Source organism: Delphinus delphis, chromosome 9 (assembly GCF_949987515.2).
Source record: "Delphinus delphis chromosome 9, mDelDel1.2, whole genome shotgun sequence".
Taxonomy (NCBI): domain Eukaryota; kingdom Metazoa; phylum Chordata; class Mammalia; order Artiodactyla; family Delphinidae; genus Delphinus; species Delphinus delphis.
Genome location: NC_082691.1, coordinates 34,483,564 through 34,771,921, shown reverse-complemented (window position 1 = coordinate 34,771,921; position 288,358 = coordinate 34,483,564). Strand labels below are relative to the sequence as shown.

The window sequence follows — 288,358 nt, the reverse complement described above, 5'->3', positions numbered from 1 at the left end:
TTTTGACATTCTGAGCCTTCTGTGGGCAATAATGACATTTATTTGCAAAAAAAATCATGATAGAAATTCAAAACTTAAAAAAACAATGTATAAGGTACTATGTTCCAAGCAGTAGGAATTCACCTGAGCTTTGTCATAGAGACTTACTGCTTTTCTGGTTCCTTGTGAATGTGGCTGGCAGATAGCTTCAGTCATCATGGCCTGACCAGCTGTCACTCTGTCTTCAAATAGATGTAAGTTACCTTCTATTACCGGACACACTTCATGAGACATAAGTGCCTTGGAAGAGGCTAAAAGAGTATATTCTCTACACTGCATAACAGCTGTGCTATGGAAGAGGACAGCAAAGAAATGTAAAAGGTTGGGTAGTTTATACTTTAATCTTCATGTATATACACCCTTGATATAGGTTCAGGTTCAGGTTGGTGAAATACAAAAGAATATTCTCTCATTTATTAACTTCTCACAGTGTCTGGACTTTTCATCTTAAAGAAGCTCTTAATTTAAAATGATTTTCTAATGGAAAGCAAATGATAGTAAACTTTAAGAAAGAATAGAATGATATAGTCATTAAAACGTTATTGAAGGAATATGAAATACTTGTTTGAAATGACTACTGGCATAGCCAGAAAGGTTTTTTAACCTTTCAGTTAACTTTATAGCTGTAATTCTTGTTTCCAAATTTAGATTTCACCAGCATCAACAGAAAAATATAAGAAAATTAGCCTCAGTGTAGGTTTGATATATATTTAGGATTCGTTTTGCCATCTTTCACTTATAGTTCTCCTATAGAAAAAAAATAAATATTTGGAAACAAAAATGAGATCAAATTATCTTTACTAGTACTTTATTTTGTAGCTTATTTCTTTCAGACAATAACCTACTCGCTTATTTCATCCAGAACTAAGTCTGAACCCTGGTTCTGCTGCTTCTAGTTGTGTGCCGTTGGCAATGCTACTCAGTTTCTCTGACCCTCCATTTTCTTATGTGTAATACAGAAATAACATTAATTTGCTCAGTTATTGTGAGGATTAAATTAAGCAAGCATCTATGACCAATGCTGGAACATAGTGGGCACTCAACAAATAAGAACTGTTAACATACTACGGATAGTTAAAAATAAACTAAATAACAATAAAGACCAATTACAACTACAAAAGAAGACAGGCAGAGCATTTTCACACAATGTCTAGTTGTTTGACGACTAGAATCATAAAAACTTAGTTGCCACAGGAAACTTAGGAAGTCAAAATGTATGCATTTCTTTAGAACCAAAAGTTTGAGCTTCTGCTGTTTTAAGGTTGAGGTCATCACATTAATCTTTGGTTTTAATGAATTTATTAGTGTTTGTTACTACAATCACTGTGTCTGAAACTCTCCCCTATGAGTTTACCTACAGAAGAATACAGCATACCTACCACTTCATTAACGTGGAGGTCTTGAGATATGGAATATAGCCTACTGTACCATGATACCTAGGATTTAAAACCATATTTCTGTAAGAAGTATTATAACTATAATAAATTAAAGATACAATTTTCAAAATTTTAATTGTGTACAGGCAAAATTACTGAAGCTGCAAAATATGCAACAGCTTGAAGTTTAATTGCAACTGGAAAACTGTGCTTTGGAAACTGTATGTGGATGGAAATATTTATGAGTTAGCACCAAGAGCTGGCACAGTACATTTGCTATGGAATAATTTTAACTGTAACCTTGTTTTACACCGCATACCTTTATGGGAGAGTTGAAGAAGTCTATACATTTACTCTGCATGCTGAGGTTTCTGTTTTTGTTTCAATTCCAGATATGCTTGAGAAGCTTTTAGTAAACTTTTTACAGGAAAATGATCAAATGAAACAAACTAGGGACATTTTCCATATAAAAATGACATGATATTTCACATGCTGTATTGTTTCATATATCATCAATTTTGCACCAGATTTTGGCAAAGGAAAAGATCCTGCCTCAAGAATTTTTATTTTTTGGACCACAGGCAAAAATCCAAAAGTAAACAAAGACCAAAGCAAAGAAGAAGGCATAAAGCAATAAAAATCAGAACCATGACTTGCATGTAAATAGGAAAAAGAAACCATATAATAAGTTTTCTGCTCATTCTGATTATAATCAAAGTTTGTCAAAACAGAGTGGTCTTTCTCACAAAAAATTCAAAATCCCTAAGTTTACTCTTAAATATGAAAATAGCTACACTTTGGAAATATTATTAATCCTACGTGTTCACCTCTGAATGCATATCTCAAAAATACTTAATTTTAGTAATATATCTTATAGAAATATCATGGGTCTACCAAAGATGTTCACTCAATATTATTAAAATAGAAAAAAATATTTAAAATCTATATTTGTCCAAAGTAAGGAACTGATGAATGACATACATTCACAGTACATTATTCTGCAGCCATTGAAGACTTATATTGTAGGAAAATATAATGACGTGGGGAAACTGGCATATGACATTAAGTGAAAAAAAAAATAATAAGCTGATCCTATTCTTGTTTAAAAAATGGTACTTATGGGACTTCCCTGGTGGTCCAGTGGCTAGACTCCACGCTCCCAATGCAGGGGGCTCTGGGTTCGATCTCTGGTCAGGGAAGTAGATCCCACATGCTGCAACTAAGAGTTCGCATGCCGCAACTAAGACCCGGCACAGCCAAATAAATACATAAATAAAAATATTTTTTTAAAAAATAAAATAAAAATAAAATTTAAAAAATGGTACTTATGCACCAGAAAAATGGTTTTTAGTTCTCTTCACCAGTGTTTTTCTCAATGTGATATAAACTTACAGTAGTTTATTTGCATTGAAATTAAATGTATTTTCTAAGATTTCTAGCAATGTATACATTATCTATATGATAATAAAGTATATAATAATTAAAAATAAAACCTATATAAATAGTGGCAAGTATCTTTTTAAAGATAAGTAGACTACTTCTCTATTGACATTTCTGCTTCCAAACTCTGTCAGAATGTTCAGGTGTGTCTAACTGAGACAAATCACTAGAAGAGCCAAGTTATGAATCAAGGAGGAAACCTGAACAAAGGCCAAAAGCAAGTTAAGAACTAGAGAACCAGAGCAAGGTTGGAATCCAGGGAACCTGAGAATGTTACACAGGTCATCCCAGTGATCAAAGGGCCAGAAGCTGAAACCCAAGAGATAGAACAATTGTTTCCTGCCCAGTTCCATCTTCCACATTAAAGGGTTTCCTTCTCCCTCAGATTTTAACAGAATTCTAGGCAAGCCCTAATCTTCCTGAAATTATATTAGGAAAGGCAACTTTAAAATAAATACATGAATTATGGTCTTCTACGGATATATGCTCAAAAGTGGGATTGCAGGATCATATGGTAGCTCTATTCTTAGTTTTTTAAGGAACCTCCATACTGTTCTCCATAGTGGCTGTACCAGTTTACACTCCCACCAACAGTGCAGGAGGGTTCCCTTTTCTCCACACCCTCTCCAGCATTTACTTTGTAGATTTTTTGATGATGGCCATTCTGACTGGTGTGAGGTGATACCCCATTGTAGTTTTGATATGCATTTCTCTAATAATTAGTGATGTTAATCATTTTTTCATGTGCCTCTTGGCCATCTGTTATGTCTTCTTTGGAGAAGTGTCTATTTAGATCTCCTGCCCATTTTTTGATTGGTTTGTTTTTTTGATATTGAGATGCATGAGCTGTTTGTATATTTTGGAGATTAATCCTTTGCCAGTTGCTTCATTTGCAAATATTTTCTCTCATTCTGAGGGTTGTCTTTTCGACTTCTTTATAGTTTCCTTTGCTGTGCAAAAGCTTTTAAGTTTCATTAGGTCCCATTTGTTTATTTTTGTTTTTACTTTCATTACTCTAGGAGTTTTAGAGTATCCAGCCTTACATTTAGATCTTTAATCCATTTTGAGTTTATTTTTGTGTATGGTGTTAGGAAATGTTCTAATTTCATTCTTTTACATGTAGCTGTCCAGTTTTCCTAGCACCACTTATTGAAGAGACTGGCTTTTCTCCATCATATATTCTTGCCTACTCTGTCATGGATTAAGTGACCAGAGGTGCATGGGTTTTTCTCTGGACTTTCTAACCTGTTTCATTGATCTATGTTTCTGTTTTTGTGCCAGTACCATACTGTCTTGATTACTGTAGCTTGGAAGTATAGTCTGAAGTCAGGGAGCCTGATTCCTCCAGCTCCATTTTTCTTTCTCAAGATTGCTTTGGCTATTCAGGGTCTTTTGTGTTTCCATACAAATTGTAATTTTTTTTGTTCCAATTCTGTTAAACATGCTATTGGCAATTTGGTAGAGACTGCACTGAATCTGTAGATTGCTTTAGGTAATACAGTCATTTTGACAATACTGATTCTTCCAATCCAAGATAATGCTTTCCACCTTTTTGTGTCACCTTTGATTTCTTTCCTCAATATCTTATAAGATACATGCACCCCAATGTTCATTGCAGCACTATTTACAATAGCCAGGACATGGAAGCAACCTAAATGTCCATCGACAGAGGAATGGATAAAGATGATGTGGTACACATATACAATGGAATATTACTCAGCCATAAAAAAGAACAAAATAATGCCATTTGCAGCAACATGGATGGAGACCTAGAGATTATCATACTAAGTGAAGTAAGTCAGAGAAAGACAAATATCACATGATATCACTTGTATGTGGAATCTAAAAAAATGGTACAAATGAACTTATTTACAAAAGAGAAATAGAGTCACAGATGTGGAAAACAAACTTACGGTTACTGGGGGGGAAGGGGGAGGGATAAATTGGGAGATTTGGTTTGACATATACATACTACTATATATAAAATAGATAACTAGGGCTTCCCTGGTGGCGCAGTGGTTGAGAGTCTGCCTGCCAATGCAGGGGGCACGGGTTCGTGCCCTGGTCCAGGAAGATCCCACATACTGCGGAGCAGCTAGGCCCATGAGCCATGGCCGCTGAGCCTGCACGTCCGGAGCCTGTGCTCCGCAACAGGAGAGGCCACAACAGTGAGAGGCCCGCATACATATCACAAAAAAAAAAAAAAAAAAAAAAAAGATAACTAATAAGGACCTACGATTATAGCACAGGGAACTCTATCAATACTCTGTAATGGGCTATATGGGAAAAGAATCTAAAAAAGAGTGGATATAAGTATATGTATAACTGATTCACCTTGCTGTACAACAGAAACTAAAACAACACTGTAAATCAACTATACTCCAATAAAAAAAATTTTTAATAAATAAAATAAAATAAATACATGAAATTCTGGAGGAAACCAATGGCCTAAATTTAAATTCTAAACTCCAAAGCAAAACTTCAGTCTCCAATTCCAGAGTGGTTTTGGTGTGCATATTATGAAGAGGATATGAAGTTGTACACTGCTTGGGAATACACCTGCTAATGTGCCCCCAAATTATAAGGACTCTTCCAATATTACTAATAGCTATAGTGGGAGATGATTACTTAATTAATTTAAAATTTTTATCTCCAGATTAAAATAATCTCAATTCAATTAAATTTTCTTCATAGGCTGACAAGTGGTTTTGTTTCTTTAATTCATCCCTGAATTTCTCTAATTTTTCTGAAAATAAGATGTCCAAAATTGAAGCTAGCACTAGTGCACTGAATATCACAAGGATTCCATTCCCAGCACTTTTTTTTTTTTTTTTTTTTTGCAGTACGCGGGCCTCTCACTGTTGTGGCCTGTCCCGTTGTGGAGCACAGGCTCCGGACACGCAGGCTCAGCAGCCATGGCTCACGGGCCCAGCCGCTCCGCAGCATGTGGGATCTTCCCGGACCGGGTCATGAACCCATGTCACCTGCATCGGCAGGTGGACTCTCAACCGCTGCGCCACCAGGGAAGCCCCCATTCCCAGCACTTTTATGATAATTAATCTCAGATTATGAATAGGCAACAACTTTTAGAACAACCTGTGTGTAGCTACAAAGATAAAACAGAACGTGTAAATCAGATGATAATTTCAACTAGTGATTGTTATTTATTAAGTTGGTAATAGTAATGTTATAGTTTTATTTCATTACATCTGTGATAAAAGTATGACCCAAAGGCTGGCTCTTCAAGCAGAAGTTTTACAGCTGGCTTCCCAGATATTCCCAGCTTTCCATAGAGTCCCATTATCCCCCACTGGCAATGCCCAAGGGTCAGAGCTTCTTCTTCAAGCATTTGACTCCTCGTCCTAAGGGTCTTTCCTTATACTTCTTATGAGACCTCCTTCACAGCTCATTTCAGTAAAGCTACCCAAAACAGCTACTTAAAGTGCAGAGGCCACTTTTCTTTCTGTGTGGAGATCTCAGGGTACAATATATTTCACCTAGTACAGGCTGGCTACTCAATTTATCTTAGTATAGGTTAACATATAAATCCAGGATTTACAGCCATCTCCAATTATACTTGACATTTGAGCATCTGTGCTTAATCACACACCTGCTGAGCCAACCTGACTAATTTCATACAGTCCACTAGGTGGCAGAGGTGTTTACAAGGAAGTAAAGATGAACAATGCCCAAGTCTCCTTAAATAGTTCAGCAAGCAGGAAATGAAAGAGAACCTAATTCGAGAAATATATGGTATTTATAAGTTACATAATACATATGTATTAAACTGTAAAACCACACACACACACACAAATTTGAATTTTAAACAAGATACAAAAGTCCACCACAAATAGCTACCTGGCTCAGCTAACACTGCTTGTGTTTAAGAATTATTTAAATAAAATGGGCCTCTTTTTTTTAATTCTTAAAAAAAGCTGACATTAAGAGGTAAATGGCCACTGTGTAAGGTCCCAGTTTGGCATTGATTCTGACTACAGCATTGCTCAAAATATTAAATATGGGAATGCTATAAAGATTATTAGCCAGGAAGAGGCTGAAGAGGCAGATAAAAGAAAAAATATTCATGGCTTCATTGATATTGGCCTAAGGCACCATGGAAACTTTTCTTAATTTTTCTTTTTCATTATATAATTTGTTTATGTAATTCCTAATTCTGCATGACCTGCCATTATGGAGCAATAATAGAAAATATATCCAGAGTAGGTTGTGGCTTCGCTTACAGAGGTAAAGATGAAAACCCCATTTAAAAAGAACAATGAAATAAGAAGAGTGAGGAGAAACAGAGTTACATACAATGGCTACTCAGAGGACACAGGAGGGCACAGAATAGGAACTTTAGGTTTCAACATTCAGAAGAAGATTCGGGGTGGCCAAGGATAAGGAAACAATCACAGAGATATGGGCAAGACTGAACCCTGAAGACCTGCATCCAGACAGATATGAGGAATCAACACTTTTCTTAGCACACAAAGTAGGACTTAACAAGGTTTCTTGCAACACGAGTTGAGAGTACCAGTAATATGTGTGTATCATACTTTGATTTTACGAATGAATCAATATTCAAAGTGATTATTTTTTTAATGTATTCTATAAATGGGGAAACACTCAGAACCATATTGCTAAAAACATAACATGTAAGATGTCATAACAACCAAAATATCACATTATTAAATTACAATATGTAAATTGTATAAAATCACAATATTATTAAAGCTCAAAATATTGTCATTGCAAATTAGAAAGCAGCTTGGATTCTGGCGCTCTCAATCAGAAAAAACATTGGGTCCTTTAAATTGCAGTTTAGAATAAACAAATGCAGGGAATAACCAAGGATGACTATATAACATCTAATTATAAACTCACTATAATTAAGAGACCTTGTAAGCCTTATAAAGAATTCTACGGCTTGAAGCCATAGATTACAGGGTAAACTCAAGTAGAGATTTGTTTACTTTGTAGAAGTTATTTCAGTCCTCTGCATGTCATTTTAGCCAATTTGTCTAACACTGATTACTAACCCTGACTTTACCTGGCTTAATTTATACAAGCTTACAACACAACAGTCCTATTTTCCGACCTACAGTCTGGTGGGAATGTTTTTCCTAATTTTTGAAAGTCTTGCAAAGGCATAACAATTAAATATATTCATTCAAGCATGTAAGAAATTAATTGTATTGAAAAGCATAAAATCACATGCAATAAAGGCTAGGAAAAACTGAGATAATCACAGTTAATCTTATCTTTGAATTCAAATAATTGATGTATAACCAACTAAAAGTGTTTGATAGCATTACATGCAAAATTCTAATTTAATGCAATACTTTTATATTTTATTAGAAAAAAATCAAGATTTTTGATTACTCAGAAGAGTATAGCATGTTTAAGGTGTTCCACTTATTTATTCCTTTAAATTATTATTGTGTATGAATGAATTTGATTAGCACATTCACATAACTGATTTCTTACTAGAAGGAAGAAACTAGAAAAAGTAAAACCCCTACCTTCCCCCCAGTGCAGAGTTGAAGAGGCAGCTCTCCAGGGGTACTTGTTTTCAGTCTGACAGGAAGGAAGCATTCAGAGAATCCAATTCCGGTAGCTACTACTATCAGTCTCCACAGCCATAATGGAAGTCTCTCGCCCTTCCTTGCTTCCAGATGTCCTAAAAAGTCATAGATATGCTTTCTCATTGTTTTAAAAATGCAAAAATAAAATACATGGATTAATAAAATACACATGGTGGCCAGAAATATATATTTGCTTTTGCTTAAGTCTTAATTTGAAGGCATGTTCTCTCTCTTGTTCTGAAATAATTTCAAACTTACAGAAATGTTGCAAGAATTATACAAAGGACTCTTGTACCCTTCACTCAGATTCACCAATTGTTAATTTTTGGCCATATTTGCATAATCTCTCTCTCTCACTCTCTATTTATTTGTATGTGCATGTACACGTAAAAAAATTTCCAGAACCAACTGAGAGAAAATCTTATACATTGTACTTCATTACCCCTTTAATACTTCAGTGTGTATCTCTTGAGAAAAGGACATTTCTTACAAAGCTCTAGTACAATGAACAATTTTAGGAAATTAACATTGATGCTGTTATCTAATTCACAATCCATATTCAAATTTCACCAATTATTTGGCAACATCAACTCAACAAGCAGACTTTACAAATAAATTGGACATTCTATCTTCTTTAAAATACAATGGACCGGGCCGGGGGAAGATGGCAGAAGAGTAAGACACAGAGATCACCTTCCACCCCACAGATACATCAGAAATACATCTACACGTGGAACAACTCCTACAGAACACCTACTGAACGCTGGCAGAAGACCTCAGACCTCCCAAAAGGCAACTAACTCCCCAAGTACCTGGGTAGGGCAAAAGAAAAAAAAATAAACAGAGACAAAAGAATAGGGACGGTACCTGCACCAGTGAGAGGGAGCTGTGAAGCAGGAAAGGTTTCCACACACCAGGAAGCCCCTTCGCGGCGGAGACTGCGGGTGGCGGAGGGGGGAAGCTTCAAGGCCGCAGAGGAGAGCACAGCAACAGGGGCGCAAAGGGCAAAGCGGAGAGATTCCCACACAGAGGATCGGTGCCGACCGGCACTCACTAGCCCGAGAGGCTTGCCTGCTCACCGGCCGGGACAGGCGGGGCTGGAAGCTGAGGCTCGGGCTTTAGTCAGAGATTAGGTTGAGATGAGATGGTTGCCCACTCTCATCACTCTTATTCAACATAGTTTTGGAAGTTTTAGCCAAGCAATCAGAGAAGAAAAGGAAATAAAAGGAATCCAAATCGGAAAAGAAGAAGTAAAGCTGTCACTGTTTGCAGATGACATGATACTATACATAGAGAACCCTATAAGATGCTACCAGAAAACTACTAGAGCTAATCAATGAATTTGGTAAAGTGGCAGGATACAAAATTAATGCACAGAAATCTCTGGCATTCCTAAACACTAATGATGAAAAATCAGAAGGTGAAATCAAGAAAACACTCCCATTTATCATTGCAACAAAAAGAATAAAATATCTAGAATAAACCTACCTAAGGAGACAAAAGACCTGTATGCAGAAAATTATAAGACACTGATGAAAGAAATTAAAGATGATACAAATAGATGGAGAGATATATCATGTTCTTGGATTGGAAGAATCCAATATTCTGAAAATGACTCTACTACCCAAAGCAATCTACAGATTCAATGCAATCCCTATCAAACTACCACTGGCATTTTTCACAGAAGTAGAACAAAAAAATTTCACAATTTGTATGGAAACACAAAAGACCCTGAATAGCCAAAGCAATCTTGAGAAAGAAAAATGGAGCTGGAGGTATCAGGCTCCCTGACTTCAGACTATACTTCCAAGCTACAGTAATCAAGACAGTATGGTACTGACACAAAAACAGAAATATAGGTCAATGGAACAGGATAGAAAGCCCAGAGATAAACCCACGCACGTATGGTCACCTTACCTTTGATAAAGGAGGCATGAATGTACAGTGGAGAAAGGACAGCCTCTTCAATAAGTGGTGCTGGGGAAACTGGATAGGTACATGTAAAAGTATGAGATTAGATCACTCCCTAACACCATACACAAAAGTAAGCTCAAAATGGATTAAAGACCTAAATGTAAGGCTAGAAACTATCAAACTCTTAGAGGAAAACATAGGCAGAACACTCTATGACATAAATCACAGCAAGATCCTTTTTGACCCACCTCCTAGAGAAATGGAAATAAAAGCAAAAATAAACAAATAGGACCTAATGAAACTTAAAATCTTTTGCACAGCAAACGAAACCATAAACAAGACCAAAAGACAACACTCAGAATGGGAGAAAATATTTGCAAATGAAGTAACTGACAAAGGATTAATCTCCAAAATTTACAAGCAGCTCATGCAGCTCAATATCAGAAAAACGAACAACCCAATCCAAAAATGGGCAGAAGACCTAAATAGACATTTCTCCAAAGAAGATATACAGATTGCCAACAAACACATGAAAGGATGCTCAACATCATTAATCATTAGAGAAATGCAAATCAAAACTACAATGAGATATCATCTCACACCAGTCAGAATGGCCATCATCAAAAAATCTAGGAACAATAAATGCTGGAGAGCGTGTGGAGAAAAGGGAACACTCTTGCACTGCTGGTGGGAATGTGAATTAGTACAGCTTCTATGGAGAACAGTATGGAGGTTCATTTAAAAACTACAAATAGAACTACCATATGACCCAGCAATCCCACTACTGGGCATATACCCTGAGAAAACCATGATTCAAAAAGAGTCATGCACCACAATGTTCACTGCAGCTCTATTTACAACAGCCAGGACATGGAAACAACCTAAGTGTCCATCAACAGATGAATGGATAAAGAAGATGTGGCACAAATATACAATGGAATATTACTCAGCCATAAAAAGAAACAAAATTGAGTTATTTTTAGTGAGGTGGATGGACCTAGAGTCTGTCATACAGAGTGAAGTCATAAAGAGAAATACAAATACCATATGCTAACACATATATATGGAATCTAAGAAAAAAAAAATGTCATGAAGAACGTAGGGGCAAGACGGGAATAAAGACACAGACCTACTAGAGAATGGACTTGAGGACACGGGGAGGGGAAAGGGTAAGCTGTGACAAAGTGAGAGAGTGGCATGGACATATATACACTACCAACCATAAAATAGATAGCTAGTGGGAAGCAGCCGCATAGCACAGGGAGATCAACTCGGTGCTTTGTGACCACCTAGAGGGGTGGGATAGGGAGGGTGAGAGGGAGGGAGATGCAAGAGGGAAGAGATATGGGATCATATGTATATGTATAACTGATTCAATTTGTTATAAAGAAGAAACTAACACACCATTGTAAAGCAATTATACTCCAATAAAGATGTAAAAAAAAAAAAAATACAATGGACCCCCAGAAGTTATAAAGAGCCATTTTATTTCCCCGAAGGCACTAGGTACCAACAGAGATTTATAACTATGAACAAACATAATAGAATGTCTTATGTCTATACAGAAAAAAAAAATTCTTTAACTATGGTAACACAGCCTAGCTACCTACTAGAAATGGGTAACTAGGAGAATATACAAATAACAGAATTAACATGTAATGAGCTCTTTTATTATATGATAATCATGGAAGAAAAGTAGAAAGGTCCTTGTTTTTCTCTTGGAGGCTTAATGAATGAATTCAAACACATTTACAGTCTGTAGAATTCTGATCTCACAGATTCATAAAGTTAATTTGCCTACTGCCATTTTTCAAAGTTTAACAGTGTGAAGATCTTCCAGTAGCATAGCAAAGGCTAAAGAACAAGTATTTTCTCAAAGTTTGAGTACAGTACCTGTGGGAAAAGAAGACTCCCTTCTGCTGAAGCATTCTTCGGGCTTAAAGTAAAACCTACCCTTCATACCATGACAATTTACAATGAAATCACCAATATGGGAGAAATGGGATTAACAATTGAATCAATAAGGGGACTGCTAGGAGCAATCTATTTAAAAAAAGAAACAAAACACAATATTCTTTGCATGGCTGTACAGACTGCTCAGGAAACCTTGCAAGATGTCACAAAAGATAAAAGTACTCATGTTAAGGCTGATTCCAGGACAACTATACAAGATGCAGACATCATGGCCACTTCTCTGAACAGAGACTGGTGAAACAGGAAATTCCAGCAGCTTTCAGTAAAAGACAGTCAATATTTAACTTTGTAAATGCATAAATACCACATTTGATAAACACTCTTATTAAAGTTAGAGCATTCTAGTCAAACAAATACAATACTAGAAGGAAGTTTAACCTAATGTACAATAGTACTGAGAGGGGGCATAGGGCTGTAAGGAGCAAATATGAGTGGAAATCTCAGTTCTCTTACTTCTTCACCTAAATAAAATCTTTCTTTTCTATTTAAACTTTCAGAATTTTAGCCACCACAATACCTGATTTCTCCGTATCTGCAATGGACTCTCTTAAATGTTAATAAAGAAAAACAACTGAGTCTGTATCTACTGACTGCATCACAACTTTATTGTACAATATGTATGATGTATAGCTTAATAAGCTCTATTTATAAGGAGTTCTCAAATATTTCCAAGAAAAAAATAAAGAACCTATGCTCAGTGGGTATTTAGCCAAGGAATTTTCACCATAACTGCTACTGTACTTTAGAATTACATATATATAAATACATATATAAACTTTTCTACCAATTCAAAATTTGAAAGATTAATTTTTAAAGGTATGTCATGCTTTCCCTTTAAAAAGAGATTATGTATTTCAATTTTTCTTAGTTTAATAAGAAAAGTCATTCTTATCTATTTCTGACTCAATTTTAACAATTACTTGGGGTTTTTTGTTTAGTTTTTTTTTTTCAATTAGAGAATGCTTTTAAAAACTACTAGTTGGGAATTATGTAAACAATATTTATAATCATTTCATTTCAATCCCCTCTGTGTGGTTATGTAAGGAAGTCTTTTATTTATTTTGTGCAATTACATTATATATATTTTATTTAAAATATTTTGTTTTTAACAAAATTACATTTAGCTAAATTACAGATAAAGATAAAAATTTAAAAGGGCTTGGCAGATAATTCACTGATAATGTTCATCTTATGGAAATAAGGAATTTTAAATAAAGCAAGACAGAAAAAAAAATGTCCAAACCAAATCAAATGTGATACCTCATTTGTGCATCATGTTCACTTGAATAATGTGGAAGAAGAAATTTAAACACTGTATATAAATTTTAATGCTTAGTTCATTCTTAGCTTCAGTTTTAAGGATAATTAGGTTTTAATTTGAAAAATTCTTCTTTTAAAATGTATTGTCTGCTGATGCTATTACCAACAACTCTGGACTAAAATATTCCTGGAGCCATCCCACCTCCTGACAGCCCATCCTACACCCTCCCTGCCTAAATCATCCAACTAATTCACATCTTTAAATTGTAATATTTAATCCCGAAGTCAAAGTTTTAAAAAGAATGGCCAACTAAGAAAAAAATTCAAAACTCCTTGGAATAGGGAATGTGAAAACATGGTAAGAGCTGCTAGGCACAGATGAAGGGTTTTTTTGTTTTTTATTCAGAGTAGAAAATCATTAAACACTCCAGGAAGAGTCAGAGACAGCCTTGACTTTCTGTCTGTTTTTTAAAGCTTTACTACATCTCCAAGGAAGGGAGCAGCTGCCTTTAACATTTATTTGGTGGTGATTTACTTGGAGCAAAAACTGAGGGCACCTACTGAGCAGAATAAACTAAAAGTGCCACATTCTCTTAGATTCATCTCCCCAGATTTCAAATTCCCACTTCTTCCTTCTGCTTTTCAAACTTGTATCAGTAAGAAGCACCTGGGGTAGGAGTTGACTTCACTACAAACTAGTGGGGCTTATGAGCAAAACAACCTAAATAAAACAAGATGAGTTCTCTGCTTACCAGGCTTCTTAAGCTGCTCTGACCAATTCTCTTCTCCAAAATGTACCTGCAATTTTAAGTAAACTCAAACCAATTATTTCTGTGTGCTTTCTGACTCATAAAATAAATCAAATTCCTAATCTAGATCATCATTCTCTTTGCTGTGCTTTTTTCTGAAGATGAGAATCTTTACATTCTGTTTTCAAAGGTAAAAATTTCATAAATGTGGGTAACTTTGTCATGGAACCATTTAGGGAGGAAAAATCTAATGAAGGATGTTCTACTGCACCTGGACTCCAAAACAGACATAGTTTGTATGAATTCCATCAGAGTATTTATCAGCATTATGTGCTAGAATCTGACAACTTGATTTTGAATTCCAACTCTAATGCAGTAAAGATCCCAGAAGAGCAAATCTCTTTACCTCTGTACCTCATTCATACATCTCTTTACCTCATTCACACATAATACTTGGCTCATCATGTGGTAAGGGTGAAATTTAATATAATGAGTTTAACTTTCATAGCATATAATAGTATTCAACCACGCTTTTGGCTGCAAGTACCAGAATTCCTGAGTAACTGCACGTTGAACTCATACACCAAGTTGCTGAAGGTGGGCAGTTGCACACATGGGCTCAATGACTCAACACTATGAGAGTCACATCTTAGACTCATAGCCTTTTTCTTATGTTTGTAAACTCATGGTTACAAGATGACTTCCTTAGTTCTGATCATCACGTTAATGTTCTTTAGCCAGCCCCATCCCCAGGTTTCATTAACTGGAAATATGCAATCCCTACCAAATTACCAATGGCACTTTTCACAGAATTAGAACAAAAAATTTTACAATTTGTATGGAAACACCAAAGACCCCAAATAGCCAAAGCAATCTTGAGAATGAAAAACGCACCTGGAGGAATCAGGCTCCCTGACTTCGGACTATACTACAAAGCTACACTCATCAAAGCAGTATGGTACTGGCACAAAAACAGAGATATAGATCAATGGAACAGGATAGAAAGCCCAGAGATAAACCCACACACCTATGGTCACCTAATCTATGACAAAGGAGGCAAGAATATACAATGGAGAAAAGACAGTCTCTTCAATAAGTGTTGTTGGGAAAACTGGACAGCTACACATAAAAGAATGAAATTAGAACACTCCCTAACACCATACACAAAAATAAACTCAAGGGCTTCTCTGGTGGCGCAGTGGTTGAGAGTCTGCCTGCTGATGCAAGGTACACGGGTTCATGCCCCGGTCCAGGAAGATCCCACATGCCGCAGAGCGGCTGGGCCCGTGAGCCATGGCCGCTGAGCCTGCACGTCCAGAGCCTGTGCTCCGCAACTGGAGAGGCCACAACAGTGAGAGACCCGCGTACCACAAAAAAAAAAAAAAAAAAAAAACTCAAAATACATTAAAGACCTAAATGTAAGGCCGGACACTATAAAACTCTTAGAGGAAAACATAGGCAGAATACTCTTTGACGTAAATCACAGCAAGGTCTTTTTTGATCCACCTCCTAGAGTAATGAAAATAAAAACAAAAATAAACAAATGGCATCTAATTAAACTTAAAGCTTTTGCACAGCGAAGGAAACCATAAACAAAACAAAAAGACAACCCTCAGGATGGGATAAAATATTTGCAAACAAAGCAACCAACAGGAATTAATCTCTGAAATATACAAACAGCTCATGCAGCTCAATATAAAAAATAACTGGAAATAGATCACATGCTTAACTTCAAGAGAAGTGCCCAAGGGAGAAGGGGTGGAAGTGGGTGTTAGAAAAAATAATTGACAGTATCTACCATATTATTTCCTTTAAAGAATTGTAAAAAGTATGTTAGTAATGCTAATACATCCCCCTAAAACAAAATATTTTTTTTTTACTCTACATAGTGTACATTTATTTTTGTCCTGAGCTTATTTACTTTATCAACTCCCATAACCCTCCCTCACCCTGATCTCAGCAGCACATGATAGCTTGTGTTTTTTCACAAAAGCTGATTAATTTGCCTTCTGTAAAACTTGGCACAGTCATCAGAACAACAGAGGGGACCTGTTCCAGGATCACCCTAAGGAAGAAAAAAATCAAATATAACCAATTATTTTATTTAAGCAATTTCCTAAAATTCTATTTTTTAATAACTTAATTATCAAATGAAGCAATTTAAATACAGTGTTTCTCAATGCTTTGTGACAACCTAGAAGGTTGGTATAGGGAGGGTGGGAGTGAGGCTCAAGAGGGAGGGGATATGGTGATTCATATACATAGCTGATTCACTTCGTTGTACAACAGAAACTAACACAATATTGTAAAGCAATTATAATCCGATAAAGATGTGAAAAACAGTAATAAATAAATACAGTGTTTCCTTTAAATAACTACTCCGTAATTAGATGAGTGAGGTAAGATGTCCTGCCTGAGGCTGCAAAACCTGACTCTATGCCTTGCACATTGTTTCTGCTAGCTCACACATGCTTAATCTTTATTGCTATCTTCTGGAGGATTTGTTTTTATATGCAAATAGGTAATACTAGGCCAATACAGTTCCTCTGGAACTGGGATCTGGAAACACAGGCCCGTTTTGGTGTCTCAAATTAAAATATAGGTCAAATGCCATAACCACAGAGCACCTTAGCCTGGGCCATGGAGGCAGTCACCTCAGAGTGCATTTCAGAAATAACAAAGAGAGCCACTTGCCCAGAAAAACAAGTGCCCATTTATAAGCAAAAGCTTGTATTTCCACTATTAAGAGTTCCATCTTAATAGTATAAAACTGAACCATGGCAAAAAATAGGTACTACTGGAAATGGTGATCTTTTTACTGATATCAATCAACTCCACTTTAGTGTAAATGAGTTTGGAGTGCTTTCCTATTATATGATAGATCATGAATGGGGGCAGGGGTGAAGAATACAATACATGAATAACATGAATATCATATCTCTGAACATCACCTAGCACAGCCCTGCTGCCCAAGAGGTAGACAAAGAAGACACAGTTTGAATCTGGAACTGCTTAGAGGAGGGAAAGACCAAGCTGTGAAAACAAACAGAATGATAATTTGGTAGCCAAGGCATGGCATCCAAGGGACTATGGCACCACAGTTTGTAAGCAGTTCGCATCTGGGAATCTGACCTCAATTCATTGATCATCCATAATACAAGCTGAGCAGTCATGGGAAATCCAGTGATGGCAGTGGTCAAACTTCTGGTAGAGAGGCTGACAGGTAAAACCAGAGAAGTCCATCAGCATAGAGTAGCACCTCAGCCACCTAGTCAGGGCTCAAGGGTAAATACCAGTCTCTGAGCCCATGGCTATGAAAAGTAGAACAAATGCTCAGCCCTAGAGTTATTAGGGTTTTGAAAGTATATTATGACAGGAAACAGACTTAGGACAGTGCAGTTCAACCTTCTTGCTTCTCGGTTTACAAAAATGGACACAGCTGCTCACAGAATTGGCTCTGGGCATTCAGCACTTCTGTAACCCTCCATCTCCAAATACCAGATGGGATGATCCAATGGAGAGAAGAAACCAGCGACTGGTTCTCTGAATGGCACACAAGGGCAGAGACAGAGGGAAGGAAGTAAGAGAAACTTGAAGCTCAAACTCAGGTCAGCAAGGGACCTAGGGTTGAGTACAAGGCAGATGGCTCTCATTATGCAAGGAGGAGGCCCAATACCTATGGTGTCCTTTATTTAAAAGGACAATACTCGTATTGTTCAAGCATTCACTCATGAAAAAATATTTACTGAATCTGCACTACATGAGGAGCATAGTGTTCAGCACTACAGATACACCATGAACAAAATAGGTCTCTTCTGTAAACTATTACTGACATTAAGTAACAAATTCAAATCTTTTCTTACATACTGCAGTAAGTACTACACGGGAAAAGAACAGAAGGCTTGTCCTAAGAAAGCACAATAGGGCCAGGTGGCCAACTACTTTGGGTTAAGAGACCAAAAAATGATCTTTCTAAGGAAGGTGTATTCCAAGAACATGCAACAGAAAAACATAAGAAATTCTTTTTGAATATTTTAAATAAATTTAAACTTTAATATTATATATCATATATGTGATTGTATAGATGTACAATAGTAATATATAAGAAGATATACGGATACATTACTATAGAGGGATTATTGTCCAATGACAAACGGCAAACAACTAAAATCAACTTTCAAAAGACTGGTTTTGCCATGAAATAAAACACACTACTGCTGGATTCTTAAAGACCTTTCCTCTCATGTAAGAGAAGACTTAACCCTTCATAAGAGACCCGGAAGATAAGGAGGGAAGAGAAAATCCCATATACGACTTATACATAGGTGTATCTACTTCTAAAACATCAATATTTAATCTTGGTTACTATTTATGCAATCTGAATATAACAGCTAAAATCTGGGCAAACAGGCAGACTCAAATAGGCACCTATGTTCAAGATCAGAGGCTACCAAGTTGATAGAAGAATTCTGAGTGCTAGTGGATGCACCTAGCTCTGGTAAAAATATCAGAGTAATTTCAAACAGCACTTACAGAATAAGCAGACAAACTTATTTGGGTATAATGTACAATCAAATTCACAATGCTGTCAATTCCCAAAGGAGGGTAAGAATTCTAAACTCTGAATGACCTAACTAGAGGATAATGGGCCTACAAATTTTGCTTTTATATACAAAAGTTTGTAAGCATATAGAAGGAAATATGAAGGGGTCCTCCTGGGGTGCAGATTATATGGTGTGTTAAATGTGTGAAAATTTCACCAAGTATACACTTACGATTTGTACTAACTTTTCTGTTTGTATATAATATGTCAATGTCAATTAAAAGTGGTTTGTTTGGGGTTTTTTAGTCTGAGAGGGAAAAAAGTCAAGTCCAGGAAAATAGACATCTTTTATGGGACACACTAGAACAAAATCTTAAAAGGAAAATTTAGAGCAGCTTTTACAAAATTGTGAATCAGTGAGTAAGCCGTCGCCAAGCATGTTACTTATTTTAAATAATGGGAGAATATTCAAGAGGTACACAAAAGCTAATGAAATGAGACGTCATTGTATTTACCTAAAATAAAGTTTCATCTTAACTGCAGATTTTAAAAATCAATGTCATCCTTTAATCTGTGTTCTTATCATAGCTTTATCTTCACATATGGTCTTCATTTACACACACCTGTAAAGTTTTAAATTTGCTCTTTTGCAATTTGAATCATTGATGTCTAAGGCAAGTGCTCATAAAACTATAAACACTACACTTGCATCTTTCATCTATCAAGTAAAAAATAAAAGGAACAGGATGCTTAGTCTATAAGAACAATGGAGGAAAATCTGAAGTTGTATTTACTCAATAGTTATGAAACAATCTAGGTTAAATTAAAAAGTATTTCTCTTTCTCGAGACTCATTTTGCTATTCTTTTCTCTACTTTTGTATTTTGCAGATATTTTGAAACATGAAACAACTTCTTCCAAATGTTCATCCTAATTCTTTTGGGTATTTCCCATTTACTAATATATTTTTGATACCTTAATCCACTTGAAATTTTGGATTTCTAAATCACAGGTAATTATATAAGGATAAGGTTCTCTTCATTCTATCCTCATGGATTTTTCTTAGATACATACAATTGATGATGATTATTCCCTCTAAATGTATAATAGCGATGAAACTCTTGAAAAGAATTAGGGTCAAATTTAGCCCCTAAGTAGTGTATCATTACTCTTAAAGAACTTTTCAAACAATAACCTAGGACATACGTTATACAGATTCACAACAGTCATTTACTTGTGAACAAAAGATAAAGGGAAAGAAAGGAGCAGAGTTTGCGTACAATGGAAAATCACAGTTTTCAATATCTGTGATTTTCTTAATGAATAGAGCCTTAAATTCACTAGAGAAAAAAAAAAAATCCCTGAGCATTTGCTCATGCAGCGATTTGTCCCAACAGTTACTTCACATCAGATTATACAATCCTTCATTCACTTTGTGAAACCAATTACTCATGGTCACTCAGTTTCAATTTCTTTCTTATTGGACCCTAACAGAGGCATTCACCAGGCCTATTGTTCTCAAAGGTTAAAACACCCTGTGAGCCATGACATCACTTTGAAAGTATGTCCTGGTCATAGGAACAAACTCAGCAACATGACTCCAGGAAAGGGAGGGGGGAGACCAGAATTTTAATCTGATCTCTGCTACTATCTAGATGAGAAAAACTCAGCTAATTGCTCCGTCTCAAGCCTCTGCCTCACATATAATTTTTTTAATAAAAGAGCAGTTGTCTAGCATAGCAGTTCATAAAATGTACTGCAAAGCACTAAGTTGCTTCACAGTAAGTTTGGGCAATACTGAGACCTATATAGCCCTCTTGGAAATTCACAAGGAACATTAACACAGTAAAAGTTCTGAGAATTCCTGCAGTTCTGTTTAATTTTGTTCAACCTATACAGAATATTTTACATTTTTTACAACCTAACATCCCTAAACATCTGTGAAGCCTGCACTGAGAAACTCTGCACTGGTGATTTTCAAATTATGTTCTGTAAAATCCTCTCAGGGTTTGCCAGCAACCAGAGTGAGGGGAAGCAAGGTGGTAAAGAGGAAGCAGTCAGCAAGTAGGATATTGGGTCTTCCACCCCACTTCAATCTTTCTACTTTGGGGCCTCAAAATACAATATCACTTTGAATAAAAGAATCATTGCTTTAGAAATTCTTTTGTTTCTAAAATTGTCTGACTTAGAAATAATTTTCTAGTCTGAACTGACAAGTTGAGCTTATTATGGGATTACCCAGAAAGGGTCCACAGTATTTCCAAGACAGGTTCTTGTGGTAGATTGAATAATTATTCATGTCATTCCCTCCTCACCCTTGCCATGCTTTCCTAGAGGCCAAGTTCACTTCTCTGTCCCACTGATTTGGGGCTAGGTCATGTGGCCTGCTTTGGTTAATGGGATGTGAGGGTCCAATGTACTTGTGTGGTCTACCCCCTTGACCTCTCTTCACCATAAGAAGAGAAAGCCCCAGAAATTAGAAGAGACATGAAGCCCAGCTGATACCTACAAAGCAACAGCCAACCCACAGCCCTCACGCAACAGGAACAAGAAATTAATGTTTATTACAGTAAGCCTCTGAAATTTGGGGATTATTTGTTGACACAGCAGAAGTTGAAACTGTAAATCAAATCTAAGCTGATCTGACTCTAAGTCATATGCCTGCAATGTTAGCCTTGAATAGCTTTGGGCTAGAAAATAAAGTTTAAGGTAGGAATTGTTAAATTCACTATTAGTTTTGCAATATATTTGTATAACTTTAAGAAAGTACAATAATGCTATATTTCCTCACTCTATACCCAGTTCCCTTTCCTCACCCTCCAAAGACAAATGTTTTACCCACCATGATTTGTAGGACAATCAATGATTAACCAACATTGCCAATAAAATTCACTGTATATAGTTTTCAATCATGGGAATCAAATGATTTTCCCTTTGTTTATAAAGCCAAATACTGCTTTTGGGTTGGGATTTAATAAGAAAAATTCTAATATGCATTATCCATGGCTATAATTGTTTTCAGACAGCTTAATTACATCAAAATTAAAACTCAGCTATGTGTACTCAAGCTGTAAATCAAACAAGAGCATTCCCAACCAACACACATGAAAAGCAATCCAGAAAGAATTTTAAAAAAAGCTTATATTCACTTGCATCCTAAAAATTGAAACCACATCTACTAAAAACAGGTATACAGGGAATGAATAAGCTTTCACTTTTCTCAAGTTCTTTAAATTTACAGGAGAGTTATATATGATCATAATGTCCCATAGTATATGGAATGACCATGAAATTACTATACTTAATAGAAAATACAGTTGGAAAAACACTTAAAGAAAAAATTCTACTGGTGAGGTATCAACCCATGGTCATGTATAAAGAAACGAAAAATGAAAGGCTTCTGAAAGTAATCTATCCTCATGGAGTTAAACGTGTGCACAGAAGGGCCATACAATTAAAAGGAGAATTATATAAGAATGATAAGACAAAACAGCACCAAGATTTAAAATTCCTAAGCAGTGAATACTAATAATACATGTGAACTTAGAGTTCATGATTCTTTTGAAAAAGAATGAGAAAAGGATCTGTGATCTACAGGAGGATTAACAAAGAAAAAAAGAATACTCAACTAAAATCAGAAACAAAAGAGAAGACATTATTATAACTAATACCACAGAAATAAAAAAGATCACAAGGGACTATTATGAAAAATTATACCAATAAACTGGACAATCTAGAAGAAAAGGATAATTTCTAGAAACATACAAGGTACCAAGACTGAATTATGAAGAAACAGAAAATATGAACAGACCTATAACTAGTCAGGAGGATGAATCAGTAATCAAAAACCTCTCAACAAGGGAAAAACCCAGGACCAGATGGATTCACTGGTGAATTCTACCAAACATTTGAAGAATTAATACCAATCCTTCTTAAACTCTTCCAAAAAACAGAAGAGGGAACCCTTCTAAACTCATTTTATGATGTCAGCATTACCCTGATACCAAAGCCAGAAAACACACTACAAAAAAAGAAAACTTAAAAACCATTATCTCTGATTAATGCTGATGCAAAAATCCTCAACAAAATACTAGCAAACCAAATTCAACAGTGCATTAAAAACGTGATATTTGGGCTTCCCTGGTGGCACAGTGGTTGGGAGTCTGCCTGCTGAGGCAGGGGACACAGGTTCGTGTCCCGTTCCGGGAGGATCCCACATGCCACGGAGTAGCTGGGCCCGTGGGCCATGGCTGCTGGGCCTGCGTGTCCAGAGCCTGTGCTCCACAACGGGAGAAGCCGCAGCGGTGAGAGGCCCGTGTACTGCAAAAAAACAAACAAACAAACAAAAAATGTGGTATTTATTCTTGCAATGCAAAGATGGTTCAGCATACAAAAATCAATCAAATGTGATCACCACATGAACAAAATGAAGGACAAAAAATGATCTCAGTTGATGCAGAAAAAGCCTTTGACAAAATTCAAAGGCTTTTCCTGCATCAACTGAGATCATTTTTTTAATTAATCATTTTTAATCATTTTTTAATCATTTTAGTCATTTTTAATCATTTTTTAATTAATGATAATAAAACAATTATTTATGATTTTAAAACAAACTAGAAATAGAAGGAAATAATATCAACATAATAAAGGTCATATATGAAAAGCCATATATGAAAATTTCTGCAGATCCATTGCACAACAATATGAACACACTTAACACTACTGAACTGTACACTTAAAAGTGGTAAAGATGATGAATTTTATGTCATGTGTTTTTTACAAGTTTTTAAAAGTGGAGAGAGAACTCATGACCAGTTTTTTTTTTTTTTTTTTATGACCAGTTTTTTTTCACAGACGTTTTCCTGCAACATGCACTTGGAGGTGGCTGAAAGGAATAAACAGTAAGCAGTCCAGGTGGAACGAAGGAAGTGGTCAGATAAACAAGTATCAACAGTTATATGTGTTAAATGAGAATAACATGAGAGAAAACTAGAATTGTTACATGAGTACCAATATATACAGGAGCCTGTAGTTCAGATGTCAGGATGTGTACCTTTATAATAGATTTAAATGACTCAATGCTTTTTCTCTTCAAAGATTTAGTACTTACTTCATTATTATCACTGTATTAGTTTGCTACGATTGCCATAACAAAATACCACATTCTGGTGTTTTTACTCACAATTCTGGAGGCTGAAAGCCCAAGATCAAGATGTCAACAGGTTTGGTTTCTCCCAAGGTCTCTCTCCTTGGCCTGCTGATGACCTCTTCTCAGTGCACATGCATCCCTGATGTTGCTCTCTGTATGTTCTAATCTCTTTTTATAAGGACACCAGTCAGATTGGATTAGGGCTCACCATAATAGCCTCACTTAACCATAATTACCTCTTTAAAAACCCTACCTCCAAATACAGTAATATCCTGAGGTAATGGGGGGTTACGACTTCAGCATAGGAATTTAGGCAGAATACAATTCAATCCATATCAAGCACACAGTTTAATCTCCTAGTTAATTGTACATGTGGTTTTTCCTAAAGAAAAACAGAAGAGCTATGGACAAATAGTTCAGGTCATATGCTGTCAACCAGGGAAAACAGGAGAATGTAATTATTTTCTGCTCTCAGCATCACCAGCCACTTACGCTTCAAACCATATTTTTGAGGCATTCACTATAGGCAATTTCACAAATTATACATTTCTACAGATGCAGCTTTTGTTTGTTTGTTTGGTTAGTTGATTGGTTAGCTATTCTACGTTTTACTCAGTAGCAGGAAAAAAACATCAAAAAGCAGGCTGTCAGGGCCAAGTGAAAGCTTGGAAGAACAACATCTCTATAATTCTGCAAGACTGTTCCCAAGAGATTTCACCACATCCTTGGGGAAGTCTGAAAGCAAAACTTTTCCTCAAAAGGTTTTAATATTCTGCCCTCCAGACTTACTCTGGACTGGGAAAGTCCCTAAGTATTTTTAAATGAAATTTAAAAGAATTGTAGAAATATTTCAAAAGATTTTTTTTAATATTCTAAATGAAAAGGCAATTTAATTCTGACCCCTGGAAACCAGATATATTTTCTCTTTTCCAGGTTCATTTTACAGTCATTTCTATAATACACTCAACAGCCATTTATTTTCTCTTCTGAATTTTTACCTGATTTAAATTCTTAAGAAAATTATATTCTTGCACACACTGACTAATTTTCTCAGTTGTCACTGATATCAGTAAATATTTATAAAGACCAGCTGGGTAAGCTGCATTAACTAAATAAATATATTCTTGACAAAATACAGCTCAAGAGCTATTTTTAATTTAAGAGGCTAAATGGTATATTTAAGTGAATATTAATGTGCGTGTTTATTTGTTGGTTTAGTTTCTATTAATGTAAATTCACAGAAATGAGGAAAACAACCCAATTCACAGCTTTGTGTAATTTATGAAGAGCTATGTACTAAATATATTCCCTTTTCAATAATATAAGATCTGGCACATTTTTCAATCTATAAAATAGAAAATTATAGGATAATAATATAGAACAATTTCTAAAGGGATGAGAAAATGAGATTGTTCAAATTTAAATATAATCTGAGAGACCAGTTCACCATATCCATTAGAACATCTTTGTTTATACAGATTTGATGTTTCCAACCATTGTATTTTTAAATGTACAATCAAATTCATGAACTTTACACCCCAAATACTGTTTACAAAGGCCCAAATTTTTTTCCACAATTTTATCTTACAGATATTGATCTACATTAAACATTATTTTAAAAGTTACATATTTCTATTTGTAGGTTAAAGTGCTTACTAAATATTTCATTTAATCTCTCTACTACACTAATAACATTCTTAAATACTTACTACATTAAAGAAAAAAGCCATTCTAGTTCAATGGGAATATCAGCTACAGAACTGAATATCTATAATAGAACATTCAAGTGAGGTGATCAGAATGTTAAATTTCAAATAGATCGATATAATATCAATTTTTCCTCTATCAACCTAGAGATACTGGCACACAATATTTTTCTACCTCCCTGAAAAGTTCAGGAAACAAAGCAATGTCATATTAGTATTTAAAATGATAACACCAAGGAAATAGTGATGATGACCTATATGTTGCTCCCCTTTTTTTTTAACTTTCCTTGAAGACAAAGAAGAACCAATTTTTTATAACTCCCAGATTACATTGGACACTGGTGTCCATTAATACAGCATAAAATAGGGGATAGGATGAGTTGAGAATAGATTGTATTTAAATGTCAACTTCCACCTAACTTTCAGAACACTGATGTCTTCTTGGCTTCTGAGATCATCCTAACAAAGTAAATATGAGAGCACTAATACGAGGAAATATCCCTGCCAGTCTAAAAACATGAGAAGACAAGCCCATGACAGCCATTAAAATAAGCCTTCATTCTCTACATAAGACTTACATAAGGCAAACATTTTCATCTCCTAATTGTTTATCTGCCACCCAGTGTACTTCTGGACTATCTTTTATCATCAATTTTTTGGCCTGATGAAACATAAATTAACTTTAGTACCAGATTTCTTTAATTTTTATTGAAATTATATACATATATATTATATATTCTTTTTTTACATTCTCTTCCATTATACGTTATTACAAGATATTGAGTATAGTTCCCTGCGATGTACAGTAGGTCTTTGTTGGTTATCTATTTTATATATATTAGTGTGTATATTTTAATCCCAAACTCGTAATTTATCCCTCCTTTTCTCCCCTTTGATAGTCATGTTTGTTTTCTATGTCTGTGAGTCTGTTTTGTAAGAAAGTTCACTTGTATCATTTTCTTAAGATTCTGCATATAAGTGATATCATATGATATTCGGCTTTCTCTGGCTGACTTACTTCACTTAGTATGATAATCTCTAGGTCCATCCATGTTGCTGCAAATGGCATTATTTCATTCTTGTTTATGGCTGAGTGATATTCCATTGTATATATATATATATATATATATATATATATATATATATACCACATCCTCTTTATCTAGTCATCTGTCGATGGACACTTAGGTTGCTTTCATGTCTTGGCTATTGTAAACAGGGCTGCTATGAATATTGGGGTGCATGTATCTTTTCAAATTTTCTCTGGATATATGTCCAGGAGTGGGATTGCAGGATCATATGGTAGCTCTATTTTTAGTTTTTTAAGGAACCTCCATACTGTTCTCCATAGTAGCTGTACCAATTTACATTTCCATCAACAGTGTAGGAGGATTCCTTTTTCTCCACACCCTCTCTAGCATTTATTTGTAGATTTTTAATGATGGCCATTCTGACTGGTGTGAGGTGATACCTCATTGTAGTTTTGATATGTATTTCTCTAATAATTAGCAATACTGAGCATCTTTAGGTGTGTCTATGAGCCATGTGTATGTCTTCATTGGAGAAATGTCTTTTCAGATCTTCTGCCCATTTTTTCATTGGGTTGTTTTTTTTGTATTTTGTTTTTGTTTTTTGTTTTTTGATATTGAACTGTATGAGCTGTTTGTAGATTTTGGAGATTAATCCCTTGTCAGTCACATCGCTTGCAAATATTTTCTCCCATTCTATAGGTTGTCTTTTTGTTTTGTTTATGGTTTCCTTTGCTGTTCAAAAGCTTTCTAGTTTAATTAGTTCCCATTTGTTTATTTTTGTTTCTATTTCCATTACTCTAGGAGATGGATCCAAAAAGATATTGCTGTAATTTATGTCGAAGAGTGTTCTATATTTTCCTCTAGGAGTTTCAGAGTATCTGGTCTTAACATTTAGGTCTTTAATCCATTTTTACTTTATTTTTGTGTATGGTGTTAGCAAATGTTCTGATTTCATTCTTTCACACGTACGTATCCAGTTTTCCCAGCACCACTTATTGAAGAGGCTGTCTTTTCTCCATTGTATATTCTTGTCTCCTTTGCCATAGATTAATTGACCATATCTGCGTGGGTTTATTTCTGGACTTCCTATCCTGTTCCATTGATCAACATTTCTGTTTTTGTACCCGTACCATACTGTTTTGATGACTGCAGCTTTGTAGAAGAGTCTGAAATCAGGGAGCCTGATTCCTCCAGCTCTGTTTTTCTTTCTCAAGATTGCTTTCACCATTTGGGGACTTTAGTGTTTCCATACAAATTTAAAACTTTTTTTATTCTAGTCTGTGAAAAATGCCATTGGTAACTTGATAGGAATTGCATAGTCTGTGAACTGGTTTGGGTAGTATAGTCATTTTCACAATATTGATTCTTCCAGTCCAAGAATACAGTATATCTTTCTATTTGTTTGTATCATCTTTGATTTCTTTCATCAGAGTCTTATAGTTCTCAGAGTACAGGTCTTTTGCCTCCTTAGGTAGGTTTGTTCCTAGGTATTTTATTCTTTTTGATACGATGGTAAATGGGACTGTTTCCTTAATTTCTCTTTCTGACCTTTCATTGTTAGTGTATAGAAATACAACATGTTTCTGTGTATTAATTTTATCCTGCAACTTTACCAAATTCATTGATGAGCTCTAGTAGTTTTCTGGTAGCATCTCTAGGATTTTCTATGTATAGTAAGTATCATGTCATCTGCAAACAGTGACAGTTTTACTTCTTCTTTTCCAATTTGGATTCCTTTTATTTCTTTTTCTTCTCTGACTACTCTGGCTAGGACTTCCAAAACTATGTTGAATAAAAGTGGCAAGAGTGGACATCCTTTTATTATTCCTGATCTTAGAGGAAATGCTTTCAGCTTTTCACCAGTGAGTATGATGTTAGCTGTGGGTTTGTCATATATCATGTTGAAAAACACCGAGATAAAAATATGGAGCCACATAGAGTACATAAGAAGGTCAAAGAAAAATACTTTTGTATGTTTTTTGCCATTTCTTACTTTCTTGAGTGACAAGTTGAGTGGATTTTATAACTGATTTCTATGCCTCTATTTCTCCATTAAAATATTACCAAGTCATCAGTGATTCTACCTTTGGTCAGAAAACCTCTCCTGCCAACACTCCTATCTAATCTTGTAATGAAAAAAATTACATGTTTACATATAAGAGCTGACATGCTGACTGTGTTTGATGGTTGGCAGGAATTGGAAAGGAAACACATTATCCAACAACCACAGTACTAAGAAAACAGGCTCCTTTTGCAAGATTTATCCCTAATTCTTTTGGGGTTAGAGAGCAAAATGTGATAAGAAGGATTATTGCTTCTGACACCAGTTGTATTCCACTTGTCTCTCTGTAAAGGCTCTCCTGTTATCTCAGCGATCATTTTGATGTGGCTGACTCTAGCCCAACTCCCGCCCTGCCCTCCAGACCAACATTTCAGCTTTTCAACCTAACAGTTGACACTTCCAACTGGATGTTCAGCTAACACCTCTGGCTCCAAAATGTTCAAAATGGAGCCTCTCGGGCTTCCCTGGTGGCACAGTGGTTGGGAGTCCGCCTGCCAATGCAGGGGGGACACGGGTTTGTGCCCCAGTCTGGGAAAATCCCACATGCCACAGAGCGGCTGGGCCCGTGAGCCATGGCCGCTGAGCCTGCGCGTCTGGAGCCTGTGCTCCGCAACGGGAGAGGCCACAACAGTGAGAGGCCTGCATACCGCAAAAAAAAAAAAAAAATGGAGCCTCTCATCTCTGCCCTCCATCTACTTCCCTTTCCCCTATCTTAAGAAACCTCCTTTCTCACTTTTCTGTTTCCTATTTGCCACCACTATCTGTCATCTGTCTTTGAAGTCATGTATGCGTCCTTCTTCCATCTAGATGCTACATCAGCCTGTCTTTACCAAGCTAAGTTCCTATTTTTGTGTCTACTATTGTCAAAGCCCTCAGTCTCTCCTTGAAGCAATTGGTCCTATATTCTGCGATAAGATATGTCTCCCTACAGCACAGCTGTCCCAGGCTACCACTAGCCCATCTGGTGCTTTTGTACAAATCAGAAAAGACACCCCATCTTCAACAGACTTGACTTATCTGTCAGGAAACCTGTCATAACATATTTACAATGACTGGTCATAATAAATACAGAAATATACAGAGTTATCTTGTAAATGGCACCCTCTAAGATTTTCAGTGGACAATCTGCACACAATACTGGGCAGCCCTATGACCGTACCATCCCTCAACTCTACACATTTTAACAACCTCATCACCCGTGAAAATAAATGTACACCTGTCAGCCTAGTACAGGAAATTCACCATGTTTGGCGTCAGCCTGAATCTCCTGTATTATTTCCTATTTCTCACCTCCTTACATACCTGTACTCCACTCTAGCTGGCACACTTTCTCAGAACTGACTCACCTGCCTATCATCTTGCTTTTAATCCTTTGTCTCCCTGGTATGCCCTCTCTCCCTCTTTTCACCTATAAATATTCCATCTATTTTTCAAATGTCATTTCTTCCATGAAGCCGTATGTTTTTCCAACCCCAAACAGAAGTGAGCATTCTCTCCTTTGAATCTCGCTGAACTTTGTTTATACCTCAGTTACAATATGTGTAATATACTGCCTTTTATTAGAGTTATTGGCTCATTTGATTGATTCTGTACTAGATGGTAAACGTCTTGAAGTTCTGGATATTATGTTCGATTTTATGTCTTCTTCAGGGTCAAATCGAGGATTTCATGCAGAATAATTTTTTTTTAATTTGTTTAATTGAACTAAATTAGTAAGCCTCACTCCCAATAAATATGCATTAGATTTTTGTGGGTAAAAGTCTTCTTATTCCTTAGGAACATTATCAATAAGGAATTTTTTAAATTTAATTGCCAAAAAATTAGAATAAATAATGTTTTTACTCTCCTTATCTACATCATATTCAACTTACTTCACTTCTCCATTAGCTGGATAACAGTCCATTGCTATAAGATATATAACCCGTAAGTCATATGCTCACTATTTTATTTTGTTCAACCAAGCAGTGTTAAATATGATTCCTTTTTTGTCTTTGTCTTATAAAGTTAGCCTATCACTGATTATATAGGTCTCATTCCTCCAAAATCTTCTGTGTAAATACATAAGAAAAGTCTTTCAAAGAGAGTGGGTGACGAGGTCTTTTCTTATTCAAAAAGGAGCAGATCCAGCTCACAAATAATTATGGGACAGGAAGCACCCTTAATCCTCCACCTGCTGTGACTACTGTGCCACTGTGGATTTTAAAGAGCTCAAGATCTCAACTGAATTGAGAACTATTCATTCATTTTAACATTTTGTTGTTAAAGCTATACAGAGACAGTGCTAATGAGGCATCATTATTATTTGATTCAATTCAGAAAACATAAATATGTGATAAATACATGATTTTTAAAGACTATGTCTCTCAGGCCCAAGGAACCCTAAGCATGTGTCAGAAACTGGGCCCTGGATGTCCATTAAAAATTGTGATGATCAATGACACACAGATACAAATGCAAGCAAGACTGACAATATTTATAATTTAAAATCATTTTAAAGTCCCTGCTATGCCATACTTCTTTCGTTGATTGACACCAGCAACCAAATACAGACACTTGCATTCAATTGCCCTCTGAGATGAGAGCAAAGAAAAGGTTCACTTGCACTGATAAACTCATTTTCTACCTGTTTATCAACTTGAGGATACATTTTCCTTTTTTGTTTTGTCTCTTAGGAAGATCAGAATTACTTGAGATTAAACTCTTACTTTCTAGGCCCAAAAATACATATGAATGCTGGCGTTAAGGAACTCCAAGGGTGGTAATTTTCAGTCACAGGGATTTGAAGTTCACCTGTTTATCATTCCCACTCATATCTGAAATTCCTCTACAGCTTCTCTAACATTTAGTCATCTAATCTCCACTTTAATGTGTCTAGTATTAGGAAGCTCACTGTTACACAAAGACACCTTTTCCCTGAATTAATTCAAACTTCAGAAAGCCCTTCCTAATGATGTACTGAAATCTACCTTTTTGTCTAACTTCCCTTTCATTCCTACTTCTACTATTTCTACTCTCCAGAGCTACAAAATTTTTTTTAACTCCCATTTAAATCATGTTCCTCCTCTGAATATTTAATTAAAACTGCCTTGCCCGTCCTTAGATTTTAATCCTAGCTCTGCAACTTACCAGCTTTATTTGTCTTTATATGTCTTTAAAGACACTAAAGACCCTGGAAAAGTTACTCAATATCTTTAATCCTCAGTGTTTTCCTCTATAACAGGGAGATGAAAATAGGATCCGTCTCATATGGTTTATCTTAAGGATTTCATGAGAAAAACACTTACAGAAGTGCTTAGCACATTTTCCGTACCCCCTTTGATTACTGCAAACACCTCCTGTTTTTATATGGGAAGCCCTCTTTCTCTCAGTCCATCACCATCCCTCCATTTTTGTTTTTGTTCAAATTGCTTTTTCACAATGCTTTTTCCACCTGCCTGACAGACAAAGAGAAAATGGCAGGGATGTTGCTATGACCTCACACAATTCTAGTGACTCCTAGTAATACACTCAAGTCTCATTTGTTCCTTTGAGGTGTACCTTCTCTGTAGGCTGGAGCTCAGCACAATGTTAAAGAATGTCACAATGCTGATTAGCATTGACCACTCCCCTCCTGGAATTTCCACTCAAGGCTCCTCATCCCAGCCATTAATCCCCTCTCAGAGCTACAGAATCTAGACTGTCACAGATGCTCTTTTTCCTTCAGCTTCTCTGAGGCCCCAACAGAGAAAAAGTTAAGTAAACTCATATGCTCCATGTTCTTTTTTGTCAGGGCCCTTGCAATGGTCAGCTAATCTAACAAATTTTGTTATCGAGCTAATGAGAACTAATGGTTTAATATTTTGCCTTTCCAAGTAACAAAAAAATGCTATATTTTAGACCAACAACAGAAATTGACATGACTTTAAGTCTTGGAGAACACTTGATTTTATCCTGTAAGTATCTTAACAACTATGCTTATAAGTTTATTTTTCTTAGTACTTTAAATTTACCTTAATTTAATGTTCTGTGTGTGTGTGTGTGTATGCTGGGCATCACAGATCCCCATATCTGTTAATAAGAAGTGGTAACTTCCTTAGAACACCAATGACGGCAATCTAAGGCAATGGTCAGAAATGGTTTTCTCAGTAAGAAATCTTGAGAATTCTTGTTCCCACAGAAGTTCACACCATATATTGCTTAGTCTAATCTTAAAACAAATTAATTCTGATCCCATGCTATGAACATACTTATACATAAAGAGATATTTCACAACTGCTGCTGTTGCTTTTTGGAGGTGAATGTTCACTGTCAACATATGATTACCTAAAGATTAAGAAATTAACCTAAAAAGAGAAAGGAAGAGATGAAGGTCAAATGCCCTAAAGCTAGAAGTAGTGAGCCTCTCTTTCCTCAATATTTTCCAATGCTTTCTTAATTCCAGACTTCAAAATGAATCATCCAAGAAACTGAAAAGATACTTATCATCAAACAGACTTTTAACCAAAGTCAACAAAAGCACAACTTACTGGCATATTTTATGTATCTCCAAAACAGGAAGGGACTGAAATTCCTCTAAAAGTTAGACTATTCTCTGAACAGCATCCCCTCAACCTTTTGCATTTAGAGGTTGTCCATGCTAAATATGAGATCACTCTTCAAAGTAAATTTACAGTAATATGTTCAAATCGAGTTTGCTCACATTAGTGGCTGGCTTTTCTGAGAAACATCTTCTATTGGCTTGTTTTCTATTTTGAGGGAAGTGGCAAATTTCAAGAAGCCTATCTTAGGGGACTTCCCTGGTGGCGCAGTGGTCAACAATCTGCCTGCCAATGCAAAGAACATGGGCTCGAGCTCTGCTCTGGGAAGATCCTACATGCCGCGGAGCGGCTAAGCCTGTGCGCCACAACTACTGAGCCTGCGCTCTAGCGCCCGCGAGCCACAACTACTGAGTCCACAGGCCTAGAGCCTGTGCTCCGCAGCGGGAGAAGCCACCGCAATGAGAAGACTGCGCACCACAAGGAAGAGTAGCCCCCGCTCGCCACAACTAGGGAAAGCCCCTGTGCAGCAACAAAGACCCAAAGCAGCCAAAAAAAAAAAGAAGCCTATCTTAGAGAACTTTAAATGGAAATAAAACAAGAAAACCAATCAGTGACTTGAAGAGTTGTTTCAGCTATTAAACAAGACACTTTGGGTCTTCTGTGCCACTCACCATAAAAAAACCATTTGTGTTGATCAAGTTGATAAAGACTAAGGCATCAGTAAAGTTCATCTTTTGTTTTCACATTCAAAATTCTCATTCGTAAAACAAGGAGGAACATGATTATTACTCCACAAAAAATTGTAGAAACGACACAGACATGTCATGAACAAAAGACATTAAAGAGACCTTTTCTATGGAAATTGGATGGGGGTGTGGGTGGAAGACGTGAGCCAACAGGAATATTTAACTGGGGTCAACCAGTTAACCAGTTAACTGGGCTTGCAATCTGATATCAGAGATGTTTCTTAAAATAATCAAAGAATAAAATACTTAAGTATCTCACATTCTTAAATACTTTAACTTCTAAGGAGATTAAACCACATTTTGAGTCAATATTCTACAAATCCTAGATGTGCCATTGTTTTCAAGAATATGACAATTTCCTAATGTAACCGAAAGTGGGGTCTGGCTGCTAGCCGCTCAAAAGCCAATAAAGAGGCCAGGTTGGTGGAAAGGAAAGTTTGCTTTATTTTGGATGACGGCAACCAGTTGCGGGGGGAGGGTGGACATCTGTCCAAAGGCCGACTCCCCCTGCCCCGACAATTAGGGGGCAAGAGCTTTTATAGACAGACGGAGGGGGCTACATGCAGAAACAATACAATCAGCTCTGCAGTCATCTTGAAATTGGTCCTCAGTGGTCTGACCAGCATCATCTTGATTGTTTTAGGTACAGTTAATCTTCAGTTCCAGGTTCGTTTGTTTCCATTCCTTTGAGGCCACTTCTCGGAACTGTGGCAGCTTATGTCATGGCTACAGCCTGGTCATCAAGTAGTTAACTTCTTCTACCTGGTGGGGGTTTCATTATCTATAAGACAGCTCACAGGATATGGCTCAGAATACTATTCATACCCCTTAAGGAAGAACTAAAGGTCCTTGACTATGCTTAATGACTAAACTACTATTATTTGGTCTCCTTTGACTGTTTTCCTTTGTTTCTGCATTTTCTCACTTCTCTGATTAAACTTATTTTGGGCTAAAGTTTTTCCACAGAGAAAAGGCAGGCTGAGGACATGGGGCAGCAAGGACCATAGGGTCCTGCTCCATTTCACTAACACATGTGTTATCTTACTCTCTAGAAGCCCCTCTTGACCTCAAGGTTCCCTTCCCTTTCCCCTTTAGAACATGTATCAGGGGACTTTGCACAGTTATATGCCACCTTAGGTCAGCCCCAAGCTGCTGAGACCTTAAATCTGATAAGGGATTACACAATGGCAGTAACTTATTCTGCAGCTCATCTTCTTACCCCTGACAAGTAAAGTATTGGAAAAATCCTTAGGGAGTCAGCAGTCTTTGAGTGTCACATCAACTATGCCACCTATTAGCAGTTTGACTTTGGGGAAATTACTATACTTCATACAACTTCAGCTTTTTTTTTTTTTTTTTTGGCTGCTCTGGGTCTTTGTTGCTGCACGCAAGCTTTCTCTAGTTTCACTGAGTGGGGGCTTCTCTTTGTTGCGGTGCATGGGCTTCTCATTGTGGTGGTTTCTCTTGTTGTGGAGCATGGGCTCTAGGCATGTGGGCTTCAGTAGTTGTGGCTTACAGGCTCTAGAGCTCAGGCTCAGTACTTGTGGTGCATGGGCTTAGTTGCTCCGCAGCATGTGGGATTTTCCCAGACCAGGGCTCGAACCCGTGTCCCCTGCATTGGCAGGCAGATTCTTAACCACTGTGCCACAAGGGAAGTTTCAACTTCAGCCTTTTGAGTGTTTAATGAGAAAAATACTTCGCTCATTTGCTCATTCAGGAAGTATTGGGGTCTACTAAGGCCAGACATGATCTTCAAAGCTGGAGACACCTCTTGAAACCAGACCCCGCCTCTCACCTTGAGAAGTTTATGATTTAAAAGAGGATGCAGAGGACTTCCCTGGTGGTGCAGTGGTTAAGAATCCGCCTGCCAATACAGAGGACACAGGTTCAATCCCTGGTCTGGGAAGATCCCACATGCCGCGGAGCAACTAAGCCTGTTCACCACAACTACTGAGCCTGCACTCTAGAGCCCACAAGCCACAACTACTGAGCCTGCATGCCACAACTACTGAGCCCACGTGCCACAACTACTGAAGCCTGCACGCCCTAGAGCCTGCGCACCGCAACTACTGAGCCCACATACCACAGCTACTGAAGCCCACGTGCTCTAGGGCCCACGTGCTGCAACTACTGAGCCCGTGCTCTAGAGCCCATGTGCCACAGCTACTGAGCCCGCATGCCACAACTACTGAAGCCCACACGCCTAGAGCCCATGCTCCGCAACGAGAAGCCACTGCAATGAGAAGCCCGTGCACCACGACAAAGAGTAGCCCCCACTCGACATAACCAGAGAAAGCCCGTGCACAGCAACAAAAACCCAATGCAGCCAAAAGTAAGATAAAATAAAATAAAAATAAAAAATAAATATAACATTTTATATAATTTATAATAAATATTACTAGTAGAAATAATCAATATAAATATTCTATTCACGGTAAAATGTTTTATAGATTAAAAACTGACTAAAACGTATCTTATTGATAGAATATATAGCTACAAAAGCACAGCAAGTAACAACTGTACTTTATACAAATAAACAATAAAAAATTAAAGTTAACAGTAGTTAAGCCTCAGTATCTTTTCACTTAAAAATACTTATACGGCTTCTATAGTTCCAGGTACTACTCTGAGAGCTTTAAAAAAGCATAGTTTACAGGCACACCTCAGAGATATCGCGAGTTCAGTTCCAGACCACTGCAATAAAGTGAATATTGCAGTAAAGTGAGTCACACAAATTTTTTGGTTTCCCAGTACATATTATAAAAATTATGTTTACACTATACTGTAATCTATTAAGTATGCAACAGCATTATGTCTAAAAAATGTACATACCTTAATTTAAAAATACTTTAATGCTAAAAAATGCCAAGACAATTATAATAGTAAGATCGAAGATTACTGATGACAGATCACCATAACAAATATAATAATGAAAACATATGAAATATTGCAAGAATTAGAAAATGTGACACAGAGACAGGAAGTGAGCAAATGCTGTTGGAAAAATGGTGCTGATAAACTTGATCAACACAGAGTTGCCACAAATCTTCTACTTGTAAAAAATGTATTATCTGCGAAGCGCAATAAAGCAAATGCAATAAAATGAGGTATGCATGTGTTAACTCTCATCATAGGATTAATCACAGACTTATCACGGGACATTGTAAAAACATCCTATGCGTTAGATGCTAAAATTATCCCCGTTTTTTAATAGATGAGAGGAGTAAAACAGAGAAAGTTAAGAAACTTATCCCAAGTAACACAGCTGGCAGTGGCAGAGGCAGTTTTGGAATCCATCAATCTAGTCCCTGAGTTTGCTCTATGTACTGCTCCCTTTCTAATAAAACTTTATTATTGATTAGAACATTAAAGAAGACTCACATCTTCATATCAGAATTTATATCTGCAAATTTTGACACAAGCAAATTGAGCTTGTTAGAAATAATAGCCACAAAACTCACAATGCAAAAGCTAAAATCAGTGTGACATGATATGAACAAAACAACTATGAATTAATAATTTCTAGGAATTTACACAAAAAACAGTTGATTGTAAAAATAATTTTTGAAGAAAATAAAATGAACTTTTAAAATGACATAAGTATGCTATACAAAATAGTTATCTACGAGTGAAATAGGTTTTATGCAGTTAGCTTGTCTATATGAGTTGGGATGGACCAAGTAAAGCTATGGTAACAGATGACAAACACATTCCAATTACTTCAGTGGTTTGAAGCTGAAAAGTTTATTTTTCATTCATGCTATATGTCTATCACATTTTGGCAGGGGTTTCTGTACCCATTGTTCTCTCTTGGGACTTTCTGGAGTGTCAATGATTGAGGTGACAAGTATCATCTCTCTTATTTCTTTGGCCACAGCAAGTCATCTGGCCATGGCTACCTTCAAGCAGGTGGGGAAATACCATCAGAAACAGAGGGGAACTACTTATTAGTGAGAAGTTTTCAGTCAAGATTTATCAGCACACAGCTCCCAGATAAATACACAAAATCAGTGCTCAGATTAAAAGGAAGATAGAGAAGCAGGATGTGTCTACAGGTAGGCAGCCAACATTTTCTGCCACCATCAATGCTAGAAATAATAATAAACATGATAACAATAGCCAACATTCATTGAGAACTCACAAAATGCCAGTCACTGTGTTCTGTATGCATTTAGTCCCAAAATCCCACCAAGAAAGTGTTTGTCTATTTTCTAGAAAACAAAACTGAAGAACGGAGAAGTAAAATACCTTTCTAGACCTTAGAGCTGGTAACTTGTTGGAGCTAGGACAATAAACGAGACAATCTGATAAATACCCCCTCTTAGAACTGCTCCCCTAGACTACTTCCCCTATAGTGTTTCTCTTCTGAATTGCACAAGATTCAGAGTTTAGAGCATTTTATTTCTGGATACTGCAGGCTTTGCAACTATATTCATCAGTGGATCTTGACTGCAAAGTAGAAACTGACCCTGGTGGTTTAGCTATAACTGGAAAAGACAACTTCCACAAAATTTTCTCATAAAGCCTGTTGCCAAGATCGTTGAGAACAGCATGTGCTTTTCCAGATTACAGTGCTAAGAAGGTCGACGTTGCTGAGGGCTGCAAGTCCTAACGAAGCAGCACGTCTCCAGGAGAGGGATATTTCCGCTGGCCTCCACAAAAGCCTGTGCAATGGTTTCTTGGGGAGCAGCTGGCTAAGACTGTTGGGAAACCACACTTAAGAGATTCATGCTGTTGGAAGGGCCATCAACAGGAAATGGTCACTAGATTGCCTTAAATCCACTGAGCTCGCAGAGGGCTGCTGCTGCAACGGGCTGGACATTACCATGCTGTCCATTCACTTGAAGACTAAAGGACCCCTTCTGTTCTAAAGGCGGAGTAATTGAAGAAAAAATGAGCTTCTGCCTAAATAAATTGTATTCAAATTACTCACTTACCCACACCTGGGAATTTACACCAATCATACCAAGAAAAAAGTAACTATTACAGTGTCTGGTATCTGCTGAGCTGTAAATCTCTTCAATAGGTGCTTCTCATGGGTTGGCAGGTGCTGATGTTAAATGGCCTCTAGCAAACACATGCAAACACACACACACACACACACACACACACACACACACACACACATACACACACTCTCTCTGTCTCTCTCTCTCCCCATGTCTTCCTTTTATGCCCCAAGTTCTTTCAATTACATTGGATCTCTTTCTGCACCTCCACTGGGTCCTTTCTCTCACCCTTGGGGTACACAAAACTCTGAGGAGATCCTCAGAGCTATTAGATCAGGCACTTCATCAGGCCATGGCTGGTCTGCTACTCCAGCCCCAAGATTACCAAGGGGCTTCTAACAGTATTCCAGTCTCCCCTGGCTACACCTTGGAACCCTGGGACATGATGAACCAATTCCCTTCTGCTTGGGAGGTGGGAGTGAGGGAATACAGGGCAGGATTTGGGTCTCTCTCATTAACTCTTACATCATCATACATTCTTTGATTTTGGCATAATCTCCATACCTTATTACCTCAGGACTTTGGATTCTGATATCCAAAGCCAAGCACTTGAACTTTAAAGCACCTTATCTGTCTCAAGCACTTGGCTTCCAAAAATTTCATCTCGGCTCTACGTTTCAAAATCCATTCATCAATTCAATTGATGTTCCCTTTCAAAGCTACACATGTCCTCCCTCTGTGGGTGGTGTACAAAGAAAATTATACTACGGAAAAAAGGTAATGGGTTCCACGCTGCCCTACAGAGGAACAGGAAAGCGGGGTCAAGAACTCTGACAAATGTATCTCAAAATATCATTTGCTGGATATGTGTTCTGGAATGCTGTTGTTTCTCCTATTTTGAGGTTACTCTAATAACTGTAATAGCTACATTTATGTAGCATTTACTATGCGTCAGCACCTTAGATGACTTTACCCTCTAATCCTCACAAAACATTATGAGTTGGAACTTTTATCTCCTTTCACAGATAAGGAAAGGGAGTCTTGGATATGCTTATTAATTTGGCTAAGTTCACACAGGTAGTAGATGGTGGAGCCAGGCACTATGTGAGTCCCTGGGTGTACAAAGATTAATGATACAAAGATGAATAATACAAAGATGAATGCACCAATAAGATGTAGACATCAGACACTTAAATGGACCCTGATAGCCCATGTGGCTAGGACTGTTACTGAGGTTTACACACATAGGCAGGGCATTTGACTAGGATTATGGCTGACTTCCTAAAGACATTAAGACCTGAGGTGATTCAAGAAGGCTAAGCAGGAAGTTTAGGCAAGTGAAAGAAATGAGAGAGGAAGAAAATAAAGGGTCTTTCAGGCCCAAGAAATTGAATCAACGAAAGCACATAGGCAAGCTTAAACAGAATGATTTGCTCCCTATTTAGGCCTATTTCTCCAGTTACCTTCTGCTGTGTAACAAGCCACCTGAAAACTTAGTGTCTTATAACAGCAGTTATTTTGCTTACGAACCTGCAATTTGGACAGGGCTTTGTGGGAACCGCTTATCTCTGCACTGCCTGGCTTCATCTGGGAGAGCTTAAAGGCTAGAGCTAGAATCAATGAAGGCTGTCTCATATGTGAGTTGATAATGGCAACAGCTGAGTCTGTGGCCTGATCAGCCTAGCCCTGGCCTGTCCCTCTGGCTTCAGCTTCTTCACAACATGGTGGCTGGGTTACAAGGGTGAGCATCCTGAGAGAGAGTAAACCAGGTAGAAGCCATATCACGTTTTTTGACTTAGCCTTGTAGTCATGCAGTGTCACTTCTACCACCTTCTCTTTGTCAAGACAGCCACAAAACACCATCCAGTTTCAAACAGAGCAAAGACCTCAACCCTTGAGGGTGTATGGCAAGGTTTTGGAGGAGCATGTGGCACTGGAAATATGGTTGTGATCATTTTTTCAATATACAATTGGACATAACTATAAACATGAAAGAACAATATACAATGCATATAGCCCTCTCCCATAACAATTTTGTCATTCCTGATCTAATCACACTATTAGCTGGATGAGATCACTGATTGACTCGTATCTTTCTTGGAGGAGGTTAACAGCATTAAACCAAGAAAAGAATTTAAGTCATTCACTATCCACACAATAAGCTGGGCACAGGGAGATCCTGTCATCTCTGCACAAAATCCAAATAACACATTCATGAACTGTCTGCAACAAGGACTCAGCTAAAAATTGTGTCCAAAGGCTTGAATTTGACTCTTCAATTAAAAGACCATTTGAACCTGTTTGTCCCAGACTGCCATGGGTGCCTCTCTTTCTCTAGGCAGTAATCTCTACGTCTTGACCAAGAATCCCTAATGATTCTGCAGTCATTTCAGGAAGGGTTTTATCGTTTGTGGAAATGTCTTCAGAACGGTTTGAACACTTTTAGCTTCATCTCACTTACGGAGTACAACAACAATCACAGCCCCACGCCATTTAGTCCTAAAGTTGTAAGACGCTGAGGTTTCTATGCCCTACAGGGCTCAGAGTACAAGTGGCTCGGTATTTCATGCCCTGTTAATAAAATGTAAAGTGGCTTTTCTCAGGCAACTTGGAATGAAGCTAAAAAGATAAGAGCCCTCTTATCTAGAAGAATTTCGCTCTGAATTTTCAGTTTCTTAACCATGTCCCCTCCCACTCCCATGGAATCATGAGAGACCCAGACTAGAGCACCAATGTTTTCACCACGGTCTCCCACGGTGATGAGATTAGAAATAATGGTGAGCAAACGAAGACAGGAACCCTGTTACCAAGGAATTTACATTCTAATAGGAGGGGCAGAGGTTTACCAAAGTCACACAAATATGGGGCGTAATTTAGAAGATAAATGCTACGAAGGAAAAGCACCATTAATGCTACGAAGAAAGGCTACGGTGGGGAAGGCTTCCCTGAGGGAAGTGACAGTTGGGCTGAAGCTGCAGAATGAGTATGCGTTAACCTGGAGTCCGCGGTAAGAAGGGGAAGAAAGGGACGGAAGGGCGTTCCAGACAGAACAAAATGAGCTGGGGCCTCGCAGGCCGGAGCCTGGTGAACCCCAGGACAGAAGGCACAGCACCCAGGACGCCTGGAACTGTGGGACTAGGGGAGCCTGGAGGGCCTCTGTCCTGAGGACAGTGAGAAGCCACTCACATGCTTTAAGCCGCTAGGCTTGTACATTCACTGCGTTCGGCACCACGTAATTCTCAACTAGAGAAAGCCAAGCGGGAACGGCGCGGGAGCTGGCGTTGAGCGTACACGTCTTCTGCCACAGCCCGCCACTTGGACACCACCGCTGCCGTCCGCTTTGTTTAACAGCACATGGCCTTCTTACCGTGAACTCCTCTGCCAGGGTCTTCAGTGGTCCACACCGCTGAGTAGGAACCCAGCCACCTCAGGACTGAGACGGCCGCGTCCGTCAGTTCGCTGTGGCGGGAAAGCGGACGCCGGCGGCGGAACCGGATGTTGAGGACACGCCCTCTGTGAGAGGAGCTCGGGCTCCCAGGGTGAACGCGGCGAGCGTTTGTGGCCTTCTGGAACGTGCTGCTCGTCTTCCCCTGTGGCTTCTCCATCATCTTGGTCCTTGGCGACACGTTTCGTGGCTTCTCTGCCTGAGGACAGGATGCCGGAGTGGTCGCCTGCGAAACTGAGAGGCTTGTGAAAGTCCGAAAGGCCAACGGCTCCACGTCTGCTTCGACCCCAGCAAGGTCCGCCTGCCTGCCGGACGGAGGGGAGGACCGACCGGTTGCTGCATGGGGCTCAAGAAAGGCCGCCTTCTCTACTCGCTGGCCGCCCTCTGCACTCTCCTCAGAGCACCTAGGTAAAGGAGCTGAAAGTCTGAAAGTTGTTTGGTTTGTTTTGTTTTGTTCTTTTTTTCCCTCGTGTTCTCAGATCTTTATTAGGTGACGTTTGGGCAAAAAAGAAAATCCCTGAAACTGTCGCGCACTTGGTTCAGGACAAGTGGAATAGAGGCGCCTTTGCTTGCAGACGTTTCTCTCACTGAGGTGAAAGCCTAGCTTTGATTTTTTTTTTTTTTTTTTTTCCTAAAGGGGAGCTGACTGGCTGAATACATCAGAGCACAAATTCAGATTATGTCAGAAATGGTCAAGCAGAGGAAGGCAAGTCTCTGGGGACGAGACAAGCAGAAGCCCCTGCTCTATAGGAAGACTGACAGGTGCCAGTTTTATGTTGGGCGCGGGGAAGCGGGGGAGGGGTTATCTCTGCTCTTTCCAGATCGAGATTTGGCGGGAAGGGAACATGAAAAATGGCGAAAGGACCGGGATAAAGTAATTACATGGGGAAGAAAACCCAAATCACGCAGCTCGACAAGTCGTGATCCTTCGTTGGTACCTGACCCCAGTACCCAAACAGTTCATCTTCCTACAGTGAAATGTTCATCACATCATTCTTCTGCTCAGAAACTTTTAGAGGCACATTCAGGAAGGAGAATAAATTCCTCCTCTTTGTTATTTCTGTTTCTATACAATCTGTCTCCTCCACAACCAACTCCCACTCTTCCCCAAAGGAATCTTCCCCTTCACCGGAAGTCAGTATTTGTTTCCACTTCCTTGCTTGTGCTCATGTCACTACTCCTCGTAGGAATCAGCTTGCTCTCTTCCTACCTTGGTCAGCTCTTACTCATCATTAGAACATCATCTTAGTCACACATCTGTGGAAACTTCCACAGCGACTCCAGTTTACATTTATTTCTCTCACATCTTACAGCTCCTGTTACCTCTACCCTTACTATTTGCAACCAGTCACGAATGAATGCACACTCCTTTGCTCCTCTGTAACTATTCACATAGGTGTGTCTTGTCTCTTCCAAGAAAAACACAAGATCCTTGTCAGGAGCCACATGTGTTTAATCTCTTGATGAACATTATAGAGTTCACCTGAGTGGGCAATTCCATTTCGTAAGCAACAGTGACATCTAGTGGTTGAAAGTTTGCATGGATTCTTCTGACTTTTTAATAGTTGCATTTATAAGGAGAACGATATAGATTAAGTAATGAACCCAAATGATTCCTATCAATTACGCTTGCTCATGAAGGGACTTCAAATGCAAATTTATGATCTCTGCCTTCCCAGTGCTTTCCCTGCTCTCCTGTGGTCCAGTGGCCCACAAACTGCTGGTAAGGGGTCCCTGCATGTGCTCCTTGCAAACCACAACTTCCCTTTCCCGTAGGAAGATCACTTGAAGCTTTCATGGTGATTATGCGATTTTTAATTCTGTGCTTCCTGTTGAGATAGACGTTTATGTGCATAAATATTTATTTTGGAAATAAAATATGTAATTGAGGAAGAAACTTGAGATGACAAATATGATAGCCAGAGTAGAAACTCATTTCAAAGCCAAATGGGAGAGGCACTGTGGTGTAGAGGAAAGCTTGTGGCCTTTGGCTTCTGAGGGACTTGGGATCAAATGCCAGGTCTTTCCGTTAAAGTCATGTGGTAGTTATGACAACTAACATCTCTGGGACTCATCCCAAACAATGAAGATGACATATACCTTGCCAAGCTTCTTTGGAGAGGATTAAATAGAATCATGCACCAATAAATTCTGGTCCGGAGTAGGTAGTCAATAAATGATAGCTACTATTATTATTATTTACATTTTGCTAAGAATTATTATCATCATGTTTCCAATTTGACATCTTTTAAAAACAAAATCCTGGTTTTTAAATTTAGGAACATCAGTAACTGATTTTGATTCTGATTAAAATTACCTCATCTCTCTTGGTTTCAGAGGCTTCAGCTCTAGAAAAATGAGTCTGGGAAAACTACTTTAAATCTCTGAAAATAAAATAGAAATTTTAATCTACCATAGACATCAAAATTTGAATAGTAATGAAGGGTTTAGAAGAACTGAAGCAGACTGAAATTATCTTTATATAGAGAACTTGAAAAACAACCTCTTCAGCTCAAGTTATAAATTGTGAGACAACCTGGATTTCTGGAGGGAGAAAAAAGCACTAGGAATAAATATGTAAACAAGTTTATCACAAGAAAATATTAAGTACTTATATGGAATCTTAAAAAAAAAAATGGTTCTGATGAACCTAGGCTCAGGATAGCAATAAAGACTCAGACGTAGAGAATGGACTTGAGGATACAGGGAGGGGGAAGGGTAAACTGGGATGAAGTGAGAGAGTGGCATGGAAATATATACACTACCAAATGTAAAATAGATGGCTAGTGGGAAGCAGCCGCATAGCACAGGGAGATCAGCTGGGTGCTTTGTGACCACCTAGAGGGGTGGGATGGAGGGGTGGGAGGGAGGGAGATGCAAGAGGGAAGAAATATGGGAACATATGTATATGTATAGCTGATTCACTTTGTTATACAGCAGAAACTAACACAACATTGTAAAACAATTATACGCCAATAAATTGGTAAAAAATAATAATATTAGAAACATTGGGGGAAAAAAATATTAAGTACTGACTTGTGTGGCCCCCCTGTGGGCGAAATGTGAATAACACCCTTTTTAAATGTATGTGTTTTTTTTTAGAAAATATCATTTGAGCTTTACCTGAACCCTAAGGTAAAGCAAGAACTTGTTTCAAAAGTTTACCCTTTTTACCTATTATATGGAACTTGGAAAACTTTTTTCCATATAAGGGATGTTATATATGGTGATTTATTTCGCTGTCAATCCCAGATTAATGCCACAGTTAAGCCTCAACTATACAGCCCCACAAATTGTATTAGCCCAAGTAGCAACAATGGACAGTGATGTTTCTTCAGGACGGTCAAAGAACAATAGAATTTCTGGGTTTGAAGAAATTTGAGATCTCTATTCTAAATTCCAACTGAGCATACCAAAAACACACCTTCCCCCAGTTGCTGCCCTAGCAAAGGGAGCAAATAATCCCCTCTCCACCTAGATCAGACATAACTCTCTTCTCCTGCTGAGAATTATAACAGAAACGGCAAGTCATGGACAGAAGACCTGGGCTCAAATTCTCACTCTTTTTTCTGTTATAGGAGAAGGGAGTGGGGATTATCATCCCCAAATCCCATAAGGTTAAACAAAGGTCTCTTTTGTGCTCACATTAATGACCACTGCAGGGTGACTGCAACTGCATTCCAAGTCTTTTTCATTCTGTGAACTTGACTGAAATAGCAGCCACTGACAGGGACATGGTAGTCTGGTGACAGAAGGAAAAAATAAATTGACCAATGAAATGCCTGAAAATTTCTGCTTGGAAGTGGCATGGGCCTCTTGCACTCACACTCCTCAATCAAAGCAAGTTATAGGGCCAAGCCTGATGTCAATAGAACAGTAAGTATACTCCTCTCATGGGGTAGAGCTCCAGAGAAGGGCAAAGTAGGGAAGGTCAGCAAATATTTTGAACAAATACTGAAATATATTATGTGACTGTAAACAGATCACCTGTGGTCTCTTAGTCCTAAGACTTAACCCCAAAGTTGCCGGTAACAATCCTCTCCAGCCTAAGCTCAGGATTGTGGTAAAGATCAAGTAAGACTATGGATATATTTTTATGTGTGTGTCTGTTATTTTATCCTTTTCCAGAGATTCTGTAAGTAAGTCTCATGTGGAACTCTACTGTCTCTATTTTTTAAATGTTCCCGTGCATCTCAGAACCCAGAGAGCTTTTAGAAAATGCATAGTTCTGGGCCTCATATAAGCCAAAGATTCTGATTCACCAGGACTGGGATGGAGTTCCAGATATTGTTTCTTTTTTGTTTGTTTGTTTTTTGTGGTACGCGAGCCTCTCACTGTTGTGGCCTCTCCCGTTGCGGAGCACAGGCTCCGGACGTGCAGGTTCAGTGGCCATGGATCACGGGCCCAGCCACTCTGCGGCATGTGGGATCTTCCCGGACCAGGGCACAAACCTGTGTCCCTTGCATCGGCAGGCGGACTCTCAACCACTGCGCCACCAGGGAAGCCCCAGATATTGTATTTTTAAAAGCTCCTGTGAGATTCTGAGTTAAGACCAGATCCTTTTCAACAACAAAATTCTGCAACCTGTAGTCAATAACTTCCCCTTTTTTTTCAGGGAGCAGGGAATTTTTATTGATTGCTTATATAACTTTCTGTTAGAAACTTCATTTTTTGTATCTCAATCTAATACAGATTGAGTTGACTAATGTTAACCAGGGAAGAACAGGTATTGATTTGTTCATAAGAAAGTCGTAATGAAAGTTTGCTCAGCTGGGGAAAGAGATGGGTGACAAAAAGTAAAGAGGAAAAGTAAAGGGGAGAGATACTTAAAGTGACTATATAGCACTGAGTGCAGAAGTAACAGTAATGACAGCACCTATTTATTCTGTGATCACAGGCTCTGGCTTAACATGAAGCCTCAAGATAGCCTTATGAAGTAGGAAATATTATACCTATATTAATCTGGGTGCCAGAAAAGTTGAGTCACATAGAAGTGGTAAAGCATGATTCACATTCAAGTCTGTCTAACTTCAAAGCACAGGATCTCAGCCACAGCAGTACCCAGGTGTCAGTGTCACATACGCCTTCCAGGAAATTCCATCAAAGAGGCCACAAAAGGTGGGGGAGCAAAGAGTAACAAAATCGTCAAGTAGTATTTGCCAGGTGGCAACATCTCAGTGATCTTCCCTCATTGCTGTGTCCCAGAAGCTTCCGCTCCACTTCCAGACTTCCCTTTCTGCCACTGTCACTGTGAAGGCAACACTCAGACTGATGACCACAAGTGTTGCCACACTTTGTCATTTACTGTGTGCTTTCACAACTGTCTCATTTACTGTCCTCAAAAACAGTATTCATCAAAATGCAGAAGCCAAGATTGAGGTGATTTATCTACATCAGTATTTCCAAACGTAAGTATTATTGGTCTGGATAATTTCTGTTGCAGGGCTGTGTCCTATGCATTGCCTAATGTTTAGCAGCAACCATGGATTCTACTAGATGAACTACCACCCCCAATTATAACAAAATGTTTTCAGATATTGCCAGATGTTCTCTGGAGGAGGAAGAGGGGGGAGCGGCACAAAATCACCCCCGGTTCAGAACCACTGGCCTAAAGTGATGTAACAAACAGGTAGAAATTACTGTCAAACCCACATCTTATGGCTATAAACTAATGTATATTCCATTGCATCCCTGAAGCCTCCCTAGAAACATAAAATTTTGGAGCCCAGAGTTTTTAGTAACATCCAGGAAACTCCTTTGTTTAGCTACTGAGCAAGCTAAAGCATAGAGATATGAGGTGACTCTCACAATTTTATGGCTCAAAGTCATTTAAAAATAATTTTAAGCATTCCTAAGGTAGTTGTGAAAAGTCGTGTTACTGATGCCCATCATTTGATAAGGGCACATCTTGTCCTATGGCTACATCAGTTAGCCATCACATCCCTCACAGAAGAGTACATCTGACATGCCAGTCTCTGGATCATGACTCTCCTTCACCTTCCACCCCAAACTCCCCACAGGATCCAGCAGTGCTGATTGAGTTACCAAATTAGAATAGTGACTTAATGGCATTGATTCTTATGGGTGAGCTTCCTTAAACTAAGATTTTTTTTTTTAATCAGCCAATCAACAACATCTGATAGCTAACAAAAAACTAGCTGGGGTATCTTTCTTTACAAAATCCAGGGACCTCTATGAGACTTATAGACACAGGGTGTTTTAACAGTGGAGAAATTGAGGTCATTCCCAGAGAGAGAAAGTTTCATTGGAACAGCAGACTTGTCCAAGAGATGTTATCCTGTTCCCCACTCAGAACATGCCTCCAGTGGGAGGTTATTTCCTCATTATCATTTTTGACCCTTTGCTGAGATCAAGAAGAATATTTATTCTTATCATTTTAACATCTAATATAGTCTTTACTAGCCTTGGAGCAACTTGAAGACAAAGGCTCTCCTTCGTTTATTACATACTACACCCTCAATAAGCAACACAAACTAGGTGGCCAATAAATATTTATTAGGCAGCTTAAAAAGAAAAATTAGGGCTTCCTGATTGACTTTCATGATCCCAGTATCCATCAGGAAGCATTTTTCTTCTCCAGATGAGATGGACCCAGAGATAGAAGAAGCTTATGAAAAGTTTTGTTTGGAATCAGAGCATAGGTGAAAACAGTAAAATTAAATTTCAGCACATCAATTTTATAAAGCAGTTTAAGTTATGGTGATTTAGCAGAACACAGGAAAGCAAGAAAATGTGTCACACATACCAAATTAAGGATGTTGAGTTATATTACTAATGTATGCAACTGTAATTTTAACACTCTCTGCCAAAATAAACTTTATTCCCTATAACTTAAAAAAAAAAAAAAAACCTTTCAGACTTCTGACTCTTTGTTACCACCCAGGAAAACCTACAGGTAAGATCATCCTAATCCAGTGAGCACCTTGGGGTTTCTAACACGAGTGCTTTGGCCCACCAGACTTTCATATCCACTCGTAGGGTGAGACTTGGGGAAAATAAACTAGACCCTAGTCCCAGCAAACCCAAAGACTTTGTTTTTTGCTTAAACTATTTGGCCCTGGATTTCTGTCACTTGTAACCTAGAGCCCTAACTAATATGTCAGGAATATTCAACTTTTAACACATAAAATTTGCAAAGTAAACCAGGTAGGTAACCTTGTTCAGACTACCAGTGCTAAAACAATTCATGCCATACCATTGTTGCCTTTGATGTTGAGGCCTTTCGGTCACCTACAGAAGTTCCTATGGTGCTAGAAGCCAGACTTCCAAGAAACATAAAATCTGTTGTAGGTGTTCCAGGAAGGTAAAAGGAAAACCACCTTTCTGACCAGATGAGGACGTTTGGAAAATGGAGGAATGCCGTGCTCAAAGAGCCTTTCTTCTAAGCTTCTCTGACTCTCCCCTCCTGTCCCTTTTGTCTACATTCTGATATACTCCACGCCTGAGCCCTTTACCAAGTCCCACTTTTCTCAAGAGATTCTTTAGATAGCATTAGCTCTGTGTGAGAAGGTATCCCGTTCATCAAGAAACTAACCCAATCTTAGCTCCTCCCCTCGCCTTCATGCCTGTAGTGGCAGCTGTTGAGACGTAGCCATTCCTTAGATTTACAAGTTTCTCAAGCAGGTCTTCTCCATCCTTAACTCATGATATTCAATTCTTTGCTGCTCCAATTATTACTTCTTTGGTCACACACAGAATTTCAGAACAGATGGACCTGGATGCCAAATGTTGCTGTAAAGTTTGACGTTTTTCTTGCTCTAAATTTAAAATGTCACTATAATACTCAGTCTATGAAGAATTTAAAGCTATTGTTTTTAAAAAGTGCCCTATAACTCCTGGAGAAGTAGTAGTACATTAACACATTACCTAAGAATAGAGTTAGTATATAGAAAACCACCCACCCACATATGCTACAAGTACATCTAATATATGAATACAAGAATTTGTCTTGTTTTATAGCAGTAGCACAAGAACTTCTATGTTAGTCATGTATTTTTATTTTCTTTATTTTCTGATGCTTTGACACCTTGGGGCCTTATTGACCCTAGAGGGACTACCCGTCCTATGGTTAGCTAATTCCTAGAGATAGCAGACAATTCATCCTGGAGTACTCCTTTTATATGCAAGCCATATAAAATCCAGAGCCCATACCTTTAGCCATCTCCTTTATTAGGCTATCACATGCTGAGCAAGCCACTATCCTGCCCTAATCACCACAAGGAAGGTAAGGTGCCAAGACAACTAGAGACAGCCCCTACACCCCAGAGTCCACTGAAATTATTCACACTGGCCAATTCTAAGCCTGCTTATCCTGCTTTGCCTTGCCTTTTTCACAGAAACTACAGTAAAGGCTCTTGCACACAGTTTCCTCTGCTTCCTCTGCCTGCTTTCCAACTCTGGTGCTTTCTTGGGTGGCACTGATGGAGAAGTATGCTTCATGTTTCTAGGGATCTGTGGGTATGAACTTCTTCCTTCATGAAAGTCATTTCTGTGTCTATATGTCTTACCATATCTGATTAAAATAAATCCTGGGTACATTTAAAAATACATCCTAATCCTATTAACTATTCAGCAAAATAGCTTCTAGTAGTAAATGTATTATTAATCTAATATTTTCTACAATATTCAGAGGTTTCCTTGTGAAACATTTTAAGTAAGACTTCAAGAGAGGAAAATTCAACCCCACTGAGACTATTTTGGAATGAATCACTTCCATATTCTTTAGGAAAAACTCAGTAATAAAGTTTATTGAGTTGGATTAGTGGTCTAATAATCTCTATAATCTCTTTTTGATATGAATAAAATACTGTGAGTCACCTAAGGAAAAATAATTTTCCCTTTTGTAGATTAGAAGTGATTTCAGAAATTTTTACAAAACTCAAGGGGAAAGGCATTGCTTCTAACAACTTCCCTAATTGTTCATTCAGAACTGGTGGTTTATCTTGTAATTTATTTAGGAAGGAGCTATTAAGAAGCAAGTGACCCTCACATGTGACTAGCTAGTGTTTCCTCCCCTGGAGGAAATTAATCTTGCGACAAATTATGCATTTTCTTTTAGTTGATGTTTAAATGAGAATGGAGTTCATGGCCTGGATGTGGACAAAATATATTTATAAAAGCCTGGCTGAGCTACACACAAGAGCTACACACAAGAGCTACATTAATGTAACCTTTCATAATTCATATTATGAAATAAAAACATCATTGTCCCAGAGAAGTTATTTTTCCTCCATTTAGAAGAGGAACTTGAAAAAAGTTCTGTATATAAAAACAACCAGGGGTAGAGCCAGGTGGGCCCATTCCTTTATGCAATGGACCTCAAACTCTAATTTAAATAAAATCACTTGTAGAGCTTATTAAAAGTGTGTATTCATGGGCCATACTCTCCAGAGATTCTAATTCAAAAGTCTGAAGAAAGGGTCAAGAATCTGCATTTTTATCAAGAAGTCTGTATCCTGACACAGGTGTTCCAAGAATCACAATATAATAGTCACAGGGAAACCACTAGCCCGCTTTGCCTGCTTTGGAAGACTCGTTGTTGAGCCATGTATGCAGTCAGCTGCCAGCTTTTGGGTTCTAAAGTATCTCCTAGTAGCAGCTTCTCTCTAAACATCGGGTTGATAATATTAAGTTCATGTATATAGTATATATACATTTATAGGTAGGTAGATCTAGATACCTAGATATAGTTATGTTACTGATACCACCTCATCTGATCCAGACATAAATGGGTAAAATTTCCAGCTCAGTCACTTACTGACTATCCAAGTCAGACCAAGTTAAACACTTTGAATCTGCTTCCTCATTTTTTAAATGGAATTATAATGCCACTTCACAAAATTGTGATGAGGATTAAAGGAGCATTTGTATATAATGCATTTAACCCAGTACCCAGCAAAGAACAAGGATAGGAGTGGAGACAATACAACTGATTGATGTTTTATACATTTGTAAAGAAATTGTTGTATGGTTTCCAGAGCTCTTTCAAACACATCATTCAATTATATCCTCACAATGTGCATGTGAGGTAGAGGGTACAGATTATTGTTCCAGTTTTAAAATGAAGTTTAATCTTAGTCTACTGCCATGATCATTTGATCATAGGCTTAGTGGGAAAAAATGAGCCTCAAAGTGGTTGAGAGAGTAGGAGTTTCTTTTGCCTTTTGAAGCCAAGGAATTAGTGTGCCCCCGAATGCTTCTTAAAACTTCAGAGCTCAAGGTGAATTTCCAATCTGTAGAATGGCAGAGTAGTAGTGGTTAAGAGCATAGGTTTGGAGTAGACAAATTTGGCTCTGCCACTTTAATAGTTGTGTTAACTTGACAATGGTATTTAAGTCTTCTAAGCCTCGATAGCTTCTTATAAAAATGAGACTAATAAAGCAATGATTAAATAAGATAATTTTCACAATAGCAATAATAATATCTAATATTTATTGACGCCTCCATAAAATATTTTGTACAGTGTATAGCAGAGTAATGCTCAGAATAGAGCTAGTATATAAGAAACCAGCCGCCCACACATGCTACAGGTACTGCTAATGTATAGGAACGGTTATTACTGTTACTAACAAAGAGTAAAGCAATAAATTTTTTATTAATGTGAACAGATAGCTAATGGAAGAATTATTAGTCGGTATTATAACCACTTACTTTATTAGGAAACAGAGTAAACATGAGGAAACTATGTAGCTAGGCCCAGATCACAAAATGACTCCATGGCAGGGTCAGATTTCTGCCCTGTCCGAGACCTTGTCTCTTCTCCAGGGATCACTGCGATCCTTTCATTTTACTCAAAAGAAAGACTTTCACTTGGAGAATTCCCTCGTAGAGTTCCATGGCTTTATACCAAATGTTTGGGATCTGGAAAATTACCTTATACTCTGATGTTTAATATTCTGAGTTTCTGTTAAACATGGAGTTTTTGCTGAGTTAAAGGCCCACACAGTTCTTACAGGTTCCAGTTTGGAACCAACCCTAAATCTTTTGTGGCTTTGAGTTAGTCTTGGCAAAACACTTCCAGAGTGGGAGGATTTTTTAATGGGTTTCTTTAAAGAGTCACTTTAAAGCATTCATTTAGGCTCAAACCAAAGTAAACTGACCAATCTATTCCCATGGATTTTAGAGGAACAAGGGTTAGAATTCAGAGGAAATGTGGTAAGCAAAGCCTACTGAGAATTTGGTTGATACTGCAGGCCATTAAGTGACCATGGTGTCACTAAAAGGAACTTTCTCACAAAGGAATTTTCTCACAAAAGTTCCTACTGTGTTATGCTCCCATAATATTAGAAGTGTTTTGAATATATATCTGTATATATACACACATAATATTTATACTTTGTACCAATGCCAAAGGTTGTCATAAAGTTGATATTTTGCTGAATATCAAATATCAAACTTCCAGTATAAAAGAATAACTCTAAAAAATTTTTATTGACTATAGCAGTGAAAATTTAAAAGTCTAACATGACAGTGAAGAACCATAATTTTCCAAACACTGTAGCTGCTAACAGCTCCTACAGTTATTACAGAGCACATCTGCCTTACTGAGTAGATATTTTTCTAAGTAAAAGACAAAGATATTTTCCCACAATACTTTTTTTCCCTCTTCTCCATAGTTTTTATATTCTTTGTTAGATCTGAAAATTGTATATGACTTTGGAGCTTTTTCACCCTCAGGAATATTTGAGATGGGAAGCTGATATTCTGCTCTTAATTCTTTCTCATAAGTTATGGAGAATGGGGCTTTTTTTTCCTGAAAGAACTCATGGCTCAAATATATTTTAAAAGTTAAAAAATATGTCTTATATTGGTGACATCGTTTAGTATTAGGATGAATGTTAGTATCCAATAATTCTATAAAGATTAAAAGAATAATACCATTTTATTTCTATTGTACTCTATCTTTAAAATAATGTAATAATTGTTTTTAATAGTTTTCCTAAATCTATCTAGCTAAAGTACCTTCTCTTCTTTTAACATTCAGTCAAATTTCTTACTTTGTTAACTCTTATCTTTTTTTAATTGAGATATCATTGACATACAGCATTGTGTAAGTTTAAGGTGTACAACATGTTGATTTGATACCTTTATATATTGCAATATGATTACCACTGTAGCATTAGCTAACACCTCTAGCACATGACATAATTATAATTTCATTTTGTGTGAGAACATTTAAGATCTAATCTCTTAGCAACTTTAAAGCATATAATACATGATTGTTGACTATTGTCACACTACTGTGCATTAGATCTTCAGAACTTATTTATCTTCTAACCACAAATTTGTACCCTTTGGCTATCACCTCCATCTCCCCATTTCTCCCACTTCCCAGCCCTTGTAATAGCCATACTACTCTGTTTCTATGAATTAGCTTTTTTAGATTTCACATACAGCATACCTCAGAGATATTGCAGGTTTGGTTCCAGACCACTGCAATAAAGCAAGTCACACAGATTTTTGGTTTCCCAAAAGATATGAAAGTTATGTCTACACGGTACTACAGTCTATTAAACGTGCTATGGTATTATGTCTTTAAAAACATGTACATACCTTAATTAAATAATCCTTTATTACTAAAAATGCTAACCATCATCTGGGCCTTCAGCAAGTTGTAATGTTTTTACAATACTATGATCAGATATAATTGATCATAGGTCACCATAACAAAATACAATAATAATGAAAAGGTTTGAAATATCACAAGAATTACCAAATGTGAAACAGAGACATGAAGTGAGCAAATGCTCTTGGAAAAAAATGGCACTGATAGACTTGCTCAACACAGGATTGCAACAAAACTTCAATTTGTAAAAAACTCAGTATCTGCAAAGTGCAATAAAGCTAAATGCAGTAAAACGAGGCATGCCTATATAAGTAAGATCATGCAGTATTTGTCTTTGTCTGACTTATCTCACTTGGCATAATGGGTCCATCCATGTTGTTAAAAATAGCAAGATTTCCTCCTTTTCCATAATTTTCCAAACACTGTAGCTGCTAACAGCTCCTACAGTTATTACAGAGCACATCTGCCTTACTGAGTAGATATTTTTCTAAGTAAAAGACAAAGATATTTTCCCACAATACTTTTTTTCCCTCTTCTCCATAGTTTTTATATTCTTTGTTAGATCTGAAAATTGTATATGACTTTGGAGCTGTATTCCATTGTATTCCAATGTATTCCATTGTATACATATACCACATCTTGTTTATCCATTTATCCATTGATGGACACTTAAGTTGTTTCCATATTTTGGCTATTGTGAGTAATGCTCTAATAAACATGAGGTGCAGATATCTCTTCAATATGCTGTTTTTATTTCCTTTGTATATCTACCCAAAAGTGGGATTGCTGAATCATTATGGCAGTTCTACATTTAATATTTTGAGCAACCTCCATACTGGCTTTAGTATCAGGGTAATGCTGGTTTTGTAAAATGAGTTTGGGTGGGTTCCCTACTCTTCAAATTTTGGAAGAGTATGAGAAGGATTGGCATTAATTCTTCTCTAAGTGCTTGGTAAAATTTACAGGGAAACCATGTGTTTCTGGCCTTTTCTTTCTTGGGAGGTTTTTGATTACTGATTGAATATTCTTACTTATTATTGGTCTGTTCAGATCTTCTACTTCTTCATGATTCTTGATTGGTTGTCATGAATCTTGATAGATTGTATCTTTTTCCAGGAATTTATCCATTTGTTCTAGGTTATCTAGTTTGTTGGTATGTAATTTTTCATAGTAGACTCTTATGATCTTTTGTATTTTGTGTTATTGATTTTAATAACTCCTTTCATTTCTGATTTTATTTATCTGAGTCTTTCCTCTCTTTTTCTCAGTTAGTCTACCTAATGGTTTGTCAGTTTTGTTTATCTTTATTGTTTATTTATTTATTTCTTTGGCCACGCTGCGCGGCATGCGGGATCTTAGTTTCCCTGACCGGGGATCGAACCCACGCCCCCTGCAGTGGAAGTGCAGAGTCTTAACCACTGGACCACCAGGGAAGTCCCAATTTTGTTTATCTTTTTAAAAAATCAGCCCTTAGTTTCTTTTTTTCTGTTGTTTTTCTAGTCTCAATGTCATTTATTTACATTCTGATCTTTCTTATTTCCTTCATTCTGCTAGCTTTAGGCATAGTTCTTTTTCTAATTCCTTGAAGTGTACAGTTAGGTTGTTTATTTGAGATTTTTCATTTTCTTAGTGTAGGCATTTATCATTATAATCTTCTCTCTTAGAACTACTTTTGCTGCATCCTATAAATTTTGGTATGTTGTGTTTCCATTTTCATTTCTTTCAAGACTTTTTAAATTTCCCTTTTGATTTCTTCTTTGATTCAATGTTTGTTTAGGGGTATGTTGTCTTAATTTCCACATATTTGTGAATTTTCAAGTTTTCTTCTGTTATTGATTTCTAGTTTCATACTATTATGGTCCAAAAAGATACTTGGTATTTCAATCTTCTTAAATTTGCTAAGACTTGTTTTGTGAGCTAACATATGATATATCCTGGAGAATGTTCCGTGCATGCTTGAGAAGAATGTGTATTCTGCTGCTGTCAGATGGAATGTTCTGTATATGTCTGATAGGTTCATTTGGTCTAAAGTAAAATTCTAGTCCAGTATCTCCGTATTAATTTTCTGTCTGGATTATCTATCCACTGTTGAAAGTGAAATACTGAAGTTCCCTACTATTATTATATTGTTCTCTGTTTCTCCCTTTAGATCTGTTAGTATTTGCTTAATATGTTTAGGTGCTCCAGTGTTAGGTGTATACATATTTACAATTGTTATATCCTCTTGATGAATTGACCTCTTTATCATTATATAATGATTACCTTCTTTGTCTCTTGTTACAATTTTTACTTAAAGTCCATTTTGTCTGATATAAATGTGGCTAACCCTGTTCTCTTTTGATTTCCATTTGCATGGAATATCTTTTCCATTCCTTCACTTTGCACCTATGTGTGTCCTTAAAGGTGAAGTGAATCTCTTGTAGGCATATACTTGGGTCTTGCGTGTTTTTTTTTTATTCTGTCAGCTACTTTATGCCTTTTGATTGGAGAATTTAATCTGTTTACATTTTAGTAATTATTGATAGGTGAGGACTTACTAATGCCATCTTATTGTTTTCTGGCTATTTTGTACTTCCATTGCTTCTTTCTTCCTCTCTTGCTAGCTTCCATTGTGAATTCATGATTATCATAGTGGTATGCTTTAATTCCCTTCTCTTTATCTATTGTGTATCTACTGTAGGTTTTTACTCTCTCATTACCATGAGGGTTATTTAAAACATCTTTTGCCAGTTATTTTAAGCTGATAACAACCTAACTTTGATCACATCTAGAAACTCTACCCTTTTATTCCTTCCCCCCATTTTATGTTTTAATGTAATAATTTAACTCTTTTTATTGCATATCCATTAACTAATTATTGTAGCTATGGTTATTTTAGTACTTTTGTCCTTTAACCTCTATACTTAGAGTTAAGTAGTGCCACCATATTACAGTGTTGGACTATTCTGAATTTGACTATATACTTAACTTTACCTGTGGTTTTTATATTTTTATATATTTACATGTTACTAATTAATGTCCTTTTATTTCAACTTTAAGAACTCCTGTCAGCATAGGCAGGTCTTGTGGTGATGAATTCCCTCAACTTTTGTTTGTCTGGGAAAGTCTTTATCTCTCCTTCATTTATGAATGACAGGTTTGCCAAGGTATTCTTGGTTGGCAGTTTTCTTCTTTCAGTGCTTTGAATATATCATCCCACTTTCTCCTGGCCTGCAAGGTTTCTGCTGAAAAATCTGCTGTTAGCCTTATGAGAGGGTTCCCTTATACATGAGGAATTTCTTTTGTCTTGCTGCTTTTAAAATTCTCTGTCTTTGATTTTAGACAATTTTATCATAATATGTCTTGGAGAAGATCATTTTGAGTTGAAATTGCTTGTAAACTTAAATGCCTCATGAACTAGAATGTCCAGTCTCTCCCCAGATTTGGGAGGTTCACAGTCATTATTTCTTAAAATAAGCTTTCTACCCCTTTCTCCCTCTCTTCTCCTTCTATGACTCTAATAACACATAGATTATTTCTCTTGATAGTATCCTATAGTTCATGTAAGCCTTCTTCACCTTCTTCACTCTTTTTCATTTATCATTTTATTTTCAATTTTTCTTTGTTATCCTCTGGCTGGTAATTTCAAATGACCTGTATTCTACTTCATAGATTCTTCCTTCTGCTTCATTGATAGGCTGTTGACAGTTTCTATTTCATTTTTTCCATTCATTGCATTCTTCATCTCCAGAATTAGTTTAGTTCTCTTTTTATGATTTTTGTTTCTTTTATACTTCTCATTTGTTGATGTATTGTATCCCTGATTTTGTTGAATTGTCTTTCTGTTTTCTAGTAGCTCACTGAGCTTCCTTAAAACAGTTACTTTGAATTCTTTATCAGGCAAATCTCAGACCTCCATTTCTTTGGGATCACTTACTGGAAAATTAGCCTTGGTAATTAGCCTTTGGTAGTGTCCAGTTTCCTTGATTTTTTATATTTCTTGAAGTCTTACATTGCTGTCTTTGCATTTGAAGAAGCAGCCACCTCTTCTAGTCTTTACTGACTGACTTCAGGAGAGAAATGTACTCCATCAGCCCTGTTAGGGATTCTGAGGTTTTCTTAGAGCTTTTCTGTGGGTATGTCTACTCCATACTTCTTACTCCCTCTGGGAGGGAAATTCTTAAGACTGTATGCCTTCTCTTGATCCTGCAAAGCCAGACCAGGTTCTGACAGCTTCTCATTTTCTTTATTTTCCTAGGGCACTTCTCAGTTTTGTGTGCTTTTTCCCAGTCCTGTAAACTTGGGTCAGCTTTCTACACATGTGCATACATGCTCCCGAGCTATTTGCAAAGCCTTGCTTCCACCATCCTCAGGCGTGTACACGGGGAGCCAGCCACAGGGTTGGGAGGTAGTAGAGTGTGGGTGAAGCATGCAGAATGTTGGGGGTACCCACGGGCCAACTGGGGAGATCTGTAGGCAAGGTATCTGAAGCAGCCTAAGAGCTGTCTTCTTGATGGAGTCTGCCATATGGCTAGTAGGATCTGCATCCCTTCGATATGTTCCATTCTGAGCTCTGACTGCTATTATCCCAGCTACTCCCTGTCCCTTAGTCATGCAGCACACCTCACTGTTCTAGATGGGGCAAGAAAGGAATTGATATCTTTAACGGCCTCCTGCATAGCTGAGAAAGTAAAACTATTCCTCTTACCCCCTTCAATCCATTCAACCTCAGATTTTTGCTCCAACAGTGAAAGGAACTTTTCCGCTGGACTACCCACAGACATCTCCAAAGGCACTCTTGTCTGTGAGTGATTGTCTAAATCAGTGTTTTTTGGATGGAAGATGGTAGAAAGCTCCTACTTCACCATTTTGATATCTAACTCTGCCTTCACCTCTTTTTTTTAAATCATGATGTTACACTGACATCTTGTGGTAATTGATATGGCTTGTTTGTCCTAAACTGACAAAATTAAGCAAGTAGTGACATAATTCAAAAAGGAAGAGAGATATTATTGAGTTGTAGACATTGTGCTTAGTGCTGTAGTAAGAATTAAATAGCTTGCCCAAAGTTATATGTGTGGGGAATCCAGAATTTGACTTTAGGTAGTTTGACTCTAGCAATGTGCTTTCCAACATGAGAGTGACTAGCCATGTGTGGCTTTTTAATTTAAATTAATTAAATTATATAAAACTAGAAATTCAGTTCCCTTAACAGCCACATTACAAGTGCTCAATAGCTACACATGCCTAGTGAGTACCATCCTGGACAAGGTAGAGAATATCTCCATTTTTGCAGAAACCTTTATTGGACAGCACTGCCCTAGAAGCAAAACTCGACATCTCTACTACACCACTTCACCTGTGCTTTTATATAATATTGTCAGAGTATTAAAGCAAGTTTATTCTCAAAATTTTAATTATTCCTTCTCTGCAGATGACTATTACAAGTATATATCTAGCTTGGCGATTTTCCTAATTATCAGTGCCACATTTCCATCTGTATGGCAGATTTGTTCACTTGGACACTCTAATATAAACCCAAACTTTAATTTTTAAACAGAATGTCACTTTTTCCCCCAAACCAGCTTCCTCTCCTCACTTCCCCATTTCCATCTTTCCTACTCTTTTATTCCCAGTCTCTGAAGTTTAGTCATTGAACTTTTATTTTTGATTCCTTCTTTCTTGTCCTCTGAATCTGTATCTTGTCAACCTTTCCTTAAAAATATCTCTCAAATATGACTTTCTTACTGCTATCAAACTAGACCATAATGGGTCTGCCTAAATCTTGTCTTTTCCCAAGTCCTTACAGTCAACCCTTGACATCAGATTAAATATATCAAATATCAATGGCCCTGTCACTCTCATTCTCAGAAAATTATAATAATTGCCTGAAAAATTGGGCAGTGCCTTCTACAATCTTATCTACCTTATCTCTTTCTTGATTTTGGCATGAACTGTTCATTCTAACCAGACCGATCTCATGCCTCTTGTGAAATAATTCACCTTTGCATTCCTGAAATTATGTTCTTGTTCCTCCTCCACAAATCTCCATTTATTGACATCTTAACCACCCTCCAAAGACTAACCTCAGGGCCCTTCTCATCTGTGGTAAAGCCATTTAGGTCATAATGTTCTTTGTAGATGCTGGAATAGTCACTCTATGTACTATTCATCACATAACTTCTGTCTTGCTGGGTGTGATAGTCAGGATTCTCCAGAAAAACGTATTTTTGTCTATATCTATATCTATCTGTATCTGTCTATCTAGAGAGACAGAGATTGGAAATGGGGAGCACTGATTTTTAAAAATTGGCTCACATGAATGTGGTGGCTGGCAAGCCCAAAATCCTCAGGGCAAGCTAGGAGGCTAGAAATTCTAGCAAGAAGTTGAAGTTTTGAGTCTGAAGACAGTCCTTGAAGTAGAATTATTTCCTTTTTAGAGGACCTCAGTCTTCTCTCTTAGGGCTTTAACAGATTAGATGATGCCCACCCACGTTATGAAGGGTAATCTGCTATACTCAAAATCTACCAACTTAAATGTCAATCACAACTAAAAAAATACCTTCACAACACCCTTTAGATTGGTGTTTAATCAAAAAACTGGGTGTCGTTGCCTAGCCAAACTGACACATAAAATAAACCATCACATCAGATATATATAACTTTGGAGCTCATATATAATTCTCAACTCTGCAATCTAGGTAGACATGTGGAGGGAAGAAGATAACAGCATTTGAGGAAATGCAGTAAGACAAAATATAAATATTAGAGGATATGTAAACAATTGGAGCTTGTTTTTTTTTTAATTTTATTGGAGTATAGTTGCTTTACAATGTTGTGTTAGTTTCTACTGCAGCAAAGTGAATCAGCTATACGTATACATGTATCCCCTCTTTTTTGGACTTCCTTCCCATTTAGGTCACTACAGAGCATCGAGTACAGTTCCCTGTGTTATACAGTAGGTTCTCATTAGTTACCTATTTTATACATAGTATCAATAGTGTATATATGTCAATCCCAATCTCCCAATTCCTTGCACCCCCCCCTTTCCCCCTTGATATCCATATATTTGTTCTCTCCGCCTGTATCTCTACTTCTGCTTTGCAAATAAGATCATCTATACCATTTTTCAAGATTCCACATATATGCATTAATATATGATATTTGCTTTTCTCTTTCTGACTTACTTCACTCTGTAATGACAGTCTCTAGATCCATCCACGTCTCTACAAATGACCCAATTTCGGCTTTTTATGGCTGAGTAATATTCGATTGTATATATCTACCACATCTTCTTTATCCATTGCTCTGTCGATGGACGTTTAGGTTGCTTCCATGTCCTGGCTATTGTAAATAGTGCTTCAATGAACATTGGAGTGCATGTATTTTTTTGAATTATGGTTTTCTCTGGATACATGCCCAGGCAAGGGATTGCTGGACCATATGGTAGCTCTATTTTTAGTTTTTTAAGAAACCACCATACTGTCCTCCATAGTGGCTGTACCAATTTATATTTCCACCAACAGTGAAGGAGGGTTTCTTTTTCTCCATAACCTCTCCAGCATTTATTATTTGTAGACTTTTTAATGGTGGCTATTCTGACTGGTGTGAGGTGATGCCTCATTGTAGTGTTCATTTGCATTTCTCTAATAATTAGCAATATTGAGCATCTTTTTATGTGCATATTGGCCATCTGTATGTCTTCTTTGGAGAAATGTCTTTTTATGTCTCCTGCCCATTTTTTGATTGCGTTGTTTGTTTTTTTATGTTAAGCTGTATGAACTGTATGTTTGTATATTTTGGAAATTAATCCGTTGCCAGTAGCATTGTTTGCAAATATTTTTCTCCCAGACCACAGGTTGTCTGTTTTGTTTATCGTTTCCTTTGCTGTGCGAAAGCTTTTCCATTTAATTTGGTCTCATTTGTTTATTTTTGTTTTTATTTCCATTATTTTAGGAGAGGGATCCAAAAAAAATATTGCTGAAATTTATGTCAAAGAGTGTTCTGCCTATGTTTTCCTCTAGGAGTGTTAGAGTATCTAGTCATAACATTTAGGTCTTCAATCCATTTTGAGTTTATTTTTGTATGTGGTGTTAGAGAATGTTCTAATTTCATTCCTTTACATGTAGCTGCCAGTTTTCCCAGCACCACTTATTGAACATACTGTCTTTTCTCCATTGTATATTCTTGCCTCCTTTGTCATAGATTAATTGACCATAAGTGTGTGGGTTTATTTCTGGGCTTTCTATAAGCATGCCCATTCTGGCCACTTTTATTCAACATACATTTGGAAGTCCTAGCCACAGCAATCAGAGAAGAAAAAGAGATAAAAGGAATCAAAAATTGGAAAAGAAGTAAAACTGTCCCTGTTCACAGATGATATGACACCATACATAGAAAATCCTAAAATACTACCAGAAAACTATTGATACTACAGTCATCAACGAATTTGGTAAAGTTTCAGGATACAAAATTAATACACAGAAATCTGTTGCATTTTTATACACAAACAACAAAGATCAGAAAGAAAAATTAACTATATCACATCTTATACACTGGAATATTACTCAGCCATAAAAAAGAGAATGAAATAATGCAATTTGCAGCAACATGGATGGACCCAGGGGTTATCATAGTAAGTGAAGTAAGTCAGACAGAGAAATATATAATTAATATGTGGAATCTTAAAATAAATGATACAATTGAACTTATATACAAAACAGAAATAGACCCACAGACAGAAAACAAACTTATGGTTACCAAAGGGAAAGGGTGGGGGAGGGATAAATTAGGAGTTGGGGATAACATATACACACTACTATATATAAAATAGTTAACCAACAAGGACCTACTGTATAACGCAGGGAACTCTACTCAATATTCTGTAATAACCTACAAGGGAAAAGAGTCTAATATATACATATGTGTAACTGAGTCACTTTGCTGTACATCTGAAACTAACACAGCATTGTAAATCAACTATACTTCAATTTAAAAAAAGAAAGAAATTAAGAAAACAATCCAATTTGCCACCACATAAAAAAAAAAAAACCTAGGAATAAACCTACCTAAGGAAGCAAAAGACCTGAAAACTATAGATGCTGATGAAAGAAATCAAAGATGACACAAACAGATGGAAGGATATTCCGTATTCTTGGATTAGAAGAATCAACATTGTTAAAATGACCGTACTGCTGAAAGCAATCTACAGATGCAATGCAACCCCTATCAAATTACCAATGGCATTTTTCACAGTATCAGAAAAAAAGTTCTTTTAATTTCTATGGAAACACAAAAGACCTTGAAGAGCCAAAATAATCTTGAGAAAGAAGAGTGGAGCCAGAGGAATCATGCTCCCTGACTTCAGACTATACTACAAAGCTACAGCAATCAAAACATTATGGTACTGGCATAAAAACAGATATTTAAATCAATGGAACAGGATTTACCACAATTTTCTTTTTAATTTAAATTATACAAGGGGGCTTCCCTGGTGGCGCAGTGGTTGGGGGTCCACCTGCTGATGCAGGGGACGCAGGTTCGTGCCCCGGTCCGGGAGAATCCCACATGCTGCAGAGCGGCTGGGCCCGTGAGCCATGGCCGCTGGACCTGCACGTCTGGAGCCTGTGCTCCGCAACGGGAGAAGCCACAGCAGTGAGAGGCCTGCATACCGCAAAATAAATAAATAAATAAATGAATGAATAAATTATACAAGGTCCCAGGTGTTGCTGATTCTGCTGGTCTTGGGACCACACTGAGTAGTGAGGCTGCAGTACAGAGAAAAACTGTGTGTGAGTTCCTTAGGAGATGGGAAAATATCTTTTTATTTTTATAAACTAGCAGCCACATCATATAAGCTCAAAATTTGTTTCAATGAATTCATGAAGGAATAGGTAAATAAATATAATCTAATAGGGTAACTATGAATTGTAATACAAGTCAGAATGCTTCAATGAACATAATACAGCTTTGAGCAAAGTTCAGAAGGAAATCAGAGAAGGAGGTGATTATTTACAGGTAACGACAGTGAGATAATTAAATGAATGCTTTTCATATAGGATTAGTCAATGAATATTTGTTGTGCAAATGTGCCATTGACATTGAAAAGATTTATTTTACTTATTATAATTACTAACTCAGCTAACTAAAAAATATTATGGGGCTAAACAATAGAAAACTGGGTATATAGACACTACCCATCTTTAAAAAGAGTGTTTTTTTAGATTTCATATATGTGCATTAGCACATGGTATTTGTTTTTCTCTTTCTGACTTACTTCACTCTGTATGACAGATTCTAAGTCCATCCACCTCATTACAAATAACTCAATTTCACTCCTTTTTATGGCTGAGTAATATTCCATTGTATATATGTGCCACATCTTCTTTATCCATTCATCTGTTGATGGACACTTAGGTCACTTCCATGTCCTGGCAATTGTAAATAGTGCTGCAATGAACATAGTGGTACATGAATCTTTTTGAACTATGGTTTTCTCAGGCTATATGCCCAGTAGTGGGATTGCTGGGTCATATGGTAGCTGTATTTTTAGTTTTTTAAGGAACCTCCATATTGTTCTCCAAGGTGGCTATATCAATTTACATTCCCACCAACAGTGCAGGAGGGTTCCCTTTTCTCCACACCTTCTCCAACATTTATTGTTTATAGATTTTTTAATGATGGCCATTCTGACCAGTGTGAGGTGATATCTCATTGTGGTTTTGATTTGCATTTCTCTAATGATTATTGATGTTGAGCATCTTTTCATGTGTTTGTTGGCAATCTGTATGTCTTCTTTGGAGAAATGTCTATTTAGGTCTTCCGCCCATTTTTGGATTGGGTTGTTTGTTTTTTTGATATTGAGCTGTGTGAGCTGCTTGTATATTTTGCAGATTAATCCTTTGTCAGTTGCTTCATTTGCAAATATTTTCTCCCATTCTGAGGGTTGTCTTTTGGTCTTGTTTATGGTTTCCTCTGCTGTGCAAAAGCTTTTAAGTTTCATTAGGTCCCATTTGTTTATTTTTTATTTTATTTCCATTACTCTAGGAGGTAGGTCAAAAGATCTAAAAAAAACAGTACTGATGAACCTAGTGGCAGGGCAGGAAAAAAGACACAGACGTAGAGAACGGGCTTGAGGACAAGGGGAAGGAGAAGCTGGGACAACGTGAGAGAGTAGCATTGACATATATACACTACCAAATGTAAAATGGTTGGCTAGTGGGAAGCTGCTGCATAGCACAGAGAGATCAGCTAGATGCTTTGTGACGACCTAAAAGGGTGGGATAGGGAGGATGGGAGGGAGGCTCAAGAGGGAGGGGATATAGGGATATATGTATACTTATAGCTTATTCACTTTGTTGTACAACAGAAACTAACAACATTGTAAAGCAATTATACTCCAATAAAGATATAAAAAATAACGATAAAAAAATTTTTAAAAAGAAAAGCCATCTGAGAACTAAAAATAAATAAATAAATCTAAATTGTAGCGAACTAAAAAAAAATTTTTAATTCTAAAAAAAAAGTGTTATTTGGCTCAATGAATTTTCTTTGCTCACTTTGTTACCCAAGTACAGTATGACAAGAACACAGTGTGCTTTACCTGGAAATTCACCATTGTTGTAATCAGATATTAAGGCGTGATCAGAAAATAAGCTTAGCAAAACACGGTTCTGAAAGAGCAGTTAGTTATTTGTTGAGGGGGGAAATTACACATAATTTTGGTGTAAATGAAGAGATCATGCACTTACCAAGGTAGGCCTAAATTGTTTTGGTTCCTTTTTATGAATTTATGAGTTTTATTATATAACTGTTAATTTCTATAAAGTGTAATGATTGATAGAGTTTAATTACTTACATATACGTTAAATAACTGGAGATGGTATAACATCAGTACAGCAATTATGAAGATTTCTTGTATGAAGTTATGACCATTGGTTTCCAAAACAGGAAGCATATGCCAATGTATATGTATCATGTCTTCCTTCTCAAGTGCTAAAACCATTTCTGACTCATTGTGATCATTTCTTCATGGACAAACATACTATTTGAAAGTGTATTTTACAGGTTTTTACAGAGGCTTAGGAAGTATTTAATTAATTACTAATTTCACTCTAGAGTTTAAATTTGTATTTGTTATAATCATCCTAATATAGGTAATATGTTACATGGTCTAACAAATCAGATTGAGGCAAAAACATCCCTGCATATTTGCAATGAAATGATAGTTTATATTGATAATTGCAACTTAAGACAAGCTAAGATCCTAAAGTATCATCTAAAGGAATAATACATTATGTTTAATATAATTTTAATAATGAGGTTTTTTACTATTCTAATTTTTAAGAGCGGTTAATTCATATATGATAGAAGCTCTAACTGCCTTATATTTGGTGAACTAAAAACCTTAGTCCTTCAAGCTGCTGGCTAACAGAAACTACTGCATCAGTTTTTTTACAGAGAAAACTAAGCAATAGTTAATTTAAAGATTTTCATCAGTAACAATAAAATCAGGGTCAGAGTAGGAATAAAATCTAACATTCTGGGAAAACATGCATTGTTCATGGAGTCTGGATTTCCTCCTTTTATTCCATTTCTAGAATTTTATTAGCTCCAAATCTAAGCCCAGAGTTAAGCAAAGAAGTTATAAATTCATAAAAAACTCTGAGTTGGTGAGTTAGGTAACCAGAAACTTTATTTGGAGTTGGGGGTGGTGGGGGCAGGGTGAAATTCAGAAGCATGCTTTTTTAGAAGCTGTTAGGGATGTAAAGAATGCTTTATATCGACTAAGTGATAAAAATTCACATCATCATGATATACTTGTTAATATTTTATTTCAGAAGAGTTACATTGTAAATAAGATGGCAAATTCTGAAAGAGTTGAAGAAATGCAAGAAAATTATCAGAGAAATAGGTAAGCTTTGCCTAAATTCTACAAAAACTGTTCTGCAACTTCAAATACACCTTACCCTTTTCTCAACTGTAGCAAAAATGTTTATAGTTTTTTTCCAAAAATAGCAGGGCTGTTTGCATTTTGCTGGACTTCAACATAATCAGTGTTATAAGTGGTTTAATAGTAAATTTAGGAAGTGTAATAGCTACAGGATTTACTGATTTAGTATTTACTTCAGATATTTATTCTTCTGAATTTCTTATAGTTTACCAGCATATAGAGAGAAAATACTTGAATATTTATATTTTAATTCTCCATGAATCCTTCATTCCATGTGGTACATAACAAAATATTGGATTCTGATTATTTTTTCCGTAAATAGGTGTCTATGTGTGTGTTCGTATGTGTGTTATAAAATTTCCTACACCTATAATTCATTAATTTAGAGATTTAAAATGGAAATGATTTAAAATCTTTAATTTCCACTTTTACCATAATAATTGTGTTACATTTTGATGTATAAACTGTAAAACGGTAGTGAACCCCTCTAGATCACTAGTTATTTAATATTCCTGAAACAAAATTTATCAAAACAAGATAACTTACTAGGTCTTAAGCTTTAAAATCCACATCTGGGTAGGGAGAAAGGGTTGTAGCCTTTATAATCTTGCAGGAATATTTTTTTGTCATCTATGAATCATCTCAGAGAAAGCTGGCCCAATACATAAGTAAATTATTAACTTCAGATGGAATAAAATTAAGTGACTTGTCATTTATCAAAGCCACCAGAACAATATGTTATAAAGCTGAAGAAAAGACTTGGAAGTTCATCCTTCTGTGACGTCTCTCTTGGAAAATTTAATCTGATCCCCTCCACCCTTCTTTTAAAGTTTCATAATCTTATGTGTGTGTGTGTGTGTGTGTGTGTGTGTGTGTGTAATTGACAGATTACAGATTTCTCTGAAGTCAATGGACAAAAATTTACATTCTTCATCTGGAACTCCTTGAAATGTGAGCTAAGAAATGAAATTTTCAATGGGGGACAAAATTCTCAGTACATTTGTTTAATGTGTGTTTAATAGAACTTCTTTCATTTAAACCTCTCAGTTGCTCTTGAGTAATTTGTTACAAAGGGTTTGAAAATTCTAATCTACCACCTCATACCCATTAGGAAGGCTACTATTAAAAAAATAGTAATAAAATAAAACAGAAAATACGAAGTGTTGTTGAGGATATAGAGAAATTGGAACACTTGTGCAGGGTTGGTGGGAATGTAAAATGATGCAGCTACTATGGAAAACAGTACGGTGATTCCTCAAGAAATTAAAAATAGAATTACCACATGATCCAGCTTTTCTACTCTTGGATACAAAAGAATTGAAAACAAGGACTTAGAGAGATATTTGTATACCCATATTCATAGCAGTGTTATTCACAATAGCCAAAAAGTAGAAGAAACCTAAGTGTTCATTGCTGGTGAATGAATGAACAAAGTGTGGGATATATATATACACACACACAATGGAATAGTATTCAGCCTTAAAAAGGAGGAAAATTCTGACATGTGCTACAACATGGATAAAACTTGAAGACATTATGCTAAGCAAGATAAGCCCTTCAGGAAAAAAACAAAATACTGTATGATTCCACTAAAATGAAGTACCTATAGAAGTCAGATTCCTAGAGACAGAAAGTACAATGGTGATTGCCAATGGCTATGGGGGAGGAGTTATTTAATGGGTATAGAGTTTCAGTTTGGCAAGATGAGAGTTCTATGGGTGGGTGATGGTGAAGGTAGCACAACGGTGCGATTGTACTTAATACCACTGAACTACACACTTAAAAATAGTTAAGATGGTAAGTTCTATGTTATGTGTCTTTTATCACAATAAAAAAAAAATTCTACTCCAGATGTGTGTCTTGTTACCTAAATAATGTAGAGACAACCAGTGATGACTTAAACTTTCCCAGTGATTATACTAAAAATCTTTGTAGTCTGTCATTAAGTTTGCTTTTAAAATGTCAGTGTTGATATAAACTGGTTACCAATGAGTGAAATTTGACACTTCAACACAATTTTAATTAAAAATTTTTGCAAATTATATTCACATGGTAATCCTTCCATTGTAAACATTTGTTTTCCAGAAAACTGCAAGAACTGCCCAAAGTAAGACAGCAAGTTGTTGGACCTATTGAGAAAGTAAGTGAAATTAGTTAGAAAATATGTCTATGTATCAGAAAATTTTAGAGAATTGTCAGAAGTGCATAGAATGATTGTTTTTGTTTGATAATTTCCATCTATTTGGGGAAAAGGGGAATTTTAAGAAAAGAATTCATTAAACTATTATTTCCAATAGGAAAAATATCAATATATATAAATAACCCATAAGTTGCACAATAAGAGATAATAAAAATAACATAATATCCATACAATGATCCAATTTTGCCCAAAAAAGCATGTATATGTGTGTATGTGTGTGCAGGCAAGTGTGTATGTGTGTGTGTGTGCTGCATAAATGCTATCAGAGGTTATTTCTCAGTAGTGGGGAATTATGAGTGACTCTTGCTATTGTATGTTTACATTTCAGTACTTTCCAATGATAATACATTGAAATGAGTTGCTTTTATTATTTTTAAAATGTTATAAATCCTTTTAAAATAAAAAAAATTACATAAATATTTTATAAATCCTATGCATCAAAAAGTGTGGCAGCACAATTCTTTGGGACTATGTTCAAGGAACATTCTCAGACGTGTTCCTAAAACATCACCTCCACTGACCCTAATCTCTATGTCAGCCTGGTTGTCATTGTCATTAGAAATACATAGGCAGCAGTGCCTGTTTTTTCAAAAGTCAAAAATTTAAAAACTTGGAAAGTAGCAGAGCATGACAAGCTTTATTAAGGAGATAACACACTATTCTAGGGGAAGGTGGAGGAGCAGATACCTTTTTATGGTCTGTAGTACTGAGTACAATGCTATGGCAGTTACTCCATAAATATTTATTAGCTATTGCATGAGTGAATGGAAAAACATGAAATTTTCTCAATATCCATTCATAAAATATGTACTAAGTTCCTTTTGCTGCTATTCAAATCTAATTTTATTTCAATACCTTATATGTTTTATCTTGACCTCTCTCAGTAAGATAAGTAATCCACTTTTTCAAGTTTTGTTCATGTTTTGGTTTTGGAATAGTGCTGTAGGGACCCATTATAGCATAGAATACAAAGCGTTTACTATTTGACTTTCAGGCATTCCTTTCTCATTCCAAACAACCTTAAAATTATCATAGACCCTTACTTACAGGATAGATGTTGTCCTGGATACAAAAAATTTGAGGAATTTAAAATAAGGATGAAAAATATGATTCATTACATTTGGTGAACTAATTTTTACTAGATAGTTACTGTTCTCTGCACTTAGTTGTGTCATTGATGTTACGTTGATACACCTAGGGCACTGAAAATTTGAAGATCAACTTTCATAAGGCAAGATATTTCATTAAGCCAAGATATTGTCATTACAGACTTTTCAAATATCATAATTTATTTCAGAATCAACCAAATGGAAGGAAGTTTCTGATTTATATGCACAACTGACCTGACTTGTGTCACAGATCTACAATTTGTACTGATTTTTCTACCTTATTTGTCAATAGTTTCTCCAGAGTACATTGTAAATCCTAAAGATCAGGGGCTTTTTTTTACTTAATATATAAATACTTATCCATGATCTTATACATTTATTTAGCCTCTTAATTTGTAAAATAACATTTACTTGATGGCAAAAACTGTAGGTTGGTTTTTGGTGTTTGTTTTTAACAGCTGTCATGCTACGATGTTTTATTTGTTTTCCTCAGTTTCGCTTTGCTGATGGACTGGACATCACACTCATGATCCTAGGATTACTAGCATCACTAGTAAATGGGGCCTGTCTTCCTGTAATGTCACTGATTTTAGGAGAAATGAGTGACAGCCTTATCAGTGGATGTCTAGTCAAAACCAACACAAGTGAGTACAATATTTACTTTTCTATATTGCTAGGGACTCAAAAGCATTAAATAAAACAAACATTAAACTCATAATACAGATTATTTTCTTGTCAAACAATATGTTACGTTATTGAATAAATGAGAATGTTAATAAATGACTTAAATGTTAATGACTTAACATTTAAGTCATTTATTCTTCTGTATTGCCAGGGACCAAAGAACCAAAATCTGTATTTGTCAAAATTCTTCAAAGAAACAGAACCAATACAATGTGTGTGTGTGTGTCTGTGTGTGTGTTTATGTAGAGAGAGAGGGAGAGAGAGACAGATTTTAAGAAATTGGTTCACACAATTATGGAAGCTGGCAAGTCCAAAATCTGTAAGGTGAGTTGGCAGGCTGGAGACCATCTGTGCCCTATTTGACTTTTTTTTTTTTTTTGCGGTACGCGGGCCTCTCACTGTTATGACCTCTCCCACTGCAGAGCACAGGCTCGGCACGCGCAGGCTCAGCGGCCATGGCTTACGGGCCCAGCAGCTCCGCGGCATGTGGGATCTTCCCGGACCCGGGCATGAACCCGTGTCCCCTGCATCTCAACCACTGGTGGACTCTCAACCACTGCGCCACCAGGGAAGCCCCCTATTTGACTTTAAATACTAATTCATACCCTCTTATTTCCCACCCAAAGCCTAATTTTTCAAATGCCCTAGTCTTGTTTACGTGAATAAATCCATAGCTTCCATCTTCCATGTGTCTTCCTGTCTACACAGTTATTAATTTTTTGATATTTTAATGACAGAAGGTAACGATGCCACTTTGTTAAACAAATGGAACTGCCAATTCATTGAGCAGATATTTATTGATTGCCAAATATGTCTCTCTCTCTCTCTCTCTCTCTCTCTCTCTCTCTCTGTGAATGAGTGAGTGAAGAAAGGGAAGGAGGGAGGGAGGGAAGGAGGGCAGGAGGGAGAAAGAATAAACCTAGCAACCTAGGGCAGTCTGTTTAGGAGTACTCCTTTGGTTAGGTTTGCTCTATAATTAATTGCTTTGTCAGTTTTAGATAGAATAGTCAATACATACCTGACTGATATTACTGAATTTTAATTTTGTTTTTGTTTAAGCCTTCTCCATGTTTCTCGAGTTTCATTGTGTGTTTTTTCAAATGTAATGAACACATAAAGAGGTTGATAAAGATTTAGATAAATGTATGGATATTACTGGTATAACATATTATTAAAGAGAAGTGGAGATATTAAGGCATATGTCGTCAACCTTCTAGCATTTGTTTTCTAAAGAATAATAGTGGAAGATTTTTTTGCTCCTACCATTGAAAATATGAATAGTAACTATCATATTGATCACAGGCCCATTTTTATGCCAGCACCGAACTTTCGCACATTCTACGTCTATTAATATAATCTCCAAAATGACATTATGTCATTTTAGTGTGACTGTAGGAACTACTTTTAGAAACAATATGTATTCTCTTTATTAACTCAGTTAAATTTCATTAAAACTTTCTACTGAGTTTTATATGTCAATTCTATGTCAATACTTCTATGTCAATTCTGATATTTGTAATAAGCTGCTTTAAAAGTGCTTCCTGCCACAATTCCAAAAATGGAATAAAGGTAAAATGATTGTTTGCACATAAATAAAGATCATAGACATCATCATATGTGATGATACTGTGGTTATGTAAGATACGAAGAACATGTTGTCTGCAATTTATTACAAATGTTTATTATGGCTATTTAAGAAAGAAAATTATGATAGTTGATATCAACCACTGTTTTGTGCTTCTGGTAAAATTACAACCTTGGTATACTAATTAATGTATGAAGTAGATTTTGCTAGAATATATATAGAAAAGTTTACATGGCAAACTGGTAAACCAAGGATTATTTAAATACCATTTTATGATGTTGCTATCCTTGTTATACCCAACAAATTTCGATGAGCTTCTTTTAAATTTTTCTTGTGACTCCTACCTCTACAACTTTCATTTGTGTTCTTGCTTTTCTTGGACTTTCTAAATTACTCCCTGGAGTATCTCAAACTGAATTCTAAATGCATAATTTTGACAGGAAAGGAAAATTCTATTACTATTACTTACGTGCCTGTTACCTGAAATCAGAGATGTCCTAAAGAATTCTTTCCACCTATGAGCTACATGGTTAATATTTCCTTATAATTTTTCATGTTGCATGTGTGCTTCTTGAGACCAGAGAGAACAATTTCAAATTTTAGGTTAAAGAATAGAAAATAAGATGATCATTAACCAGTGTGTAGTCATTAAGTCCATTTTCTTGAGAAGGGACCATATTTGGTTTGGAGGGCTATGTATAAAAGACATCATGGCCAATTATAAGTTTATTAATTTCCTTTATAATTAAAAAAACTTTTTTACAGCAAATTATCGGAACTGTACTCAGTCTCAAGAGAAGGTGAATGAAGATATGATTGTGTAAGTCCAAATGAAATGTTAATATCATATTCATTGCATGCTGCTTTATTCAATATTTATAAGGAAGAAAACTGAAATGTTTGTCTGATCATTAATATTGCATATAAATGAGTAAAGCAAACATGTCCTCTTCTTTTGTTTGGTATAGAAAATATAATTACACAATTTTAATTGTGTAACTATAATTTTTTCTCCTACTTGAAAGGTATATAAGTTCATATGCTTTCAGTTTTGACAAAATTGACATCAATAGAAATGTTGTTTTGGGATTTGCATCTTTATATAAATTTTGTTTCCTAGGACTGAAGGTACATAACCTAGAGGTTAAATTACTACTTTTTCCTTTTTAAAATTTTTTTCTTACAAAACTTACAGAAAAAATGCCAGTTCTGTAAACTTTAAAAGCCAGGAAGATGTGTGCAACAAATAGTAAAATAAAAAAATAAATAAAAAGAGTAAAGTTTTACTCAGGCTAATTTTGGAGACTAATTATTCAGACTATTATAGTAAAGTTGTATTCAGACTACTAATTGTAAAGTCTGAAATAGATAATTTATAGGGACATTTTGTTTTTGTAGGCTTGTATGTTAAGCAGTATGCTTTCCTCTGTCACATGTGTTGAGTTTGTGCAAACTTACTGAGTATATTCGCTGGATTTCAGTAGTGTCTCACTGAAACTAACAGAGTCTTATCAGACCTAAGTGATCTCTTAATCTTTTCCCCAAAAAATGAAGCCTCCATCCTACGCAACCCCAAGAGACATCCATCACATTGTAGTGACACCCTCTGGGCCATAATTCTTGACCTTCCACACTGTTAGCCACAGCCTCATGTGACTACTTAATCTTCAATTAATTAAAATTAGATAAAATTTAAAATTCAGTTTCTCATTCTCAGTCACTTGCCAAGTGCTCAAGTCACATATGGCTGGCTGCCATATTGTACAGCACAAATATGGAACATTTTCTTCATCACAGAACATTCTATTGGACAGTGCTGCTCTGGACTACAGTGTGAATAATGCTGCCTCAAGTTGTGCTTTGCTGTAGTCTCAACTTTCTTTGAGGGAAATTTTCTATTTTTTAGCACTTTTTACATAAAGTGTATTTATGTTGCATCTTTTAAAAATTCCTGATTAGGATCCAGGAACTTTCTTCTACTGAATTCTAGTCTTACAATATTAAAGCAGGGTTCTGATGTTACAATCATTAAGTATGAGTTTCTTACAAAAATGTTTGGAACTTTTAAAAATAGGGGCATCTATCTTAAAAACAGATAATAAAAGGGAGAATAAGGTATGTCTATGTAATCTATGTATGGTTATTAAGAGATTACTAAACTTATAAGGAAACATTCTTAACATTTATAATGTTGTATTTGTTATGCTGTTGTTTCTCAAACCAGTGTACTGTTTTGGAAATATTTGAGGTATATGGTGAAGGAGGGTTCCATAGTCAAAATGGTTCAGAAAACACTGTATATGACAGCCTCTTTGGATACACTTAGGACAGATAAGCATACTTAAGGCTAAATTTAATCAAAGCTTTCCAAACCTGTTTGACTATGGAAACTAAACATCCTGCTGAGCTAATGTTTTGATGAACACATTTCTGGGAAACCTTGTTTTATATAACTTTTTTGGTGGGGATAAGATAATACCTCTTACATCTATAATAATCAAGAACTGAAAAATTTTATTTTACCTATTTTCCAAATACAATGACTTATGGTTTTCTGTAATTTTAATGTTTTAATGTTGTCTGTGCCTTTGTCTTACTTATCAAACAATTATTCTGAAAATAAGATTCCTCCTTTGCAATCAATCCCCATTTCCACCCCAGACCCAAGCAACTTCTTATCTGCTATCTTTAAAGCTTTGCATTTTTTAGACATTACGTGTGCTTGGAAACATACATGTAGGGTTTTGCACCTGGCTTCTTTTATTAAATGTAATGATTTCGAGGTTCATCCATGTTATGATGTAAATCAGTAGTTTATTCCTTTTTATTGCTTAATAGTAATCCATTGCAAGGATATATCATATTTTGTTTATCTGTTCACCAGATGATGGATTTCTGGAGTGTTTCCATTTCTTTGCTATTTAAAAATAATGAATCTATGAACATTGATATATAAATCTTTGTGTGGACATATGTTTTTATTTCTCTTGGTTAGATACCTAGGAGTAGAATTGCTGGGTCACATGGTAAGTTTATGTTTACCTTTTAAGAAACTGCCAAACTGTTTTCCAAAGTGGATATATCATTTTACTTTCCCACCACAATGTGTAAGTGTTCCAGTTTCTCCACATCTTCACCAACACTTGTTATTGTCTTTTTTATTATAGCTATTGTGTAGGTATGACGTGGTATCGTATTGTGACTTTAATTTGCATTTCCCTAATGAGCATTTTTTTATTTACTTTTTAAGCATTCATATATTTCTTTGGTGAAGCGCATATTCAGATATTTTGCCTATTTTATTGTGTTGTTTGTCTTAATGTTGAATTCTGAAAGTTCTTTGTAAATTCTAGATACAAGTTCTTTGTAAGATATATGATTGGCATATATTTTCTCCTAATGTGTGGCTAGTCTTTTCAGTTTCTTAAAGATTTCTTTTGAAACAGAAAAGTTTTAAATTTTGATTAGGTACAGTTTACCAGGTGTTTATTTTATGGATATTCCTTTTGGATTTAAGAATTCTTTGCATAGGATCGTGAAGATTCTCGTCTACATTTTCTTCTAGAATTTCAACATTTTAGCTCAGACACTTAGGTCTATGATCCATTTTGAGTTCATTTTTGTGACTGTTGTGAGGTAAGGGCCTCACTTCTTCTTTGCACTTCTTTTTTTCATTTGTCCCAAGACTGTTTCTTGAAAAAACTATTTTTTCTACATTGAATTGCCTTGGCACCTTTGCTAAAAATCACATGCCCATAAATGTAAGGGCTAGCTTCTGTTCTCTCATTTTTGTTGCATTTATTGACAGTCTATCCTTATGCTGGTATCACACTGCCTTGATTACTATAGTTTTAGAGTTTAAATAAATAAATAAATAAATTTTTAAAAATCAGGAAATGAAAGTCCCCCAACTTCAATCTTCTTTTTAGACATTTCATTTCCACATATATTTCTACACATATTTTGGGATTACTCTTCAAATTCTGCAAAATAGCCTGCTGGGATTTTGACAGGGATTAATTGAATCTATAGATTAGTTTGGGCAGATTGTCATCTTAACAACATTGAGTCTTCCAATTCATTTATTCAGATCTTCCTTAATTTCTGCCAACAATATTTTGTAGTTTTCGGTGTACAAGTCTTTATTTTCTCCTTTGCATTTGATCTTTAACCCAGTTTTCTCTTACAATATTGCAAACATTTTCCCCACAACATTAAAAAAAGTTCAGTAAGATTTCTATTAAACCTATAGTGTTCTATGCTGTCCTTGAACAGTCCCTCTTATTAGAAAACAGTCAATTATTGTTATTGTAATAATTATGTTCTATTAAAGTCATCATGAACACTGAATAAGCAGATACTGAACCATTGCTTCCTGGTTTCTGTGAACCTCCAGTCACAACATTTTCATCAATCGATTATCATTGAACTCACGGTCAACAGCACTATAACTCATGTCTGAACGACGCTTAACTAACACATGTATTTTCATGTGCCATAGGGCACATCACTGCTTCCGTGGACTTAGGATCACTAGACAGCATTTCAGCATGCTTCTTGAGAGTCGTTTTAAACAGTGAAAACATCAACAAAAGGCACAAAAATTAGAAAAACTTGCCACTACCTAGATGACAAAAATGACACTTGTTTACAGTATGAGGGCACAAACAAAAAAGCAGAGTGTTGCCTTGTTCAGCCTGAGCTGGGAGTACCTGTGTTGGGTAACTCAAAATTTTTGCCACTCTACACATGTCTATAAATAACAATGAAAACAAAAAAAAATTGATTTTTGATTACAAATAAATTTCATTGAGCAGGCACATTTGCCAACACAGAATCTGGGAATAATGAGACTCAAGTGTATGGTCCTCTGTGCTTTTCTTGGTACGTTACTCTCCTGGATTTCCAACTACCTCATTGGCCACTTCTCAGCTTTCTTTACTGGCTCTTTGCCTTCATCTTAAACTCTACCATGTTTGGAGAGTCCCTGAGCTCAGTCCTTTGTCCTCTTTTTTATCTATACTTTATTCTGTGTCTCTGTGGATGATCTCAGCCAATACTTTGTTTTAATTGCCACCTGTAAGCTGGTGACTTTCAAATTTCCATCTCCAGCCTATACCCCTCTCCAGCACTTCAGTCTCTCATTTTCAACTTCTTACTTGATAACCGCTTTGATGTTTAATATGCATGTCAGACTTATGTCTAAATCAAAACACTTGATATCTCCTGCAAATCTGTCCCTGTCTCAGTCTCCCACATCTGTAAATGGCACCCCATTCACTTAGTTGCTGAAAACAAAATCTAAGGAGTTATCCTTACTTTCTTCCCTTCCTGCATTCCTCACATCCATTACATTAGCAATTCTTGTTTGTTGTTGTATTTCCAAAATATATCTAGAATCTGTCTGCTTCTTGGCAATCAGCTTCTACCATCTACATCCAAGCCTCCATCCTTCTCACCTTGACCACTGCAATAACCTCCTAAGTAAACTGTCTGTTTTGCTTTGTTGTAACCTCCATCCATTCTCCACAGAGGACCCAGACTAATATTTTTAAAAGTTGAATAGATAAGAACATTCTACGCTTAAATGGTCTTCTGTTTCTCTTGGAAGAAAACCTGTACAACGCACCATAGCTAAGAGCCCTATGATATGCCAAATTCTCCAGCCTCATAATTTCATAACTCTTTGGACTTTTTTTCTTCTGGGAACAAGCTAAGCTCTTTCCTGCCTCTGACCTTATTACTTGCTGTTCTCTGTCCCTGGAATGCTCTTCTTGCGTTTTTATGGCTGGCTCCATTTCTCCTTTTGGATCCCAGCCATAATATCATTTCCTCAAGGAAATTTTTCTTAATCACTCTTTTTATCTTCACTAGCTCTCCCAACTCACCTTTACCCACCAGTTATTCCATGACTTATCACCCTGTTTACTTTCCACATAAAACAACCTAAAATTCTTTTTCTTTGTGTGTTGTCTGTCTCCTCACACAGGAATGTAAACTCTTCATGAATAGGGACTTCTTATCTTACTCTTGACTGTATTTATTTCTAGAACTTCATACTAGTGGACACCCAGTATAGGTTTATTAAATGATTACATTTCTTTTTCTTTTTAACTGAAGTAACATTGGTTTATAACGTTATATAAGTTTCATTATAATTATAATGGAACATTATAATTCAACTTCTGTATATACTACAGCATACTCACCACCAAAAGTTTAGTTTCCGTTCATCACCACACAGTTGACCCCCTTCACCCATTTCACCCTCTTCCCATTCCCTTCCCCTCTGGTAATCACTACTCTGTTCTCTGTATCTATGTGTTAGTTTTATTTTTGCTTTGTTTGTTCATTTATTTTGCTTTTTAAAAATATTCCATATATGAGTGAAATCATGCAGTATTTGTCTATCCCCATCTGACTTGTTTCACTTAGCATAATATCCTCAAGGTCCATCCATGTTGCTGCAGATGGAAAGATTTTTTTCTTTTTTATGGCTGAGTAGTATTCCACTGTGTGTGTGTGTGTGTGTGTGTGTGTGTGTGTGTATACCACATCTTCTTTAGCCATTCATCCATCGGTGGGCACTTAGATTGTTTTCATATCTTGGCTTTATATATTTTTGGATGTAAATAATGCTGTAATGAATGTAGAGGTGCATATATCTTTTCAAATTAGTGGTTTTGACTTCTTCAGATAAATACCCAGATTGGAATAGCTGGATCATATGATAGTTCTATTCTTAATTTTTTGAGGAATCTCCATACTGTTTTCCATAGTGGTTTCACCAATTTAAATTCCCACCAGCAGTGCACAAGGGTTCCCTTTTCTCCACATCCTCGCCAACACTTGTTATTTCTTGTCTTTGTATAATAGCCATTCTGATGGAAGTGAGGTGATATCTCATTGTGGGTTTTTTTTTTTTTTTTTTTTGGCGGTACGCGGGCCTCTCACTGTTGTGGCCTCTCCCGTTGCGGAGCACAGTCTCTGGACGCGCAGGCTCAGTGGCCATGGCTCACAGGCCCAGCCACTCCGCGGCATGTGGGATCTTCCCGGACCAGGGCACGAACCCGTGTCCCCTGCATCGGCAGGCAGACTCTCAACCACTGCGCCACCAGGGAAGCCCTCATTGTGGTTTTGATTTACATTTCCCTGATGATTAGTGATGTTGAACATCTTTTCATGTGTCTCTTGGCCATCTGTATGCATTCTCTGGAAAAATGTCTACTGAGATCCTCTGCCTATTTTTTAGTTGGGTTGTTTGTTTTTTTGTTGTTGATTTTTATGAATTCTTTATATATTTTGGATGTTAACCCTTTATTGGATATATGACTTGCAGATATCTTCCTCCGTTCAATAGGTCATCTTTTCATTTTGTTGATAATTTCCTTTGTTGTGCAAAACTTTTTAGTTTGGTGTAGTCCCGTTTGTTTATTTGAAAGCTTGCCTGATTCTAAGAATTTATCCATTTCTTCTAGGTTGTCCAATTTGTTGGCAAATAGCTGTTCATTATATTCTCTTATAATCCTTTGTATTTCTGTGGTATCTTGTGATTTCTCCTCTTTTGTTTCTGATTTTGTTTATCTGAGCCTTCTCTTTTTTCTTAGTGAGTCTAGCTAAAGGTCTGTCCATTTCGTTTATCTTTTCAAAGAACCAGCTCTTAGTTTTTCATTGATCTTTTCCATTGTCTTTTTAGTCTTTATTTCATTTATTTCTGCTCGGATTTTTATTATTTCCTTCCTTCTACAGACTTTGGGCTTCATTTGTTTTCTTTTTCTAGTTCCTTTAGGTGTTAAGCTAGATTGTTTATTTGAGATTTTTCTTATTTATAGGCCTACTTCCCCTTAGTACCCCTTAGTATCGCATTTGCTGCATTCCATAGATTTTGGTATGAAATGACTACATTTCTTATCTGGTCTCCTACTGGTAGCTATTTAGAATGTTTTCAATTTTATATATTATAATTAATGCTATAATGAACAGTCATTTAGATTAATCTTTGTACATATTTCCTTAGGGTAAATTCCTTAAGTTGAATTTTGGATTTTAAGTATATGTATTTAAAGAGTTTTATAAAATGCTTTTGACTACTATCATTTCTTTACCCTCCTTTTCCACATACAGCTATCATAATTACATCAATGTAACATTTTCAAATGAAAGTATTAAAAATATGGACAGAAGCTATAAGTAGCGAATATGTTTTGAAATGCTAATCTTTGCTAATAGTATAAGAGAGACATACTCTAAACATCTTACAAGGGTAACCTAGATTCCTACATCAGCATACTTCAGTCTTTCTCATGGTGGTTTATTTTTAGTTATCTTATAGGCTTTAGCCCAAATACTCTTAATCAAATATTATGACAGATTTCATTTTTTTGGTAACAAGGGAAAAAAGTTGTGCTTCAGTCTCACTAAAATTTCCAATAATCTTTTTTTCAGGTTGATCCTGTATTATGTTGGAATAGGAGTTACTGCCTTGGTTTTTGGCTACATACAGATTTCCTTTGGGGTTATGACTGCAGCTCGACAGACCAAGAGAATTCAAAAACAGTTTTTTCATTCAATTTTGTCTCAGGACACCAGCTGGTTTGACAGTTGTGGCATCGGTGAACTTAATACTCGCATGACTGAGTAAGAGGATGGATATGCATTTTATCAACTTTGTTCTCATATATGATGTATAAATGACTTAACTGCATTTATTTTCTTGTTTCAGTGACATCAACAAAATCAATGATGGTATTGGAGACAAGATTGCTCTGTTGTTTCAAAACATGTCTACTTTTTCGGCTGGCCTGGCGATTGGTTTGGTGAAGGGCTGGAAACTCACCCTGGTGACTCTGTCCACATCACCTCTTATAATTGCTTCAGCAGCCATGTTTTCTAGGGTAGGCAAGATGACTAATGTAGTGTTAACTGGAAGCAGGAGTGTGAACTAGATATTTTACTGAGTTTGTATAAAAAAGAAGGCATTTCTATTTTTTTTTCCTGTGTCCCAAAGTAGGAAGGAATATTAACTACCTTTCTATCTTCAAGTTATTTGGCTACAGTGAGGTTTGGTTTTAATACCTTACTAACATTTTAAAACATTCCACTTCATTTAGAACCTAATGCAGTTTCAAATAATAGCATGGATAAAGCTTTATGCTGTTATACATTGAATGCTGGGAAAGCCTTGTGTTGTCTAAATTCCCAGATAAATGTGTTTCAATTCATTTCACTAGAACAGAATGAGACAATCCTAAAACAGTAAACACCTGAGCTATTATGTGACTATTTTATGTCAGCCATTTCAAGTTTATATTTTTATAAAGCTCTGAATTAACATTTAAAATGTCTGCTAATGTATATTTTTATGTAGTATGTAAATCTGTTTCAATTTTTTAAAACAAACTTTGTATTTACATTTAAATTATATTTTTAGCACTGCTATACTGTATTAATTTTAATCTCTTTACAAGATATTAATCTATTTACAGCCTGGTTTTGAAACCAATGCTCTTTGTGCAAGGCAAAATATATATATCTCTGCCAATATAATTCTACCAATGTGTATACCCATTTCCTAGATTGGAGGCACAGTGTATTCTTAAGAGATGGAGTTTTGTTTTGTTTTGGGGTTTTTTTGGAGTTAAAAAATTTTCAAAACCAGTTGTTCTTTATGGAAGTCAAAGCCATAAAATTCGCTGAGTTTATTTGCTAGCAACATACAAATTCAACCAAATAAGAATTTTCAGCAACAAAAATATTCTGTGTTTGAATAATTCCTTCACAATAGACTTGGGTGTATAGACAGCAGATCTTTATTTAGTGTGACTTCTAGTGTTGACCTTGTAACCCTTGTCAAAATCTTCATCCCCAGCTTATTTGAAATGAGGACCCCTCAGTAGGAAGATTACCCACAATATGTTACTAAAATCAGAGCCTTAACTGCCCAAGAAGTGAAGTGGACAATGAAATTTAAAAGGACAGCAGTGGGGAAACTAAAGTCTGCTATTGTTGTTAACTAATTGCAAGTAGGAAGCAAGTAAAGTCAAAATTATCTAAATGACTAAAGAAGCCAGGCTGGATGGTTTCTAGCATCCTTCAGTTCAATTTAATTGGGCAAACACATATTGAATACTGGCTATGTACAAGGTTTTGTGCTATGTGCAGCTTCCCCTCCAGTGATAGCTGTCTTTATTAAGTGAAATCAGTAAATAATGAGTATTACTCAGTTTATACTACCTTCTGCTTTAACAAACATCTGTGCATGTCTTACATAAAATTAGTTCCAATTATGTGGAATGTATTTTGAAAATGGATAGATTTGTTATATGAGCAAGCTGTAGTTACAGACTCACAACTCTGAAGACAATTTCCTTTCTTCCTTTCATTGAATTCTTATGCTAATTACTAAATTAAATCCTTTACCAATTAAAGGAATAGTAAGTGGGGTGTATAATAAAGAAAAAGGCACATTCTGTATTAAAATTTTTGATAAATCTGGTAAACCTGACTAATATCACCAAGAATGATAGTCTCCTCTCTCTCTCTCTCTCTCTCTCTCTCTCTCTCTCTCTCTCCAAAATCTCACATTTTACTATGTGGCGATACAGTGTTTACTAGGCAGGCTGCATTATGTAGTATTAGTTTCAGGAGTCATATTCCTCTTCGTGCCACAGCTCTGTGACTCATACTCTCTGGAAGTCTTGTTTTTTACATAATAACAAATCAAATCAAGTCACATCAGGCACACTGATTTCCAGGGTGCACATAAGAAGAACTGTGGCCCTAATATCCTTCTCCAAATCAAATTTTTCTAAATTGTATTAATATAGATACTCATTTTCTAAGCTTTTAAAAGCACAGAGAAAAAACAGTGAAGCTCTATTAGAAGGAAAAATAGAGATTTAGACTCTAGGTTACGTTAAGCTAAGCTTGTTCACTGTGGTGAGGCTTTAAAAAGTCAATACCCGTGACCATTGGTTTCCTCATTTGCAAACTGATGGTGTTAGAATAAGTGATAAGTACCTTTTCAATAGTAAAATTCTGTTATTCTAGATTCTACCTGAATTGAATTCTCTTCACCTTGTTACTACCCCAGGTTATTCTTTTTTTTTTTTTTCTGATAATCAATCACACTTTAATTTTTTACTGGGGTATAATTTACAATGTTGTGTTAGTTTCAGGTGTAAAGCAACATGAATCTGTTATACATATATCCACTCTTTTTTAGCTTCTTTTCCCATATAGGCCATTACAGAGTATTGAGTAGTATTCCCTGTGCTATACAGCAGGTCCTCATTAGTTATCTATTTTATATATAGTAGTATGTATGTGTCATTCCCAATCTTCCAATTTATCCCTCCCTTCCCCTTCCCCCTTGGTAACCATAAGTTTATTTTTTATCTGTAACTCTACTTCTGTTTTGTAGATAAGTTCATTTGTTGCCTTTTTTTAGATTCCACATATATGTGATATCATATGATATTTGTCCATCCCAGGTTATTCTTTGGTTAACTGTGGTCTTTGTTTATTACAGATAGTTATCTCATTGTCCAGTAAGGAATTAAATGCTTATTCCAAAGCTGGGGCTGTAGCAGAAGTCTTGTTATCAATCTGAACAGTCATAGCCTTTGGGGCCCAGGAAAAAGAAATTCAAAGGTCTGTTCCTTTAATTATGATAATATCTGCTTGGTTTTATTTTCCCCCAAGGCTATTATATTGTGTTTTGTCTTTTTAAGGTATACTCAGAATCTAAAAGATGCAAAGAATGTTGGCATGAAAAAAGCTATAGCTTCAAAACTCTCTCTTGGTGCTGTGTACTTCTTTATGAATGGAACCTACGGACTTGCTTTTTGGTATGGAACCTCCTTGATTCTTAGTGGAGAACCTGATTATACCATCGGAACTCTCCTTGCTGTAAGTCTTATTTGAGAACAAAGGTAACTGGCCTGGATAATATTTTCTTACCTAGAATTTATTAAAAATTTCTCTCTGAATGACTGAATGTTTGAAGATGAGTGTTTTTAATAAACAAATATTTGTTTCCTTCAAATGATTTGTATACACCTTTAAATTATAGTTATACATTGGCAGGATTTACTCATCCTGCATGCTTAGTGTCTTCTAAAAGCATGATGTTTTTAAAAGAATCATAATTGAATTCTTCACTGGGAGATAGAGTTGTCTTAATCCAGAAGTCAAAAAGACCAGCCTGTAGTGAGACTGCTTCCTTTCCATCTTGCTGAAATAAGAGAGCGCTCTACATTCACCTTGCTAAATGTTTTCTTCTGGAAATATTCTGTAGATTGGAATTTCCTGCTCTTCCTCTGTCCTTTCAGCATACAGTAATGTTAAAAACAGACTATACACAGCTCTGTCCAACATCAATTTAGAGTTTTTTAAACTCTTAATGGTTATACGTTAAATTGTAATTTTTTCAGTTATGCTCCCAAGTTTCAATAATAAACAGATTGGCTCAGGATTAAGAACCATTTGTCTTGCTGAACTAAATTGATCTGGTCTGTATACTTTAGTTCTCATTTGGCCTTCCCATTGTATGTAGATTTCTTTTCTGTCAACTAAAGTCATCTTTTGAACTTGAGACTTTCATTTTTAAGTCTTTAAGCTATTCATTTATTTCTGATAAATGAAACTTGAGCATGAGGAATTTTTAGCACATTTTTCCTCCTCAATTTATGTGTGACTATAGATGTATGACTTGCTAAGCTTTAGCTTCCTCATCTATAAGACAGGGAAAATAGCACTTAGCCTGTGGGGTTCTTTGCTTATTTGACTTTTGGCAGAGATGTGTCTGTCTGAAAATGAACAGGTGTCCACTAATATATGAATTCAGAAAAGTTTGGGAAAAAATAGTACAGCATCTCTAAGACAATGAAATCTATAATATCCTTTTCTTTAAAGTTAAGGAGTTAACCAGCATGCAGGGAAGTACAGCTCACCTCCTTACCCACCCAGGTTCATGTATGTTCAGCACTCCTCAGTAAGCAGATTTTTCTGCTCAGCTTCCCAACAGGTAATAACGACAAGATTAGGGGACAATTAGAAGTCGTTCAACATTAGGAAAAGGCCAGCTGCACTTGGATTCACTAATATTTCCTTTATATTTGGCAGCATCTTCCATTCTTTCCTACCTAATTTCTCTGATATACCTGAGTCTCAACCAAGTATACACTTCATTCTGTTGTCCCTCTTATATAACTGTGACGGATAAATATTATTTTTTTTCCTGTAGGTTTTTATTAGTGTAATCCATAGTAGTTATTGCATTGGAGCAGCAGCCCCTAGCTTTGAAACCTTCACTATAGCCAGAGGAGCCGCCTTTAATATTTTCCACATTATTGTTAAGGTAAGACTCCTAACTGCCTTGAAAGATAACTATCATTACTGCAAGAAGGAAACCAAAAAACAGGCACTTTCATTACACTTAAAAAGATGGGCAAAATCCATGTTGCCCAGTTGGCTGTGGAAAGACAGATTATTTTAACTCTTCAACAAGGAGATTGTGTTTTATTGAAACCTTCATATCTAACTCAATGCACTTCTAAAGCAGAAAGGAGAACACTGTAAAAGAAAACCCATCTTTAAACTACTTTTAGAATATAGAGCATGTCAGCCTAGTTTCTCTAAGATTTATAATGTCCTCTTTGTTTTTCCAAGAAAACTGCTATAGATAAGTTTTCAACAACAGGCTATAAATTGGAATGCATAGTAGGAAATGTGGAATTTAAAAATGTTTCTTTCAGTTATCCATCAAGACCATCTATCAAAGTAAGTAAAATTTAATTATGGAAATGTACAGTTTTCTAATTACCTTCCACTGGCTAGGATCTCCTCATATGAGACTGTTTAGGATCACTTTGACCAAGATTTGGCTACTTTGTTTAGAGACTTGAGGGGAGAGAGAGAGAGACAGAGATAGAGAGGGAGGGAGGAAGAGAGAGAGGAAGGAAAGAGGGAAGGATAGATTCGTAATGGACAAATAACTCTAGGAGAGCTAGTTACATTTTGCAGCCTCCTCTCTATATTGAAATGACTAAAGCATTTTTGACTTCCTGGAATTCCTTCACTCTGGATTTGGGAGCACAGCAAAAGTGTCTTGGATTGATGTTGCCACCTACTGGTGGTCCCTGGATGTTTTCCCACTCAGCATAGATAACTTATTTGAACTTTCTAAAGTTTCTAACCTGGGGGAATTGTGCATATATTGTGTCTTTCCATTATCCCTTTCCTAGGACTTTTACTACACCAGCATTTTTGCCTCAGTTTCTTTCTCTCTCACTTTTACACAGGCACACACACACTCAGCATAAAGTGCATCCTTCTCCCTCTATCATTCAGCCTTTGACAAATTCTTGTAAAAATGTGTCTGTCTCTTCTATTGTCTTCATCCTTTCATCTTATTAGTGTATTTATCTAAAAAGGTAGTTACTGTTAAAGATTGCAAAGAGTACTTCCTAATAAAACACCTGCTTTATAGAAAAAGGATGACATGATTTTAAGTGAAATTGGTAAAATTACTGATGCCATCAACCTTCAATGTCTTTTAAAGTGTCCAAATATCTCCTGCATAATTTGCATCAAAAAAATATATACCTACTCCTACTTCCTTATTTTTCTGTAAGTCTTTGATTGAAATTCTTTTTTTCAAAGCTCTTTATTTTTAAAAATTTTTGTTACTTAATTACCATTATTGGAATAGTGTTGTCTTCTATCATTTTTCTTAACATAAATAGAGCATTTTAATTCCATTTTGCAACTACATTTGGGTTGGCTTCCTGAAGACTTAAGCACCGACTCTGTCGTTACATTGTATGGGTTTTAAACAAGTATTTTTTAAATGAACATTTGAAACATACGCTTTTTTGTTAAATTGAAAAATAAATAATTACCCCCCCCCCGAAAGTCCACCCACTTTAAATAAACAAAACACAGATTCTTCCAAAGAAAGAACAGATGCGAATTTTAGAGTAAAAGTGCAGGTGGGAGAGGAGGTACTCTCACTGGGGGTCCCTGATTTGTCACCTCCTTTAGAGAATTTTTCTTTGCTTGGCCCTTTGAAGGTTTTACATTTGGTTTGTTTACAGAGTCTCTTTCTTTACAAATGAGGAGATCAAAGTGAAAGAATCCAAGGGGATATTCCCATGTTTTGGGAAAATGTAAGCAAAGATAGGTGAGAGTTTCTCAACAGGATTACTGTTGTCATTTTGGGAAGGTAATTTTTGTGAGGTTTCTCTCATATTGCAGGTCCCTGGGACACTAAATGCTGGTAACAACCCTCAGTTATTGAGAAAATTGTAGAAGTACTCCCCCTAAGTTGAAATGTCCCTGTGAGATCCACCGCTAGAAAAAGAGGCTTTCTAGTGGTGAAATCCTATTCGTGGGAGTCGCTAAGAAGTCTGCCAATTGTTTTAGTTTGGAGTCTGTTTTGCAACAATGTTACATATATTCTAAGAAAGAACTTCCTTAAATAGCTCACAGGGATATCTGGCAAGATTTCATTCAATTGTTGCAAGTTAGAAGATACAACTTTCACTAACTTCGTAGTCATGAAATTCACATAAATTATTTTGGTTGAAAATATGAAAAAACGATTCCTGTGGCTAGTTAATAATCTTTAAGTACTCAATTTAGATCTCCTCTTTATATAGAGAGATGATTAGTGTTTTTCTCCAAAATTTTGTAGGTTATTATACACATACATGAAAAAAACGTAATAAGATCTAAATTTGTTTTTAAATGCCAGAGAATTTTTTCCTGTTTATAATTATACATTACATTTCTGAAGATAGGTAAATCATATTCTTATCCTAGTTTTATGGAATTTTTTCCCCATACTTTCCAAATAGATTCTGAAATGTCTGAATCTCAGAATTAAGTCTGGAGAGACAGTAGCCTTGGTTGGCCTCAACGGCAATGGGAAGAATACAGCAGTCCAACTTTTGCAGAGGTTATGTGATCCTGATGACAACTTTGTAAGTGCACCTAGCAAGATCACACACAGTCCACACGACAAGATTTGGAAATTCCACCTATTACAGAGAGCTTACACCTGTGTCAACTTTTAATTTTTAACAGTGGAACTGGGAGAGAAACCATATTGTTTTCTTTACTGCATATTCATCCATTCAACAAATATTTATTGAGCACCTACAAAGTGCCAGACATTCTTCTAGGTGCTGGGAATACATTGGTGAACAAAGCATAAAAACCTCTCTTCCCTCATCAAGTTTACATTCTAATAAGTAGAGACAGACAATAAATAAAATAAGTAAATTATATAATATGTTAGAAGATAATAAATGCTATAGAGAAAAATAAAATAGTAATTTGTAGTACGCAGAACTTATCAAGAATTTCAGTTTCTCAAAACATCCCAAAAGAATAATATCTGTAGAAAATATACTGTCTCATTTTTTTCTGTCATCCATATGTTGCACTTAACTTTCTCACCCTTGTAAACAGCATAGAGTACAAGACTATGATAGTCACAGAAGCATAATTCTTAATGCTTCTATTCAGTTTTTCAACTGTAATTTTTAAAAGAAAATCTACTCTTCTAAAACTTAAATTTGATTTCTTAAGTCTTCATTTGGAGTTTACTAGACTCATGTATCCATGCTAATATTGAATAAATAAATTACTGGATTAGCATTCCTTACATAAAGCAGTTGCATAGAATATCCATGCCCAGACAGAATACCAGTTGGTGTGAAATACCAGAGTTATAATTATCAAACCTTGGCTTCTGTCATTGGAGTATGTTGGGATAATAGGTAATGGTACTATCTATGGAGAAGACAATGTTCATTTAATATTACTTATAGCAGTGAATAGAATGCACTTTTACCTTTTGCAGAGGAGTGGGCTGTTGAAGGGAAGAAAGGATGTTTCCTGGAAAAAAAGTGCAAAGGTCACATCAGTCTTAAAATAACAAAACTGCAGTTTTTTACATGTGTTTACATGATAATATTTGTGGCTCCTAGAGTATATATCCTCATAATACCTAATTTGTGGATCGTAGAGTAAAGATATTCAGGTAGTTTGGCCAAATTTTAAGTCATTTTTTTTAGGTTTTATTAATTCCCAACTATCAGAAAAAGTCTATTGGCATTATACATGCTATAAATATTTTATCAAAATATAGTCAGTCATTGTTTCCTGAAATAACCTGCTTCTCAGCTTATGTTCTGCAGTAGTAAAAAGGACTCTAACCCAATGCAGTGAAAGGCATCACAACGTGATTCATTCCTTTGGATTCACAGATCACGGTGGATGGTAACGACATCAGAACTTTAAATGTGCAGCATTGTCGAGAACATTTTGGAGTGGTCAGCCAAGATCCTGTTTTTTGGGGGACAACCATTAATAACAATATTAGATATGGGCGAGATGGCGTGACTGATGAAGACATTGAGAAAGCAGCAAAGGAAGCAAATGCTTATGATTTTATAATGCAGTTCCCCATGGTAAGTACACTATGTAGCCTATATCCTTAGGTTAAGTGTAAGGCACTGAAATATTCCAAAATAAGTTAAATAACAATAACATCCACAGAGTAGGGGGAGTGTGATTAATTTTTGCATTGTCCTAGGTGACACATCTGAAAATGAGAGAGCATGGTAACAACCAAAAGAAGAAATACATCCTTGAAAGGTCCAATTTTTAATCTGTTTAGTTCTTACTGGTTCTCACTGCAAATGGAAAAGAAAAAAATAAGGGATATGTTAAAATATAACAAAGAAATATGAAACAAAATCATCAGTGCAAGCTGAGGGAGATCATGTATCTGCAAAAATGTTGGTTTGCAACGCCATCTTGTGGCTAAGTGTGGGAATGTCACACACAGTGCTCAGATCGGTTCTGTGATAAGGCAAAGGAAAAATACCATTGACTTTAGAAGTACATGGAGCTAATATTGGACAAGACATGTGAAATGATAGTTGGAAAGAGATACAGTAAACTATAATTTTGGGTATTAGGACATATAGGATCCTAATGGCTATTTAAAATTGATAGAGAGCTCTAAAAATATTTCTATTTCTCAAAGTATTTGTTCATCGGCATCCTCTGAAATTGTTGTGGGGAGAACCTCGTGAAATATGAAAGGATGAGATTTGAAATTAAAAACACAAATAAAATTCCAACATCCCAGAAGGCAACCATAACAAAAAAAGTTTGTTTTAATGGATATATTTTACAAACTACACTCCATAGGTCATAATAATTTTGTTCTCTTTTGTTTATTTCATAAAAACTTATGTTTGCCATTCATTACCACCTATCCCCATTATTTAGGGTCATAATTAGGACAGAAAACATTAAAGGCTTGAAGTCATTCTTTGCCGTGTGGTTTGGGAAAACAAAGACTTCCTTTCTTTGACCTTTTGACATTTTCAGTGACTTCCTTTCCTCAAAACACCAATGATCTTCAGTTTCCCACCTGGAATTAGAAAGTTTTCTGGTGCCTCTTAAGTCATTCCCTATAAGTTATGACTTGCTTTTACTAAAAGTCCAATATTTACACAAAGATGTCACTTGCTATAAATCTAATAGTAAATCCTAAAGATATAATCCAAAGAACAAATTAAAGATGCTGGGTTATTATGATAGAAACTAAATTCCACAGCCATGGTTAACCAGGGAAATAAGAATGAGCATAATAATAAATAAAAGTTACAGAAGTGGTTAATTCGTATAGGTGAAAATTTAGGGAAAACTATACTCAGAAATAAATACCATTACTCCTTCTATGATATACACATATTTTTGAATTAATATATTAGGATTAACTGATACTTGCTAGCCTTTTCCCATAAACACCCATAAAACTGGCCAAAATATATGAGACATAGGACAATTGTTTCCAAGCACTGGATAAGAGATATCACAAAACTGTGATTCCTGAGAGAAAGGAAACTCATTAAGAAAGTCCATGAATTTTCAGCATGCTTCCTGGGAACAAATTTCTGACCATATTTCTGTAAAATGGAAACCAGAGAGAACATGGCAGTCCCACTGAGCTAAAAGGCAGAGGTAGAATTTCAGGGCAGCTTAAACAACTGGAGAGGCAAAATGAGAGAGCTGTGGACATGAGGTAGGGGGCAGAAGTCCATGTAGACATCCCTTGGGAATCCTTCTCTGAGGATAAGATTACCCGTGGCTTACCACAGAGAAGCTGCTACAAAGCCGAGAGTAGAGCCGAGATAGAAGTCAAGCAGTATAGTGGAGATGTTGAAAACACAACCCAGCCAGAGTGGAGAGGTCACATTAACACCATTTTTAATACCTCAGGCATATAGCTGAGACACCAAAAAAAGTCACACCTTAGGAGTAAAGACCACACCTTAGAGTAAGGCTGACTCTAGACCTGCTCTAACAAATCCTAAAACCAAGCCATGACAAGATCCCTAAAGGAGATAGAACTTGGATGTTGGGTCCTGCCAAGTTTTGAGACTTTCTATAGATTAACCCCAACAAAGCATAAAACCAAGATTACATAGTTCAAGATGATCAGTCAATATTTGAATTGCCTATGAGGATAAAAGTCAACATTTTCTTAAGAAAACAGAATTCAGAGTCTCTTCAACATTCATGCACAGAATTCAGTACATCTTCTACAATACCTAGATGTGCAAAGAAACAGGAAACTATGATCCATAGGCAAAAAAAAAACACAACAACTAAATGTTGATGCACTTAAGAAAAACTTCAAAATGCAAGAAGAAAAACTGGTACATCTGAAAGGAGAAAGAGACAAATCCACATTTTTAGCTGAAGGCTTTAGTACTTGATAGAACAAGCAGGCAAAAAATCACTAAGGATATAGATGACCTGAACAATATTATCAACCAACTAGATCTAACTGATATTTATAGAACACTCCACCCAATAACAGCAGAAAACATTTCTCTCAAGTGCACATGGACTGTTCACTGAGCTAAACAATATTCTTTTTTTGTTTTTAACATCTTTATTGGAGTATAATTGCTTTACAATGGTATGTTAGTTTCTGCTTTATAACAAACTGAATCAAGTGTACATATACATATATCCCCATATCTCCTCCCTCTTGAGTCTCCTTCCCGCCCGTCTAGGTGGACACAAAGCACGGAGCTGATCTCCCTGTGCTATGTGGCTGCTTCCCATTAGCTATCGATTTTACCATTGGAAGAAAAAACTTATAATTTCAAAGGAAACATGTAAAGTATGTTCTTGGGCCATAACAGAATTAAAATGTAGAAATCGATAACAGAAATATATCTGGAAAATCCACAAATATTTGAAAATTAAAGAACCTACTTCTACATAACCTATGGCAGAAAGAGGAAGTTTCAATGAAAATAAAAAACTATTTTGAAGTAAATGAAAATGCAAGATATCAGTATTTGTGGAATACAGTTGATCCTTGAACAACATGAGTTTGAACTGTATGTGTTCACTTATACGTGGATTCCTTTTTCAATAAATACATACTGTAGTACTACACGACCCACAGCTGGTTGAATTCAAGGATGTGGACACAGAGGACTGACTGTAAAGTTATACTTGGTTTTTAACTGCACGGGGGTTGGTGCCCCTAACACCTACATTGTTCAAGCGTCAACGTACAGTTAAAGCACTGCTTTAAGAGAAACTTACAGCATTATGTGCTTACTTTAGAAAAGAAAAAGATCTAAAATCTGTAAACTAAGTTTCCACCTTGAGAAACTAGAGTAAGAAGAGCAAATCAAACCCAAAGCAAGTACAAGAGAAATAATAAAGACTAGAGCAGAAATCAGTGAAATCAAAACCAGAAAAACATTAGAAACAGTCATTGAAACCAAAAGCTGTTTCCTTAAAAGATCAATAAAATCAGTAAAACTGTAGGAAGCCTGATGAAGAAACGAAAAAGAGAAGAGAAATTACCAATATCAGGGATCAAAGAAGGTACATCACTATTAATCCCAAAGACATTAAAAGGTTAATACAGGAATACTAATGAACAAAAATATGCCTATAAATTTGCTAACTTAGATGAAGTTCTTTTCCTTGAAAAACACAAACTACCAAGACTCACTCAAAGAGAAGTAGATAGGTAACTTTAGTAAGACCTATAACTATGAAAAAAATAAACTAGATCTCTAAATAGTAGCAACAACTACCAATAAAATTAAAAATGGCATTCACAATAGCAACAAAAAATATAAAGTAGAATAATGAAAGATCTGTAAATCTTCTATGTAAAAAAGGTAGAACATTGCTGAGAGAAATTAAATACCTAAATAGAGAGGAGCTTCAAGATGCCAGAAGAGTAAGACGCGGAGAGCACCTTCCTCTCCACAAATACATCAGAAATACATCTACATGTGGAACAGCTCCTACAGAACACCTACTGAATGTTGGCAGAAGACCTCAGACTTCCCAAAAGGCAAGAAACTCCCCAAATACCTAGGTAGGGCAAAATAAAAAAGAAAAAACAGACAAAAGAATAGGGACAGGACCTGCACGAGTGGGAGGGAGCTGAGAAGGAGGAAAGGTTTCCACACACTAGGAAGCCCCTTCATGGGCGGAGACTCCAGGTGGCGGAGGGGGGAAGCTTCGGAGCCACAGAGGAGAGCACAGCAACAGAGGTGCGGAGGGCAAAGTGGAAAGATTCCTGCACAGAGGACCAGTGCCGACCAGCACTCACCAGCCTGAGAGGCTTGTCTGCTCACCCGCAGGGGCGGGCGAGGGCTGCGAGCTGAGGCTCGGGCTTCGGTTGGATCCCAGGGAGAGGACTGGCAGCGTGAACACAGCCTGAAGGGGCTAGTGCAACACGGCTAGCCGGGGGGGGAGTCTGGGAGAAAGTCTGAAGCTGCAGAAGAGGCAAGAGACTTGTTCTTACCTCTTTGTTTCCTGGTGCTCGAGGGGAGGGGATTCAGAGCGCCGCTTAAAGGAGCTCCAGAGACGGGCGCGAGCCGCAGCTATCAGCGCAGACCCTAGAGACGGGCATCAGACGCTAAGGCTGCTGCTGCCGCCACCAAGAAGCCTGTGTGCGAGCACAGGTCACTATCCACACCTCACCTCCCGGGAGCCTGTGCAGCCCGCCACTGCCAGGGTCCCGGGATCCAGGGACAACTTCCCTGGGAGAATGCACGGCGCGCCTCAGGCTGGTGCAACGTCACGCTGGCCTCTGCGGGCCGCAGGCTTGCCCCGCCACCGTGCCCCTCCCTTCCCCCCCACCCCCCGTCCTAAGTTAGCCAGAGCCACGGAATCAGCTGCTCCTTTAACCCCGTCCTGTCTGAGCTGGAACAGACACCCTCGGGCGACCTACACGCAGAGGTGGGGCCAAATCCAAAGCTGAGCCCCGGGGAGCTGTGCGAACAAAGAAGAGAAAGGGAAATCTCTCCCAGCAGCCTCAGGAGCAGCAGATTAAATCTCCACAATCAACTTGATGTACCCTGCATCTGTGGAATACCTGAAGAGACAACGAATCATCCCAAATTGAGGAGGTGGACTTTGGGAGCAAAGATATATATTTTTCCCCCCTTTTTCTCCTTTTGTGAGTGTGTATGTGTATGCTTCTGTGTGTGATTTTGTCTGTACAGCTTTGCTTTTACCATTGGTCCTAGGGTTCTGTCTGTTCTTTGGGGGCTTTTTTACTTTTTAAAATTTTTTTCTTAACAATTATTTTTTCTGTTTTACTTTAATAACTTTATTTTATTGTACTTTATTTTATTTTATCTTCTTTCCTTCTTTCTACTTTTTCTCCTTTTATTCTGAGCTGTGTGGATGAAAGACTCTTGGTGCTCCAGCCAGGCATCAGGGCTATGCCTCTGAGGTGGAGAGCCAAGTTCAGGACACTGGTCCACAAGAGACCTCCCAGCTCCAAGTAATATCAAGTGGCGAAAATCTCCCAGAGATCTCCATCTCAACGCCAAGACCCAGCTTCACTCAACGACCAGCAAGATACAGTGCAGGACATCCTATGCCAAACAACTAGCAAGACAGGAACACACCCCATCCATTAGTAGAGAGGCTGCCTAAAATCATAATAAGGCCGCAGACACCCCAAAACACACCACCAGACGTGGACCTGTCTATCAGAAAGACAAGATCCAGCCTCATCCACCAGAACACAAGCACTAGTCCCTTCCACCAGGAAGCCTACACAGCCCACTGAACCAACCTTAGCCACTGGGGACAGACACCAAAAACAACGGGAACTATGAACCTGCAGCCTGTGAAAAGGAGACCCCAAACACAGTAAGTTAAGCAAAATGAGAAGACAGAAAAACCCACAGCAGATGAAGGAGCAAGGCAAAAACCCACCAGACCTAACAAATGAAGAGGAAATACGCAGTCTCCCTGAAAAAGAATTCAGAATAATGATAGTAAAGATGATCCAAAATCTTGGAAATCGAATAGAGAAAATACAAGAAACGTTTAACAAGAACCTAGAAGAACCAAAGAGCAAACAAACAATGATGAACAAGACAATAAATGAAATTAAAAATTCTCTAGAAGGGATCAATAGCAGAATAACTGAGGCAGAAAAACGGATAAGTGACCTGGAAGATAAAATAGTGGAAATAACTACTGCAGAGCAGAATAAAGAGAAAAGAATGAAAAGAACTGAGGACAGTCTCAGAGACCTCTGGGACAACATTAAATGCACCAACATTTGAATTATAGGGATCCCAGAAGAGGAAGAGAAAAAGAAAGGGACTGAGAAAATATTTGAAGAGATTATAGTTGAAAACTTCCCTAATATGGGAAAGGAAATAGTCAAGTCCAGGAAGCACAGAGAGTCCCATACAAGATAAATCAAAGGGGAAACACACCAAAATACATATTAATCAAACTATCAAAAATTAAATACAAAGAAAAAATATTAAAAGCTGCCAGGGAAGAGCAACAAATAACATACTAGAGAATCCCCATAAGGTTAACGGCTGATCTTTCAGCAGAAACTCTGAAAGCCAGAAGGGACTGGCAGGACATATTTAAAGTGATGAAAGGGAAAAACCTACAACCAAGATTACTGTAGCCAGCAAGGATCTCATTCAGATTCAATGGAGAAATTAAAACCTTTACAGACAAGCAAAAGCTAAGAGAAATCAGCACCACAAAACCAGCTTTACAACAAATGCTAAAGGAACTTCTCTAGGCAGGAAACACAAGAGAAGGAAAAGACCTACAATAACAAACCCAAAACAATTAAGAAAATGGTCATAGGAACATACATATTGATAATTACGTTAAATGTAAATGGATTAAATGCTCCAACCAAAAGACATAGACTGGCTGAATGGATACACAAACAAGACCTGTATACATGCTGTCTACAAGAGACCCACTTCAGACCTAGGGACACAAACAGACTGAAAGTGAGGGGATGGAAAAAATATTCCATGCAAATGGAAATCAAAAGAAAGCTGGAGTAGCAATTCTCACATCAGAAAAAATACACTTTAAAATAAAGACTATTACAAGAGACAAAGAAGGACACTACATAATGATCAAGGGATTGATCCAAGAAGAAGATATAATAATTGTAAATATTTATGCACCCAACATAGGAGCCCCTCAATACATAAGGCAAATGTTAACAGCCATAAAAGGGGAAATGGAAAGTAACACAATCATAGTAGGGGACTTTAACACCCCACGTTCACCAATGGACAGATCATCCAAAATGAAAATAAGTAAGGAAACACAAGCTTTAAATGATACATTAAACAAGATGTACTTAATTGATATTTGTAGGACATTCCATCCAAAAACAACAGGATACACTTTCTTCTCAAGTGCTCATGGAACATTCTCCAGGATAGATCATAACTTGGGTCACAAATCAAGCCTTGGTAAAATTAAGAAAATTGAAAGCGTATCAAGTATCTTTTCCGACCACAATGCTATGAGACTAGATATCAATTACAGGAAAAAATCTGTAAAAAATACAAACACATGGAGGCTAAACAATACACTACTTAATAACCAAGAGATCACTGAAGAAATCAAAGAGGAAATCAAAAAATACCTAGAAACAAATGACAGTGAAAACACGGTGACCCAAAACCTATGGGATGCAGCAGAGCAGTTCTAAGAGGGAAGTTTATAGCAATACAATCCTACCTCAAGAAACAAGAAACATCTCAAATAAACAAACTAACCTTACACCTAAAGCAATTAGAGAAAGAAGAACAAAAAACCCCCGAAGTTAGGAGAAGGAAAGAAATCATAAAGATCAGGTCAGAAAAAAATGAAAAAGAAATGAAGGAAACATTAGCAAAGATCAATAAAACTAAAAGCTCGTTCTTTGAGAAGATAAAGAAAATTGATAAACCATTAACCAGATGCATCAAGAAAAAAAGGGAGAAGGAAGAAAAGGGAGAAAAATCTACAAACAATAAATGCTGGAGACGGTGTGGAGAAAAGGGAACCCTCTCTCACTGTTGGTGGGAATGTAAATTGGTACAGCCACTATGGAGAACAGTATGGACGGTCCTTAAAAAACTACAAATAGAACTACCATACGACCCAGCAATCCCACTGCTGGGCATATACCCTGAGAAAACCACAATTCAAGAAGAGACATGTACCAAAATGTTCATTGCAGCTCTATTTACAATAGCTAGGACATGGAAGCAACCTAAGTGTCCATCAACAGATGAATGGAGAAAGAAGATGTGGCACATATATACAATGGAATATTACTCAGCCATAAAAAGAAACGAAATTGAGTTATTTATAGTGAGGTGGATGGACCTAGAGTCTGTCATACAGAGTGAAGTAAGTCAGAAAGAGAAAAACAAATACTATATGCTAAAACATATATATGGAATCTAAAAAAAAAAGAAAGAAAAAAAAAGGTCATGAAGAAACTAGGGGTAAGACGAGAAGACACAGACCTACTAGAGAATGGACTTGAGGATATGGGGAGGGGGAAGGGTAAGCTGTGATAAAGTGAGAGAGTGGCATGGACATATATACACTACCAAACGTAAAATACATAGCTAGTGGGAAGCAGCTGCGTAGCACAGGGAGATCAGCTGGGTGCTTTGTGACCACCTAGAGGGGTGGGATTGGGAGGGAGGGAGATGCAAGAGGGCAGAGATATGGGAGCATATGTATATGTATAACTGATTCACTTTGTTATAAAGCAGAAACTAACACACCATTGTAAAGCAGTTATACTCCAATAAAGATGTTTAAAAAAATAAAAAATAAAGAATACCTAAATAAATAGGATGTACCTTATTCGTTGATTTAGAGATTGAATATTTTTAAAGGCATGGAGTCTCCCCAAATTGATCTATAAGTTTAATGCTATTTCAATCAAAATCCCAGCAGTCTTTTTGCGTGTGCAGAAATCAACATGCTGATTACAAAATTTATTTGGAAATTTAAAGGACCAAAAATAGACAAAACAATTTTGATAAAAGAACAACAAAGCTGGAAGACCTACAATAGCTAATTTTAAGACAGCAATTAAGACAATGGTAATGACATAACAATGGACTTTTAGGTCAGTGGAACACAATAGAGAGTCTAGAAATAGACCCACACATACCTAGTCAATTGATTTTTGACAAGGTCAATGTAATTCAATGGGAGAAAGGAAAGTCTTTTCAACAAATGGTGTTGGAAAAATTGGATATCCATATGGGAAAAAAAAAAAAAAGAAATGTGGCCCTTACCTCATACTATATACACGTATAATTTGCCATGAATCTTAGGCCAATTGTAAAAACTTAAGCCATAAAACTTCAGAAATAAAAACTTAGGAGAAAATCTTTGTGACCTTAAGGTAGGCAAAAAGTTCTGGGAAAAGCACTTACTAGTTAAAAAAATGATAAACTGGGCTTTATTGAAATTAAAACCTTTTAAAAGATACCATTTAGAAAATAAAAAGGCAAGACACAGAGTGAAAGATAATATTCAATACACAGACCTGACAAAGGATGTGCACCCAGAATATATAAAGAACTTTGCAAAATGGTAATTAGACCAAAAAATAAAATAAAATAAAAACTGGACAAAAACTTGAACAGACATTTCACCAAAAAATAATCAAATGAGAAAATATACATGAAAAATATTCAACATTATTAGTCATCAGGGAAATCCTAAGTAAAACCACAATGAGATACCATTTCACATTCAATAGAATGGCCAGAATTAAAAGGAATAACAATGGTAACTTCTGGTTAGGATATAAAGCAGTTGGATCTCTCTTTCATTCTGAATAAAGTGAAATTGGTACAATCATTTTAGAAAGAAATTTGACAGTTTACTATAATGTTAAACATAACACTTATGACTCAGCATTCTATTCCTACATATTTTTCCAAAAGAAATGAAAATATGACTACAAGAATATCATGTACATGAATGTTCATAACAGCTTTGTTCATAATATTCAAAAAGTGGAAATAACCCAAATGTTCATCAGCAGCTGAACGTATAAACAAATTGTGATTTATATAGGGTTGCCAGATGAAATACAGAATTTTCAGTAAAATTTGAATCTCAGATAAATAATAATTTTTAGTATGAGTATATCCCAAGTATTGTATGAAATATAGTAAAAAAGTATTCCATTATTTACCTGAAAATCAAAATTAAATGAGCTCGATGGTTCTTGGTGTGTTTTTGTTTTTGCTAAATCTGGCAACCCAAGATAGATGCACATTGTGAATAAATAGGAGTGAATTACTCATACACACAACATGGATGAATCTCAAAAATATTATGCTAGATAAAAGAAAACAGACCAAAAAGTACAGAATGCAATTATATCAAGGCTGCAGTATACAAGATTAATATACAAAAGTCACTTTTCTATATACCAACAATGAACAAGTAGAATTGGACATTAAAAACACAATACCGTTTATATTAGGATTCTAAGAAATGAAATACTTAGGTATAAATCGAACAAGATACATACAAGATTTATATAAAGAAAACTACAAAACTCTGACAAATAAAATCAAAGAATTAAATAAATGGAGAGATAGTCCATATTCATGGAAAGGAAGACTCAATATTGTCAAAACGTCAGTTCTTCCAACTTGATCTATAGAGTCTACGCAATCTGAATCGAAATCCCAGCAAGTTATTTTGTGAATATCAACAAACTGATTCTCAAGTTTATGTGGAAAGGCAAAAGACCAAGAATAGCCAACACGATGTTGAAGAAGAACAAAGTTAAAAGACTACACTATCCAACTTTCCAAGACTTATTATAAAGCTACAGTAATCAAGGCAGTACAGTATTGGTGAAAGAAAAACAAATAGATCAATTCAACAGAGTCCAGATAGTGTTTCTTTTAAAGATACCAGTGCATTCAAAAAATGTCTTTAAAACTTTGAAAATCGGTTCAGATTATTATTAATCTTCCTTAAAATCCTTGATTATCCTATGTTCTCATGTCTTTTAGTCCTAGCCAAATTTTTCTTAGGGCTTCTCTTCACTACACTCTTTTAAAATAGTTGTTTGTTTTTACAAAGAACAAATCATAAGTCAATACCAGCCAGGCTGAAGTAGAGATTAAGCTGGCATTAAAACACAACTGTGATTGCCATTTCCTATTCTAATCATCTAACCATGCTGCCTTCTGTTTCTGTTTTCTTTCCTATTTTTCATTAGAAATTTAATACCTTGGTAGGGGAAAAAGGAACTCAAATGAGTGGAGGACAGAAACAGAGAATCGCGATTGCTCGAGCTTTAGTTCGAAACCCGAAGATTCTGATCTTAGATGAGGCTACTTCTGCCCTAGATACAGAAAGCGAATCAATGGTTCAAGCCACACTGGAGAAGGTAAATGAGAAGATTCATTTATTATTTTCATATTCTTCTTTCAGCATTATTTTTAAATACAAGAAAGTATGGCTCCATAGCGGATTATTTATTAATTTCAGAGCCCTCCTTAAGGTATGGATGCAGTGATTTGGAAGAAAGAACAAGATGCTATACTTAGTGTTAAAAATATATATGAGGCTCATATCCAAGCAAACATCCCATATATACCTCCATTCCAACAGGTCTGCACTTCCCACCTCCCCAGAGTAATTCCACACCTCTACCACTATCAGAATTATAATCGCATCCACCCTTTGTCTCTTCCATATACACCCGTGGGATTTTCTTCTCTGGCCATTTTTTCCTCTTTGGGCAACCCTAGAGTACTCATTTTAACTTAATTTCACTTCAAGTGGAGAAGCATACAGTGTGGTTTGCCTTGACCTTGAACCATCCTCCTTCAACAGCCCTGGGGCCCTCGCACTGACTTCCTGCTCATTGCAAGCTATTACACATGCTTCATGGCCACAATGCAGAATTGGCCCTTTACCATATTGCACTGCATCAGGGAGGGCAGTATCACCCTCCCTGGTGATACTGCCCTCCCTGATGCAGTGCAATATGGTAAAGGGCCAATTCTTTGGCCCTTTGGTGATATGAAAAGCCACAGAATAGTTTTTTCAGTGGCCGAACACTCTTTTAAATCATAACCTTCAAACTCTTCAGAAGGCTTAATGGAACTTTTTACTTTGTGCTTGTCTGAAAATGGGTTGTGTTTTTCTCTGTAAGAAAATTACAGGCTCTTCTTTTTAAACACTGATTTTGTGTGACCAGAAATGGATACTGGCAGCCAGACTGCCCACTGCTTATTGAAAAATCTATTAGTTACTATTATCAACTTACAGATCAGATTTTATAAGTTTTTACCGTTGTTTCCATCTCAAATGATGAGAGTATCACATGTTGCTCATGATATTTCTTATTTTCATAAAATAAGCAAGTGATATGAAAATCCATTTTCATCGTGGACACTTTGCCAATTTGGTTCATTTTGGTGGAGAAGAAACGATGATTCCCTCAAAAGCATGTCTCATACTTTATTCATTTTTTTATACTTAGTAACTAGGACAGGGCTCTATTTATAGAATACACTCAAATTGTGTTTATTAACGGTGATGTTTAGTTACTTAGGGCTTGAACGTACTGAAAAATGATTACACTTAACCATCTCAAATTACTGTTTTTCTAGTTTTATTGAGATATAATTGATATACATATATAAAATTTTTTAAAAATACTGTAATAGGCTGTGAAGTTGTTTAGAGGTTAAATGTTGTACCCATTGTCTTTTCATCCAATATGTTAATCACTTCAGGCAATCAAAACTTGTTCAGACTTTTAAAATAAACAGTTGCTTAGTGACATGATAAACTAATAAATATTTTTTTCCTACTGGTAGAAATGAAATCTATATCATAAGTGAAAAGAAAAGAATACAAAATGTTTGTAAGCTATTATTCCAAGTATATATTTTTAAAATTCAATTATGTTATTGTTTTCCAGTTTTTAAAGGGTGTAATTAAATTAACATTGTAGAGCTGTATGGGTGTGAAACTGCTTTAAATAGACTTTGCTGATCTTTTATGGAGTGAGGGTAAATGGTAGCAAATGAGGTGACAAGTAGTGCAGTAAACTCATGAAATACATATGCTTCAGTATATAATTGACTTGTGGTGAAGAGGAGAGTTAAAATACAGGCAAGGAAATGAACACTCTAGTGCCATGACAGTCCCGTACACCCACTACACAGATGGTGGTTGCAGAACTGAGTCTTTAAAGAGGTCCCCACCTAAGAAGGGTAGGGCATTCAACATGTCTTGTTTCTGCTCATCTGTCTAAAAACTTTCAGACGCTGTGGCATGACATGGCCTAACCCACAGCAGTTGACAGATTGTTTTATAGCTCAAAATACCATGTAAACCACTAACCAACAAAGAGGGAACAATAAAATGTATTATTTCTTACTGGTGAATGCTGCATCCACCTCCCTCCAGAGCCAGCCTTCAGATATCCTCCCAGCCCCTCCTCTCCATTACCTCATTGTCTTCCTTTTATATGAAACTCCAAAACCAGTAGAACTAATCTATAGTGATAAAAAAAATCAGATCAATAGTTTACTGGGGCAGGGGGTGGGTTTTGATTGAAAAGGGGCATGAGGGAAATATCACTCTTGTTCTCACTTGGATTATTGCAATAGCTGTCTCTCATGCCCACTTCAATCTGTTCTCAACACCGCAGCCAGACGATGTTATTAAAATGTAAATTTGATCATGTCGTGCTTCTGCTTCAAATCCTTCAATGCCTCCTTATCTCACTTCTTACTCTAAGTAAAAACCAAATTCCTTACAGTAGCTACAAGGTTCTATGGAGTTGGGTACCAAGCTCCTCCTGGAACCTGACACCCTACCACTCTACCCCACATTGGCTGCCCCTTAAACATACCTTAACACTTTTCATCAGCTAACATACTATATATGTATTTGTTTATTTTGTTATCTCCCTTCCTCCACTGGAATATCTACTCTTTGTTGTCAAAGGCATTAATTGGTTAACTGCAGCATACCCAGCGTTAGAACAATGCCTGGCCACTATTAGACAGCCAACAAATATTTGTTGAATAGTATCTGGATGAGTGTGATACAGAATAGTTCCAAGGCCTGAAGTGCTCTTTTCTGGACTTCTTAGTTTAGGCTTGCTGCAATCTAGTTTTGATTCACTAATCTTGTTCAAGAGGAGGACTTAGGATTAGTGGATAAAGATCTATACTGCAAGCTATGGAGTTCCACTCTGCTACTTGTTTAGACCCAGCATGCCAATGCAGCAGGCTTCCAGGTTACCCTACCATGAGGAGTCGTGGCAGTGAACACCTGCAGGCCCCTGGGGAAGCAGAGGAAGCCCACACTGATTTTAGGATAAAGCCTGTAAAATCTCTTTGAAATGTTAAAAGTAGTATGCAAATCTAAGGAATAATTATTATTAAGGGAGATTCAGCTACACCACATTAATGGAGTACCTTTAAAAAGACCCTTTGCTAATTATGAAAGATGGGTTTCCATCACAGCTTTATGCTTTGAAGAGACTGAGCTGCTTTTTTGCAGCCCTCATAGGCTTTTCTTTATCATCACTTCTCTTTCTCATGTGGTGCATTGTTTGTCTTCCTCTGAGGTGCCTTACATTATGTTTATACTACTTGGAGAATTAATAAGTAAATTGGTATATTACATTAGGCTGTGGGTTACCTTATTATATTAAGCCCAAGAAGTGGTTTTCCAAAGCTGAAGTTAGGTTAATTATTATACATACACACACACACACTCACACATGTTTTGGTGTGTCTGTCAGATATCTTACTTTCTCTTTATATATGGAATTGGGAATTTTTTAGATTTTTTCTTTTTTACCATTTGTAGCAATACTATAATAGTTGGGAACAGACAAGGGATTGCTGCAAGGGGATTTCCTTGGCTGGAATTTAGCCAGGAGAACAAAGGCAACACAGAGAATACCTCATCCCAAAGCATCATGGGACATTTTACAAGCTTGCTTAATCAAGCTCACATTTATAAGGCTTGGTGTTAAATTATAGGCCACTAACTTCTTTTAGGATAGCACTTCTCCCCCTTTGATAGATCAGGGTCCCATTGAGAATCTGACTAAGAAAGGGAAAAATAAACCACTGTAACTCTTCCGAAAAATCTAAAAGTGCACTTGTACAGAAAGATTTATATATAATATTGAGGGGTTCACAGACCCCCTGAAGCCATTCATAAGTCGTTATTTTAGGTGTAATAAAGGAACAAATGAACAATAATAACTAATCCTTACAAGAACCCAATGCGATTCGTACATGTATTCTCCTATTTTACAGATGTGCAAACTGAAGCACGGAGATTGAGTAGTAGATAGGAAGCAATGAAGTCAGAACCTAGACCCAGACAGTCAGCCCTCTAGCTCATTCATATAACCACCATGGTATATTGCCTCAAGATTATACACCTGCTAGGGTTTGAAGCTAAATTTGAAACCAGATCGCTCTTAAACTAGCCTCTTATAGACTTACTTATATGATCCAGCAACTCCACTTCTGGACATGTAATCAAAAAAACTGGAAGGACAGACTCAAACAGATACGTGTGTATACCAAGGTTCACAGTAGCATCATTCACAATAGCTGAAAGGTAGAAACAACGCAAATGTCCATTGACAGATGAACGGATGAACAAAATGTGGTATGTACATACAATGGAATAGTACTCAGTCTTAAAACAGAAGGAAGTTCTGACGCATGCTACAACATGGATGACCCTAGAAGACATATGCTAACTGAAATAAGACAGACACAAAAAGACAAATATTGTATGCTTACACTTATATGAGATACCTAGAATAGTAAAATTCATACACAGAAAGTAGAATAGAGGTTACCAGGGGCTAAGGGAAGGGAGAATCAGCAGTTATGGTTTAAAGGGTACAGAGTTTCAGTATAGGATGAAGAAAAAGTTCTGGAGATTGAGAGTGGTGATGGTTACACAACAATGTGAATATACATGAAACCACTAAAGTACACTTAAAAATGTTAAAATTACTTTAAAATTTTCTGTTATGTTATTTTACCACACAAAAAAAAGAATGATCTAAGCCTGAGCACAAAAGGATAGTGACATAGAAGGAATTGACCTCTCAGATCCAGGAGGACCCTACCCTTAAAAATGGTTAGAATGACAGCACAGCAAATATAGCCAATATTTTATAATAGCTTTATATGGAGTATAATCTATAAAAATATTGAATCACTATGTTGTACAACTGAAACTAATATAATATTGTAAGTCAGGTATATGTCAATAAAAAATAGTTTTAATGGTTAGAATGGTAAATTTCATGTTATCTGTACTTTACCAGCATTAAAAAAAGAACAACTATTTTCTATACAAAACCACACTGCCTTCTTAGAAAAGAAACTCAAACTGTACCCCAAATTGAAGCTGCTATGTAGGACTGTAATAGACTTATTTTTGTCCCCTTAAGCTGCTTATTTTGACCCTATTGTATATATAGCTAGTAAATTTTTCTTCCACAAATGAATTTAAATCATTATTACTTAGCAGGACATTTCAAAGTCGTTAAAAAACATAGGAAAAAAACTTAAAAATATACAGCAAGGTATTTTCCCATGATACGGATACTTATCTTAGTGATTTCTGTGAATTTAAATTATTCCTAAGCTTTGTCCTCCCCCACAAATAAGGAAAACTCCTATATAAAATATTGATTATCCTAACTCTTACCAAATAAGACATCTTTAATGTATTGTTTATTGGTCAGCACTCTGAGCTAGGTAAGACAGTATTGCCTCCTAGAAGAAAGATGAGCTAATTATTGTAGTGTTTTTTTATTCACTGTTTACTTCATCATTTGCTTTTTGTTGTAAACTTCTTCACAAATAGTAGCTTTTTAATAAATTTAAGAGAAGGAAAATGGTATTAAGTGACTATAAATAATTTTATTATCTTCAGTTGTTTGTTAAGTTTTTTAGAAGTGAGAATGAAGAGATTCCAGGCTATAAAAAGAAAACATTGTACTATAGTGTACTATTCCAAGTTCCTAATTAGGTAGTACACATGGCTTCAACTCAGCAAAGAGTTTAGATTTTGAATGTGTTTTCTTTTCTAAAGGGTCTTAACCTAAGCATGCATACATATTCACATGCAAGTTGAAAGGAAGAGATTGGTGAGGAAGTGAGTCCCTTATTAAATATAGCTTCTAAGTGCCTGAAATTTTTCTTTTTGTCACCATGTTTTACAAAAGAGAAAGCATTCTCAGACAGGCATAGTGATGTGACAGTAATTCCATATTGTTCAGCTACGGTACCAATATTGACCCAGAAGAATGCCAGGCCAATTGGCTTTCAACATCATAATGATGTAGTTAAGACACCAAAAACCCTGTATTCCCCATATAACTACCATAGAGACTTTCTTGTAGTAGATGATCAGTTAAAATTTGGTAGCTAAAAGATGTGGAAATTTGTTAAAGAGTAGTGAGAGATTTGTCAGACTGTATTTTTGAAGTATTGAGTACTAGGGTTTTCCAGGAGCCTCTTGAGGTATGAAAGAAGGTGTGGAGGTGAGGTAGATGAGCAGGTAGGGCTGCACCTCCCGCCACCCCCGCCATCAACAATTCATATAGAGGAGTTACTCATTAACCTGTATGGTTTATTTACATATATCAAGTTTCCACATGTGCTTTCATTTGATGAAAGGATTTTTCATCTTAAAAAAAAAGAGTTTGAAGACCATAGGACTGCATCATGGAGCAAATGTTATCAGTGGGCCCCAAGTCCACCTGAGGCAATTTTCTAGGAGGCAGTCAGTGGGAACTTGTGGTCCCATAGGTTTCCCACCTTATGCTTTCTGTGAGACACTAGAACTCTGTGTTTCCAGGCTTCTCCAGAGAGTATATTACTCCTGTTAACTGACCCAGCAGTCAAATGCAGGCCCTCTCAAATGCTCACAGCTTTGCATTGTTCTCCTTTCTTTTCCTGTTGCCCACACTTATTCAAGGCCCATGGCCACCAATGGTGAGAAGCTAGCTGGTCTCCTCAGGCCCTTATCTCTGCCCTAGCAATTCTGGGAGGAATGTTTTAAAGCACCCTCTATTTCAAAATCCAAGCTAATTACCTGATGATTTATGGTTGTGCATGGAATTGTGAAGTAATCTGAAAATGCCAGCAGTGTCAAGTACAGATCTTCCTGTTGACCTTTCTTTGGTCATATAACTAATTGTGTGGCTTTTAGCTTTGTATAAACTGTGAAGGAGGAGAGGAGATGCTAGGAAATCCTTTCAAATTGGTACTTTCTAGAAGAAATAATAGCAACAAAGACATATTGAAAATCTATCACACCTAGGCATCTGAGGAAAACAGTGGAATGGATTGCACTACCTTCCTTATCTTTACAGTAATTCTTGCTAAAAGACAAAGCATATGCTCTAATTTCTTTGATCAGTTTTCTAAGAGGCCTTGGCTTCCAAAATCTCTTCTCTGTTTTAAGTCTGAAATGATTAGTTTGGAAATTGTTTTCTCCCCTATGGCTATTATATCAAGTTTTAGGTCACACATATGATGTAGTGAAGTTGTATTCTTGTAGTATACTTTATAGTACCTTAAGTGTGTATGGTACTTGTAGGCTCATTTGATAGGCCTTTGGAGCAGTTTTTCCCTTTTAAAGTATTAGGTATTTCTGTAATTTATTTCATATACTCAGACACTAATTCATGATATAACAAATTAACTTGTAACATAACATAGACTTTATTCAAATGTTTGTAGTTTAGGCCAGGAGCCTGGCAGCATAAAGATGATACAAATGGGTAAGCTCAGGCCGTTCCCATCTGGGGAACATCAATGCACACTAAGGCACAAATGTAGAAATGGTCATCACTTATTGTCTGTTTTCAGGTGTCAGACAACAGTATGAACTTTCGCAAAATAAGTAAACCTGCACCATGTGTAATGCCTAATAAGTGAAGAAATATGAGAATATATGTGTATAAAAATGCCTGTGAGCCCCTCTTTGAAGACGAGAAGGGCTGGAATAGTACAAACCTGCACCAGGAAACCTTGTGATTCTGATTCTGTCACAAGAGGCTGCACACCATTCTTGACCTTTTCTAGTTGCAATCTCCTAATTGTTTCATTTTACAGCATTCTCTCTCCCCACATTCTCCTTTGAGTATGATGTGTTATATGTGCCCTTTTATAGTTTTAAATTAAACTTCATATGCATTAATTTGTTTTAAGAAATGTTTGCTAGTACTGTGAAAACCATTGAGCTAATTGGTAACATAGTTTCATCAGTAAGGTTTGAGCTCTGTTTGCTTTTAGGAAATAATATTTGTAACCTCAAGGAAATGTAATTGAATCAATGGGAGAGATATGGGCCGGGAGCCTGGGTATCTGGGTGTTTTCACTTTTGCAGTGATAGTTCTTCTAATGCATTCACACTCAACAACAGTGTTCTTAACATTATCTTTTAAGGCACTGTAATTAAGTCCTAGGGTCTCCAAGACCCAAAATAGAATTCAAACTTCAAGTTTGAATGAGAGAAAGGGAATCAGTATAGGCTGAATGTCTTACCCCTAAAAACTAGGCACATCAGACAAACCCAAACTGAGGGACCTTCTATCAGGTATGTGACAGGTATTCCTCAAAACTGTCTAGTACCTCAAAAATAAGAGCTATCTGAAAAATTGTCCCAGCCAAGAGGAGCCTAAGGAGACATAATGACTAAATGTAATGTGGTATTCTGGAGAGGATTCTGGAACAGAAAAAGGATAATAGATAAAAATTAAGGATACCTGAATAAAGTTTGGAGTCTAGTTAATAATTAGTTTTATATTATTTTGTTAGTTGTGACAAAAGCACTATAGAAATCTCAGATGTTGACCCTGGAGTATACTATGTGCAGGGTACATGGATATTGTACTACCTTTGCAAATTTTTTATAAGTCTAAAATTATTCTAAAATAAAAATTTTATTTAAAAAAACTAAAACGAAAAAGCTAACTACATTTTTTACTAATTTTTCATACCATTCATAAGAATGTTTTTATATAAGCAAGGCTTAGAATTACCACATAAAAGTAAATAAGAGACTGAGGAAAACAAAAAGCAAATAAAAAATCATTCCCCAAGTATTATCCACTCATCAGTTTAATAAAATGTCTGTGTTTGGCAATATGAAAAATAAAGGAAGCACTAAGCATTGCAGTACTTAGACCTCTCTTCTACCGCAGAGTATGTTACACATAAATATCATCTATAGAAACTCACATATGTCCATTATCAGACCTTGCTGAAGTTAAGAAAAAGAAATCTTCCTACCTACAATGCAGTTAATTGCTCCTCAATCCGCTTTTTCATTATATTTACATAACATTCATTAAAATGTCTCAGTCTCATTGGGGATTCTTGCAGAACTTCAAGCATGGCCAGCTGGGTTGCTGTGTACTGATGTTTCTTTTGTTTGACTTTCTTTTTCTTAACAGCTTTTTTGAGGTTTAATTGACTTACAATAAACTGCACATACTAAAGTATACAATTGGAAAAGTTTGGGCATATATGTATACCTGTGAAGCCATCACCACAGTCAAGCTTGTCAACCAATCACTCCCAAAAATTTTTACATGCTTTTTGTAATCACTGCATCCCAACCTTCCCAATGCTTCTTCCCTGACTCTTAACAGCCACTGATTTGTTTACTGCCACTATAGACTAGTGTGTATTTTCTAGAGCTTTATGTAAATGAAATCGGACAGTATGTATCCTGTTCTGTCTGGCTCCTTTCACTAAGCATAATTGTTTTGAGACTCGTGCATGTTGTGGAATGTATTAGTAGTTCCTTCCTTTTTTGTAGATGAATGGTATTCCATTATATGGATATACCACAGTTTGAGCTATTGGTATTGATGCCCACTTGAGTTATTTGGTTTGTTTGCAGGTTTTAAATATTATAGGTAAGGCTGCTCTGAACATTCACGTGTAAGTCTTTCTGTGGACATGAGCTTTTATTTCTCTTGGGTAAATACCTAGGATTTGAATGGGTGAATCTTATGATAGGAGTATGTTTAACTTTTTAATTAAGTGCAAAACTATTTTCCTTTTACGTTCCTATAATATATAAGAATTCCAGCTACTCCACATACTTGTCAATACTTGATATATCCGGAAATTTTGATTTTAGAAATATGTAGTGGTGTCTTATTTTTCTTTTAATCTGAGTTATCCCGATGACTAATGATGTTGAGCATTTTTATGTGCTTATTGACCATCCATATCTCTTCTTTGTTAAAGTGTCTGTTCACATGTTATCCTCATACCATTTTTTGAGTGGTCTTTTGTCTTCTTGTCTTTGAGTTTTGAGAGTTCTTTATATATTCTTTACATTCTGGATATAAGGATTTTATCAGATAACTGATTGGAAAATATTTCTTCTCATCTGGGACTTGTCTTTCCATCCTCTTACAAGGATCTTCCAAAGAACAGAAGACTTTGATTTTGAAGAAGTTCAATTTATCATTTTTTTCTTTTGTAAATCAAGCTTTTAGTGTTCTGCTTGAGAAATCTTTGCCAAATCCAAAATCACAAATATTTTCCCCTATGTTTTCTTCTAGCAGTATTATAGTTTTAGTTTTACATTTAGGTTTATGATAAATTTTGTGTTAATTTCTGTTCATGGTGTTTTGTATGGTGAGAAGTTTGTTTTGTTGTTGTTTTGTTTTATTTTGTTTGCACATTGCAGTTGTTCCAGCAATATTTGTTGAAAGGACTGTTTTTCTGCACGGAACTGCCTTTACACATTTGTAGAAAATCAGTTTGTCCACATATGTATGGGTCTATCTTTGGACTCTCTGTTATACTGATGTCTCTATGGCTTATTTTCCTTCTTTATATATAATTGATTTCTGCTTGGATCTTTATTATTTCCTTTGTTCTGCTTACTTTAAATTTAACTTGCTCTTCCCTCTTTGTTTTCTTAGGTTGAATCTGAGGTAATTTACTTGAGAAGTGTTATTTGGTTTCCAAGCATTTTGGGATTTTCCAGAGATGTTTCTATATTGAATTCTAATTTAACAATTTTGTGGTCAGAGAACATACTTTGTATGACTTGAATTTTTAAAAATTTATTAAGACTTGCTTTATGACACAGAATATGGTCTATCTTGGTAAATATTCTATGTAGACTTGGAAATGATGTGCATTTGCTGTTGTTGGGCGAAGTGTTCTATGAATATCAATTATGTGAAGTCAGTTAATAGTGTTATTCAAGTCTTCCTTATCCTTATAGATTCTCTGTGTACTTGTTCTATAAATTATTGAGAGAGGGGTATTGAATTCTCCAACTATTATTGTAGATTGGATTTGTCCTTGCAGTTGTATCCATTTTGGTGTCATGTATTTTGGATCTCTGTTATGATGGGCATAAACATTCAGGATTGTCAAGTCCTCTTGATAAATTGATCCCTCTATCATTATGAAGTAAACTTCTCTCCTCTGGTTATGTCCTTTGCTCCTCAGTCTTCTTTTTCTGATACTCATATAGCCCACCCCAGCTCTCTTTTACTTAGAGTTATGATGGTATGTCTTTTTCCATCCTTTTAATGTAGACCTATTTGTGTCTTTATTTAAAAAATGTGTTTCTTGTAGGTGGCATACAGTTGGTTCTTGGCTTTGTATTCAGTCTGACAATCCTTGACTTAATTGGAATATTTAGACCATTTACATTTAATGTGATTATTGATATGAATTAATTTAAATAGATCATCTTTGCTATTTTTCTGCCGTTGCTCCTGTTTTCCTCATGTTCTCCCTTCACTTGGATTACCTGAGTACTTTTATGATTCCTTTTCATCTCTTTTGTAAGTTTATTAGCTATAACTCTTTGTTATTTCAGTGATGGGTTTAGGGTTTATAGTATATACCTTTAACTTATCACCATCTACCTTCAAATAATATTACATCACCTCTCATAGAGTAAAAAGGACTTACATTAGTATACTTCCATTCCTCCATTTCTGGCCTTCAAGCTATTATTATTATAATTATCTAATTATCTAATAGTAATATACATGTGTTATAAAGTTATACATGTATTATAAACCCAATGCTACATTGTTTTCACTGTTGTTGTTTTCTTTTTTTTTTACTTAAATCATTTATTTTTAAAGAGATTTAAATAATAAGGAAAAAATTATATAATTTCCCATGTATTTACCATTTCCAGTGCTATTTATTTCTTTACTGTCCTTGTCTGCTACATTTTACATCTGTGTTAGTTCTGGAGCAGGCTCCATTAATTGATTTTTCTCCTTGTTATTAGTTGTATTTTCTAGCTTTTTTGCATGCCTGGCCATTTTTTATTGGGTGTCAAAAATTGCGAATTGGGCTTCCCTGGTGGCACAGTGGTTTAGAGTCCGCCTGCCAATGCAGGGGACACGGGTTCGTGCCCCAGTCCGGGAGGATCCCACATGCCGTGGGGCGGCTGGGCCCGTGAGCCATGGCCGCTGAGCCTGCGCGTCCGGAGCCTGTGCTCCACAACGGGAGAGACCACAACAGTGAGAGGCCCGCGTACCGCAAAAAAAAAAAAAAAAAAAAAAATTGTGAATTTTACCTTGTAGGATTCTGGTTATTTTTATATTCTTAGAAATATTCTTGACTTTTGCTGAGAGATGCAGCTTTTACTTAGAAACAAGTTGACATTTTTTCTTTACTTTTAATTTTTGTTAGGCTAGACCAGAGCTATTTTTAGTCTAAAGCAAAGTATTCTCCACTATGGAGGCAGGACTCTTTTGAGTACTCTACCCAATGCCCCCGTGAATTATAAAGTTTCGCAGTCATGCTGGTTGGAACAGGTATGATACCCTCTAATCCTTTCAGGTGCCTCCTTCTCTAGCCTTGAGTAGTTTCCACATTCTTCTACAGTCAGTTCTCCATTGAATACATGAGAGGGATCCTCTAAAGATTTCCCAAGTTCTCTCTGCATTTTTTTCCTCTCTAGCACTGTTCTCTGTGAACTCTTGCTGTCTTGGTCTTCCCAGACCCTTAACCCCACCTCCTTAACTCAGCAAGTCAACCAACTCCACTTGCATTCCTCCTCCACACACTGCACCCTGAAAATTCTTTCAAGGAAATAAACTGGGGCAATTGTAGTACTCACCTTCTGTGTTTCAAGGGGTCACTGTGCTTCATTGCCTAATAAATATTCAGTGTTTTGAAAACCATTTTTCCAGTTGTTTTGTTGGTTTCAGGTGGGAGAATAAATCTTATCCATGATACTCCATCTTGGTTCAAAGGAAAATTCTGTCTTTTATTTTATACAGTTGACTGTTCATTTTTTGAGGCACTGCCTTGGTATTCTCCTTTCTCAATATATTTACTTCTTATATTTCACAAAATTCAGAAATCACCCATTTTTAAAACCATACAGTATAAACTATTAGAGAGTAGAGTTTATAAATATTATTTAAATGAAGTATATATTATAGAATTGAAAATAGCTCTTTGGTATGCATGCTCAGTATTGTAAGATCACTATTAAGGATCAGTAATTTTCATCATTACCTGCATTTCAACACAAGGAGTTTAAATAGTTCTACTTTGTTCATGTGTAAAACTGTTTACAGAAGTGTACAAAAAGAGTAGGCCGAATGAAAAGCCTACACTTAGTGCTGGTGTAAGGTACAGGAAAAGAAAACTTGTAGGGTATAAGAAGCAGTCAATGCAAAGGGCTTTAGTCACATTAACAGGAAGACATCTCACAGAGATGCAGCGGGGTTTGTGGACTTAAAGCATTCAAACGACCTGAGTGTGCGTTTCAGCATTACCAACTGCCTGCTGTGTGGACTGACATCCATTACATAACTTCCTGAGCCTCAGTTTCTCTATCTCTTAGAGGAAAATAAGCATACTTTCCAAATCAGCTCATGGGACAGTGTGAGCAAAACCAAACAGAGAACTGTTAGTTATAGAACCTTTTAAACTCTAACATTCTTTAAAATGTAAGATATTTTCAAAAGTAATAATTATTTTTGCCATCAGTAGTTAATAATTAATCATATATATATATATAAATTAAGTTGTCTTAAGGAGTAAAAAGAGAAAAAAAGCAATAAAGACAGTTCAAACTATTATGTCTGTAGCTATTTACCACAGCATCAACATTTTTACCTTGATTATTTTGTAACCACTCAAATCTCAAAAACATGATAAAATAACTTGTATGGAAAAAATAGAATCTAAGGGTTTAGAAAGACCTTAAAAGTCCTGAAACCATATGTAAATACAGAGTGATGGATAATTTGTAAAGAACAAATTTCATTTATATACACCTTTCCCCTGTTCAGAAACTTCCCGTAAATTCTGTTCCGTACAGAAGAAACACTCTTTAAAATTGCTTTACGTTAACTAGCCCTAAATTCTATTCCTAGCTCCATGACCTTCCATTCTTCAAACAACTCTGCTACATGTGAACCTCAATATTCTTCACAAATCCATGCCCTTTTTTTTAATTGAAGTATAGTTAGTTTACAATGTTGTGTTAGTTTCTGGTGTACAGCAAAGTGATTCAGATATATGTATATGTGTGTGTGTGTGTGTGTGTGTGTATATATATATATATATATATATATTCTTTTTCAGATTCTTTTCCATTATAGTTTATTACAAGATGTTGAATATTGTTTCCTGTGCTATACAGTAGGATCTGGTTGTTTATCTATTTTATATATAATAGTTTGTATCTGCTAATCCCAAACTCCTAATTTATCCCTTCCCCCCCCTTTACCCTTTGGTAACCATACGTTTGTTTTCTATTTCTGTGAGTCTGTTTCTGTTTTGTAAATAAGTTCATTTGTATCAGTTTTTAGATTCCATATGTAAGTGATATCATATGATATTTATCTTTCTCTGTCTGGCTTATTTCACGTAGTTTGATAATCTTTAGATCCATCCATGTTGCTGCAAATAGCATTATTTCATTCGTTTTTATGGCTGAGTAATATTCCATTGTATATGTGCACCTATCCATTCACCTGTTGAATGCATGCCCTTTTAAGCCCAACTGCCTGATTTGCTATAGCCTCTATCATAATTACCCCTCATCTTTTTCTCCCTGGCAAACTTCTATTCTTTCATTAAGACCCTAACTCAAAATCATCTATTTGACAATCTTCATTCAACTAGACAGTTAATCACTTCTGCTCTCCTGTGGTATTTTTATATAACTTCAATTACAGATTTATTACTTTACGTTGTAATTATTTTTCTGCCTCCCTTATTAGCTCTCTCAAAGTTAAAGACCTTGACTTATCTTTGGGCTTGCTCTCAGTAAATAGTCAAGGGTCTGCAGCCTGAAGACAGTTAATGGTATGAAAGCTATTATTTACTGCAAACTTTCCATGTTTGAGGCATGGTACCAAGGATATTAATCTGTGCAATAACCCTAAAATATAGGTAGCATAATTTTCCCCATTTAACAAATGAGGAAACTAAGACTCAGGGAAGTTAAGCAACTAGTCTAAGATTGCAGACCCCCAAAAATGGCAGAAACAAGACTCAAACCTAGAAACTGTGACTCCAGAGAACAGAAGTGATGAAAAAATTATTGAAAATTAAGATTTCCTCTATAAACATGGTACTCTTTATGGTCTATATATGAGATTGCTTACCATTTGTACTTAATTAGCATGTAATACAATAACAGTTATGTCCATCATTATATATGTCAGAGTTACTGTATTGTGAGTTTTACTTGAAACAGTGGACTCCATTCCTAGTCTGTTGTTTGCTTAGCTATTCATGCAGTGTGATGATCTGCTTTCAGACTAAAAAAATCAAGGGGAATTTGGTGCCAGTCATATTGTCTCATTATCTTGTATTTTTAAAAAAGAGGTCTGAAACACAGGTAGGGCTGCTGAGGGCAGAAGTAACTATCTATTCTATCTACTCTATGTGACAGGAGATGTAGGTTAACTGTAATACAAATTTAGATGCTTTGAATAATAATTACAGTCTGATTATTAGAATGTTATTGAGGTCGTGACAAAAAGGAATCCTACCTTGGATAGATGTTTAATTTTCTTTTTTTTTCTTTTTATCTACCTGTTTAAAGAGCTCTCTTAATATCTATGCTTGAGACAAACCAGCTAGGTACACCCACATGGAAACCTTTTTTACCTTTAACAACGATCAGGGCCAGCTACATGATTGTAGGGCCCTAGTGAAAATGAAAATATGGGCCCTCCTGCTCAAAAATTATTAAGAATTACAAGATGGCAACAGCAGAGCATTAAACCAAGAGTGGGACCCTTCTAAGCATGGGGCCCTGAGCAACTGCATAGTTCACACACCCATGAAGCTGGTTCTGCCAGTGATCTCTTTACTGCCACCACAACTAGGAGGAACTTTAGATGACTGTGATACAGTGACCTAGCCCCTCCTATGAACTTTAGGCATCATTCCTCATTACTAACCCAAATTATAACATTCTTGGTTGTTGGTTGGCTGAGTACAAAATGCACATGCATGTTGGTTGGCTTGAGTACAAAATGTGCATGCAAAATGCGCATGCATACACATCAAGTATGTATATGTCTATACATATATTGAATATGCTTATATATGTGCATGTATTCCTGACATAAATATATGTGTGCATACATATATATGATATTTACAGATAAGTCTGTTTCAAGAGCCAAACTTAGTAACAATATTTGCTTAATGCAGAAACCTAGGTTTGATAAGTTATAGTGTCTTAATTCCCAGTCCTATTTCCCTGGGTATTTTTTAAAATTAATGCCCAGGTAGAATATTCAATATACGTAGTAAGCATTTCTCTACTGCTATTTGGAACCTGAGTGGTATATATGATTTCTCTTTAACTTTCCTGACCCTAGACCATAAATTCAAATGATTTTAAGTTATAATTACATCTCCCAGTTGTCCTGAAAAATTTCCAGTTTACCCCTTTTGTCCCACTCAAGAATGTCCTTCTTTTGATGATACTTTAGATGATCACCTTAATATTAGCCAAATATATCAGAATATAACTTTCATCCTTTTTTTATTTTAAATAAGGTGCTGTAAATATAATAGTTAAAAAGGCCTTTAATCAAAACAGTGTATTTTCAGTTTTTCATAATAGCACCTACTTTTTGCTCATGAGCATATAGATAGTACTCATAAAAACAAAAGCTATTAAAAATGGAATATATTTTTCCAAATTGTTTTAGCTTTCTTTTAAACAAAAATGAAATACATATACATTAAATAAAATTGAGAAAATTGAAACAAGAAGAATACAACACATAGGCCCAATAGTTAAATATAGGCACTCTTAGTATTTTGCTACATTACTATATAGGTGTCTTTTTCTATGGATAGTTTTTTTTTTTTAACTTAGTTATAACATGATGCAACTTTTTTTCCTGTATTTTTTCCATATAACATTATATCATAAATCTGTTTCCACAGTGTTATTTAATCTTAATAACTATTGTTTTCAAGTTTCCTTCTCTTATAGATTTGGAATAGAGGAGTTTGAAAGAAATACTTATCTCCTTCATCAACTACTGCAATGGAGAGACCCTTTTTAGAGAATAGAGAACATCATACCAGATTCTAGTATACCAGTCTTTCCCATGACTGGCTGAAGCCTTGAGCAAGCTTCTAAAGTTTTCTGAGCTCCAATTTCCTTCTCTGTAATAGATAAGGATAAAATATGAGAATGATAAAAATAAATAGCAGTAATAATAATTGTAATAATATTAACTGTCAGTCCTTGAATATCCAGAAATTTTTAGTGTGCCTGTAGTATGCCAAACGTATCGGTTATTGTGCTAAGCATTTACAAAAGATATATTACCTTAGGAATAGTTAAGACAATCTTGTAGAGTAGCAATAAAGCTAGAAGACTTAGATTAGTATATATAAAGACCTATAGACAAACTGAATAGTAGAACAATATACAGAATACAGAAACAGACCCAAAATAATGGTCACCTGATTTAATAACAAAAACTTCTCTGTAGTGCAATAGAGAAAGGATTTTTTTTTCCAAAAAATTCTGCTGGGACAATTGGTTAACTACATAGGGAAATGTCCATTGACTCCTACTTGACACCACACACAAAAGTCAATTCCAGATGAATTATAGATCTACATATGAAAGGCAAAATGATAAAGATTGTAAAAGATAGAAAAACATTCATGTGACGTTGGAGTAGATAAAGATTTCTTAAACATGACACAATATAAATTATTAGAGAAAGGTTGATAAATTGGACTTCATTAAAATTTTAAATTTTATTCATCAAAAGACACCATTGAGAGCGAAAACAACAGTATAGAGGGGGAAAAATAATTGTAATACATAGTATCTGACAAAGTCCTCATATATAGAATATATAAACAACTTCTGAAAATTGACAAGAAAAAGATAGTTCCAATAGAAAAACAAACAAAAACATACAGTTCACAGGAGAGAATATCCAAATTGCCACTAACGATATGAAAAGTTTTTCAATTTTATCTGTCACCAGGAAAGTGCAAATAAAAGCCACAATATGATAGTATTCACCTGCCAGACAAAGAAAATACCAAGTGTTGGTGAGAATATAGAGTAAACGTAACTCTCTTTCACTGTTGGAAAACATTTATAAACTGGGACAACCACTTTGAAAAGCTGTTTGGCAGAATCTAAAATAGCTGAGCATATGACTCAATAATTCCCCTCCTAGGTATACATCTACTAGAATTGGGGACATATGTTCATCACGTAAATATGTGTAGGAATCTATTCATAATAGGAAAACCCTGAAACTACCCAAATGTCAATGACCAGTAGAATGGAAAATAAATTGTGGTATCTTCACACAATGCAATACTATTCAGCAATAAGAATGATCTCCAATGATATAAAACAAAATGGATGAATCTCAAAAACATAATGTTAAACAAAAATGCCTGGACATAGAAGGGTATGTACTGTATAATTCCATTTATATAAAAGAAAATAACTAAACAAAATAAATCTAAGCTGTTAGAAGTTAGGAGGGTGGTTACCGTTGGTGTAGGTGAGTGGTAACAGTGATTAGAAGAGAGCTTGAAGAGGGTTTCAGGGTGCTGGTAATGATCTGTTTTGTAATCGGGGTACTATGCATCTGGATGTAATTGGTTTGTGAAAGTGCATTATCTGTACACTTATGTGTACTTTTCCGTATGTATTGATATATAATATTTGTTAAAAAGTCAAAAACATATTATCTTGAATCTGTACCCCATTTTAGAGATGAAAAAATAAGAAATACTAAGTTTAAGTTACTTAAACTTAGTTATTTTTAGTTACTAATAGCCAGGCGGTTGTTAGGTGGCTCAGATTAAATGGTCTTTAGTTTCCTTTCTAGTTCTAAGATACTATGGTTTTATAAATCCACCAGTTTGGAACCTAACTTCCTGCCTTTTTATTTTAATTTCTATTGGCCTCCCTAATCAAAGTTTTCAAACTTCTATATCCAGAGGTAAGATTCTTTGATACTCAAATAATACTATAAGAAGTTTTCTTGAATATTCAGAGTTTGTTATTTCTGCTAATTTATATTTATTTTCTTTGCTTATTGTTTTATAGGCAAGTGAAGGTCGGACTACAATTGTGGTAGCTCACCAGCTTTCCACTATTCGAAGTGTAGATATGATTGTGACTATAAAAGATGGGATGGTGGTGGAAATGGCAAAACAGGGTCTATATTATTCACTTGCAATGTCACAGGTAATGTTTACATGACATAATGTATGTTTGCAGATTTTTTTTGACTTTTCAGAAATCACGCCATGCTAGAAAATAGAAGTCTTGAATTATAATCTTAGGTTTCACAAGGCAACCAAGGTTTATTTATAGTTCCTTAGTGAAGAAATTCAGTGAGTCTAATATCCTCAGCATTGTGCTAGACAATGATGAAAGTTAAAGAACTAATTGTTACATAGTACCTAATATTTGCCAGGCACACTACAAATAGGCTTCAAATCTTGTATGTGGCAGATCCAGAGCAATCTAACTCTATATTCCGTGATCTTTTTGTTAAAACACAAAGAAATATAACACACAATCCCTACTTAAAGACTTAAAACTTAGCTACAGAGGCAAAATGCAGAATCATGCATACAGATGTTACAAGTTGTAGAAATAAGAAGCAAGATTGATGGGGATATAGGGAACTAGATTACCCATGGAAGTATTCATGAAGAAATCTTGAAGGCAAGAAGGTAGGAGGGGGATTTCCCTGGTGGCGCAGTGGTTAAGAATCCGCCTGCCAATGCAGGGGACACGGGTTCAATCCCTGGTCTGGGAAGATCCCACATGCTGTGGAGCAACTAAGCCCGTGCGCCACAACTACTGAGCCTGCATGCTGCAATTACTGAGGCCTGTGCTCCTAGAGCCCATGCTCCACAACAAGAGAAGCCACCACAATGAGAAGCCCATGCACCGTAACAAAGAGTAGCCCCCACTCGCCACAACTAGAGAAAGCCCGTGCGCAGCAATGAAGACCCAATGCAGCCAAAAATAGATAAATAAAATTTTAAAAATTATAAAGGTAAGAGGTGGAAAAGGAGGAGAAATCTAGGTAATGTGGAAGTAATAAGGAACTTGGTTTGTAACTAAACAGAAAGGAGACCAGCCTGCCATGAGTAATGAGTGTTGGGGGAATAATGGAAAATTTGGATAATGAAGGTCAGATTATGAAAAGGCTGAGACTTCCTGTGTCGGAAGCACCTACCCCAGTGCTTGGCACACTCAAAATCTATCTGCTGAATGAAAGGATGCACACATATATCCATACCGTGTATACATCAAATTCTCACAGGGAGACCAGAAAGCTCATATTAGGCAATGAAGAGGAGGCACGATAATCCTGGAGGCACACTGACAAACTCCTGTTTTTGAGGATCCACATGTTTGCATGCATATGACCCAGCCTACTGAATTTCACATGGTTCTTCCATTAGGGTGCATTAACGTAAGTGATAGTGATTAGGCTCTAGCTCTCTTCTTCATTCTGCCTTCATCTCTTGGTCTGGAAGGCAGCCTTCTTTCCAAGGGGTCTTCTGCAGACAACTAATATCAACCTTTTTTGGTTTATTTTACTTCTTCAACTTTCTGATTATATTTTTGATATCAATATTATTATTTCACAAATTAGGAAATTTAGAAAGTTATGAGTCTCCATCTCATCAAACTTAGAATTTCAAACCCCAGCTTTCTCCACAATTCTAGAATGAAGGATTTTTAAACACATCCTCTAAAGCAATGATAATAAAAAAAAATTAAAAGTTTGAAAATGTAATCTTATATTGATTTAAAAACGCTTGATTCCGATTTTATTTTATATTAGGCTATATTTTTCTTTAAAAATAAAATGTACATGTTATTTGCCAGTTGAATTTTCATGATTTTCATTCCACAGTAGAATTAATAATTTATGAAGTTATTAAGTTCAGTATCTTCAAACTAATAGTTGTAACAATAAAAGGAAATAACTGTGGTCAAATTAACACTACTTTGAGATTTTAAAAAACTACTACACTCAGATCTTTCTTTGAAGCAACACTTCTTTATTTTTCATTATAACTAAATTAAAACTCCATTTTTAGGTGTTAGGTGAAAGAGTTCCACAACATAAGGAAAACAAAAATGGAGTGTTTGTAGTATAAGTGTATAAAAATTTAAAATACCATATTCAAAATGGATTAGTACTCTCTGATTACCTAAAATAATTTTCATTCTGATATAATAATACAATTTTAAATATTAATACTCAATGAACAGCTCTAATATTCTGGGAAATATATAGTAAACATAACATACGTGATATCTACATAAACAGTACCACATTTCTGAAACTCTGGATGCATTTATTTGCCACTATTGCCTATAGTGTCCAAATGAATTAATTTATGACAATTCATGATTTTCATAAGTATTACAAAGTTAATGCTGCTAAGAAAATCAATCCCAAAAAGCAGCATAGGAAAATGGTTACAGTCACAAGCTCTGGAGACACAGCAAGTTGAAATCCTTACTCTGCCATTTAATAGTTTTAGGACTGTGGGTAAGTTGTTGAAATTCTCTGTGCCTCAGTTTTCTAAACTGTAAAGTGAGGAAAATAATAACATATTAATTAATTACATTGAGTAGTAAATGAGTTCAATTATGTAAAGTACCTAGAATTATTGTTAGCATAATAAATTTTATTATATTACCATTCTTAGCATTAGCGTTTGTTATCCAATCAAACTTTTAAAGAAAGTTCAAACCATGGTTATTGCTGTAATCAGGTACAGATTCAATGCTGTAATTATTTATCTAGGATGTACATAATTATTTACAGACATAGTGAGTCTGTGAGCTTCCTTTAGTGAGTTTTCATACAAAAGTGAAATAAAAACTGGTAGAGACACATACATACCAAAACTTCTTGTCATTCTTATTTTGTCTAGCAGCCTTCTCAGGAAAAGGAATTGTCTTTGATCTGTTAAAGCACCTCTTTAGAAAATTTTATTATGAGAAGTAAAAATTTTATTTTAAACTTGGCACAAAGTAAATAGCTCCTGAAAAAATGCCAAATAAAAAATTTCTTTCTCGGTAGAGAAATTTACTGAAAAAAAGAAAGTGATAGCATAAAGGAATATCTGATTAAAGATATTAGGATAGCTGGTTAAAGTTCATGTTAGTTTGAAATGCCTGATTAACAGGTGTTACTCTTGTTAAAGAATCACAGTGTCCCTGGGAAACCTTCCGTGTACATACTCTCCCTTGCACCCAAAATTATCTCTAAGTCTTTCCATCTCTACTCCCCACCATGGTCAGGGCCACCATCACCCCAACTGGCCTCTTCATTTCTGTCTTCTCCCCTCCTCCCATCTCTTCACGAGGAAGTCACAAATTTACTCGCACCACATTCAGATAAACAGAGAATACGTAACTCCTTTATTTCACTGAAACTGGTCTTATTTCTTGGAGTAACAAGGAAAAAAAAAACTAGACTTAGAGCAATCTGGTTTAGAACTTTATCCTATTCTATGATTTAAGCAGCTTTAAGGTTAACTTGATGGCTTCGGAATTTCTCATTTCTTTTGGAGGTGGACCCACCAATTTTGCTTTTTGGTCAGATTGGAATGGGCAGCAGTGGCAAGCCTGGAAAATGTTATTGTCTCCTGAGATCTATCTCAGGCCCAGGACCAACCTCACATTTAACTGCCTTGCTATATGTTATCAATTTGTAAGCTCCACAGAAGGCTGGGAAGAAGGGATCAGAGAGAGGGTATATTTGAGTCATCTCCCTCACAAATTCCTTTTACTAAGATCCGTCCTTGCTAGTGGAATAATTGTTTTGAATTAAGACATTGTTTTGTCTAGTTAATTGTACAGGTCTTTGGGGGAAAAGGCACAATAAAAGCTATTGTTACTCACTAACATTTTAGTATGAGTTGGACTTACTGTCTCTGTATCGAGTTCGAAAACGTTAGCAAGAACTGCTCAGGAATACACCACTTTCAATAACAGAAGCAGTACAATTTTAGAGGGATGCTTAATAAAGTTGCTTTGAATTTTTAAGGCATTCTTCTAGTGGTAACATGTATATTCTTCATTTAGGATATTAAAAATGCTGATGAACAGATGAACTCAATGGCATACTCTACTGAAAAAGATATCAGCTCAATTCCTCTGTGCTCTATGAAGAGCATCAAGTCAGACTTTACTGACAAGTCTGAGGAATCCATCCAAAATAAAGAGGTAATGGTTCAACTATCACAAGTTACCAACATGTTGGTAACTTGTTACCAACTATCATGTTTCCAACTATCTAACTAACTAACCTCAGACACCATGAAATCTCTCATCCAGCCCCTGAATATTAGCTTCTGTCTTCCTAACCACCAGTTTCCACATCATCCCACTCCTCTCTTTGGTCCACTATTTCCTCCCAAACTGGAATTCCCTTCTTCTCCTTGGGTCTGACAGATACTTGAGGTTGACCGCCCATTAACTATTCCCACCATCTTCCTACCCACTCTTCTCGGTCTCATCTGCCAATTATCAGCCTGAAGCCCTAGGATTATCTGCCCCAAACCTCCTCCTCTGCCCTCCTCCGGCATTGCCAGTCTACTGCTTTTAATTCTAGATTCAGTACTTTCCATTTAGGTACGTGGTCATACATAGCATTCACACACACTTATATATATATAACATATATATATATATATATATATATATATATATATATATACACATATATATAATTTTTTTTTGGCGGTACGCAGGCCTCTCACTGTTGTGGCCTCTCCCGTTGCGGAGCACAGGCTCCGGACGCGCAGGCTCAGCGGCCATGGCTCACGGGCCCAGCCGCTCCGTGGCATGTGGGATCTTCCCGGACCGGGGCACGAACCCGTGTCCCCCACATCGGCAGGCGGACTCTCAACCACTGTGCCACCAGGGAAGCCCCTATATTTTTTCTTATCTATTAATTTTCTTTAAAATATACACTACCAAATGTAAGGTAGATAGCTAGTGGGAAGCAGCTGCATAGCACAGGGAGATCAGCTTGGTGCTTTGTGACCGCCTGGAGGGGTGGGATAGGGAGGGTGGGAGGGAGGGAGACGCAAGAGGGAAGAGATATGGGAACATATGTATATGTATAACTGATTCACTTTGATATAAAGCAGAAACTAACACACCATTGTAAAGCAATTATACTCTAGTAAAGATGTAAAAAAAAAAACCTAAGTATAAAAAAATAAATAAATAAAATGCATTTGAAAGCCAAAAACTAATAATAATAATAATCATTTACATAAACATGCAAAGAAAAATATTAAGTAAATAATAGCATAGATAATTTGCCATATGGCAAAAGGCCTGAGTATAAGAATACAGTAAAAGGGTTTGTACCATATTGTAAAAACACTGTGTGAAAACATCTATTAATAGCTGTTGGACCTGCCACCGTAATTGCTGCAAACAAAGTGAAAATCTACCTCAAAGTCTGCAAATTCACTAGGTCTATAAAGTGGATTTTCAAAACCTAAGAAAGATGAAATTCATAAAATTAAAAAGCAATTTCCAGACTTTGGAGAAAATGGTAGGGTAAATTTACACTCTGATACAACTGCTCTGCTCCATACACACAGGAATGATACATAAAACATAAAAAGAGAAAAGCCAATTAGATATACCCAGGCTCCAAAACAAGATCTCTACCAACCAGAAATAGAGCAAAAGTACAAAGTGGTGAGCTGTGCTACAGTCATGGACCTACTCTTAACAGGAGGCTACAAACTTGGTTACCAGTGCCTGGAGCTATACCGAGTACAAAGCTGAGAGCCTGGAAAGATAGTATTAACAACCAAGAACTGAAACAAGCCAAGCACCAGCTCCATGGCCATATTTGTAAAGGGTTCTTTCAGCCTGTGGTATTGCAGTGAAAAGTGAACAAGGAAATGAAGGGACTATAAAAATGAATAACGAGGGCTTCCCTGGTGGCGCAGCGGTTGAGAGTCCGCCTGCCGATGCAGGGGACGCGGGTTCGTGCCCCGGTCCGGGAAGATCCCACATGCCGCGGAGCGGTTAGGCCCATGAGCCATGGCCGCTGAGCCTGCGCGTCCGGAGCCTGTGCTCTGCAACGGGAGAGGCCACAACAGTGAGAGGCCCTAGTACCGCAAAAAAAAAAAAAATTTTAAAAGTGAATAACGAAATGAAAAATGTGAAACAGGATTTTAGAATAGTTAATGGGAGGTTATATTAGTCTGGGTTGAGTCAGAAGACAGAAACCACACAATGATTCGAACAGAGAAAGTTTAGTGTAATGAATCAGTAGGGAATTGGAGTAATAGGAATTGGCTAGTGGAAATTAAGAGAACTCTAAAGAATTCAGAGGTCATAATAAAAAGTACCAACTACCACCCCTGGGGTGAAAAGAGACCCAAGGAAGAGCATTCATTATTGCCCGAAACTGAAGTGGAGATACAGGCCTTACTGCAAAGGGCACAGCTTTGGCTCACTGGATAGCAGAGAAGATGCCCAGGTACCTCACTGGTGGAGCTTGCTTGAAATCTGTCCTCCAAGGTGCCAAGGGAGACCTTCCACAGGGAGGTTCTGAGCTTCAAAACCCACTAGGTGCCAGGAGAAGCTACTGGGCACTGCTGAAACCAGGGGCTGGAGAGGTTGCCTTCTGCAGGAGTCAAGTGCAGTTCTGTGTATAAGAGGTGCAGACATCAGCGACCTGGCTGAAACATAAGCCTGTGCTGTCTGGGCCCCATGACTACACTTCTAATGGGTAAGCCAAGAGCTGGAGAAAGCGCTTGATGGCCAAACACAGAAGAAAATTGCACTCTACAGGCACCCAACTCTGAAAAAACTGTTCAGGCAAAACAGCGGAGAAAAAAGTTCATCTTTCAGGAGCTTTCCCAGTAAGCTACCGGTAAGAGCAGGAAGAATAATCCCCTCCTACAATGTCTTTCCAGCAGCCTCTACTGACGGAGCTTGACATCTTACCAAGTGGTAAAAGAGAAAAGTTTATCAGACAAAAGGATGAATTTGGACCTGAGAAGCAAAAAATCAGTAACCAGGACAGAGCTGGTATTATTTTGAACAGGGGAATCAGCAAACATAAGGGCCTGGAATTGGGAGCCACAGTGACTAAGGAGGATAGAGGTGAGCAGAGAAGTGTATGAGATACTCAGGGACCAGATCATGTAGCACCTTGTAGGACATAAAAACAATTTTGGATTCTATTCTTACTCTAACAGAATGTCATTGGGGGTTTTTAACCAGTGGTTCATGACTCACAGGAATTAACCTGAATGGGCAAAAAAAAATCACAACTATTTTTTCTACCTGTACTTGATAGAAATTTAATTTACTTTAATTATGAATATAAATAACAGACTACATTAGTATTACCAGGGCCTGCGATGTCGCCAATGAAAATCACAGAAATATTTATATCACATTATAGTTATTACAGATATCTTAGAATATCTTTTTTTATTTTTTTTTTGGCCATGCCATGCAGTATGCGGGATCTAAGTTCCCCAACCAGGAATCTAACCCATCCTCCCTGAAGTGGAAGCACAGAGCCCTAATCCACCAGGGAATTCCCCAGAATATCTTTATATTCATCACTATTAGATCTTGTTATTTAATGTGCCAATAATGAAGCACATAACTGTATAAGAGCTTTGAATTTTTTGTTAAACATTTTAAATATTATATCTCAATATAATTGGCTTTCTTTGAGATGTGTTATTTGGTACATTGTTATAAATTCTTCTAGGAAGGATTCCATAGACTTCATCAGTTTTCTGAAGGGGTCCATGACACAAACAGGTTAAGAACTCTAATGACCCACATGGGAAAGGAATCTAAAAAAGAGTAGATATAGGTATATGTAGAACTGATTCACTTTGCTATACACCTGAAACTAACACAACATTGTAAATCAACTATACTCAAATTAAAAAAAAATGTTTAATCTACTTAAAAAAAAAAACCTGTTGAATGACAGGGTCTTATTCAGAAGAGTGCATGAACTGAGTTGCTTGATGTGGCTGCTGTGTGGAGAATGGCACTTGGGAGCCAAAGTGGGATCAGGGAGAGCAGAGCAGAGAAGAGATGATAGTGGTGAAAACAAATGGACTGATATGCCTGACTAAAGCAGTCTAAGGAGAAAGAATAGATGGAGGAGCAACTAGGACAGGAGATTGAGACCCAGGATACTGCAAAATTTAAATTCAGGTAGAAAAGCAGTAGCCAGAACAGGACACCTAAAGAATGGCTGGAAAATAAAAGGAAAGCTAAGATTGTGTGGCATCATAGAAGCCAACTAAGAAAAGTACTACAAAAAGAGGAATAGATCATTTACGTCAATTGCTGTGGAAACCAGATGAAATTAGAGATTTCTACTTCCAGCCAAGATAGGTTAACAGGGACAAGATTTACCTTCCCGCTTGACACACCTAATAAACTAGAAAAAAGTATGTGAAACAGTCTTCTAACATTGGACATCAGGCATAACAAGACAGTGATCCCTGAGGAAAGGGAAACAAATGAAATGAATCTTATCATTGACCCAGGTTACTGTCAAGTTATAAGCCTAAGAGCTGGAACGGGAACCTAGGCAGAGCCCAAGAGGCCAAAGTAGGCAGTCTTCAGAGCAAAGAAGTAGAGGGAAGAGAGCAGCTCAGAGAGAGAGTTCCACAAATATGCAGAGGTTCTCCCTTGACTCTTCATCTGAGTACTAATTAGTGCATTTACTGAGAAAACTGACAAAGGCAAAGGAAAGTATAAGAAGGAAAAATTCTTGGAGCTCACAAAGGGCCAGGAATAGTTCTTATTAAACCAACCAAAGTGAGGAATCTCTAAATTCATGGGGAATTTAGTTGAATCTTAAGAAAAGTATTAACTCAGCGTAGGAAAATTATTCCCAGACTAAACTCAGCTCTGAGCCCAGCAAACAAGACCCAACAGCAAATTTCAAAAGTATCAAACTGTTTCCAAGTAATTTAAATGTGTTCCAGAACAAGGTTCAATAATATGTATAAGAATTCAAAAATAACCAATGAGTAAAATTTACAATGTCTGGCATCTAATCAAAAATCTCCAGGCAAGAAAAACAGCAGGAAAATAGTACCCAAAATGAAGAAAAAAAATCAATCAATAGAAATAGACCCAGAAATGACACACTTGATAGAAATAGTAGGAACATTAAACAATTATTATAACTATATTTTATATGTTCCCAAAGAAGAAAGGGAACCAAAAATCATTTGAACAAATAATGAAAAAAATTTTCCAAATTTGATGAAAACTGAAAACCCACAGATCTAAGAAGCTCAATAGATTCCAAGCGCAAGAAACACAAGGAACACTACGCCAAGGCACACCATAGTCAAATTGCTTAAAAACAGTGATAAGGAGAAAAATTATAAAGCATCCAGAGAAAATCATCACAATTTGTATAAAGGAAAAAACAAGAAATATCACAGAGTTCTCATTAGAAACAATGCAAACCATAAGACAATAGAGCAATATCTTTAAAGTAATGAAAGGAAAAAAACTCAAATTAGAATACTACCTGCAGAAAAATACCTTTCAAAAATGAAGGCAACATGCAGAATTTTTAGGTAAAAGAAGGCTAAAACAATTCATCACCTGTAGATGTAGTGCAGACTACAAGAAATGTTAAAGGAAGTCCTTCAGGCAAAAGAAAATGGTACCAGGTGGAAATCTGAATCTATACAAAGGAATGAAGAGTATCAAAATGTTCTATCTAGGGGCTTCCCTGGTGGCGCAGTGGTTGAGGGTCAGCCTGCTGATGCGGGAGACACGGGTTCGTGCCCCGGTCTGGGAGGATACCACATGCCGCAGAGCGGCTGGGCCTGTGTGCCATGGCCGCTGAGCCTGCGCATCCGGAGCCTGTGCTCCACAGCGGGAGAGGCCGCAGCGGTGAGAGGCCTGCGTACCGCAAAAAAAAAAAAAATGTTCTACCTATACAAAGGAATGAAGAGTATCAATAATGTTTTTTAAATAATCTGCTTTAAAGAAAAAAAGCATTATAGTGTGGGGTAAAGGTAAAAATGTATAAAAACAATAGCCAAAAGACTGGAAATGGAAGTATTCTATTCAAGGTTCTTAAATGGTATATACTATTATATTACTTGAAGGTAGACTGTGATGTTAGTGGCAGTCAAAGTATATTCCAGAGCAAAAAAGTTACCCGGGATAAAGAAGGTTATTTGAAAATTGTAAAAGGATCCACCTATCAAGAACTGAAAAAAGAAACAGACAAATTCACAATTATATTCACAGATTTTAATACCCTCTCTTAAATATTGATAGAATAGGTAGATAAAAATTCAACTGGGATATAGATGACTTTAATAGCACTGTCAACTAACTTGACAACAACCAAGCTGACAACCAACTAACAGACATTTATGCAAGAATCCACCTATCAACAGAAAAATACACATTCTTTTCAAATGTACCTGAAACATTTACCAAGATAGATCATAACACAAGTCTCAACAAACTTTAAAAATTTCAAGTAATGCAAAGTATATTACCTGACCAAAATAGAATTAAATCAGAAATCAAGAATAAAAGTGGCCTGGGAAATCTTGAAATATTTGGAAGCTAAATAACTCACTTCTCAATAATACACAATCAAAGAAGATATCAAAAGAGAAATTCAAAAGTATTTTGAACTGAATGAAAATAAAAACCAAACATAATCAAAACATGTGGTATGAAGATTAAAGTGGTACTGAGGAAGAAATTTATACTACTAAACACCTATATTATATTAAAAAGAAAGATCTCAAATGAATAAACTTCCCCTTTAAGAAACTAGAAGGGTGCTTCCCTGGTGGCGCAGTGGTTGAGAGTCCGCCTGCTGATGCAGGGGACACGGGTTCGTGTCCCGGTTCGGGAAGATCCCACATGCCGCGGAGCGGCTGGGCCCGTGAGCCATGGCCGCTGAGCCTGCATGTCCAGAGCCTGTGCTCCGCAACGGGAGAGGCCACAACAGTGAGAGGCCCGCATACCGCAAGAAAAAAAAAACGAAACTAAAAGGAAGAAAATAATTATAAAGAAGAAACATCAATGAAATCCAAACCTGCTTCTTTGAGAACATCAATAAACTGAAAAGCTCTGGACTGACTGAGCAAATGAAAAGAGAGAAGACACAAATTACCAATATTAAGAATGAGAGTGGTGATATCACTACAGATTCTATAGCTATTAAAAGAATAATAAAGTACTCTTATGGAAACTAATCCTACAACTCCAATGAAATGGACAAATTCTTTGAAGGACACAAACTACCAAAGCCTACTCAAGAATAAAATAATAGCTTGAATAATCTTATATCAATTAAAAAGAAATTGAATTTGAAGTTAAAACCTTTTTCATAAAGAAAACTGAAGGCCCAGGTGGCTTTACTTGTGAATTCTATGAAGTAGAAAATTGAAGAGGAAGAAGATTCCATTCTGAGCACAACATTACTCTGATATCAAAATTAGAGCTATTACAAGAAAAGAAAATTATAGACAAATATCCTTTATGAACACAGATGGAAAAATTGTTAACAAAATTTTAGCAAATCTAACCAACAATGTATGAAAAGAATAATACATCATCACCAAGTAGGGTTTATCCAAGGAATGCAAGCTTGGTTTAAAGTTCAGAAATTAATGTAATTTCCCTTACTAAAAATATAAAAGAAAAAACTATCCAATCATCTCAATCAAAGCAAAAAGCTCATTTGGCAAAATGCACCATCCATTCCTGATAACTCTCAGGAAACTAGGAATTTAAAGAAATTCTCTCAACCTGATAGAGGGAATCAACCAAAAATCTACAGCTGACAATATACTAAATGGTGAAAGATCAGGAATGAGGCAAGTATGTACACTTTCACCACTTCTACTCAACTGAAAGTTCCAGCCTGTGCAATAGGACCAGAAAATAAAAGGCATCCATATAGAAAAGAAAGATATAAAACTGTCTTTATTCACAAACAACATAATTACAGCATGATTATCATTCTATGGAATCCACAAGAAAAGGTACTATGGTGTCACACCAAAAAAAGGTACTACAACTGACAACTGAGTTTGGCTGACAACTGATCAGAATATGTGATCAATATATAAAAATCAACTCTAATTCTATAATCTAAAAACAAAAAGTAGGAAAATGAAATTCAAAACAGTGTCATGTACAGTAGTATCAAAAATATTAAATACTTGGGTATAAATTTGATAAAGATTATAAGACCCCCACACTGAAATATATAAAATATTACTAAGAAAAATGGAAGCAGACCTAAATAGAGAGAAATACCATGTATGTGAATAAAAAAATTCAATATTATTAAGATGTCAGTTCTCCCCAAATTGGTCTATATGTTCAAGGCAATCCCAGTAAACATCTTAGCAGGCTTTTTTGTAAAATTTGACAATCTGATTCTAGATGGAAATTCAAAAGGATAAAATGGATAAAACAACTTTTAAAAAGAACAAAGTTGTAGGATTTATAATTCCTAATTCCAATTTTTAATACAAAGCTATAGTAATCAAAATAATGTGCTATTGGAACAAAAATAGACAAATAGATCAATAGAGCAGAATAGAGTGTCAAGAAATAGACCCACACACATATGGTCAACTGTTTAGACGAAAGTGGCAAAGGCAGTTCAACAGAGAATGTATAGTCCTTTTAAGAAATGATGCTGAAAGAATTACATATCTATTCAAAAGACTCATCCTCAATCCATACCTCAAAGCACAGATGAAAATTAACTATAAATGGAATACAGACCTTACTGAAGAACCTAAAGTTAGAAACTTTTCATAAGAAAATACAGTAGAAAATCTTTATTACTTTGAATTAAGCAAAGATTTCCTTGCTATAAACACCAAAAACACAATTCATAAAAGAAAAAAATTGATAAATTAGACTTCACCAAAATCCATAAAATTGCTATTTGTAAAACTTCCTTTTTTTGGCTGCACCACATGGATCTTAGTTCCCTGACCAGGGATCGAACCTGGACTCCAGCTGTGAAAAAGCTGAGTCCTAACAACTGGACCGCCAGGGAATTCCCTGTAAAACTTTTTAAGAAATGAAAACATAGGCCATAAACTGGAAGAAAATATTTGTGTCACATATGTGATAAAGGACTGTGTCCAGAATATACAAAGAACTCCCAAAGCACAGTTATAAAAATACCAATAACCCAATTGAAAAATGGGCAGAAGATTTTAATAGACATTTTGCCAAAGAAGATATGCATATGGGAAATGAGCACACAAAAAGATGCCTAAAATCATTAGGCATTAGAGAAATGCAAATTAAATCATAACCGAGATATCATGATACATCTGTTAGAATGGTTATATCTAAAAAGACTGTACCAAGTATTGGTGATGACGTGGAGCATCTAGAACTCCACATTTTGTTGGTGGGAATAAAAAATTAGTAATCCCACTTCAGAAAATCATTTAGCAGTTTCTTAAAAAGTTAAACATATACCTACTATGATCCAGCCACTCCTTTTCTAGGTTTTTACCCAAGAGAAATGAAAGCATATGTTCACACAAAGTCTTGTATGTGGGTATTTATAGTAGCTTTATTTGTAATAGCCCCAAACTTGGAATGACCCAAACTTATGTCAACAGATAAATTTTGGTATATCCATACAATTGAATACTACTCAGCAATGAAAATGAATGAAATATTAATTCATGCAACAGAATGAGTAAATCTCAAAGTAATTATGTTGAGCAAAAGAATCCAGACGAAAAGAGCACATACTATGTGATTCCATTTATTAAAAGAAAACTCTAGAAATTGCAAAACAATCTATAGTGACAGAAAACACATGAGTGGTTTTAGTGGAAGAGCACTGGCAGCTGAGAGGTATAGAAGAAACGGAATACAAAAGCAGGAGAAAACTTACAGGGGTAATGGATATGTTCACTATGTTGACTGTGGTGAAGGTTTCATGGGTGTGTAGTTATGTCTAAACTTTTCAAATTGTACATTTTAAATATGTGCAGCTTATTGCATGAAAATTATAACGCAATAAAGCTCTAAAATATATCAGATTAAATTTTTAAATCTTTAAGAGATTTGTTTAGCTTTTTTAAATGTTTTCATATCTCTTTACAAAATGCCTCTAATTTCATATATTTTTATATCAAATTCTGTTAAAACATGCTATAACCTGTAACACAGTTAGGTAGCACAGAGTCCTTCATGATTTTACTAAAAATTTTCATTTTGTTTTGATCCTATTTCATTTTATTCTTTTCTATCTTATAACTTTAAGTAATACCCATTTTTTTCCATCTGTTTTATATTTTTAGAGGCAAAAGGGTAGATTATTCTGTAGGAGCAAGACAGCCCTCCTACATTTACTGGCTCTGTAATTTACTGGTATTGTTCCTAGGACATGCTAAGCCTTAGTTTCCTTACAAAATGAGGTAATTTTATAAAGAATTTGACAAAAAAGAAAATCTGTATTTAGTGCTCCACAAAGAGTTGGAATGGAACTTTTAAAATTTCTGTATATTCTGTTGGACAGTGACCTAACTGAAAAATAAGGCTCTTTATGATGTTAATCTTCAGAAAACTTCAGAAAGAAAGATAATAGGTAATCAAATTATTAAGTAACCCCAGGTTTAGCCAATCCTGAAAATAGACTTTAAAGGCTTTAGAATTTTAAAAGTTCTTTTGTTCAAACAATGGAATTTCTATTATAGTTGCCAGACTAAAATTAAAGCAAGAATTATAAACTATTTTATAGTCTTTCCTGATGTGTTTCTCTGGTTATTAGGTTCATAAACGCCATTACTTCAAGAGTGAATACCATGAGGAAGTTTTAACATATGAAATGCCTAGTAGTTCGCTGTCTACTTTCCTATTCAAAATAATTACTCACTACAAAATTATTCATAGATTTTTTAAGTTTCTGAAATAAATCCTCTACATATTCCAGACAAGAGTAAGGGGAATTCACCATTGTGTTGTTTATCCTCTGATTATTGTGACCACTACCTCCCCATAGCACCCTCCATGGATCCCAGGAAAGACTGGCAGACACCAGAGCTACTTGCAGTGTTCTTTCTCTGTATAAGATCTGGGATTTTGCATAATATTATCCTTCCTTTTATAATAACATCAGCAACAGCTAACATTTATTGGGTACATACTGTTTTCAAATACTGAGTTAAGCTTAATTCTAAAAACAATCCTCAGGCTTCCCTGGTGGCTCAGTGGTTAAGAATCCACCTGCCAATGCAGGGGACACGGGTTCAAACCCTGGTCAGGGAAGATCCCACATGCTGTAGAGCAACTAAGCCCATGCACCACAACTACTGAGCCTGTGCTCTAGAGCCCACGAGCCACAATCACTGAAGCCCACGCACCTAGAGCCGTTGCTCTGCAATGAGAGAAGCCACAGCAATGAGAAGCCCACGCACCGCAATGAAGAGTAGCCCCCACTCACCACAACTAGAGAAAGCCGACGCACAGCAACGAAGACCCAATGCAGCCAAAAATAATAAATAAATTTAATAAAATAAAATAAAAAAATAAAAACAATCCTCTACTCAGCCGTAAAAAGGAATGAAATAATGCCATTTGCAGCAACATGGATGTACCTAGAGATTATTTTACTAAGTGAAGTAAATCAGACAGAGAAAGACAAATATCATATGATATCACTTATATGTGGAATCTAAAAGAATGATACAAATGAACTTATTTACAAAATAGAAACAGACTCACAAACTTACAGTTACCAAAGGGGAAAGGTGGGCGGTGAGGGATAAATTAGGAGTTTGGGATCATATACTCACTGCTATACATAAAATAGATAATCAACAAGGACCTACTGTATAGCACAGGGAACTCTACTCAATATTCTGTAATAACCTATATGGGAAAAGAATCTGAAAAAGAATGGTTATATGCATAACTGAATCACTTTGCTGTACACCTGAAACTAAAACAACATTGTAAATCAACTATCCTCCAATATAAAATAAAATTTTTATTTTAAATCCTGTAAGTTAGGAACTGATACCTTCCTCAAAAAGATAAGGAAACTGAGGCTTGGTGATTGTAAATAATATGTTCAGATATTGCAACACATAACTTATAAATAGGAACCCCAAAACAAGCTTTTAACCAAGATATTAGAAAAATATTTCCATAAATAAGTCACAAAGCTACAAAATTTTCAAGCTTAAAATGCTAGAAAAACTTTTATCTTTGTCTCTGCTTAGTTCCTATCTAGATTTTGTCCTATGCTAGAGCATGATATGCAATCCAGTTTAACAGGTGTAAAGGAAAATATGCCTGTCATTTCTTTTGTGAGTCTTAGGTCTCAGAACATGTGGGTTAATTTGTACTTTTTTAATGATAGTGGCTGAGTGAAATGCCAAAAGGTGATAAGTTGCACAAATAGTCACTTTTGTGTAAAATTTATTTTGTTTTGAGATCTTTATCAGTAATATGGGCAGTAAAATTTTTCTAAGAAAAATTCTACTTTCTACTCTGTTACCTATTATATTTGACATTTTACATTATAGATTTATTCAAGATTGGCTAACTTCTCTAGGTTCCATTATGCTCTCAAACTGGGGTTATAACCAAGGTATTTTATTTATAGACAAGTCTTCCTGAAGTTTCTCTTTAAAAAATTTTTAAATTAAACAAGTCTGAATGGCCTTCTGTGGTTCTGGGGATATTGGCTTCTGTTCTAAATGGAACTGTTCATCCAGTATTTTCCATCATCTTTGCAAAAATTGTAACTGTAAGTAAAATTTATTTGCTAATATTTTTAACAATTTTAAACAATGTGTAACCTGAGAGAACAGACTTGGTATACTTTGACCCAGCAAGGGGAAAATTGGGACGTGTAGTAGGTCACCCCTAGTGTGGGATCCATGATAGAAAGGTTAACTAATGTTCTCAGGGGATAAGCCAGCCTCTATTGTGAAGTGTTTGGCTGGACCTTGTTGACTGGGCAATCAGTAAAGAAATTGCTTTGTTTTCTAATTCTGACTCCAGTGCTGTATCAGCATTCCAAAGCACTGAAGTAATAAAAGAGACAAATACGACCACTCTTTCTTTCAACTGGTCTGAACAATGGCCATTTTTTATTACCAGCCAGCTCAGAGAGAGGAAATAATGAGAGTTTGGGATTGTGCTGGGGAACCCAGGAGAGCTGATGAATTCATGGATCTTATTAGAGCCACCTTAAGTCTTCAGTCTCCTGGACTGTTGCTACACTGTGTCAACATAGATGCCAGTATATGTATAACTACTAATTTTAGGAACAATTTCTGGAGAAATTTATAAAGGTCTCATATTGCAGGTCGTACTCTGAATAGAGGAATATCAAGAAACCTGAGTTATGAGAAGTTATTAGAAATAATAACTCAATCAGAAAACTAATTTCAATAGTTTCTTTGAAAATATGTGGTGATATTAATAGCAGATAGAGGACTCATTTGTCTGATCCTGTATTTACATAGCTTAAGTGAGAGAATTAAGAGTGAATTATTTTTTTTATTGAAGTAGTGAATTTTTTTTTATGTAATGAATGTAAAGGATAGAATAATGGTGCATTTTTTCCCCCAGAAATATGTGGAAATTACTGTGTTGAAATTCACTTTTAAAATCCTGATGAATAGACATTTTAGTTTTTTCTCCTTCTTTTATAATATATTCTCCTCCAATCACCTGATTAAAAAAATCTATTCCTTTTCAGATGTTTGAAAATGATGATAAAACCACATTAAAGCATGATGCAGAAATTTATTCCATGATATTTGTAATTTGGGGTATTATTTGCTTTGTCAGTTATTTCATTCAGGTAAACTTTTAATGAATTAAACAAATATGTACGTGATTACTGTTTTATGTCATCCTATTTGAGTTAAAAATAGTAACTAAATATAATAACTAAATAAAATACAAATATGTAAATATAGTAACTAAATGTTCCAAAGAAATAAATAAGACAGTTAAAAATAAATGTAGATTTTTGTTTGTTTGTTTCTTTTCCAGGGATTATTTTATGGCAGAGCAGGGGAAATTTTAACCATGAGATTAAGATACTTGGCATTTAAAGCCATGTTATATCAGGTCAGTGTTTAGTTGGGCTTTTTTCTTATTTTATTTTAAATGTGTTTTAAAATATTCTAGCTTTTAGTTTTTCTTCACATCAATTTCTTGACATAAGCTTTCCTTTGATCATTTAAAAGCATCCTTTTTTGTGTACCAAGCAGCAACTGTATTAGAATTATTGTACTGTATTTTCTAACAGAAGCAAGTCCAAAACTGTTATGTTCAAAAATGCAGTTTATAGAAAACAAGGTTTAGAGTCCACTCCCTGTTCCTTGCATTTATCTTGACAAATCTCTTTTAATGTATAATGTAGTTCTTCTAGAATCAGAATGGAGGCTAAATTAAAACTGAAAAGGAGTGTTAAGAACTACAGTATCTTGGGAAACATGTTTAAAAAGGAGTTAATTTCTATAGTTCTCATCCATCTGCACAGTTTAAGTTTTTTCATTGCTGACTTCTGAAGGCAGCCATTCTCTGAATTCAGATAACATCAGTCTAGCTGGCAGGTTGGCTTGCCACAGCTGATCATTCACACCTGTGAAATAACTAAAACTAAGTGTATCAAATAGTAATCTTGAAAAGTGAGTCTTGGGGGAAAATGACAGGAATGTCTCAGACTGGCACCTCTAAAATTCTTTCAGAAGGCCAAGGTATATTGGGTTACCCTGAAAGCCAGTAATCATTTGAAGCCCTTTGCCACACTTTCTGTCACCAGAGCTCACCGTGTAGGGGCAAATAGCTTCCTGCCAGGGTCATTTCTTTTCAAAAGTAGAGTTACTGTCACTCCAGCCGAGTTGTCAAAACCAGTTTTTACATCTTGTGACTTTTAGCAGCAGTGCTCAAAGGACTGCTGAGTAACAAAACTCCTCCACCTTTATGTGCTCTTAGAGGACAACAAGATATAAAATGAAGCGAGTGGGACGTTTCCCATAGCAACTTAATGCTCTGAAGCAGTTGGTGCCTAACTTCTTCTCTGAAAAAGGTCCTGTCAGAGACAACTGCAGACACTCCTTAATCCAGAAAAACAAAAATCTACTTGAAGGGTCATAAAATGATTTAATGACTGCACATCTTGTCTCGCTCACATTAAGCTTGTACTTTTGGGGTTTTTTTTATGAACAATTTATGTCTACCTCAAATCTTTGATGAAATTAGGTGGGATTTTAATTAACTAATACTATGTTTCACACGACAATTTTGGTCATTTTTGGTTTTTGTGTATTTATGTTTTTATACATTCAAGGACATTTATTTTCAATTTTCAGGAACTTTTGAAAATGTTTCCTGAATGTCTTAAAGAGTATAAACTTTAACTTTTCCGATCATTACTTTGAACTTTCTTTCTAGAGGATTACAGGATGCTTTTGGTGGAGGAGTCCCAAGACCACAAGCCAGTTAAACCAGTGAATATTGTTAATCAAATATCCTGATGGCTGATACTGGATCTTACTCCGTTGCCTAGCATTAGCCACGTGAACAGTAGGACAGTAACATTCTTGGATTAAGTAGCTTCTGCCCATAAGAATACAGCAATCTGTAAACCATAAACTCTTCTTCAAAACACATAGAAAGACAAACAGACAGAAACTCTGTGCTATTCAGCAGATGTTATTAAATTCTCCCATAAATTTACCTGAGCCCTTTTCAGCTTACCATTTGTTTTACCTGTTCATTCTTTAGCACTCTTTTTGCTTATTTGCTTTCTTAAATTGAAAGAAAAGAGTAATGTATTTGGCCTTTTCTCAATAAATGTCTTAACGAATTTCACTTTTCTCTGTAGTAAGGGAAGTTCCTAATGTACAGTTTCGCCCTAACTCCTATTACCTGTTTGTTTTTTTTTCCCCTAAGATAAGATATTTTAAGTCTTAGAAATCATGCTGAAACTTGCAGTGCTTTTTATAACCATTTTGAAACCTCAGTTGAAATAGAGGTATTTATGGAATCAGGTGTGGTCTTTTTGTAGGTATAAAATCTCTATTTTATTTGATGACTTGAGATCCCTCCAGTTGAAAAGAATGTTCTAATTGTCGCTGACTTCAGTGGTTATAAATAATCCATTGCTTATTGTGTTTAAAGCTAAATTTATATTTCTTAATGATAAATATTGACCTATAAATCTATTAGGTTTTTTAAAAGATATGAAGGTTTTTTTTGCCTATTTCTCTCTAAATTGGATTGGCTAGGGCTTCTGTGGAGGGTCACTAAATCATAAGATGATGGCATTAGTGGAGATCACTAAGGAATCTCAAAAAGCTACTTCCAAAAGGATTTGAGGTAACAAATCCTGAAGCAGGAAAAACATGTCAGGAAACTCAGCTGTAACGTTTCAGTTAGATGGGAGGCAGAACAGGATAGTTGATTAAAAACTCTGGCATCTGATTGCCTAGGTTTAAATCCTGGCCTCAGTTCTTTCCAGCTATGTGGCCTTGGGCAAGTTACTTAATCTCTCAGTACCTCTGTTTCCTCATATATAAAATATGGATAGTCAGTATCCGTCTCATAGAGTTGTGATGATTAAATGAGAAAAGACATACCACGCACTTATGATAGTGCTACTGTAGTTTTTTATTTCTAATAGAATTATTGGCAGGAAAAAAATGGATTTACTAGTATCAGAAAACCTGCTAGCCTAGCTTATAATCATTTTACCATCAGGAAGAGAAGAAGCAAGCTAATTTTTACTCAATACCAGCTGTGCTCCAGAAACTCTGCTAAGTGTTTTAGCATATAATGCCTATGATGGAAAACAATCTCTAGAGTGCATAATTGCTGACTTGTTGAAAAGCAGTTTTGGATATCTTGCTGACTGAACATCAGAGAAAGACTAAGACTAGTCATATATGTATCCTTTGCCTTGCGTATTATAGCAATTACTATACTATAGAATCAGGAATGTAGTAAGTGATAAATTCTTTTTCTATATTTTTACTTTATATTGTGTCTAGAAATTCTTTGTGTATTCCATGTCATGTTGAAATATAGAAAGAATTATGCAATGTAAAAAATATATATATATTTTTTAGTATACAATAAAAAAACAGGTAATGTCTTCTAGATCAAGAGTGCTGTAGTTACTGTCATTGCTGATGTGTGTTCATGGTATGTTAGGCTCTTGACTCGGGTTGTATTCTCAAAGTGGCTACTGTGTAGTGCGTATCATGATCTCTATAAGATGCCCTTTGGGTGTCTAGGACCCTAAACTCTTTGGGACACCTTCCCAATCCAGGGGTTTAAAGAGTAGTGATGTCATGCCAGGATTGTAATCCCCCTGGCCGCTGCCGTATTCCTCCACGGGGGCTTTCTTCTCACACAACAGCATGATTAATGCACAGCCTTCTATCTCTCTTGCTTTTGTTCCTTAGTTGGCAAAAATGTGTAACGTGGGCATCAGGGCCCTGGCTGGGTTGTAGTAAGCCAACAGTTCTTTTGCTCTTCACTCACTAAAAATCAGTCATTTTTTTGGAGACAGTCTGCATGTAGTTTAATCCACAAGAGATATAACTGGTTTGAGTACATGGGAGGAAACAGTCAATAACTAATAAAAGGAAATCAGCATTCCTCAAGTTGAGAGGTGCTAAGAAGTGCTATCTCTATTTGCTGTTGAAAATGAAATTGGTTATAACATTAGGCTTTTATTCCTTGTTTTTTGTTTTTTGTGGTATGCGGGCCTCTCACTGTCGTGGCCTCTCCCATTGCAGAGCACAGGCTCCGGACGCGCAGGCTCAGCGGCCATGGCTCACGGGCCCAGCCACTCCGCGGCATGTGGGATCCTCCCGGACCGGGGCACGAACCCGTGTCCCCTGCATCGGCAGGCGGACTCTGAACCACTGCGCCACCAGGGAAGCCCTATTGCTTGTATTTTTGACCTGTCTCCTTCAAATTGCATGCTTTTTGGCTGCAGGGTTTTTACAGCAGCCTTTCTGCATCTTTAGCTTCCCACAAGGCCCAGTACCTATAAGATCTAAGGGGCAATATGAAGTGTCAGGGAAAATCTCACCTATCTGGGTCCTGTAGAGAAGGAGACAGACTTATTTTTTATCATTTATATGTTTAGACAGAAAGGTTTGGAAATATTTCTAAACTGTGTTGTGCATTACTTTACTTTTTAGGTAAAATCTGCTCTCCACAAATTACTTGTGGAGTAAAATTACAAATTATTTTGTGGTTCGAAATGGCCATTTTAAACATTGATTATTATACAATATTGCAGCATGGTAATGAGTCCAAGCTGTTGGGCTTAAGTTCTTCAGTTTGTATCTAAATATAGATCTTTGTGAAGTAAGAAACAAAAGTTATTTGATCCATAGTTTTTACAAGAATTAAGCGCCTGTGAGTAAGGAGGCAGGCAAATGGCTTCTAAGTTAATGTAGCAAAATCGCAAGTCAGAAAAGGATCTTTTTGATGACCATATGTTAATTCCCTTTTTTCTCTAGGATATCTCCTGGTTTGATGATAAGGAAAACAGCACAGGAGCCTTGACAACAATATTAGCCATAGATACAGCACAAATTCAAGGAGTATGTATATTGCTTTTATCTTTAATTTATTTATTTATTTATTTTTTGGCTACGTTGGGTCTTCGTTGCTGTGCGCGGGGCTACTCTTCATTGGGGTGCGTGGGCTTCTAATTTCGGTGCCTTCTCTTATTGCGGAGCATGGGCTTTAGGCTCGCGGGCTTCAGTAGCTGTGGGGGGCGGGCTCCAGAGCGCAGGCTCAGTAGTCGTGGCCCAGGGGCTTAGTTGCTCCACAGCATGTGGGATCTTCCCGGATCAGGGTTCGAACCCATGTCCCCTGAATTGGCCGGCAGATTCTTAACCACTGTGCCACCAGGAAAGTCCCTGCTTTTATTTTTAAATGGTGTATGTATATGGTATGCATGCATGCGTGTACACACATGTGTTTGTGCATATATGTGAGCTATGCTGAGATGACCCACATCATTAAGGAGACCAGATATGTCTCAGGGCTAACAGGGAGCTCGCAGTGAAAGATATAAAGAAGCCTTTCTGTTCTGGACATTTTTAACCAAAAATAAAGAAGATTTAGGACATGTAATAGGATAACCAGAGGACTAAAGAAGATACCAAGAATGAGTTAGAGAAAAGAGCTCAGAATTAAATAGTAAGATAAGAAAAAGTAACAAAATGAAAACACACACACGTAACTTAGAAGTTTTAATAAAAGAATGAAGTTTAGTTGTTCCTTCCCCCCAGAAAATAAAATCTTATTTAGCATAATATGTAACATGTTAAATTCATATGCATCTGGAAATGGTTCTGTGCTAGTTGTTATACAGATCAAGTTAAAGAGATATGTGTGATCATGACTGGTCACAATACGTATAAATAAAATTCATTTTTATGAACTATATTCAAAATCAATGACAGAATGACCAGCATAATGTACGTACGTCAAAGTGACACTTAAATATTTATGGGGAGTAGAGTAGTGTGGAAGAAATGAAGAGTAATTTATTAGTTTTCTTCCAATTATTTTAATAAAATTAACCTGTATATTACAAGCAGGATTTCAACTATAATTGAGAAAAGGAATGCAAAACAAGATTTCCCACTTTTAAGTGAGGTAAAGTTTTTGATCTCTGTTAAAATAAGAACTCTACGAGAATTATAGACTTTCCTTTTTCCTTATCGTTCATGTGGGAGAAAAGGAAAGTCAATGATGCACCTCTGAATGACAGAAAAATCTTAAAAGTATTTTTTTGTTGGTTAGAAATACTGAAATGTTGATTACAGCATTGCTACCAGAGCAACAAATTGTCAACTGAAACAGCTCTTCAAAATTGTATTTTCTTTTGGAAGCTATTTCCACAGGACATGGCCACTATTCTAATTTTTGTAACTTTTGCAAGACTTCTTTGTTCAATATATACATATAAGGATAGATTTATATTGCTAGAGAATAAAACAAGTTGGTTACAATTATGAATATTCACATGCTTCTGTATTGGTTTGGAAAACTAATTTTATGATATAGAAAGAGCTCAAGAGGAAAGGGGGCATCATCTTCATCTCTTCCTGAAACTTTTTTTGATAATTTTGAAAACAAGACTCCAAATTTCACTAGATTGTATTTAAATTTTAAAGTAAGGCTGAGGAGCTGGATTGTACTTGTATAAGTGGGAAGAAAATGATGGATAAATTTTCACTTAATAGGTAACTAATGAGCATAGCATTAATCTTCCATAGCACAATAGAATCAGATAAATAACAACATCTGTGTTTAGAAATTCAATGGTTCACTACTTTTGGCAGAAGTATCAATCCCTATAATTCCCTTTGAATCCCCATTCTACAAAATTTGGTTTTTTTTCCTTTGCTGTGTGCACGTTTTTCTCTTACTACCTATCATCATTCAGATCTTTTAAGACTCCAGTGAAATAGGTATTCTTACTATAAGCTATACTTGATACGTGAGACATCTCTTTTAGTATTTACTTAAATGAAAAGAACAAATTAGTGCTAAAGACGAACATTACCCTCCAAATACCCATTAGTTGTTTCTAATACATAATGTTGTCTCTCATCAAGAAAAATTAATGGGAATATTTGTCAGTGTGATTCCTTATAAGCCTTTGACTAATACTATTTGAATCATTTGAAAATTTCCTGTTTCAGTTAGTAAATGTTGGTCTCATGATAACTTCTGGGCAAGTCAAATCATTTTCATTAAATAAGAAGTAGTAGCTAAACACTAGCTGGGTGGAATACTGATGGCACATTTAAAGTTGAAGAATTTGGAAAGCATAGCAACCAAAGAAGGATTCCAAGAATAAGACTGTGTCTACTGGCATATAATTCACATAAACCCTTGCTTTGCCATATATAGGTAGGTTCATATCTAACTTGAATGGATTCTCTTTCTATCGAAGGAAGATTATTTACTAATCCTATTTGTCCACTATTTCTTTTATCACAAAGACACACCACACTAGAGATGAATCAGTAAACAATAATTTGGGGTCATATATCCTATCATATCAACTTAAGATATTTCCATCTCAGTTTCTTCATCATGTAATTTCAGTTACATGTTATTTTATCAAATGTATTAGGATGAATGTTTATAAACTAACCCTTTAATAACAGTAAATTTTATTCTGAAGCCCTTACTAATTACCAAAAATATAAACTCCTGGCTATTTTTAGATGTTCTGATACTTTGAGAGTCATGAGAAAAACATGTTAGTGAAATAAGGTTATAGGACAAAATGATTCCTGAAATAGTTGATTGAATACAACCAATTTAACTGGTATTATTTCAGCCCAAGGCAATGGCTTACTGCCAGTACATCTGTCAACAGACTATTTTCTGTGTAGTATGTAGTTTTATTAAAGGTATAAAGCCATTTTAAATTCTTTGGGAGACTGAATTTCACAAAGTTACAAAGTATTATTTCTGTATATTTTAGCAACCCCTTTTCATCAACCAGAAGTCTTACCTCACTTTTGTCCACATGAAAGTGTGTGACTGATGCCACAGTGTACACTTGATATACCGACAGACACAATGTTAGTTCCGAGAATTCTCATCAGAACTACAGTTACATTGCCCCAAGAAATAAAAATTTCCTTTATTAATTCCTAGAGCCCAGTGAATTGATTAGGTAGAGCTAGGGTATCATTACATGGACAATGGTGACCTCACCTTTTGGTTTAACTTTTTGACATGGAAAGTGTATAAAACAGCTTAACATTACTTATAATTCAAACAATGTGAGTAGTCTTTGAAATCACTTTACCACAGTATAAGGTTGGCATATAATTGCTGTTTTGCATTACAATTTTAGGTTGAATTAATTGAGACATTATCAAGTCTACAGCAAAAGCTAATATCCAAAACCATAGTGGTTAAAGGTGGTCCTTCCTATAAAAAAAGAAATTTCAATCTCAGCCCTGAACTCAAAACTTTGCAGTGAAACTTTACCACTGCTAAGCCCTCAAACTGTTGTCTGGGAAGACAAGTCAAGAAATTCAGCTTCCACTTTTGACAAAAAAAGAAATAAAGATAGTAAGGTCTACAGGAGCAAATGAACTTCGCCACTGGTCCAATAATGTGTGATAAATTCATTTATTTTCCACAACATACTTGCTAATGAATAATAGGGTGAATAACAATAGGCCTTAAACACCTTACATTTTCACAAACTTTGTAATTTGTCCAACTAAACCTTTTTGTTTTTTCTGCTCTACAAATATTTTTGCCACCATCAGTTATAATACATCTTAGCAGATTACACTTCAGGTTATACTCATCTAGTTTATCTCTCAACTTCTTTGAAAATATTCTCACCTTCAGTTGTTCCACACAGACTATTCATAGCAGCTAATTTTAAAGTCACTTCAAACTCAGTATCTACTCCTCAAAAAAGCCAACAGTTGAGCAGTATCAGTAACATATGTCAACCCATCAAGAGCCAGGGAAAACTACTCAAAATGACCTATGTTGGTTTTCAGTTGATAATTGATATTGCTGTCGTTTTTCTCAACTTTTTGAGCAGTTCTTCTCATCAAAACGCTAGTCATCTGATATTAGTTTATGCTTTCTGAACAGATTTCTTCCACTGTTGCAGTCAAACATGATTTAATTAACTCACTATCTGTGAGTGACTTTCTTTGCTTAGCTAATAAATGAGCCACTCAGAAACTTACTTTAGATTCAGCCTTGTTTTCACTTTTTAGTTTTATGAAGAAATTCTGCTGTTATTCCATTCTGTGTTATTTCCATTCCATTTGTTTCCCATTTCTAATTTTTATAAATGTTACTTTCCTGTGAAATAGGAATTTTGTGATGCGTGCTTAGTCTGCTAATGTCGACCTGTTTTGTATATTTTTAAGACTGTATAGTCTCATGGCATAATAAACACAGCACTGTGACATCTAATTAGAACACAAAGTGATCCACAGTCCATTGTGCCTTCCTTAAAAGCAGGACATCCAAAGTCCACTTTTCTCTTCCTTTCTTGTCTTTAGATGATGGGCATACAATGGTAATTTTTAAAACTAGGATGAAATATCACAGTACAGCAACACACAGGGCACTCAACATGCTGCCAAATTATATACAATGTCATCACAGTGAGCAGCAGTACAAAGCAAGGAGAGCGGCACATATGGTTTCTCTAGCAACCCCTCAACTCCATCATTATAGTCCTAAGACAGCTATAGTCAATAGGTAAACAAAGAGGCATGGCTGTGTTACAATAAAACTTTTTTTATGGATACTGACATTTGAATTTGTAGAATTTTTATGTGGGTCGTTTTCATTTATTTTCATTATCTCTTAACTTTTTGAATGTATGTTACACAATGATAATAACTTTTAATGTCATTGTCTGTCTGGGTGAGTTTCAACTGATTGATTTTTATGCTCATTATGGGTCGTTTTTGGTGCTTTTTGTCATACCTAGTAATTTTTGTGTAGATGCCACACATTGTGAATTTAGCATTTTGGGGTGCTGAATATTTTTGTATTTCTAGAAATATTCTTGTTTTGTTCTGGGATGCAGTTAAGTTACTTGAGAACAGTTTGATCTTGCGGGGGGTCTCGATTTTAAGATTTATTAAGCAGGACTGGAGCCAACAACTGAGGCAAGACCCTTCAATATACTCTACCCTATGACCAGTGAATCATGAGGTTATTCAGTCAGGCTGGTATGACCAAGCGTATGGTCTTGGTATGACTGGTATGACTAGCCCTCACACATGCATTGTTCAGTTGAATACTCAAGGAGGACCCTCTGCAGATATCCAGATTTCTCTTTTTGTATACCTCTCTCTTCTTCAGTGTTCTGTGCTGCAAACTCTAGCTTCCTTGGCCTCTCCAGACTCAGCTTTGTCTACTCCACTTATGGAGTCTGTTAGGCTCTATCTCAGTTTACCTTTCCTATCCTGAAGCCTGGAAGCTCTTTTAAGGGGTAAACCGTGGCAAACATAGGGCTCACCTCGTTTGTTTCCCATTTCACCCTTGGTTGCCTTAGGTCTAGTATCTTGAAAACTATTGGTTCATATATTTTGTCTATTTTTTATTTGTTTCAGATGGGAGGACAAATCCATTCCCTCTCTTCATGTTAGCCAGAAGCAGAAATCCTGCTATATAGAATTTTATTTCTACAATTGCTTACTGAGTATCTTTCCATTTATTTCCTTATGGCAGCCATTCCTCTGGAACTTTCTTATCAAAGTTGTATGACCCACATTTAGCATAGTATTTGGACATAGTAGATACTCCATAAATAATTGTTATCTGTAGAACTATTTAATTATGACTTTCTGCTCTTGATTTCCAAGGAAAAATTCTATCTTCATGCACGTTGATAAAGAATCTAAAGAAGTTTAATTAAATTTCCTCTGATTGCAGTTCTAAATTCTTTCCAGAGCTACACTATTTCTCTAGGTCTTTAAGGCAATTTTAAATTGTCTTTTAGTTCTTGTAGTATTTTTCAAGGCCAGATGTCTGTTGTTTTCTGTTAATTCTTCCTGGAACAGGAAAGATATATTCAGATCCTTCTTATCCTACTACCATCACCAAAAGGCAGGGTTTGTGGCCTGTCCATGGCTGCGTTGACTGAATATTTCAGTAAGTTTCTGGTAGCTTAAACTAAAATGCCATTTAGAAAGGTATATGATCTTACTTTCAAGAAGCAGATTAGTACAAGAGTGAATAAATCAAGCTTATTGAATAAGCAAGGTTATGCAAGTGCAAGTCACTTTATAGAAAGTTCTTATGTCCCAAACAAAAAGCTCAAATACAAGACCGTTCCATTAAAAATTTGGCAAGTTTACACTTGTATGTTTTTAGACATGAGGTTGGTTTGCATACTCCTTAGACTAATTTTAAGTGACTCTCAAATGTTCATCTGATGTGCCTCTGATAATTCCCTCTACCTCTTTTTCCAACACGCCGCATAATTTTATACTCAAAAACTACAATCCTCAGCATGCTTTCTGTCTTTACTTTTCCTATTTTTCACCTTTTGACTTCATTTTCTTTTGATTTCCTGTAAAGAGCTGTAATCTTAAAGTAAATAGGATAAAAACAGAGGAAGGTGGTGAAAAAAGGAACTATATTATGGCCACCTAATAGGAAATACCCAAACAGAAAAGAATAACTGTTCCCTGGATATGTTTTCCACTTTTGTTAATATAGATATCGTGCCAAAAACTGAGATCTGAAAAAGGAAAAGTCATTGACCTCAAAATAAGAAAGTACAAAGTGGAAATTAATGAATGTATAAAGGCCTAAAAACATAGCTATCAAGTAATTGATGGCAAGTAATTTCTTAGTAATATTTAGATAAATTTTACATTAAAAGAACAGTGACTATCTTATTCTTAACAAAACTTGATTGTAATTTTTAAAAATACTTCTATTTTACAGCAAAAAATATATATGTTTATGTGGCTGTAGGAGCATTCCATAGTTAATCTGATGTGGGGTGGGACCTTCAACAGTACAAGTACTTAAGTTCCACAGCCTCTTCATCCAGCTATCTGACCTATATAACTTTGAAACTCATGGTGAGGGTGGGAGGAGAGGAGCAAGTACAGTATATTGGTTTGTAAGGGCTGCCATAACGAAGTACTACAGACTGAGTGGCTTAAACAACAGAAATTTATTTCTTCATGGTTCTAGAGCTTAGAAGACCAAGATCAAGGTGTTGGCATGGTTGGTTTCATTCTGAGTCCTCTCACCTTGACTTATAGTTTTCTTCGTGTTGTGTACTCACATTGTTTTTCTCTATGCAAGCATGTCTGCAACCAAATTTCCTTTTCTTATAAGGACACCAGTCATATTGGAGTAGGGCTCACCCTCAAAACCTCATTTTAATCTAATTACCTCTTTAAAGACCTTATCTCCAAATACAGTCACATTCTGAGGAACTGGGATTCAGGACCTCAACATATGAATTTGGGTGGGGGGTGTAGAACCATTCAGTCCATAATATACAGCATCATTTATCTCTGCATCATCCTTAAACTCTCAAGAGGCAGAGTGTAAGCAAGCATTAGTACCAAATGACATTTTTATTTCAGCCTCATAGCTTAGAGTTAGTGTATAACGCCCTAAAGCATGTAAAATGGGTTACCTGTCTGAGTTTTCAGTATTTAGTGGTTTGTTTGGTGTTTGTTATTGTTATTTGTTTTTACTTTTTTGGGGTTTTCTTTGATAGTTCAGTGAAAAAAATGGGAAAATAGTAGATCATTATCAGATGCAGTCTTGAAACTAAAACCACAAAAGTTTTTTAGGAATAAGTCAGAGCCCTGTGGAGAAAGAGGGCTTTTTATTGTTATTTTAATGATGATACTAATTTGGGGGATACTTCAGTGAATATTGATATCACCTTGTAGAGAAGCAATTTGACAATATCTATGAAGAATGTAAGAGTATATACCCTTTAACATATAACTCCAGGCTAGGAATTTAACATTAGGAAATAAAAGATGAGCACAAATATTTTGCACAAAGATGTTCATTACATCTTTGCTTTCAATAGTGAAAAATTGGAAGCAATCTACTAGATATTTTTTGAAGACTATTTAGTGACCCAGGAAAAAGCTTGCTGTATAATGTAAAGAGATAAAAGCAGGATACAAAGCTGAGTACACACAATAATCCTAATCTGAATGTGTGTATGTATTTATGTCTGGAAGGATGTAATTTTTAACATTATTTAGACCTTTTCCAATGGCCATGTTTTCATGATCAGAGCAAAACATATGTTTGAAAATGTGAATTGATATCTTGGTTGATTATAGCTGTGTTTCTAGGTAAATAGGTGTTTCATATTTTCATCACAGCATAAAGGAATTTAACATTTCAGTTTATTACTTAACATGTGTCCCACTGAAAGTTAATTCATAAGACATGCAGTTCTCGTAAAGCAGTTACGAAGATATTTCTACTTAATTTAAGATTTTTTTCCAAATTTCTTTTAAGTTACCTCATACCATGATGTTTCCAACTCCTTTTCTGTCTTGATATTGCCTCTTTAGACCTTTGCTGAGTGAAACCAAGTTATGAAGTGCAGAAAAGGGACCGCAAGATATCATATCCAAAGTATATACTTCAATGAATATCCTCAATCATTCCATTCAGCACTACTACAGTGTAGTGACTAAAAAGTACCAGCCCTTTTTCAGTGTAAGGGGAAGGGGCAGGGTTGGTTTTGGAGCCCACATATGGTAAGTTGGGCATCCATGTGAGGCAGCAGCCTCATGTGGGAAAGCCAAGCCAGAGAAGAGTGAGGAGGGTATGCATGCAGGGGAGAGACAGGGGTCATGATAGCAGATTGGTCACGATCTGCATGATAGCAGAGAGATTGATCAAGGAATTCTGTTAAAGAAAATGGGAGCCAGGTTTCTCACTGTTGAAGAAGGGGATAACAAATATTAGAAGGGAGAAAGCTGGAAATAACCTTGTGTTTTTGGATTGGAACTGGAGGTATTGGTATGAACTCACGGATTTCAAGAAATGTAAATAGAGAAATAAATATAGCTTTCAATATGTGCTTGCATCTATGCACACACACATACACACACACACACACACACACACACACACACACTCCCCAGTTCTATCTACTAACATTCCACTGATAATGAGTACAACTAGCACCATATATTGATTTTTTTAATTAAAAAAATTTTTTTCTTCATATAGTAAGTCCTAAATAACATTCTCCACTAACAGGAACTGGAACTCCTTGGAGAAATGACAGATTTCAGGTGTAGGGCCTGGAAAATCTTTTTGTGCCAGAAAGTAAGAACATATTCAAAAATAATAGGAACATGTCAAAGGACAATATCAGACATAATATAGACAAATAAAACATAATGACTCCTTAGTAGTGGACATTTTTAAAGTATAACTATTATTTAATCTCTAAGTATAAATTCAAAATAAAAATCTATGTATAAATCCTAAAAAAGAAAGCTTATCTTATTTTGCAAGAAACTATAATAGCAATTCTTGTAAATTTAAAATTAGCTGACTTTTTTCCAAAATATGTCTGATTATAGGCAACGGGTTCAAGGGTTGGTGTCTTAACACAAAATGTAACTAACATGGGACTTTCAGTTATCATTTCCTTCATATATGGATGGGAGATGACACTCTTGATTCTGAGTATTGCTCCGGTACTTGCTCTGACAGGAATGATTGAAATGGCAGCAATGACTGGATTTGCCAACAAGGATAAGCAAGAACTTAAGCATGCTGGAAAGGTAAAATAAAGACTGTTGTTCCCATCATAACCTTTTAAGAGAAAATCAATAAGAGCTCCTATCCTTACAATACATAACTTCCTTTCTTAGGAATCTGTAAAGTGATGTATATGTATTGAAATTCATACAGATCAGTTTAAGATGGGGTGTAGATAATGTCATAGCAATAGGGTGCATAATTTAGAGCATAGGCTCTGGAGTCAAACTGGCTGAATTAGAATCCAGATTCTACTACTAACAAATGTGTGATCTGAGCAAGTTACATCAACCTTTCTGGACTTCAGTTTCTTCCTCTGTAAAGTGGAAATAAAATAGTATCCCCTTAGAGATATTTATGACTATTACAGAAAACACTTAGTCTTATTAGTATATGCAATAGTATCTGGAAAACAGTAAGCACTCAGTAATGTCAGCCATTATTACTGTTACCAAATCGTGGGGGAATTTGTTAACATTGTGATTCTACATTCTCTGATTATTGAATAATTGAATGTCTTGAATAATTCTGGGTATTTTATTTTTCAAAATAAAGAGGAAATATAATAGTTACTAAATTCAAGGCAAGGTACTGATATTGGTAGTGCCTAAAACAAAGCTTTAGAGACAAGGACCATTTTTAAAATGATCAAAATGAACAATGTATTTACTTGGAAAATTTTTTGACATATATAAGTTTCTCAGAATCAATCATATTCATAAAGATAATCATTGTAGTAGTGATTTAGAGAAACATTAGTAATGTAGTACCATAATATCTAAAAGTTGAAAGAGATGTCATTTGATCCAGCCACTCACCCAAAGTAGAAATCTCTTGTACAACATCCCTGTTGAGCATATATCCATCTTTTATCCACCCTTTTCTCCAGTGGCAGGCAGTGCATTACTTTCCCAGGCTGCTGCCTACACCTTAGATGGTAGGGAGTTCTTTTTTTTTTTTTTTTTTTTTGGTGGCCTTCTATCCTTCTCTTCTTGCCTTTCATCTTGATTGAGGTCCAAAACCTGCTTCTCGTGACGCTATGAAGCCGCATCATGTAAATGCCAAGTCTTCTCTTGGTCACCCAGCCCCAACTCCTCTCATGATATAGTTTCAAAGATCTATATCACATTGGTGAAAGGCCTGAATATAAAGATGATTTTAATATCATTATGGTCTGTATCACAGTGATTGTATCATATTATAAATAGCATGAATATTCATGAATAGGGATCCAACCAAGCACAGGACTCATAGAAATCTGGTTTTCATGACCCTTGGACTTTTCCACCTTTCTTGCACTAGATAAGGACCCTTGGAATGTCTGCTTGAGCAGTACAGACTGAACTACATAGCATATATTTGCTTCAGAAACACAGAAAAGTTGTTCAGCCCTCCGTGTGAGCAAATTATCACAATTTCCAAGTTAATCTGGCCATAATTAATTATATTTTATTCATCTTAATTTTTATGTCATGAGCTTTAGTTGCTTATGTGCCATTTGATTTTTTTCCTTTTTGTATTATTAAAGTAACCTCAGAGTATACAATCAATAACTGCAATCAAATAAGCAATGTGTCCTTTCCCACTACTTTTCAATCAGTCACTTTACCAAACACCAAAACTTAGAATATGGACCAATAAAACATATTGGTCCTTCTTTGGTTGCATGTGTAGATTTGGAAAAATCATCAAGTGTTTTATTTTTCAGGTTTTAAATGACCATATTAGTAAAAAATAAATAAAATGACCATATTAGTTTTTAAAAAAGGACTATTTTCTAAGGTTCTGCTTTCAGTCCTTTCTTTATTGTGAAAAATGATCACAAGACTTTTTCATTCATTTCTTTTTGTTTTCCTCAAGATTTCAGCATTCTCATCGATTTTCCTCATGCACTACAAAATGTTACAGATGGAGATTTCTTTGAGTTCATTTTGAAATTATGAGAATTTAGAGCAGAATCCAGGTGTCCTGACCATGGTCTACATATCAGTTCTCTCCCGTAACCCAAGTTCTCCTTCAAACAACCTTGGGTATCCACCTAGGTCTTCATCTGTCCCACAGTCCACTCTGCCAGCCTGGAAAGAGAATGTGGAAGCAAAAAGTTTCTCTTTCAAGTCAACATGTGTTCTCATGTCCAAGAAGTTATTCTGCGCCAAAAGTCTCCTCCATTTTTGATCCCCCTTCTTTTTGAAAACTATATAACTATGAAGAAGCATTACATTTGACCTAAATATCTTTTTAAGTTCACAGACATCAACATGAAAAACAGCTATACAATATCTTATACAGAATTCAAAAGCCACACTCCATGTTACTTTACAGCAGTGTTCCTGAGAACTTTGGTTGCTATTTGCATTTCTGTGCTAGAATAAAATAATTATTTACTTGATTCTCTCTTCTGTCTTCTTCTTAAATCAGCTCATAATTCATAGGACAGCTCCTTTGCATAATTACATACGGACATAATGCTCACTAATGTTTGATCTCTCTGCTTATGGAACTAGTTTAAATAGAAACTCAATGAAGACTTAAAGAGGGCTAAATTTAGACCAGTGGACGAAATCTTTTCAAAAGGAATTTTCCTTGAGCTTATTATCCTAATATATTATTTTCCTGTCTTATTTTGGGGAAGGAAAAACAAGAAGCTAAGAAAACTCATCAGAAAAACTTATTGACTTAATGTACTTACTATGTCCCCGTTGTGACTGTAACTCACAACCAGAAGTTCAGCCATTACTAATTTTATTTCTCTATTTTATTATCTTGTTTTATAACATAGCAACTGAAACTGTGGAGAATATACGCACTACAGTGTCATTAACAAGAGAAAAAGCCTTCGGGCAAATGTATGAGGAGACGCTTCAGACTCAGCACAGGTGATTGTAGATTCATACTGACTGTGTTAACTATAGTTTGTTCCTATAAAGGCAGCACTCCTGGGTGACTCCAGTGGTTTGCCTGCCAACTCATTTGCTCTGGAATCTTTCCTAGTAATGGCATAGCGTAATTCCTTATATGACTCCACCAAGAGGAAACTAGAAAGAGGATTGAGAGCAAGCACATTTAGAATATATGTTTTAGGTCCTCCCACATTGCCATGAACTATAACAAAGTGTGCATATTTTTCTTATTTCCATGAAACATGATTGAGGAAATAACATATTTAAGAAAGAAAATAATATTGCTTAGCCCTTTATATTGAATCTCTATAAAGAGTTCACATTTTAAAATGAATATATGCACAACAAATGTGATCAATTCTTTTAATTTTAAACTAGTCCTCCTTACCACATTTACTTAGTGATACTCTTTGTATTACTTTATCAGAAAGATAGCTTTGTACTCTTTTACACTCACGCTTGTGGTTGGTACCGCCATTTAATTCCCACTATTCTATTAGTGCAACATTAGGATAGAAAATATTTTTAAACCAAATCTCTTTAACTCTTTCAGTAACTATCCTTTCACAGACCTTGTCCATTCATTTGAAAATACATAGAGGCAGCTTTGTTACATTGAACTATAAAGCATATACCTATAGAGAAAATCATTACATTTATTGTTTTCTCTATAATAATTCTCAGTAGTTAAAAAGTCATTTTCTCGGGGCTTCCCTGGTGGTGCAGTGGTTGAGAGTCTGCCTGCCGATGCAGGGGACACGGGTTCGTGCCCCGGTCCCGGAAGATCCCACATGCCGCGGGAGCGGCTGGGCCCGTGAGCCATGGCCGCTGAGCCTGCGCGTCCGGAGCCTGTGCTCCGCAACGGGAGAGGCCACAACAGTGAGAGGCCCGCGTACCGCAAAAAAAAAAAAAAAAGTAAAAAAGAAAAAAAAAGTCATTTTCTCTTTAATAATTAGAAAAAGTGTATACCCCCTAAATGATAACATGTTTTACCTTCTGTACTCATTACTCTACGTTTATTTAAAGGACCTTAGTATACCTCATGCCCCATTATCTAGTAAATTTTGTGCATTTCAGAAATACCTTGAAGAAAGCACAGATCATTGGAATCTGTTACGCATTCAGCCATGCCTTTGTATATTTTGCCTATGCAGCGTGTTTTCGATTTGGAACTTATTTAATTCAAGCAGGACGAATGACCCCAGAGGGCATGTTCAGGTAAGTTGGACAAATATATAAACCCTGTAAATGGGTTATGTACTTAAATTAACCAGAAAGATGTCTAGTTTAGAGTGTATTATCATTTAAATCATATATGTGCAAAAGACATGTTGGGGAAATTTTAAAATTTTTTGTTATTTAATATCTATTGATATAAGTGCAGTCAAGCTGGTAAAATACTGATATAACACAGGTACTCTGAGTTAAACTCCCAGATGAATTGCTTCCTACTTCAGTTTACTAGACCTGGGAATGTAGGGGTAAAATATGCCATCTTGGGCTTCCCTGGTGGTGCAGTGGTTGAGAGTCCGCCTGCCGATGCAGGGGACACGGGTTTGTGCCCTGGTCCGGGAAGATCCCACATGCCGCGGAGCGGCTGGGCCTGTGAGCCATGGCCGCTGAGCCTGCGCGTCCGGAGCCTGTACTCCGCAACGGGAGAGGCCGCAGCAGTGAGAGGCCCGCGTCCCGCACAAAAAAAAAAACAAAAAAAAGCCTTCTTGTTATCCATTGTCTTCCAAGGTGGAGATGGCTTTATCAAGTGTGACTGTAAATCAGTGAGGTAAGTTCCTTGCTAAGCAAATACTCCAGGAGAAACACATGTAAATGAGTATTTCTCTTCAGAAAAGTCACATTGAGAATTGATCATGGCATCCCAATGAGGCTGCCTCTTCCCAAAGCATTTGTTGGTGCTTCTATTTGGAACTCTGTTCACATAGTTATGAATTTCTTTACTTCACAGAAACACCTAAATTCAAATTCTGAAATTAGAAAAATTTATCTTGGGTATTAATTCTGAGCTTCTTAAGTCTCCCTAAAATGTCAGATTGTTACTAATCTGTATCATAAATGTCACTGCTAAATGTTTAGAGCTAGAGAAATCCATACAATATTTGACTCCAAAAAGTAACGTTATTTTCTTTTTAAGAAGCCCACCAAAACATACACATCAAAGCAAGGATCAGCCTCTTCAATATAATGACTTGGGAGGTTACACCTGTTTCAAGGATACTTCCATTTGGCAAAAAATGTCGGGAACTCCTCTTTGGGATTTACCTCTCAACACTCAGACACATTCTTTTGAATATCCTTATTGGTGGCACATATTTGTACTTTGAGGATATATTCAATTTGAAGAAATGGCCAAAAGTCATTTGAAGCCAAATAATTTCAGAATAACTTGGAATAATTTTCAGTTCCTCTTCATGTGTTTGTTTGTTTGTTTGTTTGTTTGTTTATCTATCAAACATTAACTGAGTTCCCAGGAAGTTTCTTTGCTAGGCACTCAGAAGGAAAGCATCCACAGTTCACCAACCTAATATTTTTGAATCTGTGGGGCCACTTAGAGGTTTCATGAAGCAGATTTTCTTATAAAATGGAATATCTGTATGTAAAATGTCAACAGGAATTTTAGGCTCCCTGTTCTACCATGTTTTCCTACCCTCTAAAACAGTGTGCAGTACTGTCCGTGTGAACATATAAATCACAATTATGACATTTAGCCTTGGACTTCATTCTGATTACACAGACTAGTTTACAGAGATAAATTAGCAAGAAACCAAATGTAGAATCACCTAAATTACTTCATTCAGTTCACCAGCCTGCACTAAATTAGCAAGTTGTTTCTTTGGTTCTTATGAAATGCAGGCAATCACAAGCTTAAAATTTGATTGTATTCCAAAAGTTTGCTTGCAAGCCAATCGTTTGAAACTCAGAACATGTCTTCCTTACGTTGCTCTAAACTTTCTGCAGGCATCTTTAAATCCCCAGTGTCCCATTCCTTCATATAACTGTTCCTTGGTATTAGTAGAGAGCAAGCCAATTAAATATATTTATACTAATGTAGGATGTCTGATGATTTTATCAATTCTCACAGAAGAATTTTCATTTATAAAAGCAATTATAATCCCAGTTAGTTTCTAATGGATTTAGCTGAAGATAGTGTAACAAAGCAATCAAGAGAGAATCACCTCATTTTCCCATCACCAAACTCACTAGGGTACCACTGACTCACCATGCCTGCCATCTCCATGCAAGAACTAAGGTCCTCGTCTGCAATAGGTTCCTGCAATCATCTCTTCACATCAGTTTCTGTCACTACTGTTTCTTTGCTTTATAATCACCTGTCATAAGAAAAAGAAAGAAATCTCTCCCATGACCTTAAGTCCCCTTCTGCCTACTTTCAATGTCTCTGTTCTCCTTTGCAGCAAAACAAATTCTAGAGTAGCCTATTCTTGTTATCTACACCTTTTCATCTCCAACCTCTCCTAAACTCATTCCAGTCAAGCCTTGATTCCCACCATTCCACTAGAAAGACTCATTGTCAAGGTCACCACTGACCTCCATCTTGCCCACCCATGACCCATCCAGTGTCCGGTTTTCCCATCTCATTTAACTTGACCTCTCAGCAGCATTTTATACTCTCCTTCCTGAAACATTTTCTTCTCTAGGCTTTTTCTCCTTTGTTATTGGCCCCTCCTCCTCTATTTCCTTTACGGGCTCCTGATTTTCTGCTGGGCTTCCACGTGTTGGGGGGCTTTAGAGTTCTCAGTGCTTTTCATCCACACACTCTAATTGGTAATTTCATCCAATCTAATGGTTTTTTAAATATTACCTGTATCTTGATGACTCCCTTCTGTGTATTTCCAACTCTGACCCCACTCCTAAATACCACATGCTTATCCAACTACCTACTGGACATCTCCACTTAGGCATCTAATCATATCTTAATGTGTCCAGAACAGAATTTGAAGTTTTTCCTTCCCAAAGTGTCTCTTCTCCAAGACTTCTCCATCTTAATAAACAGCACCACCATCTATGCAGTTGCTCGGCCCAAAAATCTAAGAGTCATCCCTTATTTCTTCTCTTGCCTTCACCCACCACATACAGCACCAAGTCTTAACAGCTGTAACTCCAAAATACTTCTTACCATCTCTACCCATGTTACCTTCCATTTTATCTCTTTGCCTGTCTTGACTGGACCACTGCAACTACCTGCTCACTGATGTCCCAGTACTCACTCTCTTGCTTCCCTGTAATCCATTCTCCACACAGTAGCTAGGCTAATCTTTTAAAACACAAATCCAATTCCATCAATTTACTAAAATACTGTAATGAATTCCCATTGAAATTTGAATAAAACCAAATTCCTTACTCTGACCTGAAAGCTCTACACATTTGGGCCTCTGCCTTCCTTTCTAACCTCATCTACCATTGTCTTTTTTTGTGATCTGCACATCAGACCCCTACTTGCATTTCTGTCCCTGGAACTCTCAGTGTTTTTGCACTTGCTCTTTCCTCTGTCTGGAATAATCATTCAGTTCTTTACTGGGCTGCCTCTTTCTCACCATCCAAGCCTCTGCTCCCAAGTCCACTCCTCAGAGGGACTTTTGCTGATGGCTCAAAGTAGTCCTCTTAGCCCTTCTCCTCATCACTCTCTATCCCATTACCATGGTTTAGTTTGTGTATAGCACTTACCACTATGTGAAATTATCTTTTTTGTTTCCAGATTTATTGAGTGCATAGACTGTAAGCTCAGTCAGAGCAGAGCTTAGCCTGTTTTGGTCACTGATGTTTCCCTAGAGCCAAAAACAAGAGCTTGGAACATCATAGGCATGCAATAAATATTCACTGAATAAAAGACTGAACCAAAAATAAAGGGAGAGACTTGGAGTGGTGCATAATTAAGCAGTCCAGTCATTCCTGGAAATGTATTCCCAGATTCAACTTTTCCACATCACTCCTGTTTTTTACAGATTCTTCTCTTTTTCTTCCCTTCTACATCCAAGTGCTTTGGCATAAGGACTAGATGTAAGTCAAAGACAGCCATTTATAGAAAAGTAGAATGTTTGTAGCTGGGAGTCTACTTCTCCATACTGAGATTTGTTTAGATTAAAACTAAGCAAAGAATTTTCTTAGTTAAAGAATGATACAACTTCAAAATCATGCAATCACTATCATGCCTGCAAATGACATCAGGCAGGACATTTCTTGAATGGGGCCTCTCAAGGCTGCCAACAATTCTGTTTCATATGATAATCACTATAACACCAAACTTGATTGAGTCCTTACTTAGTATTAAGGATTTTTAATACATTTTCTGCTTAATCTTCTCCACTACCCTGTGAAATACTATGATTCCCATTGTACAGATGGGGAAAATTAACACTCAAGGAAGTTACCTAACTTGCCCAAAGTCAGTTAATCAGCAAGTGGCAGAGCACAGATTCAAGTTCATGACTCAAGATGCTAGGGGCTTTGCTTAATTGACATTTATTTTTATTAATTATTATTACTAATTCTGTGACAAACTTTCATAGAACCTTTCTATAAAATTATTGTTTTTTTAAAAATTCTTGTATAGTTTTCCAAACATTTAAATATCCAGAGCTGGGCTGATTCTTACCATAAATGGAACAAGTAACTTGCTTAATATTAGTTTATGACCCTAAAATATAGGAGAATCAAAAGGCCCCCATACAAAAATTCCTCTTCCTGCTGGACTACCATATATCCTGAATTTTTTTTTCATTAAGTTCATTGAAAAGGGTCATTTCTGGAGACGTAAGAATTTTAGCTGTCAGAACATATGTAGGACTGTTAACATGAGAGCAACGATTAATGAACAGTAATCACACTGGTATTTCCTAGTGCCCTGAGGGAAGGAAGAAACAAGGAGCTATCTGAGCTTGGACCACGAGTATCATTTTTGATTTGAGTTTCATTCAACCAGACTACAAACAAAGTAAGGATACCCATACTTTTATAGTATGGACAAAGAAGAGAGGCTCTGGGAAATATGGGTATGGGGCTGTGCAAAATGTGAACAGATGAGATTTGTCTTCAATAGCAAAATCTTCAGTTTTCTTAGAGACCCAAAGTGGTCCCCAGCTACCATAAACATATCACAAGTGTCCCTTTAGACACACTAAACTACACCTGGCCTAAAGGACTCTGTGCCTTCCAGAATCTAAGGACAGAGACAGCTTTCTATATAATCAGCTAATTGAATGGAAGATTTTACAAAGAAAACTCTCTCCTACTAGAACCCTCCTTACATGAAAAGAACTTTGTGCCATTCTCTAAATCAATGGTTTCCCAACTCATCAATCGAGGAGCTGGTTAAACATGCAGATACCTGGAGCTCACCCTACAGATCTAACCCAGAGATCTGTAGATCTGGTGTAGGGCCAGGAAACTACGTTTTACCAAACATCCCAGACTGTTCTGAGGCACAGGATCTGAAGATCACTCTTTAAGAAATATGAGCATAGGGACTGAATTCCAGGCTGCTCTCCACAGCTACTTGAAACCTCAGGGTTTTCTTTTGGCCATTACCAGAAACTTTTCTAGAATTATATAAGAACTGGGGAAGTCATATTTTAGTTTATTGTATAAAATAAAGATGCTTTATTCACTGTATAAAATGTGAATGTATTTTCATGATTTATAGCTACCAGGATGGATAAGCTGTCTCTCTTTCAGAAATGACAGTGTGCCTTATAGAAGGAGATGCACAACGGGAGTTTTAACAGCAGAATCCCTTGATGTGCTCATAAAGTTACGTTATCAGCAAAGCTACTTAACCAAAACCTTAGCTTTTTCTTCTAAAAAAATAGGCAACATACATTTCTTATGGTAGAAACTGTCTCCATCCATCTCTATTATTGTAGAAGTTTCTCTGAAATGAGCATTTTTTAAAAGGTGGTGACATTTTCCCTCTGCTGCCTTGCAGCCAATGCATAGGCATTCAGAAAATCTCTTTCTTACGTTCTCATACACATACGTGTAGTAAAAATCTCCCCTTCTGCTTCTGTTAGCCGTAGCAACACTTTGGATTTACTTCAGTCTAAATGTACAGACTTTGAGAAATACAACATAAATTTATTTTCTCCCATCTGAATTTTAGTGCCTTTAGGTTAGTTTCTAGCTAACTTGCCTTTTGCAGTATAGTCCAGAAACCATTAGTGTTCCAGCAGAGGTTTCTGTTATTCTCCATACTCCCACGTCAGAACTTTCCTCTCTCTGTTTCTTCCTTCTTTGCTACGCATATTAGCAGGAAGCTAAGTAGAGCAGATGGGTAAGAAAGAATCAAGTCATGACAGCCTTCAGTACAGTAACTATAAAAGCCACAGCTTTGAAAACTGCCTGATAAGCAGAGAGCCAAGCAGCTTATGTGTTGTGGCCTAGTCCTCCAAAAATCCAAATGCAGTTCTTGACAGGAAATCATATTGAACTTTGAATATTTAATGTGGTTATTGGCCAAAAGAACAATAGGTGGGTTTTCAGTGAATATTAATAGTAAGTTAACAGCTTGGAATAAAAAGGGATAGAAAGCAAGCTAGGTCTCCACCATCATCTTTGCTCTGGTAGGCCAGGCAGCCATGGAACTGTGTTAACATAATTAGGAAAACAACCTTAGTTAGCCAAAACAAGGAAAACAGGAAAGTCTTCTTTGTGTTCGTTGCCATGGCAGCCACCCAGCTTCTGCCAGGCTCCTCCCCAGAGATTATGCAGAGGTTAGGAGGAAAAGATAAGGAGACCAGATAGAGGGATCAACCATTGAAGGGATCTAAAGGAGACAAATCAAGGGGGATTTGCTATCTAGGGTCCTCTGAAGATTCTAAAATGGGAAACAAGTGGTAACAAACCCCAACATGCAGGGAGAGACAGTTCAGGTCAGCTTTCCACTAGAAGGAGCACTGTGTAAGGGAAAACAGTTAACAAGGAGGTTCAAGTTCCAGTCCTACAGTTTCATAGCTATGTGATTCTGGGCAAATTACTTATTTCTCTGAGATAAAGAGTCTCCTTATTTATTAAAAAGTGATGTGTGTGCCTTACTCCTAGGTGATCAAATGGTAACATGTATACAAAAACATTCTGTAAAACCCGAAGTACCAAATAAATATAAGTTGTATATTTTCTCTCTCCCTTCTGTTGAGAAAGAGATTTATGGTGAAAAGAAAAGGATCTTTGTACTGTTATATGGATGTTAGGGGAAAAGAGTATGAGTATAGGAATAATTGTAATAGCCACCCCTGTGAGGAAAGATACTCTATCTTACGATCAAAAAAAAGAAACTTACTGAGTGGGGACTTCAGAAGTTGTGGTGTGACCTGCTATGCTAATCTACATCCATAGAAATGTGAGAACTTACTTTCCAACAGAAAGTGTCCCATTAACTTTCAGTTCTATGAGAGGAATAACAATAACTTAAACACTTAATGAGCACTATACTAAACACTTCATATTATTAATGTATTTAATTCGCACAACAACCCCATAAGATGTAGATGGTCTTGTTATCTCCAATTGTCAGTAAGGAAGCAGAAGCACAAAGAACATGCACAGGGTCACAGAACTAGCAAATAAATGATGGAGTTTGGATGTAGTCCCAGTGATCTGGCTTCAGAGTCCAGTCTCTGAACTGCCCAGTATATTTCCTCTTAGAATAAGTCACCAAAGGTATACAAGCTGGATATGGGAGCAGAGTTAAGGGGAGACAAATAGACCTGAACCAGTAACTATGCTGGGTATTTCTATTTGGATCAATTGTATTAAAATTAGGATTATTCATTTCTATGCTTTTTTACGTTGTTCCCAGCCAAAAGATCCTTTAAAAGTTCTAATTCGGGCTTCTCTGGTGGCGTGGTGGTTAAGAATCCGCCTGCCAATGCAGGAGACACGGGTTCGAGCCCTGGTCCGGGAAGATCCCACATGCCGCGGAGGAACTAAGCCCGTGTACCGCAACTACTGAGCCTGTGCTCTAGAGCCTGCGAGCCACGACTAATGAAGCCCGCACGCCTAGAGCCCATGCTCCGCAACAAGAGAAGCCACAGCAATGAGAAGACCGCATACCACAATGAAGAGTAGTAGCCCCTGCTCGCTGCAGCTAGAGAAAGCCGACGCGCAGCAGTGAAGACCCAATGCAGCCAAAAATAAATAAATAAAATAAATACATTTATTTAAAAAAAAATTCTAATTCTATTTCAGCAGCAATGATGGGCAAGGGGATTTCCCCACTGCTTGAAAATGCTTGGAAGGATCATTGTAGCAATGGTGCAGTGACAACGGCCCCATGAACCCATGAAGAATCCATAAAACTAGGAAAGAAGAAGCCTAGCACGTGAAAACCCTCTCCAGACCTCTTCCTGCTCAATATTCTCTTTCCTCAACCCCAGCCAACCTGGAGGTTTTTGCTATAAATTCAGTAAAGCAGTATAAACTCAGTGTAAATCCATATAAGGATAAACTATAGATAAGATTTCTTCTTCCATGGACAATTTAAATTAAGAAAGTTGTAGGGCTTCCCTGGTGGCGCAGTGGTTGAGAGTCCGCCTGCCGATGCAGGGGACACGGGTTCGTGCCCTGGTCCGGGAAGATCCCACATGCCGTGGAGCAGCTGGGCCCGTGAGCCATGGCCTCTGAGCCTGCGCGTCCGGAACCTGTGCTCCGCAACGGGAGAGAGGCCACAACAGTGAGAGGCCAGTGTACCGCAAAAAAAAAAAAAAAAAAAAAAAAAAAAAAAGAAAGTTGTAGAAGTTAAATTTTAGGTTTTTGAATTCCTGCTTTACATATTTATGGTTCAAGAATTGTTTCAACGTGAAAATCATTTCTGAACGGTGGAATGTTTCTTGTAATCTTATTTGGGCATGAAGGGGCTATATAAGCATTTATGATAGGTTAATACTTTGACAAATGTGTTGTTAGTGACTTTAAAACATTCATCATTATAGCAAATCATTCCTCTTTGTATATCCCAAATGGGTGAAATTCCCAAGACCAACATTGGCATGGGAAGTCGGCCTGAACATTTCTCTGGAGTAAGCTCTTGGCTCAGATGCCTCCAGGAGGTTGGACCAATTTGAAGGATCTGGTTTAACTCTCTCATGGAGTTAGAGCACTGGTTATTGTGCAATAAATACTTTCTAAGTGGAAGTGAAATGCAACTTAGTTCACTCTAGCTAATTGGGCCAGACTAGGTTAGGACAGATTCTATAGCAGACCAGCTTTGGCCTCTTTATAAAGAACGCACCTGGGGAAAAAGTATAAAGGAGATTAATGTCCCTGACTCAACCCCCAGATAGTCCCATCACCACAAAGTTAGGTTCCTCAATGTAATCCTCATCAACGTCAACCCCCATCCCACTTAGCCTCCCCTCAACATATACACAATAAAGACAGCATCAGGGCTTTTAGGTGGTACTCTCCCTTCTCTACTAAAACTTTTCTTCTTGCTCTATTGTGCATCCTTTGGATCATTTACCTCTCACAGAAACAAGTTCTCCCTTCTACCCTTCTCAGTAAATTTCATTTTATGGGAGACCTAACAAAGACATCAGCCTTTGTACATTTAGGCCAAATGATTAAATTGACTTTTAATGACACAAATTTTACGACAGGTAGATATTTTGGCACATCTCAAATCAGAGGAAAATGGTATTTTCTTAGTTGTTCTGAGAAGCCTCCATTCCTGTGGGACTAGAATCCAGGTCTCCTGACTCATAATCCAATTCTCTTCCCATCTTACCCACTGACTCTTGGATCAGACTGAGGCTGGAGTCTGATTCAGCCTGTTTTTTTTTCCTTGCATTAAAAAAAAAAAAACCTCTGATGTGTAACCTAAATTCAATAACCACTTCTGATATTTATAGCTGAGTATTAAGTATTTTGAATGGCATTTTGAGCTCTAAATAATTTTACTAAATATTAGTACTAAAACTGCCTTGACATCACAGAACTAGTGGCTACAAAATTTTAGCGTCTCACATCCCAGTAAACTGGTTTTATATTTTATACTGTGTTTGACATTTGTAAAGACAACAAGATTCAAGATCTGAGGTCTGTGTCACTGAAGAGATTGCATCAAAATCCAGCGCTTAGTAGGTCCCATCTCTGAAGAAATTCACAAGGAGACCAGTGTGTTTACCTTGCTGTGATCCAGCAGAGCAAACAAACAACTGGGTTCTGTGATGTCTTTTTACTGCCTAATGTTTAAATATTGCCAGTGAAACGGAATTATACCTTTAGCTCTGCCACTGAGATGCATTATTTTTCATTCTAGTAATATGTTTTCATGGCTAAAATGAAAAAGGAAATGAGAGGAAAATATTTAACCATGGCCACATGATATGCCACATTTCTGTGAACAATCTGTGTGCTTCCAAACATCATTTGCACACTTACCATTTTATAATTAACATATTTTAAGACTGAGATCATAATCTATAGCAGACCAAAGATCAAAGCTCTTCTTCCAGCCTGGCTAAGGTATATTTTAGTCAGATATTGTTTTGAGGACCTTAACAAAGTACAATCTCCATGCTTTGCTCTCTTTAAATCATGTAGCACTTCAGACAGATAACCAATCATCTGACATCAGTTATCTGTTCTAACTACATTATATGCAAAAAAAGAAAAAAAAACATTCATATCTACTGTGTAAATTCAGATCTCACTACTGGTGACACATTCTTCCTATTGTTAGTTGAATTCTCTGTTAAATCTCCAAGCAAATGAGCCTTATATCAAGGAGGCTAAGAAGTTTTATATTCATTAGTTAGAGCCTTTGAGCTATCTTTCTAATTGGAAAAGAAATTTTTAAGATTACCTGGGCTCCAAAGGTTATTTTGGTGTACAAGGTAAGGGATGATCACTATGTGGTAGAAAATTACAAAAGAGATATCATTGTTAGGCCTTCAGCATTGATGGTATTGTCTGGGCCAAAAGATTATATTCCAGTGCCTGATTTTTCCTTTGCTTTTACAGCTCTTGTTTGAAAACAGACCTAATTGAGATTCAAATGCTTTATATTTTGATAGAGTTTTTACTGCAGTTGCATATGGAGCTATGGCCATTGGAGAAACACTTGTTTTGGCACCTGAATATTCGAGAGCCAAATCTGGGGCTGCACATCTGTTTGCTTTGTTGGAAAAGAAACCAACTATAGACAGCTATAGTCAAGAATGGAAAAAACCCGTAAGCACAACTCTGATTTTAAATGTCCACTTATTATTAATTGTCTATATGCATGCTCTCTAAATAGAGACTTAAATGAAGGCATTATCTGATAACTGCAAAAGAGAGTGCTATAAAGAATTAAAAGCTTGTATAAATAATTGTTACGGCTACAAAGGGAGAAAGGGGGTCTTAATCAAATTTTCACCTCTGTTACTAAAATGTACAGACTTTATATTTAAAAATATGTGCTTCTAGTTTATTTATTTGCCTGATGCCGTGAGAATATTCTGGAACAAATGATTGATTTATATATTTCATTTTACTTAGACTGCAAAAGTTTTAGTCTGGGATAAAGATTTGCATTAGGATTTATTCATTTTTTGCCTCTGGTAACATATGCAAAGTAAATAGTGCCCTGCAACTTCAGATGCCATTTTTCATGGGAAATATATCTGCAAACGAAAGAGAGAAAAAGGGAACTATATTTATTAAATTATTAAATATTAAAACACATGCACATATTTAGTCACAAACTCTAAAAGACTGTGAATATTAAAAGGGAAGCAATAGGAAGATTGTATAATTTCAAAATAAGCCTCTCAGTAGTAGTCTTATACATTAAACATATATTCAATTTTTCTAGACATTTTAAATTTAAAAGAATAGCTATTAGGTATATACTTAAAAGAAAATTTTCATTTAAAAGTATTTCCCTCTAGAATTTTAACAGTAGATTTATATGTATGATAGCTTAAAATAGTACATTATCACTAGAACTTCATAATTATTAAAAGGAATCCTGGTTGTTAGAAACAAAAAGATCATGAAATTCTCAAAATAGAATATTCTAAGATACATTATTGTCAAAATAAGATTTTATACTTGTCTTTTGGAAAGTAAAGTATGTAGGAAACTTTTTTAATCTTAGAATTTAGATATTTAATAATATTACTACTCATTTCTTTCTAAACATTACAATAGAGGGATTGAGCATCTCATTGATAAATGTCCTCATAGAACTGTATACAAGACATAGAATGTGGAAATGTTCCTTATAAAGCCTACAAAATTGTTATTTAATCTTTATTTTATTTAATATATGAATACTTATAAATATCAGTCCCTATGCTTTAAAAAAGTTAAAGTCTGATAAAACAAAATTGGCAAATATTGATAGTTATTGAAGCTGGGAGATAGGCATATAGCAGTCTGTTACATATTATTCTCTCTACTTTTATAGAAGTTTGAAATATTCCATAACAAAATGTTTAAAATAGTAGGAATAAATTTTTAAACGTATTAAGTCTAGAAATTTAGAACATCTCTCTATGCCTTTCCAAAAGGCACCAGAGCATACACAGAAATAATTGCACTCTCATTATTCTGCAGTATCCTGAGGTTATTTTAAAAACTTTTTTTTCACAAATAATATTCATGTGTTGTAGTGGGCAAAACAAAAAGGATTGAATAAGCTTAAAATAAGCTACTACTATAACTTAATATTTTGGCATATATCCTTCTAGGATATATTTTTTCTAATTCTAGACCTCTTAACCATATGTTAACATTTCTTTCCTTTGACAACAGAATAATTTCATTGTCAAACAGTTTTTGGTACTCCTCCCCTCCACCTACCCCCGCCTCCTACCTATATACTGGGCTTGGAATATGCTGAGCATGACTATTAAACCTGACTACTTAAAATGCAGTTGATTGAGGGCAAACATGAAGTTCAAAAGAAGCTAAAATCTTATGAACCAAATATATAAATGGAAAGTTAATCATCATTTACTGATCATTCTGGAAAGTCTTTTATAAACATCCCTGGTGTACATAAGTATTGGTTTACAAATTACCAACCACTAAAGAGAAAGAAGCATAGAGAGAAAGATAAACTTTTAGGCAAGTGTCACTGCCAAAAAATCAATTAACATAAATCTGAATTCAAAATATAATGTATATTAACTGTAAAACATGGTCCAACCTACAAAAATAACATTTATAGGGGCTTCCCTGGTGGCGCAGTGGTTGAGAGTCCGCCTGCCGATGCAGGGGGCACGGGTTCATGCCCCGGTCCGGGAAGATCCCACATGCCGCAGAGTGGCTAGGCCCGTGAGCCATGGCCGCTGAGCCTGCACGTCCGGAGCCTGTGCCTCGCAACGGGAGAGGCCACAACAGTGAGAGGCCCGCATACCGCAAAAAAAAAAAAACAAAAAAAAACATTTATATGTACAGTTGATGAGGACCCCAGCTATGCTGAATTAAGCAATAAATGTCTATAAAGCACAAACTAATTTTTAAAAAATGTATTTATTTAGAGCAGCTGGTCAAACAGCTAATTTACAGATTGCACTGTGACTGGGTACTGAAGCCAAAGGAAACTAGTGATTTTAGGAACTTGGTGAAGTCCCGTAGTGAAGACAAGAACTACAGATATAAAAATCTCAACAGAAGTGACAGAAACAAATATGCAGTCAGCAACTCTATAGAAAGGAATACGATGTTTAAAATTAAAATGGTTGGACTTCCCTGGTGGCGCAGTGGTTAAGAATCCTCCTGCCAATGCAGGAGACACGGGTTCGAGCCCTGGTCCGGGAAGATCCCAGATGCCGCGGAGCAACTAAGCCCGTGCGCAGCAACTACTGAGCCTCTGCTCTAGACCCCCTCGAGCCACAACTACTGAGTCCATGTACCACAACTACTGAAGCCCGCTCACTCTAGGGCCCGCAACAAGAAACGCCACCACAATGAGAAGCCTGCACACCGCAACTAAGAGCAGCCCCACCTCGCCGCAACTAGAGAAAGCCCGTGCGCAGCAACAAAGACCCAATGCATCCAAAAATAAATAAATTTATTTAAAAAATAATAAAATTAAAATGGTTGTGGAAACATGCACAATTTTCAGAAAGCACTCAGCCAATGTGCTATAATTTGTTACAGCCTTTCTAAGTCATCCTCTAAACACTGCCAACTTTCTTTCACAGGACACATGTGAAGGGAATATAGAGTTCCGAAAAGTCTCTTTCTTCTATCCATGCCGCCCAGATGTTCTAATCCTTCACAGTTTATCCCTCAGCATTGAGAAAGGGAAGACTGTAGCATTTGTTGGGAGCAGTGGCTGTGGGAAAAGCACTTCTGTCCAACTTCTACAGAGATTTTATGACCCAGTGAAAGGACAGGTGGTAAGACTGAATTCAAATACAACTTATCTGGGGGTTAGTGGGGCTATTCTTAAACATTCCCTTGGGCTTAAGCATCCTCGCTGATTTGGGGAGGGCAAACAGTGCAGTAGTTAAAAAAAAAAAAAAAAAACTCTATGCCTTAACTAAGAGGATAAGCAAACCAATAAAAGAAATGATGGATAGGACTTTGAGGCTAAGATCAAAGCTCCAAAGATTCTTCAGCCATTATAGAGCAGAAATTTTGATCTTATAAGCCATGGAATTCTCTTAGAATACAGGTGTTGGAAGATGGGTGTAATATCAACATCTGGGCTCTTTTGTCACTCTGTTCTGCCTCCCTGGTTCAGGCTTCCGACTATTCACTCTGGCCATCTCCACCTCCCAACTCTCAAAACCTTAGACATGATTAGAGCTTCTTTGAATCAGCTCCGTTAAGTTCTGCATCCTGATCTTAAAAAAATGCAACCTCTCCCTCCTTTGAACTCCAAGGACTGTTTTTCTCACCTGGCACTTTTCTTACTTTAACTTGTATTCAGATTTTCAATTATTCTCTCCCCACAACCACCACCAGATTACACACACACAAAGACAATTTCCTGTTCTGCCTTCTCCTACCGCCACAAAAAACCATAAGTCTATAAAAGTCAAAAATTGTCATGTTAGTCATCCTTCTGCTGCAATTTACAGTCTTTTCCCCATCACAGAGTCTCAAAGACTCTTTGAAAAATGGAACAGTCCAAAATGGCTGCCTTGTTACAAGAGAAAACAATGAGTTAACAATGAGTATGAAAATCAGGCGACATTCACCTATTTGCACATAGCATAGCACGCTCCCTCCTTTAAACTTTCCAATGAGTTCCCACCACAGTTACAATAAACCAGAGTCCATACCATCAAATCAAGGTCGTTCATGATCTGGCCCCTGCCTCTCTCTCCAAAGTCCTCTCCTATCCCTCCTAGCTTGTTATGCACTGTGTGTCAGTCTCACTGGCTTCTTTATGTCCTTTAAACACACTGTGGACCTTTGTTCTTGCTATTCCCCTGCTTCGAATGTTCTTCCTCTAACTTCTTTGCCAATGTCTTCTCATCATTCATGTCTCATTCTAAATGCTACTTCCTTAGATAGAATATAATGCATCCCGTCGCCCCCTTCCCAAATCCTCACCACATCCTTAGTCACCCTCTATCCCATTATCTTGTCTTCATGACACTTTCTTTTTCTGATGTTATTGAGTTGTTTGTGTGCTTATTGCCTGCCTCTCTCCACCAGAATATAAGCTACAGGAGGGTAAGAGCTTTGTCTTGTTTATTACTGTTTCCCCAGTGTCTGAAGAGTCCCCATCACATAATAGGTATGCTCATCAAATGTCACTTGAATTTTGTTATACGTCCATGTGAATAAACATGGCTTTGTACAAAATGACTTATTTCTGCATGTGGACTACTGTATCATTCTGCACCTACTCTCTCACCAGGCTTTAATAAAGTGGGGTCCTGTTGCAGTGGAGGTTGGTATTTTTTCATCTGACTTCAGTACAGAGCACCAGACGTTTATCCTAGACTCTGAGCAGGTCTCTAGAATATATAGCCATTCCTAGAAATGTCAAGTAAGTTTAGGAGTCGGTACTTTAGTCAGTTACATGCTGTCTGCTTCTATACAACATATGATTTATGAACCTTCCTTGGGTAACATTATACTATGAAACAGCTTGAATTCCTAACCTTCTTGTTATGATTTGTATATGTTTGAATACAGTGAACCGTAACATGATACAGTTGTTGGATCTTCACATACCATTTTCCGTTCAGCTCTTTGATGGTGTGGATGCAAAGGAATTGAACGTACAGTGGCTCCGTTCCCAAATAGCAATCGTTTCTCAAGAGCCTGTGCTATTCAACTGTAGCGTTGCTGAGAACATTGCCTATGGTGATAACAGCCGTGTTGTGCCATTGAATGAGATAAAAGAAGTAGCAAATGCAGCGAATATCCACTCTTTTATTGAGAGTCTCCCTGAGGTAAGAAAATGTCTGAAATCTTGAACTACAAAGCTGTCAAGTAAGCCCAAGTATTTTTTTGGGCCTAAGTGGTTATTTTTATGTGCTCCATGGATTATACAATTTAATTATTGCTAGCATCTAATGTAAAGTTAGATATAAAAAGCAAAATTTGAGATTTTTGTGTGACTATTTTTTCCAAGACCAAACTGTATTAATATTCACGGAATTAATTTTCATATTTTGATTCTACACCTTCTATTCATTTATACTCTGCCATGTCTACATCACCATCATCCCCCTCTGGACAACCTTAGTAGCCTCTTAATCTATTTTCCTGCTTCCAGTCTTGCCCCTTTCTAATTCTTCCTCACAGCAACTGGAAGGATCTTTTAAAAACATAAAGTAAATCATACCCCTCCCTGCCTCCCCTAATGGCATCCCTTTGCACGAAGAATGAAGTCAAAACTCCTTATGTGGCTGGCAAGGCCTTCGATGATCTGGCCCTGCTTGCCTCTCCAGCGCCTTGCACATCATGTGCTCCCTCTGCTCCAGCAACACTGGCTTCTTTCTGTCTCATCAGTTGGCCAAGTTCTTCCCTACCACAGGACATTTACATTTGCCATTTCTTCAGCTGGGGCCTCCCTTCCTCTGGCTCTTTGAAGAGGCAGCTCCTTAACTTTCAAGATCTTTCAGATGTCACTCTTGCAGAGGCCTTCCTTGGCCACCTTATTTGAAAGAGTCCCCACCAGCCCTTACAGCCTATCACATAGTCTTCAGGGCACTCATCGCAGTCTAAAATTACCCTGGTGCTTATTGACTTGTTTAGGGCCTCCTTTTCCCACTCAAATGTTAAGTAAATGCCTGCCATCTTTGTGACTTCTCTGTATTGGCTGTGACGGCTGACACAAAATCTCAGAAAAGTTAAAAATCTTGGCTAACTGTAGAGAAGCCTTTAGCATAGCAAGCATTGATACAAATCCAGAAGTAGTGCATAGAGACACTGTAACTGCAGCTTAAAATTCTTGCAATATCTGTTTAAACCTACATATACACATAGATAAAATAAAAATATAGATACCTACTTTTGATTGGAAACAACTTTTATAATGTGATTTTCTAGCTCACTTTAAAAGGAAATGCCAAAGTTTAGTAAGCATTATATCAAACAACTAATCTAGTGCCCTGTTCTTTGGGGGAGGATACTGGTCACCATACTTTCTTTTATACTACCAGATCTTCCCTCACCATCTCCTGTCCACACTAATTGATGCCTCTAACTATAAATGGGCCTTTAATACAATTTCCCTAACTCCAGTAAGGTTCTTCATTACTACCTATAATAGGAGTAACATATTTTTATCAATATTGTGACCCTATGTCTTTCCCTTTTTTTACTAAGGCATTCATTGCGTTATTGAGTCAGGGTCAGATTATTATCCACATACTCCTGATAGGTTTTTTTCTTTAATTTATACATGGTAAAATGCTATCCATTTTATATTTGTACCATTTGACTTTTGTCCTTAAATTGCTTATTATCTTTCATTCTTTTCGTTGTACTATTTCTCAGATTTACCCAAAACTACATACTGCAGAGATTCAGTGTCCTTTTTACAATAAACTTTGAGAATCAACATGATGTTATTTCCAAAAGAAAGAATAGCTTGTTTCTCAGTGTTTTTAACTTTAGTTTACCTTCATATCACTGTTACCCCTAAAATATATACAACCATAGAGAAATCTGGTGCCAAAATATCATTCTGGAATAGGACAGTAGAACTACTAGTCTAGCAGCAATGAAAATGACCATTTGGAGTGAAGAGAAGATAGGGAATTTGGGAGATCACTTAGGAGCTACTTCCAGGGTTAAGTTATGAAGGCCTGAATTAATAATTATAAAGTGAAGTAAAACAAGGAAAAGGATGTAAAAGATGTCATAAAAGTGGATTGTCAGGACTTGCCTTAAGGTTGTCTGTAGAAAGTGAGCAAGAAAGTACATAATACACTGGGCAGCTTGCTGGAATGAAAACACACAGAGCATATGGTGAGAGTACAGAAGAAGGAATGACAAAGTCTCCTTTTTTTTTTTTTTTTTTAACCATGCAAAAAAACCTTTATTAACATTTTGAACAGGTTCAGCTATTACTAAAACTGATAACTTCTAATCTTAAATTGGGGCAAATGGCTAGAGTGCAGAGTGATGCCATCATTGGGCATTATGAATGCAAGACTGAATAATTAACAGCCACCCCTCAGACGGAGGACCAGGTGCAGGGTCGACTCTTTCTGGATGCTGTAATCAGAAGGAGTGCGGCCATCTTCCAGCTGTTTGCCTGCAAAGATGAGCCTCTGCTGATCAGGGGGGATGCCTTCTTTATCCTCGATCTTGGCCTTCATGTTCTCGATGGTGTCACTGGAGCTCAGAGAAAACCACACAGAGGATGTTGCTTTCAACTGGGTTTTGAAGAATGAGTAGTTCACTAGGCAGAGAGAGGACAACACCATTCTTAGGAGGCAGAATAAGCTCATGAAGAAACACGTATATGTGAAAGGGTTTTAGGTATTTTGGGGAAAATAAATTTAAAATTCTGAGCATAAAGCATAAACTGGGGAATTGAGAAGAAGAAGCCAAACAAAATATGCACATGGACTAAATGCGAAGGTTCTGATTTACCAGGCTACGTTTGGAAATGGGAAACCGCTAGACATTTTTAGGCCGAGAACTGACATGATCAAATTTTTAAAGAAAATAATTGCATTTGCAGCTCAGCCTTTTGTTTGCTCATTCAAGAGGCTCTGTGGTCTCTGTGGCAATGGCATACACTGCATGAAAGGGGCAAGTCCTGGTACATTACAACAGTCTAGATGAGAGAAATTCAGGTCCGCATTTTCTTTCCCCCAGCTCCAATTTCCAAAAGTTCTTAAACTCCATGCCCTCCTCTCCCCTCCACGCACAAAGACCATGTGTTTGATATCAATTTGTTGGGTGGCCAAAATGATGTGAGGCTTTATGAAATCTTTATTAGTCCTACTTAGAATGAATTGTCAAATATTTCTACAGAAATATTCATATATTTGATTACTGGTTGCTACCCAGCCCTTTCTGGGGGTGTTAAATAATATATATCACATATTAAATATAAATAATATATAGTATGTACAATTTACAGTATATTTTCTTCTAAAGTAAAAAAAAAAAAATAGACTTCTTAAACAAATATATAGCCCTGTGGGTTTCAGATAAAGGATTATGGACCTATCTGGCAGATCAAGGCAGGAGGGTGAATAGCAGAGCATCGACTCAGAGCATGCTAAGGGTAACACATCTATGGTATGTGCCATGGAGATAACCTGCAGGCATTTGGAAATATCAGCCTGGAAGACGAGTTGGCATAACACTGACTTGGTCTTGAGGATCCTCGGAGAAACACAGCAGGTGTAGATGTCCCCTAGCGGCCACAATTTCACAGGGTGGCAGCTCTCAGTCAAGCCACATGATGTCTCCCGCTGGAACCACACTGAAACTCCTTTCCAGGGCCTGCAGGGATCTCCAGAATGCAGTTGGTTTAGGACTAGACTCTTTCTGATGTTCCCTCCAGGATCCAACTGGTATTTAGACCCAGGTTCACATTGAACAGCCATTGCCCCTTCAGTGTCTCATAAAACAGGTGATTTCAGGGCACTCACTATCCCAGTGTTTGCCAGAAAATTTAGCTTTTCAGTTTAAACAGGAAGGAATGAAATCCTATAGTTCTTCATTAAAAACAAACAAAAGCCTTCAGTTTAAGTGTCTGAAAATGTTTTGGGGTTGCTATTGAGACAACGTGTATAGTCACATTTATAATCTGTTCTGCTTAATGATGGGCAAAAACATCTGAACTGTATTTTCAACCAATTCATTCTTGAGACTTACATCTCCCTGCAAGCCAGAGAAGGCCAAGAGATGCAAAGTGATTTCTAAGCTAGTATTGTATCTTCTTCAGCTATAATAGAGGAATCCACATACAATTTAAGCTGGACTGGCAGAAAGAGCTACAAGCCCATTATCATTCCCACCCAATCCTCTCTCAATTTTTGGCTTAAGATTGAATTCCCTAATGAGATGGGAACTTTGCAGTGTGTGGAAATGAACTACAGAGTTTTATCTGATTATCTGTTGCCCTATGATTCCAATTTTAATAAAATGCATTTTAGGAGGAAGAGACCCAGCGTGCTAGCAGTCCCAGATAAAAATCACAGAGGAGCTAGCTAAAGTCTGTTTTCTTCGTAGAGCATTCACTTCAGAAAGGATACTTTTACTGGGCGTTAGTAATTCAGATACCCATTGTTTGATATAAAGTAAGCAACTGAGCATTTTAAGTTGAAAAATGAACTTTGACATGAAGCAGACACATTTGTTATAAAGTTATATCATAGGCTCTCTGGAAACCCACTCTGCTGGAAAGGCACCTCCTAAAGGCAGTCAGGTATGGAGGGAAAGCAATTGAATCAGGCCAGGGCACTAAGATAAATAGCACATCAGTCATGTGCTGCATCTTCTCTATAATGCTGCTACCTTTAAAGGATCCACCTTTAGAAGGCTGTACACTTGGACTCACTTTCCCAGTGGAGCTCATCCATCCACACATCCTTGTCGGGGTACCAATGGCATGTATTTCTCAGACAACTGGCAAGGGCTACTAGAAAGCAGTGTGAAACCTTGGAGGGAAGCAGAGTTAACAGGACAACCTAGAAAGCAAGTGGGAGCCTGCTTGCTGATCCATTGTGATTTAGGATGGCTTCAGGATAAGTGAAAAACTTCCTTTACCCTTCCATGGAGGGTAATACTGAAAAAGGGGTCATTAGTATGTAGGAGAGTGTAGAAACATTGTGAAGTGCTAAATGTCACTATCATGGCCTGAAAAGGTGAATGGACTGTCTCAAGATGTCAGCCTAACTTACTGCTAGGATGATACCTGGACCTCTGAGAAGGGCATCATGGCATCTGGAGAGATGTGCCCATAGAGGGTTGGTGAAAGTCAAAGTTACAGAACCCAATGATTTCCTTTAAAATGATACTTTAAATCATTTTGATCTGAAAACAGAAGACAATTTAACTTAATGGGGAAAGATTTGTGCTTACTGGGAACTTTTTTTCCCTAATAATTTTTTTTCTTATGCTTTAATTTGAACAATTCCTTTGTAGAAGCACAATGGCAAAGGTCTACTGTTTGTGATCAGATTAGATATGTAAATGAGATGGTAGTGTTTACTGCTGGTTTAGCATTTATTAGCAACAAAGCCCAAGAATAGATTTTAGTACTTGTTGGGACACAAATTTTAGAGAGTAGCAAAATTTGAAATATTTAGATGGCTCTCGCCCACAGTCGCCATGTTAATTTAAATAACCAAGCCTTGCTTTCTTAATTACACGTTCCTGTAATAGAAATACAACACACAAGTTGGACTGAAAGGAACACAGCTTTCTGGTGGCCAGAAACAAAGACTAGCTATTGCAAGGGCTCTTCTCCGAAAACCAAAAATTTTCTTGTTGGATGAGGCCACTTCAGCCCTTGATAATGAGAGTGAAAAGGTAACAGCCTCTTCTTCATCTCAGGATGTAATATGAAGTATGAGAGTGGAGTATTGTGGAAGAAATGAAGCTCAGTTTGGGGAAGAAAGGCCTGGAGAGAATTGTAGTCATAGGGTCACCAGTTGTAATTAAAGTTTTGGCCTTTATAAAAAGGTTAGAGGCTGGTGGGGAGGTGGGAGAGAGTTGGGACACAGGGCATCTCATGTTTTAGAAAGGTTTTCTCATTTGAATTGGTCTCATTATCAAAAGGGACCCAATTCTTGAAATGTTTCTCCACTCAAGGAAAAAGCCCAATGAAAATTACTTTCCTGTTTTATTATTATTTTAATGATACCAAACAAAATAATAAGGCAATCTACATATATAAAAGAGTGATCTACCCTGCAATGTTGGAGCCTGCTACTCTACCTTCTATAGACTATTAGCTCTGTTTGAGAAGGAAACAAGGGGGCGAACAGACATGTAACAATAAACCTACACTGCAAGGTGCTTCAGATGTTTAATTTTACTATGTCCTTGTCCCCTAATAGTTCTTGCATATAGCATGTTCTTATTTGTTAAATGAATGTTGGTTGAATGAATTATAATCTTTCATATTTATCAAGTGCTTATTATATACTACTATCTCAATCCTCACAACAACTTGATGAATTAGCTTATTTTATGCTCATTTTACAGATCAGCACACTAAGGCTTAGAAAAGTTAAGAAACTTCCCTAAATTTTAATAGATGGTGTCTGACCTAAGATCCCATGTGATTAATCACCACACAATTGCTATGTGTAGATGATTATCATTCTTTATTTCCAAGGAAACAGTGTGTTATGAAAGAAAAAAATGGGACTTTTGGAATGAGACATATTTGGGCTGTAATCCTGGATTCATCAGTTACTAGCAGTGTGGCCTAGGTCCAGGGACCTGGACTTTTCAAATCTTGGTTTACTCATCAGGGAAATGAAAATAATCCTCACAGAGTTACTGAAAGAATTTAAATGAAATATCCATCATTGGAATATTTTATATACTCAGCAAATATTGGTTTTCACCCTCCACTTTCATTTCTTTTTTGTCGTCGTTTGTTTTTTGGCCGTGCTTCATGGCATGCAGGATCTTAGTTCCCCAACCAGGGACTGAACCCATGCCCCCTGCAGTGGAAGTGCAGAGTCCTAACCACTGGACCACCAGGGAATTCCCTCATTTCTTCTTATATAGCATTATAACCTCATTGTAGCTGAGATGCTGTTTTAGCCAGGACAGTTTTACAACTAAATATTAAAAAAAAAAGAAAAAAAAACCCAACACAAACAAATAAAAAAATAAAACTGTGAGAAGAAACGAAGTAAGTAAATTAGACAATTCCACTTGGGTATGGAAATACTACTTTCCAGCTTTGACTTTGGAACCACTTACTTACACACAAATAACCACCTAATTTTTATTCATTGTCATGAAAGCTCTTCAAATTAAAAGTATTACTTAATGTGTCTATAATTACTTTTTCTAGATTTCTATTGAGTAGGGTATTTCACAAAGTAGGGTAGTTTCCTTGGAGATAAGCAAATACACAATGAATGTTATTAGATTACCTTAATTAATTTGACTTGTGCAAGTTTATTAGCATTTAACCCAAGGTAGCAATCACAGGTCCTTCTCTCTTCCAGGTGGTTCAGCATGCCCTTGATAAGGCCAGTAAGGGGAGGACATGCCTAGTTGTGGCTCACAGACTCTCCACGATACAGAATGCAGATCTGATAGTGGTTCTGCACAGTGGAAAAATAAAGGAACAATGAACTCATCAAGAGCTCCTGAGAAATCGAGACATACATTTTAAATTAGTAAATGCACAGTCAGTGCAGTGATGCTGTTGGAGTTAACCCATATTTTGATCTTTGTGTAATGCAAAGAATAATTAGTAGGAATTAGGAATTACTTAATAATTATTTGACATGCTTTGATCTCCTTTACTGCATGTATCAATAGAATCATGCTATTCAAGTACAGACATGTTCTGTTTACACACCATCTTCCCTTCAGATTTTTTTTTTTTTTTTTTGCGGTACGCGGGCCTCTCAATGTTGTGGCCTCTCCCGCTGCGGAGCACAGTCTCCGGACGCGCAGGCCCCGCGGCCATGGCTCACGGACCCAGCCGTTCCGCGGCATGTGGGATCCTCCCGGACCGGGGCACGAACCGGTGTCCCTTGCCTCGGCAGGCGGACTCGCAACAACTGCGCCACCAGGGAAGCCCCCCTTCAGATTTTTAAAAGGAAACAAAAATTACTAAATTCATTTAAGTGAGATAATCCCTGTATCCTTCACTTTATAAAAAGCACATTTGCTTATAAAGCAATTTGCTGCAAAGTGAATATTTTCCTTTAAACTTCCACTATGAAATTGGGAATATATTCCCAGAGGGAAAAATTACCCAGTTAACTAAATTAAAAGATTTTAGCAAAGAGAGAGTAAGATGTAGTTGGGCCTGTGGCATTGCAGGGAGAATGATTTTAATTTGGAACTTCCCAAATTTTGTAGCAAATTAGAGTACTTTGAGGTAGTCCTTCACTCCAGACCATAGGACGTTCTCATAATATCTCTCAATGCTTCTTTCAGTGAATATCCACTGTTTCCCAAAATTCCATTATATTCCTTTGTCAGGGGGATAGGATTACAGTGTAAAATTTCTGGCAGAATTAAGTAGTTATCTTCCACTTCAGTAAGTGAAATGCCTTACATGATCCATTCTGAAGATTCCATTATTCCAAGCTTTCGGTTAGGCAGAATAAGTCACAAGCTTACCCGTGTATGAACACTTAGTTACTTAAAATAAGAGCTACGTTTATTACGGGTGAAAATTTTTAAATGCCTTTCTCTATTATTATTCAATCAAGTAATTTGTTTAAACTTTATATGTATTTTATGTAATATATGTATGATTTAAAAATTCTGTGTAAATAACAGTATTGGTAAACTGAATCATGTTTTCCATTTACTTAAATATGTCATTTCATCTAATGATTTATCTCCATCCTTAATTGTATTTTCTTCCATTTACAGTGATACTTACAGCCAGCCTCTCTAAAGTACCCTCTGCCAGTAATCTGAAATCTTGTGAAAAAAATTAAAACCATTTTTGTCTTATGCCACTTTTTAGAAAATGCAAAATAAAAATAGGCTTAGGGGATTGAGAACCAGATTATTGTTTAAAAGCATTGGCACTGAAAGCCTGTGGCCCCTTTGCTATGTGTGGATATAGAGCCCTTGGTGTTTTCTCTTTCCAGAGTAGGATGGGAAGGAGGGAAAGGGCAATATGATATGGATATGCTTAATTCCTCAGAACAGGAGCAGCCCAGGCCCAAGTCTGTAATGCCTCCTAGATTAGCAAATACCTGCAATGCCTACTTTCCCCTTGAGCCTATCCATAGCAATCCTACCGTCATACCTACAGATGTCAGAGAAACACTTTCCTTTCTAATTAATAGCCCTGTCTAATTTTTTATTTGCATTTTTATTTCAAAAGATTTTAAAGGATGCTCCACATCAGCATTCTCTTAAAGTCACTGCCTTCATGGGAACAAGCAACCATGCTGAGAATTAGGGTCCCAGAGAGTCTACAAGGATCTGTGGGGTTATCAGCTGATGAAGGCAGAAAATAAGTAGAGACCAACTGCTTTTAGGGACTGCCGCAGTTTAAAAGTTTAAAGTTGCTGTACTGTTCTTAAAATGGTTTTAAAATATATCATTTTATTTAAAACACTAGTTTTAATAGAACCAAGGCACCCCATCCCCAAAATTATTCCAGCCAGCTATGGAATTACTTCAGTGAGGTCAGGATTTTAGGAATACTTGTAGAAATTTTTTCAAAATGAACTACCATTTGCACATACCTTATCAGTTTTGTAAGTCTGACTTTTTAATCCGTATACTTTTTCTTAAATTGGGGTATTCTATAACTGGAAAAGAAGCTAAGTTAGGAACTGAGATTTTTATCTTAAAAAAAATGAAATGAAAAGGTACTTTAGCAGATTTAAGTCTAGGTTTTAAATTTTAAATCACTCCTTAAAGCTCTTATAAATTAATTATTAAATAATAATATGTTTAGGTTTATAGTTCCCAACTTGATATTTACGTAAGGGCTGTAAGTAATGAATGCTGCATTATTCAGGGCACCAAATCAGCACATTTAGCTGATTCAGCATTATCTTCTTATAGTGCCTTAGATATTGTAGATATTAAATAAATACTAGGTGACTCAGCTCAGAAGGACGTCTCTCATAGCAGGTATGCTTTATTGATACAGAAATGAGGCTTACATTTTACTGAAAGGATGAGCTGGTGAGCTGCAAATGGTTTTTGCTTCAACAGTCACATATTGCCATCCCTTTGTCACGGGTATTATCCATCACTGGTGACCCATTGGATGGTTAGCTTTTATTCTAGGCTAGCCTAAGTCCATAAAAATGTTTTCTTTCCACTCACACGCAATTTTAATTTTACTTTAACTAACTTCAATTTTAATTTAATTAATTATGGTCTTTTATCATAGTGATTGAGTTGGTTTAATTTATTTAATTTTGAAATAATTTGGCACTTGAGTGTACCTTGCCAAATCCCTTTTAGATCCTTGTGGGCCTAACTTCCCACAAGACTTCTATCTATCTTACTAGGCATTCACTAGTCTTGAGGACTTCCTGGTCTCAGGAAAACACTGACTTCTGCCGTCATGATTCATAGCCTAATACTCATTTAGGCTGACCTCAGTCCAAACTTGTCCAAGCACTCTTGCCCTCTGCTTCTACTTGACCTTTGGGCTTGGATATGTTACAGGAGACAAAAAGGAAGCACCAGTGGAGGGGGGGTGGTGTGAGCAGGGGAAGGTGGGCAGTGGGGTGGGTACAGGAGAACCTCTAAATACCTGGCCTGGAAAGCCCTAAATATAGTGAAGGCAGCAGACCAGGGAGGTCAGGATCCATCGGAGTCATCCTTTAAATGTTAGTATGTTGTAGTAGCTCTCAGCCATCGCCACATCTTGTCCTTTGCACCACCTTTCCTTCCTGGAAAGGAGGGCTGTTCACTGAGTCTTAAAATAATTGAAACACCAATGAGGGTACCAGTGAAACTGAACCAATGTAGCAAGGATCAGGCACAGATATTAACAAAAAGAAATAAGCCACTATGTCACACCTCTTTTATAACTAGCCCAACCAACCTACCTTATATCTTATCATTCCTTAAAACAAGCTGTGGTGTGTTTTTATGTTAAGTCAACTTAGGTCATAGCTAATAACCTGGTTTTTAGCCTACTCAATGTGTCAGTTTCATCGTATGTATAGCGTGCTTTGCATATGACCTATTATATGAAAATATTTCCTGTTAGTGTCCACCTGTGTATTCATTGTTCTAATTTGAGCTCTTATTCCCAGAGGGCTACTGAAGTGGAATCATAGGTTGACTGGAAAGTTCACTTATAAGAACTGGTGAAGGGAAGAAACTGGGAAAATTGGAAGTAATAAAACAGAAATTAAAAAGCTCATTTAAAAGCCATAATTATTAAAAAAAAATGCATGGATCATCAAATATCTACATAGTACCTCAAGTAACACAGCTTGCCACCTTTTAGCAAAACCACACTGATAAAGCCTGTATTACTTTTCTATTGCTGCTATAACAAATTACCACAAACTTAGTGGATTAAAACAACACACATTTATTATCCTACAGTTCTAGAGGACAAAAGTCTAAAATCAGTCTCTGAGGGCTCTAGAGAAAAATCTATTCCTTGTTCTTTTCCCACGTTCCTCAGCGTGCATCCTGAGGATATCTGATTCCTTCATCATACCTCCATCCATCTCTCTCTGCTTTTGTCCTTCCTCTCTTACTCTTATAAGGACCCATGCGATTACATTGGGCCCACGTAGGGAATCCAGGATAATTTTCCCATCTCAAGATTCTTAATCACATCTGCAAAGACCCTTTTGACATGTGGCTATCTTTGGGAGGCCCAGCTTACTACAAAGCATTCAAACTTTTATTCCATTGAAAAGAAAAGACAATTTTTCTTAGATTTCCACTGAATAAAAGCTAAAAAAGAACCCTGAAAACATCCAATCGAACATCATCGTTATATGTTGATGAGAGAGCAAAAACTCACAAATCTTGCCTCCAAGCCCTGTGCTATTTCCACTGCAACATGCTACCCATCCTCATTGCTAGGCAAGGATTTGGAATGTGTTTGTCTTTCTCCCTTCACTTTTGCTACTGGATTCTGCTGTTGCTGGTATTCGCTTTTATCCTGAGACTAGATTTATTAAATAGAAGTTTATACTAAGTTCTACTTTCTTAACCTTTTTCTCTTTCCACTAAAATGCTTTATGCATTAGCAAGTAAAAATAGCATCCTTAATACTGTAAATATATGAGCTTTCACACACTTCTGACTCAGTATACTTTTGAATTTTCCTAAAACCATTTTAAACTACTGCTTCTAATCAGAGCTAATTTTTTTGTGTGAAATTTTTCACATAGGCATGGGATAAGCACTTTATGTACATTGTCTCTTTAGTCCTTATATCAACCCTATAATGACAAATATTAACATTATCTTTCTTTAAAGAGAAGAAAACTGAAGCTTAAGGGAATTAAGTAATTTGCTGAGGCCTGGGCTTTGGTATTCACAGCGTTATCTAACTCCAGAGCCCACAGTCTCCATCATAGCACCAAGTACTTCTGTCCACAATTTATTCAGGAAGATGGCTAGCCAAACTGAGAGTATAGTCATTGCTCACAGGAGTATATCAATGTGAGGATCAAAGTAAAGTTTTGCCAGCAGTTACGTAGTCTAATAAAATTAACAAGCCACACCCTAAAAATATTCTCTACATCCACACTGCTGAAACAAGATTGAATTCAGCCCAAGTTACGAGATATGTTTTTCCTTTTGTGCTTACTTACATGTATAAGTGTTGTGGATTTGGACACGTTTTACCCTGGTAAAATTGTAGAAATATGAGAATTCCAAGCTAAAAAATTTTTGAAAGAGTCACACTTCTTAGACAAAAGCATGGTATCTGTGATTATAATGTCTATGGAAATATGCTGAAAAGCATCACCAATGTAATTGAGTTTGTTAGGCATGTTTTCTTAATGATTTATACATAATTATCAAGGTCCAATTTAATCCTTCTAAAATGTTTTACTTTTTAAACTGCTTGAGGATCTGTTTATTGAGATTTCAGAAAAGCAAAAGTTAGACAATTAGGTGTGAAATTCTGTAAATGAATGCAATCACTGCTTCATTATTAAACTGAGGGAAAGAATGGTCTTGTAAACTGATCTGTGTTTTTGTAGATGTAGTAAATGATGGAATGCTATTCTTTATAAGCCAAGTAAAATTTGCTATTGAATGGAGGTATTTTGTTTGATCATCAACTTTACTACAATCCAGTAATGTAATACATGACTAAAATATTTTCTTCCCAGTTGAAAGTCAAGAAGAGATTCTAGGAAAAGAGTTGAAGTTGTTAAATTACCAGAACATTCTGGACAATTGTAAAGCAAAAAAGAGAGAGAGCAAGAGAAAGAATGAACTAGAGAAAGAAGAAAAACCTATTTGAAAATACTCAAACAATAAAGAATGAAATACACTCAAGCAATCAGCTTAGGATTGGAAGGAAAAAATATTCTACCATCAAATCCTCAGAAAACCTAAAAAAGGTGTACAAATTTAAATGTAAAATTCTTACTTCCATGGCCCCAGGTAAAGCAGAATTACACCTTTGCCTACATTAGTTTCATAAAATCCTTTAGTCCCCAGTTTCCTAGGGCTAAATCCCTTGAGAAGAGATAGGTTAAGAGCAACATATAAGCCAAAAAGCCTGGCTCTCACAGGATGGTATGTACAGGACACCAAAGGAAAACAGGAGCAAGAGGGGGTCACCAAATAAGAGCAAGGTCGACAGGGCTCCCACGGAGGGAGACAGGGAAAAAAAAACCTCCAAAGTAACAGAGAATGCTTTCTATTATAAAATGAAATGTTCCTGTCAGTAGTAGTAGCAATAATAAGATCAATAATATAAAATAAGCTAGATTCATAAGTTCTAGTTTTTATGTCCAATATATAGTTTTTATATAGAACTTATAAAATTAAGTTCACACTGAGCACTCATCTATCAGGCACTACAATTGAGCCTTATAGGCATTAACTTACTGACGGTAAGATTCATTCTTTTAGTCAAATTTTACCAAATGGGGAAACTGAGGCACAGAGTAATTAAGGAATCTTCCCAAGGTCAAACACCAAGGAAGTGACAGAATGAGGATTCAGCTCAGAAAATCTGACTCTATAACCCACACTCAACTAACCCATTAGCCCTCTAAGATGGAACCGGAGGTGGTAAAGTAGAACTTCTGAATTATTTACATAGAAAACAACTTGCACTGTGCCTCCCCCTTACACTGCAGACATACAAAGGTGCACGGTTCCTCTTTGGTTAACATTCTGATGTGAAGCTGGATTTTATTTTCTGCCCACCCACACTGAAAAAAATTCTCGTACACAACCCGATTACAATTCGGAAGGGTTAGAAATATAGCTGCTCTGGCAATAGCACATTTTCCCCACAAGTGTTCAGTTTTCTCTACCTTCAGACACACACACTCACAAGTGTAGAGGAAGATTAGACCCTGAGATCTACATAGATTGTTTCTCTCACTGTTGAATCACCCCTGCTATCTTATTTTCAGGGTGTTTATCATAACTCTTTGTTCCATTTGCAGCCCACTTGCTGATGCATCATTCCTCTCTTTGCGTAAGATAAAAAAGATCTTGATAGCTATGTTATACAAAAACTAAGACAGATTTACAAATGTTGCAACTAAAAAAAAAAAACGTAGTAACATATGCATTGGGTAATGTATTGGCTAAGGTGGAGCCATCAAAAGTGGTTCAGGTTTGCTCAACTATACTGAGGCTCCTGTTCATAAGAACAACTTTCCAAATACTGTACAATAAATACTGCTTCAGTAATAAAATTATTTTAAAAGGGATATTTAATGATGGACTATAAAAACTATAAAATTCCATATATTTCCATACTGATGGAAGGTCTATGACATTAACCTAGACAAAACATTCGGAACCCAGCATACACAGAATAAGCAAGAGAAGTACAAAACATCACAAAATGTTAATCATTAACTTCTGAAATGTGAAGGACAACAATCCCGTGGTTCTTCGCTGATGTTTTGTATTTCAAGTTGCTCCTTAAGTGAATATTGGAATCTTCAGAGAAACTCCAGTCTCGTCAGAAAAGAGTTAACCTTTCTCCTTTCTCCACATTCATTTTTACCAAGGTAGATTACAAAGCCAAAGATAAAAGACACTTTCTTTGATTTACTCAGGTAAAATTCTTCTAAAATGTGTAACATTTTAGTAGAGCATACAAACTAAGGACTCAAAAGTACACCTCTAGCTCTAAATCTTAAGTCTATTTATAGGTGTCAGAGAGGTGTTGATTTGAGATTAACATATTCTTAAATTAAGGTCTATAGCCTGCATCAAATTCTCAAAGGGGTTTATTAACAACAACAAAATTGAGAACCATTGTTCTAGACCAGAATTAAAAAACAAAAACAAAAAAACTATCTCCAAAACCAGCCACTTTAAATATAGGATTCATAAATAAAAGTTGTAAACCTGAGCATGGATAGAATAATTAATGAAGTCCAATAAGTGTTCACCTATTTTCTTTGCTGTAGTATAGTTTTTAAAAGGCATAGGCTCTTGTATCCTTTTTTTTTTTTTTTTTGGTGTATTCAGAATTTCCTATATATAGTTAAAAGAAGAAAGAGCAGTTACTTTTACAAAAGTCTATTTAGCAACATCAGTGAGCTCTATTAGTTTGTTATACGCAATAGAATATTTAAATTTACTTAATAATCAAGTAACTTTATTTGGAGGACAAACTAAATTAACCTCTGTCCCCTTGTAACAATTTTAGATCAAAATAGATTGGGCTTAATTCCAAGTAAATACATATAGACTCACAGACCAAGGTTTAAGTTATTTTAACACAGTTTGAGCATTTTAAAATTATAATGCTATAATGCGTACATATTATTAAATTTTTAAATAGAGTCATAAGGTCAGAATGATGGGGTGATTTTTTATTTTTTTCAAATGATCATTTTTTCCTTAAAGAAAGGACACAAGAAATATTTTACTTCTGTTTTACAATTTTAAGTAAGTTCTCCAATTATGACTGTGATTCACGATCATGCTTAAGGGTTATTTTTAACCCAAAGTACTGAACACAAAGTAGGCTGTTGACTTGTTTTTAAAATTTTTTGAACAGCAGCAAATGTATCATTTAAAATATCACTATGGGGCTTCCCTGGTGGCGCAGTGGTTGAGAGTCCGCCTGCCGATGCAGGGGACACGGGTTCGTGCCCCGGTCTGGGAACATCCCACATGCCGCGGAGCGGCTGGGCCCGTGAGCCATGGCCGCTGAGCCTGCGCGTCCGGAGCCTGTGTTCCGCAACGGCAGAGGCCACAGCAGTGAGGCCCGCGTACCGCAAAAAAAAAAAAAAAATCACTATGAGATACAGTTTACTCTACTACAAGCTGAGGCTATATTAGAGATACGGTATATGTCCAATCTACTTACCCCCTTCTTCCTTCTCTTTTCCCAACAATTCAAGAGTGACAGCCTCTTTAGTGGCTGCATTTAAGCATTCCTTTCAAGGGCTAATGAATATGTCATGCAGGTATTACTTCAAGCTTGTTAAAGAATAACTTATGTAGAATTATGAAAACCTTTTTAAGAAACTTAGAATTAATTAGTGATTAAGTAGACGTAACTTTACTCTTGGACGTTACTTCTCCAACAGTCATAAAATATCAACATTTTAAAACAGATCTTTTTGTCCCGCTAAGACAGCTGATTCAAATCAGACTCATTATGTATGGTGGCCATGAATGAATTACCTCTCTTTAAAGGTCAATTCTGTGGCTTCGTGCAGCCAGGGGCCAAAACATCTGGCTAATTCAGTTAAAAAGTAAACTATAAAAATCATGTCATTTTGGGGGGGTATCCTATAGACTCATTGATTGAAATCTTTTTTTTTTTTAACTTTTCAACCAGTTACAGCTAACATGTTCAAGTGAATCTATATTTAGTACCATGTGACAGTGGTGTCCACTCTCAGTTGGGAAATACAACAGATTGTTTCCCAAAATTCTTTTGTAAAATGATAACACATATTATGTTCCATTTTGCCCACTTACTGTAATTAATCTGGTACTAACAAATGGAAACTGATCTGCAGGTTTCAGTTTACTGGAACTGTATGGTGCAAAGCCTTAAAAGGAGTTTCTGCTTCCAGAGCCAGCACTCTCTTTCCCCACAATGTTCTCCATTGGCCCAGATCATCTGCTTGATTTTGCAACCAAGTGGACCCTCATTCAAAAGGTCATAACCATGGAAGGACAATTCACAAAAGAGGGAATAAAAATAGCAAATAAAGATGTGGAAGAAAAGGTTAGGGATCTAAAATATACAACTTAAAGCAATAATGAGATTCATTTCTTCCTTATTAAGTGAACAAAGAATTCAGTGCACTTAAGGCTGGTTCTTTTAACAGCTGTTTCCTGAAGTACAAACTGCTACAGGGACAGTAATCTGGTCATCCCTATCTAGAGCCTGTAAAATGTTCTTATCCCTCAAGAATTCCCTCCTCTTTTAGTATCCTAAGGAAATAATCAGAAATTAGAACAAAAAGTCATGCAAAAGGATGTTCAATCATTTGGAAACAGCTAAATGCCCCATATTGGGGAAGTAGTAAAATTTTGATATATGAGGTCCATACCATTTAAAATTGTGTTTGCAGATAATTTTTAATAGTGGGGGGAATTTATTTTAATATTAATGGGAAAAAAGTAGGTTATACTCTTGTACATACATGTAAGAAAAAAGTCACTTGGAACAAAGATTATAAGACATAATTTTTGTTTCTCAGAAGTAGCTTTAAGGTAATTTGTTTTCTCTGCTTCTTCACAATTCCTTGTACTTTCTAGGGTATCTTCAGTGAGCATCTAAGAGTCTCCAAAAAAATGAAGTTGAAAACTTCTGTTGAAATGGAAAATCTTTGGATTAGGATGGAGGTATTATGAGTTGACAAATTTGCATTTGTATGTGAAGGCCTCCCTCAAAATTCACAGAGGTAATTACATTTTAAAAAATATTTATTAATCCAAATGAATATCTAATTAGTTTTATAAAACAAAGTAAAGTGGGGAAAAAAAGTAGGGCAGTTTGTGGAAACTTGCTTACAATTTAATTTTCAGGGAGTGCTACCATCAAGGCAGCCTCCAAAGTAAATTTTCCTACACTTCCCACTTACCCATTTCTTCTGGACACTTACAGTAATAGGTGTATTGCCTGGTAAAAGCAGCTACCTTTAAAGCCTGGGTTTTTGATAAATTCCCTGTTTATGGATAAAAGACTGCCTGTATTGTTCTTAATGATCTACCTGATTGGCATACATGGCCTGTAAATATTGTTTTTACTTACCCTTTGAGCTGTGTGAAAGCAAGATGGATAAACCTCAGATGCCAGGTTCATTCTCCCCCTCACTTTTTATTAGCCTGTATCGTGTCTAAGCTACACAGAATTTTACTCATTATTTCTGGGGATAATCACAAACAATAATTATCAAAAGATAGGAAATTGTTAGAAAAATTAAATTAATAGTATAAATGAATCGCAAGAAAGAAAACTCTTACATTAGGTTAATGGATTGCTTCTTGAGAAAATGTCATGAATAAATAAGTGGCTATGGGCTTCCCTGGTGGTGCAGTGGTTGAGAATCTGCCTGCCAATGCAGGGGACACGGGTTCAAGCCCTGGTCTGGCAGGATCCCACATGCCGCGGAGCAACTAGCCCCGTGAGCCACAACTACTGAGCCTGCGTGTCTGGAGCCTGTGCTCCTCAACAAGAGAAGCCGCGATAGTGAAGAGGCCCGCGCACCGCGATGAAGAGTGGCCCCGCTTGCCGCAACTGGAGAAAGCCCTCGCACAGAAACGAAGACCCAACACAGCCAAAAATAAATAAATAAAATAAAGAATTATTCTGCCTTCCTCGCTGAATTACTTATTAAAAAAAAAAAAGACCAAAACTTTAATATTAAAAAAAAAAAACCCTATAAAAAAAATAATAAGTGGCTATTACCTTTATGTCCTAAAAAGCACTACTTGCACAGAAGGAAAAACAAACTCTCCTGGTACAGAGAACTTTAACTTCTGGTTATTTAGTTGTAATCGATGGAATACCTGGCAACTGAATTTCATATGCAGTACTGCTACTACAACTTATACATGACTTCTGGAAATATAGGAATCCACATTTATGCAGTTTAAGTGAGAGCAATTAAACCGGGGGTAGTGTAAAGTATCTACGGAATCGAATTTGCAAAAGCAAAACTTCAGTATAGGGTCCTAACTGCATGAAACTAATGAATTAGGGTGATTTTTTAGATACCTCCTTTTTTATAGCATTAATATTAAAAAGAAGAGTGCACACATCAGTATAATATTACTTTCTTGAAAGCTAGATGAATGTAGTTTCTTAGTATGGCAAGGTAGTACTAGCATTCTAAAAGTGTAAAGCCCAGATGGAAGCCAAACAAGCTGAAAAATAAGAAACAGAAAAGAGTGATAGGAAAATCAATTTTATATTTTCACCCTACAGGTAACAAGTAACTTTTAACTTCATTATGTCTTGCATTTCCCTTTTAAATAGTACAGCACGCTATCCTTAGCATGTTCATGAACAGGCATGAGTTACTTTGTTTGTATATTGTCTTCTATTTTTAGATTTGTCCTTATAGATACATGAATTTCATTCAAAAATGAAAAAAAAATGAAAAATCAGGACGTCCAGTTAAATCTGAATTTTTAAAAAAAACATCAAATCACGTTTAGTATAATTGCATGGGGCATACTCATGCTAAAAAAAATTATTTGTTGTTTATCTAAAATTCAAATATAACTGCGTTTCCTGTGTTTTATCCAACAACTCTATGTAGAGTGAAAATACATTTTAAATAAAGGATACTTTCCTTTTTTCTGAAACTCCTTATAATCTCACTTAAACAAGACAAAGACCCATGCAAGTGTATTGCTCCATGGAGTGTAGAGACACATTTATTTGTGCTTAAAAAAAAAAAAAAAAAAAAAAAGACTCAACCATTAAGTTTTAAAGCTTTCTATATTCTGACAAACTCAGTTCCTTAGTAAAAATGATCCTAAAATTTAACTTCAAAAATATGGAGGAAATAAATAGAAACATTAGATTATTCGTATTTTGTAGTACAATAATGAGTAAATAAGCCATTTTAAATTGTAGAACAAAAAATAGGTCTAGGCTACAAGTAGAACATTGCTAAGAATAAATTTTTGATAATTTTAAGTGAAACTGTCAACCATTCAAAATTTAATCTGATGCTTCCATACATAAAATAAAAAATGAAAACTGAACTAGATATATTTTCTTAGATTTTAATTAACTATGAAAGAAATAAAAAACTTTTTATTCTAAGACACTATATTTTAAAAACCTTCCTGAGGAATAGCTTTCTACATAACTTGCTAATGTAGTACATAGCCTCTGCATAGGCAAGTTGGCTATATAAGAAGTTGAGCAAAAAGAAGTCAGCATTTTCCTAAGCTGCAGTCTACCACTGACTGATGTGCAGTGCAACACTTGTTGCCTTTAATTCTTTATTTTAAAAAATTATATACCAATATAGATTTCCTGGGTTTGACAAATATACCATCATAATGTAAGATGTTAATAACAGAGAAAACTACTAGAGCTCACTATACTATTTTTACAACTTTTCTGTAGATCTAAAATTATTCCAAAATGAAAACTTTACTTTAAAACAATGAAGTAAAATTGCTACTTCTTTTGGAGTATAAAGTAATAAGTCATTCTAAACCACTTTACAGACATAAATGCCATTCCTCTACAACAGGGATCACTATTATACCCCTCTTTTGAAACTAAAATTTTCTCTACAAAACAACAGGTGAATTTTAAGAATGGAACACTTCACTGATTCTGATTTTCCTGGGTATACATATTAAAACATTCAAATGAACATGTCACTAAGCAAAGTATGTTCAAATTTAATCATTACACCATATACTAAATAAATTATATCATATGCTTTCTACAAAGTGTATGCAGCTGAAGAATATATAATGTTCTGTTGCCAAAATATTTACAAGGTGGTTTTACTGCTTCCTATTCATTACAATTATAACATTCAATTGTGATAATAAACTAAAATATGTCACTATTGAGGGTATAGGAAATATATGTGTACAGTACTCTACTTAACCACTACAGGTTTTTTTTTTTTTTACTGGGAGAAAGAGCAAATATTTACTGGGAGAAAGAGCAAAACTTAGTTTGCCTCATAGTACAAAGGCTATTGAATTGTCACCTACAAGAACCTTATTTTCTTAAAGTTTGGGAGAAATAGAATTTAATGTTATAAAAATGATTATTTTCTCTTACATTGAGACTTCATATATCTATAGTCAAATTCTGTTAGAGTATGTATAACTTGATAATATTCATTCACTAAATCAATGTGAATAACTTAAATTCATTTCTACCTACTAGGTTCCCCCTCCCTTACAAAGGCCATTGTTTGTTTAATTGAAAGGGGAAAGTGCTTATAAAAACAACAAAACAAACAAAAAAATAAGGGACAGGTATGTAAGAGAGAAACGAAGCATTGAAGAAGAATGAGCACAAAACTTCCTGAAATGATGGGAAACCTGATGATAGGGTACCTGAATAATTAGGGACATTAAATTGGGTGCAAAATTGGGCAGTACAAATCCCTTATTTTCAGTTGAACTAGACAATCACCTGAACTCTGGGGGAGGCGGAGGGCACGACATCTACTTTCTTTCTTCTATTTCAGTGCTTAAAATGGAGTGGCTAAAAAACTTAAAGCTGGAAGGATCCGTCGCCTCAAAGCTGTAAAGATAACCCTAGATAAAGTATTGAGGGTTTTTTCCAACATTCACATGGAGTACAGGGTGAAATGAGCATAATGTAAATCAACTCATTGTTTGGGCCCTTTCAAATTAGTTGCCAAGAGAGGAGTGAAAACTTGATAAGCAGGCTCCAGTTTCTATGTGTTGATTTAGAAATCTTAAAACTTGTGGGAGCTCAATTCATTTAAAGGAAGAAATTTAAAGGGAAGAAAAGTAAACAAGGAAAATGCTAAGCAATGAAACACTGATGTATAAAGGATTTTCTTTAAAGAAGAAAACCTTAAAGAGTTCCCCTGTGCTTTTAAATTACAAATTTAGATTTCTTTGATTTAAGCTAAGAGTCTGATTTTAAAATGTCTGTCAAAATGTCGTGATCCATTTAAATATTCAAACTGTTGATGCTGTTTCTTATCTATCTTAGGGGGAAAGTAACTATAAATCAAAATCTTAAAGAAGCCCACAGTCTCAAATAGGTAGATGGCTATTTTGAATGAAGCAGCAATGCATTATGGTTTTTAGCCTCCCCCTCCCCCACAGAAAGTACATTTCTGAACTGCAAACCAGGTGGGTTCAGAACACTGATTGTAGCAGTTCCAGGTCTTGACCCTTTTTCTCAGAAAGCAAGCAAAAAAGCACTAATTCACTAAAATAAGTGAAGAGAGATAGCAAGACTAAGTCCAGGTATTTGGTGGCAAATCCCAGGTGTCTTGTCTGCCTTTTTCCAGGAAAATGCGGCCTCCGCTTTCATCAATGTGTACTTTGTCTTGATAGGAATGCATATTTAATCATCAAAGCAAAAATTTTTTACACTCAGACATAAGATCCTTTAGTAGAGATTTTTAAAGTACTTTTAAGCCACGAATAGAACTTAAATTTAAAAAGTGACACCAAACTGCTTTGCAGGGGCAAGAAAGGCGAGGGCAGGGAAGGATCAAAATCTATCCACTCGTAGATTTTGAAAGACGCTTGTAGCTTACTTGTGAAGCTTCATTTACCATTGAGGTACAGGGGAAATGCTGTTCCTGGTGACAGCGCAGTGGGAATTCCCACTCCAACAACCCATGAAATGTTACTGCATAATTATTCACCTTCTGAGGCCCATTAGAACTTATCAGCAGAGAAAGAAATTTAATTTAAACTCACCCCTCTGTGCTAAAGAATGACCGGGACATGAGATCAAAGCCCGAAGCTCTGTCCTCCAGTGGTTTGCAACACCTAGGCACAATAGGGTGAGAGAACGCGACATTCCAGCGCTTCCCGGCTTTCCGGACCCTGGAGAGAGGGGTGGAGGTGGGGGTCTCGTCACCGGCTGGTTTGAGGGGGGAGGGTGATGGAGGCTCCGGAGGTGGATGTGTCAAATATATCCTGCAGCTCCAGGAGGCCAGACTGCTTCTACTGGGAGGCTCCAGGGGCTTGGCGCGCGAGGCCCTCACTGCAGACCAGATAGGCCATTCCCCTCCCTTCCCTGCTACTGGGATTGGGGTCAATGGAGCCCGTGGATTTAACCACAGGCGGGAATGGCTGGAGCCATATCACACTCAGGTGTGCAGCTCTGAGAACTCTTGAGTATTAAGGAAGATGCTTATACTGCAGCGCATCACAGGGTGCCTTAAACGCGTATAGAAGGTGCATGCATAACCAAAAATACATGCCAAGTTGAATCCCTGGCATATCTAGAGAGTACAAAGTGGAACCCATAGATCCAAACCTGCATGATGAGCTTTCAAGACCAGAGGGCCCAAGTCCTAGAGGCGCCTAAGAGAGTCAGGGGCAGGGAGAGGCTTCCTGGGAGAGGGCTCTGTTCCTCAGCCCCCCGCCCCCAGGGAGCGGCAGGTACGTTTTCAAAGTAAAGATCTTTAAAGGGAGTACGGTACTCTTTCCTAGAGATTGATCCATCCTCCCCTTCCTTCAGATGTCACCAAAATACGGAGCCTGGAGAATGTGGCTAGCGCTCCCCAAATATCCAGCTGCCCGAAGGGTGGAGGGGCAAGAAGGGAAGGGAAGAAAGCCCAAGAGAGGTTGTTGGGATTTAGGTACAACTTGGTAAAGACAAGTTGAGTTCTGTTCAACAGGTACAGTGATTATATGTCTATATCTACCTATCGGTAAGATTCTCCCCTAGATAGTCCCTTAAGTGGCTAAACTGTTCTTTTGATTCCTGAAATCAAAAATCACAGCCAATCAGACTTGACTCTGCTTCCCTTAAGATAACAGTGTGAGAAAAGGTGCACAAGTTCCTGGCAAACCCATAATAAAATGACAAGAAGAACACTTCCTGCCGACGGAGGACGCTGCAGTTTGTTGATCTGCCACGGGGGAGGAAAGGGGGAGGAGGCGGGTGAGAGTGAACAAAGTAGTTTGGCCAAGAAAAGAGAACAGTCGTTGCTAAAGCCAGGAGAGAAATATCCAACAAGTTCGGGATGAACACCCTCAGCCCGTCCACGCCGCGGCGGGCCCGGGTGGCACCGGCAAGACGCAGAACTTGGCCTATCAGCCCCGGATAGGGTGGGACAGAGGCCCCAGTGTCCAGGCGCTCGGATGGCCAAGGACAGAGGAAGGATGCTTGGGGATTCGGAGAGAAAAAGAAGGGAAGGGAATCCCCCCATCCCTATCCGGCCCGAGTATCTTTTTTTTTTTTTTTTTTTTTGCCGTACGCGGGCCTCTCACTGTTGCGGCCTCTCCCGTTGCGGAGCACAGGCTCCGGACGCGCAGGCTCAGCGGCCATGGCTCACGGACCCAGCCGCTCCGCGGCATGTGGGATCTTCTGGGACCGGGGCACGAACCCGTATCCGCTGCATCGACAGGCGGACTCTCAACCACTGCGCCACCAGGAAAGCCCCTCGAGTGTCTTTTGAGCTGGGAGGTGAGCGCGGGGGAGGCTCACCGCGGCGATTCCCACGGTGGGTTTTGGTGGAGCCAGAGAGGCTCCGGGAAGCGCGGGCTGCTCGGGTTGGTGTCGCCTGCGGCGGGCGCGCTGCAGCGCGGTCGCGGGGCACGTGGTGGCGCTCGCAGTCCGCGCAGCGGGCGGAGGCGGCCGCGACGCCTTTGTGTGCGCTGGCACCGCGCAGGGCGGCTTGTCCAGCAGCACGGGGGGGACTGCGGGAGGGGACCGGGGCTCGCGGGTAGACCCGACTGCCGCCCCACCCTTCACTGCAACCCTCGGGCGGACGACGCGCCTCGCCTCCTCCGAACTCTTCCCGGGGGCCTCGGAGGGTCATTTTGAGAGCAGCCGGCACGTCCAGAAGTGAGAGGAAAGAGGAGGTAGCGTTTAGAAAGGCTGGGAAATTCTCCTGGGCTCAAAACCTACCCTTGAACTCAATGGAACAGAGAATGAGGGGAACTTTGGGCAGCCCAGACCTCCGCCTCGAACCCCGCAAGGGATGCAGAGGGCGCCTCCACCCTTCCCTCCTGCGCAGCAAGAAATGCTTGTCTGAGGAGTAAAGTTAGGGAGTGGGCTTAAAAGAAGCCCCAATAAGATGGACTTGAAAGAACACCATGAAAAGCGGCAGTTTTGAGCGGGCGCTTTATTTCTTGTTCCCAGTCACTCCCCACGCCCCACCAGCTCTCCTCGCTGTCTCTAGCGCTCTAGAAGCCCCGACTGTCATTAGGAACCAAAGTAAAATGTATAAGGCTGCTTCCTCACCGCCAGGAGACTCCGCAGAAAATTAAATTAAATTAAACACGCGCCCAGGGACGAAAAGAAATAGATTCCACCACCCCACCCCACCCCGCCCCCAAGCAAATCAACACTTCTGCGCGCAGGGAATACAGCGAACCTAAAGAGATGGCCACTGACGCGCATCCCCTTAAACCTCAGCCGCTGGAGCCCAGGACAGCAAGGAATTATCGGCTTTCCTTTAATCCGGAAGCAGGGAATAAATAGGGCGAAAGCAAATTCTGAATCTTACTTTTTAAACAACAGCAACAATTGTATATCGAGCAAAGTCTTCAAAGGATGCCACCCAGAACTACAGTCCTAACTTAAAAATGAGTACACTTCACTCCTGTTGATCCCTTAATACGATTTTCTTTAAAGACAGCGATAGAATTAATCTGCTGGGGCATTTTTTAAAGAAAGGGGGGAAAAAAGCAAACAACTATAGAAACCATATTTTTAAAAGAGAGAGGAGACTTGATCATACCTGAGTTTTTCTTAGGGGTGTAGGAAGAAATAATAATTCCTGCCTGTTTGGACAGAAGCAGCAAAAGCCAGCAGGAAATTAAAAGCCCCAGTTTATTCAAAATACCTGCATCAAATTAACCCCTCTTTGAGGCTATTTGTATGAAAAATTGAGCAAAATGTAGAACTTCTTTCATAATAATATTCATCTTTACCATTTTAGGCCACCAGAGAATAATCAAATCTACTTTTTTTCTGTAAAGTTCCTACCTTAATTTACCAGCCTAAAAGATCATCTGACCTTTGAGCTAATCCTCTAAAATAAAATATTTGTTTAAAAAATTCCTCCAGTGGCCTTCTGTAACATTCCATTCAATAATCAAACCAAAAGATCCACGGGGAGATGAAAATGTTGATGGCAGGATTATCGATCTGTCCGCCCAGGAGTCCAGTCTCATCACGTGCTTGTCTTTTTTAATTTCAGCATTCTGTCCCCACGGGAACCTCAGTTGAGAAGTTATACCAAGATTGGAGTTAAGAGGACAGTGGAAGGAGGGCAAACCCATCCAGGAACTTTTTCTAATATCAGTTGTTATAGGAGAGGGATGAGAAAAACTCATCACATTTGTTTAAATTAAGTTTTAGCCTAAAATATTTTTGTTGATAGCCCAACCTTAACAAATCACAGTCACGTCCCTAAGCAAAAGACATCATCCAAAAAGAAGTTGGACCAGAACAGGAAAAAGCAGGATAAGGAAGAAACACTCATGTTTGGGGAAGAAATGAGACAGGTTAACAGAAAAGCTGGACTGAGCTGCAGTCCTATTCTAGTCTCCAGAGGGTGGACTGATATATGCTGGCCTGACCTCTGGGTCAACAACTAGTTTAACTCTACCTTGATCTGTAAGACTGGAAGCTGGTCCCTTGGTTCAAAGTGAGACCAAGACTTTGGCTTCATTTGAGTGAGCCTGCAGGCACTGTTAAGAGGTGCTTTAGCACAGATAAAGCAGGAAGAAACCACAATTTTGCACTTCATCCTCTATCCTCCAAAAAGATGTTCATCCCCAAAAGGGAACCCTGCCCACCCTGCAGAAAATGAATCTAGAAATATTGCTCAATAACCAACAATACAAAATAAACCAAAGGTAGAACAGAGAGGAGGAGCCAAAGGAAGAAAGTGAAAGTTTGAACATCTATGCTACAGCAAAATCTGTCCCCGTTCATCCACCCCAAAGAAGTCTTCTTCCAGACAATATCTCTCCTTGTCATCACCCACTTCGTAAATCAAATGTGATTCTGTGTATAATACAACTGATATTATAAATGTACCAAGCTGCTTTCTGCTTACCTGCCACTACATTTAACTCATTCAGAACTGTTTTCTCCGAATCCCTCAGCTCTGCAACTTTCAATAAAAACGAAGCAACACTTAAATTGTGTTCTGTGTGTGATTCCTAGGAAGAAAGTGACGAAGGAGACTATTTTACTTTTTAAAAACATTATTTAGAGCTATAGTACAGCAAAGAATCAGAGCTAACTTGCTTGCCTAAAACCATAGGATTGGAAGTCTCAAACATCAGCATAGGCAACAGGATTAAGGCACTCTGCTACTTGGGCACAAACTGCATTATTCTAAAATATTTTATCCCTAATTGTTTTTTTTCTTCTGAATTTACAGTATTTATAGCATTCTATTTTCACTTCCGTTTCTATGGATCATAAAGACTATATAAATTTCACTGGAAAATTTTTAGTTCAAGATGCACACCGAGACTGAACTTAGGGTGGGGGAATGCAAACAGAAAGAAAGAAGCTAAACTTATGAGAATCTGAACACTCTAACTTTTTATTCAGTTTGTTTCAAAATAATAATATTAATCTAATAGTGAAATAGTTTGATAAAACAGCAATCAACATTTAAAGTATTTTATGTTTCAAAGTATGGCTCAAGGAACACCCATTGCTTAAATGCACTTAGACATAACAAGACAATATTTTTTTATTGGCATCATTGACACCTATGGACAGTAGCCTAGTAGATAGATTAAGGTTTAACCTTCCTTTTCTTTGGTGGCTGTTTAGAGACTTTAAAAGAACAGATAACTCATTTCAACAGGAATCTACTACTGATATTTACCTCTACATAATCTTTAGCTAAGACATGGAATGCCAAAAACCAGCTTTTGTTAGCCTGACCTCCTCCACCCCCTAACAACAAAAGTTATCCCCAAACCCATGTTTTTATTTTAGATGTATTGATCTTCTTGTGTAAGATGTGGCCTTTTAAATACCAAATGCAATCAATGGCCAACAACCTGAATCCTTCTGGAGAGTGAGAAGAAGCAGAACAGAGAAATTTCTTTAGACTGTTTGGTGACTTTGTACAAATTTTAAGAGGTCAGTAAATCCTGATGCTTGGAGCTAAATCTACTGGTAAATAATTAATTACATTTCTTAGACACTACAGTCTTTATCTTGGTAAATAGAGAAAACACAGCTTTGCCAAATATAGCATTCCATCTAAGTAATATCTTAAAGGCAATTATTTAAATATTACCACAAACAGGATTATATTTTGTTTAAATTAGACATTTAACTGAAGATAAATGCAAATGTCCGTAGTTTAAAAAGGAAAAAAAATACAAATTAACTGACCTAGTCTTTTATCTGAGTTTATTAATACCATTTAAAATATTACAAATAAATCAATTACATTTCATGCATTTAAAATGCAAGTCTAAAATGTTCCAGAGAAAGGCTTTTCATTTCAATGTGAAATATCCAAATTATTTCAACATTACAATGAGCAATTAGTTTGCAGAATCTGCAAACATTTAAATGTAGTGTCAGGAGTGTTTATTAACAGTTAACAATATTACCTTTAGGAAATACACAAAGGCCAAAATTAGTTGAGATTCACTTGGACAATTTATTTAACACATGGGTTTTGGCAGACCCAGTTATTATGAAATATAGGTGAACTCTCACTTTAACTATGCCTGAACTGCCAGCAAATGCAAATAAGTACATGCTCCATTAAATTAAGTGTCATCCCACATTTATCAAATATTGTCTTAGTTACAGTTTGATACCTATCTAAATTCATACTCGAGCAAAACTAGGCCCGGAAAGTGCGTTTGTGGCTCTGCACCTCCAGAAGTGAGTTCAATAAACCTGCAGCTCATCAGAACTGCAAGAATAACTCTTAATATTTTCTTGTGACCAAAAAAAAAAAAAAAATCAAGTTTACTTCAATATATTTTCAAATATTTACTGGAAGTAATGTACAAGAAAAATACTATACAAAATCGTCTCCTGGACAACTGCACCTCGCACCCATACATTGGTGGAGTTATAGTTAATTGATACCTAATCTAGAACGATTCTCCAGTTGTACAAACCATTAGGTTCAGATATATCTTACAATTTTTTTTTCTATTTTCCCTTTTGGCATTTAAACTACAGCCTCGTCTGAAATAAACGACAGCTTCTTCACTTCTTTATAAGTTTGAATCACACACACAAAAAAAGTTTAACCCTAAGAATCTTCAACGAATTGCAAAAATTTACAGAAATGGGTACTATACAAATTGACGGCTAGACTAGCAAAAAAAAAAAAAAAAAAGGAGATTATGCTCGGGAGTGGTGAAAACGAGGTAGAAAAGGACAAACACGGAGATAGTTAATCTGGTCTCACCGGAAAGGGGTATTTTTGCATAAGAAAAAGACACCTACCCTCACCCCCACCCCCACCCCCAACCCATAAGTTAAGTTAATGCGATCAAAATAACTTTGGGATCAATATTAGCAAAGTTTCGAGAGAAAGACTTGCTCACTGCTAGAGGAAAAGCTATCTAGAAGGGAAACCAAATGGAAGGATGCTGTTTTTCTTATTTTCTTTAGTTTTTTTTTTCTTTTTCATTAAAAAAAAAAAGTTATAAAGATAAAGGAAGGCTGCTGCAGCGATTCACCAAGACTGCCCTTAGCCGAAACTTGCTTCGGTTCCACCCCAGGGAACAAAGAAAAAGAGGCAGAGCTGACGTCGGAGAGCTAAACTAGGAAACTCTGGTCTCGGTGCCGCCAGATGGGCTCCCGACGGCTCAGCGCAGGACAGGCAGCGGCGCGCAGCGGCAGGGCAGGGCGCTCCGCAGCCTAGACGCCCAAGACTGAGGTTCTGGTACCAAGTCGCTAGCCCGGGGGGGGGGGGGGCGGGGGGAGGCCATGGGTGGGCCTACTGCCTCGCCCTCCCCACGGCGCTGCTCAACCTTGCTCAGCCTAGTTGTTACCGCACGTGCAGAGGCCCCCGGTCTCCCAGGCACTGGATCGGTCCAGCTCTACCTCCAGTGGCCGCTCTCCTCTAAAAGATGTGCCCGTCAAAGCTGGGGATGACGGAGGGAGGACGAGGAGGAGAGGACCAAAATTAAAGGCCCGGCAAGGCGCTGGCTTGGGCTGTACTGGGCTCCGACAGTGTCACCCGGTGGGGAGAGACAGCCAGGGCCCAGGAGAGCAACGCGTGTTACTTACATGTCCACATTCCCTTTACAAAGTTGTCACAGAGGGAGTTAAAAGAGAGAGGGACACGGGCAGAAAGAGACAGAGAGAGTGAGCAGGGTGCAGTGTAGAGAGGCTGGAACTGAGGCCAGGACCCACAGGGCCCAAGCGGACCAAGGTGGGAGGGGGAAGGCGAGAGGGGCAGGGGCGGGGTGCGCGTCACTCCAGGCCGTTGCGGTGCCCAGGCTCGGGGGGCTGCAGCAGCTCCGGGGAGTGGCAAGGCGGGCTGCCCGCGGCGCTGTGCTCGCTGTCGGTGTCGCTGCCCTTCTTGCCGCCGCTGCCTGACCCCGCCGAGCCACCGCCGCCGCCGCTGTGCGTCTTCACGTGCTTGCTGAGGTGGTCGCTGCGCATGAAGCGCTTGTTGCAGACAGGGCAGGCGAAGCGCTTCTCGCCGGTGTGGGTCCGCAGGTGCCGCTGCAGCTCGTCGGAGCGCGTGAAGCGCTTGCCGCAGAAGAGCCAGTTGCACACGAAGGGCCGCTCGCCCGTGTGCCAGCGCAGGTGCGCCTTGAGGTGCGACGTCTTGCCGTACACCTTGCCGCAGCCCGGGATGTGGCAGCTGTGCAGGCCCTTGCGCCGCAGGCTCGCCCCGGCCGGACCCAGCCGCTCCGCCTCCTGGCAGTTGGGGCAGTCGCAGGTGGCGCGGCCGGAGTAGCGGCGGGCGGAAGAACGCGGGGAGCCCCCCAGCGGCGCAGACGGCCCCGCGCTCAGCATGGAGCCCCCAGCTCCGGCCAGCGGCGATGGGGCCGAGTCCGGGTAGGAGCCGGGCAGCACCGGCTTGAAGCCATCCATGAGGTGCTGCCCGGCGGGGCTGAGCAGGTGTGAAGAGGCGCCGCTGCTGAAGGCTGAGTGGCTCAGGCCTGAGTAATCCGAGTTGTAGCCTCCGAGCGGCGAGTGCAGCGAGGTTTGGAGCCCCCCGGCGGCTGGGTGCAGCGAGCCGGGCAGCGCCGCCGCGCCGTTCGGGTTCTGCACGTCGATCCAGCCCGCGCCCACGTCCCACCAGCTGGAGGCGCCGGCCGAGCCCACGTCGCCGGCGGCGCCCAGGCCGGGGTGCGAGGGCTTGAACCACGACTCGTATGGGTGCGCCATGCCCACGCGCGGGTAGATGCCCTGCAGCCCGTCCACAGAGGTGTGCACCTTGGAGATGAACACTGGCTGGTGGGAGCCGTCCTGCGAGTGCGCGGAGGAGCCGCCGCCGCCGCCGCCGCCCCCGCCGCCGCCGCCGCCCCCCGATACGCCAGGGGCCTGGAACACCGAGTAGTCGTTTGCGAAGGGAGAGCTCGAGGCGGCGGCGGCGGCTGCCGCGGCAGCGGCGGCAGCGCTGCTGGAGGTTAGGGAGAAGGCGCTAGAGCCCGGCGAGCCGCCGCAACTGAACGAGTCGGTCACCAGGGCCGCAGCCGCAGCCGCCGCCGCCGCGGCAGCCGCCGCGGCCGAGGACGAGCCGCCGTTCCTGGAGGGGCCCGACACGCCGAAGCTCGAGAGACTGGAGCCCACTACGTTGCAGCTGCCGGAGGAGGAGGACGAGGAACGTTTCCAGGGGTGGAAGCCTTTGCCGAAGGAAGATGAGCTGTCCGAGAGGGAGGAGGGAGACGGGCTGGGGCTGCCGATCTTATTACAGGTAGCAGCAAGCATGGCCAAAGGAGTCGATCCCAACCTCGGTTCTTCCTGAGAGAAGGAGGAGAGGAGACGGGGTGGGGGAGGGGAGGTGGGCAAAGGGCCAGTGGGGGAGGGAGGAAGGAAATGTGCATTAGTCCTCCGGTAGCCTCCAAAACGCCCCACTGCACCCCATTTCTCGCTGCGGCGCGGCGCCACCAACTCACCTGGCTCCCCCAACAGCCCCGGCGCCCGGCTGCTTTCTACTCTACGGGAGGGGACAAGTTTGGCTGCCGGCGTCTGATTCGGGAGCAAAGCGCCATGCTAAAGAAGAGTTTGACAAGTATTCTCAGCTAAAACAACACTCTTGCGCACACAAGGCCCCAGGCACTTCGAAACAAACAAGCAAGCAAAAAGTCCAGATTGGGGAGGAAGGAAGATTCCTTTGCGGAGAAGCCTGGGGAAAAACCATTGGATTGCTTTTAAGAGCGCTACCCCTGTAATCCACAGAAGAGCTTTGAAAATCCTGTTCTGGTCCCCACAAACCCATCCTGGGTTGTTTCTCCCAGGCCAAAAGACGTCAAACTATAGGGCTGGCTCGCTCTTCCTGATTTTCTTTTAAAAAAAAAAAAAGTCTACAATAGTAAAAAAGAGAAAGAGAGACGGGTTCAACGTACCTGCAAGACAAGGCGGGCTGCGGAATTTTCTAAGGGGAAGAGGGAAAATCTGCAGTTTGCCCAGGAGGAAAAACTTGCTCTCTTTACCCTCGAAATCGTCGCACGTAAAATGGGCTGGGCGCACGTCTCCCGGGCGGGGAGAGGCCGGGCGCTGCGAGGTGGCTTGTCTAAATGCCCTTCGAACCTTTTCCTACTCTGAAAAAAGTGACTCTGCCCCCCTCTCCCCCTCTTTCTTTTCTCCAAACTCACTTGTATTTAAAGGGGGGAAAAAAGCTCTCAATAGAGACTGATAGCCCGTGGCCTGGCCGGGGCGACTTTAACCCCCTCCGATCGGCAATAAAAGGAAACTAATTAAACCAGCAAGAGAAAATCCTGAGACTCACCCCTAGAAGTGAAGTTGCCATCACACAAAAGTGCCCTCCTCCTCTCAGAGGATCTTTTTTATATTGATAAATCAGAGGCAGTGTTTTTTTTAGAGGTGTGCAATACAATGATCAGTTCCGCCCATTCCACCACAATTGTAGCTCCCTCTCCGGCTTTGAAGTGCCGCGGAGGCGCGGCCAGCCAATCTGCGGCCTCGCCTGGCCGCGCCGCGCGCGCGCCGTGAGGTCATCGGCGCCGCCGCCGGCCGCCTCTGGGGGGGTGTGGGGGGGTGGTGTTTGGAGCGGGAGCGGCGCGGGTTTCTGTGTGTGTGTTGCAAAGCGGTTGTGTGTGTGTATAACAGTGTAACTGTGTACAAGTGTGACCAAGCTGAGAAGAAGACACTGCAGACTGAGGGATGGGATGGGGGGAGGTTGGGGGCAAGAGTATAGCAGTGTAACAGTGACGGGGGGAGGGGAGGGACAGTGCAGAGAGGGAGAGGGGGTTGTGAGTGACAGTTTAGCTGCATGTGTGACAAAGGGGGGTAAGAGGGACGGACCAGTAAAGTGTTGAGGGGAAGGGTGTGAGTGTAGTGTAACTGTGAGTGACAAACCTCGGGAGAGAAGAGGGACAGTGCAGTAAAGTGTGCGTGGACGGGGGAGGTGGTGTCTCAGTGTGTTTGGTGTTGTGGGAGAGGAAGGAGTGTGAATATGAGTGTGTGAAAAGAGGGGGAGGGTGGATGAGTGTGTGTCCGCTTGATGTGGGAGAGACGAAGGCTGTGTGAATGTTTGTGTGAGAGAGAAGGGGGAATCGTGTGTGCTTGTGTGTGTCTGTGCCACAGAACTGGGGGTGGAGAACAGGAACAGTGCAGTGAAGTGCACATACGTAAAAGAGAGACATGGTGATTTGAAGAGTGAAACTGCGAAGTTGAGTGAGGCTGAATAAATAAATATTCACAAACGCTATCACTGTCGCCAACTTCCTCTGGTTTCCTGTAGCTCAAATCTTGAGTGATTTTTCCCCCCTTAATTTCATGGATACTATCACTACATTTTAAAAGAAAATCGTATTAATACCTTCCTCTCCTTTCCTGGCTCTACAGCCGAAGGGTAGAAATTTAGGGAGGCTGAGGGGTATTTTTTTAAGAGAGTTAGGGCTTGTGTGCGCCTGCGTCAAAGAGTTGTTACTTTGCTGCGGTAGCTTTTTGTTTTTTCTTCTGAGGTGGGATTCGGCTTTGGAAGTGCAAGTCTCACTCTAGGGGAGAGGGTGTGTTTGTCCCGTGGCGATGAGTAAATTTTCAATACAAAAGGATTAGATAGAGAAGGGGGTGGGAGAGTATTGTTTTTTCTGGGGGTGAGAAATTGAGCGTTTTATGGTATTTAGGAGTTTTCGCAGGAAATCCCGCCGCCTCTTTCTGAGAAAAAAAATCAGGATTTTGACTGAAATCTTTGAGTTTTATTTATCTGAGAATAGAAACAAGCTGTTGACAAATCGTGGACCACATGTATGGAGGCGTCTGTGTCTAATGGCGTTTGGGCCGGATATCTATGAGTGTGTATGCATGTCAATAGACAGTTCAAATTTGGTGGGTTTTAGAACTTGCTTGCCATTTGTGTTATTAGTTGCCTTCAGAAATGTAATTACAATTTCACTGCCACCACAAGGGAACATCATAAACTACAGAAAGCACCATACCAGTGTAACAAAAAGTCCACAGCCCTTGGAGCCCTATTGAATATTCATATGTTTAAAAAAAGTAATTCACATTTTGAAGCAGTTGCAAATGCTCCCAGAAATCTAATTTTAAGTCGGAGTTGATTAAAATGATACTAGCTGAGAGAAGTGTTTTGTTTTGACTGGAGAAACATGTTAATTTTATTATTGTTTTTGAACCTTCCTCAAGTACGTCACAGCTTCTGGAGATGTCAAAAAAAAAAAAAATCCTCCTGGGGTTTACTGAACTCCAAAGTCAGGTTGTAGCATTTGTTTCATGGAGCAGAGTTGAGGCTGATGTTTGTGGTATGAGAGTGTGTTTCTGACCCCTTTTTAACAGTGTTGGGATATTGACTGTATATCATATATATCTATTGATTAAGGGGGTAAGGTACACTCTTATACTTTGAAGTAAGTGTGAAGTAAATTAATGAACTGCTTTCTTTCTCTGAAGGCTGACGCTTACCATAAATGTCGTGTTTCTCCCTGCAAGCCACTCTGAATGATTTTAGCGTGTTGAGAAGGCGTGACAGGCCAGCCCAGAAGGAGGAAGGGGTGGGGGAAAGGAGGGAACTCTGTTTAACAAATAAAAGAGAATTAACTTCATTGCTTTGGTCTCCTTCTATAATGATATTCATTTTAAGAACCTAATATACAGTTGTTCAAATTTGGGGTTTAATTCTAATCAATACCATCATCCTCAAAGGTGGAGAAAAAAAGGTTTGAGGGAAGACTCTCTTCTATGAATAGTTATTTATTTTATCTTTTTATCCTCCTATCTCTGGTAGGAAGTGTGGCAGGACTATTGAAAAGTTAAATACTGATTCTGAGAGTAAACAGAGGCATTAACCACTGTTTCCTTAAAAATGCTAGGAATTAGAAAAACAGCATCATGTGATTACAATTTTGAGTATCTACCTCTAAGATTTCATTTATATAAATTCACTTTAGAATCATGTAATTCTGCCTATAACAATGGATCACAGTGTTGGTATGGATTTAATGAACACACTGGATTTCTCAGTTTGCGTAAGGTTGGCTCGCAGCAGATTTTCACAAAGGTTTGCACGTGCATCTTTCTTCATTATGGAAAAATATATTTATGTTTTCATGTATATGTGTATTCCATTTTTTCCCATTTTTAAGTTAGGTGTTTATTTTATAGTAGTAGTGTCAAAGGTTTTTTCTCATCCTACCCCCCCCACCCCAAAAGAAGTGGTTAGTGTTTGTCATAAGGCATAAGACAGCAGAATTTAAAAGGAAAGACAAAGAGAATTATATAATTGACCAAAAATTAAAACAACAATAATCTTGCTTCTGGTTTCAGTGAAACTGGTCTTAATAGCAGCTCTTTCTCCACTTTGCAGAAGTGACTCTATTATTTTTGAATCGCCCACAGGAGGGAACATCTGTAATCCATTGTAGATAGAGCCTGTCCAGCAAAGCATTTCATGGCACATCCAGTTCAGTTTACTTTTGGTGATATTGATCACTGCTCTTGAGTATTATACCATAATAATATGGAGGTTTGGAAGGGGAAGAAAGACAGGAAGTGCAGCCTTCCTAACATTAATTAAAAGTTTCCCCACCCCATATGAAGTTTAAGTGCTGGCAGGGAGAGGGGTAGATGGATATTCTGCTGTTTCTTGCAAACCTGTGAGATCCACTTTCAATAAAGCTAAAATCTATTAGCATTCTGTATGCATCTGCAGCATAAATTTCATTTGAATTTCAAATTTAATAAACCAGGAGGTTTTTAATCATCCCTGGTTTTATTTGTTTGATATTAACATGCTTATTGACCGGGTCTGGTGACCAGTTTGATCATTACAGGACAGCAAAAAGTTAATTAAAACGACCACAGCCCCTTAATCATATCATCTGTCTCATCCATGTCGCTCTCTTTATTACCGGTGATGATGGATAGTCTCCCAGATTAATTTCTCTGTTTCTTCGATTTGGACAACAGCTTTTGGGACCTAATTTACATCCTGGGGACAACTTGCTCAAGTATATCTAACACCTTGCAGCTACAATATACATCAACATCTCCTTAGATGGAGTGGAGAAGGGGAGCTTTTTTGCAGCCGGGTTTGAAGACTAATCAATGCTGCAATCTGGAGCTCTTACGCTTTCACAACCAAAGAAATGGAAGGTCCAAAAAAAATTAGAGGCCTCGATCCCTGCTTTTCCTTTTCGGGGAGTGGGGAATGAAATATGCCTCTGCTGTTTGGTTAAATAGATTAAAATGTGTAGATAGAACGACAAGTAAATAAAACCATTTGTAACCATTAAGTACAAGTGGGGATTTATAGTTGAAAACATCAAAGTTATCCAGGCTTTCAAGTGTCCGGCCACACATCTACACCAAATAAGGTTTTGAACGTATTAAGTGTGGTCTGGTAAATACACAGCGCTGAAAAAGCCTAATAGAAAAAAAAAAGGACACATGAACTATATAGGCGCCTGTCTCTGCTGGGTACGTTTAAACCGGGCTCTTCGCATTCGGCTTTCCTGAGCGTTGGCAGGGACGCGCAAGCTCTGGAAGCTGACCGGCCAGTGCCCGCTGAAGACCCAGGTGCCCTGGTGGGTGCCTCTCCCCAAATAGGGAGACAGCCCCCAATCCCTGGACACTGTGCGGGGACCTCGTGCGCGGACTCGTTGGCTATTAAATAAAGCCTGAAGTAGGGTGGGGAGAGAGCCGAGCGCCGCCGGCGGCTGCGGGGAGGAGCGGTCTGGGCCAGGTTGGGGGTGTCTCCTCGCCCGGAGCTCTCTAGTCAAAGTTTCTTTCCTGCTGAAAAGAAAATCTGGCCAGGCATGGACCTGTGGATTCCTGAGGAGTGCCCTTTTGCTGTCCATTCCTGCTTTCGGGCAGCTTTACTAGGAAGTTGCCTAACATTTCCTGGGAAGGGAGGTAATAAAAGCCCCTCGCTGGTGGCAGATTGTTGAGCTGTAGGTGGGAAGGGATCAGTCAGCCAGAGCCCAGAGAGGGCTGTATTTTCCTGATTGGAAAATGGGAACTTCCATACTGAACAATAGCCCCTATTAGTGAGGCTATTCGGTTTCAAACTATCCGGCCACGTTTACAGCCGAGTCCTTACTTTCCTGGTACTGCTTAATTGGATGCATTTGTTGACCACAGCGAAGCAGTAGTGACTCTTGATCTACTTGCATAGGATCTCCGGCTGGATGCAAAGCCTTGCCTTGGTGACTCTTTTTAAATAAATAGGACTGCTTGAGAAAGCACATTATTTCTTAATTGACTCGATCCCCCCCCCACCATCACACTGCTTAATATTTATTCTTTTTCTCTGACGCTTCGAAACATTCAAAAGTTAGGGACGTTTTAATTGAAAGAGACTCATCTAACTTAGGATATTACATCCTTTGATTCCCTTTAGCTAGGGCATTCAAATTGCCTATATTCAGAAAGACAAGGGAGAGTTTTCCAGTATATCAATCATATGAATGTATTGGTAAATTCATAGATAGGAAAAATATGAAGATATTTAGCCAAATTGGTATTTCTTCCTATAGTAAAGGAAGAAAAATCATAATTCCTTATTTGTTGTATGCATGCATAATGTTCATATCATCATAGTATGTTGATATGATCGTGTGCTAGGTCTACAGGCAGACGTGTACTCTATGGTATATGTCGTATTCATCTCCCTGACAGCCCACAGATGAAATTGATAATTAATTCTACAGCACTTCATATTTCTCTTTCATCACGTAAATGAAGGAAACACATGTAGGGAAAAGAGAGTTTGCTCATTTGGGGGTGGTGTGTGTGTGTGTGTGTGTGTGTGTGTGTGTATTCTTGTTGTGCAAGGCAGGAGAGAGAAAGAGAGAGGCTTAGACATTCAGACAAGTTTGTCCCTGATTTTTTCCTAGAGTGGATTTGTTTCGGCTGTTTTCTCTTTTGGTATTATATATCACTTTCTCACAGCTAACACGCAGACTTAAAAACTACTAAATTCTTATCCTTAACAATATTGATTTCTTTTCATTCTGTTCTATTACTAGAGGAGGTAATGCTCCCAGATTACCCCGTCGTCTCCACCAGACGGGTGACAATTGCAATCGCAGTTTCGGGAAGATAAATGTTACTCTGGGAATTGTGTTTAATTACAAATAATCTAGGAGCTGCACCGGGTCTCTAGGTTTAACTGCACATGTGTTCACATCATTGTACAAGGTTTACAAATGGGTGATATTTGTGAAAGGGGATACATTTCGCTTTTCTAAAATCAGGGGACAAACTAGGATGCCCCCACTTGGGGTATGTCTCAGAGATAACACAGACCAAAAAACACCAATAACAAAAAGTTGGGGCCTCAGAGTACTTGAAAGCGTAAGAAAATTTTTTTCCATTGACGTTTACCTTCAGATCAATTTTATGAAAATGAAAACCTGAAAATAAACCAGTCTTTGTTGAGTTCTTAAAATCTCTTAATGTAAAACCATTTTTGTAGAGAGCATTTCTAAACTCACAGATTCAATTTTCTTTTCTTTCTTTCTTTCTTTTTTTTTCCTCGCAGCCCTGTAGATTTTCACTGAAATAGCCCAATGGTTATTTTTTACAGTTCCTCTTGTAACTCAGCTGCTACCTTTGTGTGTCTGATTCTTTGCTTCTACGGCAGCTCAATTAGTGTTGTTTGTGTGTGTGCTCGCTTTTTTTTCTAATAGTCTTATTAACAAAAAAAAAAAAAAAAAGGTGGCGAACAGGTTATTCTCTTAACCTGACCTGGCTGTAAGAGTAAGATGAGCAGCACTGAACAGATGTCCCCATTTAAGCCGTTCTTTTCCCACATGCCTGCTGGATATTGCAGGCGCGCAGGAAGCTCGCTTCAAACCTGGCCCATTTCAGGCCATAATGGCCACGTTATTTCGGCCCAGTGAACACGAACAAAATCGCGTGCTTTAGAATCATTCGACTCTGAGTCCAGGAAAAGCAGGGGGTGTGGTGGCAGTGGGGGTGGCTAGGGAGGGGTGTGTATGAGGGGGAGCTGGGGTGGGGAGCCGATTTCATCTCGGATCGCAGGAACAGAACTTGCTCAAAAGAATTTTTCCCCAGCAAATATGGTATAATTTACAGCGCAACTTAATAATCCGAGGGGCAATGCAAAAGCCCTTTGCGTTGTAAACCGCTTCTAATTACCTGCCAGAGCAATTAGCTGACTATCACGAAGAAATTAGATCGCTCAATGTAGCATAAATAATGCGAATAATTTTGTAAGAAGAATGGAAAGCGAGACCTGGTGTTTCTTTATAAGGAAATAACACCTCGTACTGTACGAGCTCTCCATGAACACATATTAATGTCCAGGCATGCATGGCAATGAGTCCGAGCAGGAGCCCTCTGGCTGCGGTTCAGCACTTTTTCCGTTTACGTATGCGGGGTGAAAGTCGGCTTCCAGGCGTTCGATCTCCAGTCTTCCAGCTCACAGTAATTAACACATAGCGACTTCAATGGGAAAACCTGTTTTCCAGATGATTTTTACAATGCAGCTTTATGTCTCATTTGGCAGTTTAAATAGCTGGAGTTGTTTTCTGGCTTCATCTCTACTATCATCTGTTGAGCATATTTTGCTTAGTATATTGAATCCCACCCAAAACTTGGGTACAGGCTTTCTCTAACTTTTTTTTTTTTTTTTTGAAGAAGTGGGGATATCAGAAGTCACTCTGAGGACACTAGGGCAAAGAATGCTTGTGGGGACGTGAAAGATATCTGCTTTTCTGAATGAGGTTGTACAGTATATTGGAATATTTTTTGTGTGCCTCACTTTAACTTTTTATTTAAAAATCTACCTCAGTCATTTTATATATGTAACTCATTTCTCTTGACTGAGTGATTCCTATAGGGGGATTCATATGGTGAGTTCACACATTTCTAAAAGATTTTTGAAGAGTAAACAGAAAACCCAATTTTGGAGGAAAGCTGACCGTGCATTTAGGTGTCTGATAACACCATCAAGCTCTTTGGAATTTACTGGGTTTGTAAGTCACAAAGGAGAAAACAGATTCAAAGATGTTTGGAAATCGAATATGTGCGCCAACACCTACACACACACACACACACACACACACACACACACACACACACACAAGCTGTTGCTCACAGCTCTACGCGTTCCAGTGCCGTCAAAGTGAAGGGAGTCACGGGTCCCTCTTTCCCTTGTGAAAGAGATGGGTTATGCGTTTGGGTCAAGTTGAATCGGCCTGCAGAGCTTCCATGGTAATCGAACTGGACGTCTGCATTGGTCACTGCAAAGGGTGTCCTGTGAACCCTGGAGTAGCTTGGTCCCGCACAGCCGTCGGGGTGACTCCCGCCCCCGCAGACCCTAGTGGATTGGGGTTAGCGCCGCCACACCCCCATACCCCGCTCCTCCCTACGCATCGCCCAGGTCATGTGTGAGCATCTTTCATGCCTGTTTTCAGTGAATTTTTGCAGGACTTCCCAGTGGTCTTGGCCCAAACAGCCTCACATGCCCAGTGTCCTCCTTCTGAGAAGACAGAGACGGTTTGGCTTGTGACTGGAGAGTTCTAGATGGAAACGGAAGGAACCTCAGTGATTAATTTCGTCAACGCAGCCTACAAATTGGGTTACTGCTGCTTACGGCATCACGTCTATGCAGTCCTCCTCCCTCTTCAGACAGGCGCTAGCCACCTCAGGCTCATTTCCAGGAGCTCAGGGCTGCAGGGTTAGCGGGAAGGATGGATACAAGCCTACAGAGAGGGGGACCCACTTAGCAGATACCGCCCCCACTCTAGAAGGTGTTGGAAATAAAATATCTACAGCAATTCTAGGAAATTCGTGACATGATGCGCTAAACACTTGAGTTCAAGGGCGTCTACCTTACCCGCGCGGTCCCCCTTCCAAATCCAGACAGAAACGCCCATCTCGACTAAAGGAGGTGGCACGTTTTCATTGAAGGCTTGACAAGTAACGACTTCTGTACTCAGCAGAGGTTACTTTTCAAGAGGAAATAAAACCTTGATTCTTGCTTATGGATTCTGGAAAAGTAATAGTTTGCTCAGATACTGAGAACGCAATTTTCCACAATCGCCTCACCGGAACGTAACCGACTCACGGAATTGCATTTTGCAGCTCGGTTTCTCCCTAACACTTAGCACCACCCCTCCCCCAACGTCGCTGTGAAGATTCTCTCTCTTAAATAACAAGGACCCTGCTGGCCACCAAGGAAGGCTGCTGCCCCATTTTAATTCAAAACAAGACCAGGACTGCAGGGTTTAGAGAGTGGGAGAGTGAGGTTCCAACTTTTTCCTCTTGAAATGTCTGCACTTAACCCGCAATAGGCAATATAGTCCTTTTTTCCTTCCCCGTTGTCTTTATTTAAAGGTTTCTTTCTCAAATTTTTTGCAGTTTCTTAAGGTGAGATAAATAAGCTGAACTAATTATTGTCATGTCTGTAATTGCTCTAAAAACATTTTCCAAAGGGGCCTCATAACGCAAACACATAGCTCTTTGATCAACACTGAAGAAAGCAAACATTGGAAGGACCAAAGCCCACTACTTTGGAGTCTACACTCTACATTTACAGCCCTGAAATGGAATGGCCATTACCTTCAAAAGGGCAGCTATTAACGGCAGAACGTTCTCATTTTTCTGTAGGTGGTACTTCAAGTAGTTTTTTCAAGATGACACCTATCCTAACAGAGGCATAAACCCCGCCTCACCTCAGCCTCACCACCGTGAAGCTGGAAAAAACAGTTGCTGCAAATTGAAACGATTTGACTAGTACTGTCCAAGGTCAGTTTATTTGAAGCTTTCTGTATAAAAATGTTGGAAGAACTAAGGAATCCACTTCAAAACTTTTTCTGCTCTGGTTCAAGAAGAAGCTTCAGAGAACAAAAGGAAGACAAAACTGATTTCTGCAATTCTGGCATACTTATCAATTGGAACTCTTGTAGCAAACTAATAAAAGCCAAAGTCAAAGCAAAAGAAGCATTGTTTGTTGTTGCTAAAAGACACCCGCACTATCGATTTTATTGACTGACTGGTATCATGGCATTAAAAAGAGTGTTTTGCTCAATTTCAGTGTTTCAACAGATTTTAGCAGATTGAACTGAAAATAGGCCAATTGATATACGTAAAGTTTCAAAATAAACCTTAGACAGATATGCACAACTTGTTTTATTAGGCGATTTGCTGTTGATTGACCAGCTGAGTATTGACCAAAACTGTTCTTTCTCGTAAGCTTCGGTGATTCGAATTTCCTTCCCCTTAGGTACCTAAGATTTAAGAACAGAAATTCCAGAACGGTCAGAAATAAGTAGGAAAATTGTAGGTTTAGAAATCTGCGGGAGGAAATTAAAGTCAACTTTAATTGTTGACTTTAAAAAGGCCTGATCTGTGCAAGTTCATAACTCAGCTGGAGGGGAGAACCTCGCGGATATCACGTAATGCGTCGCCAGCCACCACGCTTTGCGCAGGGGCAAGACTCGCGGAGACCGCCGTAGCCACAGGAAGCCGCGAAGATCCCTGCGTTCCCGCGATTAATTGTCCGGGCAACCGCAGAGGTGCTCCCGCTCTCGGCTTGCACGTATCCCCGGGGTGTTTTGCCCTCCAGAGGTTACTTTTGGTTTCATGTCCCTTCTCTGTGCTGTGGCTATCTAAGAGTTCGGGAGACAGGCAAGGAAAAACCCAAGACTGTAGCCGAGGGGTGGGGTAGGGGGATTAGAAGGAAGAGGAGACGCTCCCCCTCACATCCGCCTGCAAAGGTGGCAACCGCCCAGCGTTTTTCCGCAGCTGAAGCTCCCCAAGAAGTCAGCTTAGTATCCCGTCCTTGGGGACTCTAGGATAAAAGGTGAGTAGTGGACAACTTTCCCCACCCGTCGCAGTGGGGAAGAAATGAGCGACGGTTGTCTGGGAGGCGGTCAGGAAGACCTTGCAAACGAGGGGTCGTCGGCCTTCCCGGCAGTCTTCCGGAGCCTGGAGCCGGAATCTCTGACAGACCGGCACCCAGCAGTCACAGAATCTGCACTCCCCCTTCTTTTCTCCCCTCGCCCCCGCCCCCACCGCGTTTGCCGGCCGTCCCGGGACCCGCGCGCCAGCCACTGCCGGCCTAGCGCGCAGGCCCGCGCCGCCTCGCACCTTCTGGCCCCGGGCGCAGGCCGCCCGCCGGGGGGCACACGCGTCCCCGCCCGCCCGCGCGGTCCGGGCTGCGGCGGCAGCCGGAGCGGGAGGCGGAGGCGCGGGCGCAGGGCTCCGCCGCGGCCCGGCCCAGCCCCGCCCCGCCCCACCCTCCGGCCCTCCCCTCCGCTTAGCCGCGCTCTCCCGCCGAGCGCCGCCGCCGGCTCCGCGCTCGGCCCGGCTCGGACGCCGCCGGCCTCCGCGGCTTCCCGGCCTGGAAGGCTGTGTCGGCTCCCGCCAAGGGGGAGGCACCATCCCGCCCCGCGGCGGTCATTTCGCGGGGACTCCCGGGCCGTCCACAGAAGCCTCTTTCCGCGGGCCGGACGGGACGGGAGTCGGGTGTGAGGCGGCGGCTCCTTACCCTGGCACTCAGCCGCCCGCCCCGCTCCTCCTCTTTCCCTCCCCGGTCCCTCCTCCTCTCCCACCCCCCGAGGGTTCGCACACCCCGCGGGCGGGAAGGTGCCGCCCTCGGGGCGGACAAAGGGGCAGGCCGGGCGGAAGGGGGTTGCGGCCGGCACGCGCGGCCGCGGGAGGGGCCTGCCGCGCCCTGGCCGTCGACCTGACTCCTGCTGGGCGGCCGGCGCGGCCTAGGGGCGGAGAGAGGTGGGCGGTGAGGCCGGGGCGGGGTGCCCACCCCCCGCCGCTGGGGCCGCAGGGGTGCGGGAGGGGGTCGCGGACAGGTCAGGGGGCCTGGGACCCATCCCACCCGGGCGGTGGTTGAACCTCCTGCTCCCCTCGTCTCCCCCTCCAGGTTTTGACCCGACTGGATGTAAAAGCTCCTTTGGAAAATTTATATTCTCGTTTCTCTGTCAGCGATAATACATCAGAATCACCCAAAGGGCTAGTTAAACGCAGATTGCTGGGCCCCATCGCCAGAGCTTCTGCTTAAGTAGGTCTGGGGTGGGGACGGCTAATTTGCATTTCCAAGTAGTTCCCACGTGATGCTGAGCTGCAGATTCGGGTACCGCACTTGAGAATCACTGCTACACCATTCCTTCCTCACCACTCTTCCCGTAGAAGTGGGGAGAGGATCTTCCACAGGGATTCCCAAATGCACTGCTTGTGTTCTCACTGCCAAGGCAGTCTTACCTCCTGAAGGTAAGCTGTATATCGAGTATGAATGGGATTTTCTTGCCAGAAGCTCTAAATTCGAGACTGACCAAATGCTGCAGTGTAATCCTATCGCCAGTGGTGCTTGAGAAAGTGAGGCTGCATAGATGTGAACGCCATAGTTCAGCTGGTCATTTCCCCACACTGAAAGCCTGAACCAGAGAGATGGGTCCTGCCTCTCCAGCACAAATTCAAAAGGGAATCAAGTAATTCCCTTTTGGTATAAAGACAATCTCCTGTCTGCTTTTCTTTCTAAATTTTTGATTTTTTTCCGTCCTATATTCTCCATATTTTTGTTTTATATTTTACTGAGGGACCTGAAAGTGTTAAAACAGGGCACAAGAACTAGGTAAGCAGAAAAGATATTGGAAAGAAACTTTTTTAAAAAGCCACATTACTGTTGAAAATTTCTCTGTTGTTTTTTAAAAGCATATCTATGTATTTAAAGGGAACATAATTAATCTTATCATTTTAAATGCACCCCCTGCACTCTCAAATCTGATTCCGCCAAAAAATTTATTTGAAAATCTAGTGTGAAATGTATTTTGACATTCCAATCCAGTGAGCGTTAGTTGAGGAAAACTCCCGAAAAAGAGACATGCTAAAGTTTTCTTATCCCCAGTGGGCGGTGTTAATCATCTGGTTTGAGCCTTGTAGGTTTCATTGTCAAATACTTGGGTTCTCTCAAAGGGAAGAAAGTTGGGGACTTGCATTCACTGTTTTTAAAGAGGAGATTAAACACAAAATCGATTTAATGGAGCATCTGTAATCTTAAATACAAGAAGTCAAGAGCTAAAGCTATAATAGAAAGGTTAGCTTTCCTCCATTGTTCACACACTCTAACTCATATTTTTGGAACTTAATTATCAATGAAAGCCACTACATCAGTGCAATACAGTATAGGCAAATTACAAGAACCTTTTACTTCTCCCAACTGGGTTTAAATTGCAAATCTTAACAGTGAACAGTGTGCTTTTGGCACTGAATATTCAATACAGTGAAATGTGTTTTAAGTGAACCACCCAAGGGCCCAGGAACATTTGCTTAATAATGATACTTTGCAATTCTATAGGGCCTTTCAGGCAAAGATCTCAAGTGGAATGCTCTTTAACTATACCCTGCATGGGAAACCTTGGGAATATTTTAAAGTGCTCACTTAAGGTCTATTGGAAAGAATCTTTAGTATAGATTTCACAGTATGGTTTTAAGAAATGAGGTACTGCCGAATGTTCGATCTCAGGGTATCATATTCGTGGGGGTTTGATGGGTACTGAATATTTATTAGTTATTTAATGTGAAGCTTAAAGTGTATATTTCCCCAAACTTTTTATTTTGAAAAATTTCAGACCTACAGAAAAGTTGAAATAATAGTACAATGAAACATTTCAGTGAACACCCATATTCCTTTCATCTAGGTTAACATTGTTAACATTTTGTGACAATTGCTTAGGTTCTCTCCCTCTCTCTCTCCCTTTAGATAGATAGATAGATAGAGAGATAGATAGATAGGTGTCAACATACTGTACCTAAATAGGTAGATATGGAATAAAATTGTTTTCTTGTTTGTATATTCATGTACATGCACATAGTTCTGTCTCTACCCATTTAAATTATGAACATCATTGCACTTCACTCTTAAATGCTTCAGCACACTTCTGGTAAAGGACATTCTTTTGTCTACCTATAATGCCTATATAGAATATATTCTTATTGTTGATTTTTAAAAAGCTTTCTATTGACTTTATTTTTGAGTTCAGAATGTCCATAAATTTTATCAGTGTTGTCTGTGAACTTAGGAAATGAGATTTAAGCCAATGCTGGCATAAACAATCTAAAATACTATTGTATTACCTAGGTGTCTTGGGAATTTAAGAACCTGATTAAAGAATTATTATAGAAACAATATATACTAAGTATTTTGAAATCAGATTTCAAAAACAATTCAAGAAACAGAAGACCTTTTTGACGTGCTATGGAACACGAGACGAACATTTATATTCCAATCCAAGCCCCTCTCCCCCGCAAATTTAATCTGCTTTTACCTTAATTAATGTTTGATCTAAATTTGCAGAATAATTGTCTTAATTATCCACTTCATTTTGCTAGCTAGTGTAGACTTGACCAAACTGAAAATAGCATTGGCAGTTATGTACTTTGAGAAGTGTATGCAGACAATTTACATAATTTAGCCAAAATGGCCAATTAATTGGTGTAATTATGAATGTCTAGACTTGGCCTTTATGGGTAAGCAGAAGAAGTAAACCCACTCCTCTTTCCAATGGTTGCCCTCCCCTAGCTTTAAAGATCCATATTTTTCTTGTATTGAATATTTTTACATTCCTAATTTAAAATATTCTTATATCTTTTATAATATAGGCATGTTAATTAAAAGTAATTATCCAAAGGCTATCAAGTACATCTTCTTGCCTCTTACAAGTGCTTGAATTATGGTATAACTTAATGTGTGATTTATCCCACTTTTGGAAATGTATATAATTACATATTTACCTCTGTAGTGTTAGTGCCTTATACTTAATATTCACTCATTAGCATCATTCTCTCTTCTATGGAAAGTCAACTTCTAACTGCGTGGACCTTAAAGCCATCTTACAAATAAATGTTGATGAATTTTTGCAGTTTTTCAGATGTGAAATTCATACAGCTTTATGTAAGAATTAGCGGGAACTTTAAATTTTATACATACCATTACCTCCTTGGGTTAGAATCACTGTTACTTTAACTATTTAAATGTAATTTAATGTTTTCTTTTATTCTTATGTAAATAGCTCACATTTTTAAACATGTCTCTCTACTATATTTCAATAAAGTCTTTATCTTCTAAAGCTATTTGTCAAGGCAAAGCAAAAGTGCTGATGGTTGTGTTAATCCTATTAAGCCAAGAACTGCAGAATGAATAATTTTAATCAGAATTTAAGCTTCAGAAGTGTACGACCTAAATTATAAAACATGTTTTTTGACAACTAGTAATGGTTATTGTCTCTGTCCCTGGGAAATTTCTTAGTACTAGTTAACGTAAAGAAATTGAGAATAAAAGTACTTTTACAATTGATACACTTGTCCATACATTGGAGAAGCTATATGTATAATGAATACTGACTTATAAATTGGGAAAACTGGTTTCTATTTCCAGTTTCCCCACTGATTCTCTGTATTAGGTTAGATGACATATCACTTAACCTGCTTGAGCCTCAGGTTTTTCATTTCTAAAATAGGGCTATTACTTGCCCTGCCAACTCCACAAGATGGCTCTGAGGCTCCAATGAGATAAGGTATCTGAAATAGCCCTTTTTACGGAGCACCTACTGTAGGGAAAAAAATCCCCCAAAACAAAAAAAATAATCAATAGACACCTGATTTCAAGATATTTACAGTCACTGAGTAGGAGAGGAAAAGTGCAGGAAGTCACCAGCACAACATATGGTAGAGAATTGAATATGTGTTTAATGAGTTGTACAAATCATTACTTTGGGTCAGTAGGGAGTTTCAAGAAGACAAAACCTAAGGGTCTTTGGTGGATTATAAGAAGATACATGTAACAGATGTGGAACATTCTGAAGATTAAAATTTTCATTTTTCAGATTTTTTTTGGGTAAACCTAAGACACATCTAGAGCTGCCCTTATTATTTGACACATGTGATAAAGCTATAGATGGAGCTGTAGCATATAATATATACATATGTGTATATATACATACACACATATAATTAAAAGGTAATAATGAGTTAGGGAAAAACTAATTGTTGGTGTTTTGCTTGGATTATCGGGTAAAATGGTGTTCTGAGACTTAATCTGTAAATACTACCTTGTACCAGTATCTTGTATACATAAAAAAGACAGCTGGCTTAAATTTTTTTTTTCATTGAAGTAAATGGGGCTCCGAGACTGTCATTCTGTTTTGTTTGTCAGGGGTGAGGTCCTGCCCACTTTGGGACACTGCTCTACATCTGTCATTCCATTCACCAGTGAGTCTCAAAGTCAGGACACTACAGCTGTCCTGTTCTTTTCAACCTTTTCTGTGACGGAAGAGATGAAATGACTGGCTGGCTGGTCAAGGGTTTATCGCATATTCAGTACTTCTGTACAAGTACTATCCTGTAATTGTATTGTTCTCCCCTTTATTTGTAGAGCAGAACTTTTCAGTCTGAAAGGTCATTGGAATGTTTATTTTACTATGTGTCCCTATTTAATTATTTTGCTTTGAGTTGTGTTTGTTAATAAAACAATGATGTCAAACTGTTAGCCATAATTTATGTTCTACCATGCACATTCGTGTATTTGCATAGCCAGGAATAGTTAGTGAATGGAAGAGGAAAGGACAAGGTTCAGGTTAGGTTTCCTTCCAAATAAGGACTAATCTGTTGACGTCCCACATAAGACATGTGGACATAAGCAAAGAGTCTTTTGTGTTTGGAAGTAGCAAATTCTACTAATTCGGAATTAATGGCTTGGATTTGTCAGAGGAACTTGAATATAGAGAATCAAATGATTTTTCTATCGGTTGGTGACTGGGCTCGTTCTGGCTAAACTCTGCAGCTTTGAGTTGAATGGAATTGGTGGAGACAAAATCAAAGTTCATTTGCACTTTCTTTTTCCTTGGCTGGTGTGTGGTTGTGTGTTTGAATTAGTTTTTAATCATCCCAAAATTTTTGATGGTAAAGTAGTAATTCTAATTTCTTGCCCCAGAAATTTAGATCACTCTACAGGTGGGTTTGGGGCAGTTCCAATGACACAGACTTTAGAGCCAACAAACAGCACACCAAGTTCCTAGGAAGACTCTAAATACAAATTGTGGGAGAAATACATGAATTCTGAAGATATTTTCCATTTAGAAATTCAAAATTATTTTCTAGACCTAAGAGTATTTTGCCAAAGAATACCATGCCCAGCTACTTACCTTCCAGAGACTTAGTGACATAAATAACCAAGAATATGAGATTTCTACACACACGAATACATACCCAGAGATTTGAGCAGAGTAACTAGAATTAAAACTAAATAAAACACTAAATAAGAAAAAGAAAAGAACTTTATTACTTCTTTTTAATTGTTGAGAAAAAATGAGAAGACTTTTTGTTATTTGGAAGATCAGTCTGTCAGCTATTACAACTGTACTGTAGATTTTAGCAAGATGGGAGTCATTTAACCTAAAGCTAGCTGTGACTGCATCCGGACTTCAGCTTCGAGTAACTCTTAGGTTTGCCTGTTCTTTTTCTTTCAGCTTCGTTTCTATTCTAAACTGTTAAATGTTCAACAGCAGAGAAATCAGAAAATTGCCTTAATTACTCTATTATGTTCTACCCAAATCCCCAGGAAGCATTGTAATAAGGCATCTGCGAGGGTGCTATCTGATAGTCCTTGCTCAATTGCTATGAACTTGAATGCATAATCTTGAAGCATGGCCATCACATCCTTTGCGTTCTCCCTTGAGTCTCAGTTGTTTTTAACCTTGGCTGTACTGTCATACTCTCTTGAGAAGGTGTCAGAAATCTTGATGTCTGGGCCTGACACTCAGAGGTTGATTTAATTCGTCTGGAATGTGGCCTGGGGATTGGAATTTTGAAAAATCCTCCAAAGAGTTTTGACAGATGATTCTAATTTACAGCTGAGGTAGGAAACCATGGACTCAAGGGTGGACTGTTTGGAGTATGCTCAAGAGCTTACTTGAGGAGTTTGGCAGCTCCTCTCCAGGTCTTTCCTGCAGGTCTTCAGTTAGAGCTGACAATCCCAAATATCTACAGGAGAGAAGCAAGTAGGGTAAGTTACATAAATTCAGAATGGGGCCAAAGTAAACAGGATTCAGAGCCCTGTAGTTTAGACACTTTTCTCATTTAATGACCTTAATATCCTGCACTAAATGACTCCATTTGTGTTAAAACTGTTGCCTTAGAGTTTAAACTCTTTTTTTTTTAAACGGAAGTGTGACTGGCGTACAATAATATGTTAGTTGCAGGTGTACAACATGTTGGTTCTTTATTTCTGTACATTACAGAATGATCACCATGATAGGTCTAATTACCATCCGTCACCATAAAAAAGCTATTACTGGGCTTCCCTGGTGGCGCAGTGATTGAGAGTCTGCCTGCCGATGCAGGGGACACGGGTTCGTGCCCCGGTCCTGGAAGATCCCACATGCCGCGGAGGGGCTGGGCCCGTGAGCCATGGCCGCTGAGCCTGCCTGTCCGGAGCCTGTGCTCCGCAACGGGAGAGGCCGCAACAGTGAGAGGCCCGCTTACCGCAAAAAAAAAAAAAAACAAACAAAAAGCTATTACTATATTATTGACTATATTCCCCATGCTATACAGTTCATCCCCATAACTCATTTAGTTTTCAACTGGAAGTTTGTACTTCTTAATTTCCTTCACCTCTTTCACTTATCTCCCATCCCTCTCCCTTCTGGCAATTACCTGTTTGTTCTCTATATCTATGAATCTGTTTCTGTTTTCTTATGTTTGTTCGTTTTTTCAGATTCTACATGTAAGTGAAATCATACTGTATTTGTCTTCGTCTTATTTCGCTTAGTATGATACACTCTAGGTCCATTCATATTGTCACAAATGGCAAGATTTCATTCTTTTTTATGGCTGAGTAATATTCCATTGTGTATAAATATACCACATCTTCTTCATCCCTTCACCTATTGATGGACACTTTAGGTTGCTTCCATATCTTGGCTATTTTAAATATACTGCAGTGAACATAGGGGTACACATATCTTTTCGTATTAGTGTTTTTGTTTTCTTTGGGAAAATACCCAGAAGTGGAATTTCTGGATCCTATGGTAGTTCTATTTTTATTTTTTTTTAGGAAATTCCACACTCTTTTCTATAGTGGCTGCACCAATTTATAATCCCACCAACAGTGCACAAGCGTTCCCTTATCTCACCAACCCTTGTTATTTGTCGTCTTTTTGATGATAGCCATTTTGACAGGTGTGATATCTCATTGTGGTTTTGATTTGCATTTCCCTGATGATTAGTGATGTTGAGCATCTTTTCCTGTGTGTATTGGCCATCTGTATGTCTTCTTTGAAAAAATGTCTATTTGGGTCCTTTGCCCATTTTTAAAATTTGTTTCTTTTTTGATGTTGAGTTATATGAGTTCTTTGTATGTTTTGGATATCAACCCCTTATCAAATATATTATTTGTAGGGATCTTCTACCATTCAATAGGCCATCTTTTCATTTTCTTGATAGTATCCTTCACTGTGCAAAGCTTTTTAGTTTGATGTAGTCCTATTTGTTTATTTTTGCATTTGTTTTCCTTCCCTGAGGAGACAGATGTAAAAAAAATATTGCTAAGACTAATGTCAAAGAGCATACTGCCTGTGTTTTCTGCTAGGAGTTTTATGGTTTCATGTCTTACATTTAAGTCTTTAATCTGTTTTGAGTTCTTTTTGTGTGGTATGAGAAAATAGTTTAGTTTGATTCTTTTGTGTGTAGCTGTCCAGGTTTCCCAGCACCATTTATTGAAGGGGCTGTCTTTTCCCCACTGTATATTCTTGCTCCCTTTGTTGTAGATTAAATGACCATAGAAGTGTGGGTTTGTTTCTGGGCTCTCTATTCTGTTCTCTCAATCTATGTCTGTTTTTGTGCCAGTATTATATGGTTTTGGTTACTGTAGCTTTGTACTATAGTTTGAAATCAGGGAGCAAATTCTTCTTTCTCAAGATTATTTTGGCTATTCAGGGTCTTTTTTGTTTCCATACAAATTTTAGAATTTGTTCTAGTTCTGTGAAAAATGCCATTGGTATTTTGATAGGGACAGCATTGAATCTGTAGATTACTTTTGGTGGTATGGCCATTTGAACAATATTAGTTCTTCCAATCTATGAATATGGTGTATCTTTCCATTTGTTTGTATCATCTTAGGTATTAGCATAGGTTGTTTATTTGACATTTTTCTGATTTCCAGAGGTAGGCTTGTATCACTTATAAACTTTCCTCTTAGAACTGCTTTTGCTCTGTCCCATAAATTTCGGATTATTGTGTTCCCATTTTCATTTGTCTCCAGGTTTTTTTTTTTTTTTGATTTCTTTAGTGATCCATTCATTGTTTAGAAGCATATTGTTTAGTCTCCATGTGTTGTGTTTTTTGCAGTTTTTTTCTTGTAGTTGATTTCTAGTCTCAAACTGTTGTGTTCAGAAAAGATGCTTGATATGATTTTGGTCTTCTTAAATTTACTGAGAGTTGTTTTATGGCCTATCATGTGATCTATATTGGAGAATGTTCTGTGTGCACTTGAAAAGAATGTGTATTCTGCTCCTTTTAGATGTAATGTTCTAGGGCTTCCCTGGTGGCGCAGTGGTTGAGAGTCTGCCTGCTGATGCAGGGGACATGGGTCCGTGCCTTGGTCCGGGAAGATCCCACATGCCGCGGAGCAGCTGGGCCCGTGAGCCGTGGCCACTGAGCCTGCACATCCGGAGCCTGTGCCCCTCAATGGGAGAGGCCACAACAGTGAGAAGCCCGCGTACCACAAAAAAAAAAAAAAAGATGTAATGTTCTCTCTCTATATCTATTAATTTTATCTGTTCTAATGTGTTGTTTTAGATTTTAAACTCTTAAAAGGCATTGTTCTTTCCTTATATAATACCATGTACCTGGAAGCACGTTGTAGATATGTTTAAATAATAGTTATTTCAGCTCTCTTTCATCATACCCCTCCCCTGACACATGTACAATAAATTCAGCCTAATGTTGTTATTATTGTATTAGGGAAAAAAGTCGAAGTTGAATATTTCTCCATTGATAGTTACAGGGAAAGGAATCCTCTCTCAGAACTTTATCTGTAGAAACCTACTCTTGTACTCTTGATCTTTATCTTTTAAAAAAATTCTTATAAATTCTTTATAATAATTCTTAAAAACTCCTTTATAAATTCTTATTATAATTTTCCAGTTAATCCTCTGAGGTGTTTTTGGGTGGTCTACTGGTAATCCTAATTTTGTCTCTCCTTTAATCATAGTTTACAATTTCTTATTTGCATTTAATTTTGAAAGTGGAAAGTTTGTAAGTTTGGCACTAAAACCTTACTTGAATGGATGTGAGGCTGTTTTGGTTTTTTGTTTCCACTTTGTGTCACTGTTTATACAATTTAATGTAGAAATATTGTTGATTACAGACTGCTGCATCAGTTTCTGTTATTATGTAGTATGTAGAAAATTAACTTTTCTAAAATGTGAAAAATTTTAAATTCTGGAATATATCTAACCCCAGAGTCAAAGAATGTGGACTGTATTTATTCCTTTACCTTGATGTGTTTAGTTTTTTACCTCTTTACATTCCTATTTACTGTCTAAATCCCTACTTAATAATTTTTATTGAAAATCTAATCTAAAATTATAACTATTTTGTGCATGCATTTGGCACTAAGTTCTTTTCTAGTCATGAAGAGGTTGATTTTTCTACTTTTCATGATGGTGAAGTTGATTCTGCCATATTTCTTCAGCAGAGGAAACAGCCACCAATTGCGACAAAAGCTTTATGTATTGAAGAAGAAAAATTGTACTCAAAAGAATAAAGTTGACTAGAGTTTGCCTTTATCCAAATATGTTTAAATCCCTCATATAGACTCTGAAAAGTAGCATGAAATACTTTTATCCTCCCTTCACCTAACTAAAGGCCACTGGGAAGCTATACGGCTGTATAGCAGGTAGTCATAACAATCAAATTATATACTTAATCTAGTCAGTTAACTACTGGTGATGATGATTATTTTAAATTGCACCTATACTCATCATGTTGGTTTCTTTTTAATGAATAAAGACAACAAATCTAATTCCATTATCAAAAGCTACCTCGATGTGAATAGTTTCTGAAGTAAATGAGATTTAGGGACTTCTAGTTAAATATAGCACATTGAACATGTATTATTTCTTGTCTTCTCTTCAGAAACCTATCAAAATAATAATGGAAGAACATGAGAGAGCAAAGTAGAACCAGAAAGTAAACCGAGAAAAAAATAGTCATGGAATCCAGGAAACAATCCAACCAAAGAAAATAGGTGAAGGAAAGAGTGACAAATGGGTAATTAGGTTTAGAGAGAGCCACCAATCTGTATTGAAACAGGAAGCTATGGGAGGGAGGATTTCAAGAAAAAATACAGAAGTAATGGGTTATTTGATGTGCATAAACCTTTAGAAAAATTGATGAACATTTGACAAATGTTATAGCCTTTGGGGAAAAAATAGCCATAAGCACATAGAAAACTAAATCAATGTGAAATCAATGAAATTAATACCTACAAGAAAAACAAAAAAGCTTAATGAGAGAGGAAACATAATAAGAAAATACCACTTGGCTCAATAGTAAACGATATTTATGTAGTTGTAATAGAGTAAATATCAATTATTGATCTAAATAAAATTTTTGAGGTAATTATATTGGGTGGATGGGGGAGATAAATGTGTATTTTTTTGGAAGGGAGGTGAGGTGGTATAAGAGATCTCAATCATCATTCATATCATCCATGTTAGAAAATCAATAGGTGATACGAAAAAATTTTATATACTTACAATTTGAAAATAGGTACTTAATTACTAAAAGTGGTTTCTTTGGGCTGTAGCATTTTGTTGGGGGGATGGTGGACAGAAGTGGGAATGGGATAGGGAAGGCTTTTTAATAGTATTTGATTTGTACACCATGTACATGTATTACATAGAGAAAAATTAAAATTAATTTCAAGAAATACCTTTAAAAAAACCCCAAACATGTGGCTTGAAGAAACACCCTCAAACTAATCTTTCACTTCCAAAGCAGTTAACATGTATATGTGTGATTTTGTTTTTAAGCCTTCCCAACTCAAAATATTCTTTTCAGGTTGTTATTTTTGGGAATGCAAAGTTAAAGGCCTCAGAAACTCAGTTCAATGGGCTCAGAGTTCTAATCAAACAATTAAAAAAAGAAACAGGTTATAACAATGAAGGAGGTAATTTACTTGCAGTTTTTATTGCACCTCTTTGATTTCTTAGTGATGAAGTACAATGGAGTCAACGTTCCTGGGTTGATTATGTGATCTGATTATGTGATCTCGGGCTAGTAGTTTTACTTCTCTAAGCATCAGTTTCTTCTCTAAAAATCGGATGATAAGAGTATCTATCTCATAGGGCAGTTGTGAGGATTAAATGAAAGGAAGTATATTACTTAGCAAAGTGTTTGGAACATCACAGGCATTACTTACTCCTAACTGCTTTTACTCTTCCTTTCCTTTCCCTTTTTCTTTCTTCCTAAAAAACAGAATATTCTCTAACAGCTCTATTAATATGCATTGTCTTCTACCACTGGGTAACTAGATGCTTTTTAACTTGGCCTGTTAGATAGTTGTCTCTTTATCTCTAGCTACATCTTTTTTTTTTTTTGCTGTACGCGGGCTTCTCACCGCTGCGGCCCCTCCCGCTGTGGAGCACAGGCTCTGGACGCGCAGGCCCAGCGGCCATGGCCCATGGGCCCAGCCGCTCCGCAGCCTGTGGGATCCTCCCGGACCGGGGCATGAACCCGCGTCCCCTGCACCGGCAGGAGGACCCCCAACCACTGCGCCACCAGGGAAGCTCTACATCTATTTTTATAAGCACATGAATTATGGACCATTGTATGATGTACAACTGAATTAATTTCTTACTGTGTCTTAATTATATGTTATGCAAGAACAGGTAACTAGTTTCTGATGTTCTGAGGGAGTAAATTTAATATTAATTATAATTATCTATGACTTTCATTTGTCAAGCTTAAATTGCTATATGTATAAAATGCAATTAAACCTTTGAGTAATTTATTATCCCCATTTGACAGATGAGAAAACTGAGGTTTGAAGAGGGTATATAATTTTTATAGGCTATATAGTTTATATCTTTAAAAAGGCACTTTGTTCTGTTATAGTATAATACTTTATATGCCTTAATTCATTTTGATTTCATCATTTTCGCACTATCATAAGTGCTGCTGAATAGCTAATAAAACAATGTTTCGAAACTTGAATATGCAGTTAGTGATAACTTTGTGCCACAAATTGGATAACATTTTTGAATCCTAAAGAGCTGTAGGGCTACCCTTGGTTGCTGCAGGGCCAGTAAGGCTTTTCCCCATTGATTACTTTGATTGGTTTATTTGTACATTTATTCATTCAATAATTATGGAGTGCTCACTGTATGATAGACACTGCTTGGGGCTGGGCATCCACAGTGGAAAAGGTATGGTTCTTACCCTCAAGCAGTCCAGTAGGGAGATCTGTCTGTATGCATTTGCAGCACAATGCTGTCAAGGACATAATGCAAATGTGAACAAGTTTCCCAGAATACTAGCACCTAGGTGTATCCAGAGAAAGTCAGACCTGGTTTAGGCCAGTCCCTCCTAGACTTTCTGGGAGCACAGGACCGCTCCTCTGGAACTTGTCCTCCTCTCTCTGAGAAGTGACCCCAGGCACATTGCATTGGCATTACCCTTTAAAAAAACTTTTCTCAGGGAAAGGGCCATGACATTTCCCGCTCCTTTCTGGCAATAGCCCTTTTGACTACCTGCCCCCCTGCCCCAAGCCCCCCAGTTTCTCTCGGATCCTCTACTATGAGGGTCAATATTCTAATCTCAATCTTAATCTTAATGAATGGGCCTCTAGTTTGTAAGGCTCTTGGCTTGTTGGCTTTGGATACCAATTTTCAAGTGAATAGCAGACTGGGTTTAGTTTTCTGGGGTCCAGCTCATGGAGGCACTTGACAAACATGACTACAAATTCTATGCTCCATCGCTACATTATACTACCTCTGACTCCACATTTTCAGTGTCTCTATAAATAGGAGGAATATGGGATTTCCATAATGATCCCCTAATGACTTGCATTAGCTTGTTTGTGTTGCCCTGGTCTGTCCATTGTCCTTGTGACTTCCTGATATTGGAATGTTACAGATAGGTGTAGTGTGACCACAATGGCTGATATATCATCCAAAAATTTAAGGTGGAGTGTACTGGCTAAGAGTACAGTGATGTGAATGTTGGCTCTTGTTCACGGTCATCTTGGGTGAATTACTTAACTCCCTATGTGCAGTTCCCTTATCTGTGAAAGGAGAGCATAGTAGTATTAATTTCATACAGTTGTGAAGAATAAACCATTCTAAGTACCTAAAGCAGACTGTTTGGCTTTACTGTTTGCTCTGTCCTTGCTGGGCATGAATTTTTGCAGAGAATACAAGTAGGCAGAGGTTGCTAGCACTTCTTCTGTATCTTCCCTCTATTGTGGTTGATCAGAGGATTGTGCCCTTTCTCCAGCACGTCTCACTTTGGTATTTGCCTCATTTCCAGAGACTGGATCTACAGATGGAGACCTTCCTACTGTCCTTCCGTCCCTGAAATTGCAGTTACTGTGAGATTTTATAAGTAAGTCTCGGGGATATATTAATTGGGATATTGGGAACTTGTTGAATTTCACTTGTCTGGTGGTTATTTCCCAGGAGTCCTTTCATATTTTTATTTGAACTTGCATCCACAAGTGTATCATAGCACCAAGCGAAAATTTATACAGAGCCTCAAAAATTGTGAATAGGTTAGTAACATCATTCCCAAAAGTGTGTGTTTAAATGTTATTTTATATAGTATGGAGTACCTAATAATTAAGAGTATGACAAATATTGCTTTTTCTCTATTATATAAACAAAAGTAATGGATTGTTGTGACTCTGAAAATACAAAAGTAATTTTTTTGCAAGTAAGAATAGTGTGGAATATTTTTATTGAATCATATGTATATTTTAACCATACATTCCATAAAAATCCCAACTTTTTTTTTTTTTTTTGCGGTACGCGGGCTTCTCACTGTTGTGGCCTCTCCTGTTGCGGAGCACAGGCTCCAGACGCGCAGGCTCAGCGGCCATGGCTCACAGGCCCAGCTGCTCTGCGGCATGTGGGATCTTCCCGGACTGGGGCACGAACCCGTGTCCCCTGCATTGGCAGGCGGACTCTCAACCACTGTGCCACCAGGGAAGCCCCCCAAATCCCAACATTTTAATGCTAAAATTTCAGCTACAAAAATGATCATTTGCTTACTTATATTTTGATAATAGATATTTTACATCTCTTTAAGAATTTTTTCTCTTTAACAGTTTTTACTAATTATATAATTTTTTTAAAGCTTTAATCAGCAAGCATAATTTTCTAAATACTGCTTAGTGTTTTTTCCAGTTTTATTGAGAAATAATTGAGTATATCACTGTATAAGTTTAAGGTGTACAACATGATGGTTTGATTTACATATATTGTGAAATGATTACCACAATAGGTCTAGTTAACATCCATCATCTCACATAGATTAAAAAAAAAAATCTCCCTGTGATGACAATGCTTAGGACCTACTCTTAACAACTTTCCCATATATCATACCCCTTTGTTAACTGCCGTCACCATGTTGCACATTATATCCCTAGTATTTATTTATCTTGTAAGTGGACGTTTATACCTTTTGACGACCTTTCTCCAATTCTCCATCCCTCCACCCCCACTTTTGGTAACCACAAATCTAATCTCTTTTCCTATGAGTTTGGTGTTTGGTTTTTTGTTTTATAGGTTCCACATATAAATGAGATCACACAGTATTTGTCTTTCTCTGTCTGACTTATTTCATTTTGCATAATGCCTTCAAGATTCATCTATGTTGTTGCAAATGGTAGAACTTCCTTGTTTTTTATGGCTGAGTAATATCAATATCACAACTTCTTTATCCATTCATCCATTGATGAATCCATAGGTTGTTTCTGTGTCTTGGTTATTGTAAATAATGCTTTTATGAACATGGGGACACAGTTATCTTTTTGAGTTAGTGCTTTTATTTCCTTTGGATATATTCCCAGAAGTGGAATTGCTGGATCATATGGTAGTTCTATTTTTAATTTTTTGAGGAACCTCCATACTGTTTTCCATAGTGGATGTATAAGTTAATAATCCCACAATAGTGCACAAGGGTTTCCTTTCCTGCATATCCATGCCAGCATTTGTTATCTCTTGCCTTTTTAATGATGGCCATTCTAACAGGCATGAGTTAATATCTCATTGTGGTTTTAAGCTTTACAAATTTTTGAAAACAGAATTTTTCATGGACAACTCTTTGACCTTTATTTTTTTTGGCCATACCTTGTGGCACACGGGACCTTACTTCCCAGACCAGGGATTGAACCTATGCCCCCTGCAGTGGACGCACCGAGTCTTAACCACTAGACTGCCAGGGAAGTCCCTTCATGAGACAACTCTTAAAGAAAGAATATTTGATGCAAAATTTGAAATACTTGTTCCCCTTGAAAGTAGATCTGGAATCAACTTGAGGTCTAAATGACACATATAAGTACGAGAGTCAAAGATGGTGTTTGCTGAGTTACTAAGAGGCTAAAATTAGTCATCTCCTAGAACTTTGTATGTATGTCTCCCTCATTGGTTTGAAAGTTCTTTGAGAGCAATGACAGTATCTTAGGCTTCTTTATTTCCCTCCCAGCATATGTTATCTTGCCTTGCACGTAGAAAATCCTAAATGAATACTCAAATGAATTAAATGAACATCAAACATGATGAAATTGAGGTCTGAAATTTTTGGAATGAACTCTAATGTAATTTTTTATCTGGGTCTAATAATTCTTATTCATATTATTTTTAACCTCTATCACTTTTGGTTAGGTTGTAGAAGATCAAGCAACATTAGACAGGGTTCATCATGTTGTTTTGGAAAAAAAACAATTAAAACACTGGGTTTGTGGACAAGATATGCTCAGTGAAATATTTTGATGAACATATATCTCTTCAACATTATCATTGTAAAATAATGGTTTAGATGAACATATGGAATCATTTGTGTAAGGTAGACTGCTTCTAAGTCTGTTTTTTTTGAACACTAAATATTAGACATAAAATGGAATGAAATTAATATTCAAAATACATAGTGTCTTTGGTTCTTTTAAAATCTTGACTTCTTTTTTTCTTCCTTTTTTTCTTAAATGGCTACCGTAGCACTTGGAAAATCATATACACTTCAGTCCCAGAAATAGTGATATTTTCAAAGCAAAACATCTTCTATTTACATATAAATATCCTCATTCAGCATGACTGAATACCTTTCTCATTTATAATGAAGTGACAACAACCACAACAATCAAATTCCAAGACATAGATACTAAATTAAAGTGACTGAGCATATCTCAGGATCAAAAAACCATCTTTCAGAAAATTCAGCCTGGTCCCACTGTATAGTCCTTCTTAAATTACTGCCAGATCCCTGGGTATGATTTTGCAATCCCAGCCAAATAATTCATAAGACCTTTGGAGGAGAATATCGCAGCTTCCTGCCTCATGCAGTGACACAGAGGGAGTGTTGATTTATTTTCACTATACCATCTACCTCTTGCTGAGAGACCAATATTTTGAATTTATAAAGTGACCTATAGAAGTCAGTGAACATTGTGGTTTCACATTAACCACAATATTGTTATTTCAAATGTAATGTACTAGTTCATCACAGTCCATCTTAACCCTTTTATGTCTGCAAGGCAGCAGGAAGCCAGTTTATGTGGTCAGTTGACTTTGACTTACATATTTTGGGTCATGCTCTTATCACTGAACTTGAAATATCTTTAAAAAACAAATCAGGACACAAAAAACTGAGCCCAATTTATTCTGCAATTTTTAATTTTTAAATTTAAAATAGTCCATTTATTAATTTGTTATTTAATCTTGGAATAAATATCATTTATCTATCACTCTCACTACCAATTTAGCATGATCTTATAAATCATTTCTCTCCTCTTAAATGCATTTTTGTACCTTCCATTTTTGACTCTTTATCCCCCCATTGATGCAGCATGATTCCATAAAACTGTTAAAGGACTAAAAGTATCTCAACTAGAATGAGCAAGAAGAAAGATCGGTACAGGTGATTTTCATAAAGTTTACAGTACTTCAGCTCCTGCATTCAATGAATTATTTATTTTTTAAAGAGATTCCATAAATCTTTGACTTCAATACATGATGATTTCTATAGAAGGAATGATAAATAATGTGATTGGGGTATGACTGGAAAAATAATTATTTTGCATATTTGAATTAAGTTCATTTTTACAGAGTATAAGAAAAATTAATAAGTTGAATTAAAGAATCTTCCTAGATTATCCATTTAATATTAATACTTGTAATTATTGGTTTTGTATTAATATTCAATCACTGTTACATTTTAAGAATCTAAACTATATGAGGTTAGTTATTGGTTAAACATCTACCATCTGATCCAGTGGTGTAGCTGCTAAGAAGGTGCTCAGATATAGGGTCTAAACTAGGCATCCCCAACTTTACCAAAATAAATAGGGAAATGGTTTTGCTTAAGCGAGGGTAGGATCTTTTGGGGAGTGCAAGTGGAATTAGTACCAACAAGTTTACCAAAGAATCAGAGATGAAGGCCTCAGAACCTTAGGTAACTCAATTTCATTGCCCTGATGATGTTGAAGAACGCTCTTGGAAAACATGGCTGCTGCAGAATTGAGGTCAGTATATGCCATCACTATCTGAACAGTACAATGGGGCGTAAGCAGAGGCGGTGATCCTAGACCACTGCTCCAGCGTGATATTAGAGCTGCCTCAGCTTGCCTTTATAGGTTTCCAGCATCCTTTCTATGCCAATTTGTGCCCCATGCCAAATGTCTCTCTGGTAATGAGCTTTTATGGGACCCTTATAAAGCCTATGATCTGAATGGCAAAGTATTGGAGTTAAGTTTTTCCATCTCTGATTCCTCTACTCTGGAGCTAGACAGATGGCAGAAATGGAATTCCTTTTAAATGGAATTATGGGTACATGAAAATGAGGAGTATATGAAGCAGAGCATGGATCCACTTATTGTGTTCTCTTTTTGAACTGTTGGATATGGGGTAGAAGGAAAGGCCTTGGCAACCTGGATGAGACTGAGAGGGGTAGAATATGGACAGGGTATATACGCACAGAAGAGGGTGGTTGAGGTCACTGGACCATTGGTAACCTATGTTGCCTTGTATTGGAACATACCAACAACCCCAAGCCCTTGGCCTATGCTCTTCACTTGTTGGAATGCTTCACTTCCTCTCTTGCTTAGTGGAATCCTGCGTATCCCTTAAGGCCCTACTTGTTGACACCCTCCTCACCTTGCTTCTTCCTTCTCCCATCCTGCCCCTTCATTGTCTGAAGACTGCCAGCCCTATCTCCTGGGTTCTTGCACTGAATTTCTCTTATGGCATGTAGAGTTAGTTCATGATTACTTTCTTTTCTAAATTGAGATATCTTTATGGAAGAGACCTTACGTTTATAATCTTAGAGCATAACACAGTGGGTGACATATAATCTATACATGATCAATGTTCTTATAGTGAATTGATACTCAAAATAGCTGTTTAAATGACTCCAGAGAAAACAGAAAGGACTGGATTGCAGTAAGTTTTTTCCTAAAAAGCTGCATGTAAACATGAACTATATTCTTTTGTGATATACATAGACTTGTTTGGTTGATACCTGGGAGAAAGAATTGGCCAATGCCAAAACCATCAGACTCCACTGTCAAATACCAAAGAACCCACTGAAAGTCAACAGAGAACTTGCAATTAAAAATCATTCCACCAAAGAAACTAACTCCCTGGGATTTAGAAGCTGTCAGAGAGAGGTCAAAGAAAACCAGATTTACAAGAGTTTGTAAAATAAAGGAAAACAAATCGGGCATTTCTTCAGAAAAGAGCTCTCTTACAGGATGGTAGAAAAGCAAGCAAGCAAGAAAGGAAGGAAGGATGGAAGGAAGGAAGAAAGGAAGGGAGAAATGGATTGTTTCTACTATTTTCCAGGACTTTCCTAATCAACTCTTTTTTTTAAAAATATATATAACAGCTTTACTGAGCTGTAGCTCACATACCATAATATTCACCTATTTAAAGTGTACAATTCAATGTTTTTTAGTATATTCATAGGGTTGTGCAACGATCACCACAGTAAATTTTAGAACATTTTTATTACCCCCAAAAGAAAACTCATGCCCTTTAGCTGTCACTTCCCAAACTTCCCATCTCTTCCTCACCCCAGCCCATCACAGTTACTACTTTCTGTCTCTATAGATTTGCCTGTTTTGGACATTTTATATTAATGGAATCATATGACATGTAGCCTTTGTGACTGGCTTCTTTCACTTAGCATAATGTTTCCAAGGTTTATCTCTATTGTAGCGTGTACCAGTACTTCATTCATCTTTATGAATGAATAATATTCCATTGTATGGATATATGATATTTTGTTTGTCAACACAGCAGTCGGTGGACATTTGGGTTGTTCCCACCTTTTCGCTAATGTGAATAATGCTGCTCTGAACATTCAAGTACAAGTTTTTGTGAGGACATATGTTTCCATTTCTTTTGGGTATATCCCTAGGGCTTTTTTCCCAATGCTCAGAAGGCAAAGAGCCTCCACACATACAGCCAAGGCCCTTCTGTAAGGGTGGTGGTGGTTTGGTTTTGTTTAAATATGACCCCTGAGCCCCTGACTCCAAACCTGACAGGGTAAACCAAAATTTACTCAACCTTCAAGGCCTACTTCATGCATTTATGCATTCAATATTTATTTAATCCCTACTGTGTGCCAGGAACTGTGCTGTGTGCTGGGAATGCAATAGGAAACAACAAAACCAAAGTTATTATCAGACCTTATTTATATTTTGGACAAATAAAATTCTGACAACTTGTTGAAATGAAAGAGGATGGACTAGGATTAGAAAATTTAGGTTCAAATCCTATGCCCTTAGTCTGCTAATTTCTTGTTCTGTAATGTTGGGCAAGTGATGGAATTCTTTAATGTTTCCTAATCTGTGAAACAGATATAATATCTTCTACCTCATGGAGCTGTGAGGATTCAGTTTAATAATATACATTCTGTAGTATATAACAACATGTTACTAATTACTGTTCTTTTTAGTCTTCTAGCCCCAACGAGACAGAGGAGGGTTGTAGTCAGAGGGGCCAGACTGTCTCAGCTGGATCTTAGCTCTGCCACTTACTTGCAAGATTGTTGTGAGGAAAAATGAGTTAATACATGTAAAATATTTAGAATAGTGCCTCACACATAATAAGCACTCAGTAAATATTAGTTATTATTTATGAGGTAGACTGACATGGTAGAATCTTTTGCTTTTAAATTTCTATTAATTTTTTAATGCAAAAGCCCCTCTCTGCTTAAAAAATTCATAGCATTTCCCTTTCCCCAGTAACTAGAAGCAGATTTCACAAGCAAGTAAACATTTCACGAGTAAATGTAAACATTTCTAGGGGATGAGTGGTCTCAAAGACTTGCTATGTCACAAAATCAGGGTTGTCATTTGCAGGGTTGCAGAGCCAGCAATATATGAATGAGGCTGAAAATTACCTCAATAAGTACATGAATGTCAGACGTAAGATATAAAGTATGCTTTACATTTTCCCAGACTACTTTCTGGATAAACAAGGAGCTCGTTGTAAACATCCCAAGATTGAATATTTAACTCTGGCAACACTTATCAGATGTTAAGTTTCAGACAAGGTCCAAATCTTTTTGTGTGTGAAACGCTGATGGCTTTTTATTCCCTTTGCTTCCTAGTTTCCTTTAATAAACTGTGTGTTTAATTGCTTAAGACCAAAATTCATTTATTAATATTACTAATATTTGTAAGGATTCTTGGATGGTTAACTTAATTGGTTAGCATTGATCATAATTGGATACCAGTGTGGATGTGTGAACTTTGCCCCATTTAACAGTTATGGCCTGTATCCTCTATCCATTACCTGTGTCCTCACAAATATATGACATTCATTATCATGAGAAAAATCTGAGTCTTCAAGGGAAATATATTAGCTAAAGTCAAGCTGTTATAACAAACAGATGCTAAATACAATGGCTTAAAGAACATAGAAGTTTATTTTTCTCTCTTGTATATAACAAGGAGAACAGTTCAGGGCAGCTTGGCTCCATAAGATCATTCAGGGACCCAAGTACCTTTCTTCAGCTTGCACAAGCATCCCTTAGGGCATTATTGCCATCTGCTTGATCAAAGTGGGATTGCCTCCTAACCAGTTCCCTTCAACTGGAAAGGGAAAAGAAGACATGAGGAAACATGCCCAGTGTCCTAAGGCTCAGGCCAAGTGGCATTTATCTTTCTCCTCACATTGTGAGGCTACACCTAACCACAAGGGATGCTGGGAAATGTCTAGCTCCATAGTCATATGCCCAGAAATAGAAGGAAAACAGATTTTGGTAGATTGCTAGCAGTTTCCCCAAATATATTATTTTGTTGATTTGCAGAATTATATCTCCAAGATAAATAATTTGTTATTTCAATAAACTTTTTCTTTCACTCATTCATAGCAACTCAAACCTGCTTTCATAGTCCATTGGTTTGCTATTTTATCATGCTATGTGGAGAACAAAACTCATGCTTGGGAGTAAAGTACTCACTGATGTGGGCCGAGTTTTCTCAAGCAAAGCCAGATAGCCCAGGAATCTTTTTTTTTTTTTTTTTGTGGTACGTGGGCCTCTCACTGTTGTGGCCTTTCCCACTGCGGAGCACAGGCTCCGGACGCACAGGCTCAGCGGCCATGGCCTACAGGCCCAGCTGCTCCGCGGCATGTGGGATCCTCCCGGACCGGGGCACGAACCCGCGTCCCCTGCATCGGCAGGCGGACTCCCAACCACTGCGCCACCAGGGAAGCCTGCCCAGGAATGTTCTGGATGAAGAATACATTTTTCCTCAGGGGCCAAAGATAAATACTTACTACTTGGGGATATCAATAAACTATAATGAATATAAAAGCACTTTGGAAAGTGTGAAGCCTAGTACCAATGCAAGATTGTTATTATTATAGTATTATTATCACACAAGTGAAAGTGTTATATTCTTTATAGGATATTATGTGAATTGGCTTAAGAAAGAGTTGAACTCCATATACAGACATTTTGTTCTTGACCTTTCCAGTTCACTTTTCCAGTCTATCCTGGAGAGTTCCATGTGCTCTGCAAAGGTGACTAAAATATGATGATAAATATAACAGACTTTGTCACAGAAATGAATAATATAGCTAAACCCTTTGCTTTCATTATCATAATCTATATATTTATGCAGTTTTACCTTCCTGTACTGAACTCATAAAATTTCCTATATTGTTAATACACTAGTTTCCCAAAATTATGTTTATTTCTTACAATTTGGTCTTACTCTTTCAGAAAAATCTTCTTTAAAATTTACTTTTGTTTACTGTGGTACTGTCTTTTTCATCCAAGATTCTCATAATTGTTTAGAATGTTCTTTGGAGAAGAAACCCTTTGGAGAAGAAACAATTCCATAGACAGATCTCCCAACAAAAGGAGCTTGTTTGTCCTGTGGCTGTGTGCCTGTTCTAGTGAGTGAGAAGAAACCTGTAAACATTTTGCCTCTTCTTGGGAAAAGGAAAAAAAAGCCATTTATTTTTAAAATAACCAATTCATTTTTTTCTTATAATATGCTCTATTATCATTGTTGAATGATGTGATTGTTGTCGAACAATAATTACTTCTTATAATTGCCTGTGATTTTCATTTTTGCACTCTTTATGTGGAATTTTCTCTCAATCTCTAGGAAAAACGAATGGAAGAGGAACTTTACAGTAACAATCATACCTTTAGAGTGTCCAAGAATATAAGAGAGTATTAAGAGAGTGAATAACTTAAGTTTTTGTTAATTAGGTAATCCCTGCATATTAGAAGACTTGAAGCATGAAGAAACACTTGCTTCCAAAAACTCACATTCTAATCTTAGAAAAGTTGGACCAAGCTGAACAGATGAGTAGATAAAGTTATGGAAAAATGTGTTGCTTTTAGAAAGTACCTCTCCTTAGTCACGGAAACAGTAGCCTAGATCTTACTTGGGTTAATTTTATACACCACTCCTATTGTTTTAAGAATGTTTGTCCTCTACAAATGTCTCTTCTTTCAAAAGTAAGCCCATTTGGGGATTATGGTAATCTTTGTTCCTGATTAAAATTTCTCTATCCTGTTTCTTTGTATTTTACCTTTCACAGTAGCTTAATCCAAATTCTGTGGTTTTGTGATTAACTCTGAATATGGAATCTTGGTGTAGGTTTCATGAGGCTCATCTGAACATGGAGCATGTCTCTTTGTTTCATTTAAACTTTCTGCAGTAGCACTGATTTACCTTACCTTTAGTTTTGTTCACTAAGCGAAGAATTTTCTTTTGAGTTTTTTTTTTCCCATTTCTTAATTGGTCTGCTCTGGTGGGTGATTTTGGGGATTTGTTTTTGTTGTCATTCAAAGCACCGATCAATGATTCATAAAACTGATTTTCTTTATTTCTTACAATTAAAATAAGCTGTGACATTTAGCCATCTACAAACCCTACCCGTACTGTCCTTAGTGTTAAGAAAACTGATTAGTTCCGCAGCCCTGCCAACACCTCCCAGCATTCACCTATAATGGGTCATAAACTTGAAAGCCTCCCAGGCCTCTTTCCCTGTCCCTGGGTGAGGCTTGCAGGGTGGAGGAGGGGCACCAAGCCCAGCAGAGAATGAGTGAGAAACACTGACAGAATAACAGGGGGAATGGAAAAAAAGAACTTAAGAGGATTATAACAAGAAAGGAAGCATTTGGAGTCCTGGGAGGTGATGCCAGTCAGGATCTCTGAATTACTAAGAAAAGAGAAAATTTTCCTGTCTACTTATAGGCCTTGGTCAAGGAATTTCTTTTTCCCTCTCATATCCCTTTCTATCTTTCTTCCTGAGAAGTGATGGTCCTGCACATCAGGAGGGAAGGGACCGGGCCAACCTCTCCCAAGAAGGACATTTCCTTGAAAAGTGGCTTTGATTTGACATTTTCATGGTGTAGGAAGGGGCAATCAGGAGAGGCATGAGTTTTAGCCAGATAAACTGATGACATCTGAAAAAGGCAGGCCAACCTGACTCCTAGTGGAAGGTAGAAAATTGCCATTCAATTGTGGCTATTCAATTTGGGGCGTTCTAAGAAAGGCTTTTCCACAAAAAGCCTTGAACTTTCATGAAGGAAGGTCAGGCAACATGGATCATTTAAATGAAGATTTTAATCTTGAAGTGTATTTTGATTATATTAGATTGTATAGGTCTTTTTATTTCCATGAACATGTAGCAAATATTCAGTGCTAGAGATTACTGTAGTTTTGAATTTTAAAAAATATTATTAGACTCGTTACTAATCACGTAATTTTCTCTCATGAGCCTATTTCTAGTGCTTATAATTTAGATCGCAGATTGGCAGAAATATTCAAAATTATAAATATGTATAATTGCTGATTGTAGAGGTGAGAACGCTATTTTTTTTTTAAACAACAGGAGAAATTTGCTTAAAGAATAGTGCCAAATACTTTAATGGAAGCCAATTCATAAATACTTATGATATTTTAATGTCCTACAAAAGCATTGAGACAGCAGCAAAGAGGTAACTCTTAAACACAATCCTTCAGTAACAGTGGAGCTTTGGGGCAGAGATGGGAGGAATTCCACTAATAGCTGACAACTGTAGGAGTCCACAGAAAATTTCTTTATTTGGGACCATAATACCAATGGACATGTGTGTCTATATAACATTACTGTTTTTCCTAGATTTTTTAAAGAATTAAGACTTTATTTTTTAGAACTTTTTTTTAAGGTTCACAGCAAAATTGAGAGGAAGGTACAGAGACTTCTCGTATACCTCCTGCTCACCACATTCATAGCCTCCTTCATTATCAATATCCCCCACCAAAGTGGCATGTTTGTTACAACTGATGAACTTACATTAACACATTGTAATTACCCAAAGTCCATAGTTTATGTTACAATCCACTCTTGGCATTGTACAATCTATGGGTTTGGACAAATTTTAATGATATGTATACATCATTATGGTATCATATGGAATATTTTCACTGCTTAAAAATCCTCTGTGTTCCAACTATTCATCTCCCTCTCCCTTCCAACTCCTGGAAATCACTGAACTTTTTACTGTCTCCATAGTTTTGCCTTTTCAAGAATGTCATATAGTTGGAATCAGACAGTATGTAGCCTTTTCAGACTGGTTTCTTTCACTTCGTAATATGCATTTAAGATTTTTCCATGACTTTTCATGGCTTGATAGCTCATTTTTTTCAGTGCTGAATAATATTCCATTATCTAGATGTACCATAGTTTATGCATCCGTTCACCTATTAAAGGATATCTGGGTTGCTTCCAAGTTTTGGCAATTATGAATAAAGATGCTATAAACATTCATGTGTAGGTTTTTGTGAGGACATGAGTTTTCAATTTATTTGGGTAAATACCAAGGAGCACAATTGCTGGATTATATCATAAGAGTACGTCTAGTCTTATAAACAAGTACCAAACAGTCTTCCAAAGTAGCTATACCATTTTGTATTTCCACCAGCAATGAATGAGAGTTCCTGTTGCTCCACATCCTCACCAACATTTGGTGTTGTTAGTTTTCTGGATTTGGCCATTTTAATAAGAATGTAGTAGTATCTTACTGTTGTTTTAATTTGTATTTCCCTGATGACATATCATGTGGAACATTTTTTCATATGCTTATTTGCCACCTGTATATCTTCTTTGGTTAGGTGTTTGCCAAGGTCTTTGGCCATTTTTTAACTGGGTTGTTTGTTTTCTTATTGTGGAGTTTTAAAAGTTCTATATATATTTGGGTAACTGTCCTTTATCAGTTGTTTTTTGCAAAAGTTTTCTCCCACTCTGTGACTTATCTTTTCATTCTCTGGACATTAACTTCCACAGGAGAAGTTTTTAATTTTAATGAGGTCAGCTTATTAATTGTTTCTTTCATGGATCATACTTTTGGTATTGTATCCAAACAGTCATCTAGGTTTTCTCCTGTGTTACCTTCTAAGAGTTTTATAGTTTTATATCTATTTGTAGTATAGGAGTTTATATTTTTAGGTCTGTGATCCATGTTGAGTTAATTATTGTGAAGGGTATAAGGTCTGTCCAGATTAAATATTTTGCATGTGGATATATACATAAGCACACATAATCAAGTACGTTGTTGGTATTGTTTTTGTGAACATATTGTTATCTGTTAGATCAATAAAGAATAAGAAAAGTTTTAATTTTACCTTTACTTGTTCTTTCTTTGATGCTCTCCCTTTCTTTATGTAGATGCAAGTTTTTGATATATTATTTTCCTTCTCTCTAAAGAACTTCTTTTAACATTTCTTGAAAGGCAGGTCTGTTGGCAACAAATTACTTCAATTTTTTTTTTGTCTGAGAAAATCTTTATTTCGTTTCACTTTTGAAGGTAATTTTACAGGGTGCAGAATTCTGGGTTGGTGATTTTTTCTTTTAACACATCAAGTATTTCACTCCACTTTCTTCTTCCTTACATGGTTTCTGAGAAGTTGGATGTAATTCTTATCTTTGTTCCTCTACTGATAAGAGTCTGGCTTCTTTTATGACTTTATCTTTGATTTTCTGTAGTTTGAAAATGATATGACTAGGTGTAGTTTTTTTGGGAACTTATCCTGCTTGGTGTTCTCTGAGCTTCTTGGAGCTGTGGTATGGTATCTGACGTTAATTTGGGGAAATTCTCAGTTATATTCTCAAATATTTCTTTGTTCTTTTTCTCTCTTCTGATAATCCCATTTCACATACGTTACACCTTTTGTAGTTGTCCCACAGTCCTTGGATATTCTGTTCTTTTTTTCTTTCAGTTTTTGTTCTCTTTGCTTCAGTTTTTGAGGACTCTATTGATATATCCTCTAGCTCAGAGATTTCTTCCTCAGCCATTCAGCCATATCCAGTCTACTAATAAGCCCATCAAAGGTATTCTTCACTTCTGTTACACAGTTTGTTTGTTTTTTTCTCTAGGATCTTTCTTAAGATTAAGAAAGATAGGATCTTTCTTAAGATTTCCCTTTTTCTGCTTCCTTTGCCTGTCCTTGCATGCTGTCTTCTTTACCCATTAGAGTCCTTAGTTTATTAATCACAGTTGTTTTAAATTCCCAGTCTGATATCCCTGCCGTGTCTGGTTAGGGTGCTTGCTGTGTCTCTTCAAATTGTGTTTTTTGCCTTTTGGTATGCCATGTAATTTTTTCTTGATAGCCAGACATATGTATCAGGTAAAAGGAACTGCAATAAATAAGTATTTAGTAATGTGGTGATGAGGTATTGGGGGAGAGGAAGGATTCTATAATCCTGTGATTAGGTCTTAGTCTTTTTGGTTTTTTTTTAGGTCTTAGTCTTTTAGTGAGCTTGTGCCTCTGTACTATGAACTTTACAAGAGTTTCTCAGTTGTTTTTTTTTTTTTTTTTTCTGTCCCCTTAAGTGGGACAGTATAGCTAGAGCGGGCTGGAGTTGTGTATTTTTCTTCCCCCAGGTCAGTAAGGCTCTGATAATACTCCAACACTTTAGGGGCTGGTTAACTAGTTTTTCCTGAGCGCAGGCACGCATTTAAAAATGGTTGCTTTTCCCCTTCTCCTGTCAGAAGCATGAGGGGACTTTTCTCCGTTATTTACTTTGGAAACCTGGTGGAGCTCGTGAAGGTAAGTCACAATGTTGTGGGAATTCTGCTTCTGAGTGCCCCCTGAAGTTTTAAAATCTCAGACTTTTCCATACTGAGCTTCCAGCAGTTCATTAATTAACAGTTCAGGCTTTCCTCCCCCAGCACTGCTTCCCACCGCGGTTTCTGCTTGTGAGTCTCCGCTCCAGGACGCCGTGACTGTATTTGCCAGTCTGTGTCTCCAATCTTGGGGGTGGCAGTTTGACCTGTGTCCTCCTCTCTCTTATGGATCCAAGAAGAATTGTTGAATTTTCAGTCTCTTCAGCTTTTTACATGTTGTTAGCACCAAGTGGTAACTTCCAAATTCCTTTTATGTGGAACCAGAACTCTCCGCGATTTTTTAGCCAATTAGAAGAGTAGGTATTTGAGAAACACCTCTATGGTTGTGATAGTCTTGTGACTACATTAAGCAGTGAAGGCGGTCAAGGAAGACATAGTTCTTCCTTTCTAGTCTGCTTTTGTGCTGTCCTCGGGAAGACTGGTCAAAAAACCACCACCAGAGAACTCTCGAAGTGGTGCATCAGGTAGTTCTGTGTCCCTGTGTCTCCCTGGAATGAATACCTTGAGAGGGGATTAACGTGACAACATGATGCCAGCACATCTGCTGTCCACAGCTGGTGAGTTTCATACCCTTCAATCACAGTGGGAGAAGTTCCCAGCAAAAGCTAAGTCTTAAGGTAAAGTTTCTTAAGAGCAGCATTCAGAGTATATTCTTATTGAATCCCGGTTCTGGATAGATGGTTAGGATGGAGGCAAATTTTGAAGTAGAGCCCCTGTAATTATGAAATGGGACAGGCTCCAGTGGGTGAACATAGAGGGAACATGATCGACACCAGTGCCTGGCAAATCTCGAGCGGTCTTGTAGCAAACCTGTGTCGACTCACCCTCAATGGTCTGCACTATCTTTTTATACTGAGTAGCTTAAGGGTAATAGGGCATGAGGGTCTTGGTTCAGGTGGCTCTTGACTACAAATTAATCAACTTGGTTGTGATAATTGTCAGAAGCTACAGGACATTATTATCAGTGGGTTGCACTTGATCAGCAGCTAGGCTGAGTGTTGCAGCTGAGGTTTGAGATGGAGCTAGGAGCACTTCCAGCCCTTCTGCTGGTAAGATCTGGTATCAGCCTCCTACCTTTCTCATTTCATCTTGTATGATTTCGTCTCGGCTCACTCTGCTCCAGCCTAACCACCTTCTTTCTATTTCTTAAATGGAGCAAGATTGTGCCTGCTGCAGCTACTTTGCATCAGCTGTTTGCATTTCTCCCAGATTTTCCCCTGCGGAACTCACTCCATCCCATCAGTAACTCATCCCATCAGTAGCTCATCCCATCTCAACTCGAATCATCTTCTCAGAAAGGTCTTTTGCATGGCAGTCCTCCCATCTCTCACCCCCAGTTATGATCAAGTTACTCTGTTTTATTTTCTTCATAGCATTTGTCACTCTGGAAATTTTCTCTGTTATCTTTTTTTTTTTCTTTGATGGCATTCCCTACTAGAATGTAAGCTCCATGGAAGCTGGACCTTACTTACTTAACACTGTATCCCTAGTACCCAAACCAGTACGTGGCACTTAGTAGGAACCTGATAAATAAGTATTTAATAAATGAATAAAACAAATTCTTATCCAGTGCCCCATTCTTGCTTTTCTCAGCTGTCACATTTGATTTGCTCAAGCTCTCCATTTTCCAGACCAATGTAAACTAAAAGAGGTATAAAGTAAACAGCCTCAGATCCCCCTTCAGGTCAAGGTGGGGCCCAGGGTGTGGATGTGTAGTGTTGGTGGTGCAGTGGTCACCAGCCCAGCACAGGGTTCTGCAGACCCCTCTCCTGATCAGGACGGAGAGTCTTATAGGCTGCTCTTAGATCTGGAACTCTGTGTCCCCAAATGACCTTAAGACCTTGCAGTGGGCACAGTTACGCCCTCCTCCATTGGTTGTAATTTTCAGGACTATCCTGCTGCTTGTTTTCTAACACCCCCTTGTCTCTTGGCAAGGATCTCCCTCCACATGGACAAAATGCCTAGATGATAACCATCTGCCATCCACTGGCTCACTTTCCTTCCTAGCAACCTCTGCCTATTCCCCCACCCCCACTCAAGTTAATTACTGCCTGACAGTCCAGAAAGTGCCTGTAGGCTGGGGAAAGCAATGCCATTACTCAACCTTGCTGAGAGTTGCTTGCTTTTGGAGAAAAGAAAAACAGTTGATAGTAAATAGCTTCAGTGAAGCTTGCAGTTGCTTTGCTTTTGGAGTAAGCATTTCTTATGTCACTTATACTTTATTTTAAATGCAGTGAATACATGCAGCATTGATGTAATCCGAAGAGTCTAACAAATTGATTGGAATTTCTGATTTCTCCTTTCTTTCTGCCTCTTGCTTGCTTTTATTTATGTTTGTACCTTAAGAACCTAAATGTAGGAATTCTGATACCTTTTCTAAAATCCAACTTGTCTTGATACCATGCCCTTTATGGACTACATGAACTAGCTTCTTTGGCCTCTAGTGACAGCAGGTAGGAGGGAAGAAAGTGAAGTTAAGGTATGTATTCTCCTAACTCCCGCCCTGCTGGGTTGACAGGCAGGCCGCAGCTCCTGCTGTGGGGACTTTCTGAGCTACAGCTGCTCCTTCTGGGTCCTAGTACCTGCTTTCCCTCTTGCCTCATTAGGACTAGGGGTGGTAACAGTGTCCCACTGTTGCTACTTTCTGGGTGCTTCACCCTTGTTGATTTTTCTTTTCTCCTTCTATACCCATAAATGATCACTTTATTAAACTTTTTTCCAATTATCTGTTCAAGTGTATCATTTGTTTCTGCTGAGACCCTAAGTACATGGGATATGAATTTGGATAAGTGTTAGTACGTAGGGTATGGTATATGTGTAAGCATTTAGAAGAAAACGTAGGAGAAAATCTTTAGGACCTAGCACTAGATGAAGTGTTCTTAGACACGGCATCAAAAGCACAACTCATATAAGAAAAAAATTAATAAATTGGGCTTCCTCAAAATCTTTTGCTCAAGGAATGATCCTTTTAAGAGGATGAACAGGCAAGCTACAGGCTGAAAGGAAACATTTGTAAACCATATATCTCATAAAGAACTCTCAAAACTCAACAGTAAAAAAAAGGAAACAATCCAGTCGGAATCATAATGGCTAAAATAAAAAAAAATTGATAACACCAAATACTGGGAAGGATGCTGATAAACTGAATCACTCATGCATTGCCAGTGGGAATGAAACGCAGTTCAGTCACCCTGGGATATGTTTTGGCAGTTACTTAGAAATGTAAACATTCTCTTACCATGCAACCCAGAAATGACACTCCTGGGCATTTATCCCAGAGAAAAGAAAACTTATGTCCGTATTAAAATATCTATGTGACTGTTCCTAGCAACAGTAATAGCCAAAAACTGGAAATGACCCATATATCTTTCTATGGATGAATGACTGATTAAACAAACTGTGAGGGGTGGGATAGGGAGGGTGGGAGGGGGACACAAGAGGGAGGGGTATGGGGATATATATACACATATAGTTGATTCACTTTGTTATGCAGCTGAAACCAACAGAACAGTGTAAAGCAATTATACTCCAGTAAAGATGTTAAACAAAACAAAACAAAACTGTGTTGCATCCATACCATGGAAAATTACTCAGTAACAAAAAGAAATCAACTATTGAAATACATGCATAACTTGGGGGGGGGCTTCATGATAATTATGTTGAATGAAAAAATTTACAAACAAAAGGTTATGTACTGAAGTAATTATTTATATAATATTATCAAAATAACAAAATTATAGAGATGGAAAATAGATTTAGTTGTTGTTAGGGGTTAGGGACAGTGCCTGGGAGGGAGAAACATGGGTGTGATTATAAAAGGTACCACTTGGGATCCTTGTGGTGATGAAACAGTTCTGTACCTTGACTGTGTGGTAGTTATGTAAATCTGCATGTGGTACAATGGTATAAAATCTCACACACGTGAGACTGCATATCAAAACTGGTAAAATCTGAACAAGGTTGTTTATTGTACCAGTGTCAGTTTTCTGGTTTTGATATTTATCATAGTTATGTAGGATGTTACCTTTGAGGGAAAATGGGTCAACAGTACATGGAACCTGGCTATATTATATTTGTAACTTCCTGTGGTTCTATAATTATTGAAAAATAAAAAGTGAAAAAAAATCAGTCCCATATTGGGACCATTAGCTTGGGAAACATGTTATCTTGCTCTTTAGTGGGAGGGAGGCGAGGAGATGAGGGTAACACCATAAGCACTTCGCTCTTAGCTGTATGTCATTGCTAAGCTGTATCAATAATTGTTAAGTTGGCAAAAGGACTAAAATCAAGATCCCAATATTCCCAATGGGAAGATTTTATTTTCAATTGTTATTTAACTTAAAAACTTAAACTTGAAAAAATGGGTCTTCCGTACATTATCTCTTTGTGGAAGCATTTCCAAGAAAGAATATAAAATCCATAGAAAATTCCTCTTGAAAAATGTAAATTTTCTACTCTAAAATGCTAGTAATTTGCTCCTACAGAATATTCAAACTTTTACAGAGTTTTTACCCATCTTCAAGGAGCACTAAGCACACTTCCAGAGACTTTCTAAAAAGATGTCACCGTTCAGTTAAACACTCCCCTGCACAATGAAATCAGGGTTCTCTAGACACTGAGAAGCTAACTCTCTCCACCCAGCTCTAACCTTCTCCTAGGTCATGAACGTTGTAGTTGCCAGCTCTAATATTTCTCTATGATGATCAAAACCACAGCTACAAAATGCTGTGAAGAGAACACAGGAGTGGTAGATAGAGCTACTGAGCAGTGTGGGGTTTGAGAGAGGCTGTATCTGGTGGCAGTTTGATCTCATCCAGGGAGACAGGTTTCTCTCTTTGGTCACAGACCCAGGGAGCTTGGCTTTCAAGGCAGGTCACTGACCCAGGGTTTGGACACGGTAGAAGGTAGACAACATTTCAAACACCTCGTTAATTCAAATATCGATAAAAAGGAGAGGCATCAGTCTGTTTTCATTAAACCTTAGACTTATACACCGTGCTTTCCAAAAGGCTAACATAATAATATCCATATAGATCTGTGTCCAAAAATAGATAAGAAAATATGTGATAGCATTTCAGGCACTTGTATATGTTATTGTTATCTTGTAAGTAATTCCTTGACAATTTTTAGAGAGACCTCAAAAAATTCCCTAAGAAGTGTTCCCAAAGCCCGTGGTGCAGTTTTGCTGGTACTGCCACATTTAGGGGTGCTTCTGCAGCACTTGATACTAATGTAATTTCCAAAGAACATTACATATTTCCCTTGTAATCTTTGTCTTCTAGAGACACATAAATCCTCTTTTTATATACCCATGTTTTGGTCCATCCAACTTATAAATAACATATTTTCTGAATGGATAAATGAAATCCAAAACTTGAGTTGCTATATTCTCATTTTATGGATTAAAAACATTTTATTACTTGGTGAAAGAATACCTGGATTTGGATAGAAGCATCTTTATCATCTGTGGGCCTTTAGGTAAGTCACAAAATCAGTGAATCTTGGTTTTCTTCCTAGTAACACTTACTATGTCACAGATTTTTTGGAAGGATGAATGAGATCTTAACTGTTGAAATGATTTGAAATGTAAAGTACTTACATTAGGGCTGGAGTCAGTGGAGTAACTCAAAGATCGAAGTTAGCGGTATTAAAAGATTGGGGATTTAGGTCTTCACAAATGGGCTTCCATGTTTAATGTTGTCGCTCATCTTTCAACATTTTCTAAAGCTGGTCTGAGGACAGTGAGTATAGTTTTCTACAACATGACACAGAGAATACCAGAGCAAGATTATATCTGTCACAGATGAAAATACTCTATGTGTCATAGTAATCTATTCATTGGTTTATGGACCCAGAATTCTCCAGGGGGACTCACAAATTCTCATAATGTTTCTAGGTGCCAGATTTTTCATCTGGAGCTCTTATTTAGTTGACAGATGTGTAAAAATCACGTGTAGCCAAATGACTCTTCAGTCCTATCAAGCTGGTTATTCTAGCTAAGAGTCACTGGAACCTCTACCCCGACTAGGCTTTTCAAATCTTGTACTAGAGTTTAATGTTATTCTATGCTAATGCCAGTGCTTTGTGCTGTATCTTTAAAATACAATGCCTCTTTCTAATACAAACACTAACTTACAGAGAGAGCTCTCTTTGAGGACATCAGAAGAGATCAGTAACTGCATTCAGTTCCTCAAAGGTGTCAGTGAAACCTGTGGTTTGGAGATTCACACACAAGTCAGACTGGGAGAAAGTTTCTATTTAGAACAATAAATTATAAAATCTTAAAACATAAGAATTAGTTGGACGTTAAATATTGAGTCCCTAGCTGTGCCCTGCCACTAATAAAGAAGATCCGTGGAGGTAAATTGATTTGCCAGGTCTTGCCGACAGTAACTGGTAGAGCTGAGATTTGAATCCGGGTCTTCTGATTACTCCAATTTGAGTGCTTTTTCTGCTATTACTATCCTTTAGATTAAAAAGTTAAATTTATGTTAGAAAGACAATTCTGGTAAGCACAGAAGTCATATTAATGCCAGTAGGGGTGATATTAAATATTAAGTTGTATTAGGGTTTTCCAGAGAAAGAGAACCAAAGGAGATCATATGCATATATGTTTGTATGTATATATATGTATGTATATACACACACACACCTAAAATTATAAGGAATAGGCTCACACAGTTATGGAGGCTGAGAAGTTCCAGGATCTGCCCCAGGATCTGTAGTCAGCAAGCTGGAGGCCCAGGAGAGCGGATGGTATAATTCCAGTCTGAGTCCAAAGGCCTGAGAACCAGGAGAGCCAGTGGTGTAAGTTCTAGTCCAAGTCTGAGTCTGAAGGCATGGGGAGAAAACTCCAATGTCCCAATTTGAAGATAATCAGGCAGAGAGAGCAAATTCTCTCTTAATCCACCTTTTGTTCTGTTCAGGACTTAAATGGATTGGAAGGGCAATCTGCTTTACTCAGTCTACCAAATTAAATTCTTATCTCATCCAAAGACGCTCTCACAGACACCTCCAAATAATGTTTAACCAAATATTTGGGCACCCAGATATTTAAGTTAACTATCACAGAAGTGGACAAATTCCTGGGTTATTTTTTTAGATTTTATAACGATAATGACCTGTAAGTAGGTTGGTTGTTTTATAGAAAAAACTCCACATATGTTGCATTTCTCTCTTTTTGCCCTTTGCATAATTTCAGGGTATTTTTTTCCCCTTTCATCTCTTCAACTGGAAAAAAATGATACTACATAAAAAGGGGTTATTAGCTTGATTTTTTCCCTAAAAAGTCTATTACTCTAAATAAGTGAAATTAGCTATTTTCTTTTGTGACAAGAACAAAGAAAAAGTTTCAATTTGTACTACATGTATTGTATATTAAATATGTATTAGGATGTATATCAGAAAAGTCTGGTCTTAAATAGAGTAGATCTTTTATATTCAAAAGTCTTTACAAATGACATCTTCTAGTCACTTTAAAATCCCTGAATTTTTAAAAACCACTATGGGGGTAAAAAACTAAATTACTTCCAAAGGTCAGGTAGATAATGTAAATGAAGGAAGCATTCTAGAGTAAGTTCATAGGGAGCAGTAGGGACAATGGCAAGCTGGAATGCACATGCCCTATCTGTAGGGGGTGGGCTATAATCAGCTCCAGTCTTGTGTTGCCATGCAGAAATGTGAGTCCAGTATTGCAAGTTCTCATGATGTTTTAAAAAATTTTTGAAGTGCTATGTTTTTATTTTTTAATGTAAAGTTGCCACTAATTCTAGTTCTAAAAAAAAGTTTAGACCAAACTAAATACATGTCGTTGTATCTGGCCTATGGGTCTTTAGTTTTTGACATCTGACTTGAAGCATATAATTTCTTCCTAGAAAATTCATTCATGACAAGTAGAGGACAACAAATCCTAACTGAGAGCAGATTCTGGACAATCAGCCAGGCTCAGTCTTTTTTTTTTTTTTAAGTTGAGGTAACGTTGCTGTATAAGTTTTATGTATACAACATTATAGTTCAACTTCTGTATGTACTACAGCGTGCTCACCACCGAAGTCTAGTTTCCATCCGTCACAACAGTTGACCTCCTTTATCTATTTCGCCCTCTGTCAGCCCCTCTTTCCTTTGATGACTACCAATCTGTTCTCTGTATATTTGTGTTTGTTTTTATTTTGTTTTGTTTGTTCATTTATTATTTTTAAACATTCCACATATGAGTGAAATCATGGGTATTTGTCTTTCTTTCTCTGACTTATTTCACTTAGCATAGTACCCCCAAGTTCTATCCATATCATTGCAAATGGCAATATTTCATCTTTTTATGGCTGAGTAATATTCCATTGTATTGTATATCATGTCTTCACTTAGGTTGTTTCCATAACTTGGCTATTGTAAATAATGCTGCAGTGAACATAGGGGTGCATAAATCTTTTTTAATTAGTGTTTTTATATTCTTCGGATAAATACACAGAAGTGGAATAGCTGGATCGTATGGTAGTTCTATTCTTAATTTTTTGAGGAATCTCCATATTGTTTTCCATCGTAGTTGTACCAATTTACGTTTCTACCAACAGTGTATGACGGTCCCCTTTTTCTCCACATTCTCTCCAATTCTTGTTATTTCTTGTCTTTTTGATAATACAGGCTCAATCTTTAATACTCCTTTATATAATTATGTGATTCAAATTCACGATTTAGGAAAACGACACATCTCTACAAGCCATGGGTCTCAAGATCTCTAATGGAAACTTTGAATGAAATCTTTGAAACCAAGTATCTCCTGTACTTGGAAACTGGGTTAACCCTTGGTGATTTGGAGGACCATCTCTGTTGCTTTCTGTTCTTATCCAGTGCCAGCATGGCCTCCCTCTGAAAAAACCACCAGTGAGTTTAACCCTCTCATGGTAGAATTTCAGCTGCTATTTGGCCATAAATGGTAGGGTTTTGCACTGAGGACAGCTGACAGATTTACCAATACATATGGCTGGTTTGGTTAAGGTAAAACAATGGCATTGAAATAGTTTGTTTTTTCTTTCATTAATAAATTTTAGTCTATTTATTTACAATTTATTTGTTTGCAAGGATAAGACCAATGTCTTAGGAAAGAATGGTTAAAAAACTAATTATTACCATATAATTTAGCATCATGGAAAAGAAGAATATTTTATATTACGTATATATATTTTTGATATATATTTTGATATATATATACGTGTATATATTTTTTGATATAGGGTTTTTACTCTTATCAGTAACGGTTAGTTTGATGCAAAAGTTATGTAACAACTTATTATGAATGCTGAAAACTGCTCTTACTTTAAATCTAACAGTCTCGGCTAGATTTATCACCTTATAAGAGCTGCTCTCAAATTTTAACTGTGAGATCATCTGTGTAAGAGCTTGTCTCCAGTGGTGGCCACCAACAGTTCTTCCTATCTCTATACATGCATACTGCTCCTTCCATCAAAAGGTGGAGTCTTGGGGCTTCCCTGGTGGCACAGTGGTTGAGAGTCCGCCGGCCGATGCAGGGGACATGGGTTCGTGCCCTGCTCCGGGAAGATCCCACATGCCGTGGAGCAGCTGGGCCCGTGAGCCATGGCTGCTGAGCCTGCGTGTCTGGAGCCTGTGCTTCACAATGGGAGAGGCCACAGCAGTGACAGGCCCGCGTACCGCAAAAAAAAAAAAAAAAGGTGGAATCTTCTTGCCCTTCCACCTGAATCTGGGCAGGCCATGTGACTTGCATTGACTAATAGAATGCAGCAGAAGAGTCTAAGTTCTGGAGCAAGCCCTTAAGAGATTTGTGCTTCCATGGTCTTAGAAACCAGCTACCATGTCAGGAAGCTCAGGCTAGCCTAGTGAATGATGAGGGACCATGGGAAAGAGAGATACCATGAGGGACCATGGGAAAGAGGAGGACTGGGGTGCCCCATCCTTGGTCAGCACCATACTGCATGAGACCTCTGAGGATAATTCAGGCTGGTACAGTTCCCAGATGAATGCAGTTGTATAAATGAAATCTGATACCATGTGGATCACAAGTCCTGCCAATCCACAGAATTGTAAGAAAAAAATAATTATTTTAAGCCACTATGTTTTGGGATGACTGGTTATACAGCAACAAGTAACTAAAACAACCTGCTTGTTACTAATGCTAATACATAGCATTATGTATGTATTATGTGGCATTTTCCACAGAGTTTCTGACCTAGTAGGTTTGGATGAGGCCTAGAGATTTGCTATTTTGACAAGATCCTGCAATAATTCAAATTGCAGGTAGTACTTTCAGAGTCACTGCTTGGAACCATTACTCTGAAGAACACCCAGGGGTTGCTCAAGAAAGTTACTTATTTCTAAGTATGCAGAAAATTTTAGAATTTTTCTTTATATATTTCCCTAGTCTACAAAATTATAAAGAAATTAAGCTTAACTATACCCTGTATATTGGGTAGTCGTGATTCAGAGGGCATGCTTTTCTTCGAATACAGGGGAACTTCTAATGCAGGGAGAAGTTGCTGTTGTCTTTCAGTTTTCTCGGAATATTGCCGTTTGTGTGTCCCTCCTAAGCAGATATATGGATTATAGTGTACTATCCTAAATAATAGAATCCTCATAATGTTTAGTACTGAGGTGGGAAGTGACCATGGGCATCTCTTATGCCTTACAGAAGTTCAGTGGTTATTTTGAGATAAAACACGTGGAGGAGCTGTCAAATTTAAAGATGAATAGTGCATATTTCTTTTACAAAATACAAGGTTCCAAGTTTGCTAACCTTTCTGTGATAAGTAACTATGAGTAGACTCCGACCTAATAGAAAATTAACATATACCCACTTAACACATTTACTCTGTACCAACAAAACAGAGACAGTTTTCATAATTAGTGAGAAAATTCCTTTCTTTTCTTAAAAAGGAGTTGGGTTTTTTTTTGGCCATGCTGTGAGGCACGTGGGCTCTTAGTTGCCTGACCAGGGATTCAACCCGAACCCCCTGCAGTGGAAATGTGGAGCCTTAACCACTGGACTGCCAGGGAAGGCCTCAAAAAGGAGTATTTTAAAACAAAATAGTGGGAAATGTTTCTACTGTCATATGGTATTGCATAAAATGATGTGTTCGGTACCTAAAAAATGATTATTTTGGCATGTAAGAACTTAGAAAATTTTTAAAAATCCATTTAAAAATCTTCCAACTTAGGTTTTGTGTGTTTGAATACATTTGTGATTAGTTTGCAACAACTGGAAATTTATTAGCTGAATTTCACCAAAAACCGTAAAATTTTTGGGTGGCATTGCAAAATGAGCATCATGATTTAGTAAGAGCAACCAAATGTTGGCACTTCATCCATTTGGGAAATACATATATTTATGAGAAATCTTTTTCACTTATAAAAACCACGTTTTAAAGGAAACAGCTGATAAACCTACCTAAGGAGACAAAAGACCTGTATGCAGAAAATTATAAGACACTGATGAAAGAAATTAAAGATGATACAAATAGATGGAGAGATATACCATGTTCTTGGATTGGAAGAATCAACACTGTGAAAATGACTCCACTACCCAAAGCAATCTACAGATTCAATGTAATCCCTATCAAACTACCACTGGCATTTTTCACAGAACTAGAACAAAAAAATTCACAATTTGTATGGAAACACAGAAGACCCCAAATAGCCAAAGCAATCTTGAGAAAGAAAAACAGATCTGGAGGAATCAGGCTCCCTGACTTCAGACTATACTACAAACCTACAGTAATCAAGACAGTATGGTACTGGCACAAAAACAGAAATATAGGTCAATGGAACAGGATAGAAAGCCCAGAGAAACACCCATGCACATATGGTCACCTTATCATTGTAAAGGAGGCAAGACTATACAATGGAGAAAAGACAGCCTCTTCAATAAGTGGTGCTGGGAAAACTGGACAGCTACATGTAAAGGAATGAAATTAGAACACTCCCTAACACCGTACACAAAAATAAACTCAAATTGGATTAAAGACCTAAATGTAAGGCCAGACACTATCAAACTCTTAGAGGAAAACATAGGCAGAACACTCTATGACATAAATCACCGCAAGATCCGTTTTGACCCACCACCTAGAGAAATGGAAATAAAAACACAAATGAACAAATGGGACCTAATGAAACTTGAAAGCTTTTGCACAGCAAAGGAAACCATAAACAAGATGAAAAGACAACCCTCAGAATGGGAGAACAGATTTGCAAATGAAGCAACTGACAAAGGATTAATCTCCAAAATTTGCAAGCAGCTCATGCAGCCCAGTATCAAAAAAACCAAACAACCCAATCCAAAAATGGGCAGAAGACCTAAATAGACATTTCTCCAAAGAAGATATACAGACTGCCAACAAACACATGAAAGAATACTCAACATCATTAATCATCAGAGACATGGAAATGAAAACTACAGTGAGGTATCACTTCACACTGGTCAGAATGGCCGTCATCAAAAAATCTACAAACAATAAATGCTGGAGAAAGTGTGGGGAAAAGGGAACCCTCTTGCACTGCTGGTGGGAAAGTAAATTGATACAGCCCCTATGGAGAACAGTATGGAAGTTCCTTAAAAAACTAAAAATGGAACTACCATACGACCCAGCAATCCCACTACTGGGCATATACCCTGAGAAAACTATAATTCAAAAAGAGACATGTACCAAAATGTTCATTGCAGCTCTATTTACAATAGCCAGGACATAGAAGCAACCTAACTGTCCATCAACAGATGAATGGATAAAGAAGATGTGGCACATATATACAATGGACTATTATTCAGCCATAAAAAGAAACGAAATTCAGTTATTTGTAGTGAGGTGGATGGACCTAGAGCCTGTCATACAGTATGAAGTAAGTCAGAAAGAGAAAAACAAATACCGTATGCTAACACATATATATGGAATCTAAGGGAAAAAAAGGTCATGAAGAACCTAGGGGTGAGATGGGAATAAAGTCACAGACGTACTAGAGAATGGACTTGAGGATATGGGGAGGGGGAAGGGTAAGCTGGGACAAAGTGAGAGAGTGGCATGGACATATATACACTACCAAACGTAAAATAGATAGCTAGTGGGAAGCAGCCGCGTAGCACAGGGAGGTCAGCTCAGTGCTTTGTGACCACCTAGAGGGGTGGGATGGGGACAGTGGGAGGGAGGGAGACGCAAGAGGGAAGAGAAATGGGGCCATATGTATATGTATAACTGATTCACTTTGTTACAAAGCAGAAACTAACACATCATTGTAAAGCAATTATACTCCAATAAAGATGTTTAAAAAAAAAAATTACAGAGAGAAAAGACCGGAAGGAAATGCATCAAATGTTAACAGTGTTATCTATAATAAATATTTATAAGAATTAAAAATAAATAAATAAAAGAAACAACTTAGAAGCAGGCTTTAACATCCTGTCATCAGGTGTTAAACTAAAATTTGTGAAACAATTGAAGTGTATTATTATATTAATAACTTAATATTATGTTTTTAGTGAGAATCATATTTTATAGAAATACAAATGACCAATAAAATACTTTAAAATACTGTGTGCTTCATTATCTTTTTACAAAAATTTTTCAATTTTTGTGTTTTAGATGTATATTTAGATAATATAGAACATGTATATAATTTAAAAACAAGTAAATATTGACTATTTGAGTTTCATGCTTGAACATTTCTTACTGTTGCACTGTGCTATCCAAATAGTTTGAGAACCAACATTCTAGAACCTTAAGGATATTCTGTAGTATCTTCCATGCATATTATTGTGTGGAAAATAATGTATTTCATTTTTTTTAACACCTTTATTAGAGTATAATTGCTTTACAATTGTGTGTTAGTTTCTGCTTTATAACAAAGTGAATCAGTTATACATATACATATGTTCCCATATCTCTTCCCTCTTGCGTCTCTCTCCCTCCCACCCTCCCTATCCCACCCCTCTAGGTGGTCACAAAGCACCGAGCTGATCTCCCTGTACTATGTGGCTGTTTCCCACTAGCTATCTGTTTTACATTTGGTAGTGTATATATGTCCATGCCACTCTCTCACTTTGTGCCAGCTTACCCTTTCCCCTCCTCATGTCCTCAAGTCCATTCTCGATGTCTGCATCTTTATTCCTGTCCTGCCCCTAGGTTCTTCAGAACCATTTTTTTTCCTGTAGATTCCATATATATGTGTTAGCATATGGTATTTGTTTTTTTCTTTCTGATTTACTTCACTCTGTATGATAGGCTCTAGGTCCATCCACCTCACTACAAATAACTGAATTTCGTTTCTTTTTATGGCTGAATAATAGTCCATTGTATATATGTGCCACATCTTCTTTATCCATTCATCTGTTGATGGACAGTTAGGTTGCTTCCTTGTCTTGGCTCTTGTAAATAGAGCTGCAGTGAACATTGTGGGACATGACTCTTTTTGAATTATAGTTTTCTCAGGGTATATGCCCGGTAGTGGGATTGCTGAGTCATATGGTAGTTCAATCTTTAGTTTTTTAAGGAACCTCCATACTGTTCTCCATAGGGGCTGTATCAATTTACATTCCCACCAACAGTGCAAGAGGGTTGACTTTTCGCCACACTCTCTCTAGCATTTATTGTTTGCAGATTTTTTGATGATGGCCATTCTGACCAGTGTGAAGTGATACCTCATTGTAGTTTTCATTTGCATGTCTCTGATGATTAGTGATGTTGAGCATCTTTTCATGTGTTTGTTGGCAGTCTGTATATCTTCTTTGGAGAAATGTCTATTTAGGTCTTCTGCCCATTTTTGGATTGGGTTGTTTGTTTCTTTGATATTGAGCTGCATGTAAATTTTGGAGATTAATCCTTTGTCAGTTGCTTCATTTGCAAATCTTTTCTCCCATTCTGAGGGTTGTCTTTTCGTCTTGTTTATGGTTTCCTTTGCTGTGCAAAAGCTTTCAAGTTTCATTAGGTCCCATTTGTTCATTTGTGTTTTTATTTCCATTTCTCTAGGTGGTGGGTCAAAACGGATCTTGCGGTGATTTATGTCATAGAGTGTTCTGCCTATGTTTTCCTCTAAGAGTTTGATAGTGTCTGGCCTTACATTTAGGTCTTTAATCCAATTTGAGTTTATTTTTGTGTACGGTGTTAGGGAGTGTTCTAATTTCATTCCTTTATATGTAGCTGTCCAGTTTTCCCAGCACCACTTATTGAAGAGGCTGTCTTTTCTCCATTGTATAGTCTTGCCTCCTTTATCAAAGATAAGGTGACCATATGTGTGTGGATTTATCTCTGGGCTTTCTATCCTGTTCCATTGATCCATATTTCTGTTATTGTGCTAGTACCATACTGACTTGATTACTGTAGCTTTGTAGAATACTCTGAAGTTTGGAAGCCTGATTCCTGTAGCTCCATTTTTCTTTCTCAAGATTGCTTTGACTATTCGGGGTCTTTTGTGGTTCCATACAAATTGTGAAATTTTTTGTTCAAGTTCTGTGAAAAGTGCCAGTGGTAGTTTGATAGGGATTGCGTTGAATCTGTAGATTGCTTTGTGTAGTAGGGTCATTTTCACAGTGTTGATTCTTCCAATCCAAGAACATGGTATATCTCTCCATCTATTTGTATCATCTTTAATTTCTTTCATCGGTGTCTTATAATTTTCTGCATACAGGTCTTTTGTCTCCTTAGGTAGGTTTATTCGTAGATATTTTATTCTTTTTATTGCAGTGGTAAATGGGAGTGTTTCCTTAATTTCTCTTTCAGGTTTTTCATCATTTGTGTATAGGAATGCCAGAGGTTTCTGTGCATTAACTTTGTATCCTGCTACTTTACCAAATTTATTGATTAGCTCTGGTAGTTTTATGGTAGTATCTTTAGATTCTCTATGTATAATATCATCTTATTTGCAAACAGTGACAGCTTTACTTCTTCTTTTCTGATTTGGATTCCTTTTATTTGTTTTTCTTCTCTGATTTCTGTGGCTAAAACTTCTAAAACTATGTTGAATAATAGTGGTGAGAGTGGACAACCTTGTCTTGTTCCTGATCTTAGAGGAAATGGTTTGTTTTTTCATCATAGAGAAGAATGTTGGCTGTGGGTTTGTCATATATGGCCTTTATTATGTTGAGGTAAGTTCCCTCTATGCCTATTATCTATAGGGTTTTTATCATAAATGGGTGTTGAATTCTGTCAAAAGCTTTTCTGCATCTATTGAGCTGATCATATGATTTTTCTCCTTCTCTTTGTTAATATGGTGTGTAACATTGATTGATTTGTGTATATTGAAGAATCTTTGCATTCTTGGGATAAACCCCACTTGATCATGCTGTGTGATCCTTTTAATGTGCTGTTGGACTCTGTTGAGGGTTTTTGCATCTGTGTTCATCAGTGATATTGGCCTGTGGTTTTCTGTCGTTTTGACATCTTTGTTTGGTTTTGGTATCAGGGTGATGGTGGCCTCATAGAATGAGTTTGGGAGTGTTCCTCCCTCTGCTATATTTTGGAAGAGTTTGAGAAGGACAGGTGTTAGCTCTTCTCTAAATATATGATAGAATTCATCTGTGAAGCCATCTGGTCCTGGGCTTTTGTTTGTTGGAAGATTTTTAATCACAGTTTGAATTCCAGTGCTTGTGATTGGTCTGTTTATATTTTCTATTTCTTCCTGTTTCAGTGTTGGAATGTTGTGCTTTTCTAAGAATTTGTCCATTTCTTCAGGTTGTCCATTTTATTGGCATAATGTTGCTTGTAGTAATCTCTCATGATGCTTTGTATTTCTGCAGTGTCAGTTGTTGCTTCTCCTTTTTTGTGTCTAATTCTATTGATTTGAGCCTTCTCCCTTTTTTTTTTTTTTTTTTGCAGTATGCTGGCCTCTCACTGCTGTGGCCCCTCCCGTTGTGGAGCACAGGCTCTGGACGCGCAGGCTCAGCGGCCATGGCTCACGGGCCCAGCCACTCCGTGGCATGTGGGATCCTCCCGGACCGGGGCAGGAACCCATGTCCCCTGCATCGGCAGGTGGACTCTCAACCACTGTGCCACCAGGGAAGCCCTCTCCCTTTTTTTTTTTGATGAGTCTAGTTAATTGTTTATCAATTTCATTTATCTTCTCAAAGAACCACCTTTTAGTTTTATTGATATTTGCTATCGTTTCCTTCATTACTTTTTCATTTATTTCTGATTTGATCTTTATGATTTCTTTCCTTCTTCTAACTTTGGCAGTTTTTTGATCTTCTTTCTCTAATTGCTTTTGGTGTAAGTTTAGGTTTTTTATTTGAGATATTTCTTGTTTCTTGAGGTAGGATTGTATTGCTATAAATTTCCCTCTTCGAATGGCTTTTGCTGCATCCCATAGGTTTTGGGTCGTCGTGTTTTCACTTTCATTTCTTTCTAGGTATTTTTTTTGATTTCTTCAATGATCTCTTGGTTATTAAGTAGTGTATTGTTTAACCTCCATGTATTTTTATTTTTTACAGATTTTTTCCTGTAATTGATATCTAGTCTCATAGCATTGTGGTTGGAAAAGATACTGGATATGATTTCAATTTTCTTAAATTTACCACGGCTTGATATGTGACCCAAGATATGATCTATCCTGGAGAATGTGCCATGAGTACTTGAGAAGAAAGTGTATTCTGTTGTTTTTGGATGAAATGTCCTATATTTTTTTTTTTTTTTTTTTGCGGTATGCGGGCCTCTCACTGTTGTGGCCTCTCCCATTGCGCAGCGCAGGCTCAGCGGCCATGGCTCACGGGCCCAGCCGCTCCACGGCATGTGGGATCTTCCCGGACCAGGGCACGAACCCGTGTCCCCTGCATCGGCAGGCGGACTCTCAACCACTGTGCCACCAGGGAAGCCCAGAATGTGCTATAAATATCAATTAAGTCCATCTTGTTTAATGTATCATTTAAAGCTTTTGTTTCCTTATTTATTTTCATTTTGGATGATCTGTCCATTGGTGAAAGTGGGGTGTTAAAGTCCCCTGCTATGGTTGTGTTACTGTCGATTTCCCCTTTTATGGCTGTTAGCATTTGCCTCATGTATTGAGGTGCTCCTATGTTGGGTGCATAAATATTTACAATGGTTACATCTTCTTCTTGGATTGATCCCTTGATCATTATGTAGTGTCCTTCTTTGTTTTTTGTAATAGTCTTTATTTTAAAGTCTATTTTGTCTGATATGAGAATTGCTACTCCAGCTTTCTTGTGATCTCCATTTGCATGGAATATCTTTTTCCATCCTCTCACTTTCAGTTTGTATGTGTCCCTAGGTCTGAAGTGGATCTCTTGTAGACAGCATATATACATGTCTTGTTTTTGTATCCATTCAGCCAGTCTATGTTTTTTGGTGGGAGCATTTAATCCATTTACATTTAAGTAGTTATTGATATGTATGTTCCTATTACCATTTTCTTCAGTGTTTTGGGTTTGTTATTGTAGGTCTTTTCCTTCTCTTGTGTTTCCTGCCTAGAGAAGTTCCTTTAGCATTTGTTGTAAAGCTGGTTTGGTGGTGCTGAATTCTCTTAGCTTTTGCTTGTCTGTAAAGTTTTTAATTTTTCCATGAATCTGAATGAGATCCTTGCTGGCTAGAGTAATCTTGGTTGTAGGTTTTTCCCTTTCATTACTTTAAATATGTCCCACCACTCCCTTCTGGCTTGCAGAGTTTCTGTCGAAAGATCAGCTGTTAACCTTATGGGGATTCCCTGGTATGTTTTTTGTTGTTTTTCCCTTGCCTCTTTTAATATTTTTTCTTTGTATTTAATTTTTGAAAGTTTGATTAATATGTGTCTTGGCGTGTTTCTCCTTGGATTTATCCTGTATGAGAGTCTCTGCGCTTCCTGGACTTGATTATTTCCTTTCCCATATTAGGGAAGTTTTTAACTATAATGTCTTCAAATATTTTCTCAGTCCCTTTCTTTCTCTGTTCTTCTTCTGGGACCCCTATAATTTGAATATTCGTTTGTTTAATGTTGTCTCAGAGGTCTCTGAGACTATCCTCAATTCTTTTCATTCTTTTTTCTTTATTCTGCTCTGGGGTAGTTACTTCCACTGTTTTATCCTCTAGGTAACTTATTGGTTTTTCTGCCTCAGTAATTGTGCTATTGATTCCTTTAGAGAATTTTAAATTTCATTTATTGTGTTGTTCATCATTCTTTGTTTGCTCTTTAGTTCTTGTAGGTCCTTGTTACACATTTCTTGTGTTTTCTCTATTCCATTTCCAACATTTTAGATCATCTTTACTATCATTACCCTGAATTCTTTTTCACGTAGATTGCCTATATCCTCTTCATTTGCTTGGTCTGGTGTATTTTTACCTTGCTCCTTCATCTTCTGTTTGTTTCTCTGTCTTCTCATTTTGCTTAACTTACTGTGTTTGTGGGTCTCCTTTTCGCAGGCTGCAAGTTCGTAGTTTCCTTTATTTTTGGTGTCTAGTCCCAGTGGATAAGGTTGGTTGAATGGGTTGTGCAGGCTTCCTTGTGGATAGGACTGGTGCCTGTGTTCTGGTGGATGAGGCTGGATCTTGTCTTTCTGGTGGGCAGAAATGCGTCTGGTGGTGTGTTTTGGGGTGTCTGGGACCTTATTATGATGTTAGGCAGCATCTCTGCTAATGGGTGGGGTTGTGTTCCTGTCTTGCTAGTTGTTTGGCACAGGGTATCCAGCACTATAGCTTTTTGCTCATTGAGTGGAGCTGGATGTTAGCGTTGAGTTGGAGATCTCTGGGAGAGCTTTTGCCGTTTGATATTACGTGGAATCGGGAGGTCTGTGGTGGATGAATGTCCTGAACTGGGCTCTCCCAGTTCAGAGGCACAGGCCTTACACCTGGCTGGAGCACCAAGATTCTGTCAGCCCGAAGGCTCAGAAGAAAAGAGAGAAAAAAAGAAGGACGGAAAGAAAAAATAAAATCATTAAAATAAAAAAAAATTATTAAGAAGTTAAAAAAGTTGAAAAGTAATGAAAAAAAGAAAAAGAAAGAAAGAAAGGAAGAAGAGAGCAACCAAACCAGAAAAAACAAATTCACCAATGATAACAAGCACTAAAAACTATACTAAAAAAAAAAAAACGGACAGACAGAATCCTTGGACAAATGGTAAAAGCGAAGCTATACAGGCAAAATCTCACAAAGAAGCATATGCATACACACTCACAAAAAGAGAAAAAGGAAAAAAAACTATATATTAAAAAAAGAAAAATGGAAGAGAGCAACCAAATCAATAAACAAATCTACCAATGGTAATAAACTCTAAATATGAAACTAAGAGAAACATAAAACCAGAAACAAATTAGATGCAGAAAGCAAACCGCAAGTGCACAGTTGCTCCCAAAGTGTATTGCCTCAATTTTGGGATGATTTGTTGTCTATTTAGGTATTCCAGAGATACAGTGTACATCAAGTTGAATGTGGAGATTTAATCTGCTGCTCCTGAGGCTGCTGGGCGAGCTTTCCTTTACTTTGTTTGCACAGCTCCCGTGGTTCAGCTTTGGATTTGGCCCTGTCTCTGCGTGTAGGTCACCTGAGGGCGCCTCTTCCCCCCGCTAGACAGGACGGGGTTAAAGGAGCAGCTGATTAGGTAGCTCTGGCTCACTCAGGCTGGGGGGAGGGAGGGGTACGGAATGCTGGGTGAGCCTGCGGCTGCAGAGGCCAGTGTGACGTTGCACCACCCTGAGGCATGCCATGCGTTCTCCTGGGGAAGCTGTCCCTGGATCACGGGTCCCTGGCAGTGGCGGGTTGCACAGGCTCCCAGGAAGGGACGTGTGGATAGTGACCTGCACTTGTACACAGCCTTCTTGGTGGCTGCAGTCGCAGCCTTAGCGTCTCATATCAGTCTCTGGGGTCCACGCTGATAGCCGCGGCTCACACCCGTCTCTGGAGCTCGTTTAGGCGGTGGTCTGAATCCCCTCTTCTTGTGCACCCCATAACAATGGTCTCTTGCCTCTTTGACAGTTCCAGACTTTTTCCTGGACTCCCTCCTGGCTAGCTGTGGCACACTAGCCCCCTTCAGGGTGTGTTCACGCAGCCAACCCCAGTTCTCTCCCTGGGATCTGACCTCCGAAGCCCGAGCCTCAGCTCCCAGACCCCACTCACCCTGGCGGGTGAGCAGACAAGCCTTTCAGGCTGGTGAGTGCTGGTCAGTATTGATCGTCTGTTTGGGAATCTTTCCTCTTTGCCCTCCACACCCCTGTGGCTGCGTTCTCCTCTGTGTCTCCGAAGCTTCCCCCCTCTGCCACCTGCAGTCTCTGCCCAGAAGGGGCCCTGTAGTGTGTGGAAACTTTTCTTCCTTCACAGCTCCCTCTCCAAGATGCAGGTCCCGTCCCTATTCTTTTTACTCTGCTTTTTCTTTTGCCCTACCCAGGTACGTGGTGAGTTTCTTGTGTTTTGCGAAGTCTGAGTTCTTCTGCCAGCATTCAGTAGGTGTTCTGTAGGAGCTTTTCCACATGTAGATGTATTTCTGATGTATTTGTGGGGAGGAAGGTGATCTCCACGTGTTACTCCTCCGCCATCCTGAAGGTCTCCCAGTAATGTATTTCTGATTGTCGGTTGACGAAAAATCTACAGAGCAGGAACATATTTTTAGGCCTTTCATATATAAAAGACTGGGGTTCTGGGTTAGATTTATCTTTTGGCAGATCACTTGGATTTGATAATTTTAGCATCTATTCTAAGATAACATAGATATGCATGTATGGCACCTTAGGAGAATTGTATTAAGCATATACTACAAGGGATAACACATTTCCAAATGGGTCAGCTACTACCTCTATAGTCTAGAATTGATGTTTTCTTTTCTATCTTGAAAATAGACCACGTGATGATGAAAACCTGACAAAATGGACTTTTTAATTCTTTTTTTTTTTTCTCTTTTCTTTTAGCCTGATGCTGAGTAGGGGTTTGCGGGGGGAAGGAAGCATTATCAGGGAGAAGCTAAACTTCATCCTGAAGAGTTTTCTGGTCATTTTAACCCTTGGGAAGGGAACCCAGTTTTATTTCCCATTCTTGTACTCTGGGAGAGGAGAAAGGGAGCATTTCAGTATAAGTACTTTTCACCCATGCGGTGCATGACAAGTATATCACTTAATACTGCACATGCTTGTAGGTAAAAGTATACTTCAGTAATTATAATGAAACCTTGCTGAACTGTGCTGAAGCAATTTAGACCATTTACTCCACTTCACTATTGAAGAATTTCACTATAAGCAACTTTACAAAGAGGGAGAATATAGAAAAACACAGTCTGTGGCACGCATTTTAGATGGTTTATATAATGTCAAAATGCAAGTCTTCTTTCAATTTATCAGGAGTTTTCCCTTGATATTATAGATGTTATTAAATTGAAAACCACAAATGCCAAACTAATTTGGGTAAAATATATGTTATCTTCGTAGCAGAAGGTGTAATATAAATTTTAAAAATACCCTTAGAAAATACTTCCCATTCATACTTTATTACTTCTATGTTTTTCTGTAATGTATGTATTTATTTAGTTATTTATTATTTTTTATAAATTTATTTATTTATTTATTTATTTTTGTCTGCGTTGGGTCTTCGTTGCTGTGTGCGGGCTTTCTCTAGTTGCGGCAAGTGGGGCTACTCTCTGTTGCAGTGCACGGGCTTCTCATTTCAGTGGCCTCTCTTTGTTGTGGAGCACGGGGTCTAGGTGTGTGGGCTTCAGTAGTTGTGGCACGTGGGCTCAGTAGTTGTGGCTCATGGGCTCTAGAACACAGGCTCAGTAGTTGTGGTGCACGGTCTTAGCTGTTCCGCGGCATGTGGGATCTTCTGGGACCTGGACTCGAACCCATTTCCCCTGCATTGGCAGGCGGATTCTTAATCACTGCGCCACCAGGGAAGTCCTGTGATGTATTTAAACAGCTGTTGCAGTTTACCCTATACATTTTTTAAAATGTAGTCACACATTGTTATTTTATCAACTAGATGGTTTAGATTAGTATTAGTTATTTACAACCACTTCCTACCTCGTGCTTTTTTAGGCTAAGAAGGAAAGAGTATCCCAGGAACATGTTTATTATTTGTTTTGTGGAGGGGCTAATGGGTGAAGATATAAATTGGATAAATGTCTTTAAATAAGAAAAGGACAGAGACACTAAAGGGAGATTGGAGTTTGAGGAGAAAAAGGAAGGAGTTTCAGGTGATAGGAAAAGGGAGGATAATCTGAGGGATTTCAAAGAAAGATAAAAGGGATCAGGGGTAGGAGGGAAAGAGTTTTAAACATTTGTTGTGTCATCTATTATGTAACTCCTTTCTCAGCCACCCCAGAAAACCTCTAGTAAAATTCAGTTGTTGGTCCATGCTTTTGGAGTGTTTATGTTTGTTTACGATTTTGGATGTATGTGTGAGGCTGGCTTTAAAGTGTCAGTGGCTATGAAAAGAGTGGGAACCTTTTAGAGTTTTGGGTAAAATAAGCAGTGGTATACTAAGAAGTAGAATACAGTTTGCTTGGGTAGGAAGGAATATTTTATCATTTATTTAGAATCATTTAGAATTTTCTGTGCCGGGTGATAATAAAAAGCAGATTTTTTTTTCACTTTTATTTTTTTTTTGAATTTGCTACGAATGTGTCTCCTGATTACAGGCATCCAGGCACACTGCTCCTCCCACCCTCCTACCGTGGTCTGTCATTAGAAATAAGCAAAAACTCTAAAGTAAGGTAGGGCTTTCCTGGTGGCGCAGTGGTTGAGAGTCCGCCTGCCAGTGCAGGGGACACAGGTTCGCGCCCCGGTCCGGGAAGATCCCACATACCGCGGAGCAGCTGGGCTCGTGAGCCATGGCCGCTGAGCCTGCACGTCCAGAGCCTGTGCTCTGCAACGGGAGAGGCCACAAGAGTGAGAGGCCTGCGTACCGCAAAAAAAAAAAAAAAAAAAAAAAAAAAATAAGGCAAATGTTGTAGGAATTTCAGTCAGAAGCTTATCACTCTTTTTTTTTTTCAGATGTTCTGTACCAACTCACAGGATGTCTCAGGAACCTAAGTGACCAATATGCTTCAAAGTCCCTGGTGAGTTTGGTCCTAATTTGTAGCCATTCTATTGTACTTGTAGATTGGAGGCAGTTCCCAAAATAGGGAATGTGGAGAACAATGTTCTTGTCCTCCTGATAGCTGGAATTCCTTTCTATGTCGATTTCTTAGCACATGTAAAGAGGTCAGAATAGGTTCCTGGGTTTGTTTTTTAGTTTTTGTACTTTCTTTCTCATTTCCCTCCTGTTTTTCTTTCTCTTATTTTATTCTACCTGTTCTTTCTTTCTGGCTCTGTTTTCCATACGTAAAATAGTGGATCATCAGTTACTAGTGAAGTTATGAAGGGATATAGTTAGAGCACCCACTGGTAACTTTTCTGGTTTCTTCATCAGTGGTCAAACTCAAGTTTAATGAGTTTCAATTACCAGTTTTCTTTTGTTGGGGCAATCAAAAGGAAGAGCCAGGGAAAAAGAACATGAGGGAAAATGAGTAAGCAAAGATACTACCATGGAAATAATGAGGGTAAGGCCATAAAAGTTATATTAGGCATTTGTTTCCAAAGCACTGTCCTCTCTTTCACCATGTCTGTACTTGTAGAATATTTATAATTTATTATAAATTATAATTTATAAATGTATTTATTTATTATAAATTTATAATCTATTATAATATTTAGAAATCTTAGTTGCTTGCTTTTTTTTGATGTAAACTTAGATTTTCTCTCACAGTAAATAACTGTGTTGAATTGCTAAAGTTGGAGTTTTGTTGCTAGTTGTGTTGCTTCAGCTATATTGTAAGGAGGTGAAAAAAGCTGTGACAGCAAACACAGATTCCTCTCAGGGTCTCTTAGGTCACTTGTGCCTTGTTTCCTTTTCTCCTTCTAATTTCACTTACTGCTGAAGGGTCCTGGTCATTTGTGGTGTACCCTTGCTCTTCTAATAGGATCTCACTGAACTCCACCTATGGGTGGTGTCCTGTGGGTGTGGATGGTAGCCTGAAGCTTGTGCCTGGGCTGCCAAGACATGGAACAGTCACCTTCCTTCTTAATGCCAAACTTTGTCGGCGCTATTTTTGACCATGTGTAAACAACTGAACTATAGCTAAAACAGGGGTCATCAAACTTTTTCTGTAGAGGGCCAGATAGTGAATATTTTAGGCTTGCAGTTATCTAGTGGAAAAAAAGAAGTGCAACCTAAAAGTTGAGAATTATGTTTTATTCAGTGGACATACTGAGGACTTAAGCCTGGGAGACAGCCTCTCAGCTAGCTCTGAGGGACTGTTCCCAAGAGGTAAGGGAGGAGCCAGGATATACAGGAGTTTTTGCAAAAACAAAACAAAACAAGACAAAACAGGTAGTCAGAACAGCAAAAGATTACTGTTAATCTTTTGAAGAAGATTTGAAGAAAAACAGATACCACAAGATAGTGAATTTAGCATTTTTTTATGCCTGGGAAGATGCAAGAGTCTGGGCTCATTGAAATCCTTCCTTTGATATGCACGTTAACTATTTAGGACCGGGTATCCTCCTTTTATTTACCCTGAATCCTCTCAGGGTGCACCGTTGGGGGTGGCTGCAGTGGCTGAGGGCTTGATGGCTGCAACATCCTTTGTTTACTGATATGGCAGGTGACATTCTTCCTCAACACGGGCAATATAGTCTCTGTCTATTTAACTTTGCTGTTGCAGTGCAAAAGAAGCCAGAGATAATGATAAACAAATGGGTGTGGCTGCATTCCAATAAAATTTAATTATGGACACTAAAGTGTGAGTTTCCCAAACTGTTACATGTCTTGAAATATATTCTTCTTTTGATTTTATCAACCATTTACAAATGTAAAAACCATTCGTAATTTGTAGGCTGTACCAAAACAGGGAGCAGGCTAGACTTGGCCTGCAGACTGTAATTTGCTGGATGTGAACTAGAACATTATTCTTTGCCATGTTATTCTGCACCACAAGTTTAGTGGTTTAAAACAAAAACTGTTTATTTATTTAGCTTGCCATTTGTTGGCCGGCAATTTGGATGGGCTCCACTGCGCGGTTCTTGTCTAGTTTCATGTATGTGTCTGTGGTCAGCTGTTGGTCATATAGTTGGCTCTGTTTCTAGGGGTTACTGGCTATTGGCTGGGGTAATCAAGGCAATTGAAGGTCATGTATCTTTCATCAGCTAGCAGGCTAGTCTATGCTTGTTCACATGGTGGTTCTAAGAGAAGCCAAAATAGGCAAGCCCCTATGTCTGAGTACTTTTCGAGGCTCTGTGCTGTCCATTTTGCTACTGTCTCATTGGCTGATACAAGTCACTTGGCCAAGTCCAGTGTGTGGGAGAGGACTAACTAACTAAGGTATGGATACAGGCAAGTGTGAACAGTTAGAGTCTTACTGCCATAACCTACCATAGGAGGCCCCTGTCATGATGATTTATATCCCTTCCATAGGCAAAATACATTTCCTCCCTCCTAAAACCCCCTAAATTTCATCTAGTCACAACATCAGGCTCAAAGTCCAGGATCTCTTGATATATAATGATGTCTGAAGTAAGTTTTTGGATGCAGCTCTTCTTTATCTCGTTACACTAAAAAGATAAGTTACAACATACAGTGTTAGGACAAGAATATGATAACTACACTAGAGAGAACCATTTGAAAGGGGAAGAATGGTGGACATATAGCAGTCACTGGTCCATAGAAATTCTGAAATCCTGCCAGGCGTGTGCTACCAGATCCCCTGTACTCCAGGATCAGGAGATTTTCCTTGATTAGGCTGAGACTCAGCTTCCTGGGAGTGTTTCTCCAGTCTGTTGTTTTGTTTACAGCTCTCGGGGAGTGGTACCCTAGTCCATTGTTCTTCACAGTTCTTTACTCTGACCTCTGAGATGTCATACCTTATTTATAAAAATTGGATTGTGTGGGACTTCCCTGGTGGCGCAGTGGTTAGGAATCCACCTATCAATGCAGGGGACACGGGTTCGAACTCTGGTCCAGGAAGATCCCACATGCTGTGGAGCAACTAAGCCCATGCACCACAACTACTGAGCCTGCACTCTAGAGCCCGCGAGCCACAACTACTGAGCCCACGTGCCACAACTACTGAAGCCCGCGCACCTAGAGCCCGTGCTCCGCAACAAGAGAAGCCACCGCGATGAGAAGCACGCACACTGCAATGAAGAGTAGCCCCCGCTCGCCACAACTAGAGAAAGCTCGTGCACAACAACGAAGACCCAACACAGCCAAAAATAAATAAATTTATTAAAAAAAAAAAAAGGATTGTGTATGCAGCTGAATATCGTCCTCAGCCTTCTTCATTCTTATGGAGTTTTAGGGGCCCAGAGGCTCTTTTTAGTTTGAGCTGACGTGGTCTCTTTCAACCCAGGATTGCTGTGCTTTGATCAGTGTAATTGACTTCAACATTTTGAGAGTTTCCTATGAATCTGATTCAGGTCTAGAAGCCACATTCACAATTCTTACAGAGACAGTTTTCTTTTTTACTTGGGTGTGTCAGGCTGCTGGGGAAGCACCCTGAAGAATTTTGAAAGTCATTGTTTTTTTTTTTTGGTCTGAGAGTATCTACTATAAATGTCCTTAAAAATTTTAGAGTTCTTAACAAAGGACTTACAGTCACAATTTGATTTGATCTTTATCCTGAAGCTATTTATTACTCTGACAATTTTTTACTGACTGGGGAGATTGAAGATAAAGAACAGTTAACTCTGCCCAGCATGTCTTGGCCCCTCTATATTCCCCCTAAGTTCTGCTTCCAAAAAGAATTTTCTTGAGCTCATCCCTCCTTTCCAGTACCTTACCATAGGCAGCTAAAAGAAGCCAGTTGACAAGTTTAGCTTTTTGTGAGGTGATCTCCCTAGCCAAATCCAGAAGTTTATGAGCTACTACGGGCAAAGTTTTTATTAATTATTTCACAACTACGTAATTTAGGTCACTATTTTTCTAGCCTGCTATAGCGGTTTCCTTACCACTTTCATAGCCTCTGCTAACTGTGCTCACCACTTTTCCAGTTGGCATAGTTTCTTTGCAGCTTTTCTAGCCTCCACTAGCCACCTATTCCAAAGCTAATGCCACAGTTTTGGGCTTTTGTTACAGAAGCACCGTACTTCTTTGTACTAATTTCTTTATCAGTTCTTGTTGCAGCAAAACAAAGCATTCCAAAACTTAGTGGCTTAAAACAATCATTTGTGTCACTCATGTGCTCACTCACTTAGTGGCTTAAAACCATCATTTGTGACACATGTGTACTGGAAAATCTGAGCTGGGCTCAGCAGGGCAGAACTTGGCTGGTCTTGGCTGGACTCACTCATACATCCGCAGTCTTTGACAGTTAGAGAAGAGGCTTGACTGCAAGTGTTGGCTGGCTGCGGAGGGGCAACAGGGAGACTGGGCCACGTGTCTCTCATTATCAAGCTGGCTAGCCTGGGCTTGTTCAAGCAGTGGTGATGGCAGGGATTCCAAGATCAGCCAGAGAGGGCCAGCCCCAATGTGCAAGCACTTTTTAAGTCTCTGCTGTGTCACATTTACTGTTGTCACATTGGTTAAAGCAAATCACATGGCCAAGTCCAGACCAAAGTGAGTGTGGAATTACCCGAGGGCTTACACTGAAGGAAGGGATGAGTACAGAAAGGTGTGAACAAATTCGGGGCTATTATGGCAACAATCTGCTTGCTAGTCTTATGCTAAGTAGAACAGACTACAATCTGACGCATAGAAAGCCTGCCAAGTTTCTATGCTAGCAAAAGAGCTGCCAACGTGCTAAAAGGTCACTAAGTTTGCTGAAATTGCAAGTTTTGGGTGACTGGTTACGCAGCTCGTTGATACAGCCGTGGAAAATTCAAGTTATGGCTCCAAGTTTGGTAAATGATACTTGCTGAATATCAGGACTATATAGATTTCTCTGCTTTTGGAGCTTGAGCTATCAAAAATGCAAGGGGATAGAAAGAAAAATGCTTCTGAGGGTAGACAGCGTGAAAAATAACAAAAATTAATACTATCTAACATTTACAGGGTGTTGGTCATGTGCCAGATACCGTGCTAGTAGCTTTCATGGATTATGTCATTATCTCTTTTAACAACAGAAAAATTAACATTGAGAATTTGAAAAGCACTTTTTTTTTTTTTTTTTTAGATCTAGGGAGCATGACCTCCTCTCAGTATAATGAGAAAGCTTTTACATTATGGTGCTAAGGATTAGGGGATCTCTTTTCAAACATCACTGGTTGGAGGTTGGAGTTTATAGAAAAGTGTAGGGGACTACACTTTACTTTGGTGTCTACTGGTCATTTGTTCCATTTCCTAACTGCATGAGTATTACTGTTTGGGGCAGTTTCCATCTTTATAATGAATCCAGCTGAAACTGAAGTCCTTTCCTTTTGCCTTTATCAAGTAAAACATTCTAGTATAATAATTGGCTCTTGGGAAGAGAGCATATTGCGATTCTCTTTGCATATTTCTCATCCATTCTTTATTGACCCCAAAATGCAAAAGAAGAAAATAACAGAGATTTTTCCGGAATGAAATATTTGCTTTTCATGATTAACGTAATTTATAAGGATTCACAGAAAAGTTAGCAAAGAAGTGACAAGGAGTTAGACTTGAGTAGAAGAGTAAAGAAGTAGAATTATTAAAGGTGTTTTTCTTCAGAAACTTAGGTCAAAGTGAAGATTAGGATGGAGGAAGCAGACCAGGAATATATCAACGGATCAAGAATATAGCAATATATCAACGGCTTCCCTTTAAATAGATAGAAACTGACATACACACACGCAGTTGGAATTGAGAGATGCATGGGTGGGGGTAAAAGAAGATTCTGTAAAGACATAAAACTGATAACCAAACTTTAGTTTTGTATTTAAGCAGCAGTACTTTCTCCATGAGAGAAAAAGGTTTTTTTAAAAAAGTTAAGCTGAGTTGTAAGCAAGAAAGAAAATTTGAAAAGTGTCTCTGGTGTTCAAGTTTGTGACTCTAAAGTACAATTTTTAACTGGCTAACTATGGCAACAGTAAATGAGAAACTTCAGCAGTTAAGAAGGTACCTTACTTTAGACTGATAGACATATATACCAGACTGAACAAATGGAAAATTCTTAAATGCTTACAGAAAAACAAGCACATTGACAATATAGTTCAATGTTGAAGGAAGGTAATAAGTCCACTAGATTGTGGAATGCTTAATTTTTTAAACCTTGATTTCCTCCTTTTTTTTCCCCAAGAATATTGATGCTTTTGTCATTGTGATATGACTTGCAGAAATTCTTATTTTACTTTTTAATTTTGAAAAATTTCAAACATTCAGAAAAATTATAGAAACTTTACTGAATTCTAGAACACCCGTGTACATTTCACCTAGATTTATCAGTGTTTTCTCACATTTTTATCTCTTTATGAATATGCATAATTATCATCTATCTATCTCTATCTACCTAATCATGCTGAATTATTTGAGAGTAAGTTGAAGATGTCATGACTCTTCACCCCTAAATACTTGAAGCATATATGTCCTTACAGCCTCATGTATTAATTTCATTTAATACAGCTTAATTATAAAATTCAGGAAATTTAATATTAATACAACACAAATTACCTAATATACAGTCCATATTCAGATTTTTCCAATAGTTCTAATAATGTTCTTTAGAGAAAAACAAAAAACTAGAACAAAATACCCTTTTTCCTATCTCAGCATCAATCCAGAATTACATATTGTGCTTAGTTATTGCGTCTCTTTAGTCTCTTTTAATCAGGACCAGCCCATCAATCCTTTTGTTTTTTTCATGACATTTTGAAAATAACAGGCCAGTTGTTTTGTATAACATCCCTGAATTTGTGTTTGATTGTTTCCTCATGATTAGATTCAGGTTGTGCATTTCTGTCAGGAGTACTGTCTACATGGTGTTGTCCTTCTCAAACATATGACCCCATGTAACACAATGCCAGTTTATCTCATTATTGGTGAGGCTAACTTTACTACTTTCCTAAGGAGGTGTCTGCAACTGTCTCTACTTAAAGATGCCATTCCCTTTGCTAACTAATATGTAAACCAAGAGGACATACTTAGGTCCTATTCCCCAACTAACTTTTGCCCAGAGGCTGTAACATTTACTGATAATTTTTGCCTAAATCAGTTATTACTATGTTGGTTACCAAATATTTTATTTTTACCAATTTTGATCAAGCAGAAATTTTTACCAGTGGTTTTTTTTTTTTAAAAAAGAGTGTAAAACAGGTTATCATAGGGATTAATACATCTGTAGACAACAAGAAGGGCACAGTATTACTACAGGTAATTAATCTGGAAAGGCAAAAAAAAAGAATAACTCCATTGAAGAACGAAGCTATTGCAACAAATGCTCTGAATTTTTCATCAAGCAGCAGAATGGTAATAAGTTAGGTCTATGAAGTGTAATGCGTGCATCAGCCATTTCCCCCTGCATAATCTTAAACTGCTTTGCATTTATTCACAATCATGCACAGTAATAATCAGGAAAATGTTTGGACTGTACAAAAAAAAGAGCTTGGCACCAAGTATAATAGAACAGAAATATGAAAACAAGGGAACCAAGTAAGGCATTTAAGATTGGAAGATGTTTACATAAAATTTCTAAAGCAATTGATAAATGATACTACTTATATTACTAGTTATTCTTTCTCTATTTCTGGCTAATTTTATTAATAAACTGTAGCTTTAGATTAGTCTCAGTTGCATCTAGTGAATTCAAAAAAGAATGACTCTGCAATAAAGTATCTATCATGTCTTGCTGAATAAAATGTGTATTTTGTGCAACCTGAGATTGAAGGCTTTCTCAGCTTCTTGGAGTTTTAAATTAGACAGCCCCCACTTCTCGCAGACACAGTTGCTTATTTGTCAGTTTGAGTTTGATTTATCTCAAGCAGGAGCTAAAACTGTATTAAAATCTTCTGTTAAGCATGTAAAATTCCACCTATATACAGTCAGTAAGCTAAACATCTCTAATAAAAGACAGCTGTGTTTCATTGGAAGCAACAATAAGATAGTACGAGATTTGTTTCTGTGAAGGAGGATATGAAAAGTATTAGAAACCAAGTGTCTTCTCTTTATAAAATGGTGCTGATATAGAAGGCAATAAAAATATTTTTCATGATTTTTTTAAAGTACACATAAAATAACCAGTGAATCTGTGTATTCAGCTGTTGATCAGTTTAGTGATGGGCTGAAAGATTAGTGAATTAATGAGTGTCCTCTGCTTTATTCATTATTTCACTATATTTTTTCCTTTCTGATTGCACTTCTGTGAGAATAAACCCAGAATATAAAGTTATATAACCTTGATGGTTTTATAATTATTGTTTTCATATAATTTCAGAGATCATTTTTGGCTTCTTGACATTTTTGTTTTGCTCATTTATTTGTACATGTTAAATTTTAAAAATTCTATTAGATAAATTAAAAATGTTATGAGTATGGATTTTTAGCCTTAAAAATATGTAACCAAAGAGAATGGCCCATTTACCCTAGAGTTGGTTAGCTATCTGATTAACTATCCTGTAATTTTTTGTCCATATGTATACCATAATGTACATGAAAGGAAACAAAAGTTAAAAGTGATGACTTCATGTTAAGAAACTTAAGCCGAAATTAAGGCAATGTGGTTTGATTACAGCTTAGTCTTTAGAATTCTGTTTTGGTTCACCTGATTATGGTGGTGCACTGAAATTCTAGGATTCATTCATTTATTCATCTTGAACATTTATTTAGTGCTGACACATAGAAATTGTTTAATAAACAGTCATTATAATGCTTTTAATGCATTATACACATCGCACACATCCACATGTGCATTTTGCTGACATGGCTTCCTCACAGATTGCATATTATAAAAACAAACTTTAAATTTCAATATGGTTTTATGTTTATTTCATACATTTAATAAATATTTGAGGGCCGTCCATCAGCCAGGCACTGTACTAGTCTCCAGAAATACATCTCTGGGTAAGATATATGGACCCTCAGCCTTCAGGGAGCTTATATTTTTGTAAGAAAGACAGAAAAGAAATAAGTACACAGGTAAACAACATAATTAAATATTTTCATGAACCATGAAGGAAAACTGCCCAGAGTAACTGGTCTTGGCAATTAAGTGTGTGCCTGTGTATGTGTGCATACCCCTGTGTGTTTGTGTGTATGTATATGTATGGATGTGTTCTGTGTCTGCATGTGTACGTACAGTTGACCCCTGAACAATGAGGAGGTTAGGGGCACTGACCTCTGCCACAGTCAGAAATCTGCATATAACTTTTGACTCCCCCAGATCTTAACTACTAATGGCCTACTGTTGACCAGAAGCCTTACCTGTAACACAAACTGTTAACACACATTTTGTATGTTACATGTATTATATACTGTATTCTTATAATAAAGTATGCTAGAGAAAATAAAATGTTATTACAAAAATCATAAAAAAATGCATTTATAGTACTGTACTGTATTTATTGATACTATAAGTTTACATCATCTGTTTAAGAAGATGAGTGTTCTGTCATTACCTATGTCAATGCTGTCTTATAAGATAAAAAACACTGTAGATGTTATACATATTACTAATACTAGACATCAAAAAATGATAATGTAAAAAAGAAATTCATACTTATTTACAGGTATAACGTTATTCACGCATTGATAACGAAGAAGCAGCAGTATGATCGCTAGTATAATCGATACAACTTCTTCACAGTAGCCTAGCCTATACATTAATGAATGAATTGAATAAGTTTTTATGGGATACATGATTACCATGTTCATAGTACATTTTTGGAAACATTGTTACATTTTTCAAAAAACCACTTACCTGTGATGATAGGCTGACATGTGGTTTCTCTAATTATAAGACAGAGAGGCATACTGTATGGTAATGTAATTCTTTGAAAGTTATGAAACAGTGTTAGGAAACTAACATGTTAATTTTATATTAAACGTCACTCACCTTATGCCTATGGCAGGATAGGCTATCCACTTCAATACAGGTCTTGCACATGATGTTTTACATGATGAATACTTAGGCAGTGATGATGATGGCACAACAATGTCTCATACAATTCTTGCTGTAGAGTTACTAGATTTTCACATGAAGACACACACGTACCCAACAGATACATTTATTAACTGTATGGCATGATAATTATTTACTCTTTATGAAGTGGAAGTGGATCATTTTAAATGTTTTCGTCCTCATCATCTTCATGTTGAGTTGGCGGAGGGGGAGGAGGGGGAGGAGGGGCTGGTCTTACTGTCTCAGGGGTGGCAGAGTCAGAAGAGGTGGAGGAGGTCGAAGGGGAGGAAGGAGAGGCAGGTACACTTGGTGTAACTTTATGGAGATACACAGTAATTTCTGCCTGACTTTTTTGCTTTTTCGTTTCTCTAAAAATGTTTCTATATGGTACCAGTCCTTCTTCTACCATTTGCTTTAGTTTCAGTGCCTGTATCATGGAAGGGTCCATGTCATAAAAAGAAGTCAAAAGCAGTCTTGGATAATTGGAACTCTTCCAGTTGTTGTCTAATGTCAGTCTTTTTCTGGCACTGCTTCTTCTATGACTTCTTCTTCCTCCTCTGGCATTGGTTCAGAAGCACTCATCTCCATCAAGTCATCTTCTGTTAGTTCTTCTGGTGTGGTGTCTGTAAGCTGTTGAATTTCTTCAAGATCCATATCTTGAAATCCTTGAAACAGGTTATGGCCACCTGTTTTGCCATAACCACAATCTCTTTCATGATTTCCTTGATAGGCTCTGTTGTAAATCCTGTGCAGTCACGCATAACCTCTGAACACAGTTTTCTCCAGCAGGAATTTATTATTTTGGGCTTGATGGCTTTCTTAGCTCTTTCTATTAACAAAGATGGCATCTTCAATGGTGTAATCCTTCCAGACTTTTATGATGTTCTCCCTGTCAGGGTTTTCTTCCACAGCATTGAAAAGCCTTTCCCTAGAATACCATATGTAATGAGTCTTAAAACTACTTATGACCCCCTGATCTACAGGCTGAATTAAAGATGTGTTTGGGGTCAAGCAGACCACTTTGATGCCTTTGGTATTGAACTCATGGGGTTCTGGGTGACCCAGGGCGTTGTCCAATATCAAAAGAACTTGAAAAGGCAATCCCTTACTGGTAAGATAGTTCCTGTCTTTAGGGACAAAGCATCAATGCAACCAATCCAGAAAAAGGGTTCACACTGTCCAGGCCTTCTTGTTGTACAGCCAGAAGTCTGGCAGCTCGTGTTTATCTTTTCCCTTCAAGGCTCGGATATTAGGAGCTTTACAGATAAGGGTAGACCTGATCACAAACGTGACTGCATTTACACAAAATAGTAGAGTTAGCCTATCCCTTCTGCTGTAAATCCTGGCGCTTGCTTCTCTTCGTTACTAATAAATGTCCTTTGTGGCATTTTTTTCCAGAATAGGGCACTTTGGTCTGCATTAAAAAACTGTTCAGGCAGATAGCCTTTCTCCTCAGTGATTTTCTTAATGGCCTCTGGAAACTCGTCTACTGCCTCTTGGTCTGCAGAAGCTGCTTATCCTGTTATCTTGACATTTTTTAAGCCAAACCTCTTTATAAAATTATCAAACCATCCTTTGTTGGTATTAAATTCTCCAGCTTTAGATTCTTCACCTTCATTTTGCTTTAAGTCGTCATATAATGATTTTGCTTTTCTAGAATCGTATGTGTGTATATAGGTATGCCTTTCTTATAGCAATCCTGCACCTGCATGTCTGCATTTTCAATGCAAGATTAAAAGGTATTTTTGCCAAAAGGGCAAGGTTTTCATGGCTGCTGGCATAGCTGTGGTGATGGCTTCACAAGTTTCCTTTTTTTTAAAAAAGAAAATAAAAAAGGGCTTCCCTGGTCTCTCAGTGGTTAAGAATCCACCTGCCAATGCAGGGGACGCGGGTTTGAGCCCTGGTCCGGGAAGATCCCACATGCCACGGAGCAACTAAACCTGTGTGCCACAACTCCTGAGCCTGTGCTCCAGAGCCCATGAGCCACAGCTCCTGAAGCCCGGGTGCCTAGAGCCTGTGCTCTGTAACAAGAGAAGCCACTGCAGTGAGAAGCCTGCTCACCACAACTAGAGAAAGCCCGTGCACAGCAACAAAGACCCAATGAAGCCAAAAATAATAAAATAAATAAATTTTTTAAAAACACCAAAAAAACCAGTGGTCCTTACACTGGATTCATTTATCTTGAAATGGCAGGCAACGGCAGCTGCAGCGCTCACTCTACAGTACATATCAAGCAATTCAACTCTTTCTTGTAACATCATGACTTTTCTCTGCTTCTTGGGAGTACTTCCAGCATCACTAGTGGTGTGTCATATGGGTCCCATGGTGTTATCCAGGGCTTATGGTATTGGACTAAATAAAAAACAAGCAAGAACCATGAGAGATCACTTTTTACTGTGATCACTTTTTACTTTTTACTGTGATAGGCAATTTACTGGAGAGACAAACTGCTCATGTGGAGAGGATTAGTGACACATGGCATTTTAAGCGGATTTTTAATAATGATTTTAATAATGACTATGTTTGTTTACATTTCTCTCAACTGCAAATGGCGCCATGTACGGTCTGTAAGTGTTTGTGTGCGTAAGTTTGATAAATTTTAACTTTTTATAATAGATTTTTATATGTTATGTTAGTAAATGATAGACTAGTATCTATATATTTTATACATTCATGACATACCTTTTTCTTAATTTTTTGATATTTCTAGGCCATGTGCTTTGTCTGTGAGTTTTTTCAAATTGTCACAAATCTTCAAACATTTTTCTAATATATTTATTAAAAAAATTTGTGTGTAAGTAGATTCGTGAAATTCAAACCTGTGTTGTTCAGGGGTCATCTGTATTTATGTATGTGATACTGTGGATCGTGTAGTCAGAGAAGTCCTCTCTGGAGGGCATCATATAGCCCTGAAGAATGAGAAGAAGTCAGTCACGTAAAAGGGTGTGGAATGTTGTTCCAGAGGCAATCTTTAGGATTTAATATGATTTTATGATAGTTTTATGATTTTTAAGTTTGTAAATAACCAGATAACTCATGTAGTCCTCCTGAGGCCCCAGAAGTTCAAGTTACTTACCCAAAGTTGCACTAGCCAAGACTGGAATGCAGAGGTGGCTGCTGCTCTGTAAAACAGTCAATTAAATACATAAAGACATGAAGGCAGAAAATTATCATGTGCGGTATTAAGGGAATGGAGTCGGAAGCTGAGAAAAAGCAGATCTCTTGCATCTTCACATTTTCCATTTCATCTAAACTCAGTGAAGAGTTTAAAATTGAATATAGGTAAGTTGGCTAAAAAACTATAATTCTGAGTCATCAGCAGCATATCTGAAAGGAACAACACAGCCAAGCCTGGCAGCTCCTATTTTTCAGATTAGAAATTAACTGCTATGCTGTCAGGATGAAATGGTATGTTTTATTATTGAAAAGGCAGCTCTATTAGTTTCTTTGGGCCACAAGGGCCCATTTATTTAATTACTTCTTCCAGGACACTAAGTGGATCCCTAGTGACCAGGCCAAATTATAGCACCTGAAAAGGTGAGCAACACATTCACTTTGATGGATAGTAGGTTTTCTTTACTCTCCTTCCATTTATTCATTTTTTTTCACTAAATATATAAATAATGGAGGAATCCAGTTTCTTTTCACCTCTGTTGAAAATAGCTTAGGGCCAGAGCATTTTTGATTCACTGTTAATAAAATAATATGATATAGAAATGAAAAGTAAGACAAATCTTCTAAATGAGGAACACAAGACTTGTTTTAGATTCCTTTAAAAAAATTCTTCAACAGACTTTATTTTTTTTAAATAAATTTATTTATTTATTTATTTATTTTTGGCTGCGTTGGGTCTTCGTTGCTACACACAGGCTTTGTCTAGTTGCAGCGAGCGGGGACCACTCTTCATTGCGGTGCACAGACTTATTGTAATGGCTTCTCTTGTTGTGGAGCACGGGCTGTAGGTGTGCGGGCTTCAGTAGTTGCGGCACATGGGCTCAGTAGTTGTGGCTCGCAGGCTCTAGAGCACAGGCTCAGTAGTTGTTTCACACAGGCTCAGTAGTTGTGGCACATTGGCTTAGTTGCTCCCTGGCATATGGGATCTTCCTGGACCAGGGCTTGAACCCATGTCCCCTGTGTTGGCAGGCGGACTCCCAACCACTGTGCCACCAGGGAAGTCCCCCAGACTATTGTATAGAGCAGTTTTAGGTTCATGGCAAAATTGAGAAGAAGGTGCAGAGATTTCCCATATACTCCCTCCACAACCTCCCCCCAGCCTCTCCTACTATGAACACCCACCCCCCACCACCAACTCCAGAATAGTCCATTTGTTGAAATTGATGAATCAACACTGACACATCATTATTACTCTAAGTCCATACTTTACATTAGGGTTCATTCTTGGTATTGTACATTCTACGGGTTTTGGCAAATGTATAATGGCATGTACCCACCATTATCATATACTGAATAGTTTCTTGCACTGCCCTAAAAATCCTCTGCGCTCTGCCTGTTCATCCCTCCCTCCTCCATAATCTTTGACAGCTACTGATCTTTTTACTGTCTCCATGATTTTACTTTATCCAGAATGTCATATAGTTGGAATTGTACAGTAGGTAGTCTTTTCAGATTGGCTTTTTTTACTTAGCAATATACATTTAAGGTTCCTCCATCCCTTTTCATGGCTTTGATAGATCATTTCTTTTTAGTGCTAAATTATATTCCATTGTCTTGGTGTAAGATTCCTTTTTTAGAGCGCTAAAGTTAACAGAGATTTTGAATGAGAAAATTTTAAATCAGGGCTTCCCTGGTGGCACAGTGGTTGAGAGTCTGCCTGCCGATGCAGGGGACATGGGTTCGTGCCCTGGTCCAGGAAGATCCCACATGCCGTGGAGCAGCTGGGCCCGTGAGCCATGGCCGTTGAGCCTGAGCGTCCAGAGCCTGTGCTCCACAACGGGAGAGGCCACAACAGTGAGAGGCCCACATACTGCCAAAAAAAAAGAAAAATTCAGAGAAGGAAAAATAAGTTATAATTATATTTAAAAATTATTTTACAACAAAGCATGAAAACATAGATGGATTCTTATAATTAAGCATGCAAGAACATAAATATAAGTATTGTTTTGTAGGATGTCTTCCCTTTGTTAACAAAGTTGAGATTTTAATGCTAAAATCTCAATAGAGTCAATAGGGAAAAATAAAAATTAAGGCATCTAATAATGTAAATGTAGGTCATGGGTAAATATCATAGTAGAACAAAATCTGTATCTTAAAGATATTTAATTGGACCAGCAGATAGCCAGCCTTTCAAGCAAATTTTCTTTCAGATTGTTTGAGTGTGGTTGATATTTAAGCTTTGCTAGCCTAGCATTGAACATCTCTTACTAATGGGTTATGACTTTCATCCTTTAATTTTTAATTCTTAGTTTCACATGCTCTAAAGGGACAATTCTCACCCTTTTAAATGAATTTTCATTGGTACTCAATTTAGTTGTTTGGGATAAAAATATACAATATCTCACAGCTTCTTTCTCAAGAGAAATTAAATCTTTTCAAACATTACTAATTTTCAGAACCTTTCTATATGGTAGGTGGGAGATATTTATCACAATTCCTATTGGATGAATTGAAAAGCATATGCACAAGCTGAGAGTCAAGCTCTTCGAGATTAATTTATAAATCAGTCGGGATAAGTGAGAACAGAAATTCTGTGTTTTCTGTGTGTGTTTTTAAAATTTTTATTGGAGTATAGTTGATTTACAATGTTGTGTTAGTTTCTGCTGTACAGCAAAGTGACTTAGTTATACATATATCCAAGAAATTCTATGTTTTGATTCTTGGGATCTGGTGTTTTGCCTTCTAAACTTTGCCTTGTTGATGTTATGTGGCAAATTGGCATGATTTGTATTTCACTAAATCAAACATATGACAACCTAGGAAGCCTTTTAAATTCTATTTGGTTTTCTTTCTACTAGCACTGCTCCCCAGTGGTGGAATGGAGGTGATTCAGTATATTACTGCTTATGATGGAGAGGTCTGATTTTAGAGACAGGAGCTCAGGCTGAAATCATGGCTCTGAAACTTATTAAGAGTGTGCTCTTGGGAAAGTATTTAAACTGTCTGAAGATGTAAAAAACAAAGTGAGAAAGAGAGATATATCTACATCATATAATACCTACATCATAGAGTTCTTACAGAGATAAAATCAAATATTGATTATAAAGTACCTGTAGAGTACAGTGCCTAACACACTGTAAATGCCCACTGAAGATCAATTTTTATTAAAACCAGAAGGTAGAAAATTCTTGTTGTTATTTTATAGATCATAGGTTCCTCCAGCAATAGTGATTTAAATTTTAACTTAAATTATTTAAATAAATATAGTTTTGTTATTTTAGGACTCAAATAAAAAAATTCCTTATCTTGCTTTCTCTGTAGCGCAGATTTGTGAGGTTTCATCTTTGTGGAGAAGAAAAAAACCCTTCCACAAACCCCTCTGTGCTTCTAATACTATATCCAAGGAATCTAAGCTTTTGTATTGGGAAAAGTGTCTTTGTTTTCTCACTATCATGGTACAATTAACATTTTAACTATTAAGTATTTGTATAAACATTAAAATTTTTTAAAATAAATTCATTTGTTTATTTATTTTTAGCTGCATTGGGTCTTCGTTGCTGCGTGCAGGCTTTCTCTAGTTGTGGTGAATGGGGGCTGCTCTTCATTGTGGTGCGTGGGCTTCTCATTGTGGTGGCTTCTCTTCTTGGGAGCACCGGCTCTAGGCACGCGGGCTTCAGTAATTGCGGCACACGAATTCAGTAGCTGTGGCTCACAGGCTCTACAGTGCAGGTTCAGTAGCTGTGGTGCACGAATTTAGTTGCTCTGCAACATGTGGGAATCTTCCTGGACCAGGGCTTGAACCTGTGCCCCTGCATTGGCGGGATGATTCTTAACCACTTCACCACCAGGGAAATCCCCTAAACATCCAAATTTTAGAACATTATATGTTATGACTTGATGCTTATTTGGCCTCAAATAAAAATCAAAATTATGATTCAAGAAACATGGGCTGCAACTTATATTATTTTAAATTTATTTATTTACTTATTTATTTATGGCTTTGTTGGGTGTTCATTGCTGCACACTGGCTTTCTCTAGTGGCCAGTGGGGGCTACTGTTTGTTGTGGTGCGTGGGCTTCTCATTGAAGTGGCTTCTCTTGTTGTAGAACACAGGCTCTAGTCACGCGGGCTTCAGTAGTTGTGGCATGTGGGCTCAGTAGTTGTGGCACAGGGGCTCTAGAGCACAGGCTCAGTAGTTGTGGTGCACAGGCTTAGTCGCTCTGCGGCATGTGGGATCTTCCCAGACTAGGGTTCGAACCCGTGTCCCCTGCATTGGCAGGAGGATTCTTAACCACTGCGCCACCAGGGAAGTACCTTTATTTTTTTTAAATATTGGAGTCAAGCAGAAAGCCCTCATCTAAGTGATAAAATGAACACATTAATTTTAACACCATATTGGTGGGATTTTTTTTATTGTTGGGAGAAAAAGCACATCCATCTCTGTGCCCCCAAACATGTTTATGTCCTACTTATAATATATTAACCTAAAGTCAGGATTTATTCACACCTTCCACTGACTATCATTTACTACAAACTCAGTGAATATTTGTTGAGTTGGTTTAATACCATTCTTTTGTAAATGGATGA

The 288,358-nt window shown here is 37.5% G+C and overlaps 2 protein-coding genes and 1 non-coding gene across 3 annotated transcripts; 1 reads left to right on the top strand and 2 right to left on the bottom strand.

The window, feature by feature from the left end:
* Positions 1 to 56,430: 56,430 nt before the first annotated feature.
* Positions 56,431 to 56,503, bottom strand: TRNAG-UCC (transfer RNA glycine (anticodon UCC)). The gene has a single exon. It is a non-coding gene; the product is annotated as a tRNA-Gly (tRNA).
* An 11,406-nt stretch (positions 56,504 to 67,909) lies between these two features.
* On the top strand, positions 67,910 to 181,586 carry ABCB5 (ATP binding cassette subfamily B member 5). Its single transcript, XM_060019869.1, is given in 27 exon segments — positions 67,910 to 67,962; positions 70,087 to 70,141; positions 71,804 to 71,954; positions 74,345 to 74,399; positions 82,025 to 82,216; positions 82,302 to 82,473; positions 85,110 to 85,231; positions 85,312 to 85,489; positions 86,826 to 86,939; positions 87,251 to 87,361; positions 89,440 to 89,565; positions 90,856 to 91,059; positions 102,210 to 102,380; positions 121,607 to 121,747; positions 125,630 to 125,770; positions 138,216 to 138,359; positions 139,320 to 139,424; positions 139,619 to 139,696; positions 144,112 to 144,195; positions 153,718 to 153,921; positions 156,674 to 156,774; positions 157,876 to 158,016; positions 168,837 to 168,993; positions 171,960 to 172,157; positions 173,967 to 174,173; positions 179,581 to 179,727; positions 181,389 to 181,586. Coding segments are annotated over 27 exon segments (3,750 nt in total).
* Positions 181,587 to 203,773: 22,187 nt separating this feature from the next.
* On the bottom strand, positions 203,774 to 207,134 carry SP8 (Sp8 transcription factor). The gene is made up of 2 exons (XM_060019868.1): positions 207,114 to 207,134; positions 203,774 to 206,125 (listed from the first exon to the last, which is right to left on the bottom strand). The coding sequence occupies exons 1-2, from the start codon at positions 207,132 to 207,134 to the stop codon at positions 204,623 to 204,625; spliced, it is 1,524 nt and encodes a 507-aa protein (XP_059875851.1). The 3' UTR covers positions 203,774 to 204,622.
* Between the last annotated feature and the right edge of the window lie 81,224 nt (positions 207,135 to 288,358).

Excerpts from the sequence above, each read along its gene's own strand:
- SP8 (XM_060019868.1), bottom strand. The coding sequence starts at position 207,134 with ATGGCAACTTCACTTCTAGGG. Across the intron at positions 206,126-207,113 it reads TGGCAACTTCACTTCTAGGG|GAAGAACCGAGGTTGGGATC; the intron begins GTGAGTCTCAGG and ends TCCTTCTCTCAG.